Here is a 288,358-nt window from a genome sequence, read left to right on the forward strand (position 1 = left end):
AAACTAGAGTAATAGGCAACTTAATTAATTAAATCAAAGTGATTTAATTAATAAGTTAGAACAAATAATTACTCTAACACCCCCCCTTAAGTGAAGCTTGGGAGGAAGCTAACCTAGCACAGCTATGAAAGAGAATTGGGTCCCGACAACAAGGCCAGATCAGGTACCCAATCACAACAAAATCTCTATAAAGAGGAGAAATAGAGAAAACCACATGGGAAAAACCCTACTCCAAAAAGAGATAGCAAAGAATGTTCCAGAAGAAGGAACAAAGAGATCAGAAGAGAATCATTGAAGCATGAAGAACTGCAAAACTATGTCAAAATGCTGATCTGTAGAACCTCCATTGAAATAGAAGGCACAAACCATCAACCAAAGGAACCTCCATGGAAATAGAAGGCATGAACCATCAACCAAAGAAGCATAGAACAGCAATATAACCTCCCTTAAGGCAGGTGAGGTGACAGGTAGCTGAAAAGATGGGCCAAAAATCTCCTACAACACAGGAGCCAAACACATCGAGAGTGAGGTACAAACACAAATAAAGGCACGTTTCATTGACACTGCATGAGAAAAAAGAGAAAGAGGGCCTATAAGCAGCAAACAACTATCCCCCCCATGGCACTTTATAAAATAGTGCGAGTACAACGTATCACAATGATGAAAAGGATCTCGAAATACAAGAGTGGCACTTTATCTCAGTGCGTTGCATAAAAATGCTTACAATGAATATCAACAATGATTAGAAAAGACATAAGGCTGAAACAACAGAAGGTAGAGCCCAAAACGAAGCAACTGAAGCAACAAAATTGATCCCTAGACCTGAAACAAACAGGATATCCACCAGAATGCTAAAATGCAAAAGACTGAATAGGATGTGCCTGGAATAGAATCTAGAACAACAACCAGCATCACTAGAAAGAGCATAGAAAGAGCTTTCCAATGATATAAAGAAGTCCAAAATCGGAGATCGGAAGCTCAAGATACGCCTCCCAGAGTGCAAAATAGAACATCTGGCTTTGACTGCCAAAATAGGCAACCAAACTGTATCAAAAGTCCAAATAACTAGCACCATCATGACAAGCTCGGAAAGAGCTTTCCGACGATATAAGATTCATCAAAAAATACCTCCGTATGACAAAGATATGGCCAAAAAACCACAAACAGCTTTTAAAACAAAACAAATTATAGAAATGATGATTTGAAAGCCGTCAAATTTCAGCCCAAAGATGGATGACGTCAGCACCTGCGGCTGTCAGACCTGCTTCAGTACCTTGCTGATGTCACTTCTCTGTCATACTTTGCTGATGCAGCGTCCTTTTTTGGAAGATTTTGAAAATATTTTTTTAAACAAAAAACAAAAAACTTTGAAGAATTTTTGCAAAAAAAGCAAACGCTTTTTTTAATAAAAACTCATGAGCCTTTTTTTTAATAAAGCCTTTTGATTTTATGATTTATTTTTTTAATAAAAAAATAAATCTTTTCTTCAGAAAGCGTGCCCAAATCTGGTAACAAATTTTTGCATCAAATTTCAACTGTGTCCAAATTGGACAAATTTTATATGAAAACAGGGGTTTTTGGGTGCTACGAATCCAACGGTGAGGTCCATTTGGGCTCAAAATGCACCGAAAAAATGACCCCTCCAAATCCAATACAAAATAACTCTAAAAATTGAAACCCTCTAAAAAATGCAACTTCTGAAATGCTTCAACAAACCACGAACAGCAAGCGGCAAGCTTGCTCTGATACCATGTAACAATAGGTGAAAAACCAATCTCCCAAGAACACCTGCATGCATAAACCTGTCACATGGATGAAGCAAAGAACAGAGGCAAGGAAAAATCAAGGAGGCCAAAAAGCCAGATCCATCTTATGGACATGCAAAGAGCAATATCTCATATAATCCAATAAGTGAATCAATAAAATACAAAGAGGTGAATCCTTATAAAGGAATCACAAAACCCAAAAAGGGAAACTAAAGCCTAAAAAAGCTAGGGTTGCACAATATAATTAATAGAATATTAATTATATGCACCTACAAGATAGCTTAAGCAAACTAGAGTAATAGGAAACTTAATTAATTAAATCAAAGTGATTTAATTAATAAGTTAGAACAAATAATTACTCTAACACCCCCCCTTAAGCGAAGCTTGGGTGGAAGCTAACCTAGCACAGCTATGAAAGATAATTGGGTCCCGACAACAAGGCCAGATCAGGTACCCAATCACAACAAAATCTCTATAAAGAGGAGAAATAGAGAAAACCACATGGGAAAAACCCTACTCCAAAAAGAGATAGCAAAGAATGTTCCAGAAGAAGGAACAAAGAGATCAGAAGAGAATCATTGAAGCATGAAGAATCGCAAAACTCTGTCAAAATGCTGATCTGTAGAACCTCCATTGAAATAGAAGGCATGAACCATCAACCAAAGGAACCTCCATGGAAATAGAAGGCGCGAACCATCAACCAAAGAAGCATAGAACAGCAATATAACCTCCCTTAAGGCAGGTGAGGTGACAGGCAGCTGAAAAGATGGGCCAAAAATCTCCTACAACACAGGAGCCAAACACATCGAGAGTGAGGTACAAATACAAATAAAGGCACGTTTCATTGACACTGCATGAGAAAAAAGAGAAAGAGGGCCTATAAGCGGCAAACAACTATCCCCCCCATGGCACTTTATAAAATAGTGCGAGTACAACGTATCACAATGATGAAAAGGATCTCGAAATGCAAGAGTGGCACTTTATCTCAATGCGTTGCATAAAAATGCTTACAATGAATATCAACAATGATTAGAAAAGACATAAGGCTGAAACAACAGAAGGTAGAGCCCAAAACAAAGCAACTGAAGCAACAAAATCGATCCCCGGACCTGAAACAAACAGGATATCCACCAAAATGCTAAAATGAAAAAGACTGAATAGGATGTGCCTAGAATAGAATCTGGAACAACAACCAGCATCACTAGAAAGAGCATAGAAAGAGCTTTCCAACAATATAAAGAAGTCCAAAATCGGAGATCGGAAGCTCAAGATACGCCTCCTAGAGTGCAAAATAGAACATCTAGCTTTGACTACCAAAATAGGCAACCAAACTGTATCAAAAGTCCAAATAACTAGCACCATCATGACAGGCTCGGAAAGAGCTTTCCGACGATATAAGATTCATCAAAAAATACCTCCATATGACAAAGATATGGCCAAAAAACCACAAATAGCTTTTAAAACAAAACAAATTATAGAAATGATGATTTGAAAGCCGTCAAATTTCAGCCCAAAGATGGATGATGTCAGCACCTGCGGCTGTCAGACCTGCTTCAGTACCTTGCTGATGTCACTTCTCTGTCATACTTTGCTGATGCAGCGTCCTTTTTTGGAAGATTTTGAAAATATTTTTTTAAACAAAAAACAAAAAACTTTGAAGAATTTTTGCAAAAAAAGCAAACGCTTTTTTTAATAAAAACTCATGAGCCTTTTTTTTAATAAAGCCTTTTGATTTTATGATTTATTTTTTAATAAAAAAATAAATCTTTTCTTCGGAAAGCGTGCCCAAATCTGGTAACAAATTTTTGCATCAAATTTCAATTGTGTCCAAATTGGACAAATTTTATATGAAAACAGGGGTTTTTGGGTGCTACAAATCCAACGGTGAGGTCCATTTGGGCTCAAAATGCACCGAAAAAATGACCCCTCCAAATCCAATACAAAATAACTCTAAAAATTGAAACCCTCTAAAAAATGCAACTTCTGAAATGCTTCAACAAACCACGAACAGCAAGCGGCAAGCTTGCTCTGATACCATGTAACAATAGGTGAAAAACCAATCTCCCAAGAACACCTGCATGCATAAACCTGTCACATGGATGAAGCAAAGAACAGAGGCAAGGAAAAATCAAGGAGGCCAAAAAGCCAGATCCATCTTATGGACATGCAAAGAGCAATATCTCATATAATCCAATAAGTGAATCAATAAAATACAAAGAGGTGAATCCTTATAAAGGAATCACGAAACCCAAAAAGGGAAACTAAAGCCTAAAAAAGCTAGGGTTGCACAATATAATTAATAGAATATTAATTATATGCACCTACAAGATAGCTTAAGCAAACTAGAGTAATAGGCAACTTAATTAATTAAATCAAAGTGATTTAATTAATAAGTTAGAACAAATAATTACTCTAACACAAATGGTATAATAAAGAAAGATAAGGAAGGTTTGAGTAGTTTTTATTAAAAATGTAATGAAGGATTTTTTCTTAGTTATTCAACTCACAACAAATCATATACCTATTATAATAATAAATTAAAGAAAATTATTGAACATGTCAATGTAAAAAATGATGAACAATTACTCAAGGAAAATTATGATGGTTATGTTGTTAAAAAAAAAAAAAAGTGTTTGAAAGCACTTCTACTTATTCCAATGTTTCTAATGAAACTACTTCTGCAACAAATTCTAATAATAGTGTTGACATATATTTTGAAATAACTCATAAAATATCTTTTAAGAACATTAGTAAGTAGATTCCATCTCATAATGTAAATCAAATCATCCTAAATAGAAAATAACAAGTAATAAAGACAATGAAATTAAAACTAGAAAAAAGGCTATCAAGAACTACACTAAGAAGCTTATTTTCCTTTGATTTCTGAGATGGAACTTAAAACATGTAAGGAAGTTGTTAAAAGTTTAATTGGGAACAAGATACTGAGAGGGGGGGTGAATCGAGATCTCTAAAAGTTTTTACTAATAAAATAGTCAACTGTATTCACACCTAATCCATCTCGTTTCTTAGATATCACACCATATAACCATCTAATGCTGAAATGAAAGCTATTTAAGCATAAAATCCATTAAAACATAAACTCATAACACAAAGATTTTGGTAACCCATAAACACTTCAAGGTGAAGGTAAAACTATGGTGGGGATGAAACCCACAAATCCTTACGGCTACAACAACAAATTTTTCCTATTAGGGATACAATTTCATCATATCTAATGATCTACCTTGTGAGGGTTCTATTCTATTAAAATATTTTCAGACTATTAGGTCTTACCTTGATTAAAGGATTTTACACTTACCATAAAGTAAGGACTCTATTACGATATTTAAATAGGTCTATTAGAACCACTTTGTTAAGATATTTTACCTAACTCAATCTGTCAAAATTGATTCAATCCCTAATCCTTCAGTTTTCTCTTAAATCAATTTACAGATCTCCTCTCTTTAATATCTCAATCTAATCTCCTTATTTGATATGCTATGTTATGTTTAACACTAATAGGTTGCTCTATTTGATCTCCTTTTAGACCTCACCTTCCTTTTCTCTGTACTTAGCTTGTTCGCTCCTTCACACTCACTTCTACTCATCATTATGATATTAGGCTTGGAAGCCTTCTTAAATAGATGATCATAGAAAGTTCTAGATCATAATCAATGATCCAAATTTCATCCTTTTACCATTTTACCCTTTTGATTTTCTAATTGGTTAATCTACTTTTCTTGGGATTAATGTCTTTTGAAAAAATGTATAGTCTTCTCCTTAACTATCTCTAAAATCTTTAAATGTCATGTAGAAGTTGGCTAAAATTAGTTACATAAGTGTTTGTGCCATTACAAACTCATATTTCAAAACTAGTTTACTCAACACTTGAATATTCTAACACTTGATCATAACTAACATTCATGTTGTCACTCATCTTCTATATGCTCAAAAAATATTGAATCACTTGGCATTAACTAACATTCCAAATGCTCGATCTCTATTGTGTTACTCAGCATGTATGCTAACTCATCTCTACTGGGGTACTTGGCAACCTTTGACTTTCTTAGCATATGATAAAATATAAACAAGTCCTTTGTAGCTTAGCCTTCTCTAGATTGCTTAGTCACAATTATGACCATCCAATGCTGCTACTAAGTGTTAGACACTAATAGGCAACTTGTCCTTAGAGATCAACAACCTCTCCATTTGACATTAGTGGCAAAAACACTTTATCATGAATTAGCTATCATACAAAATATCAAAATGTAGTACTCCCCCTAAGTCTATAACTAGGACTTCAAAACTTTATCTCTATGATACAATGTATACATATCTATAAACTATGATGTTAACTCATCTAATAATTATGCTTCTAAATTCTATCTCCCCCTTTCTGTCATCTTCCCCTTTGTGTCTATCATGATTGGATTCTATATTGTTAGAATATTAGCCCTTTTAATTTATGTCATGAAGATATTTCCCCCTTGGTTTTTTCACTGATGGCTTGGGGTTTGTAGGGGTTAGCTTATATTTATCCAAAAAAAATTGAATACTAGCCAAAATTTCTTCAAGTCCTTTATTCCATTTGTCTCTTTTTGATTCCATGACTCGAATGTGAATCTCTAGCTAAGTAGCTAGATCAATTAGGCTCTCTGTTGTTGAAAGATTTGTATCTTTCCATGTTAAATTTTGATCCATAGATAATTCCCTCTGAATTATCTCAAAATGGGCTAGTAGCATGAATTGAATTGAAATCAATTTATTCTTTATGCCACTATCTCTAGCCATTAACTTGGCTAATCTCTATTGATCAAATGTCAACTTGTTATGGGTATGTGTAGGATCATGGTGTGCCAAAAAGTGGTAATGTGAAAAAAGTGGAGTTTGAAAATATCTAAAAGCATTTCAAAATCAACTCTGACATTTTTTACCCATCCTGATACCAAGGCTAAAAAGTTAATGCCAAACCTTTTCGAGTATATGATCTGTTATCGAGTACCTAATATCAAATTGAGTATTCGATACCATATCAAGTATCTAATATGAAATAAGATACTTGAAACTTGTGACATGAATTTTTAAAAAAATGTCAGATCAATTTTTGCATTGTGGTTTTTGTTCATTTGGTTACATTCTCCATTCTGAGTGTTGGATAAAGGTAAAAAAAATTGTGTTCTTTTATGATTTGAATGAATATTAGTGTAAATTAGTTATTTTAAATAGAATTTGTTAAAAATTAGGTACTTTTCAATAGAAATTGTCAAAATTTAAGTTTTTTTAATAGAAATTATGTTTTTCAAATTAATAGGTATGGCTGACCTAAATGATGATACTAAGCCAGGAAACAATGTTCCTTGGAACCCTCCACCAAACAATCTAGTACACCCTCAAAACCATCCATCAAATGATCCCCCGCCCCATCAAAACCCTCCTCAAATTGAAGAGTTGATATTTGAAAATCTTGTCAAACTGAGAGTTTTGCAAACCACATATAACAATATACCTGCATTAGCTCCCACATTATCCATGGTAAACACCATGATGGATAATATTCAAACATTTACCAATCAACAAAATTCTGCTCTTCACTGGCATGACCAAATGAATGCCATGTTTGATGATGGGTCAGACTATGATGATATTGTCACCCTAAATATAACTTAAGAGCATATAGCTAACCTTTTTGTGGACCCAAAAACTAGTAAAAAAGTAGAACGCACAAAGCCCAAATTATCAATTAAATGGTGCACAAATGAGGCTATGCATGCAAACTTTTGGAATCATTGGTGGATGGTTTTTGACAAACCTCCACATAGCAATTTTTAGAGGTACCATTCTATTTCATAAAATATTGTATGCCGAGTTTGTGTTGCAACTCAAGGTGAAGTACTAGAGCATGAGGCCAAACATGGGTGTAGGAGGAGGAGCTCCTCAGAGTAGACCCTTTTCCCAACAAAAGAAAGCTGACACTTTTTTCCCCCCTACTAATTCCCCCCCTCCTCCAGTGAAACATCCTAATATCATTGTAGAAGCTATCTCTCAAACTATTAGAGTCATCCATAGTTTGAGTAGCCTATTGATATCCCAATCTAGGTCAATTTTACCTCCCTATGTTGATGATGTTGGTGCAAGCTCTTCATTAGCAAGTTCATCACATGTTTATGTGCCCCATACTTGCATAACATGCAAGAATATTTGTCAAGGTCCCATAGGTCATCTTTCTAAGAGTCAATTTTTATTTGAGGAGGATACACCTAATGCATATATAGAGACTACATGCCCTAATGTGAGAGAGGAAGGGTGTGCAGAGGTATAGGATCCTACTATGTCAGTACATGTATACATTTTTTTGTTATGGTATATGTGATTTAAAGTTAATCTTTATAATAGAGTAATTTTAACCAATACTATCTTATACATGTATGTGATCTTCATTCATGTTTAGTTGATGACTAAGGAGGAGCTGTGACAAGTTGATGATGTCATGCTCTCAACCATTTCATTTCGCCTTGAGACATCTATGGTATATTATGTTCTATTATCACTATTTTTCTATTTGATATTAGAGCATATATGGTTTTTAACCTTTCTTTTCTTTTATAGGTATCACCTATTAGTGGGGGGCAAAGTATGGGGTGTGAGGCATAGCCCATTGACAAGGGAAAGGTAATTAAGTTCTTTTAAAGTGATTAAATATTGATGCATTCTCATAAAATATTTGTGGTAATGAAATTTAATTACATTCTTTATTTTACAAGGTGTGGCTATTGGTGAGGATTCCAAGAAGATTTGGCATCATAGACCCTCTGTCATTTCTATTCGTAGTGAGAGCCCCATCGTATGTATAAGTATCATTTATTTTTTATTTTCCTTACTTTCATAAATAAATTCAAAACTAATTTATGTGGTATTAACAACTAGGCTTTTGTATTTCATAGGAAACACCTAGTGCATAGGAGGCTAGACTTCATAGTTTTGTATCTTTGCTCATCCAACCATTATATCTAGAGGATGACTTGATAGAGATAAGTTGTAGTTTGAATTCTTGATTATATGTTATAAATTTAGTATGCTATGAATTATAATTTTATAGTTTAAGTTGTAGATCCATCTGACAAACATACTTAAACATATATAGGCCACAACCAACTAGGTTCCAGGCATCTCGACATATGAGAGGACTTCTGACTGGTATAGGAGGTCGACGAGAGACGTATTTATGATGAAATTTTACTACTATGAATCTTTATTAAAAAAGGATCATTATGTATTTGAGTAATTCAATGTTAGATACATAGAATCATATAAATCTAGTAGTCTAACTTTGGGTTTTCCTTTCTTTTATGTAGGAGGCACCCATTCCACCTAGTGTAGCAAAGAGGTTTCATTTTGATCATCCACTAGCATCGTTGCATAGAATATTTGTCATAGGATGCATCATTAGACATCTTGATATGGCATATGCCACATTGTATATAGAAACATTGATATTGTACACATTTTGATGGCATGATCAACAACATTTTGTATATGGATCTATGTGTTTTGATATATATTTACGTATTTTGTTTATGGATACATGAACTTTGATATATATTTGTGTAATTTTTCTATGGACACATGTATTTTGGTATATATTTTTGTCATTTTCATGCACAATGATATACATATTAATTTAGTATAATTTTGTTTAATTTATCATGGATCATGTATATTGTGAAGAAAAATTTTTAAAACTTTATTATTAAATGTTTATACAATGTTTAATGTGAAATTATATCATATATGTTTAATTTGAAATGATCTTTGCAATCCCTTAAGATGTCACTACTGTTCACCTGCTCAAAACCACTTATAGCACCTTGGAGACTCTTTGGTACGGGGTGGTCACAGATGATGAAGGCTCTCTATGGAAAAAAAAAGGGTGTCACTAGGGCTCACCAACCCATCTAGAACTAATGGAGCTAACAATTTGATGCCAAGAGTAGTGGTTTCAAAAATATGCAGTGATGCACTTATGAACTAAGGCACACTAAGAGTTTTTGCATCGAGCAAGATCAATGTGCCAAATCAAAATAGAATGTGATCTCTCAAAAATGAGATAGGTTATTGTAGCCCTCAACATGACTATCTTGTAGCATTTGATATTTCAGCAATAGCCCCTACGAGCACCGAGTTACTACCCTTAGAAGATCAACCTTGAAATGCACTTAGAGCATCTCAAAAACTCTTTGGTATGCAATAGTTGCAAATGATGGAGGCTCTCCATGGTCAAAGAAAGGGTCTAACTAGGTTTCACCCTCCCATGTAAAGCTAATGGTGCTAATGATTTGATGCTAAGATCATTAGTTTCAAAGTTATACATTGATGCAATTATGAATTGAGGCACAATGCGAGTTTTAGCATCAAGTGAGAACGGTGTGACAAACTCAAATAGAATATGATCTCTCATAAATGAGATAGGTTATTGTATCCCTCATCATTTCCATCCTATACCATTTGAAATTTTACCCATATCCCCTATGAGCTTTGAGTTATGACCCTTAGAAGATTGACCTAGAAATGTAGTTAGAGCACCTTGGAGACTGTTTGGTACAGGGTGGCCATGAATGATGGATGCTCTTCATGGTTGGAACAAGGGTATCACTAGGGTTAACCCACACATCTAAAGCTAATTTTGATGATGATTCAATGTCAAGATCAGTGGTTTCAAAGTTACACAATGATGCACCTATGAACTAAGGCACACTAGGAGTTTTGATAGCCGAATCCAAATGAAATGTGATCTCTCAAAAATGAGATAGGTTATTATATCCCTTGGTATGAACATCCTATAGAATTTAATATTTCATTTATATCCCCCATGAGCTCCAAGTTATGACCCTTAGAAGATCAACCTTAAAATGCACTTAGAGCACCTTAAAGACTCATCGATATGGGGTGGTCGTGAATGATGGAGACTCTCCATGGATAGAAAAAGGGTGTCACTATGGTTCACCCATACAATGAGAGCTAATGGCACCAATTATTTGATGCTAATATTAGTGGTTTCAAAGTTACATAGTTGTGTAACTTTGTACTTAGGCACAATACGAGTTTTGGCATCGAGCAAGATCAGTGTGCCGAATCCAAAAAGCATGTGATCTCTTGAAAATGAGATAGGTTATTGTATCCCTTGATATGACTATCCTATATAATTTTATGTTTCACTAATAGCCCCCACGATCTCTGAGTTATGACCCTCAAAAAATTGACCTCAAAACATAGTTAGAGCACCTTGGAGACTCTATGGTACAAAGTAGCCATGAATAATGGAGGTTCTCCATGGATGGAAAAATGGTGTCACTAGGGTTCACCCTCCTATCCAGAGCTAATGGCACTGATGATTTGATGCCAAGATCGCCAATTTCAGAGTTACACAATGATGCACCTATGAACTGAGGCACACTACAAGGTTTGGCAGCAAGTAAGATTAATGTGCTAAATCTAAATAGAATCTGATCTATTAGAAATAATATATTTTATTATATCCCTTGTCATTATCATCCTATAGAATTTGACATTTCAAAAATAGCCCCAATGAACTCCAAGTTATGACCCTCGAAAATATTTACATTGACAATATCTCAAGTGTTTCATCATTATTACATCAATACACAACCATCAAAATTTGTTGTGTCAAAAATCATAGTTTCAAAAATAGAATAGATATTTCTTCATTCTACTCTTTATTTAGTTTTTTTGTCTTCATGCATGGCTACTCTTCATGATGTACCTATATTCCAATTTCATAAAAATTATTAGTAAATGATCATATTAAACAAGATAATCATCGGTTTACTAAATCATTATGAACAAAAGAACATCAAAAGTAAATATACCTAGTCAAGTGTTCATGTATGGTCCTCTCTTTGTTTTAGGGTCTCCAATAGGGCTTCATGATCTACATTAGTAATAGTGAAAAGTTCTTTTATTTTTGATCTTCCTTGATTCCTCAACAACTTCATGTTTGTTTCTATAATAAGATGTGAATATATGAGAATTGTTTTCTTCTTTTGATAGTCTTCAAATGTGTGAATTCCATTCCTTCTAAGCATGTATACTCATAGCCATGTTCTAGCAACAACAACTAAACTAGTAGGATATGTGAATCCATCATCATCTATGATCATTTGAGCAAGCCTTTTTTAACCTATTACACAATATGCTAACAACTAATTTGGTTTCTCATCATTCCCCTCTGGTGCAATCAATGCAAAGACATGTCCTGGCTGAAGAAGATCTAATAGATGATTATGCTCAAGTGAACTTTCCATGTCATAATTTCTAATAGAGGGTAATATAGACAATGGATCAATAAAATGTGGAACCCATGTGTCCTCTCATTCAACTCATAGTGATCCCAATCACACTGAAAATAACTAGTACAAAAGCAACTTAGTTATCATGTCCAAATGGTCCATGTATGAGAATCAAAGCTCTAGAATGAATGCATTTTTGATGAGTCTCTAACAGTAGCACAATCTAATCTATCACCTATGGATCCTTCCTCAACCAACCAAAAGAACATGCATATTGCTGAATCAAGAGTCCCCCTTGTGATAATGTTGAACTACACTGATCAATAATGCTATGAGCATTAAGAAGTTCTACTCCTAAAATCTTCAATTTCTCCTTAACTAGAGCTCTTTTCACACATGCCCCTAGTCCATCATGTTCCCCTTTCTCATGGTCAGACTCAAAAAAATTTCAAATATGAGGCACCCACTCTCTGCGTGCATCCCACACAACCAATAAAACATGCAAGCATTCTTGAATTGACCTGTGCAATTATCTGACGAAATGATATGTCTATCTATAGAAATGTAGCAATGGCATGCTCCTATAGGAAATCAAAATAATTCTTGAAATAATGTTGCATAAACTCATGAGAGTGAAATCTATCATCACTCATGTAAAAAATGGTACTCCTTAATAATCTTCCAGTTATCTTCTATGTTGTTAAGGGAATGTCTATATGTTATGTGGAGAAAAATAGCAATCTGAATGGAGTTATACTAAGATTGTGTCTCATTTTGGAGTCGTAATGGGTAGTTCTCTGCAAAGTCAACCACTGATATAATAGTGCCAATGGGAAAAGTCTCCATACACATTACAAATTATTGATCCAACCACTTAGACCTGTGACTATGCCTTGCATACTTGTATAAAATATTTGTCTTGAAATCTAAAATAAAACTAGCAATACTAATTTCTTTTGCAACCAATTCACATCTAGAGCCCTCACCTCCACTCTTCAATGTGTATTTCACCATTTCATATTTTTTTACTATTTTCCTCCCAAGATCCTATTCGCACCTCTCTTGGAAATATTTTTCAAACTTGTATAAGCCACCACATTCTAAAAATTTTTCATTTAAACAAGCATTTGTAACAAAGAAACAACCATCAACTCTAAGACATAAAAATTGATCTAGCAAGTCTCTTGATAATTTTGGAAGCCCACTAGCACCACAATTCTCCAACATTTCTTTACTATATAAAATTAGAATGGATGGAGAATAATAGTTCATGGTGCATAGGAAACTCCAAATGATATTTGCAACATGTATTTCAAATTTTAAGTGGCACACGATAAAATGGATTAAAAGATTCAAAAGTCCTTTGTGACATATGCAATCTTTGATGACTCTCTATAATTTATTTAAACAACATAGTTTGACTTACCTCCAAATAATGTTTAGGATGTGGTGTGTGATCTCTAATGCCAATTCTCAACTTCAACATGTCTTTAGCATTGGGTGATACTCTTGAGCTAGAGTGCCAAAACTGTGTAATTTCTTACTTCGCATCATCAGATAGCTTCTTTTCAAATTGTGGAAGTCTCCCACCAAAATCTCATGTTTCATTTTGAAGAGGATCATCAATTCTCTCTCATCTACTAAGTTCTCTTCTCAAATTTGTGAGATTTAGGTTCAAGTCAATACAAGTTTGTCTCATATATCTACCCTTTCTCAAATGATGACTCACCAAAGAGGTTGCAACAACCCTTTGAGAAGCTCTCTCATCCTTCTCCCTACTCTTTTCCCCAATGTAATTAAGAGCACTAAAAAGATTCTTCACAATAATGGTATTTCTTTCCAATGTTTTATTGAAACAAATCTTCAACTTGGAAAGCATAGCTTTCATCTTTTGCATCTTTGATATGTGCATAAAAAGTTAACATTGCTCACCACTCTCTTGTTGCCAAAAAAAATCTTATATAGTCTTGAAGCCCATAAATGAATGGTTCTTTCTAATTTTTTTCCTTCCAAATTTGTAATAATTGTTTCATCAATTTCAATTATCCATTTTGGTGTTGTAGGACCTGCATGTCAATTATAATTAGGAGATATGTAACTCCTGTGCATTTTCATTTTCGACATGGCCAATCATGGCATTTACATTATGAGCTGGTAAATTTTCATTTTCCAAATTTTCAATCCTGGCATTATGATTATCAATTGGTACATTTTCATTCCCCAACTTTACATATTCATTATCTGACTCTATGATTTCACCTTTGATCAATACATCATCAACTTGATTCACATTTAACATACTTTTTCTCTTCCTTTGGTGATTTACCTTGTCCCTTCCCCTATATGTTGCAATTCCTTCATTTGATACCTTCCTTTTGCATTTAGTCTATCGACAACTATTGCTCCCCATTCAAACAACAATATCAAACACCTAATCATACATTATAGCAATTTTTTGATCATATGAGCCCCAATCAATCATTTTTCTCCAAACCCATGAAAATGGCCCCAAAAAAATGTTATTGTTAGGTCTACAGTGATAGAATATTTTGAAAAAAGTATGCCAATATTTTGGGTTCCCATTCCCATATCGAGTATCTGATCCAAACTCGGATACCCAATTTGATATTGGGTACTCGAAATGGTCACCCAAATTTTGGAGTGAAGTAAAAATTTGGCAACTATAGACAATGTGAACTAAATTGTATACTATTATTTGTTAGTATTTATTAGTATTTTATTAAATATAATATAGTAATATATATGACTATTAAATTATTATCATTAAATATAATATAGTAATATATATAATTATTATTATGATGATTATTATTATTAAATATAATTTGGTAATATATATAATTATTATTGTGATTACTATAATTATTAAATATAATGTAGTAATACAATTATTATTATGAATATTATTAATAAATATAACATATTAATATATGTGATTATTATTATATTAATATATATTTAATAGTCACATATTATGATTACTATTATATTTCATATAGTCATATATTATAATTATTATATAATATAATAATGGGTCGAAGGGATCATGGGATAACATATAACCCCTTTGATGCATTTCATCAGAACATATGTCCATAGGGGTCCTAGGACCCCTAGGGACCTATTTGGTTTCTTTGAATAGGTCAAAAGGTGTCATAGGATAACCTATGACCCCTTTCGATGCATTTGATGACAATATATGTCCCAACATATCCTAGGACCTCTAGCGACCTATTTATTTTATCGAATGGGTCAAAAGGGGTCATAAGATAACCTATGACCCCTTTCCATGCATTTCATAACAACATATGTCCCTAGGGGTCCTATGACCACTAGGGACCTATATGGTTTGTTCGAATGGGTCAAAAAGTTTCGACACATTTCATGACAACAAATGTTCCTTGGGGTCCTATGACACCTAGGGACCTATTTAGTTTGAGTGAATGGGTCGAAAGGGGTCATAGCATAACATATGACCCTTTTCAATGCATTTCATGATAACATATGTCCCTAAGGGTCCTATGACCCCTAGGGACCTATTTGGTTTGATTGAATGGGTCAAAAGGGGTCATAGGATAACCCATTTCGATTCATTTCATGATAGCATATGTCCCTAGGGGTCCTAGGACCCCTAAGGACCTATTTGGTTTGATAGAATGGGTAAAAGGGGTCATAAGATAACCTATGATCCCTTTTGACACATTTCATAGGAACATATGTCCCCAGGGGTTCTAGGACCCCTATGGACCTATTTGGTTTGATCGAATGGGTCGAAAGGGGTGAAAGGATAACTTATGACCCCTTTCGACCCATTTCATGACAACATATCTCTCTAGGGTTCCTATGACCCCTAGGGACATATTTGGTTTGTTTGAATAGGTCAAAAGGAGTCATAGGATAGCCTATGACCCCTTTCAATGCATTTCATGACAACATATATCCCTTGGGGTTCTAGGACCCCTAGGGACCTATTTGGTTTGATCGAATGGATCAAAAGGGGTCCATGGATAACCTATGACGCCCTTTCGATGCATTTCATGACAACATATGTCCCTAGTGGTCCTAGGAACCCTAGGGACCTATTTGGTTTGATTGAATGGGCTGAAAGGGGTCATAGTATAACCTATGACCCTATGACCATAGGATAACCTATGACCCCTTTAAATGCATTTCCTAGGAACACATGTCCCTAAGGCTCCTAGGACCCCTAGGGACCTATCTAGTTTGAGAAAATTAGTCAAGAGGGGTCATAAGATAACCTATTATGCTCTTTGATGTACTTCATAAGGATATATGTTGTTAGGGGTTCTAGGACCCGTCGAGACATATTTAGTTTGATCAAATGGTCGAAAGGGGTCATAGGATAACCTATGACACCTTTCAATGTATTTCATGACAACATATGTCCCTAGGGGTCTTAACCCTAGGGACATATTTTATTTGATCGAATAGGTCAAAATGTCTTTCAACATATTTCATGACAACATATGTCCCTAAGGGTCCTACGACCCCTAGGGACTTATTTCGTTTGATTGAATGGGTCAAAAGGGGTCATAGGATAACCTATGATCCCTTTTAATGCATTTTATAGGAACATATGTCCCTAGGGAGCTTAGGACCCCTAGGAACCTATTTGATTTGATCAAATGGGTCAAAATGAGTCATAGGATAGCCTATGACCCCTTTCAATGCATTTCATAGGGGTCCTAGGAACCCTAGGGACCTGTTTGGTTTGATCAAATGGGTCGAATGGGTTCATAGGATAACCTATGACCACTTTCTATGCATTTAATGACAACATATGTCCATAGGGGTCCTAGGACCCCTAGGGACCTATTTGGTTTGATTAAATAGGTTGAAAGGGGGCATAGGATAACCTATGACCCTTTTCAATGCATTTCATGACAAAATATGTTCCTAGTGGTCCTAAGACACCTAGGGACCTATTTGGTTAGATTGAATAGGTCAAAAGGGGTCATAGGATAACCTATGACCCCTTTCAACACATTTCATGATAACATACCTCCCTAGGGGTCCCAGGACCATATGGACCTATTTGATTTGATTAAATGGGACAAAAAGGGTCATAGGATAAGCTATGATCCTTTTTGACACATTTCATAGGAACATATGTCCCTAGGAGTCTTAGGACCCCTAGGAACCTATTTGATTTGATTAAATGGGTTGAAAGAGGTCACAGGATAACCTATGACCCCTTTTGATGCATTTCATAGGAACATATGTACCTAGGGCTCCTAAAAACCCTAGGGACCTATTTAGTTAGATCAAATAGGTCAAATGGATACATAGGATAACCTATGACCCCTTTTATGCATTTAATGACAACATATTTCCCTGGGGGTCCTAGGACCTATTTGGTTTGATCAAATGGGTTGAAAGGGGTCATAAGATAACCTATAACCCCTTTCAATGCATTTCATAGGAACATATGTCCCTAGGGGTCCTAGGATCACTAAGGACCTATTTGGTTTGATCCAATGGGTTGAAAGGGGTCATAAGATATCCTATGACCCCTTTTAGCATATTTCATGACAACATATGTCCCTAGGTGTCCTACAACCCCAAGGGACCTATTTGGTTTGATCGAATGGGTTGAAAGGGGCCATAAGCTAACCTATGACCCCTTTTGATGTTTGATTTGATCAAATGGGTTGAAATAGGTTATAAGATAACCTATGACCCCTTTTAATGCATTTCATAGGAATATATGTCCCTAGGGTGCCTAGGACCCCAACGGACCTATTTTGTTTGATCAAATGTGTCAAAAGGGGTCATAGGATAACCTATGACCCCTTTCAATGCTTTTCATGAAAATATATGTTCCTAAAGGTTTTAGGACCCCTAGGGACCTATTTGATTTTATCAAATGGGTCCCTTTCAACATATTTCATGACAACATATGTCCTTAGGGGTCCTAGGACACCTAGCAACCTATTTGGTTTGATTGAATTGGTCAAAAGGGATCACAGGATAACCTATGACCCCTTTTGATACATTTCAAATGAACACATCTCCCTAGGGGTCCTAAGACCCTTAAGGACCTATTTGGTTTGATCAAATGGGTTGAAAGGGCTTATAGGATAACCTAAATCCCTTTTGATGCATTTTGTAGGAACATATGTCACTAGGGGTCTTAGGACCAGTAAGGACCTATTTAGTTTAATTGAATGGGACAAAAGGGGTCATAGGAGAACATATGACCCCTTTCTATGCAATTCATGTCAACATGTATTGCTAGGGTTCCTAGAGCCACTAGCAACCTATTTGGTTTGATTAAATGGGTCAAAAAGAGTCACAAGGTAATCTATGACCCCTTTCGATGCATTTCACAACAACATATCTTCCTAATGGTCCTAGGACACCTAGACACTATTCGGTTTGATCAAACAAATCAAAAGGGGTCATAGGATAACTTATGACCCCTTTTGACACATTTCATTAGAACATATGTCCCTAGGGGTCCTAGGACCCCTATGGACCTATTTGGTTTGATCAAATGGGTTGAAAGGGATCATAATATAACCTATGATCCCTTTCAACTCATTTCATAAGAACATACATCCATAGGGGTCCTATGATCCCTAAGGACCTATTTGGTTTGACCGAATGGGTTGAATGGGTTCATAGGAAAACCTATGACTATTTTCGACACATTTCATATCAACATATGTCCTTAGGGGTCCTATTTGGTTTGATCAAATGCGTTGAAAGGGGTCATAGGATAACCTAAACCCCTTTTGATGCATTTTATAGGAAAGTATGTCCCTAGGGGTCCTAGGACCACTAGGGACTTATTTGGTTTGATCGAATGGGTCAAAAAAGGTCATGGGATAACTTATGACCCCTTTTGATGCATTTCATGGCAACATATTTGGTTTGATCAAATAGGTCAAAAGGGGACATAATATAATGTATGACCCCTTTCGACGCATTTCATGAGAATATATGTCCCTAGAGGTCCTAGAAAACCTAGGGACCTATTTGATTTTATTGAATGGGTTGAAAGGAGTGATAGGATAACTTATGACCCCTTTTGATGCATTTCATAGGAACATATGTCTCTAGGGATCTTATGACCCCTAGGGACCTATTTTGTTCAATGAAATGGGTTGAAAGGGGTCATTGGATAACCTTTTACCCCTTTTGATGCATTTCATATGAACATATGTCCCTAGGTATCTTAGGACCCCTAGGGGCCTATTTGATTTGATCAAATGGGTCAAAAGGGGTAATAAGATAACCTATGACCCCTTTTGATGCATTTCATGATAACATGTCCCTAGGGGTTCTAAAAGCCCTAGGGACCTATTTAGCTTGATCGAATGGGTTGAAAGGGGTCATAGGATAACCTATGACCCCATACAATGCATTTCATGTGAACATGTGTCCCTAGAGGTCTTAGGACCCCTAACAACTTATTTGATTTCATTGAATAAATCGAAAGGGGTCATAGGATAACCTATGATACCTTTCAAAAAATTTCATGACAACATATGTCCCTAGGGGTCCTATGACCCCTATGACCCATAAGGACCTATTTGGTTTGTTCATATGGATTCAAAGTGGTCATAGGATAACCTATGACCCCTTTCAATGCATTTCATGACAACATATGCCCCTACAAGTCCTAGGACCCCTAGGAACCTATTTGGTTTGATCAAATGGGTTAAAAGGGGTCATAGGATAACCCTTGACCCATTTTGAGGTATTTTATGACAACATATGTCCCAACGGGTCGTAGGGCCCCTAGGGACCTATTTGGTTTGATCAAATGGTTTGAAAGGGGTCATAGGATAACCTACGATCTATAAGACCTTTCAACACATTTCATATTACCATATGTCTATAGGGGTTCTAGAACCCCTAGTGATGTATTTTGTTTGATCGAATGGGTTGAAAGGGATCATAGGATAGCCTATTACCCTATTATGTGCATTTCATGACAATATATGTCCCTAAGGTTCCTAGGACCCCATAGGGACCTATTTTGTTTGAGTGAATGATTTGAAATCAGTCATAGGATGATCTATGACCCCTTTTGATGTATTTCATGACAACATATGTCCCTAGGTGTCCTTGGACCCCTAGGGACCTATTTGGTTTGATCAAATGGGTCAAAAGGGGTCATAGATAACCTATGACTTCTTTCAGTGTATTTCATAGGAACATATGTCCCTAAGGATCTTAGGACCCCAAGGGATATATTTTGTTTGATTGAGTGGGTCAAAGGGGGACATATGATAACCTATATCCTCTTTTGGTGTATTTCATAGGAACATATGTCACTAGGGGTCCTACAACCCCTAGGGACCTATTTGGTTTGATCGAATGGGTTGAAAAAGGTTGTAGGTTAACCTATAACCCCTATCAACACATTTCATAGGAATATATGTCCCTAGGGGTCTTGAGATCACTAGGGACTTATTTGGTTTGACTGAAATGGTGGAAAGGGGTCATGGCTATGACCACTTTCAATGCATTTCATGAAAACATATGCCCCTGGGGTCCTAGGACCCCTAAGGACCTATTTTGTTTGATTGAATGGGTCAAAAGGGATGAAAGGATAACCTATGACCATTTTAAACGTATTTCATGACAACATAAGTCTGTAGGGGTGCTAAGACCCATAGGGACCTATTTGGTTTGATTGAATGGATTGAAAGAGGTCATACGGTAACCTATGAACCATTTCGATGCATTTCATAGGAGCATATTGTGTGCTAAAATGTTGTCACACTTCTATGAATCATTACATGTAAGAAAACTCAATAATGAGCCCTCACAAATCGATCCATAGCTCTCTACTCATAGAGTGTAAGGGTTTGCAATGAAGGCCCTTAGTTTGACCTATTTTTGTGCCCATGCAAGTACACCATGAGATGAGAGATTCAAAGAGGAAAAGCAAGAATGCTAGTCTCCATGATCTTCAAATATGCATGAAAGTAAGATCTAATCTATGAAAGCAAAATCTAATCTATAAATGCAATATCTAAGCTAAAAGCCCATGATGGGTGCAAGAGAGAAAAAGAAAAGAAAATAGAAGTTCTCCACAAAAAGCTTTTGCATTAAAACTCCTTCAAAAATTGGTCTTCAAACCTGCAGCATAACGATAGCATAATCATGGGTGTCTAACATGAGGAGAGGGCTCTCCCTTATAAAGAAAATTATGGAGGTGAGAGGCTTCTCACAACCAATATGGGATAATAGAGCTTGATCCATGTGAGAAAAAATTCCACCAATAATAAAAGAGGAGTGGTTGAGAAGAAAGTGGTGATCCATGTGAGACAAGATTCCACCAATTAGAAAAGAGGAGTGGTTGAGGAGAAAGTGGAAAGATAAATCCCACTTAGATCACATTTTTAAGTGTAGAGAAATTAAATAAAAAGAATTTATTTTATTTCCTTCTTTCATCAAAAGAGATATTTAAGTGGGATTTTTATTTAATTAAAAGGGAGCAAGTTCTTTTTAATTAAATAGAAGATATTTAATTAAATTAAAAGAGAGGTTTTTCTCTTAATTAATTAAATGTGGATGAACTATTTAATTAAAAGAGAGGTTTTCTTTTAATTAAATGGGTATTTTATTTTATTTAATTAAAAGAGAAGATTTTCTTTCAATTAAATAAGACTTGGAATAAAATGATCAATCTTAGAAATGAAATAAATCGAATTTGATCAAGGAAATTTATTTGAATTGATTTAATAAAATATTACAAACCATTGATTCAGAAAAATTGATAAATTGATAAATTGAATAATGGGGGCCCATAGTCTAGGCGACCATTTTTGGGTGCATACATTTGCCCCTCTTTGACTAATGTGTGATCGATTCGGGAACACATGTAGTCAAAGAAAGAAATTGAAGTGTGAGGTCAATTTGGGATCAGAAAACAACCCAGATGTGTGGTCAACTCAGGAACACATCAGGACAAAGAATACAAATAAATTTTAACTTGAAAAAGTCGAGGATAAAATTGATAAAACTGAATCAAGGATTGAAATTGATAATTACTGCCCCCTCATGATTGAAATCGAAATGAGATAGAGGAGAAACAACAAATTGATAAATTTGATCAAATCGAACAAAAGATAAGGTTCTTGATGTAAGATGAAAGATATAAGAATCATAGAACCAAGGTAGATCATCAAGCATGAAATATTATGCCCCAAAGGTGATTTAGAAGAAAAGAAGTGGGGAAAAAGAAAATGGAAGATAGAAGTTTGAAAGATATGAAAAGAAATAGAAATAAGAAAAGAAAATGCTCCAAAAATCAATCAACTGTTTAAGATAGAAATTTCGATTGAGATCACGAAAGAAAATAAGGAAATGAAGATCAAAATGTGACCACAATTGATTAAATATCCACAATAAAGATGAAAGGAGAACCCTCTCAAACTCATAATGCAACCTAAAAATGCAAACTAACATGAAGTCTAATAATGCAAGCTACATGAAAATGCAAAGGTGTACTTGCAAAAGAGCAACTGTAACATAGAATTTTGTGTTCATCATTCATTAGAGAATGTAAAAGAACTTATTTTCATCATTGGGCCATTATTAACGGACATCAAAAAATCACACAATCATCACTAGTTACAAATGCAACTATGAAGATATGAATGCGATTTATATTGGATTGAAATGTGGAAAGATTCTAACATAAGAATAAAAGAGATAAAGGTCAAGATGACTTCGATGTTAGCTTACCCAATTTAATATAGAAAAACTATGCTCGCATCAAGGCATAGATGCCAAGATGACTATAAGAATGGTTGTGCAAAAACAATCAAGGATGATGTCTCAAATCTCCTAAGTGTTTCAAGGGGACAACAAAAGACACTCTAGAGTTCAAGACCACACCCACAAGCAAAAATAAATAAATAAAAACATGTCTTATGCCCCAAGTCTTCTAGCGATGCATCATGGAGAGACTTATCAGACAAAGACACTCAACAAAAATCAATAACAGTTAGTACACAAAGAAAAAAAATTAAAAAAATCATGACATAAGTCAAGCATTAAGTGTTGTGTTTAAAAATTTAAGTGTGTTAACTGATACTGAGTTCTAAGGACAAGGATCAAATGTTTGCAGGAAGGTAAGATCACATGATGATACTGGGTAAGACCAAACCAATAAGTGTTGAAAAACACTCGATGTCAATGGGTGTTGAAAAACACCATTTGCGAGGTGTCCTAAAGACTCACAAATCTAAGAAACCAAATCTAACATAGTTATGCCCCCTAGACAAATACCAATTCCAAACCAAGGTAACAAGGACAAGGCATGGTGGAGAAAGGCTGAGTGTCGAGGACATGTGCTAAGAAACAGGGGTGCAAAGGCCTCAAGTAGCGCCCGTTTCCAAGTTTTCACCACTTGTATTTTTATTTTTTATTTTTTTTTCAAGAATTTTTATAATTTTTTTATATTTTTGCTACAATGGCACCTATTTCCAGGTTTTCACCAAGGCACTTTTTCTATTTTTTTGAATTTTTGAATCTTTTTTTTTTTGTATTTTTGGAATATATAATTTTTTTTGAAGATACATCAAAGTGCCTTTTGCTAGGTTGTCACTAAGATGATCATTTTTTCAGGACATTTTTCAATTTTTAGAATTTTTTTACAATATACCATTTTTTGGATTTTTGAAATATATCAATTTTTTTGAATTTTTTTCAGGATCAACAAATATGTACAAAGATACCCCTAGACAGAATGGGCATTAAACTCTTAAGCAAGATCACATCATGTAGTCCCAATGTCTAACAAGGTGGAGGACATGATGAAGCAATAAGCTAATGGATATTATGGATAAGCAAGGAGTGTATGAAGCAAGTGAAAGTGATCTTCAAAGGTTGACTCCTCAAGAGTACCCAAGCTAGGGAAAATTTGTCATGTAAAGAACATTTGGACAAGAAATGAAAGGCCAGTATAGGATAATTCAAGAAAGCATAATGTAAAAGTGGGAAAGATGCAATCCAAAGAAGTAGACATGTCAAGAGACTTTATAGCATCATATTTTACTCTATTTTATTAGATCAAGACCAAAAGGGTAAATGGGAAAAGGGTAGAAAAAGACTAGAATGAATGGAGGAAAATAGATATGAAGGCTAAACATGAAAGGAATGAAAACAATATCATCATAAGATATCTCACAAGATAGCCAAATGTTTGTCTATAGGTCAACATTGTCAAGATCAAAGAGAGAAGATGAAATGAATGAAAGATGTAGAAGAACTATGCATGATGCCTATTTGTTAGGTTTTCATCATGGTACTTATCCAAGGCACCACAAGGGAGTGGTTTTCACCATAGGATGAATTTATTTCTCTTTACTTTTGCTACCAAGGTGCCTGATTACTAGGTTTTCACCAAGGCACATTTTCAAATTTTTCATTTTTCTTTCTTTCTTTCTTTTTTTCAATCTTTTTCAATTTTTTTTTTTGGAAGAAGTCAAGCTTTTGAGATAATGCTCTTTGAATGTTTAAGCCATGATATACAAAGGAATTCAAATGATATGCTCAAAGATGCTAATAGGGAAAGGAAGATGGGAGACAAAAATGGAGGATATGGCTTTATGCGAAGTGGGTGAGATTGAAAAATGGAAATGAAGGCAAGATCAATGTCAACACACACCTTGAAGGGTGGCGAAAGGATGGAGAAAATGTGAATGAAGGAATATGTGAAGGAATATGGTGAGTGGATAGAAAAGGTTGCAGTTTAGGCACATGGAATGGAAGAATGCTTTTGGAAGAAGATGAAGCGGAATTCTTTGGAAGCTTGAAAGTCAAATTTAATTGTTGTTCAACATTAGACTCTCTCAAGAGAGATTTTGGAATCCATATAGCCTTAGGTTTCTTTTCATTTCTTTTTGATGATTTAGAGATAATATCTTCAATGATGGATTTTGGAACCCATACTTGTCTTGTAAATTTTTTCTTAGATATCTCTTTTGACTTAATGCCCCCATGTCGATTAGAAGAGACATGGTGGTCTATCTTTTTATATGGCTTCTTGAATTGCTTCTTTTTCTTGTATTGAACATTCAAGTTACTTCCAAAAGAATTAGGACTTGTGGAAGAAGAAGGATGATATGACTGGTTTAGGTGAGTGGGTGGATGAAAAGGATTCAAGGATATGCATCTACGTTGATCTTGAGGAAAGATAGGAAAGGGAGGGACATAAGGACCCAAGATGGATGAAGAATTAGGAGAGTTGGGAGGGGAAAGTGAAGGGATATAAGGACCCAAGATGGAAGGAAAATGTGAAGGATTTAGTATTGGTGGGGGAGGTCCAAGGATGGATGCGGAAGATGCAAAAGGATAATCAATAAGTTCATTAACATCTATATGAAAATCAAGGACATTAGCATCTTTAGAGTGAGCATTAGGATTTTCAACAGGATCATAAAAATCTTGGATAGGAGCAACTTCTTTGATAGGATTACTTAAAGCTTGACAAGACTTAGGAAGAGTAGAAAGTGAAAGGGAACATGGAGTGGTAGAACATAAAGATGGAATACTTTGATCTTGACAAGGATCTTTGGATAGCATAAGTGTATAGTTTCTCTCTTGATTTTCAATAGGCTCAACAATGGAAGTAACAACACTATTTTTAATAACCTTAATGGAAGTATCATCTTTGGAAGGTGCAACTATATTAAGGTCATTTTGATTGACAATAAGCTCAGTAGTGTAAGTAGTATCTTGATCTTGCTTAGGAGAAGACTTAAGACATGGTGGAATGAATGAGGAAGGGTGTAAGGGATCAAAAGAACCATGAAATGGACCAGAGACATTGTGAAAATAATTGGATGACATGGAAGGTTCTTGATCTTGATCTTTCTTTATATTCTTTTCTTTATCATTTTTAGAGTCCTCTTGACATGAAGCCAATCCTAAGGAGAAGGAAGCATGTTGGAATTGTATGGAAGACTTTGGAGGAGATTGTGAAGGACTAGCTAAAGTAGGCATTATAGCACATGAAGGCTTAGGATCTTTAGATTTAGCATTATCAAAAGTATTTTCAGCCAAGTGAAGGTTAGCTTGAGTTTCTTTAAGAGGTAGCCCTTGAGGATAACTATAGGGAACTGCATGAAAAGCATTAGGATCTTTGTTGAATGAATGATTGGTAGAAGATTTGAGAGTCTTAGAATCTTTAGGGAATGTATGGATAGTGGAGGAAGTAGAAGATGGAAGGGGAGCATCAGAAGACAAAGGTTCAACATTAACATGATCTTGCTCAAGAGTGTAATCTTTATTTTCAGCATGAGGGTTCTTAGAAGAGGAACTCCTATCCCATTGATGTTGTATTTCAGCACAAAAAAATGCTTTCTCTTCATCAAAAAATGCAGAGGTATCATTTAGGTATTGTTCACAAAATTTATCAATGTTCTTTTCAAGATTTGATTCATGTGAATTACCATCAATATCTTTTCGTGACTCATCCCCTTTAAGCACAAGCATAGGACTAGGAGGACTTTTAGGAACTGTTGGAATGTAATAATCATCACCATCATAATCATTGTCACTAGAAGAATTATAGATAGGCATATCACAAGACTTTTCATGTTGTTCATTATCATATGTCTTAATAAGAGGAATAAGACTCTTGGTAGAAGTAGAAGAAGAATGATATCGTGAAAAAGAGGTAGGTGAAGACCTAGATGGATGATATCTAGAAGAGTCATGGTAAGATTTAGAAGATGAAGTATGTGAATGATATTTAGAAGAATTATCGTAAGACTTAGAAGATGAAGAATATGAAGGATATTTAGAAGAATCATGATAAGACTTGGAGGATGAAGAATTTGTATGATATTTAGAAGAATCATGATAAGACTTGGAAAATGGAAAATCTGTATGATATTTAGAAGAATCGTGATAAGACTTGGAAGATGAGAAATATTTGGAAGAAGGATATTGTGATTTGATCTTGCACATGATCCTACCAAAGGTGTCTGATTTATCCATTTTTTTAATCATTTTTGTTGCAAAGTTAGCATCCATGCATCTATTGGAGTGACAACACTTTTCAAATTCAAGAAGGAGGTGGATTTCATCTGAGCTCAAATGAGGATCCCTAAAAAGATATCCAAGATCCATGGTTCTAGAAGAAGAAGAATCAAGTATGGAAGAAGAGAAAGAATGAATAAAAGAAGGTAGACTATATGATAATAGGAGGAAAAGAATCAAAAAGACATGAAGAAAAGAAAGAATAGAAATGGGAGATTAGAAAGACATGAAAGATGAAGAAGAAAGAAGACCAAGAGTCATTTTGGGAAATTTGATACCATTTGAGATCATTTGAATGTTGAGCAATATGTAATAGCAATTGTAATCAACATGAAAGAAAATGTACTAGTTGATAGGATAACCCTAAGAAACATTGGTATCAAACTAGGATAGTAAAAGCACTAACTTGTCCAAAAGAGATGTGATGAGATAGAATTTTGCAATAGGCATAAACCAACACTGCCACAAAAGTGCTCAAAACTTTGGGTGAATACCCTAGCACATATGGACCAGGAGGATGATTTACCCAAATTATAAATAATTAAAATTGATCTTTGATGAAAGTGAATGGACAAGAGATTACTAAGACTCTCTAAGTGTAATATCAAAGGATCCAAGTGTATATCTTTCTCAATAAGGATGGTTTCTAACTTACCAACTCCAAACAAGGTCTCTTGTGAAATCAATGATTACTATTTCAAGAGGTCAAAGCACAATAACCCATGGTGCAAAAAGGCTTTTAACAATGAGAAAAGTAGCCTAATCCAAATAGGACCAACCTAGGGAGACTAGAAATAATGGGATAACAAAGTTATTCGATCGTAAAGTCTCAACTCAAGAACTCAGATTTTGTTCATTTTAAATATCCAACTAGATGTATCAATAGATTCTTTATCCTAAACCAAGCACGCAAGATAGAAAACAGGGATTTCAAGAAAATAGTCTTCAAACAATGAACAAGGGGCAAAGCAACCTTGCGCATGAGCAATCAAGTGACTTAGTTTATGCTAATCCCTAGGAGAGCTTATTGTGTATGTTCTCAAAGAGTTTCACAATCATTGCATACATCCCTAGAAAATAAAAGTTGGCCTCTCTAAGGTTTTTAGTAATGGTTTGACTTTGCAACTTTTATGATTCACAGGGGTGACCTCCAATCCCGGCGCACCGAGGTTTTGACACAATCTGAGAACTTAATCTTCAAGAGCTGCTAGGAAGATCTAACAACCCACAATGAACCATACCCCATGGAGATTTCTTCCACGAGGACATTTATATAGCGATTGTTGCAACCATGGCAGAAGTGGCTATTACCGCTTGAGGTTCTGTTCGTAGTTTTCCCTATATAGGGATTGTCTGCTATGGTTAACCCTCTCTAAAGGTGACCAACTCACAATAGTGGACCACAAGGGGACTTAGCTTTCAGATCCAAGGTTTTGACACCTTTTCACTTTTAGCCCAATCAAAGCAAGCAGATTAATCTGACAGGCTAACTAAGATTATCTCAAGATCTATGATATCAACCCCTAGTGATCTATCAACCTCTCTGGGGAAAGGATGCCTCAATCACCAAGTTGAAGATCCATCTATCTAAGAGATTCTCAAAGTATCCTCCCCACCTACAAGGAATCTGTCTTTGAGAGGATTTTCACTAGGAACTCACTCCCTCAAGATCCACGAATAGTATTCATGGGGCCTAATTACTATGTGTGTACAGATGTTAATTCTCCAAAAGAAAATCTATCCAAGAATAATCAAAAAGCACAAGGTGGTACACTTAACGCTTTAACTAATGCAAGGTGAGTCCAAAGATGTGGAACACTTAACCCCTCACACAAGCCCAAAACGAGTCCACAACTCAAAGATTAGTGATTTCTAGAAAGCATAAGAGGGTTTCCAAGTGGAGCACTTAACGCTTCTATCTTGTAGACCCCTCCCCTTTAATGTGGCGATGATCTTGCAACCACAAGGTGGAATGAGGGGTTGGCGGATTCAGCAAGTCCAATAACCCAATATAGCTATCTAAATCTATCACTAATAATCAAGCTTGTTAAATAAAAATCAATGGAGATTACAACCTAGTATCAATTATGCATGTGTTTGAAAAATAAAAGCATAAGCAAAACACACAAGCTAGACACATGAGAGGTTCATTTTAAGGTTCCAAATCAAAGTGTTATCAGCCAAAGAAGAATACCTGAAGTCCTCGCAACGCGCTTAGTAGATCTTACCTATTTTTAACAACTTTAGCATGTTTTTCCAATGAAATCACAATTTGCTGCTATGTTGTTCCAAAAAAAATTAGAAAACACAGAAAAACCCAAAACAGTGAGCAGTTAGCAGAAAAAACCAGAAAAACACAAAAATCCCTGCAAAAAAAAAATACGAATAACCTAGTCAACATGATTAGACCTTTTTTTTGCTATGATTTTAGACGCAAAAATAGAAATGAAAAGAAGAGACCCTTGCTAAAAACTAAAGAGCTTTCCAAAAATGTAAGAAATTCTAAAAAATCTCTTCATTTGTACCCTAGGGACCCAATTTTTCAAAATAGGCTAGATTCATCAAATCGAGTTTTTGATCCTTAATACGGCCTCAAAATTCAAAACACAAAGAAAGAACCACCCTTAGAATTCAAAAAGCTTTTTGAAAATGTAAATTTTTTCAAAAAATATGCTGATTTGTGATCAAAATAGATTTTTATGAAAAATAAAGAGAAATTCACAACTCACGCAAATCATGTCAAATTGCTTTGAAAATAAAACTAAGACATTTTGGGCACATACCCAAGCCACAAAAAAAGTTTTAGAACCAAACTCTAAGTGGTTTAAAAGATATGATTGAATCTTTAAACCAACTAGATTTTTTGCCTACAAACCAATCTATATATGGGATGGCCTTAAAACCAAAGTGAAAAATTTACAAAAGCACTTGATTAGATCCAATATGTTGCTGTAAAAAACTAGAGATGAAAAATAAAAGAAAATGGAGCTAGAAACTTGATTCAAGCCCTACGGTGGGCACCAAAAATGTGTGCTAAAATGTTGTCACACTTCTATGAATCATTACATGTAAGAAAACTCAAGAATGAGCCCTCAAAAATCAATCCATAGCTCTCTACTCATAGAGTGCAAGGGTTTGCAATGAAGGCCCTTAGTTTGACCTATTTTTGTGCCCATGCAAGTACACCATGAGATGAGAGATTCAAAGAGGAAAAGAAAGAATGCTAGTCTCCATGATCTTCAAAAATGCATGAAAATAAGATCTAATCTGTGAAAACAAAATCTAATCTATAAATGCAAGATCTAAGCTAAAAGCCTATGATGGGTGCAAGAGAGAAAAAGAAAAGAAAATAGAAGTTCTCCACAAAAAGCTTTTGCATTCAAACTCTTTCAAAAATTGGTCTTCAAACCTGCAGCATAACGATAGCATAATCATGGGTGTCTAACATGAGGAGAGGGCTCTCCCTTATAAAGAAAATTATGGAGGTGAGAGGCTTCTCACAACCAATATGGGATAATAGAGATTGATCCATGTGAGACAAAATTTCACCAATAAGAAAAGTGGAGTGGTTGAGAAGAAAGTGGTGATCCATGTGAGACAAGATTCCACCAATTAGAAAAGAGGAGTGGTTGAGGAGAAAGTGGAAAGATAAATCCCACTTAGATCACATTTTTAAGTGTAGAGAAATTAAATAAAAAGAATTTATTTTATTTCTTTCTTTCATCAAAAGAGATATTTAAGTGGGATTTTTATTTAATTAAAAGGGAGCAAGTTCTTTTTAATTAAATAGAAGATATTTAATTAAATTAAAAGAGAGGTTTTTCTCTTAATTAATTAAATGTGGATGAACTGTTTAATTAAAAGAGAGGTTTTCTTTTAATTAAATGGAGATTTTATTTTATTTAATTAAAAGAGAAGATTTTCTTTTAATTAAATAAGACTTGGAATAAAATGATCAATCTTAGAAATGAAATAAATCGAATTTGATCAAGGAAATTGATTTGAATTGATTTAATAAAATATTACAAACCATTGATTCAGAAAAATTGATAAATTGATAAATTGAATAATGGGGGCCCATAGTCTAGGCGACCATTTTTGGGTGCATACATTTGCCCCTCTTTGACTAATGTGTGATCGATTCAGGAACACATGTAGTCAAAGAAAGAAATTGAAGTGTGAGGTCAATTTGGGATCAGAAAACAACCCAGATGTGTGGTCAACTCAGGAACACATCAGGAAAAAGAATACAAATAAATTTTAACTTGAAAAAGTCGAGGATAAAATTGATAAAACTGAATCAAGGATTGAAATTGATAATTACTGCCCCCTCGTGATCGAAATCGAAATGAGATAGAGGAGAAACAACAAATTGATAAATTTGATCAAATCGAACAAAAGATAAGGTTCTTGATGTAAGATGAAAGATATAAGAATCATAGAACCAAGGTAGATCATCAAGCATGAAATATTATGCCCCAAAGGTGATTTAGAAGAAAAGAAGTGGGGAAAAAGAAAATGGAAGATAGAAGTTTGAAAGATATGAAAAGAAATAGAAATTGAATGGGTTTCATTGAATGGGTCAAAAGGGGTCATAGGATAACCTATGACCCCTTTCAATATATTTTATGACAACATATGTCCCTAGGGTTCCTAGGAACTAGAAGGACCAATTCGGTTTAATCAAATAGGTCAAAAGGCAATGCATTTCATAGAAACATAAGTCCCCAGGGGTCCTAGGACCCCTATGGACCTATTTGGTTTTATCGAATGGGTTGAAAAGGGTCATCGGATAACCTATGACCCCTTTCAATATATTTCATATGAACATATGTCCCTAGGGTCCTAGGACCCAAAGGGAGTGATTTGATTTGATTGAATTGGTTGAAAGACCCATTTCAACACATTTCATGACAACATGTGTCCCTAGGGGTTCTAGAACCCCTAATGACCTATTCTGTTTGATCAAATTGGTTGAAAGTGATCATAGGATAACCTATGACCCCTTTCGATGCATTTCCTAAGGACCTATCTAGTTTGCTCAAATGAGTCAAAAGTGGTCATAGAATAGCCCCAAACCACTTTCAATGCATTTTATAGCAACATATGTCCCTAGGGGTCCTAGGATCCATACATACTTATTTGGATTGACTAAATAGGTCGAATGAGTTCATAGGATAACCTATGACCTCTTTCAATGCATTTCATATCAGCATATGTCCATAGGGGTTCTAGGACTCCTATGGACCTATTTGATTTGGTCAAATGTGTCAAAAGGGGTCATAGGACCCCTTTCAATGTATTTCATATCAATATATGTCCATAGGGGTCCTAGGACTCCTAAGGATGCATTTTCTTTGATCGAATGGGTTGAAAGGGGTCATAGGTAGCATTTCATATCAACATATGTCCATAGGGCTACTAGGACTCCTAGGGATGTTTTTAGTTTAATTAAATGGGTCAAAAGAGGTCATAGGATAACTTATGACTCCTTTCAATGAATTTCATAGGAACATATATCCCTAGGGTTCATAGGACCCCTATGGACCTATTTGGTTTGATTGAATGAGTCAAAATGGGCCATAGGATAACCTCTAACCCCTTTCGACATATTCTATAGGAACATATGTCCCTAAGGGTCCTATGATCCCTAGGGACCTATTTTTATTTGATTGAATAGGTTGAATGGATTCATAGGATAACCTATGACCCCTTTTGGGACATTTCATATCAACATATCCCTAGGGGTCCAAGGACCTCTAAGGACCTAGTTGGTTTGATCAAATGGTTTGAAAGGGGTAATAGGATAACCTATAACCCCTTTCGATGCATTTCATATTAACATATGTATCCAAGGGTCCTACAACCCCTAGAAACTTATTTGGTTTGATCAAATGGTTCAAAAGGGGTCATGGGATAACCTATGATCCCTTTTGACTCATTTCACGACAACATATTTGGTTTGGTTGAATGGGTTGAAAGGGGGCATAGGATAACCTATGATCCTTTTAGGTGCATTAATGACAAGATATGTCCCTAGGGGTCCTAGGACCCCTAGGGACCTATTTGGTTTGATTGAGTGGGTCAAAAGGGGTCATAGGATAACCTATAACTCCTTTTGATGCATTTCATAAGAACATATGTCCCTAGTGTTTTTAGGACCCTTAAGGACCTATTTTGTTTGACTGAAAGGGTTGAAAGTGGTCATAAGATAACATACTACCCCTTTTGACACATTTCATAGGAACATATGTCCCTAGGTGTCTTATGATCCCTATGAACCTATTTGGATTGATTGAATGGGTCGAAAGGGGTAATAGGATAACCTATGACCCCTTTTGATGCATTTCATGATGACATATGTCCCTTGGGATCCTAGGACCCCTAAAGACCTATTTGGTTTGATCAAATGGGTTGACCTATGACCCCTTTTGATGCATTTCATAGGAATATATGTCCCTAGGGGTCTTAGGACCCCTAAGGACCTATTTGATTTGATCAAATGGATTGAAAGGGGTGATAGGAATGCCTATGAACTCTTTCAATGTATTTCATAGAAACTCATGTCCCTATAGGTCCTAATACCCCTAAGGACATATTTGGTTTGATCAAATGGGTTGAAAGGGATCATAGGATAACCTATGACACCATTTGATGTATTTGATGACAACATATATCTCTAGGGGTCATATGACCCCTAGGGACCTATTTGGTTTGTTCATATGTGTCAAAAGTGGTCATAGGATAACATTTGACCCCTTTTGAGACATTTCATGACAACATATGTCCAAAACTTTGTGCTCAAATTTCTTCCCAAACCATCTCATCAATTTTTCATTGGTCTCTATATCTTATGTATGAACCTTATCAACTATATACACTAGCTAATCAAAAATTTGATGTTTCTAATTAACATAGTAAATCTCAAAAGTATCAAGATAAATAGCCTTGATATTGTGTAATAACTACTTCTTCCTGTGTTCTCTTCTCATCCATTCTTGCTTTGTTTTGTGACTTAGAAAGGTTTTCAATTATTGCATATGTTCTTATGTCATAATGGTCAAGCCATACATAGTAAATGTAATTCCCTCATCTAAACTTACTATCTCATATGTTGTATCATCTTTATGTGTCATCATCTTTTATCGATGGGTTCTATCACTAAGTAGTGATACCTGCAGTTGTTTTCCCTTTGGACTTAATATGAGTGTCTTATCCTATTTATTTGATATAACATATTGTATAGGTGTAATTGATAATATATCTTTTGGTATGGTACTTAGTAGTTGTATAAGATCTTGAATATCCTCTTTTTCTTTCAGTTTCTCTTTCTCTTTTTTTGCCTTACTCTCATCTAGTTTAACATCTGTGACATGAGTGAACTATGGAAATATAGTTATTGTGTTTTCCTATTTCTTGGCACTCATATTAGAAACTACTATAACCGATGTGACTTGGAAATCATCAGCCTTTGCACTTTCAATCCTTGGATAATCCTATATTTGTAATTAAACTAGATTGGTACAAGGTAGAGAGGGATCTGAGGCATTTGGTGTAGCATTTTTCAAATCTTTCTCAATCAATACGTTCTTATTCTATGGTGATGAATTTAGAATGTCCTCAATTCTCACAATAACTTGTTGTTCACACCCTTCTACCAATTTCCTTATCTCTTCTAAAAATTTTGCAACTTCTTTTGCATCATCTTGACCATCCATCTCTTCTTCACTTCTTCCTCAATCTTCTTCACCTTCTTTGTCAGCGAATGGAATAAGAAATCCAAATGCTTCCTTGCATATAAGAATGCTCTATTTCTCAAATTCATGAGCTTTATTCTTCAAAATTCTATAAGCCCTCTCTTTAGGCATAAATTTATTTACAAAATATTTCAGGATCATAGACATATGTATCTTTCCCAAATCTGACATTTTCTAGGCTAAAGTGGTCCCCTTGATCTATTTTTCTATAGATAAAGCCCACTTCCACCTACCACCTACTTTATTGTATAAATTCCTAGGAATGCCTTTACCTAACTCTATAAGTGTAGATTTAAATTGTATTATTATATATATATCATAGAATTTTCAAGCTTCTCCTGATCACCTTTATTTAAAGAACCAAAATTAATTATCTTTAGTGCTGGTATACTTGTTAATTCTTTGATCATCTCACATACCTGGTCAACGGTCATTGGAGGTAGTTTGGGTACAATCTAAAGTTTTCTTAGATCATCAAACTCTATTTCTTCTTCATCTTTCTCATCCTAAGGTGTTATGACCAATTTTCTCCTTGGCCTCTTAGGTAAGATTTGATTTTTTTCTTTGGTCAACTTCCTCTTTGTTGAGGTATCCTTCTCCTTTACAACTAGAGATTGAGTTGTCTTTGACCTTTTGATTACTCTTCTTTTTTACTTTAGTTCTGGTGTTGTGACATCATTCTTCATGAATTTCTTTAGATCTTCTTTCACTTTTGTGTCAATAATCACTATTTTCTTCTATTTCATTGCCTTGGGCTTGACAATGGCTAGCTCTTTTCCCTTTGATGATTTAACTTTAGCTTCAACTCTAGATTCCTCATCCTCTCCTTTTCCTTTAGTGATTCATAGTTGACCTTGGCCAAGTTTTCCCTAAAGATCTTGAATCATCTTCTTTATTTTCCTACGCATCTTGGGTACTTTGGTTTCCATCAACATTTTGATCTTGGTTATGTCATAAGTATCAAATGGCTTAGCATTCATGTCAATCTCTTCAAACAATAATGTAGTCACTTCTATTGTAACTTCATCAACACTAACTTCATATTGCATCAGCCTTAACCATCCAACCATCAATAGAATTGCATGTGCATAGATAAAATATGTATCTTACATAAAATAGATATCCTCAAAATAATTATCTACAACAAACTTAGGTATCCTCATTCTATTTTTCATCTTGTTCTTGAATTCTTCAAAGTAATTATCCATTATAGCTTCAAAATTGTCTCCCAATTGATTGATCAAATCACTTATTTGCTCAATAGTTATTATGTTCTTATCCCATGAAATTTTACCTACTATTGGGAATTAATTTTTTACATAGAAAAATATACAGACAAGTAGGGAATAGAACTTACATAAAGTACTCTTCTCTTTCCTTATTTCTCCAAGATTCTTAGATAATTATTGTAGTTGCAGCATGGCAAGATCATAAATATGATTTTTCTTCACAAATTTGTATCCCAAGTCTACTTCAATACAAGGTATTTTATTTAGTCAAGTTGACTAATAGAATTTTTGTATGATCAAACATACTAAAACACAATGACTAGATTTATAATCCCATCAATTGACATCCCATGCCCATTCTATTTCATCTTCATTTTATGCTTGATAACATCCCTTGTGGCACTTCTCATTGTCTTTGGTATATCCAAAGTAGGGTAACTAGTAACTCAGTGAATGATAGCCTTAATAATATTAATTGGTCCACCCTTTAACTAAATTTTCATGTCATGTACTTGGCTCAATACAATCTCTATCCTTGACAATCTTTGAAAAGTCTAGGGCACAAGTTAACCCTTTCTTGGAAACTATCTTGTTCTCATCTCTTAACACTCCATTGTCACATAATTTCTCATATGTTGCTCAAAGTTTATAATCTCCAATTTCTACTACTTTGCACATGTAACATGATCTTACATCATGAATCATCAATAATTTGGGTGGAATTGATGATAGGATGCTAAATTCATCACCAATCAATGCAATGTTAGGATATTCCTCACAATTTGTGCATTGCTCTCCTTCAACATTTCCTTCATAGATGAAACTACAGATGATGTCATTTTTTAACTAATTTTTTGTCAAATTTGCTTCAATAACTTCAAAAACAACTTAACTTAGCACTAAAATACTTAACTTATTGTGATCTTCCAATTCACCAATGGTACATTGTCTTTCTATTTCACTTAAATTGGCTTCATCACCTCTGAATTGCTTGTGCACTAAAAAATCAGTTGGTGAAGCGAAAATGAGTACAAAAATTTGATATATACCTTCAATCTATCCATTTAGGTCTATAATAAATGTGTTTGTACTCTAGTAGGCACACAATAGATGTCTTATCCTTTAAAAATTGTGTTTGTGCCTCTTTTCATTCAAATACTTGGTTACTATGACTTTTCTTAGTCAATACCTATTTTGTTAAACCAAAACATCATCTCCATTGATGTAAGCTCTTGGTCTATATTGTAGTGCTTGATCAATACAGATTGTATTACTGATGCTTGGAACTTGATAGTGAAACATGTTCCATCATTGAATTCTTCTCTTAGATTTTTCCTAATGCATCTTGATTCATGTTGATCTGGACTTTCAATCACATATTTTGTTAGGAACTGATGTATAATATATCATTTAAGTATGCAGTCCCTTAAATACCTCTTTGCTTAGTTGGATGTGTTGTTATCACCTGATCCATTGGATTGTGTGATCTCAACTTTTCTTGATCCACTACCTCTAGCTTCTACTATCTCTTTCCATGATTTACTCATCCCAACTTTCCCTTTTCCTTTATTTCTTTCAAAATTTGGTGTTGATGCTCAGATCTTGTAGTTCTTACTAACATATCCAACCTTGAGGCAACTGAAACAAACAAGGTTTCCAGTCAACCATTTCTTATAATTTCCTCTAAATTTTCTCTTAATGAAGTTATCTAGAATGTGCCTATACTCTCCACAATAATGACAATTATACCATGTGTTGTAATCCAAATTTTAATAGTTACCTTGCTTAGGTGCATGTATTTGTCTTTCAAATGTCCAACTAGATATTTCTTTGGATCAGCATTCATGAGCTCTATGTCTATATTTCTGATAGTTGTAACAATGCCCTTCAAATTGAGGTGTAGTAGGTGGATGTGTGTAGGATCATGGTTAGCCAAAATATGGCCTTAAGTGGCAATGAAAAACTAGTAAATCACGGTTATGTTTACTCAACACATAATTTTAAAGTAGTTATGGAAATTATATCAAAAACTTGTAAGAAAAGAATTTGTAGGAAATTGAATTAGTTTCTAAACTACTAGGCCTTATCTAGAGAAAAAACTATTTGATTTGTCAAAATTTTGGATTTTAAGGTAGTACTAGAAAAAAATTAGGGCAAAAATAAAAAGTAGGTGTATGTTTGACCACGTTAATCAAAATCAAATGATAATATTTTTTTATATAATTATAGATATAAAAAGTAAATTCATACCCAAATGTGACTCATATTTTTGGGTAATTTTATTCCAAATAAATAATTAAATATGAATTTTTTACTATAACTTTTTCAAAATTAAAAAACTCCCATTTCTTACCACCTTAACCAATTGAAAACTTTACAAAATTATTATTTATTTATTTTCTATTTCTAGGCAAAGCATATAATGTGACACAACCTTTAGATTTCAAAAATGTTATATCGTTTGAAAGTTATAGCTATTTTTCAATTAGTATGTCAATCAGCAATTTACAGGCATCTTCATTAAAGATCAACTAATAAATACTTATCAAACTCATAATTTGACAGCAATTATATCGATGGAATCTTGAGACCATTATCAAAAAACCCTTTTTGTTTCATTGAATTTCAATGCAAAAAATGTTGTCAAATGGCTACTCAAAGTTTGAATGTCAGTGAAACATGACTCCAACACATTTTTTGAGCTCACCAAAGAGGTAAGGTAAATGCCAAGCCTAATTGGGTACTCAATTTGAAATTAGGTACTCAAAAATTGGTAGAAAAAAAACCAAAAATTGATTGCCCAAATTTTGGAGTGAAATCAATTCGGCAAGTGTTCAACAATATTGTATATTATTATATATTAGTATACTATTATATATTAGTATATTAGTATATATTGGTATATATTAATATATAATTATTATTATTGTTTTTATTATTATCAAATATAATATAGTAATATATTTTACTATTATTATGATTATTATATAATCTAGTATTATATTTAATATATAGTCATATATAATTATTGTTATATAATATAGTAATGTATTAATATTATTATTATTATATAGTAATGGGGTTGTAGGCTAGTGTAATTGATACAATGGGTTAAATGGGGTCATGGGATAGCCTATTATCCCATTCAACCCATAGCATCATTTACCCTATGTCCCTAGCAGTCCTAAGACCTATAGGGACACATCACGATGTAATGGTTCCATTGGGTCGATTACCCTAATGCCCCTAGGGGTCTTAGGGACCAATCTGGTTTTTTTGAATGGGTCGAAAGGGGTCATAGGATAACCTAACTCATTTTGATGCATTTCATAACAACATATGTCCCTAAGGCTCCTAGATCCCCTTAGGACCTATTTTGTTTGTTCGAATGGCTCGAAAGGAGTCATTGTATAACATATGACCCCTTTTAACACATTTCATGAGTGCATATATCCTTAGGGGTCCTAGCCCCCCAAGGGACCTATTTGGTTTGTTTGAATGGGTTGAAATGCATCATATAATAATCTATGATGCCTTTCGATGCATTTCATGAGAACATATGTCTCTAGGGCTCCTAAGACCCCTAGGGACCAATTTGGTTTGTTTGAATGGGTCAAAAGGAGTCATAAGATAACCTATGACCCCTTTAGATGCATTTTATCACAACATATGTCCCTAGGGGTCTTAGGAACCCTAGGGACCTATTTGATTTGTTTGAATGGGTTGAAAGGGGTCATAGGATAACCTATGACCCATTTCGACACATTTCATGACAACATAAATACCTAGGGGTCGTAATACACCTAGGGACCTATTTGATTTTTTTCCAAATAGGTTGAAAGTAGTTATAGCATAACCTATTACCCCTTTTGATGCATTTCATGATAACATATGTCCCCAGGGGTCCTAGGACCCCTCACAAACTATTTTGTTTGTTCAAATGGGTCGAAAGGCATCATAGGATAACCTATGACCCCTTTCAATGCATTTAATGACAACATGTGTCCCCAAGGGTCCTAGGACACCTAGGGCCCTATTTGGTTTGTCAAAAATGATCATAGGATAACCTTTGAACCCTTTCAATGCATTTCATGACAACATATGTCCCTAGGGCTTCTAGGACATCTAGGAAAATATTTGGTTTTTTCGAATGGATCAAAAGGGGTCAGAGGATAACCTATGACCCATTTCGATGCATTTCATTACAACATACATCCCTCGTAGGGACCTATTTGGTTTGTTTCAATGGGTCAAAAGGGGTGATCAAATAACATATGATTTATTTCAACATATTTCATGACAACATATGTCCTTAGGAGTCCTAGTACACTTAGGGACCTATTTGGTTTGTTTAAATGAGTCGAAAGGGGGGCCATAAGATAACCTATGACCCCTTTTAATGTATTTCATGAGAATATATGTCCCTAAGGGTCCTAGGACCCCTAGGGACCTATTTGGTTTGTTAAAATGGGTCAAAAGGGGTCATAGAATAATCTATGATCCCTTTCCATGCATTTAATGAAAACATATGTCCATAGAGGTCCTACGACACCTTGGGACCTATTTGATTTGTTCAAATGGGTCAAAAGGGGTCATAACATAACCTATGACCCCTTTCAATGAATTTCATGACAACATATGTCCCTAAAGGTCCTAGGATACCTAGCAACCTATTTGGTTTATTCAAATGGGTCAAAAGGGGTCATAGGTTATCGACACATTTCATGACAACAGATGTATCTAGGGATTCAAGGACCCCTTGAGACCTATTCCGTTTGTTTGAACTAGTCAAAAGGGGTCATAGGATAACATATGACCCCTTTTGACATATTTCATGACAACATATGTCCTTAGGGGTCCTATGACCCCTAGAGACCTATTTATTTTGTTCGACTGGGTTGAAAGGGGTCCCTTTTCCATATATTTCATGATAACATATGTGCCTAGGGGTCCTAGGGACCTATTTGGTTTGTTCAAATGGGTCAAAAGTGGCCATAGGTTAACTTGTGACCTTTTTTGATGTATTTCATGAGAAGATATGTCCCTAGGGTCCGACAACCCCTAGGGAGATATTTCATTTGTTCTAATGAGTCAAAAAAGGTTGTAGGATAACATATGACCCCCTTCAACACATTTCATAACAACATATGTCCCTAAGAGTCCTAGGACCCCTAGAGACCAATTTAGTCTATTTGAATGGGTCAAAAGGGCTCATAGGATAACTTATGGCCCCCTTCAATGTATTTCATGACAACATGTCCCTAAGGGTCCTAGGAACTCTAGGGACCTATTTGGTTTGTTTGAATGGGTAGAAAGGGGTCATAGGTATCCTATGACCCCCTTCGACATATTTCATGACAACATATGTCCCTAGGGGTTGAAGGACACGTAGGGACCTATTTGGTTTGATCAAATAGGTTGAAAGGGGTGAGAGAATAACCTATGATCCACTTCAAAGCATTTCATGACAACATAAATACCTAGGGGTCCCTATTTTATTTGTTCAAATGGGTAGAAAGGGGTCATAGGATAACCTATGACCCCTTTTGATGTATTTCATTACAAAATATGTCCCTAGGGGACTTACAACACCTAGGGACCTATTTTGTTTGTTCAAATTGGTGAATGGGGTCATAGGATAACCTATGGTACCCTTCAACATATTTCATGACATCATATGTCCCTAAGGGTCCTAGGACCCCTAGGGACCTATTTGGTTTGTTCAAATTAGTCAAAAGGGGTAATAGGATAACCTACGACCCCCTTTGATGCATTTTTTGACAACATATGTCCCTATGGGTCCTAGGATACCTAGGGACTTATTTGGTTTGTTCAAATGGGTTGAAAGTGGTCATAGGTTACAGATTTCATGAAAACATATGTCCCTAGCATTCCTATGACCCTAGGGACCTATTTGGTTTGTTCAGATGGGAAGAAAGGAGTCATAGAATAACCTATGACCCACTTTGATGCATTTCATGACAACAGATGTCCCTAGGGGTCCTAGGACCCCTAGGGACCTATTTTGTTTGTTTGAATGGGATGAAAGGGCCCATAGGATAACTTATGACCCCTTTTGATGCATGTCATGACAACATATGTCCCTAGGGGTCTTTGGACCCCTAGGGACCTATTTGGTTTGTTAAAATGGGTCAAAAGGGGTAATAGGATAATCTAAGACCCCTTTCAACATATTTTAAGACAACATTTGTCCCTAAGGGTCTTACGACTCCTAGTGACCTATTTAGTTTGTTTGAATGTGTAGAAATAGTCTATGACCCATTTTCATGCATTTCATGTTAACATAGGTCCCTAGGGGTCCTTAGACCCTTATGAACCTTTTTGGTTTGTTTCAATGGGTCAAAAGGAATTTCATGACAATATATAGCACCCGTAGGGACTTATTTGGTTTGTTCGAATGAGTCAAAAGGAGTCATTGGATAACCTATGAACCCTTTTGACACATTTCAAGACAACATATGTCCCTAGAGGCTTAGGACACCTTGAGACCTATTTGATTTATTCGAACGGGTTGAAAGTGGTCATAGGATAACCTATGACCCCTTTTGACAGATTTCATGATAACATATGTCCCTCATGATCTAAGGACCCCTCATGACCTATTTCATTAGTTTGAATGAGTCAAAAGAGGTCATAAGATAACCTATGACCACCTTCAATGCATTTCACGATAATATATGTCCTCAGGGGTCCTGCGACACCTTAAGACCCATTTGGTTTGTTCTATTGGGTCGAAAGGGGTCATAAGATAACTAATGAACCCCCTCGATACTTTTCATGACAACATGTCCCTAGTGGTCCTATGGCCCCTAGGCACCTATTTGGTTTGTTTGAATGGGTCAAAAGAGATCATAGGATAACCTATGACATCCTTATAGGCATTCATGACAACATATGTTGCAAGGGCCCCTAGGGCCCTTGGGGACCTATTTGTTTTGTTTGAATGGGTCACAATGGGTCATAGGATAACCTATGACAACTTTCAACACATTTCATATGTCCCTAAGGGTCCTATGGACATATTTGGTTTGTTTGAATGGGTTGAAAGTGGTCGTAGGATAACCTATGGCCCCTTTCAATGCATTCATGACAACATATGCCCATAGGGATCCAAAAACACCTACAGACCTATTTGGTTTGTTTGAATGGGTCAAAAGGGGTCATTGGATAACCTTTGATCCCTTTCAAACATTTCATGACAACATGTGTGCATGGGAATCTAAGAACCCTTTGGGATCTATTTTGTTTGTTTGCATGGGTTTGAAGGGGTCAGATGATAACATATTACACCTTTCGATGTATTTCACAAAAAAATATATCATTAAGGGTCCTAGGAATCCAAAGGACCTATTTTTTTTGTTCAAGTGGGTTGAAAGGGGTCATAGAATAACCTATGTCCCCTTTCAGTACATTTCATGAAAACATATTTCCCTAGAGGTCCTAGGGACATATTTGGTTTGTTTGAATATGTCAAAAGGGGTCATAGGATAACCTGTGACCCCCTTCAATGTATTACACGAAAAAATATGTTCCTAGGGGTCCTAGGACCCCTAGAGACCTATTTGGTTTGTTCAAATGGGTCAAAAAGGGTCATAGGATAACCTATGACTAGCTTCAACACATTGCATGACAACAAAAGTCTTAAGGGATCCTACGACCCCTAGGGACCAATTTGGTTTGTTTGAATGGGTAGAAAGGGTTTATACGATAATCTATGACCTCTTTCAATGTATTTCATGATAATATATGTCCCTAGGTGTCTAACGACACCTAAGGAACTATTTGGTTTGTTTGAATGGGTCGAAAGAGGTCATAGGTTAACCTATGACTCTGTTCAACATATTTTATGACAATATATGTCCCTAGGGGTGTTAGAACACCTAAGGACCTATTTGATTTATTCTATTAGGTCAAAAGGGGTCATAAGATAACTTATGAATCCCTATGATGCATTTCATGACAACGTATGTCTAGAGGGGTCCTAAGGCTCCTAGGGACCTATTTGGTTTTTTTGAATGGGTTAGAAGGGGTCATAGGATAACCTATGTCCTACTTTGACACATTTTATGACAACATATGTCCCTAATGGTCCTATGACACCTAAGGACCTATTTGGTTTGTTCAAATAGGTTGAAAAGGGTCATAGAATAACCTATGACCCATTTTGATGTATTTCATAACAACATATGTCCCTAGAGGTCCTAGGACACCTAGGGACCTATTTGATTTGTTCAAATGGGTTGAAAGGGGTCATAGGATAACCTATGACCTCATTTGAGACATTTCATGACAACATATTCCCTAGGGGTTTTAGGACACCTAGGGACCTATTTAGTTTGTTCAAATGAGTTTAAAGGGGTCATATCATAACCTATGACCGCTTTTGATGTATTTCATGACAACATATGTGCCTAGTGGTCCTAGTACCCCTAGTGACTTATTTGGTTTGTTTGAATGGGTTGAAAGGGGTCATAGGATAACCTATGACCCCCTTCAATGCATTTCATGATAACATATTCCCCTAGGGGTTGTAGGACACCTAGGGTCCTACTTGATTTGTTCTATTGGGTCAAAAGGGGTCATAAGATAACAAATGTTGTCATGAATACATTGAAAGGGATCATATCTTCTCATATGATGGCATTCAACCCATTCAAATAAATGAAATAGGTCCTAATGGGTCCTTGGATCCCTAGGGACATATGTTATCATGAAATGTGTTGAAAGGGGTTATAAGTTACCCTATGATCTCTTTCGACACATTTGAACAAACCAAATAGGTCCCTAGGTGTCTTAGGACCCCGAGGGGCATATGTTGTCATGAAATGTATTAAAGGGGATCATAGGTTATCCTATGACCCCTTTCAACCCATTCGAACAAACCAAATAGGTCACTAGGGGTACCAGGACCCCTAGGGACATATGTTGTCATGAAATACATCAAAAGGGGTCACAAGTTATTCTATAAACCCTTTCAACCCATTTGAACAAATCAAATAGGTCCCTAGGTGTCCTAAGACCCTTAAGGGAATATGTTATCATGAAATTTCTCAAATGAGCTTATAGGTTATCCTATGACCCCTTTCAACCCATTCAAACAAACCCAATAGCTCCCTAGGGGTCTTAGGACCCCTATAGATATATGTTGGCATGAAATGTGTCAAATGGGGTTATAGGTTATCCTATGAACCCTTTTCACCCATTCAAACAAACCAAATAGGTCCCTAGTGGTCCTAGGATCCCTAGGGACATATGTTGTCATGAAATGCATCGAAGGAGGCCATATGTTATCCTATGACCCCTTTTGAAGCATTTATACAAACCAAATAGGTCCCTAGGGTTCCTAGGACTCCTAGGGGACATATTTTGTCATGAAACGTGTTGAAGGGGGTTATAGGTTATCCTATGACCCCCTTCAACACATTAAAACATACCAAATAGGACTCTAGGGTTCCTAGGACCCCTAGGAACATATGTTGTCATGAAATGCGTTGAATGGGCTCACAGATTATCTTATGATCCATTTCAACACATTTCATGACCTATGACCCCTTTCGACACATTTCATTACCTATGACCCATTTCAACACATTTCATGACAACATATGTCCCTAGGGGTCCTAGGTCCCATAGGGAACTATTTGGTTTATTTGAATGGGTCATAAGGGGTCATAGGTTTCACACATTTCATGAGAATATAGGTGTTTGAGTGTGTCGAAAGGGGTCATAGGATAACCTATGACTCCTTTCCACACATTTCATGAGAACATTGCCTATATTATTTCTTTGAATAGGTCAAAAGGGTTCATAGGATAACCTATGGACCTTTTGGTGTTAGTTTTCCAAGGGTTGCTTCCACTTCTCCTCAAGAGACCTAGCTTGTATCTTCAAGGAACCTAGTCCACCTAGGTCCCTAATTGGTTTAGGTGATCAACTAATACCAATCCAAATTCTTCTCGAAGTGTTTGATCCTTTGTGCTTACCCTCAGAAGACTAACACACTAGTTTAGTAATCTTCTCCACACACACTTGAGGGATCTAAGTGCAACTTTGTCTCCAACTTCATCCTTTATTTCAGGTTCATTCATTAACATGAGATCAATCCATTTGAAAGATCTTTGGACCCCTTAATGGTTTCAAGTTTTGTCTCAAATAAGCCTAATTAGGCCTAGTTCCAGTTAACCCTTGGAATCTTGCAAAAAATCTCCAAACAACACAGTTAACAAACTCTAGATTCAAACAACCTTTTGGATTCCTAAAAAAATTTATAAGTCTTGAAACCCTAATTTTTCTGTACAAGTGATTCTTATTATGTAGGTGAAATAGGACTAAAAGGCCTATTTCCTAGTACTAGGCCACAAACTTGTTGGAAACTTACCTGAATGGATTGATAAGACCTCAATTTCTAGGATATGTAAAGATATGATTATCCCTTCCTAGAACTATACTTTTTCCATACATCCCTTATATTCCCTACACTTAACCCTTGGATTCAACACTGTCAAACCTCTAACCAGGCCTTCCTAACTCGCTTAGGGCTTGAGTTTTAAAATAGCTCCCAAAAATTTCATAACTCCTAATCCCTATACATATGTACACTGATTACTCCCCTAACCTTTCCATCTACCCTTACATTTTTCCCATTGTTAGATTCTATGGGGGAGCCATTTCTTTACATACTGGTCTCAACACAGTTTAGTTAATTGTCAAAACCAAAACTAATTTGATCTATGAGATTTCCACAATCCATGCATATGAGTTCTAGTTTCTGGATTCGATTGTGTGCAGTTTTTTTTAATCATCGACGTTTTGGATCATACTACATGATCCATCATCAGGATGCTAGAGAACATGAGAACAAAAAATGATAAGATGCAGATGTAGAAAACTCCTAAAAAAGGAACAGGAGGGGGGGGGGAGGGGGGGGGGGTGGTAGCTAGGTTGAGAGTACCAAGGGTGACAAGACTAAATAATAATAATAATAATGAAAAAGAGAAGAAAATTAATAAGGGAATAAGGAGCCAGAGAATAAACACCCGAATCTACAGAAATGTAGATGGGTAAAAGAAAAGACTAAATAATAAGTAATAAATTATATAAATATAAATATATATGTAGGTGCTAGACCCAAAAAAAAAAAAAAAAAAAAAAACCATTTAACAAAAGACAAAAGATGACTTTAATAAACGGTGAAAAATTTTAATAAAAGGGGGTAAATACAACTGGAGAAAACTAGAAAATAAATAAATAAATAAATAAATTTTTAAAAAATAAATAAAAATGTTATATATATCAATAAATGGGCGAGACCTAATAGAAAAATTGATAAAATAAAAAGGAAAAAACTCACTAGAGATAGCAATTAAAACAATAAGGAAATAAATCTGCGAGAGAAACCAAGCCAAACAAGACAATAAAGCGCCGAGAGGAAAATTTCTTCAAGCACAAGCTCAAAGAGGCCATTGAAATCAATAACCATCCTCTAACCTCAATTGAGATGAAGGTTGGAGCTTGAGCACTTCCTGGCGTCCTTTATTATCTTCCCTTCACAGCAACAATCCTGGGTCCTGACCTTCTTTCTGTCCTTTCTCCTTCTCTCGTGGTGTCTTCTTCTCCCCCCTTTCCCTTGTCTCCTTGGTTCTCCTTTCCCCTCCTTCCCCGCCCCCCAACCCCCCCCCCCCCTCTTCCTCGTACCTTGGCCCCTTCCCCCCCCCCCCAATCCTCGTCCCCTTCTTCCCCTCGTCTTCTTTCCCTGAGTTGAGGTCCTCGCTCTCTTTCCTGTGTTCTCAATCTCTTGTTTCTCCCCCTTACCTTCTGCGCCCCACCCCCCCCCCCCCCCCCCCCCCCCCCCCTTTTTTGTTTCTGTAGGTCACCTCTCGGCGCTTTATTGTCTTATTTGGCTTGGTTTCTCTCGCAGATTTATTTCCTTATTGTTTTAATTGCTATCTCTAGTGAGTTTTTCCTTTTTATTTTATCAATTTTTCTATTAGGTCTCGCCCATTTATTGATATATATAACTTTTTTTTTTTTTTTTTTTAAATTTATTTTTTATTTTTATTTTTTCTAGTTTTCTCCGATTGTATTTACCCCCCCTTTTATTAAAATTTTTCACCGTTTATTAAAGTCATCTTTTGTCTTTTGCTAAATTTTTTTTTTTTTTTTTTTGGGTCTAGCACCTACATATATATTTATATTTATATAATTTATTACTTATTATTTAGTCTTTTCTTTTACCCATCTACATCTTTGTAGATTCGGGTGTTTATTCTCAGGCTCCTTATTCCCTTATTAATTTTCTTCTCTTTTTCATTATTATTATTATTATTATTATTATTTAATCATGTCACCCTTGGTACTCTCAACCTAGCTACCCCCCCCCCCCCCCTCCTGTTCCTTTTTAGGAGTTTGCTACATCTGCATCTTATCATTTTTTGTTCTTCATGTTCTCTAGCATCCTGATGATGGATCATGTAGTATGATCCGAAACGTCGATGATTAAAAAAACTGCACACAATCGAATCCAAAAACTAGAACTCAAAAACAATTTATTTAACCCTCCAAAACTACTCTATTCAACTTTATTACTGAATGAAAAACTCTTAAAACTAAACCTATAATACTATTCAGTCACCAAGTCAAGCATTCCAATCCATCTTAATGCACTATGATCTCAAAAACTTGAGAATTTATTGTAACATAGTTCAGAATTCTATAACATACACAAATTTTAATACAATGTATCTCTCGCTATAGAAAGATTTGATTTTTGTCTAATATATGATTCCATATCCATCATTGCAGGGCCTATGATTGAGCACCATCTCCTAGACTTTAGGGAATCTAAGAATAACACTATTGCATGCAACTTTTTCACTTAATGCCAATGTTGTCATGACAACATTTTTACAACATTTGGCAACTTCTTGTTAAACCATGATCTTATTTCTTAGGACCTATATTCCCATGATATTTTGAGGAACCATATAGCTTAATGATTCTATGGCATCATAATAACAACCTTAACAAAATTTGTGTGCCTAAGACACATTAAAGGCTCCATCTCACTATTTCCTATACACAATTAAGAAATTGAAATAACAACTAACAATGGCTATTTGTGTGACCTTAGTCCTAATGACTATCTCACCTAGCCAAAATGCAAATGACCTTCTAAGGTCTAAAAGAAAACTAACCTATGCTCTTGACTTGGCTAGAGTCAAGTACAAGCCAACAATCAATCAAGAAATGGAGGTTTCCTAGGTGTGCTCTTGCACCATCCTCCCCCAAATGAAAAAATCAATCCACCTTGGATTGAGGATATTTGGATCGATACCCAACTTCTTGAACTCTAATTCCTTAATCCATACTACATCAGCTTCCATATTTCTTTGCTTCTTTATCAAGTGTTCATTGTATTCCTTTCTTCTAGTCTTCTTATAGACTCTTGTGTCCAATATGTTTTCTTGTCCTTAAGCTATAGCCGTAGGTAAATGGAGATCCTCTACATCTTTGACCACTTCATGAAGAGCCTTATCCACTTCTTGATGTGGTCCCTTGTAATGGACTAAGTCTATAATGTTGAAGATTGGTGATAGTCTACTATCTTTAGGTAGTTCAACCTTTAATGCATTGTCACAATGCTTAGCCAATATAAGATAGGGTCCTATCCTTTTCATATGCAACTTGTGAGGAACTCCCTTCTTTAGTCTTTAATTGTTAAGATCCACCATGACTAAGTCACCAATATTGAACTCAACTACCCGTCTACTTTTATCCATCTTTTCCTTATGTTTTATGGTGTTCTCTGTCAATGTTTTCCTCACTATTTCATGAACCTCTTTCATGGCATATGCAAAATCATCAACATAACCACTTTCCTTCACTCCATCTCTCAAATATCAACTCATAAACACCTCTAGGATGTAGTCCACAGACAATCTTAAATGGACTATTCCCTATAGATATATTTATGCTATCATTGTAGGAATATTTAGTTTTTCTAATCAGTTGATCTCATTTCCATCCATACTCCTTTGTCAAGCATCTTAGAAGATTTACAAGGCTCCTATTAACAACCTTAGTTTGACCATCAGTTTGGGGGTGGTAAGTTGATCCAAAGGACAAGTTGGTGCCCAATTTTTGGTAAAGAGTCTTCCAAAAATGACTCAAAAACTTAGTGTCCCTATCTAACAAAATTCCAATAGGTAACCCATGGATCCTCACAATCTCTTTGAAGAATAGGGAAGCCATGTGAGTGGCATCACTAGTGGTCTTGCATGGCATAAAGTGAGCCATTTTGCTAAACCTATCTACAACCACATACACACTATCCATGCCTCCTCTTGTCTTGGGTAACAAAACTACAAAATCCATGCTTAGACATTCTCATGGCCTAGTATGGATTGGTAGTGGTTGGTAAAGACCAGCGTTTGTAGATTGGCTTTTTGACATATGACACAACTTTACACATAGCTCCTAACATCAAGATTCATTCTAGGCCAATAGTAAAACCTTGAAACAAGATCTTGGATCTTAGTGATCCCAAAATGACCACTCAAAGCTCTATTATAATTTTCTTGTATCAAATTCTCTCTAATAAAGCCTCTAGGAACACACAACTAATTCCCTTTGAACAAAAGATCACCTTGCAAAGTATATTCAGCATACCTACTATAAAAATGATTCTTGTATTCAACACATACCTTGTATATCTCAGCAAAGTCCTCATCATCTTCATATAGATCCTTGAAATGATCTACACCCATGCTCTTCAACTAAGTTTCTTGGAGTGTGAGTGCCCTTCTAGACAATGCATCTGCCACCTAGTGGAGAACACCCTTCTTGTGCTTGATATTGAAGGTATATGCTTATGGGTATTTGACCCACTTCATGTTCTTGTGACTTAACTTTTCTTATGAATTCAAGAAACTAAGTTCTTGGTTGTTTGAATACATGATGAACTCCTTGGGAAGCAAATAATACCTCTACTTTCTTAGAGCTTGGACCAATGCATACATTTCTAGGTCATAGGATGAGTATTTCCTCTTGGCTTTATTCAACTTTTTAGAATGAAAAGCTACTAGTTTTCCCTCTTGACTTAAAGCAGCCCCAATTGCTATATTTCTAGCATCACACTCATTATTGAAAAGCGTTTCAAAGCCTGATAACACTAAAACAAGTTGAGTATCTATATTCTCCTTGAGTAACTGAAAGCTCTTGTTAGCATGATCACTCCACACAAACTTTGTTTTCATTCCTCCTTTGATAGTATCTAACATAGGAGCACAAATTGCACTAAATTGTCTTATGAATTTTCTATAGTATTGTGCAAGACCATGAAAATTTCTTACCTCTGTTGCTGACTTTGGAGTAGGCCAATTCATGATAGCTTCAACTTTTCTTATATCCATTTTTAGTTGACCATCTGCTAGAACAAACCAAAGGTAAACTAGTTTTTCTTTTATTAACTCACACTTCTCCAAGTTGATCATCAACTTCTTCTAATGTAGCTTCTTGAAAACAATGTCAAATTTTTCTAGGTGTTTATTCTTTTTCTTGCTATATATTAGTACATCATCTAGATACACTACTACAAACTTTCCTATGTAGTCCTTGAGAACTTTATTCTTGAGTCTCATGAATGTGGAGGGGGCATTAGACAATCTAAATGGAATGACAATCCATTCATGCAGCCCCTTCATTGGTATTGAAGGTTTTTTTCCACTCATCTCCTTCATGTATCCTTATTTGGTGATAACCACTCTTCAAGTCTATCTTGTTATTGTACTTGGCTTCGCTTAGATAGTCTATTAGGTTTTCAATCCTAGGAATACGAAACCTATACCTAATGGTTATCCTATTTATGGCTCTTGAATCTATAAAAAGCCTCCAAGTTCCTCCTTTCTTTGATGCAACTATAGTAGATATGACACATGAGCTAATAATCTTCCTAATTAGGCCTTGGTTTAGGAATTATTTATGTGTCTTGTTATTTCCTCATTTTGTTGAGGGGTCATCTTGTAGGTTACTTTGTTAGGTAGGGTAGCTCCTAGGATTAGGTCTATCCTATGGATTATTTACCTTTTAGGGGGGAAAGTTAATGGTTGTCCATCACTTACAATACCTTGGTAAACTTGTAGAATTCCTTGAATCCCTTTAGGTAACTCTGCCCTCTTAGTCTCCTTATGTTTATTTCCCTCCTTTGGTCTCAACACCAATGCAAAACCTACACCTTCACTCTCTTCCATTTTTTGTAGTAACTCCTCTTCACTCGCCATAAGCACATTTGGACCAGTTGTCTTTGCTTCAACATCTTCTATCCATGATTATATTTTCAAAGTCACATTTTCCTTCTTGAAGGTATAGGAGTTCTTTCCTCCATCATGGATAGCTTGGAAATAAAATTTCCTTGGTCTACCTAGGAGAAAATGACATGCATCCATAGGTAACACATTACATAAAAATTTATCCTTGTACCTTCCAATTGAGAACTCCACCCATTCTTGCTCATTTACTAACACATTTGGCCTTTGTTTATCCATGTGACCGTATAAGGATTAATGTGAGGTATCCTTGTTAGTTTTAGCTTGTTGACTACTTCCTTTGACATAATGTTGTCAGTAGACCCTAAGTCATTAGAGACTCTATACACTTTTCCCATCAATTTGCACTTTATCCTAAATGAAGATCTTCTTTGGCTTGGTTCCTCCTTTACTAGATCCTTAATCAAATTTCTCCTCATCATGAGGTTCTCCCCTTCTTTGTAATTTGGTGGTACTTCAATATGCTCATTTACTACATTGGACTCATCTTAAACTATATTTTTCCTCTTTCCACCTCCTTATGATGAACCATTTTTCTCTAGACATCTATAAACTAGGTTCCCCATTTGATTGCAATGGTAGCATTTCATATTGGCAAAGTAGTTGCCTCTTCCTCCTTGTGTGCCACTCCTTCCTCTAGAATTAGATTTTCTTCCTCTGCGACCTCTATTTGAACTTCCTTCTTGTTGTTCACTAAATTTTATCTCACCTTGACTCCTTGAATTTGAACTTTTTCCACCATGGACACCTCTTTGACCTCTATTGTCCTTGCTCTTAGCTTTACCTTTATAGGTTTCTTGCTTCCTCTTTCTTTTCTCTTCTATCTTCAAGGCCATTTGATAACATCACCTAATGGTTTTTAAATTTACTAGGCTCATCTCTTCTTGAATAGACCATTTGAATCCATTCAAGTATCTTTCCAACTTGATGTTTTCATCTTTAATTACCTTTGGCTTCAAACATAATTTTTGAAATTCCTCAGTATATGCTTGGACATCCAAATCTTTTTGTCTAGGATTTTGTCTACTTCACTTTTTTTACCATACCCTTCCATGTAACAATAGGACCTTTTCCACCCTTTTCTCTCCTAGTTTGCACAAATTTCCACCAAGTAAGAGCTGACCTCAGTCTAGACTTGAGCACCCTAAATTTTTGTGCCTCAAAGATACCATCACATTCAAATTGGTTCTCAATGTTTTCAATCTAGTCCACAACTAAATCTCAATCTATTTGTCCACTAAATAGTGGTACTCCTTCTAGAGCTTTTCCGCTCAATGTTTTTAATGCCTTTAAAAATGGCTCTTCAAGAAGAACAAGGTTAGGGGTTGGTGCTTCATCTTTCAACTCTAGTTCCTTCTCCCTTACTTATTTTTCTTCCTTTAAGTCAAGCTTCTCTTTGACCCTATCAAATTTGTCTTGGAATTCACCCAAGAGTTTCTCCATTTGAGTTATTCTTTCCCTTAGTGACTTGTTATCTTCTTCTTGTTCTTCAACCTTCTTGGCTAACTCAATGTTAGTCATCATAGTTGTGTCTTCTACTATTTTACTTGGTGTTTTATCTCCCATTGATTCAAAAAGTTGAAACATGAACCACAAGCATGATCTACATAGACTTTGACACCAATATGGTGTGAGTGTTCCAAGGGTTTCTTGCACTACTCCTCAAGAAACATAGCTTCTCTCTCCTAGGCACCTAGTCCACCTAGGTCACTGATTAGTTAGGTCATCAACTGACACCTATCCAAACTCCTCTCCAAGATTTTGATCCTTTGTGCTTACCCTCAAAAGACTAACACACTAGTTTAGTACTCTTCTCCACACACAATTAGAGGGATCTAAGTGTAACTTACTCTCTAACTTCATTCTTCATTGTAGGGTCATCCATCAACATGAGATCACTCCATTTACTTTCATTTGTGTAAATTTGGAAAGAATTTTAGACCCCTTCCTTAAAAATTTTAAGTTTTATCTCAAAGAAACCTAATTAGGCCTAGCTCCAATTAGCCCTTGGAATCCACTAATTCCTCTTTCTTACAAAAACTCTCCAAACAACCTAGTTAAAAAACTCCAAATTCGAACACTATTTTGGGTTACCTAAAATATTTTGTAGGTCTTGAAACCCTAAGTTTTCCATATAGGTGATTCCTATTATGTAGTTCAAATAAGACTAAAAGGCCTATCTCCTAGGACTAGACCACAAACTTGTTTGGAAAATTACCTAAATGGATTGATAAGACCTCAATCTCTAGGATATTTTAAGATATGATTATTCCCTTCCTAGAACTATACTTTTTTTGTGCATCCCTTTCATTCCCTACACTTAATCATTGGATTCGGCATTGTCAAACCTCTATCCGAGCCTTCCTAACTCACCTAGGGCTTGAGTTTAAAAATAGATCCCCAACTTTCATAACTGTTAATCCTATACATATGCACACTAATGATTCCCCTAACCTTTTTTTCTAGCCTTAGGTGTTTCCCATGATTAGGTTTCATGGGGGAGCCATTTCCTTACAGACTGGTTAGCATAGATCTAGTGAACACTCCAAACCAAAAACAATTTATTTAACCCTCCAAAACTACTCTATTCAAAATTCAGAAACTACCTATTTCATTTGTTTGAATGGGTCAAAAGGGGTCATAGGATAGCCTTTGACCCCTTTTGACACATTTCAATAGAAGATATGTCCCTACGGGTCTTAGGAAACCTAGGGACATATTTTGTTTGTTCAAATGTGTCTAAAGGGGCCATAGGACCCCTAGGGACCTATTTGCTTTGTTTGAATGGGTCGAAAGGGGTCACAGGATAACCTATGACTCCTTCTGAATTATTTCATGACAACATATGTGCCTAATGCTCCTAAGACACCTAGGGACCTATTTGATTTGTTTGAATGGGTCAAAAGGGGTCATAGGATAACCTATGACCCCTTTTAATGCATTTCATGACAACATATGTAGAACCCCTAGGGATTTATTTGGTTTGTTTGAATGGCTTGAAATGGGTCATCGGATAATCTACAATCCCTTTTGACATATTTCATGATAGCATATATCTCTAGGGGTCCTAGGACACCTAGGGACCTATTTGGTTTGTTCAAATGAGTCAAAAGTGGTCATAGGATAATATATGATCCCTTTCGATGCATTTCATAACAACATAAGGTCCTAGGACCCCTAGGGACCTATTTGGCTTGTTTGATTGGGTCAAAAGGGATTGTAGTATAATCTATGACCCCTTGTGATGCATTTCATGAGGACATAAGTCCCTAGGGGTCCTAGAACCCCTAGAGACCTATTTGGTTTGTTTGAATGGGTTGGAAGGGGTCATAGGATAACCTTTGACCCCTTTCAATGCACTTCATGATAGCATATGTCCCTATGGGTCCTAGGACACCTAGGGACCTATTTGGTTTGTTTGAATGTGGTCAAAAGGGGTCATAAGATAACCTATGACCCCTTTCAATGCATTTCATGACAAAATATGGTCCTAGGACCCCTAGGGACCTATTTGGTTTGTTTGATTGGGTCAAAAAGGGTTATAGGATAACCTACGACCCCTTTAGATGCACTTCATGAGAAAATATGTCCCTAGGGGTCCTAGGACACCTAGGGACTAATTTGGTTTATTCGAATGGGTCAAAAGGGTTCATAAAATAATGTATAACCCCTGTCGATTCATTTCATGACAAATATGTCCCTAGGGGTCTTAGGACAACTAGGGACCTATTTGGTTTGTTTGAATGAGTTGAAAGGGGTCATAGGATAACCTATTACCCCTTTTGACATATTTCATATAATAATCATATATATTACTATATTATATTTAATAATAATAATCTTATATATTGCTATATTATATTTGATAATAATAATAATCATATATATTACAATATTATATTTAATAATAAGAATAGTAATAATAATATATTACTATATTATATAATAATATATTACTATATTATATAATAATATATGACTATATATTTTTTATAAGCATATTAATAATAATCATATCATAATAATGATTATTAATTGTCCACACTTGCCAAATTTTGATTTCCCTCCAAAATTTGGGTGATCATTTCGGGTACCCATATGGGATTGGGTACCCAAAATACTAGCATAATTTTTCCCAAAATATTCTCTGTTACTTTAGACTAAACAATCATATTTTTTTGGGTCATTTTCATAGGTATGGAGAAAAAAGATTGTTTGGAGCCAATACGATCAAAAAAGTTTCTATAAGGTTTGATTAGGTGTCTGGTATTTTTGTCTGAATGGGGAGCAGTAGTCATCAAAAGGCTAAATGCAAAAGGAAGGTAACGAATGAAGACATTGCAACATATAGGGAAAGGGACAAGGTAAATCATCAAAGGAACAGACAAGGTATGTTAAATGTGAATCAAGTTGACGATGTATTGATTAAAGCTGAAATCATAGAGTCAAATAATGAATATGTTCAATTAGGGAATGAAAATGTACCAATTGATAATGATAATGTTGGGATTGAAAATTTGGAACTAAAAATTTGCTAGTTCATAATGTAAATATCATGATTGACCATGTCGAAAATGAAAATGCATAGAAACATTACATATCTCCTAATTATAATCAACATGGAGGTCCTAGAACACCAAAATGGATAATTGAAATTGATGAAATGATTATTACCAATTTGGAAGGAAAAAAATTTATGAAGAACAATTCAGTTATGGGCTTCAAGACTATATAAGATGTTTTTTGGCAACAAGACATTTGTGGAGCAATGTCAACTTTTTATGCACTTATTAAAGATGCAAAAGATGAGGCCTATTCTTTCCAAATTGAATATTTATGTCAATAAAAAAATGCAAAGAAATTTCATAATTTTGAAGAACATTTTTAATTCTCTCAATAGAATTGGAAAAATTAGAAGGGTGAATGATAAGAGAACTGCTTGAAGGGTTATTAAAATCTCTTTGGTAAGTCATCATTTGAGAAAGTGTGGATATATGAGACAAACTTGTATTGATTTGAATCTAAATTGTACTACTTTGAGAAGAGCACTTAGTAGATGAGAGAGAATTAACTATCCTCTTCAAAATGAAACATGGGCTTTTGGTGGGAGACTTCCACATTTTGATGATAAGCTATCTGATGATGTGAAGCAAGAAATTACATTGTTTTGGTACTCTATCTCAACAGTATCACCCAATGCTAAGGACTTTTTAAAGTTGAGAATTGGCATCAGAGATCACACACCACATCCTAAACATTATTTGGAGGTAATTCAAACTATGTTGTTCAAAGAATTTAGAGAGAGTGATGCAAGATTGCATATATCACAAAGGGATTTTGAATCCTTGAAACCATTTTATTGTGTCCCACTTAAAATTTGAAATATATATTGTTGCAAATATCATGTGGAGTTTTCTATGAACCATGAACTATTGCAATCCATCCATTCTACTTTGCATAGTAAAGAAATGTTGGAGAATTGTGGCGCCAATAGGCTTCCAAAATCATCAAGAGACTTACCAGATCAATTTTTATGTCCTAGAGTTTATGGTTGTATATTTTATAGAAATGCTTGCTTAAATGAGAAGTGTTCAAAATGTGGTGGCATATCTAAGTTTGACACATGTTTCTATGAGGGGTGTGAACAAGATCTTGGGAGGAAAATAGTAAAAAAATGGTATATGAAATGGTGAAATGTAGATGAGGGCTCTAGATGTGAATTGGTTGCAAAAGAAATTAGTGTGGCTAGTTTTATTTCAAATTTCAAGACAAATATTTTTTACAAGTATGCAAAGCATAGTCATAGGTCTTATTGCTTTTATCAACAATTTAGAATGTGTAAAGAGACTTTTCCCATTGGCACTATTATATTAGTTGTTAAATTTGTAGAGAACTACACATTGTAGCCCCAAAATGAGACACAATCTTAGTAGTAAAACTTCATTCAAATTGTTATTTTTGTCCACATAACATATAGACATGCCCTTAATAGTGGGGAAGATAATCAAAAGACTATTAGAGAGTACCATTTTTATATGAGTGATGATAGATCTCACTCTCACGAGTTTATGCAACATTGTTTCAAGAATTATTTTGATTTCTTGTAGGAGCATGAAATTGCTATGGATAGACATATCATTTGGTCAGATAACTGCACATGTCAATTCAAGAATTCTTGCATACTTTACTATTTGTGTAGAATGCATGTAGAGAGGGGGGTGCCTCATATTTGTAGTTTTTTTGAGTCCGGCCATGAGAAATGGGAGCATCATGGATCATGGGCATGTGTGAAGAGAGGTCTAGTTAAGGAGTAATTGAAGATTTTAGGAGGAAAGTGTCTTGATGCTCATAGCATTTTTGATTGGTGTAGTTTAGCATTATCATAGGGGGGACTCTTGATTCAAGAGAACATAGATTCTTTTGATTTTTTGAGGAAGGGTCCATAGGTGATAGATCATATTGTGCTACTATTAGAGAGTCATCAAAAATACATTCATTCTGGAGTTCTAATTCTAGTACATAGACCATTTGTATATGATAGCTAGCTTGATTTTTTCCTAGTTGTTTTCACTTTGAGTTGAGTGAGAGGGTGGGCACATGGGGCTCCATAATATCTTACTCCATTGTCTATCATACCCTTTATCAAAAATGATGACATGGAAAGTGTTGGTGTAAATAAGCATTTTTTATTTACACTTACTTAAGTTTACTTAGGTTAATGCATTATTTTATTTTTTTATTATTTTCTTATTTATTTAGGTGAGACACTTAGGAGTTTGTGTACTCTCATGAGTTGTCATGTTGACAACATAGAAGTATGCAGCTCTATTTTAGCACATGGTGTCTACAACACTAGCGTTTGCATCATTCACTAAGTTGTCATATAGAAAACATAGTTATTCGCACTCCTAATTCAGCACATATTGGCTACACCATTGATTTGCATGCTACAGCATTGCAGGCTTATCCTCACATTATCGCACTTACTTTCATGCTTAATGGAGGGTAACCCATATCTGGTGGACATGTGCGTAGTTGTATGACTTATAATGTTGCTAACTTCTATGCATTCTAGAAGCTCTTTAGAGGCATTTATATACAGGCACTCCTAGTGTACTCTCATATGGCATAAATGGAATATTGAATGAATATACCATCATTCTTATCACACTCTCTCTTTGGTCTATAGTTGTGCTTGTGTTTGAGTTCCTTGGTCTTGAGTAATTCTAGCCTAAGCCAAATTCTCACATGGTATCAGAGCTCTCAGGGAGATTCTCTACACATAGTTGTTCAAGACCATTGTTTCTTTAGAACCTTTGATCCAAAGTTCTGGAGAATCCACAAAAATTGGGAGCATCTAGAGCCAAAGCAGACCTCAGCACTAGGTCTAGAATGTCAATTAGGTGAAGATTGACTATAAATTTTCCTATACTGGATGAAAGTTGATCGTGAGGCAAAAAAAAATTGTAAATCAAAACCCAAAGGCCCTAATTTGTAGTTTGGGTATGGTCATTTTATTGATCTAATTATTTGTGTTTCAAATTTGAATTGATTTTATCTCTACAATTTTTTTTGAATTGAGTATTTAGAAAAAAATTTGCCCAATTGGGGTAGTAGTAGAGAAAACTTTTTTTTAGAATTGGGTTGACAGATCCCGGCTTTGCAATTTCAAAGGATTATTTATTATTAATTCATAGAGAATATTTCATATTAATTGATAGGCATATATAAATTAGGCACTACACTGCAAATTCTAGCACATTAAATTTGGCAAGCCGTACAAATTTTTTAACATCGGTGACTGAATCACATCGGCCCCTACCAAGTTCGGCGAGCTCACTTTGTTTAACTAAGTGAGGGTTGTTAGGATTAAACCACAAATAGAAATAACAATTACATGCAAATATGACCAATAACAAAAAAATAATAGATCACACAAAAAGAACACAAGGCACCAAGATTTAACGTCGTTCACCCAATCCCTAGTCTACGTCCACCAAACAGAAAGTCCAATATTTTTATGATTCAGTGATTACAACCTAATTACAATCAATAATCCCTTATAGCTCAATACCATTGTCAGAACCAATTTTGCATCACACCCTTATGAAACAATCCCTAACCCTAAGACCTTTTATACAAGTATTTTAACTACTTTAGGGTTATAATTAATAATTACATGTCGGCCCAAAATCTTGATAAAATAGGGCCCAAACCCCAAAGAATTTATGAAGTATGTATAGTACTTTCCTGATCAGTCACCATAATCTAACAATCTCCCACTTGGGGATTGATTAGGCTCCACACTAAACAACAATTTTCCACTTGGAGACTGATCTTGTAGCAATATCACTACCACATGGGGCTCCCACTAGATCAAACCACCCTAGACTCTATTGTTCTTTTATTCATATTCAGTCTAGAAGACCAACCGAAGCTGAAGAGGAGTTAAGCTTCTCCCTTGTTACTACCTTTGTAAACATATCTACTAGATTATCATTGGTATGTATCTCCTCCACCTTTAACTGTCCATCTTCCAAAACTGACAAAATGAAATGGTACCCCAACTATTTGTGTTTGGTCTTTGAATGCAGAGCTAAATTCTTTGCAAGATGAATGGAACTTTGACTATCTGTGAACAAATAATTATCCTTCTGAGGATGTCCCAATTCTTGCAAGAAGAACTGAAGCCATATCATCTCCTTGGTTGTCTCTATAGTAGCTACATACTCTGTCTCTGTAGTGGATAAAACATTAACCTTTTATAACCTAGAAACCCAACTCACAACTGCCCCACCAACAGTAAAGATGTAACCTATAGTACTCTGCCTGGTATCAATATGCCCTGCCAAATTTGAGTCAACATAGCCTTGTAAATCAGTAGTAGAGCCCCCAAAGTATAAACACTTATTGGATGTTCCTCTCAAATATCTGAGAATCCATTTGACTACAATCTAATGCTCAATTCCTAGATGACTCATATACTTGCTAACAACTCCCACTGCATGTGTAATATCTGGCCTAGTACATACCATAGCATACATCAAGCTTCCTACAGCTGAAGCATAGGGTACCTTGGACATCTTATCCTCCTCTTCTTATTTCTTGGGACACATCTCCTTAGTCAATTTCAAATGACTAGGTAAAGGTGTTCTGACAGCTTTAGCATTCTCCATAGAGAAACGTTTCAACACCTTCTCAACATAATCAGCCTGAGATAGCGTCAATGTTCTATTTTTCCTATCTCTGAAAATCTTCATACCAAGGATTTGTTTTGCTACCCCCAAATTTTTCATAGAAAATGCATGTGCTAATTGGATTTTTAGCCTGTTAATGTGATCCATGTTAGACCCAGCTACAAGCATATCATCAACATATAAACATAAAAAGAATGTAGCTATCATCATCCAAACTCTTAAAGTAGACACAATGATCTGAATGACACCTACTATAACCATGTTGATGCATAAAAATGTCAAATTTTAGATACCATTGCCGAGGTGCTTGCTTCAAGCCATATAAACTTTTCTTCAATTTGCACACTAAGTTCTCCTTACCTTTGACCATAAATCCCTATGGCTGAGCCATATATATCTCTTCATCTAAATCACCATGAAGGAAGGTTTTTTTAACATCCAACTACTCTAAATGAAAATCTTTAGTAGCCACAAGACTTAAAATAGTATGGATAGAAGTCATTTTAATAACAAGAGAAAATATCTCATCAAAATCAATTCCCTTTTTCTGTGCAAATCCTTTCATAACTAACCTAGCTTTAAATCTTTTCTTACCTCCTTCCTCTTCTTTCAACCTGTAAACCCACTTATTATGTAAAGCTCTTTTACCTACAAGAAACTTGTACAAATCCCATGTCATATTCTTCAACAAAGAGTCCATTTCATCTTTTATTGTAGACTCCCACCGAATCTTAGTATCCACCTGCACAACTTCAGCATAACTTTCAGGTTCACCAACATCAGTAAGTAAAATAGAATACAAAGAAGGAGAGAATCTTTTTGGAGGTCTAATTTGCCTTGTTAACCATATAACATTCACTAGTGTATGTAGTATTTGTTGTTGTAGTTGTTGCACATCATGAGGAATGGTTGGAACATCAGCTTTTGGAGTATCATCCAGCACTACATAATCATCTTCTTTCTTCTCATGTTGTTGCAATAGATCTTTTTACAACACTTTCTCATTGAATATGACATCCCTGCATCTTACAATTTTATGATTTTCAAAATTCCAAAGCCTATAACCAAACTCATTAATGCCATATCCAAAAAATACACTTTTTTTTCACTTAGCTTCTACCTTGGTTCTATCTTCAGAATCTATGTGAGCAAATGCTTCACAACCAAAGGTTTTGAGAAAATAATAACTCACCTTCTTACCAATCCATGCCTCCTCTAGAATACCATAGCCCAAAGGAGTAGAGGGACCTCTATTAATCAAATATACAGTAGTATTGATAGCCTTCGCCCACATGTGTAAGGACAACCCAGCATGTAACCTCATTCTCCTTGCACGTTCCATTATAGTCTTGTTCATGCATTCAGCCACTCCATTTTTTTGTGGAGTCCTTGGAATACTTTTCTATCTATGAATACCATTAGTGGAGCAATAACCTTCAAATTCATGACTGCAATACTTACCACCATTATTAGATTTGAGACATTTTTTTTTTTTACCAGTCTCGTTTTCAACCAAGCATTTTCATTTCTTAAAATTTTGAAATACATTAGATTTCTGTCCAAGGAAATAAACCCATACTTTTCTAGTTGCATCATCAATAAATGTGACATAGTAATGATAGCCACCAAGGTAAGATACCTGAGCTGGTCCGCATACATCAGTATGCACAAGCTCTAATTTCTCCCTTTTATTTTCCTTCCTAGTCTTTGCAAAACTCACTCTCTTTTGTTTTGCATATACACAAATTTCACAGAAATCCATATTAACACATTTTAGACCTAGTAAAACTTTCTTTGAATGAATTACTTTCATACCTTTCTCACTCATGTGCCCAAGTCTATTGTGCCACACCGCTATATCAAAATCTACAGCAGCTATTTGTTCTCCCTACTCAACTGCATAAATTGTTCCTGAACATTCATTTTTCTCTGAAATAATTGAAGTAGAAGGAACAATATGACCTGTACAAAGATATAAGGTGCCTAATTTCACACCATTTGCTACTACAAGGGAACCTTTTGAAACCTTCCAATTTTTATCATTCAAAGTAACTACACCACCCTCATCACCGAGTTGTCCTACTGAAATTAAATTCCTTTTTAGCCTTGGAACATGTCTTACTTCATGTAGTAGCCAATGATTCACATTCTACAACTTAATCTTAATTTTTCCCTTTCCAACAATCTGGCAGGGTTCATTATCCCCCAAATAAACAAGCCATAAATCCCCTTAGACATAATCAATGAAATAACCTCTATGAGGTGTAGCATGAAATGAAACACCAAAATCTAAAACCCATGAATCATCAACACTTTCTAAAGACAGAAGCAAAGCATCCTCTTCAGATTTTTCACTTACCACATTTGCGTCCTTGTCTCTGTCTGATTTATCTCCTTCATTTTTCTTTTGATTCTAGCAATCTTTCTTTTTATGACTTGGGTTCCCATAGTACTAGTAGTAATTTGGTCCTCTTGATTGAGACCTCCTCCCCCTTTGACTTTCCTCTTGATTTTCCATGATTTCTAGAATTACTTCCTCTCTCAGTCATTCTGCCCCTGCTTTATGCATTCAAAGCACTTCCTGATGTAGATCCGCCTAAGGTTTTTCTACAAGTTTTCTCACTCTAAAACTGATCACATCACCATATTTTAGGGTACTAGATCCAGGAACAGAATTACTCACAGCCATTACCAAGCCATTCCAGCTTTCAGGCAAAGAACACAAAATCAAGAGAGCCCTAATTTCTTCTTCAAAATTGATACCCATAGAAGATAATTGACTAGTAATAGTATTAAGCTAATTTAAATGATCTGTAACAAATTCACCTTTTCCATTTTCATATTAAATAAATGATTCATGAGAAATACCTTGTTTGAAGCAGAGGCATTTTTATACAGTGTCACTAGGGTTTTCATCAATTCTTCTACTCGTCTTTTCTTTTGTAATATTAAATGCCACTGATGGTGCCAAGCATAATTCAATGCTTCCAAGTTCCTTTTTGTCCAAAAGATCCCATTCATCATTTGATGTAGATCCCTAATTCTTGGCTTTGCCTTCCAACGGCTTCCATAAATCCTTCTGATACAGATAGTCTTCCATTTGCATCTTCCATAACTAGAAATTCTGCCCATTAAACCTATCAACTCTTAGCTTACCCTCATCTACCATTGCTCCCACTCAACTATGAGACTCCCACTCAACCATGAAACTTTCTTATAGAGGACAACTGAAAAACAACCAAGCTTTGACACCACTTGTTAGGATTAAACTACAGATAGAAATAACACTTACATGCAAATATAACCAATAACAAAAAATAATAGATCACACAGAAAAGAACACAAGGCACCAAGATTTAACATGGTTCACCCAATCCCTGGGCTATGTCCACCAAATAGCAAGTCCAATATTTTTATGATCCAGTGATTACAACTTGATTACAATCTATAATCCCTTACAGCTCAATACCACTACAAGAACCAATTTCACATCACACCCTTATGAAACAATCCCTAACCCTAAGCCCTTTTATACAAGTATTTTAACTACTTTAGGGTTATAATTAATAATTGCTTGGCCCAAAATCCATAATAAAATAGGGCCCAAAATTTATTTTTTCAGGGTGATGCCCTAAACCCCAAAGAATTTATTAAGTATGTACAGTACTTTCCTGATTAGTCACCACAATCTAACAAGGGCACTACCTTTTATAGACTCTGTCGACTACATATCCCATGCATGTGGGATTTTATTTGCTAAATCTGGTCATCATTTAATACATTCCTGATGGGTTAAACAAAACTCTAGCACTCGTAAATACACTTCTAGCTCCATGCGGAGTCCACCTGTGACATGTTGTCATCTATGCGACATTACTCCTCCCTGCCATGCATACAATCCATAGAGCTCACTGCCATGCCAGACCTATGCCATGCTATCTTGTACAGGGACCATGACAGAGCTTTCATAGACATGCAACGTCACTTCATTCTACATCCTACCACATCAGCCAGTGTGTCACCCTATACAATCAGCATACTTTTAATCGAGTCAGCGCTCGCATGCCATTACAATCAGCATACATGTAGACCAGCCATACCATCTGACTAGGTAGACATGTCTTTTTTTTGCCACTTGTTCGTATAGTCTATATGGTTAGTACTATCCATATAGTTAATGTCAGTAATGATGTCATCATAGGCCTAGGGTACACTGACATCATAATTTCATGTGCCTAAATTTGACAGCCATCTGATCGTCATTTTTGGTCAAATTTGAACTAATGCGACAGTCATATGACCATCAAATTTAACCTCATCTTTTGATGATGCAACCCTTCTCTAGAGTGACTTTGCATTTTGTAGTCTGACTTTGGGAGGCCATATCTCACTCATCCAGACTCCAAATTAGGTGCAATTTTTTAAAAATTAGGTAGAATGTTTTACAATTTTTAGTAGTGTAGCTCTTTTCTAGTTTTGGTGCATGGATTGTTCAGAAATTACAGTTTTTCTATGATTGTATGTGAATAATCCTATAGTTTTCAACTTCAAATGCTTCATATAGGCACATCTAGAGTCAAAAATAGGTTTCATTTTTTTGAAGTGCGTTATTTTTTTGTCTACTTTCTAGATCTATAGTTAGATTGTAAAGTTCCAAATTTGTAATCCATTAAGAGGTTGTAACAAGCAAAATCAAAAGTCCAAAAAGACTAAAATTTGCAAGTGGTCCATTGTAATCACACTACTGGTAAGTGCCAAAAGCATATATTTTGGGGTGTTTCTTAATTTAGTGAAAAGGGGTTGTTCTTGGTGTTGTGTTCTCCCTTTTCTACAATTTTCTTTCACTTTCTACATTATGGAAAAAAATTAGTTTCCAAAATTAACTACACATAACTATGCTACTTGGTCAATCAAAATGTGGTATCACTTAATGCACAATGGAGTTTCACAATATGTAGATGTTACTCTTCCTAAACTAGTAGGTGATAAAGTATCAGCAAGTGATATTTCAGCTTGGGTAGCAATGGAAAGGAAAGCCCTAGGTGATATATGTTTGGGGGTTGATGACAAGATGATGTATCAAATCAAGAAGTGTTCTACATCCAAAGAAGCTTGGGATACCCTCGAAAACCTTTATGGTAAAGTGTCTAAAGAGGATGTTTTCAAAATTGAAGATGAGCTTGTGTCCTTAGATCCTAAGTCATATGACTCTATATAAGATTTCATCATTAAAAGTAAATGAACTAAAGACAAATCTTACTGATTGTGGGATTTTTATCAAAGATGAAAGATTGATCTATCTCATACATAACAAGCTACCATTAGAGTATTCCACATTTGTCCTTCTTTTAACACCTCAAAGACTACCTTAGGGTCTACCTATAAGAAAGTCACTTTTGATGAATATGCTAATCTATTGGATACTAAAGAAAAAAAGTTGAAATCAATGGGGATTCTCAAATCACCTATGTCTAAAGCATTTGTGGACAACAATGAGGGTTCTCAAAATTCAGCTGGGTAGTCTTCAAATAAAGGAAAGGGTAAGAAGAAGTGCAAGAACAAATTAGAGGATGCAGAAAAGACAACACCACAATCCAATCAATAAGGCAAGTCTTCCCCAAATTCCAACAAGAAGGGGGACAAAAATAAGGAGAAGAAAAACTGTGCCTATTGCAAGAAATTGGGTCATGAAGAACATGAGTGTTATCTTAAGAAGATTGATGAATTGACCAACATCATGAAGAAACATAATGTTCGACTACCTAAAGCTTACAAGGATAAAGGGTCTTCTTTAGATTCAAAAGGCAAAGGGAAAGCACTCATGGCTAATTCAAATTCTTCAAAGGAATGGATATTTGATTCAAGTACCTCATATCACATGGGTTCTTCAAAGGAGGATTTTTCTTCAATGAAGCAATCAAACGTACCACACATATTTGTGGGAGATGATACAAAAATGGAAGTTGAAAGAAAAGGAAACATGGAAATGGAAAATGGAGAGTTTCAAGATCTTCTCTATGTTCCAAACCTAAGTTCAAATCTCCTTTCAATCTAACAAATCACTCACCTCAAAGATGGACATAGAGTTGAGTTCCTTCCAGACTTAGTATAGGTGCACAGTCTTAAAGACGACTCATTGATTGCAGTGGAGAAAGTGAATCATAACAAAAGGTTATACTCTTTCTTCTATTTTGTGCCCAAGTCTCCTTCAAAGGCCTTGTTATCTCAATCCAATTATGGTATCATTAGTTTGGTCATCTTGACTTTCGATACCTTTAGCAACTTTGCACAAACAAAATGGTCAAAGGTCTACCTCAAATCAACTTTTCCCATGGTGAATGTTCAATAGATTTAGTGGATATACATCCAAAGGGGAAGTTTTCAAGAGCACTAGGTGTTCTATAGATGGTTCACATGGTATTAGTAGGTCCTTTTGCACTTAGCCAAGGTCACTACATACTAACCTTGGTTGATGAATTTTCAAGCTACACTTGGATCTACTTTCTTCATAATAAGAATGAAGTGTTGGACAAGTTTCTAGCCTTCAAGACTCATGTAGAACAGAAATTGAGGAAATCCATCAAATTTCTAAGAATGGACAATGGAAGCATGTATGTGAACTGAAGACTAAAAGACTTTTACAGACTTGAGGGAATTGATCTTCAGAATCCACCAGCATTTAGTCCACATAAGATAGATATTACAGCATTGAGGATCTGCACTCTTAAGTCTATGGCAAGTTGCATGATACAAGCCAAGTCTCTAGATCCATCATTAGAATTCAAAGAAATTAGTAGTGCCACTCACATTCTTAATAGGTCTCCTGATCCAACCTTAGATGGAAAAACTCCTTTTGAGGCATGGTGCGGTAGAAAACCTATTGTGAGACACTTCAGAGTCTTTAGTTGTCCTGCATGGGCAAACACATCTTCCAAGGGATGTAAGGCATAGTCACCTTGACCTTGTACTTTCATTGGTTAAGAAGATGATGTGAAGGCATATAGATTATTAGATTGTGAGACACATCAGATCTTTGTGGAGAAGGATGTATACTTTGAGGAAAGTTCACCAAGTTTGTCTTCTAATCTTCTCCACACATCATATCGAGTGGAAGCTGATAGTGACACCAATGATTGTACTTCAATAGATTTAGACACATGGGGTTCTATCGACAGTTGTAGTAAGAGGTCACTCCATTATTATACTCCACATGCATACATAGCCACAGTGATAGGTCTAGCACAGTAAGGTACATTCAGTCTTTCAGGTCTAGCTTTAGTGATAGATTTGGGGGATAGTATTGATGATCTGCCTCTTGTTCTTGATGTAGCAACACCTTCTTTAGTTGTCACGAGGGCTCCATTCAACCCTATTGTTCATTCTCTACATGATCAATCATCACAGGTTGAAGTGATTTTGGATACTTATTATCAGCAGTTGCAGATGGGTTCTTCATCAATTATAGAGATAGACAGGTTCTTCAGCCAATTAAGTAGGTTTCAAAGACATCCTTTATCCATGAGATTATTTCCATGCACAATGGAAGCATCTCATTTGTACCCTTGGCTTTATTTCTTCCTAAGGGGAGGAACACCATTTTGCAGTCTTGGATCAGCTTCTTCATCAGAGCAATCACTGGCAGGCATTTTTCTTTGGGGGGCAGCCTATCCTGTCTTTCTTCCTCTTCTCATTTTTCTCTTATGTATATACTGGATGTATGACATAATTGGGGCAGGAGTCTTGATTACTCCATCCATCCATACATCGTGTGTGCTTTTCATCTCTCTTTTTGGGGGAGGGTTTTTCCCATGAGGCTTTCCCTCTTTCTCTACTTTATGAGAGATTGCATTTCATTATGTAAATGGGTACCTAACATGGCCTCGTAGCTAGGACCCATCATGCATTTCATCCTACATTTCATAAGCTTAAGAGCATTCACCTAAGTTGCACTTAAGGGGGGTGTTGGTGTAAATAAGCATTTACTATTTATACTTAAGTTTACTTAGGTTAATGCATTATTTTATTATTTATTTAGGTGAGACACTTAGGATTTTGTGTACTCTCATGAGTTTTCATGTTGAAAACATAGAAGTATGCAACTCTATTTCAACACATGGTGTCTACAACACTAGAGTTTGCATCATTCACTGAATTGTCATGTAGACAACATAGTTATTCACACTCTAAATTCAGCACATGTTGTCTACACCACTGATTTGCATGCTACACCATTTTAGGCTTATCCTCACATCATCGCACTTACTTCTATTCTTAATGGAGGATAACACATATTTGGTGGACATGTGCGTAGTTGTATGACTTATCATGTTGTTGACTTCTATGCATTCTAGAAGCTCTCCAAAGGCCTTTATATGTAGGCACTCCTAGTGTACTCTCATATGGAATATATGGCATATTGAATGAATATATCATCATTTTGATCATACTCTCTCTTTGGTCTACTATTGTGCTTGTGTTTGAGTTCCTTGGTCTTGGGTGACTTGAGCATAACCATCTATTGAATCTTCTTTAGCCAAGACATGTCTTTTCATTGGTTGCACTAGAGGGGAATGAAGAGAAATTAAATTATTGGTTAGCATGTTGTGTAAGAGGTAAAAAAAGCTTGCATAATCAATCATAGATGATGATGGATTCACATATCCTGTTGGTTTAGTTTTTGTTGTTGGAACATGCTTGCAGACATACATGCTTAGAAGGAATGGAATTCATGCATTTGAAGACTATCAAAAGTACAAACAATTCTCATATATTCACATCTTATTATAGAAACAAATGTGCAATTTTTGAGGCATCAAGGAAGACCAAAAGTAAAAGAACTTTTCACTATTACTAATGTTGATCATGAAGCCCTACTAAAGAGCCTAAAACAAAGAGAGGACCCTATAGAAACACTTGACTAGGTATATTTACTTCTAACGTTCTTTTATTCATAATGATTCAATGAACCGATGATTATTTTGTTTAATATGATTATTTACTAATATTTTTCAAGATATTGGAATGTAGGTATATCATGAAGAGTATCCATGCATGAAGATAAAAAAACTAAATAAGGAGTAGAATGAAGAAAAATATATTCCATTTTTTATATTACAAATTTTGACACTACAATATTTGGTGGTTGTGTATTGATGTAATAATGATGAAACACTTGAGATATTATAAATTTAAACTTGTTGATTTACTGTAAGAAACAAAGATATTTTTACTTAATGTAATTTATGTGGAAGGACCTAAAAAATGATGATTTTAATTAATACTTACACAAAACTTTGAAACCATTGATCTTTGAATTGAATCATTAGCTCCATTAGCTCTAGATGGTTAGGTCAACCCTAGTGACATCATTCTTTTAGTTGTGGAGAGCCTCCATCATTCCTAGCCACTCCATACCAAGGAGTCTCCAAGGTGCTCTAAGTGCATTTTGGGGTCAATCTTCCTAGGGTCATAACTTGGAGCTTGTTGGTGCTATTAGTGAAACATTAAATGCTATAGGATGCTCATGCCAAGGCCTACAATAACGTATCTCATTTTTGAGAGATCACATTCCATTTGGATTTGGCACAATGATCTTAATTGATGCCAAAACTTGCAGTGTGCCTCAATTCATAGGTATATCACTGTGTAACTTTGAAATTATTGAACTTGGCATTGAATACTCAGTGCAACTAGCTCTAAATGAGTGGGTGAACCCTAGTGAGACCCTTTTTCTGGTTGTGGATAACCTCCAACATTCATGGCCACCTCATACTGAAGAGTCTCCAAGGTGTTCTAATTGCATTTGGAAGTCAATAATCCAAGGGTCATAACTCAAAGCTTGTGGGGGCTATTGGTGAACCATTGAATTCTATAGGATGGTCATGTCAAGGCCTATAATAACCTATCTTAGTTTTGAGAGATCATTTTTTTTTTGGATTCAGCATTGTGATCTTGCTCAATGCCAAAACTTTCAGTATGCCTTAGTTCATAGGCGTGTCACTGCGTAACCCTAAAACTATTGATCTTGGCATCAAATAGTTAGTACCATTAGCTTTGGATGGGTGGGTGAACCCTAGAGATGCCCTTTTTCTAGCCACAAAGACCCTCCAGTGTTCACAGCCACCCCATACCGAAGAGTCCTCAAGGTGCACTAAGTACGTTTCAAGGTCGATCTTTCAAGGGTCATAACTTGGAGCTTGTGGGGTATATTAGCAAAATGTTGAATGCTATAAGATATTCATGCCAGGGCCTACAATAACCTATCTCATTTTTGAGATATCACATTCTTTTTGGATTTGTCATAGTGATCTCACTCGATGCTAAAACTTGCAGTGTGCCTTAGTTCATAGGTGCATCACTGCATAACTTTGAAACTAATGATATTGGAATTAAACAGTTAGTATCATTAGCTCTATATGGTTGGGTGAACTCTAATGATAAACTTTTTTTTTTAGCAAAGAGCCTCCAACATTTGCGGCCACCCTGTACCAAACAGTCTCCAAGGTGCTCTAAGTGCATTTAGAGGTCAATCTTTTGAGGATCATAACTCAAAGATTGTGTAGGCTATCGGTGAAATGTCAAATTCTACAAGATGGTCATGCTATATTCTAAAATAACCTATCTCATTTTTAAGAGATCAAATTTCATTTAGATTCAACACAATGATCTTGTTTGATGCCAAAACTTGTAGTGTACCTCAATTCATAGTAGCATTACTACATGACTTTAGAACCATTTATATTGGAATTGAATCATTAGTGTCATTAGCTCTAGATGGGTGGATGAACCCTATTAACACCCTTGTTCTAGCCATAGAGAGCCTCCATCATTGACGACCACCCCATACTGAAGAGTCTCCAAGGTGCTCTAAGTGCATTTGGAGGTCAATCTTCTAAGGATCATAAAATGGAACTCATGGGGGCTCATGGTGAAATTAAAAATGCTACATGATTTTCATGCTAAGTTCTACAATAACCTATTTCAATTCTGAGAGATCAGATTCCATTTTGATTCAACACAATGATCTCACTCGATGTCAAAACTTGTAGTGTGCCTTAATTCATAGGTGCATCACTATGTAACTTTGAAACCATTGATCTTAGAATTGAATCATTAGTGCCATTAGCTCCAAATGGGTGGGTGAACCCTAGTGACACCCTTGTTCTATCCATGAAGAATCTTTATCATTCACAGCCACCCCATTTCGAAGAGTCTCCAAGGTGCTTTAAGTGCATTTGGAAGTTGATCTTCCTAGGGTTGTAACCTGGAGCTCGTGGGGGCTATCGGTAAAATTTTAAATGATACATAATAGAAATTTTGAGGCCTACAATAACCTATCTCATTTCTAAGAGATTAGATTATATTTGGATTCAGCAAAGTGATCTCACTTGATGCTAAAACTTGGTATGTGCCTCAGTTCATAGGTGCATCACTACGTAACTTTGAAACAATTGATCTTTGCATTGAATAGTCAGTTCCATTAGCTCTAGATGGTTGGGTGAACCCTAGTGATGCCCTTGTTTTGGCCATGGAGAGCCTCCAACATTCAGGGCCACCCCATACCGAATAGTCTCTAAGGTGCTTTAAGTGTGTTTGGAGGTTGATCTTCTGAGGTTCAAAACCCAGAGCTCATGGGGGATATCAATGAAATTTAAAATGTTATAGGATGTTCATGCTAAGGCCTACAATAACCTATCTCATTTCTGAGAGATCACATTTTGTTTTAATTTGGCACAACGATCTCGCTCAATGCCAAAACTTGTAGTGTGCCTCAATTCATAGGTGCATCACTGCATAACTTTGAAACCATTGATCTTGGAATCAAATAGTTTCTCCAGATGGGTGGGTTAACTCTAGTGACACCCTTTATCTAGCCATGGAGAGCCTCCAATGTTCGCAACCATCCCATACTGAAGAGTCTCCAAGGTGCACTAAGTGTGTTTGGACATCGACCTTCCAAGGGTCATAACTTAGAGCTTGTGGCAGATATCTATCAAATGTCAAATGCTAGAGGATATTCATCCCAAGGCCTACAATAACCTATCTCATTTATGAGAGATCGCATTCCATTTGGATTCAGCATAGTGATCTCTATCAATGTCAAAACTTGTAGTACGCCTCAGTTCATTATTGCATCAATGTGTAACTTTGAAACTAATGATCTTGGAATCAAATAGTCAACACCATTACTTTTTGATGGGTGGTAAGCCCTAGTGACACTCTTTTTCTAGCCTCAAAGAGCCTTCAACATTCGTGGCCACCCCATATAGAAGAGTCTCCAAGGTGCTCTAAATGCATTTGGAGGTCAATCTTTTGAGGTTCATAACTTGAAGCTCATGGGGGTATTGGTGAAATGTGTAATACTATAGGATGATCATGCTAAGGCCTACAATAACCTATCTCATTTTTTAGTGAACATTCTATTTGGATTTGGCACAATCATCTCACTCGATGCTGAAATTTGTAGTGTGCCTCAGTTCATAAGTGCATCACTATGTAACTTTGAAACCAATGATCTTGCCACCAAATATTCAATGTCATTACCTCTGGATGGTTAGGTAAATCCTAGTGACACCCTTGTTCCAACTATGGAGAGCCTCAAACATTTGTGGCCACCTCGTACCAAAGAGTCTCCAAGGTGCTCCAAGTGCATTATGAGGTCGATCTTCTAAAGGTTGTAACTCAAAGCTTGTGCGAGCTATTATTGAAATGTTAAATGCTACAAGATAGTCAAGTCAAGGTCTAAAATAACCTATCTCATTTCTAAGAGATCACATTTCGTTTAGATTTGGCACAATGACCTTGTTCGATAACAAAACTTGTAGTGTGCCTCAATTCATAGGTACATCACTATGTAAGTTTGAAACTGTTAATCTTGGCATTGAATCATCAGTTCCATCAGCTCTCAATGGGTGTATGAACCTTAGTGACACCCTTTTTCTAGCCATAGAGAGCCTTTTTCATTCATGGCCAACCTGTACTAAAGAGTCTCCAAGGTGCTCTAAGTCTGTTTGGAGGTCAATCTTCTGAGGGTCATAATTTGAAGCTTGTGGGGGATATTGGTGAAATGTCAAATTCTATAGTACATTCATGTCAAGGCCTACAATAATCTATTTCATTTCTAAGAGATCACATTCCATTTGGATTTGGCACAACAATCTCGGTCGATGTCAAAACTTGCAGTGTGCCTTAGTTCATAGGTGCATCACTATGTAACTTTGAAACTGCTAATATTGGCATTGAATTGTGAGCGCCATTAGCTCTAGATGGGAAAGTGAAGCTAAGTGACACCCTTTTTCTGGTCACAAAGAGCCTCCATTATTCACAGCAACCCTATACTGAAGAGTCTCCAAGGTGCTCCAAGTGCGTTTGGAGATTGATCTTCCTAGGGTTGTAACTCAAAGCTTGTGGGGGCTATTAGTGAAACATTGAATGCTACAAGATAATCATGCAAAGGCCTACATTAACCTATCTCATTTTTGAGAGATCACATTCTATTTGTATTCGGCACAACAATCTCGCTCAATGCCAAAACTTCCAGTGTGCCTCAGTTCATAGGTGCATCACTGCATAACTTTGAAAGTGTTGATCTTGGAAGTGAATAGTCAGTGCCATTAGCTTAAAATGAGGGGGTGAACCTAGTGACACCCTTTTTTTGGACACAGAGAGCCTCCAATGTTCAGGGCCACCCTATACTGAAGAGTCTCCAAGGTGCTCTAAGTGCGTTTTGAGGTTGATCTTTTAAGGGTCATAACTCAAAGCTTGTGGGGGCTATCGGTGAAACATTAAATACTACAGGATGGTCATACCAAGGTCTAAAATAACCTATATCATTTTTGAGATATCACATTCTATTTGGATTTAGCACAACAATCTCGCTCGATGCCAAAACTTGCAGTGTGCCTCAGTTCATAGGTGGATCACTACGTAACTTTGAAACCACTGATCTTGGAATTGAATTGTTAGTGCCATTAGCTCCAAATGGATGGGTGAACCTTGGTGACATCCTTTTTTTGACCATGGATAGCCTCCAATGTTTTTAACTACCTCATACTGAAGGGTCTCCAAGATGCACTAAGTGCATTTGGAGGTTGACCTTCCAAGGGTCGTAACTCAACGCTTGTGGGGGCTATCAATGAACTATAAAATGCTACAGGATAGTCATGTTGAGGCCTATAATAACCTCTCTCATTTATAAGAGATCACATTCTATTTGGATTTAGCACAGCAATCTCTCTCAATGCCAAAACTTGTAGTGTGCCTTAGTTCATTGGTGCATCACTGTGTAACTTTGAAACTGATGATCTTAGCATTGAATTGCCAATTCCATTAGCTCTAAATGGGCAAGTGAGCCATAGTGACACCATTGTTCTAGCCATAGAGAGCCTCCACTGTCTGCAGCCACCCCGTACTGAAGAGTCTCCAAGGTGTTCTAAGTATGTTTGGGTGGGTGAACCATAGTGACATATTAAGAGATTGCAAAGATAATTTCAAATTAAACGTTCCATTAAAATTTTATAATAAAGTTTTTTAAAATGTTCTTCACAAATTATTGCATTTGAATCGAATATAAAAAACATGATCAAAATGAATGATATTCCATAAACATGAACAATACACATGATCCTTGATAAAATGAACAATACTATGCTAAATTAATAAGTATATAATTTTGTACATAAATGACAAAAATATACATCAAAATACATGTATCCATATATAAATTACACAAATATATATATATATATATATATATATATATATATATATATATATATATATATATATATATATCAAATTTCATGTATCCATAGAAGAATTATGCAAATATATATCAAAATACATAGATCCATATACAAAATTTGGTTGATCATGCCATCAAAATGTGTATAATATCAATGTTTGTGTATACAATGTGGCATATGCCATCTCAAAATGTCTCATGACGCATCCTATGACAACTATATTATCATATGTTACTAGTGGATGATCAAAGTGCAACCTCTTTGCTACACTACTTGGATAAGATGCCTCCTACATAAACAAAAAAGGAAAATCCAAAGTTATACTACTAAATTTATATGATTCTATGTATCCAACATTGAATTATCAAATTCATAATGATCCTTTTTTTAATAAATATTTATATTATTAAATTTTCATCATAAATACCTCTCGTGTCAACCTACTACACCGGTCAAGAGTCCTCTCATATGTCAAGATACCTGGAACCTGGTTGGTTTTGGCCTATATATGTTCAAGTATGTTTTTCAGATAGCTCTACAACTTAGACTATAACATTATAATTCATGGAATACTAAACTATAAAATATAATTAAGAATTCAAACTACAACTTACCTATATCGATTCCTCCTCTGGATATAATGGCTATGTGAGCAAAGATACAAAACTCTAACATCCAGCCTCATGTGCACTAGGTGTTTCCTCCAAGATACAAAAGCCTAGTTGGTAATATCCCAAAAAAAAATTTTGAATTTCTTTACGAAAATAAGGAAAGTAACAAATAAATGATACTTATACATAGGATGGGGCTCTCACTACAAATGGAAATGCCAAAGGATCTACGATGCCAAATCTTCCTAGACTTGTCACCAGTAGCCATGCCTTGTACAATAAAGAATGTAATTAAATTTCATTACCACAATAATTTTACAAGAATGCATCAATATTTAATCACTTTAAAAGTATCTAATTACCTTTCCCTTTTCAATGGGTTGTGTCTCACCCCCCACACTCTGCCCCCCACTGACAGGCGATACCTACAAAAGATAAGAAAGATTAGAAACCATATATGCTCCAATATCAAATAGAAAAATGATGAGAACACAACATAATGTACTATAGATGTCTCAAGGCCAAATGAAATAGCTAAGAGTGTGACATCATCAACCTGTCTTAGCTCCTCCTCAATCATCAACTAAACACGAATGAAAACCACATACATGTATAAGTTAGTATTGGTTAAAATTACTCTATTATAAAGATTAACTTTAAATCACATATGCCATAACAAAAAAATGTATACATGTACTTACACAATAGGATCTCATGGATCTACATGCCCCTCCTCTCTCACGTTAGGATGTGTATTCTTTGTATGTGTGTCTAGTTTATGCTCCTCCTTAAATACAAATTGATAATCAGAGAGATCACCTATTGGACCGAGACAAATATTCTTGAACATTATGGAAGTATGGGGTACAAAAAGATGTGATGAGCTCACTAATGATGAACTCAAGCTAGCATCATCAACATGGGGAGGTAACATTGACCTAGTCTCAAATATCAATAGGCTACTCAATCTATTGATGGCTCTAATAGTCTAAGAGATAGCCTCTACAATGATATCAAGATGTTGCACTAGAGGAGGGGGGGAGATATTAGTAGGGGGGGAAAAGTGTCAACTATATTCCTCTGGGCAAAGGGTTTATCCTAAGGAGCTCCTCATCCTACACCCATGTTGGGCCTCATGCTCCAATAGTTTGCCTTGAGGTGCAACACAAATTTGGTATACAATTTTTTAATGAAATAAAATGGAACCTCTAAATTGTTGTGTAGAGGTCTGTCAAAAACTATCCACCAATGATCCCAAAAGTTTGCATGCATAGCCTCATTTGTGCACCATTTAATTGATAATTTGGACTTTGTGTGTTCTACTGGTTTACCAATTTTTGGGACCGCAAAAAGGTTAACTATATCATCTTTAGTTGTATTTAGGGTCTCAACCTCATCATAGTCCAACTCATCATCAAACATGACATGCATTTTCTCACAATAGTGAAGAGCGAAATTTTGTTCATTGATAAGTGTTTGAATATTATCCACTATGGTGCTTAACATGGATAACATGGGAGCCAATGTAGGTATATTGTTATATGTGGTTTGCAAAACCCTCAGTTCAGCAAGATTTTCAAATATCAAATCTTCAATTCAAGGAGGGTTTTGAGGGGGTAGGGGATCATTTGGTGGATAGTTTTTAGCCATGCCTAGTAAATTGTTAAATATAATTTTTTTTTTAAAACTAAATTTCAACAATTTCTATTAAGAAAACCTAATTTTTAACAAATTATTTTTTAAATAAATCATTTATATTAAAATTCATTCAAATCATTAAAAAGTACCCAAAAAAATTACCTATATCTAATATCCATTCCCATATCCAATACCTAAAATGGAGCACCTCAAACAAACAAACCCAAAACTAAAATGCCAAAAATCGCTCTCGATTTTTTTCAATTCAATGTCACAGGTTTTGGGTATTGGATACCCGATATGATATTGGGTACCCGATAACAGATCAGATACCCAAAAAGGCTTGGCCCAAACCTTTTAGCCTTGGTATTAGGATGGGTGGAAAAAATTCAAAGCGGAATTTGAAATGCTTTTAGACATTTTCAAACTCCACTTTTTGGCACACCATGATCCTACACATACCCAGGTGCATCACTCTTTGACCTACATTCGTGTGCTTGGTTTCCTATTTTCTTGTAATTAAAATAGTTATCAATAAACTTAGGTATAGGGTTTTGCATACCATTTTTTCTTTTGAAAATGTTGGTTGTGTCCAAGTTTACCACAATGATGACAAATAGGTTTGCCTTTGGATTTTGCATTTCTTTTCTCGCCACTTTTTTATGACTCTCCTTCCTTAGTAGATGAAGAGTGCTTCATATGTCCTAGACCATAATTTGTTGGAAATATAGATGGAGTAACTAAGAGGGGGGGTGAATCAATTACCACAAAAAAATTGCATAGATCCCTTAGATGTTTGATAAAACTATTTACTCTTGTCACTAGGTAAACATACAAAAATTATTGTAACTCGGTAGATGTAGTGTATGTTATACTTTAATAGATCTTAAACATTCATAATGATTAACATGCAAGCATAAAAGAAATAACATGAACACATGAGACACTAGATTTAACGTGGAAACCCAATATGGGAAAAACCACCAAGTAACTAGCTACTGATTTTCACTCTTCTGAAGTGAGCCTTGTTAGGAGCCAACCTAGTTAAAGGTTACAAAACACACTATTAGGTTTGACCTTGTTAGAGGATTTAATCACACTATTAGGTTGGCCTTGCAAGAGGTCTTTAGAAAAATTCAATGGAATTTTCACCTTGTTAGAGGATTTCCAAGTGGCTATTAAACCAACTCTGCTAAGAGATTTTGGAATCACTGCTACAATGGTAAGAAAGTAACAATGAAATGACCTGAATGAGATACAATTGAATTTCTGATTACAGATCTCTATTCTACTTCACACTAGATCCTTCTTGATCAAATATAACTTTGCTACTCCTCAAGGATATCTGACCATCCTTCAAATTCACTTACAATTTCCTTCTCAAACAATCAATACACTTGCATACTCCCTCGTACACTTTAAAATTCTCAACTTGACCTATCATTTATACCATTCAGATTATCAAGTTGACTCATTTGCAACTTACAATCATCAATAATCATTACCTCAGTTGACTAGAATCAATACTTCAAATAATTAAACTTCATTTCTCAAATTAACAAAATCCTTCATTGGTTGACCTTGCTCAGTAAGCACTGATCTTGAAATGATTTCCTATGTTGACCAATTGTGAACCTACAAAAATCCTTTGGCAACCAAGTGAACTTGGTCAACACTAATTTTGACCAACTTTCCTTCATTAACCATGATAGCTTGGTTAACACTACTTTCTGCCACAATTTCTTTCGACACCCGAGTGAGCTCAGTAGACACTGAATTCACAAAGTAATTTCTAGGAATGCTCGGTAGACATAGAAAATTACCTTGTTGACCAACTGAGCTCGGTAAGCACTGACTACCAATTGATATGGCATTTGTGTAACATCAAAGACAACACACAATTAGACAATTGTATCCAACATAAGTATCACTAGATGACCTTGGTGATCCCATTAGTTCTTCAAAGTATCTGATAGCTTCACTTGGTTTGTTCATTCTTTCCAGTAGTTCTTTCTCAAATCTCAACTCATCCCTCAGTTGATCACACTATGATCTCAAATTTGTAATCTCCATGTCCTTAATGTTTAAGTCCTAGTTCACAAGTAACAACTAATTCATCATATCCAACTGATTGTTTGTAATCTTTTGCACATCAAATGATCTTTCTTCAAGTCTAGTAGCCATTTTTCTTTTGTCTTCTTCAGCCATGATCTTGTCTTCTTTAGCTTTTTTCTTTTGTTCAGTCACCTCACATAGTCTTATTGATTGAATTTCATGTTCTCTTTTGAGTTCTTTGACTTCTTTACCTAGAATGTTGTTCTTCTCTAATAGATCTGCTATAGTTGCATCACTGTCACCAGTATTTCCATTGTTAATCAAGTCTTCAACATCAACTTCCTTATATAGTGTGTCATTTTTTTTTGAATGGAAATATCCTTACTTTTATTTAAGGATTTCCTTAACTACTCTTTTCCTCTATCAAGTTGTTGCAATATGATCTGGATTTTAATCATCTAGTTCTCAATGATCTTTCCCAATTTGTACTCCTCCATTTTTTATATATGTACTCTCAAGTTGTTATACTTATTTCAAGATAACAAGGCCCTAATACCAATTTTTGGAAGCTTAATTGGGAAACAAGATACTGAGAGGAGGGTGAATCAGGGGCTATAAAACTTTTCACTGATAAAAAAAATTAATTGTATTCACACCTAATACATCTCATATTTAGATCTCACACCATTAATCATGTAATGCTAAAATGAAATCTATGTAAGCATAACATACATGAAAACATAAACTCATAACAAAAATATTTTGGTAACCCATAAAAACTTCAAGATGAAGGTAAAACTAGGGTGGGGATGAAACCCACAAATCTTTATTGTTGCAACAAAAATGTTCTCCTGTTAGGGCTACAATTTGATCATATCTATAATCTACCATGTGAGGGGTCTACTATGTTAGAATCTTTTAAGTCAGTTAGACCTTACCTTGATTAAAGGATTTTACACTTATAATGAAGTAAGGAATCTATTAGGAGATTTAAATAGGTCTATTAGAACCACTCTGTTAAGAGATTTTCCTTGACTCAAACTGTCAAAACTAGTTTAGTACATGATCCTTTGATTTTATTTTAAAGCTATTGATGGATCTCCTCTCTTAAATATCTTAATTTGATCTCCTTATATGATATGTTATGTTATGTTATGTTCTTCACTACTAGGTTGCTCTATCTAATCTCCTTTCAAACTTAGCCTTCATTTTCTCTATACTTAGCTTGTTCTCTCCTTCATGCTTGCTTCCAATCATTGTTATGATCTTATGGTTAGAACCCTTCTTATATAAATAATTGTAGAAAGTTCTAGATCATAATCAACGATCCAAATTTCATCATTTTGTCATTTTACCCTTCTAATTTTCTAATTGGTTAATCTTATTTTCTTGGGATTAATGCTTTCTAACAAAATGTATAATCTTCTCCTTAATTGTCTCTACAATATTTAAATGTCATGTAGAAGTCAGCTAAAATGACTTACATAAGTGTTTGTGTCATTAAAAACTCATATGTCAAAATACAAGTTTACTCAACACTTGAATTTTCTAATGCTCAATCATAACTAGCATTCATGTTGTTAGTCGACTTCTATACACTCGACAAATACTGACTCACTCAGGATTAATTGACTTTCCAAATGCTCAGTCTCTACTATGTTACTCAGCATGTATGCTGACTTGGTCTCTATTGGGGTGTTCGAAAACCTTTGACTTGCTCAGTATATGATAAAATATAAACAAGCCCTTTGTAGCTCAGCCTTCTCTACATGGCTCGGTTGTAGTGATGACCATCCAAAGTTACCTTGGAAATGTCTAAGTGTTAGACACTAATAGGCAACTTGGGCTTAGAGATCAATAGAAGCTAGTACTAATAACAATTGGATCAAAGCAATAAAATCATAATTAGCACAAATTATTTTATAAAATGAAACTTGCAATTTGGTTCCTCAACCATCAAATAAGAATGTAATTGGTGCCAAATGGGTGTTTAAAAACAAACTTAATGAACGTGGAAAATTTTCTAGAAATAAGCCTAGATTGGTACGTAAAGACTATGCACAAATTAAAGGAGTGTATTTTGGGGAGACATTTTCTCTTGTAGCTAGGTTGGAAGCTATTCAATGGTTTTTACCATTTTTTAGCATATAAAAACTTTAAAGTTTGGCAAATGGATGCAAAATAATTTTTTTGAATGGCTTTTTAGAAGAGGAAGTCTATATGGAACAACCAAAGGCTTTTTTTTTGTGCAAGGTAAGAATATGTGTGCATGCTCAAAAAGGCCTTGGATGGCCTTAAACAAGTATCTCAAGCTTGGTATTCGAAGCTTGACTAGTATCTCATACAATAGGGTTTATATAGAGGTAATGCAGGTTGTGACTTATATTTCATGTTTTTTGAAGACTAGGTCTTTGTTGTGGTTATTTAAATTGATGACATAGCCTTTTGTGAAAATGATAAAATGTGTCATAATTTTAATAATCAATTACAATAAGCTTTTGAAATGTCTATGTTAGGAGAAATTTCATATTTTCTTGGTTTTCAAGTCTCTCAATTGGATGAAGGCAGTTTTCTTTCACAAACTAAATATACTAAGAAAATATCTTAAAAGTTTCAAATGGACATGTGAAAACTTGTTAGTATTCCAATGGTTATAGGGTGTAAGTTAAGTAAATATCATGATTCTCCTTTAACAAATTACACATAGTACAAGTCTATGATTGGTAGTTTTCTTTATCTAACAGCTTCTAAACCAAAAATTATGCAAATAGTATGTACAATTGTTCGGTTTTCAACTTCTCCTAAAGTTTTCAAGGAATAATTTATTATGGGATATTGTATCCACATAATGAAAAATTTGCAGGTTGTTTGGATGGTAAGCATAGTAATAGTGGTGGAACTTTATTTTTGGGCAATAGGTTGATAGCTTGGTTAAGTAAGAAAAAAAAAGATTATGTTACTTTGTCAAAAGTGGAGGTCGTATACAATAATTGGGCTAAATTACAAACATATAAGGCTAGATTTGAAGAATAAAAAATAAGAGAATAGGAATGTCAATTGTAGACTATCTTTTAAGGATTGATGATCTTGTGAATGCAATTAAAGGTTTAGGTGAAAAAGTAAAAGAGACAACTTCTTTACAAAAGGCTTCATGTTCTTTACCTTCTTGATATATGCTAAACTCTCTACTATAAAATAAGCTAAGGATCATACCAAAATAGAAATAGATGATGTACATGGTATTCTGACACCATCTGAAATGAGAATGGAAGGTGAAACACAAACTAAAAGGTAAATTTCTATCAATGCAACTATGAAGGAAGACAAAAGTTTAGAGTCAAAAGACTTACAAGAACAGCTAGAAAACATGTTTAAAAGGTTTGGTAAAAATAAAGGCAAATTGCCTATGAAATTATTTTAATTGTGGAAAAGGTGTTGTCTTTTCTACCAAGTTTCCTAATTTTAGTAGTAGTGATGAGGAAGAGGGTTCTAAAAAGAAATCATTTTCTCACAAATCAAACAGATTTGCAAAGAAAAATAAAAGCGTGTCTTAAGAATGATATTCCTGGCAGTTGTGATTCTGATGGTTGTGAAACTTTGTTTATGCCTTTAGGTTCTTTCTCTAAAGATTCTAGAAATGGTGAATTAGGTAGAAATACAGATGATGAGATCGATCTTGAAGAAGAATTAGTGTGTGCTTCAAAAGAAATCAGTCATTTCAAGAGAATGGTATCAAGTAATGATCTTTCAAACGATAGAGAAACTGAGATTGAAATTATTATAGATCTAAAAATTTAAATTGAAGAAAACAAAATAAACTTAGATGTTAACCTTTGAACTTTCTCTTAAGAATGAAAAAAATCTCTAAGTTGGAAAGTGATATGGTTTAAGAAATGAAATCAAGAAACTAGCTTTGATGGCTAATAAGAAAGTAAAGTTACAAAGAGTTGTGAAATGTTAAAGGATATATTGGCCCAACAACATGACGGTAGTATCAAAATAGGGGTAGGGTTTGAAAAGGATGAAAGTTCAAATAATGAAATAAATAAAATGAATTCTTAAAGAAAGAGGTGATTTCCTATAATAACTCACTCATTTTATGGTTATTGTAATTTATGCAATTACTCTAGTCATAAAGTGATGAACTACAAGGATATGCCAAGATTAAGGATTAGTTAGCTTTCTAAGTCCAATTTTTTTTGGTACCTTAAGAAATTCCAATTTGGTTTTCTTTAAATGTCAAAATCTATGACACACTACAAGAAATTTCCAATTATATAATGTTGATTCAGGAAATAGGTCACTTAACAAGAAAGAGATAAATATGAAGAAAGAAAGTGTACAAGTCCTTTTTTGTTACAACATTGCATGCTACAAAAGAAAATGTGTAGATTGTTGACATTGGTTTCTCAAACCTCATGACATGTAACATAAGAAAGTTTCCTACATTCCCACATTTGAATGGAGGTCCAAAACAATTTGGAGATGAATCTTCGATACCACTTTGAGGTAAAGGTTCCTTGAGCATAAATGGTATGTTAGAAGTAAACAACATATGGTTTTTTTATGGTTTAAAGTATAATTTGTTGAGTGTTACTCAGATGTGTGATAATGGCTACTAGGTAAATGTTTCTAAAATAAGAAAAGTTGATTCTGGAAAGGTAATTGGAAAAGGTAAAATACTAAGAGAAATGTTTATGATTTAAGAGAGGTAACAGGCATAAATTATTTGTTGAGTCAAATTGATGGGATTTGGTTATGGCATAGGAGGCTAGGTTATGTTAATTTTGATAATCTTGCAAAGATTACCTCCAAAATTCAGTTAGATGCATGCCTAATATTGTGAAGCCTAAAAGCATTATGTGTAAGAAATGTTAATAGGGGAAGCAAACTAGAGTAAGTTTTACATCCAAAGAATGTTCAAGTCTACAACTTCTTGAACTAATGCATACTACTCTTTGTGGACTCACTAGAATTAAAGGTCTAAAAATTGAGAGATTTTCATGTTTTTTGTAGATGACTATTCTAAAATGACTTGGGTAACATTTCTAAAAGAAAAATTAGAAGGTTTTGAAAGATTTAAAAAATTAAGAGCTAAGGTTGAAAATAAAACTAATTATAAAATTAAGTTCCTCGAGTCTAATAGAAGTGATGAGTTTATGTCTAACAAATTTATTACTTACTATGAAGAAGGTTTAATAAGACAATACTCTACATCTAAGACACTTCAATAGAATGGGGTAGTTGAACAAAGGAACAAAATGGTAGAAGAAATGGCTAAAACCTCACTTAATAATCAAATATTTCTGACAACTTTTGGGTACAAGCTATTATGAATAGTATTTAATGCTCATTACAAGGTTCAACTCATACCTAACAATAAGAAAACTTTTTATGGTGGTTAAATGCATTAAAAAAAATGGAATAAAATGTTGTATTAAGCAAGATAGGGAAGGTCTAAGTAGTCTTGATTCAAACTGTGATTAAGGGTTGTTTCTTGGTTATTCAACTCGCAACAAAGAATATAAATGTTATAAAAATATATTAAAGAAAATTTTTTAATATGTCATTGTAAAAAGAAATGAGCAATTACACAAGGACAATTCAAATGATTATGTTGTTAATTCAAAAAATGTGTTTGAAGCTACTTCTAAATTTTCAAATGTTTCTAAAACCACTTCTACAACAAATATTTAAATGATGATGCTGAAATATATTGTGAAGATACTAGCAAAATCTCTTTTCAGAATATTGGTGAGAAGATTCCATCTAAGTTTGTATATTGAAATCATCCTGAACAACAGATAATTGTTAGCAAAGATAATTGAATTCAAACTAGGAAAAAGGTTGTCAAGAACTATAATAAAGAAGCTTATATGTCTTTAATTCCTATGATGGAACCTAAAATGTATAAGGAAGCTAGTATTGATAATAATTGGATTATTGTATTGAAAGAGGAATTAGCACAAACTGAGAATATTCAATCTTGGGAGTTGGTTCCTCATTCATTAGATCATAACGTAATTGGTTCCAAATGGATGTAAAAAAGAAAACCTAAAGAAGATGGAAAATTTATTGAAATAAGGCTAAGCTTGCGTGTAAAGGCTATGCACAAATTGAATGAGTAGATTTTGAGGAGAAATTTTCTCTTCTAGCCAGGTTGGAAGCTTTTCACATGTTTTTGGTATTTTTAGCATAAAATAACTTTAAGGTTTGGCAAAAGGATGTAAATTTGACTTTTCTAAATGGGTATTAAAAAGAGGAAATCTATATGGAAAAGCCAGAGGGTTTTGTTTGTGCAAGGAAATAATATGTGTGGAGGCTCAAAAAGGTCATGGATGGCTTTAAACAGACACCTTGGGCTTACAATTCAAGGCTTGATGAGTATCTCCTACAATAGGGTCTTCATCGAGGTAATGCAGGTAGTAACCTATATTTCAAGTCTATTAAAGATTAGGTCTTCGTTGTGGTTGTTTATACTAATGACATAGTCTTTGATGGAGATGATAAACTATGTTAGGATTTTTCTAATCATCTCCAATCAGCTTTTGAAATGTTTATGTTATGGGAGTTATCATATTTTCTTGGTTTTCAAGTCTCTCAATCAGATGAAGCATTTTTCCATCGTAAACTAAATATTCAAAAGAAATGCTTAAAAATTGTCAAATGTGAACATGCAAACCTATCAATACTCCAATGATTACAGAATGTAAGTTAATTAAACATGGTGATTCTCCTTCAATAGGTCAAACATAGTATAGGTCTATGATTCGTAGTTTTCTTTATCTAGCAGCTTCTCGATCAAACATTATGCTAGCAATGTGTATGGCTACTTGGTTGTGGCTTCTCCTAAAGTTTCTCATCTTAATGCAGTAAAATGTATTTTCAAATTCTTGTAGGGCACGGATCATTATGGGCTATGTAAACCAAGGAAATTTTTTAATTTGTTTCATATACAAATTCCAATTTTATAGGTTGTTTGGATGGAAAATGCAATACCAATGGTGAAGTTTTCTTTTTGGGTGATAGGTTAGTAACCTAGTTAAATAAGAAACAAGATACTTTGTCAACCACTAAGGTTGAACACATTGTTGCAATTGCATGTTAGATGCAAGTTTTGTGGATGAAGTAGATGCTTATGGATTTAAAGGTGATGGTTGATGGTATGGCTCCTATCTATTGTGATAATACTAGCATGATTAATATTTCCAAAAATCCTATCAACTAACACCCTGACATCCTTTGTGCATTAGTCACTGGGTCTTAGGTTCTCATAAGTTCATAAGCCCTGACTACTAGTTGTTAGGTTAGGTTCCTAGGTGGTCAGGTAATTGGTGAGTCACATCCCTAATACAAATCTCTCAGGTTACCCTTACATGTCAAGGCATTGTTTCCTCTTGGAAATATGTTTTACATAGGATTTGTTCAATTTCTAAGAAAATTAATGTTGTCGAATTAAGTACACATCCCATGAAATCAATATATCATCAAGGTGGTAAATGTTTAATATTCACCTTGGCTTCTCGCACACTCTACTCTATCTCCTCCATCTTGAGCTCGTATCTAATCCAAAATTGGTTGCTAGGGGTGAGGGATATCAAGGCTGAGCACTGTGATTTTGGGAGATTTTTTGAGGGTTTTTAGAAAGAAAGTTGGGCACCTTGAAAGAAGAATCTCTTTTAGAGTGGTGTGTTGCATGCAGGTGGTTTTCCTGTAACTATTTCTTGTCCATAATTAGTATTTGCATGCTCCATGCTATACAACCCCCAAGCACATAAAATGCAGATAGTTGATACAAGGACAATGGAAAAAATTTATCCAAAATGTATCACTCGATTTTTATGTATTTTGAGCATAGACACAATAGAAAAGCTATATATGAGCATTGGGGAGGAGTATTACAAAAACCATGTATACTGGTATAGGAACACCATATCTAAGTCTTTGCTAAAGGCTAAGAAAGGAGGTAAATCCCAATTATGGAGTAAATTAAAGAGAGTGTGTTTTAAAGACCCGATTGATAACCCACTTTACTACACTAAGTAGTTGGGAATACTAGCTTTAAAAATTTTGAATTTTGGATGTGTATATTTATCCTTGTTGTTTGTGGAAAATGAGATCACATAGATTGGGCTTATATAATGAGTTCCTACATAGATGAGAGGCTAAAGGATTTTCCTAAAATAATGGTCTTTAACCTATACTCAATACTTTCCTATGTTTTGGCTAGCCATGAAAACTCCTAGAATGGCTTGGAGGCTCTAGAATATCAATCTTACTAACCAACTATAAGAAATTTCATCATCTTACCATCATTAATGGCTACAAAATTACTCCCACATCAATGATGCAATTTTGATGAAAGTTGCTAGGGACTTAGATAGGAATCTTAGAATGTGAATCTCTCAAGAGCTAGCAAACATAATTAAAGAATTTGGAAGTTTATGTACTTAGATTAATAAATTCACATATTTGAGGATAGGAGGTTTTGGAAAAGAACCATTCAAGTTCATTTTATTTCCCTCAAGCTATTTTAGGAATTTCATTGCCAAATGTTTGTAGTGAAAGTAAAGTATCTCAATGTGGGAAAGAAAGGATGCTCTTTTGTTTTGTCTGTGTCTTTTTACACTTGTGAAACCCCAACATCTGCAAAAAGGAGTGGAAAAACCATGCAATAGTTTTCATTTACTATCTCTAGTAGAGGGTGAAATTTGATAGCAAAGAATATGCTAGAAAAAATATATATGGATCTAGGAGCTATTTACATAAGCCTAGTCTTAAAGATTTCTATGAAGGTTTCCTAGAAGATGTTGAAGTATTCAAGAGAAGTTTTATGAGACTTGCCTTTGAGCAAGTTAAATCTTTTGTAATAAATTTTTATATATCTTATCATGTACCGATGAAGGTGAAATTACTATGTAAGTGTTACTACTTTTCACAAACTTGTTGTAAGCCTAGTAGTAGATGCAAAAAGATAGTGTTCGCAAAGTAGAGTTGATGTAGAGCAACCTAATAAGAACAAAGGAAAATTAAAACTTGTATGTGAACAAAATGAGATATCCACTCCTTCGAAAGAGAAAGCAAATTTTAATGACCTAACTACTATATTGTAGAAAAACATGGAGAATAGCCTTTTTCACCCATTTTGGATATCCCATCTTCCCCTTCAAAAGAAATTCCTATCCTCACATAGTCCAGCAAAAACTAGTGAAAAATAATAATGAGAATACAAAGTCAACTATGGCTTCTCCTACATGGTCAAAGAAAGAAATGGAGAAGAAAAAGAGGAAATCCACCATTGCAACTAGAGAAGTTGACACAGTTTCCTTATCGTTTTAGAGCTCATTTAAGGCCAAATGATCCAAGAGGATGTTAAGAATCATCATTGACCTTGTGTCTGTGTGCAAGAAATAGAAGATCCCGTGAAAGAAATGTGTATGGAATAATAGAAGTTCATTTAAAAATCACTCAAATTGGCATGGGTCCATCTACTTAGAGGGTGAAGTATATCACATTGATTTCTTTCTCAATCCACTAATAGAAAGGGCTAGAAAAGATAGAAAAAGAACCATGAGATGAAAAATCAACTACAACCTCTTAAAGAATATGTGTTCATGGTCGTTAGTTTGGTCAAAGAGGAAGCTTTAAGGTCCAGCCAGTTCAATAGTGATTCAGATATTCTTAACAATGTCAAAGGAAGTATGGGGAGTTCTCAAGCTATAAGAAAATGGGTGGAGAAACTGTTCAATGCATGCCTGGATTACGCCACCAAACACTAACATCTTTTTGTTGACATCACCATCGAAAGGGAGAAACTTGTTGAGGAGCCACATAAAGTGAGGAAGGAATAGAGTAGTACCTTCATATTTTTAAGAGATTGTAGGTATGATGGCACTGAATCTCATTGTTTTAGTAGCTGAGAAAATAGCTAAGGATCTGAGAGAGCTAGACATTGTGGCATGGAAATTATCCATTTATGATTATTACATGAGCTATATCAATAAAATCCTTGAACATTACTTTAGGAATCTGGTAGACCTTTGTCATAACTTTAACAGCTTGGAAGAGGATTTGACAAATGGCTTTGATGAGAATGTCAAGGAAATTGTAAAAATCAAAAAGAAATTTGAAGAGTATTTCAAGATGAAAGAGGTAACCATCAAGATTATAATTCAGATACTATTTTAAGATGAATTAATTTGCAAATGGTCATGAAATCACTCAAAGTTGATCTCACAAATACTAACCAAGATTCAAATGAGGTTAAGAAGGATCTAACTAAGTGGAGAACCGGGTTGCAAATCATAACCGTGCCATGGAGTAGGGACAACACAACCTATGTTGCTAGATCTAAGGATTACTATAAGAAAATCAAGGAATTTGAAGCAGCAAGGGATAACAAAGAGGCCAAGGTGGCGGAGGCTAGCAGACCGGGAGATAAAGAAATAGACTATATTTTATTGAATTTTAAGTTTCGTTCTTTTATGTCAATTTCAAAGACTTGGTTTTGAAATGGTTATTAAAGAAACTACTTATTTTGTTTGAAATACTGGGACATTCCAATATTTTAGGATCTTTTGGGCTTACTTTGTTTTACACTTAAGAACATAAAACCAAACATTATTATATTGTTGATGTGCTGAAAAGTGAAAAATTTAATGGAAATGTTTTGGTGAACTTTTTTTTCATCTATGATCTTTGAATTATGATGTGTAATTGCATTCATTGTGGAACGATGACATTGTATGCTTGGCGTCAAAGTTCCTTTCATGGGTTCCTACATTACTACATTACATTTCTATTAAAGTGCAATAATATGATTTCAAGGGTGATGCTCTATACTCTATATTTTTCTTTAATTTAGTTATGTTGGATGATTTGTTACCTTATAAGCTTTCTAGTGGAAAGCCATCCTTGTGTTGCTTTCTAGTTAAAAGCAAGGAAATAATCTTTTTTATAATTATGTAAAGGTAACTGCCACATTTCAAATTAAGCAAAGAATCAATCATGGAATGACTATTTGAATATAAATTTGATCATGGTAAAATTTGTCACTTATGTGGGGATGACAATATAAAGCTGGTGACAAATCTATCAACCAACATCTAGATAGAGTAATTGTGTTAGAGAATAGGTTTTCAAGGTTTGTGGTTGAAGCAAGGGAAATTATAAGAAAGAAATGGAATGATTGCGATACAGTCATTTTCAGCAGGTTGAGGGATTATCTTTTTATGGTTGTATACAGTCTCGTTTCACTATATGAATAGAATGGGAAAATATTATCTGACATAGAAGTAGTAATCAACGATCCTAGCTCTAGAGCCTTTCTCTACAACATAAAAAAATAATCATTAATCATTAATCATGATTTTTTGGAGGTGGTTAAAGAATCCTATGCTAGCAAGCAGATGCTTCGAGCTTTGAACTCTACATTCTTGACTCTTATTCCTAAGAGAGAGGGTGCTAATCAATTGGAGTTTTTTAGACCAATTGCCTTATGTGGGATAAAGTGGCTCATTACAAGACTCCTTATCAATTGGGACCTATTGTTGGTTATAGATGGAAGCATTCCTCTGATTGGCCTCCTGGAGGTACAGACATGGATCGTCAAGAGCTTTCTCAAATTCTGGCCTCTAGAGAGTGTTCCTCTTTGCTTGGTCCAAATGTATTGGCTTGGGGCGGTACCTTGTCTGGTAAATATCATGTCTCTGCTGGGTATCAGGAGATAACTAGACAATTATTTGGGGATGCTGAGGTCCCTTGGTGGAAGCAAGTCTGGAATAAGGTTTCTTGGTCCAAGTGCAATTTTTTCATGTGGCTAGTGGCTCACAACCGTTGTCTTACCTGGGATAATCTTTGTAAATGTGGATCTCAGGGCCCCTCTTATTGTGTTTTGTGTGGTAATGGAGAGGAGTCTGTCTCCCATCTGTTCTTCCATTGCTCCTATTCTACTCAGATATGGCACCTTTGGTGGAGTGCTTGGGGTTGCTCTTGTCAGCATGCTTCCTCTTTGCCTGAGTTCTGGGCTCGCTTGGGTAGTGCTCCCTCCAAGTCTTCTTCTCTCCATGCTGCTTGGATTGCTGGCCCATCTTTCATGCTTTGGCATATCTGGTTGGAGAGGAATCGTTGCATATTCCAAGATGTTCGGCTTGGTGTTTTGCATCTTTGGTGGAAAATATCACATTCTCTCCAGGAAACTATTCTTGTGAAGTGTGAGCTTGATGGGGGTATGGATCCGGTTGATCTTGCTATCTGTAATCGCCTCAATTTTCATCTGCAGGATGGGGTTGTGGCTCATAGGTTTCCTTCTATGTGCAGGCAGCTTCACCATCAGAGGAAGGGTCGGGTTAACCGGGATGGTCACTGGACTCCTCCTCCCTGTGGAGTTCTGAAAATTAACACTGATGGTTCTTCTCGTGGGAATCCTTGTCCGGCTGGTATTGGCGGAGTGGCTCGTTGTAGTTCTGGGAATGTTAAATTTTTCTTCTCAATTCATAAGGGTGATTATACTAACAATCTCATGGAAGCTCAGGCTATTTTATATGTTGTGGAACAGTGTTGCTTGTGGGGATGGAGTAAGATTATTTGTGAGTCTGATTCCCAAGTGGTGGTGAACATGCTTTCTTCGCAAGAGCTTGAGGATGTTAGTTGGCAGCTGGCCATTATTGTTAAGCAGATTCTTTTCTTCTCTTCCTCTTTTCAGTTCATTAGGTTCAAGTATATTCCATGAGAATGGAATAGACCTACTGATTGTCTAGCCAAATGGGCTTCTAGTCATGATCCGGGTTGGACTATTAGGGATAGGGGGCAACTGTCTTTTGAGATGGTCCAAAAATTTGATGATCTTGTTGCTCAGGATCGAGCTCCTTGTTGAGCTCTCCTTGTTGTATTCCTTTCTGTCTTAATAAATTTTTACCCCTCTTTTTGCAAAAAAAAAAGATGTTGCTTTTAGATTTTAGCCCCTAGAATGTCAGATTATTACTTGCAATTTAGAATAAGACAAACTTAATAAATATTGTCAAATGACAATATACTCAAACAAGCTTGTCCAATCAACATTTGAACCAAAGAATGAGTAAGAAAGGTATGTGGCAAGCAAAAACTCGAAATCATATATGTTTATCATTACAATTCACATGGACAACCTCATTGAGGCTTCATTTCCTCAATTCTATCTATTTTATAAAATAAATTGCATTTGCTCCAAACATCAAGCTTGAAGATGAAAAAGGTAATGAATTTTACCACATCTTGAATACTTAATTATTAAAAACTTTTTTTGTGTTGCACAATTCATTTTCATTACAAATAGACCTAACTTGAAAAGAATAAAGTTATTTTGCACCACATGCATGTAATTTAAACAATAAGTGGATGTTTCACATCCCTTTATAGTAATTAAAACAACATTTTTTCAACACTACACTAAGAAGTGCAAACAATGGCAAAAAATGTAATTAGCAATTGTAGCATTCAAAATAACAAATCCCAAAAAAACTACAATAAAATTTGAGATTAACAATATAATGTATAGGATTGATTGATTGCATGACTTTACAAAAATATCAACCAAATTGGGTGCACACATTTGTTAGGGAAGCAACATGTGGGCTTTGACAATTCACAACGAGCAAGGGAATTGGGTAATTGAGCCACCTAATCCAAACTATGATCTCAAGAGTTCCTCAATTCAATTAGATCTTATGTAGATAAAATGATTGCATAAACACACTATAGGGGATGAAATTTGTGATGCAATCTTTAAAGGATTTTGAAGTAGCTAGGATAGATATATGTTGCACCACTAGGCTTCATTCATTCAAAATGGAAAAGACATCCATTATTTAATTTTCTTTGATGTTTAGCATGACAGATTCAACAAAACAATATATTCATTAATGTATAGTAATCTCTATGGTTACCTCAAAATAGCTTCATACAAGTCTCATGCTCACAAAAATTGCACCAATACCAATGTCATTTTTTGGGAGGAAACAATCTACATAAAAAAAATTTAGAAAACACTTAATAATATGCAATGGTGCCAATTAATTACCAACAAGAACTATAAAACTAGGTAGTGTGCATGTGAACATGTACACAACTATTTTGAAAATTGTGCTTGCAATGACTACACCTAGTAAGGAGACTAAATGCTAATAGATTGCAACAACTCAATCTTGTCACCAAATTACATAGTTTTGACTCAACCTCTTCACCCACTTTCTTCCACTCCATATTAACCAATTTGAACTCGTGAGAGTTGAATAAGAAATATTTAAATTTAATTTTTCTATGTTTGAGTGTCAAAGAGACTACATTAAAAAATGAAATGACAACGTAAGACTTCAACACATTATCTCCATGTGAGAAAGGGAATGCCATGAGAAGAGACTATAATTTAGGTCTATTACATGTTCAAATATTGAAGTACATTTTTTTTCCTTCACAAGAAATTTGATCACCCAAATGTTCATTTTTTACATGTGCATAACACATCTCAAGCAGTTCCCTTCTCTCATCAACTCATAAGCTTTATTTACCTCAGAGAAAGGCAACTCGTGTGTAACATATTCATCAACTTGAATTTCCTGTGATTATCATATAGACAAGTTTAGAATCAAATGAATTAACAATCTCTTTATATACACTAAATATTGAGATAATGCAATACATCTCATCAAAATAGATCATCAAATAAATAAACTTGAAATAAAATTTACTAATTAGTTTAATATATTCTATAAAGAATTGCAAGGTTGAAATCATCTATAGGAGCATAGTTCATTGAAATCAAATTTGACATTGTGAAATATTAAAAACAGAAGAAGGAACAATATGTACACCATTTTTAAATTGACTTTTTGAATCCAACCACATTATCCATATCATTCAGAAAAGGTTTTTTGTCCAAATTTGCACTTAGAGCTCCTTGTGTATATGATTATAATCAATTATTGGAAGTCGATTGGACCAACAAATGAAGAAAACAATATATAAACTTGTGGAAGCAATCATTAAAGGAATCATTTCCTAGTCTAAACCAAATACATTTCTCAAAAGTTGAAGGGCTCTCTTCTAAAATGTTAAATATTGATAATAATAATAATAATATTAAAACAATTTTGTCTTGATTCTAGTTCATCTTATTAAGATTTTAAGGGTTTTCTAAGGTTATTTATAGGAAAGGATAATGTCTTTAAACTTGTGTGTCTTAAAATGTTCAAAATAATGTCGAAAATGCCTATATTCAAGGAAGTCATGCCACATAAAACTAAGATTAATCTATCTAACCTTGGCAACACTTGTTTTTTCTCACATGCCTAAAAGCCTTGATGGTTATCTTTCACAATAGTCATTCTTATTCAAAATCTTTATCAAGTGTTATTCCTATTCCAAAATCATTTTTATTAGAAATTTTGATGGTCTTAGTGGCAAGCTTCTCAAACACCTTTATTTTTAGGTTGATGGATAACAAGACATTGTCTGCAAAGATCCATAGGAGTGCCCTTTATATAGACTCAACTAGCTAACACATTGTCTACTTTCTTGTGATGACTTTAAAGAGGAGTAAACAATTGTTTATGGTCAATCTGTAGGTGATTTTATGTCAGTATCAATATTATTAATGGTAACTTGTGGTAATTTTGTAACATTAGAAATGGAAGCGCGTGATGGCTCTGCAACTAGGGTTTGAAGTAGCTCTACAACAAGTTTGGAAGGGGATCTAGAGGAGGAATCAGATGAGGACAATGATCCAGTTGTGCATGTGCTCTCTTGCTAGTATATTGGTTTTAAAGGGGGGCTTTCATAGGTGTTATGGGAAGGGGTTGTGTCTCGGTGGCTACTAAATGTTACCCTTGTATTTGTGATGTTCCTTTGGGTATTGGAGATGTATTTTGGTGTAGAGGTGTCTTTGTTGTAGCTACAGGTCTAAACAAAGGTGTTTCGCTCCTCTACTTAGTCTCCCCTATTTCAGAGTGGCCTTCTATGATTGAAGAAGTTACTCCTATATGTGAGAAGCTCTAGGCTAAGGTGAGAATGTAGATGCTTGGTTGTCGATCTTTCTTTCCTTGTGGCTACAGAATTGTTTTGCACTGGTGTGGTGGGATGTGGCTGGTTCAACTTGGAGCCATAGATGTGTATGTTTCCTTTCTCTAGATGCCTCTTTTCTCTTGGTGGGTTCTCTTAGTTTCCCTCCTTGAGGTAAGGTGCCCCTATTGTGAGATGGGGCCTTTCAACTTATATCTGAATAGTGCTCTGCCTATTGTGACGTTGAGCATATCATGATGGGAAAGGATAGTTTGGGCTCAAGATGGAAGGCTCATTTCCATTGGTGACGGTTGTTAGGCTTTTTTGTATGGCTTTGGCCATGTAGTGCCAAGTGTCAAGGGGGGTTGGTTGCCTTTGGCTAGAGGTATGCTTGATGCCATGTGGTCTTGCTCTATTTTGTGGATTGAACCCTTGGTTGGGCATTTTTCTATTTTGTGGATTGAACTCTAGCAATTGCTCATGGTCATGATGCCCTCCGCCACTCTTGGTCATGAACCTTCAACTGCTGCTGCCCTGAGCCATGAACCTTCAACTGTTCTCCTCATCAAGCCTACTATTTTGTGTCTCGGCTATACCATGTCGTGAGTGCATCTCTTTCCTAAGCAATTGTCGTGAGTCGAGTTGTGTGTGCCAAAACCAGTGTCAGGTGTCATGGGGCCAGGTTTGTGCTCTGTTTGCAAGGCCACCACTCTCCTCGTTGTGAGCTACGATTGTCGGCCTTTTGCACATGGCTACCATAACACGCGAGTTGGGGGAGAAGGCAATGTTTGGTTGCATGTGAACCATTTGACAAAATGTTAACTGGTGAACTATGCTTCTGTGCCTCTGTCTGGCTTTTTGATAAGCCATTCTGAACATCATCCAACCAGGGTTTACTCTTGCTTTTGCTTTTGTTTCTACAAGATTTCCTACAAATTGTTTGACAAAATGTCAAGGCCTTTGTTTGGACCAATCACATTCTAGCAACTACTTGACCGCATGACAAAAGTTGAGAATAACAGTGTAGGCCTGAAAGACATTACTATTGTGGCATCCTCGCTCTCTTAAAATCTGTAATCAGTTGAAAGAGGCTCAATCTGAGAATCAAACTCTTCGTGATACCATGCAATCCCTACGCGAGATAGTTAATGATTTGAAACAACATGTAGACAACTCTCACAAGTATACAAATAGATTTGAAAGACCAATTTGACTATTGCCTCTGGTCACTGACCTCGATAAAAATCAAGATACACTCAAGCGCACAATGCAAATGATGGCTATCCATGATTTGAAGATGAAACAAGAGGAAATTGATAAAAAACAATGCTCTATAGACCAAGACAAAACAACTAAAATCATGGGCATCTATTTGCAGCAACCCCATTTCTTCCTCGCCTCCTTCTGCTACTCTCTCTGACATTGAGAAGCTAGTCCAGACTAAGATAGCAGATGAAAGGGTTAGGCGTGCCCGTGAGCTAAACTTGAGGGTTCGCGGTCTCCCTCTTCCTTGCGCCAAGCCTCTTATAGCAGGATCTCATTGGATTGTGCTTGGGTTGGACATGACAATTGTTTACCGTACGGGTAAAATAAATCAATGCATACAGACAATGGAAATACGAACAACAAACTCCTTCTATTATTCGCATATGCCAGAACATTACATTATGCTTTCTAAGATGCTCTACAATGATCCCAAACGGGGTATAAATACTTTCCACCGAACCTTCCCGAAGGAGTCTGTCGGCTATATAACAATACTAATCTACCCGTCGGCTACCAATTACACAATCTGCGACGGCATAACCCAGTCGGCTACCAAATACAAAATCTACCGACTACATCATCCCCCCAAAAAGAAAAGTTGTCTCCTGACGACTAACAAAATAGCTGAGACAAATTAACAACCAAAAGACATTAAGTGACTAATTACAACAAGATAGATCAGTCCTATCACTTTCTCATTCGTTCCATGCCTGCACCAAACTGGTCTCCAACCCATGTTACCTCTGTAGCCTTTGCTAACACAATACTGTCTCCTTAATCAAGCTGACTTTGATAGCCACCCGTGCTGCTTTCTCTATTTCCAACTCCTGGTACCCTGAGCCAAGTGTCGTTGTACTGCCTCCAACTGGATGATCAACTCCTCCTGAGCTCTCTATGCATCCACCAAGACAGCCTCACGTCCAACACCTACTCCAGGTGCCTCTAGTACACAGACACTCCATGCCTGCAGCAGCTCCAAGTCTCATCAACAGGTCACACTTCACGACTGATATCCACAACGACTGGGGGTCCAGAGGGCAACACCCCCGACAGGGTCGAGGGGCAGTGCCCTCGCGGGGTCTTGGGGCAGCGCCCCAGGTGCGCTGCCTGTCACAATATAGGGTGGGGTCGAGGGGCAGCGTCCCTCCCCGCTAAGACCAAATTAGCACTCTGAAACCCACACAAAACTGCATGGAACACACTATTTTTGTCATGTTCTTCTGATCTGATACTCTTCCTGGCAACCACTGATGCTTCCCCTTCCCTTTGACATCATTTGCTACTCATTTTGAACAATTTGAATCTGTCTTCGTTTTTTTTTTTTAAAGCTCCTTCCTTTGCTTGCCTGCTGCAATGCCTCTTTCCTATCCTGCTGAGTACCTTTCAACAATGAAACTGATATTAACTCCTTCGCGTTGAATTTGTCCTTCAGGGTGAAAGTGCTGCAACCCGTCGAAGTCACAAACACCTCCAAAACTCGTAAAAAACCATCCGCAAGAGAGAGAAAGCTAGCCGCGAGGCACATCTTCAACGTGGGAAGGTGACCAATAACCCACCAATGTCACACCATGATCCAAATTTATTCCATCGAACACACTAGATTTGAAAGATCGAAACTTCCTTCCACAAGCTTAAATCGCCACACAAATGGATGCCACGATTGAAAAAAGGCAAAAACGTGGTATTAAAACCAAAGTCTGGCCGCCAAAATAATCCATCCGCTAGGAAAAAAACCTTTGCAGGTAACCGATGAAGAAGTCCACGGAAGATATATCCTTTGCTAAGAGGGAGTGATAGGGATTTGCAGTTGCAAGAACTACCTTTTGTCTCTAAGATTGTCATTGTGCACAAGTTCTCGATTCTTTCTTAATCATATCATGAATGGTATTATTTGGCAACAATTATGCTAGTCAATTGTTTGTCTTCCATTTACTCTTCTACAATTATTATGCTCTTTCACTTCAATCTTTTGATATGGTTATTATTTTAGATTCCCATTCAATAGTAGCATTGAAAAGTTAGTTGGTTCAAGTGACTGAAGAGTCAATTTTCTCAAAAAATGGCAGTTCTCTATGTGCCATGACAATTTAGAACATGAAATTTCAATTGTTTTGTGTAACAAGTATGAGTCTCGAACAGTATTTGTTGTCCATGTTTAACATCAACTATATTGGAATTCTTGTTCTAAAACAACGATTGGTCATCCATTATGATTTACATTTGGAGATTTATGTAGGAATTCAAGGAAGAGATTGTTGTTCTGTCTATTTATTGTCAAAAGCATTTTATTTATAATTTTTAAGTGTTAGCAATCTCTATAATGATTTATGAGAAATTTGAGTAGAGACTAAAGAAGCTTCAAATAATACAAAGCATAATAGCATGCTTCATTATTATGATTTCCATTCAACACATGTTTATAGGATTCTTCAATCCTATTTTTTAGAAAACAACATTCCCAAAAATAAATTGAATTCATTTAACAACTCACACACGATATCTATTTAAATAACCTTTTGAACAAACCTTGCAACTATTAATAATATTAAGTTGTTATTAAATAAATTATAACACCAAATTATTTTATTCAACATAATATTCCCAACCTATGTGAACATTAATTCCCAACACCCCTCTAAGTGTGAACATGGGGAGATTGTACATCACAATACTTGATGACCACACACAATAGCTCACCAAACACTATAAAATAAGAGTAAGGATACACATCTACTCATGGAACTAAGGATGGGAACTAACACGTGTCTCCATGATTTTACTCATGGAACCATGAATGGGGACTGACACGTCTCTCCAAGGTTGTACATCAAATTTGGATAAGGACAAACACATCTATCCAATAAACAAGGACACACTTTTCCTCACAACAATTATGACTGGGGACAAATACTTTTGATCACTTCACCATCTTGTGAATGGGGACTAACACATTCATCCACCTACACCATAGATTGTGAATAGGGACAAACACATTCATTCACAAACAGTCAATAATTGTGATTGGAAGCATACACATCCAACCTCAATATAAAAAGAAGAGAACCAAGTTCTCATTGTTGTGTATGTAGCCACCATTATAAATCAGTGCCACTTTGATCACAAATGATATGAGATGGTTACTACTGCAACCTAGAAACCGATCTTGGCTTTAGTCTTTTTGGCACGATATGGGAATCGAACATTGGTTACTATTCCTTCCCAAAATTGTGAAATTTCCACTTGTTCCAATAAATATTGAAAATAATAGAAAATTCCACCAGAACTGATAAGCGAACCCATTGTTGGTGACTGACAAAAAGACAATGATTGTCCTCCAACCTCTGTTGCCTCCATCCTCCAATATGTTGGCTAAATAGTAGATTTGACTTTGAGGCTCAATTTCAGAATGCTCCCCATCAAACTGGATGTCGCAAGCGAGAATACATCCGATTATAATGATTATTTTTTACATTTTTTATTATTATCAATACTTTTAACATGACCATTAATAACTTGAAATACGGTTCCTATTTCAAAGAAAATAAAACCACCTGTGTTTGAATTTTTAAGACATACCTACATAAGACCAAACTTCTAACTTAAATAACTAAATCAATCTATACAATTTAGAAAACCAATACACAAATTTATGATCATTTTGATTCTTCAAGACCCAAATGCTCCACTCTTGTTGTTGCCTTGTATGTGATCATGACAGTAGCATTGGTTATGCAAGGGCTCTAGATCTCATAAATAAACTCTGATCTAACAGCCCTGTGTAGGATGTAATCGTCCCATGTACTGGGGTTGGTACTCGAGCAATTTGAGAGAAATTGGGTTGTATCACATGAAGATGGGGGTACCTCGGAAGAGATGCCAAGCATCTGAATCGGTGTCTTATTGTTTTCCTCCTCCTTGTCAAACTAGGAAAGAATATAAATAAGCAAGCACCTTCTATCTTGCCTATCTTGACCCCTAAAGACCCATGTTGGGCTTTAGTTCAATAACCATATTCAAGACTCTTGAATACAAAATACAATCAAATTCTGAAGATTATATTGAACACTTAGATTATTAGGCAATTCTCTAAAGAAAATAGATTCAATTATTCTCCATCAACAAAAGGCGTATTAAGCCCCTGATTTCACACAAAACCAGCAATCCTCATATCAAAAAATGCTATAAAAAAACCAATCCAAACAATGAGAAATCGCTGCTTCAGATCGTAAATCTCTGCTAACAACGATCGAGCTTCACTAATATCACATGTCTTCCTCTTTAATACTACAAAAATCTTCACTAAAGAAGCCCCATAACATAATCTCACTGACAATATGATAATATCTTAAAAGAATTAATGCAAAAATAAGGTTTGAAACTGCACACCACTAGGATTGGAGCCTCACAAACAATGGTTGAATGCTGAGAATGATAGGCATGGAGATAATAAGCATTTTCAACTCCTATTGATGTGCCTGAGCCGGAGGCAACTCCAACTCCTCTGGTATATCAGCTACCAATTGTGGCTTCAGACTTTATTGAAATGAGGAGCTTCAATTCACCTCAATGCCTATAATATCTCTACATCACCATATAATAGGCATAGAGTCGGTACAGCTCTGATACCATATCAAAAATTTGAGCAGAGACTAATGAAGCTTCAAATAATACAACACAGAATAACATGCTTCATTATTATGATTTTCATTCAATACATATTTATAGGATTCTTCAATCCTACTTTTTAGGAAACAACATTCTCAAACATGTTGAGTTGTTTTAACAACCTCTAATGAAATAGCCTTATAAACAAACCTTGTGACTGTTAATAATATTAAATTGTTTGTTAACAAACTAATATTATAACACTATATTGTTTTATACAACCTAATATTCCTAACCTATGTGAACACTAATTGCCCCAGGATAATTATCTGTATATTATTGTACATTATTTTTTGTTTTTGTTTGTCTTTAAGCTGATTTGAAAAACAAACAGAATGCCTTATTTAATTTTTCCCTGGATTCTATGTGTTTCTCATCCAAGCGTATAAACCACTCGATGACTATTCCCCATAATGTGGTAGGGAATGACCTCGGCCAATAATCCTTGTCCATCTGACCACTTACCAACCATTTGGTTTCACATGTCTTACAGTGTTGTACAATATCCTCGAATCCATTCCATTGAACTTAGGGAGTTCTTTCCTATTATGACTAGGACTTCTCAAGGGGAGCAAGGAGGGTTGGAGGGGACTTCCTACCTATCTAGTCACTTATAGTATACCTAGTCAGATAGTCTAGTTAAAGATCAATTATCATTTCAAGCAAGAGAGTAATGGATATGAAGCATAATTGAGAGCTACTAATCCATAAGCAAATACTAGAGTTGGTATGGAGATATAAAGAATTATAGATAAATGACATAATCAACTATTTTAAATGAACCAATGCAAAGGTATTTGAGACAACAACCAAGCTCCTATAGTAAGTTGATCATCTCATATCCTGCTTAAGTCAATAATCAACATTGTCAAGTATGGATGGTGCAAACTCAATACCAACTAATAGAGATAACAGTAAACATTTAAATTACACATCCCTGATGTTATTAAGATCATTGGCAGCATTAAGTACAAAGACTTTTCTCAGCAGTGTGAGCATCATTCCTCATCTATATCTATTCGATGATTAAAATGCACATTTAGAGAATGGACAGCATTTCTAAAGGGAGGAACAACTTAATATAGAGAAAGCAACTATGACAAACAGTGATCATGAAAAGATATGATTAATTGAGGTGTAATCTGATGCAGAGCCACACCTTGGAAAACTCAGGAGGAATCAGTCACTCAACTGAGTTGCTTCAAGGGGCATCTACAACCTTCGACCCAAAACTAAAACTTTTTAATCTTCTGCAAACTATCAACTTGTTTCCAGTGAGAAGATAAGAAAAATCCGTTCAAAACTCAGACCATCGAAAACTTGCACAAAGACAAAATGAAAAAAACATTTCATATCTCTCGAAATTCGATTCTTGCAGAGCCACACCTTGGAAAACTCAGGAGGAATTAGTCACTCAACTAAGTTGCTTCAAAGGGCATCTACAACCTTCAGGATCACACACTAAAATCAGATTCAAAACAAAACTTTTTAATCTTCTGCAAACTATCAACTTGTTTCCAGTGAGAAGATAAGAAAAACTCGTTCAAAACTTAGACTATCGAAAACTTGCACAAAGACAAAATGAAAAAAACATTCCATATCTCTCCAAATTTGACTCTTCTATCTTACATAGAAGACTGGCTCTCTTTTAAAACTGATTTTCTTTTTCCTATTAAAAGATGTGAAACGTTTTCTTCTTATTTTAGAAAAGAAGAACGTCTTCTATCCAAAAAAAGGATAAGAATCTGAAACGTTTTTTCTACCAATATTAGACAGTCATTTTCTAAGTCAGGAATATTCCAAAAACTTCCTACTACCTATTATTGGATTCTAAAAATCATTAAACACTCCACCTACAAACTAAAAAACACTATTCTAATTTAAGATCCACACACCTGCTCCTAGGTGGCTATATCTGGAGAGCTTATCGAACTGCTACTCTAGGTATGCCACCACATGTAGGACGTTATTACAAACTTCAAAAACTAAAAGCATTTAAAACATAACATTAAATTCCCTATTACATTTTCAACAATGTTGCCTTTTGTAGCGTTTCTCTTCTCTGCCATTGCAGCATACTCCCCTGTAGAATGAATCTCAAGTCCTCTTGAGATGATGTGTTGTAAAAATGAATCTCATTCTTCTTTCGAACTTTCCAATTTCTTTGAACTAGGATGAGTATATCTACAAGAAAAACAAAGATAATATCCAACTTCTCCACCTTATAGCTTTGATTCTTTAATGCTGTAAATGTCACAGAAAATTCTTCAACATGATTCACTATACATGAAATCTACATCCCTGCATAAACATTATTAGAAGAAAACATATCATCAACATTAAGATTATTTGAGTTCTCTTTTTGAATATGAGCTTCCTTATACACCATGTAATGTGCATCATATCTATCTTCATCAATAGTAACCATAAACTTATCTGCTTCTTGACTATCAACCAGTTTCACATCTTGAATCTTAAGAATCGTATTTATCTCTTCTTCCTTTATTAAACATTTATCATCATCTTGATCTTCTGTAGTAATCTCACTTTCAAATATCACTTTCTTATTACAACTTTGCTCAAGAACAATAACAGTATTGCACTCTTTCCTTTCTTCTTCAAGCTGAGTTTCCATACCACTGCCATGCCTTTTCCATTCTCCCACAATGGCTGCAAATTTTTCCCATAAATCAGATTCTTCTTTAGAACTTGCTGTTACACATTCCTTAGCTTCATCTTCATGCCATTCCTCTTGACATTTTTCTTCATTATGCATATTTAAGGCTTCATCAGTTGCCTCCAAAATCTTTTCCGTAGGAGTACCTTCCAACATTGTACTCTTCTCTATTTTCAAAGGACACATTATTGTTCCAACCATAACTTTATCACACTCAAATCCCATAGGACTTTCCTCTTTATTCTTCTCATCAACATTTACTTGCTGCACTGCTTCTTGCTGCAATTTATCTTCTTTCTGCTCTTCATGTTCTTTCCCTTCCAAAGGACAACTTACATCTATCATTGTTGAGATTTCTATACCAACTTCACATACATCTGCACTCTTTATGGTTGCCTTCTCTGTAGTTTCATTTGCCTCTACCAAAACTTCTTTCACTTCCTCTTTCACTTCATCATGCATTGGAAATGCTATCCTATCAATAAGACCTAAACTTCTTGATTCCTTCCATGTTGTATCATCCTTCAATGGAAATAAAAGCATCTTCTTCCCATTCTTGTTGACGGTATATGTGTTTTCTCTACAATCATATATGGTTGACCTGTCATATTGCCATGCTCTTCCCAAAATCAAGTGACAATCTTTTAAAGGCATAATATCACATTCAATGGTATCAAAATATGGTCCAATATTAAAAGAAACATATGACTTTTCAAACACATCAATCCACTGTTCATCTCCTAACCCATATGCCCTGTAAGGTAAATCATGAGGTACTCTTGGAAGATTCAATTTCTCAACCATTTCTACTGAGATTATATTTTCAAAGGAACCACTGTCAACTATAACTTTGCATACCTTATTCTTGCACTTGCACTTCGTTCGGAATATAGAATGTCTTTGGCTATAGCTTTGTCTTTTTACTTCTTCTTCTTCCATTATTCCTCAGCTAGGTTATTTTCTTCTTATCTAGTCTCCTGGACTTCTTCTCAGACTATTTCTCTCAATCTTTCACAATCACACAAACATATACACAACTACTTTTTCCCAAACCTTTTGCTGAGCTCTGATACCAAAAATGATGCAGAGCCACACCTTGGAAAACTCAGGAGGAATCAGTCACTCAACTAAGTTGCTTCAAGGGGCATCTACAACCTTCGACCCAAAACTAAAACTTTTTAATCTTCTGCAAACTATCAACTTGTTTCCAGTGAGAAGATAAGAAAAATCCGTTCAAAACTCAGACCATTGAAAACTTGCACAAAGAAAAAATGAAAAAAACATTCCATATCTCTCCAAATTCGACTCTTTTGTCTTACATAGCCGACTGGCTCTCTTTTAAAACTGATTTTCTTTTTCCTATTAAAGGATGTGAAACATTTTCTTCTTATTTTAGAAAAGAAGAACGTCTTCTATCCAAAAAAAGGATAAGAATCTGAAACGTTTTTTCTACCAATATTAGACAGTCGTTTTCTAAGTCAGGAATATTCCAAAAACTGCCTACTACCTATTATTGGATTCTAAAAATCATTAAACACTCCACCTACGAACTAAAAAAAACTATTCTAATTTAAGATCCACACACCTGGTCCTAGGTGGCTATATCTGGAGAGCTTATCGAACTGCTACTCTAGGTATGCCACCACATGTAGGACGTTATTACAAACTTCAAAAACTAAAAGCATTTAAAACATAACATTAAATTCCCTATTACATTTTCAACAATGTTGCCTTTTATAGCGTTCTCTTCTCTGCCACTGCAGCATAATCATGTGTGTTTGTGTCTATTTGACAAGAGATATCTCTAAGGAAATAAGATATAAGAGGGAATCTAAACACACTCAATCATCATGGAGGGAATAGAGGTTGGAAATTTATTTGGTGCTCCTTAGAAGGAAGAGATTAGAAAGGAAAATAAATCATATTCTATTGATGGCGGGCATTGTGTGACAGCATACTGATATGTGATGACTTATCTTTAAATGAGTACTGATATACAGGATATTATATCAGAATGCTATTAGAAATAAGGGTCCAATATATGGTCTAATATATATAATGTAGTATTAATATCAGTTATAATAGTGAAATTGGAAATATATATATATATATATATATATAGAGAGAGAGAGAGAGAGAGAGAGAGAGAGAGAGAGAGAGAGGACGGGGGGAGGCAGGGGTAAGCTCCTGTTGGTCAATAATGTCATTGATGGAAAAATTGAGGCAGAGGATATCAATTACAAAGTCAGTATCGTGTGTGTGTGTGTGTGTGTGTGTGTGTCTGTATTTGTTATTCTTCAGATTCAATATATATAACCACAGCATATTGAGACCTCAGCGAAAACTGTCTGACAAACATTCAACATATATAAATATGGCATATTGAGAACTCAGCAAGAGTTGTATATGATCGATACTTACAGACAATCCTATGTTCAGCAGTGACAAAGTATGGCAGTCGTGTATCTCTGTTCAGAATTGACAGAATATAAGGTGGTGTTCAAATCAAATGTAATTTTGTTCGTTGGATGATTGTATTCAAAGTTGCGTTCAAACCAAATGCCATTTTGTGTGCTGGACGTTAGTACTCAAACACAATGTTTGCTGGAAGCCATTGACTGGTCTTTATATTTATCGAATCCTTATTATTTAGTTATTGCAAGTTTTGAAAACAGTGTCTGGAGGCTGACATTCAGAGGTATTCAATGTGGATGGATTAACACGTAAGACTTCTTATGTTTTGTTTCTTATCAGGCAAGGCTGAAAGGGGTGACATTTCATCTTTGAGCTACCTGTTTGTGTGTTAGCCCGATAAAATAAAGTGCCCCCAATTATGTTTTTTCAAATTAAGAACTAATCTTCTGTGGCTGCAATAAGAGATAGTTTGTCAAGGTACATGTGGAGGAAGTTTTTCAAGAACTAGCAAACCTAATTTAAAAGTTTAAAAGGTTTGGCAAAAATAGAGGGAAATCACCTATGAAATGCTTTAATTGTGGACAAAGTGGTCATTTTTCTACTAAGTATCCTAATTCTAGCAGTAATGAGGAAGAGGATTCTGAAAAGAAATCATTTGCTCACAAATCAAAGAGGTTTGCAAAGAACAAGAAAAGTTTGTGTGCTAAGAATGATAGTACTACAATTGTGATTCTGATAGTTTTGAAACTTTGTTAATGCCTTTAGGGGTTTGCTCTACGGATTCTAGGGATGGTGAATCAGGCAGCAATACAGATGATGAGATTGATCAGAATTGGTGTGTGGTTTGGAAGAAATCAGTCGCTACAAGACAATGGTATCAGATAATGATGTTTCAAAAGATATTGAAACCCAGATTAAAATTATTACAGATCTGAAATTGAACTTACAGAAACTACTTTATATAACTGATGCATTTATTTATAATTAAGAGGAAGTTTTTTAATTAAATAATATCAGGTAAATGAATGCAATGTCCAATAGATGAGATGAAATGGTGTCAAAATTAAAACCATGTATCTCTTCATGTATAGAAAAATCAAGTATTATAAAATTATAGTAATAGTTTGAGTTTTACCTTTTTTAGGTACATATCAACTAAAATGGGCAACTCAGACCTAGGTTTCCATCCACCAAGCAATGTGCCTTTTAAAGTACGCCCACTAAGAAGAGAACCATAATGTGCTGAAAGTTCCATTTTACCACTTGGAACTCCAACTACAACAGCCAATCCCCACCCCTGCAATGAAAGAATCAAAAGCTTTTAGGAAGGGTTGTCTTTTCCTCAAATAGTAAAAATTCAACTAGCCTATATATACCAATCCTACAACTGGTAAGAATATTATCCTCGAAAAAAATGTATCCAAAAAGAACACAATGATTAATATCAATACTAAAAAAATTACATCACAGCAGGATTCTAAAGCAGTCCGTATCACGTCAACATTTCCAACACATTCAAAACAATAATCTGCTCCCCCTGCAGTTATTTCCCTTAGAACCTGCCAAAAATTCAAATACATAAGACTAGATCTGCCAAACAACCAAATTCTTTTGAGAAAATTTTCAATTTTTAAACTAATTCTAAATAATATTCTTTTGGGAACTGGAAACAAGAACATACTTCCAAAAGTTGTTATATTTACAAATGGGATAGTAAGATTCTCGATCCTGGGATTTATAGCCATTCAAGAGCCAAAGAGAAGTCATGATTCATGTATTATGCAGAAATACATAATTTGACTGTCACTTACGCAAGCATGAAGGACATATATTGCAGTAAATTTATATATGTTATACTTTTTCATGAAAATTAATAATTTAAATCACAGAAATTCCTACATATAGATATGAACCAAAGTTTAGCTTCAAGAACAGAATAGCATGAAAATTGATGATTTCAATGATAGAAAGTCCTACAAATATATGTAATGAGATTTTAGCTTTAAGAGCAGAAAAACATCCAAACTCATTGAAGCTAAATTTTTACCAAATGATTTTAAGCTAGAGCCAAGATGGTGAAATGGGAAAAAAAAATTCAAGTACCTAGTTCTTGAGTTATTAAAAAAATGTGATATGATAATAGCCAAGAGAAACCGACATTTGTTAGATCCAACCCCTCTGTCCAAAGGCATGCCTGCAAATGTGCAAAATGTCCCTTCCTGAAATCTAGCAGTCTTAAGCTTTCTTGTTCCTTCCTTACTGGAGTAAATAAAAAGAGAATCTCTGATTTGTTTGCCCCAACTTCTTGCCTGATGCTTCAAGTAAAGGTTAAGGATTCCCTTTATTACCCTAGCTTCTAGCTGCTTAGCTGCCCCAAAAACATAAGTTATGATCAGCAAACTGCTGGTAATCCATTCAAATTCTTCCCTGGATAATGCTCCTTTAATAGATCTGCCTAAAACCTCCACCATTTAATAAAGCAAAAGGGGGAACGTCGATCTCCCTGTCTGACACCTCTTGAGGATTAAAGAACAAGCTTTCGGTAGACGATGGAACTATTTAGCAATAGTATGAAGCCAAATCTCCAAAACAAAGAATCCTACGCTAAGCTAATATGGAGAATGTTTAAGGGACCACGGTTGCAATGATTAAATATTCTACAGCATAAGTATTTGAAAGATAATGCAGATTCAAGTCTCTTAACAACAATTAATCTTCCAAAAGGATCATGGATGTGGAATTTCATGTTGGAGAGTAGACCTCTCGTTCGTTATCATTTAACATGGGATACACATGATGGTAGATCTGCTTGTTGTTAGTGTAGTTTTTTATTTTTCCTATTTTGCTAGGTATTCCCTACACTTTTAATAATCTCGCTTAGGTTAATAAAGCATGTCTTATTAGGTGAATGGTTGTGAGGTGTCACCTTCCTACATGTGAGCATCCATTAACTATCTTGAGAAGATACTTTGCTATCTTTAATCTGATAGATGGTTGCTCCTCATTGGTTGGTGTTGCCACCTCCTCCCTCTTCCTAGCCTATATAAGCATGCTACCTGGCTTGTATTTGCATCTCTTGTTTTTGCATCCTCTTAATGCTATTTTGCTTCCAGCATTTGCATTACTCTCTTGGAGACTAACTCTATGACGCTATTTTGATTTTGTATCATTTGCATTCATAGTTTAGATATTTATTCTTTGCACTAGTTTTCTGGGTTATTAATCTTTTCAGATTCTAACATGGTATCAAAGTTTTTCTATGTGCAAGAGTAGATTTTAGTTTCCTTATTTGAGAGATTCGGGGGGGGCTAATAAACTTTATTGTAGTTTTTTGAAAAACGAAGTATGCTCTTCTCTTGCATCTTTGGATGATCCTAGGAATCAGAAAAGTTTTGACAAAAATGGTTTTTCTCTGGGATTTCAATCACAAATCTAACAACTAACTTGCATATTTGGAGGTTTCAATCAGTATTGCAGGTTCCAGCATGCCATTGATGGACTTAGGAAGCTGATCCAGCATTTGCATGTCATATTTTGGTTGCTGGGGTCATTTCTTGATTTTTGGAGCCGTTTTTTACTGTTAAAGGCGTTTGATTTACAGTACAGCAACATCTTCTGTACATCAGCAAGGAAAACGCTTTCTAGGTTTTGTTCGCAGCGTCGAAAAACCATCTGGGTATCTTTTAGATTTTGCATGCAATCTATATATTTTGCAAGATCTAGCGCGGAAAGCTACAGCAATACCCCTCTCCGTTGGCAATCGCAGATTTGAACGCAGTTTTCAAATGTCTCGTTCTTGCTCATACGAACTCCGATTTTGATGATTCTTGTTATGAACTTGGCTATTTTTTTGTGCTCTATCCACTAGTGGAATTGTTTTTTGATTTTCATGCATGAATTCTTCAGAAATTGCAGATACTCAGCCGTGACTGTGCACAGTTCTCGTTTTGGAAACTTCAGAGGATCATAACTTTCTCATACGACCTCGTATCGAGGCGATTCTTTTTTTGAAAGTGCATGATTTTTCGAGTAGATCGCAGTGGTGCTATTTTTTCTTTGATTATTGTGTCCAAGTTTCACTTTTAGCATATGCTCTTCATGAGGGTTTGTAATGCATTGAAATCAAGACCACTAAGTATTTCTTTCTAGTGGTAGTTGTAAACGCACTAAAATAAAATGCCAAATCATATTTATTTGGGAGGGGTTCTTTGATTGAGTAAAAAGGAGGGGACATTGTCGTGGTTGGGTTCTCTTCTTTTTAGCATTTCTTTGCATTTCTTCATCATGGATCAAACAAATATGCCCATCCTAACTCCATACAATTACTTTGAGTGGAAATCACGAATGACAATTCACTTAAACAAAGTTGGATTAAATAGGATAACTATGGGACTTGAAACTGAACCTGCTAAAGATGACGACAAGCCTAAGTGGTTTAACAAATGTGATGAGGCATATGGAACATTGTGTTTGTCTGTTTCTCCTGACTTGCTATTTCACATTGAGTCTTTGGATACACCAAATGAAGTATGGACAAAGCTAGAGACACTATTTAGCACACAAGATTCAATGAGGGGTCATATGTTGGAAAATGAATTAATTAGTTTAAGTCCAGGAAATTTCAACACAATCCAAGATTTCTTCACCAAATTAAAATCACTAAGGCTGCAATTAAAATAATGTGGAATTGAAAAGAAAGATGAACAACTGATTCTTAGTATTCTCTCTAAGCTAAGTTCAGAATATTCTGTGTTTGTCTCTACCTTCTATGCTACTAAGGGTGCACTTGGTACTCAATTCACCATGCCATCTTTAGATGATTTTGCTATCAATCTCACTCGAGAACAGGACAAGCTAATCCAGATGGGCACTCTTACGTCCTCTAAGTCGCATGCCTTGGCTGCCAACCAAGGCACAAAAGAACAACAAGGACAAAGTAGTAACAACAATAGTAAGGACAAGAAACAAAAGAATAGCGAGGAGAAGAAGGATCAGATACTGGTTTCTTCAAAAGCAACTATTGATACACCATCTTCCAAGGGCGATAAGCCTAAGAAAGAAAAGGTCAAATGTGCCTATTGTAAAAGAACTAGTCATGATGAACATAAATGTTTGCAGAAACAACTTGATCACTTGACATACATTCTTGAGAAGAATAATATCAGTATTCCTGAGTCTATCAAACAAAGTTCTAATGAAAGGTCTAACAAGGAAAAAGAAAACAGCAAGGGGAAAGGAAAGGACAAGGCCCTTTTTGCAGTTGCTTCCTCACCATCCACTTGGGTTCTTGATTCAAGTGCTTCACACCACATGGCTTCATCTAAGGAAGAACTGGCATCCTTGGAGCCGTGTACTATGCCTTCTATTTTGATGGGTGATAACACTCTTGTTGAGGTGTGTGGGAGAGGGTCTGTTGATGTGGGGGTTGGCACATTCCATGATTTTCCTTGTATACCCTCATTGTCAACTAATCTCCTATCGGTATACCAGATCACTCACACAAGTTTGAGCAAGCGGGTTGAGTTCACTCCTAGTTCAATGAAGATATGTGAGTTGCACAATGATTCTACAATTGCAGTTGGGAGAGCAGATCATCAGTCACGACTCTATATGTTTTCTCACTTTGTTCTTGATCCTCCTTTGACTGTTTTGCTCACTCACTTTAATGATGTGAGTAGATTATGGCATGAGCGGGTTGGCCATCTTAACTTCCACTACTTGCATCAGCTTAACCAGCAAAGCATGGTCACAGGGTTGCCTTCTAGCTTGACATTGGAGTCACTTGGAATACATGATAGATCTTCTGATGGGTCAGATTCACTTGAGCAGTCTTCTACCTCCACTTTTGATGCAGAGAGTGATTCAGAGGACTCACCTCCTTCCTCTCCTAGTCATCATTCACAAGTTGATGATTCTCCTCTAGATTCTCCATCTTTTGGTCCACTTTGAGCTAGACAGACCTTGCAGTTTGCAGGTGATTGGGTTGGGGATCCATCAGACACCAAGCAGACTCGTTCACAATTCTAGGATGCTCTACATATCTTCATTGCTACTGCCTCAAATCCACAGTCCTTTCATGAGGCTTCTGGTATTTCTAAGTGGGATACAGCTATGCAAGAAGAGTATAGTTCCTTGAGGAGGAACCAGACTTGGGATCTTGTCCCTTTTTCTAAGGGAAGAAAAATTGTTCGATGTAAGTGTATCTATCGGACAAAATTTGCAAGCTTTGTTGGGGGTATGGAATGCTTCATCTTTTGGGGAGGCCACTTCCTCTCACTTGGAGTCCTAATTTTCTTTGGGGAGTCTCTTTTCTCTCTTTTGGGGGAATTTTATGTACATGGGTATCTCATCAGGCTTGACTTGTCAGGACCCATTTCTACATCCACCTAAGCTTCGCTTATGGGGGGGGTGTTAGTGTAGTTTTTTATTTTTCCTATTTTGCTAGGTATTTCCTACACTTTTAATAATTTCGCTTAAGTTAATAAAGCATGTCTTATTAGGTGAATGGTTGTGAGGTGTCACCTTCCTACATGTGAGCATCCATTAGCTATCTTGGAAAGATAATTTGCTATCTTTAGTCTGATAAATGGTTGCTCCTCATTGGTTGGTGTTGCCACCTCCTCCCTCTTCCTAGCCTATATAAGCATTCTACCTAGCTTGTATTTGCATCTCTTGTTTTTGCATTCTCTTAATGCTATTTTGCTTCCAGCATTTGCATTACTCTCTTGGAGACTAACTCTATGATGTTATTTTGATTTTGTATCATTTGCATTCATAGTTTAGATATTTATTCTTTGCACTAGTTTTCTGAGTTATTAATCTTTTCATATTCTAACACTTGTTTTTGGGATGATTACTGGTGTGGTCACTTGAGCATTGGCAGTTTGATGGGGATGTACTAAGGCTTTGCTGTCTCAAAGATAGAGGGTTAAGGTAGGAATTATATGCAAGTGAGCATGGAGGGTTGTGTTTTGCACTGGGATGGAAGCAGCATAAGATGCTCCCTTGATCTGATATTTTTTGTACCTTTTAACTCACTGAAATTTAATCAAACAGTGTTCTTGCAAGCTGTTTACTGAGTTTCTGATTTGTTCCCGATTGCATTACTTAGAAATTTTCAGATTTCATTCAATATAGAAAACAATACGTAATAAATAATTGCAATAGAAGACTAAATGCTGAAAATACATAAGTTCATTCAAACTTCATAGACATTGTTCAAGCATTACAAATCAGATTCAACAGCATTGCAGACCCAGAAACTGTCTTCAAAACTTAGTTATGACTTCCTAAGTCTTTCAACAGCCCTAATGACGCCCAAAAGAAACTAATATCTCGACATTAGCTTGCAGATTTAAAACTCCAGGCAGTATGACTAACAGGCGTCAGCAGTAGAAGTCCTCCAAGTTACAGCTTCAGGCCCTATATACCCTCAAACGCCAAGTCCAGGAATCCCACACCAAGCATAAATGTAAATGCAGCAATAAGAAGAAGCACTGCCTAGGCCAGAAGTACATGGTCAGTATAACTATAAATATGCAGCTACAGCAATATGAATGTGGTACAGCCAGGCATTAGTACACAGACAGAGATATCTTCAAGACCTTCAATGCACAGATCTGAAGAACTTCAACTCCATAACTGAAAAACATATCAAGGGTGTATTGTTTGTTACCTGGAAATAGTAACCAATGACTTTGCAAACTGTGTCACTTAGTGACCCTCCTGGCTGTGTCTTTCAACAATGAGGAGAATGGGATTCATGAGGGATTTTGTACTCACAAACCCTATAACTCTCCAACATTTCATAGGCTTTTCATTTTATCCAGTACGCATGAAAGTGAACTCTTTGAAGCCTTTTATAACTCTCTGATAGAGCTCAACCACTCATCTTACCAATGTGGGATAAAGAAACATAACTCCCTATTTACATTTTATGTATCAAATGTGTTATTTAATAAGGGGGCCTTTATTACAGAAATATTTCCCGCTTAACTATTGTCCCACGTTAACTAGGTTAAATATGTATTTTAATTTTATTTATGCATAAATAAATCATACCAATGATATGAAATGTCCTACCAATATTAACCATTAACCATGAACATGACTGTCATTGATGATCTTAGCCCTACCCAGAAAACTTAATGTAATATAAATAGTAAGTGTGTCATACTATATCCAGACACATCAGATTAAAGAGTAACAAAAAGTGCCTAGGCCCAATGGCCTCAAAGTCTCTTAAATTTCCTAATTAGCCTAAGAGACCATGGAGAAATAGTCTAATGACAAACTCATACAATATATGCTAGAAAGGGGATATTACAGTCTGCTAGAAAGGGGATATTACAGTCTGCCCTCCCCAATATTGCTTGTCCTTGAGAAATTTCAACTCTGAATGCTACAAGATCTATTCACTCTGCCATGTAGCATCTTTCACTCTTAGGATCCTCTATTGGACTAGGAACTCCTTGATGCTTCTCTTTCGAAGTGGCCTTTCCCTGGTATCTATGATAGTAACTCTGTTGATAGCATCACATTGTGATGCTAAGTCTTCTTGAGCCTGGGAATATGAAATACATTATGGAAATTACTATTGGTTGGTAACTCTAGCTAATAGGCTGCCTCCCAATGCATCGTGAAACTTTGAATGGAACATAAAATGTGGATTGAGTTTCTTAGCACCAGTTTTCTTTAGTGAAGATTGTCTATGAGGTTGGAGTCTCAGATAAACCAGATCTCCCACCTCAAAGTTTTGCTCAACCTTATGTTGATGAACGTACAACTTCTATTGGTATTGCATATGCTAGATATTCTCCTTCAACACCTTCAGGTTGATGCAAGAGCATCTCGGGTTTGGAGCAATCTAGCGTCAACCAAAAATATTATGTTTCCAATTCATGCCACTTTGCTAGTTTGTACAATCTGGGAGATCAATCCTTCAATTCTTCATATTATGGAGTTACCTTTTGCAATAATCGAAGTATATTCGAGACCTATTTTGGATTATGTTCCTAGGTTCGCAACTTATTTGGATCTATGTTGCTTGAGTTATGAATTGTTCTCTCTCGGGTAGCATGCTCTTATCTATTTTTGGTCTTAGTGGTGGAATTTGGATTTGTGATGGAGATCTACAGGTTGTGATCTTCAGTGACGCGTTTAACTAGGCTATTGGATCATGTGAGGACCTAAAACAGAAATCACGACCTCTAAAACGGTTTATGCCACGAGTTCCTTATGATTTAGGATTAGACCTATTTGTTGTATTACGTTTCCTGTTATTGGGGGATGTTACTGTTGATGCGAGTTAGTATCACTTACATAACATATTAGGATTTGAATATTCGATATGGGATATCAAACATGCAACTCCTCTCTTGAAAAGTTAATGCTCATGAGACATGAGTATAACTCCAATGTTCCTTACACCATTGGATACTCGCTCAATTTTATCGATGTGATTCGCTGGTAATCACGTAGGCGGTCTTACGCTATTTATTCAAGGATGACTTGGACTTTGGTGGAATGAAGGTGATGGTGATTCGGTTTGTGAAATGTACGAAGGCAGATAATGTTGATGGTGGTGATAAGGTAGGATGGGTCTGTCAGTGATGATGTTGATGGGAAAGCGATGGTCATGGAAGTTGAATGGATGTGTTTCGATATTTGACTAACTTTCCTAACTTCCTTCTCTACTCACTAGCTTCGACTATCCAGCTACTCACTATTCTACTCCTACTCCTATGAATGGAAGGTTAGCAAATGGACGGGAATCGAACCTAATGAGAGCTGATCAGTGGCCTCACTTCCACAGGTGCAATGATTTGAAGGAATAATAAACTAGTTTACCACACAAAGCTTCCCAACTAGCAGCTAGGATGCTAGTGGCCTAGTATTGACCCCTATCAAACATTTAACAATGCTACCATACAACTATCCACCTACTTTACTTTCACTCAAACAACTTAAACAACTTGAAATGAAATTTACTTCAACAACTTGAAAGAAATCTAACTATGTGGAAGTAGAAAACATGTAATAACACCCAATGTTCTTAATCAAAATGCAAATCGCAACAATGAAGAAGAGAGCAGTTTTGGTATTATCTTCGCAACAATTTCTCCAACACTTTACAAATGAGAGCAAATGGCCTTTTATAAGGGCCAAAAATACAACGGACGGTGGAGATCAAAACAAGATCAACGATCCAGATTGGATCCTCAAAACCCTAATTAGGGTTGCTACCCCATCGGCCAATGAGAAGTTGCCACCTCATCAATGGACCGATGAAAAAAGTGCAAAAAGTGGCAACCAATGAGAAGGCACCAAAATGGTGGCCAATCAGAAATAGACACTTGTCCTATTCTAGAAGAAAGAGAAATTTTCCACTTGGGCTTACATCAGATGATCTTCTAATATAACTCTTCCCTTTTCTTTCATTTTCTTAGCTAAGGCAATGAACTTAGCTAGCCTTTCGTTAACTTCTTCCATAGGAGGACAAGGTGTGTGCTTCGCCCTGAGTTCTGCTGACTTCGCCATGCTGCTCGCTGCTTGTAGTATCCTTTCGTGATCCTTCTCATATTCCTTCGCAAATCCAATAAAAGCATTGAGAGAGGAAAGGGTGCCCAAATGCTTTTTCTTGATAGCAACTTTTCCTAACTCATGCAACTTCGATCCAAAATCTATCTCGTTTACATCCTCTTTGCCAAGGGGGATTGTCCTTCCTTTAGTCTGTCCTTCATCCATATCATGTCCACTGTACCGATATTGGTGTCGGTTATTCTCTTCATTTTCGAGAAGAAGGGCGTTTTGGGCATCATATCCTCTTTGTCTTTCTTAGTGTTTGCCCGCTTGGGATTCTTACTCGCACTAAGATCCGCCATGCTCGTCGCCCTATTATAGGATGGTAGATTGGTGGACCAAAAGGTAAGAAAAACCAAGAGGAGCAATCCTTAGACTAGAACGAAAGAAGGATGTTAGCTTAAGGACCCCTTGCAACTCTAGATGATGAAAATTCACCTTAACCAATAATCTTACAGCGACTTTTCGGAACCTAGGACAAAACCTCAAGAACTCCAAATCCCTTTGCAAATTAGAAATTTAAACCTCTAAAACTATCCAACACTTGCCCAACAAAGAAAAATCAAACCTTCATATGCATCCCTTCTCCCAACAAAATTGCCAAATCTGATATAAAAAATGCAGTCCTAAATAGGGAAAAAAATCAGACCTTCACCATGAATTGTCCATGTCACAAAATCAGATCTGCCTCAAGAAAATGCCAAGAGTGGAAAGTTCTGCCCTTGTCTTAATTCGCCCAAGCATGGAAGTCCTCAATTCGCCCAAAAATGTCACCTAAGGCACAAATCGCAGCCCACAAAAGGAGAACAAATCACTAAACTCTACAAAAATCTGCCCTCAAAGGAAATCGCCAGGCCTGAAAATGGCCAAATGCAAGCAAAATCGCCCAACAAATGCAAGAAAACTGCCTTCCACAAAATCACCAAGCATGGAAAAATCTGCTCCTTAAGGAAATTCGCTCAACAAAGGAGAGGAAGAAATGAATTGTGAAAAAGAAATGGGCGAGAGGTCTCCTTTATACCCAATTTCTATTCCCTCTAAGCTGGCCGACTTGGTTCTGGAGGAGACAAAAAAACAAAAATTAAATCAAGTCATGGCCCATAATTAAATACCTAGCTCAAAATTTAATTTTGCCAAAAGGAAAATTGCACTTTTAAATTGCCATTTAGCTCCAAATTGCAAAAAGAAATTAAATAATGCCTTGAGGGTGTTAAATATTTCCATTTAATGAGGGTTTAGTAATTAATATGTCATTAAATTTGGATTTTGGCTAACCAAAAGCCATTTTTTCAATATTAAATTACCAATTTCGTTAAAGGCAAAAAGTTTTCAAGGCAATTTTAATCTATTAAAACCAATTTTTTGCAATTTCTCTCTAAATCGATTTTGCTATGCCAATAAAAATAAAATAAAATTGCATCTAGAACCAAAAATCGATTTTTTGCAATTTAGCTCCATTTCAACAAAATTAAAATTTTCACCAAAGAAAAATTTGAGATTTTCCAAAACTTAAGTCTAGCAAAAAAATTTCTTTTGAAAGATTTTTTAAATTTACGCATTTATATCCAAATTTTCAAAAGAAAACATCTAAGTACAAATTTACAATTTTATCCTGCCAAATATTGCTCTTCAAAATTTTGTTCGGCCTAAGGATGAAATTGGTTGCTCTGGAAAATCAAGTTGAAACCGGGTGAAAATAAGCTAAGCCTCCCCACATTTGTCCTAAAGGTGCCAAGGCGTGAAATTTTCAAAACTCAAAAATTTTAGACAATCCAAAAATTTGCCGAGGCGATTAAGAAAAGGGGGGTCCCCAAAGAATTTGGAGCGATGATGTGAAAAACTCACAACATCTAGCATCAACAGTTACCAATCTTAAGGTTGATCTGTATGTTGTGATGCCTATACATGTGATGTAATGGATCTCTTGAGTGGGAGTAATCTTGTGGTAGAAGTTATAGTAGGAAGATTGAATTCAATATCAACATCCAAAGTTTCTCGAGCAATTAGACTTATTGGCCTGACGTGTAGTTAGGCATGTGTATTACCAACTAAATATGATTCAATTTCCTATTTGTTGTTTTGTTGTGTTCACTTTTTATGCACACTTGGACGGATCTCATTGAGGTCCCTCCATCTAAGGATAAGGTTTGTGTTCTTGTGGAATTGAGTTGCTAAACCAGAAGTGGAGAAGCCATAGTTGATTTGTTGTGGGGTGGAAAAATTGAGATCTGACCTACAATTGCAGAGGGTAGCAAAATGGTTCATGGAAGGAGAGATGTAGATCCTGCAGTTATGAATATGTTGAGACAAATTACTGCTAGACTTGAAGCAGTAGAAATTGCCCAAAGAAGAGGAAGACCTTTAAAGATGTGAGTGATGAAAAGACTAAGGAAGCAGTTGCAGGGGATGTTGAACCTGTACTTGAGCAAGGGGATGAAAGATTCCTAAGAGCCCGAATTAGAGATAATGCAAGATCACATTTCAATTTTCCTAAATATGATGGTAAGCTAGATTCAGATGAATTGCTTGATTAATTACTAAGACGGAAAAGTATTTTGACTATAAAGGTACAAATGCAAATAAGGTGGTGAAAATTGCTAGCACTAAGTTGAGGACATGCATTACTATGGTGGGAATATTTGCAAATAGATAGACAAAAGCGAGGAACGGAAAAAATCAAGTCATGGGACAAGATGGTGAATAAGTTGAAGAGTAAATTCTTGCCTGGTGATTATCAAGTTAGTTTGTTGACGAAGATGCAGTTTGTTGACAAAGATGCAGAATTTAAAGAAAAAAGAATTTACTATAAAGGAGTATACCAAAAAAATTTATAGGTTGGATATCCAATCTACACATATGGAAGATTTCATTGAGAGAATTGCAAGATACCTAAATGGTTTAAGGACATCTATACATTATGAGATTAGTTTGGTTAAGATGGAAAATATTGAAGAAGCTGCCAATTTGCCATAAAGGTTGAGGAGACATTGAACAAGAGAAAAGAACATAGACAAAGTGGAAGAGGTGGCAGATTTCAAAGAGGCAGGACATTTACCAAAGGAGCAAGATCTTGTTCAGATCTGAGCAAAGGAAAATCAGAATGGAAAGATGAAAGTTCATACTGAGGAAGACGAGGTTACCCTACAAATAATAAGTATAGATAAGATAAAGAGAAATTTATCAATGGCCAATAAGTGACCACAGAACGGATCAAAGGAACTGAGGGAACCACAAGAAAGAAATCCAATAGCAAGAGCACCAAAGGGTGACTAGAAACAACAAGAAAAGAGAAAAGGAAAGAACTAAGAAGAGAAGATAGGAGTTTTCTTAAGGGAACATGTTTCAAATATGGAGAAAAAGGTCATAGAGCATGAGTGCACATGAGGAAATTCAAGCAAGAAGACAATAATAGTAGCAGGAATGTATTCCACTCTTGGACAGACTAATCAAGGACCTTGCTGTGACATATTAACATTCCTTTATGATGAAAACATTCTAAAAATAAATTCACCCATCAAAGTTGGAGGAAGAAGGACCAGGTAGGTAAGAGGTATAGGATTGATCTCCAAGACAAGAGGGATATGTTTCCCTCTTGGGTTTAGACTAGCCAAGCTATGGAACCTCGCTACAATGTCATAACATTCCAGTATAGTATAGCACCTAGGCATGATGACAAAAGGAAACCACCCATTTAAGTCACTTTGGGGAAAGCTATTGGGCTAAGGGTTGAGGCTCTTGTAATATCCCTTGCCCAAACTAACTGATTTTAGCTCAAGGAATATTGTCAAACACTTGTGTGCTACCTTTCAATGCTAAGAAATTTAAAATGTTCGCAAATGATATTAAAATGCCTCTTACAATGCACTAATATACAAATGCAGTTCTTTTGGTATTTTCAATGCATATACATGGAAACTAGGTATGGAATGCATACCTACAGCCAACTGACATTTTGACAAACAATTGACATACAACTATTATGCTGATCATATATGCTATTAAATGGGCATTTTGTCAAACAAATGGTATGCAACATGTATTTGCTTTATTGAATTTATTCTCATGTACAATGTTTCTATAAATTTGCCAAGACAAATGGGCTTACAATAAATGACTAAAGTAATGCCAAAATCTGATTCTGAATTATCATAGCAAAATCATATGCCTAAATATTACAATGTTAACTACTAATAGTTGCAAGAGGAACCTGATAATAGTGATGCCCAAGAATAGAGATGAATCAAGCATAAGTACTATAGCGCGGCATCATTCTTACGTATTGTAGCAGCCAACAAAAATGTATTCTCCAATTTAAGCACAAATGGAACTCCTGAATTGAAGCTCTCCTGAATACCAAATTGAGTGGATATTTCACCACCTCAAATGGTTGCAACACTGAAGAGTTGACGTTCTCCAAAGGCTAACTAAAATTAGAAAAGTTAGTGTCTTCTCCCAAGCTCCTATCAAATGCAGTTCACAATAATCAAATGATTTAACAATGAAGCTCTCACCTCTATTTATTCTTTTCCTTCACCCTTCTAAAAAGAAATAAAATATTATTTAATTGCATTCTCTAGAAGCTTCCCACTTTCCAATACAATAATTAATTGTATTTCTAGAAAATGTACTCTCTAGAAGCTTCTCCTTTGCAATACAATAATTAATTGTGCTTCTAGAAAATTAAAATAATTAAATATAAAGTCACATTTTAATTTTAATTTTTTTAATGACTTTACAAGAAATTAATTTAATCAATTTCTCCTTATTTCTTCACTTAGCCTTCGGAGAATGTAAAGGTTAAGAACTCCACTGAGATGCTAAAAAGATGGGGACATTACAGTCCGCTCTCCTTGAAATTGCTTGTCCTCAAGCAACTTCAAGTCCAGATGCTGCAAAATCTCCTCATTCTCCCATGTCGCATCCTCTACTGGCAGGTCTTTCCATTTCACCAAATACTCCCTTATAGTATGCTGCCTCAAGTTCATTTCCCTGAAATCAATGATAGCCTCTAGCACCAATACCAATTTTCCCTCATCATCCAAGGGTGGAAGCACTGTAGAAGGAACAATATGATGTCCTAGCGCCTTCTTGAGGCGTGACACATGAAAAACGTTGTGCACCTTGCTCTCTACCGACAAATCTAACTCATAAGCCACCTCTCCCACTTTCCTAATAATCCTGAATGGACCATAATATCGTGGCTTAAGTTTCTCAGCACCACTCTTCTTGAGAGTGGATTGATGGTAAGGCTACAACATAAGATACACCATATCTCCAACCTCAAAAGTTCGCTCAGTCCTCTTCTGGTCTGCATACTGCTTCTACTGATTATGTACCTTGGTTATATTATCCTTGAGAGTCTTAACAATGTCTTGACTCTCCTGTAACAAATCACGTGCATTGGGCACTCTACTGTCACTTAAAAAAAAATTCATAAAATTGGGTGCCTCATACCCATATAGGGCCGTAAAGGGTGACATCTGAATAGACATGTGATAAGTGGTATTGTAGCAATACTCATAGAGATAAATCCACTTTACCCATGCCTTTTGTTGCCCTGCTATATAATTTCTAAGATATCCCTCCACCCATTTATTCACTATCTCTATCTGACCATCTGTCTAAGGGTGGTAGCTAGTACTCGGAGTGAGCTTTGTCACACATACCCTGAATAGCTCCTGCCAAAAGTGACTCATAAACCTGTTGTCTCTGTCACTCACAATGCTCCGAGGTAAGCCATGTAATCTGAATATCTTCTTGAAGAACAACTCTACCACCTATGTAGCAACGTATGTAGCGGTGATCAGAAAGAAGTGTGCAAACCTTATAAGGCAATCCACAACCACATATATGCAATCCCTGCCTTGGGCTTTAGGCAGTCCTGTGATGAAGTCCATAGATAAACACTCCCACTTCCTATCAGGAATCGGAAGTGGCTGAAGTAAACCGGCTGGATAGAAGTGTTTCTGCTTATTCTACTGGTAGGTGGGACACTCCCTAACATACTGAAGTACCTATACTTTGAGCCTTTTCCATGTGAAGCACTCTTTAATCTACCATTACACTTTGTAGAAACCAAGATGTCCTACGATAGGTGAATCATGAAAAGATTTTTGAACCATCCTCCTCACTATTGAGCCTAGAACCAAAAATATTCACCTTTTGTAAATGATGAGCTCATTCACAAGGGTGTATCTGCTGTCCTCAATAGTTCCATTTATGAATCTGGTTGTCCACGTATACTTTGCATACTCTACAAGGATCAAGAGTCTCCAATCCTTTGATATATTTGTCAATAAGCTCAAATGGGGCCTACGTGATAAAGCATCAGCAATTACATTCTATGTCCCCTTAAAATATGTAATATCAAAGTCATAGAACTATAACTTGCTCACCCATTCTTCTGCCTATCATTGAGATCTCGCTGCCCCAAAAAGTGTTTTACACTATTATGATCGGTTTTGATACAAAATTTGCTACCTACCAAATATTGCGTGAATTTAGCCAAAGCATGCATAATGGCTAACATCTCCTTATCATATATGCTGAAGCTCCGCTCTGGCCCTCTTAATTTCTTGCTCTCATAAGCAATAGGGTGCTTCTCCTACATAAGCACCGCTCCAATGCCCTCTCTAGAAGCATCACAGTGTAGCTCAAAAGGTTTGTTGAAATCTAGTAACGCTAACACTAGACAGGAAGTCATTAACTCCTTAAATTTCTCAAAACACTCTTGTACCTTAGGAGTCCACAAGAAAGCTCCCTTTCTCATCAAATCTGTCAAGGGTGTTGCATGCCTGGAATATCCATCCACAAACCTCCTGTAGAAACAACATAATCCCAAAAAGCACCTCAATTGTGTGAGGTTCACTGGTGAAGGCCACTCGACAATGGCACAAATCTTTTCAGGATCAATGTGTATGCCTTCTGCACTGATGATGTGAGCCCAAATACAACAACTCTGTCATATCCAAATCACATTTCAACTCCTTTGCATACAAGGACCCTGCCCAATATATCCAACACCGTGTCAGGGTGAACCAAGTGCTCCTCCCAAGATTTATTGTACACCAAGATATCATCGAAGAAGACAAAATTTTCTCAACTGAGGATGGAAAACCCTATTCATTGTTGCCTAAAAAGTAGCAGATGCGTTAGTTAACCCAAATGTCATAACTACAAACTCAAAATGGCCACAATGACATCTAAAGGTTGTCTTCTCGATGTCCTACTCTCTAATTCTGATCTAGTGATAACCTGATCTCAAATCTAGTTTTGAAAAGAAGCAAGCTCCATGAAGCTCATCTATCAACTTATCGATCCTGGGAATGGGGTACTTATTTTTAATTGTCTTCCTATCGAACACCCTGTAATCAATGCACATCCTCAATGTCCCATCCTTCTTCACCAACACCACCGAAGAAGCGAAAGGAGACTTACTTGGTCTAATGTGGCCCATAGCAAGTAACTCCTTTATGGTTTTTTTAATTTCATCCTTCAACCTCTTCAGATACCTGTAAGGTGTAATCATGATGGGCTTAGCCCCCTCCTCTAACTCAATGATGTGCTCAATACCCTTGTCTGGTGGTCTACCTAGTGGAATGTCACTAAACACCTTAGAGTGTTAAACTCTAAGCTTCTAAATATCAGAAGGATATTTAGTCTTCTACTATCCCTCTTGTGATGGCATTAACATGCACTCTGCTGCCCACTCTGCCTGACCATGTCGAATCAATCTAGCCATCCTCCAAAAAGAGACCATTCTAAAATCACTATCCCTGATTGCCTTAAGAATTTGTGTCTTCCCATTCACTTTAAACCTCATCTCCATCTCTTGAGATTAAGAGTGAATCCACCAATACCATGTAACCAACTCATCCCAAGGACTATATCTGTATGTCCCATAGGCACCCTTAAAGGCATAATTATTAACTTCCAATGGGAGTCCAATGATCTTACGATCATAATTGAGGACATAGCCATCAGCTACCCTCACTCTAATTCCCCCAAACTCCTCTGTTTGTATGCCACGCTTCTCCACCAACCTAGCATCAATGAAATTATGAGTGGCACCAGTATCAACCAAAGTTATAACTCGCTACATAGCAAGTACTCCTCTCATTCGAAATGATCCTTCCTACTTAATACTAGTGAGACGAGCTTCCCTAAGTTGACCATCTCGTTCCCCATCCTTGGACTCCATTTTAGACAAGTTTTCAGCCTTGTCTTACTTTTTTCCACCATCAATTTCCTCTATATCAGACTGCTGCTCTGAATTATCTGATTCTAATTCCTCATAGTATGCCCACATAACTCTGGTAGCTTTTCCCTTTGGTCTACGAGGAAGGTCATGGTTTGCATCATAGGATCCCTTACAATAGAAACATATTTTTTTCTTCCTCAAATCATTTAATGCTTCCCTGTCAAAAAGTGCTGAAGTTTTATCTTTAGAATCATTTTTAAAATCAGTCCCCTCTGGTTTTGTATTAAATAGTTTGTTATCCTTACTAGAAGATGCTCCTTTGGACTGAAATTTGTTTGTTGGGACTGCATGTTCCATACTTCTTGCCTTTTTCATAGCTTCCTATAAAGAAATGGGATCAAATGCCTTTATCTAACCTCTTAGTGGTTCGGATAGGCCCTCGATGAAAAGAACTATCAATCTACGCTCTGAAATGTTTGGCACCATGACTACCAACCGCTAGAATCCACCAATGAAATACTCCAAGTTGCCTGTTTGTTTCAGCTGTGCTAATTCCCAGAAGTAAACCTCTGAATCTTTCTTGTCAAATCTTTCAACCAACCTATCCACGAAGTCCTAGTACTCTGTTACCTGATTATGCTGAAGTGTTACCATACCATGATACCACCAATCATGTGCTACTCCCTCCAAATGCAAAGTGGCATAATTGATAGCTTCAATCTCTGTCATTGGCCTCAGTGCCAAGAATGTGTCAAGCTTATGAATCCAAGCTTGAGCTGTCATCTTACCACTCCCATCAAATGTAGGCATAATAAGCTTACCTATAGCCCTCTTCAGCTCACTATTTTGACCCCTAGACCTCCTATCTTGTTTGAGTGACCTGTAATGTTCTCTCCTCTGATTTACAAAGCGTTCAAAGGTCATCCTCTCCCGAACATGCTGTGCCAATAATTCCCATTCATCATTTGCAGCTATAAGGATATCTACAAATGTCTCATCCTCAACTTCCTCTATTGGTTCCTTTACTAGTTCCTCTCTAACAAAAGTAGGACGTGTGGGCCTGTCTGCTGTTCTGGAAAGAGTTCTATGAGTTCTAGGTGATCCCACTACACTCTTGTTATCCCCTTGTTTCAAATTTTGTCTGTATTATGGGCTCATGCACTCAACCATGGTGGTGAGTGCCTGCAAAGCCTGAGCCATTCGCTCTTGTCCTATAACCATTGCTCTGAAAAATTCCCGTGTTTCCCGATCCTCATTCGTATTGTCTCTTGGTGGGCTACGCTCTTGCCTATCACCCATTGTGTCTGGCTGCCTGATAAAATCCTGTTCCCTATCAAACAAAGCTTGCCTGATAGTGAAAAATCTGTAAGAGCCAACCCCAGGTGGCTTGCAATTGCTAAATCCTCAGGATGGCAGATTTGGCTCTGATACCAATGTAATATCCCTTGCCCAAATTGATTGATTTCAGCTCAAGGAATATTGTCAAACACTTGTATGCTACCTTTCAATGCTAAGAAATTTAAAATGTTCGCAAATGATATTACAATGCCTCTTACAATGAACTTAAATGCAAGTGCAGTTCTTTTAGTATTTTCAATGCATATACATGGAATCTATATATGGAATGCATACCTACAGCCAACTGACATTTTGACAAACAAATGACATACAACTATTATGCTGATCATATATGCTATTAGATGGACATTTCATTAAATACATGGTATGCAACATGCATCTCCTTTATTGAATTCATTCTCATGTACAATGTTGCTATGAGTTGCCAAGACAAATGGGCTTACAATAATGACTACAATAATACCAAAATCTGATTCTGGATTATTACAGCAAAATCATATGCCTAAAAATTACAATGTTAACTACTAATAGTTGCAAGAGGAACCTGACAATAGTGATGCCCAAGAATGGAGATGAATCAAGCATAAGTACTGTAGCGCGGCATCATTCTTGCGTATTGCAGCAGCCAATAAAAATGTATTCTCCAATTTAAGCACAAATAGAACTCTTGAATTGAAGCTCTCCTGAATAACAAATTTAGTGGATATTTCGCCACCTCAAATGGTTTTAACAAATGGTTTTAACACTGAAGAGTTGACGTTCTCCAATGGCTAACTGAAATTAGAAACCTTAGTTTCTTCTCCCAAATTCTTATCAAATGCAATTCACAATAATCAGATGATTTAACAATGAAGCTCTCACCTCTATTTATTTTTTTCCTTCACCCTTCCAAAAGAAAATAAAATATTATTTAATTGCATTCTCTAGAAGCTTCCCACTTTCCAATACAATAATTAATTGTATTTCTAGAAAATGCACTCTCGAGAAGTTTCTCCCTTGCAATACAACAATTAATTGTGCTTCTAGAAAATTAAATAATTAAATATAAAGTCACCTTTTAATTTAATTTTTTTTAATGACTTTATAAGGAATTAGTTTAATCAATTTCTCCTTATTTCTTCACTTAGCCTTCGGAGAATGTAAAGGCTAAGAACTCCACTACAACGCTAAAAAGATGGGGACATTACAGCTCTACCCAAGGGCTTAGCGAGGTCTCGTTAGCCAACCTTAGATGACCTAGCCTATACATAAATATTGTTGATATAGCACCTAGGCATGATGACCTAGCCTATATATAAATTTTGTTCTTATGGGCTATAGCACCTAGAATGGTGACCTGGCCTATACATAAATATTGTTCAAATGAGGTATAACACCTAGGCATGATGGCCTAACCTATACATTAACATTGTTCTAATGAGGTATAGCACCTAGGCATGATGACCTAGCCTATACATAAATATTGTTCTTATAAAGTGTTGCACCTAGGCATAATGAGGGAAGGTGAGCACCCATTGAAGTCACTTTGGGGGAAGCTTTGGATAAGGGGCCAAAATTCTACCCAGGGGCTTAGTGAGATCACCTTGGCCAACCTTAGATGACCTAGCCTATACATTCATATTGGTCTTATAAGAAATAAACGTAAATATTATAATACATAATGGAAAATAGTTATTCCAAACTTTGATTTTCATAACTATTTATATTCAAATTCTTTAAGAATGATAGTAATATGTATACACACATTTTGGAATTATATAGATATGCTAACTTGTGTTCCCTTTGTGTAGGAAGAATATGATGATGAATTAAACTTTCCCAGCCTCAACTTATTTGATTACAAGGTTTGATCAATAAAATAATGTTTGCATTATGCGTATACACTGTGTATGCTTCCACATTCATGTGTATACATTGTGCACACCTCATGTATTCATCCATTAATATGTATACTCTATGTATATTCCATGTCTTCATGCATTCAAATATATGGTTCTGCTATGTTTTATATTATTATACATTCACGTGTATTCTGTATCTCCAAGTGATTGTCCATGTGTAGGTAGAGAATGAACCCAAGCTATGAACCTATCATGATCACACAATAGAAGCCTCGCACATCAATTGCTTGAGGACAAGCAATTTTGGGAAGGGCAGACTATCATGACTGCTTCCCTAGAGAAGACCTAGTAATAAACAAAGATTATAATAGTAAAATAATAATAATAATACTATATTAATAATATTGTTATAAATAAACTAAGCAACCTACAAATATTACATAAAAATAAATAATAATAACATTCCAATGAATAAACCAAACCTCACATATTTGAAATATAATATAGTTTATTATCAAATCAATTATATTATTAAAATAAATAATACATATATTTGATAAATAACAATAATATAAATACATAACATCCCTAGCTATTTTTCTATTAATACTTAATTAATGGCTCTGCAGGAACACTTGCGACAGGGGCTAGGGCTTTTTCTTCCTGAGCAAACCATCTAAATCCTTCCCATCTAGACCAGCACAACCAAGTTTGCCTTTGTTGGGAGGGAATTTGAAGGATAACAGGTCCATTTTTTTGGAATGACTACAATGGCAGAAGGTTTCTTTCAAAATGGAGATTTCCTCCATTTCACAGCCATTAGCAGGAAATGTGAGACCTCTCCTCGTATGTACTTATTCAATATGAATTTCTCTATTAAATCCATTATAGGAGATTTGAATGGATATGAAATCACGTTTTATGGTTTAGATGTCCTAATGGAAATTGAGATTAGTTGATACATTCATGTTTGTTACTCTGTGATTCGAGACTTATTACATTGATTCAACTATTTAAACATTGATTTGTACTAACGATGATATGAGGTGTTTCACCTTAGGATGATGATGTTGATTTGGTACCTTGATGATTAGATTATATGCATTCAAATAGTTCAGTATGCCCTATTGATGATGTTTATGATGTTTTAGGTATACATATGCATTACGATGATTATTTCAGTATTTTAATTCGAACTAATGAATTTGTTATGATGATTCAAATATGATTTTGTGATGATTAAACATGTGCGTAGAAATGAGAAAGGTTATTTAAATAAAAAATTTAATATTTTGATCAATGTGATTATGCAAATTTGGTTTAAATATATGAATGTGATGTTATCAAACTATTGATATTCGAAATGAGTGTGCAAGATAATTAACCATGGAATTTATCGAAGAATCATTAATTGACCCTATGTGAAAACTGTAAGACTAAGGTTGAATCCAATAAAGTGATTTGAACCTCGTTGTCCAGTGTTTTATTTGTATCATAATCTTAATATGTGTGTATAATTTTGTATTTTGTAAGGTGTTGAATGTTATGTAACAATGAATCTTATGGTGTCACTTGACACTCATAATATGCATATGTGTATCAGCATGTTAATTAGGATTGGCAGTATAACCCATTACCTGAAGATTTATTAAGTTAGTAATCTATGTTAATTACCCTAATTAAGGTTTAGTGGAAAGGTTACATTCTTAGAGTTTTTAAAAGATCAAATATTTTAAGTCAATTATATAGGTCCTAAAATGATCCTAGAGGCCAAATTTAATGTAATCCAAGTGCCCAAGTGGTATGTGTATGGGTTGGGAACCTTTTCCACCCTTCTAGAACTTCCTAGCAATATTTATGACCCCTAAAATATCTCATTTTCCCTTTAGTGCGAAAATTGACCATCTTCATGAGGTTTGTCAAGTTTACACTTCTCCTAAAAGGTAGTCTTGATGGTAGGAACAAGTGGGAAGACCATAGAAGGCTTAAGTCAAGTCTAGAGTTATTGTCATTTTGGGTGAGTGAGTTTAGAAGCCAATTTAGTGGTCATTTTGAGAGTTGAAGGTTGTTCACCCATTCTCTACATTTAGAGAAAGTCAAACTTGGAATTGAAGAAGAAGAAGGATTTAGCTCATCTCAAAACTCCATTGCCATAACCTTTGTGAGGGTAGGATTCTTCATGGCCATGTTCTTCATGCATTGTTCATTGCTTGCTTATATAAATCTCTTGCATGTGTGTATTTCGTGTTTGTGTTGGAACATGTGAGGGATGGGTATTTGTGGATTTTCTATTTGCTTTCCTTTCATGTTTTCCTTTTGGTTTTGTTCAGAAAATTGTTAAAGGTGTATCGGCATTACTCACCCTTGGATAGGGAAAAAGTGGCCATGTACGGGATAAGGGTTTTAGTCGGGCTCCAGGTCAATGCAAAGTCTTTCCTCATGTTGAGGAGAGGGAGAAAGTAAGGTGTTATGGGCCCTTACTTGTCAATACAAATTGATTTTTTTTTTGGGGAGAAAAAGGGAGAGAAAGAATGGAAGTTCATTGTGATTTATTAGCCTTGGAAGAGGCATATGATTTGTGTTCGTGATTGACATCTCCTACCTGGAAAAATCCACCTTCTCCCTACTCAAGTTCATTTTGAAACCAGTTGTGCAAACCTTGGATGGGAGCTATTTGTTGAGTGTGTCCTTGTGATTGTCTAAATGTCACCCAGTCGATTACTGGTTCTCCTAAGCTCAACGTGTGGCCTCACATCGAGGCCTTGGTTGGGAGGTGAGCTCTCCATGGTTGTCTTTTTGTATTTGCAAATTGCTTGGATAGTACCTTGATATGGAGCACAACCGGATTTAGAATTGTCATGGTGTTCTTGAGTTCATTGTCATGGAGACTTCTCCTTGTGGTGATTCCATTGAATCTTGTTAAATGCCATAAAAAGAAAGTTGGATGTCTATTGGATCTATTGGATTTCAATCTTCCTAATGCAGTTGTTATTGTAATAAGGGGAAATATGATCCTGATCTATAAAACTTGATAGTAAAAATTGAGAACATGTTAAACGGAATTCATTGTAAATCCCTTGTAATTGATTGGTATAGGATGAATGCAGAAATGTAGTTGTTTCACAATTCACTTCTTGTACCTTTGAAAATTCAATTCTAAATGCAAAGTGCTCAATTTTATTATAGGTATTGATGTTATATGAAGCTATTTATATTTAATTATGGCTATGTTCTATAGGAAATTGGATTCAAATTTGATGTTCAATTAGTAGGGTTACCTTGGTTGTATTTAAAATTGCCACCTTGAAATAATTGGATTATCAAAATTTGGTTAAACAAAAAAACAGAATATAAGCTAACACACTATTAACATACTCTAAACACATGAATAAGGTCCCTAATAACACTTAGCTATATTGAAACTTTACCACAAAATCCCCTTGAAAAGTTCTCGCAAAAAAATAAAAGTTTCAAAAAAATATATAATTACCCAAAATGAGCATCTACAAGATATTGGTTAATACATGGGAGCTTTTTACATTCAAAAAGGTAACAAGGAATATTCCCTAGATACCTTCACCTTGATTTCAAATTAACTTTTTCAATAAGGTAATATACAAATAATTCAAAATTAGGGGACATCTTTAAGTAAATATAAAATACCCATCATCACTTTTGCAAGTGGAGGGATAAGACTTTTTTAAAAAATCATATGTATAGTTGAAAACATTTAAGAAGAATGGGATGGGACATCCATGGTCCCCACCCCCACTCACATTTCCCTTCCTCCCCAAATTGGGACGCAGGTCTGCAAGTAGGCAAGTAATAAGTCAAACAAAATTTAAGTGCAAAGTATATACTATTTCAACATACCTTTATTGCCCCTCCTTTCTTGTAAATATCCCATTGTGATGAGAGAGCTCATAAAGAGGTGTACAAATGTGATGACATAACCTGTCTTCTCCTTGCCATGCATACCCACCCCACATCATCTCCTCTTGCTGTTTTGGATGTATTGATAGGATGGCAGTTTGAATTAAATGCAAAGCCAATACAATGGTATTAACTTTTCCCCACCACCTTCACTCTTTCCCAAACACCAAGGTTTCCTCCTCCTTTCCCCATGCGTTGATTTTCCTTCTGACCTCTGCCATGCGTATCATTCCACATCCCATTTGCTGTCTTCAACAGTGGGCGGATCTTTCATGAGGAATGCAGCATTTAATATCTTACTTTGTTGGTGATTGGGGAAGAGATGTCCACCTCATCCATCATGATCCCCTATGCACCCAACGTACCCCAAGGATGGGCTTGCAGCTTGGGAAGTGTCATAGCCACTTGGGTGATGTGCAATAGCGTGGGGAAGTGTGTGTAAGGGTTTGGGACCACTTGTCAAAGTGGTGTGGGTTTGGATAGTTAGAGATAAGAAAGTAGGGTTTAGGAATAGAGGTATGTTTAGTTATGATTAATTTTGTTTAGTTTCTTTTCTATTTTATTTAAGTTTAGTTAAAAATAGAGTATGTTGGTTGAACACGCAGGTGATTATAAAAATTTTATAAGTATGTTTTAGAAGATTGTGTTTAGTTGAGTAAAAAGGGAGCTATAGACTTAATTTAGTGTGTGTTTGTTTCTTATTATAATTTTAAAAGATGGTAATTCTTGGATTAAAAAAAAAAAGTGTTTTGTGAGTCATATTTTTATTAAATTAGTAGATGATAATACTACAAAATGAACTTGTATGTTAAAAATTATAATTTGATATTTAAATAAGGTTTCCATCAAGGGTCATTGGCAATAGTGTCTTTAGATTAGTGTTAAAATGGGATAGTAATAAAGAATGTCAACGAGATTGTGGATTTAAGTTGTATAATGTTGAATTATTAATCAATGACTTGAGATTTCAATATTTCTAGATAGGATATTTATCAAAAAATAATAATTAATTATTCAAGGCTTGATCTAGTAACTTTATCCTTAAGGGTGTAAATATTCAAAAGTCTTAGAGGACAAAAGTTGACAGGATAACTTGTTAAGACGTTTGGGGTATGTTTGAAGATGAGTGTATGTCGTGACTAGTTTAATGATAATGTTTTTAATTAGTTCTAATTAGGTTATGATAATATCCGGAATTATGTATTAGTATGTTATGATAGAGTAACCTTTAAATGCAGAATTAGGTTGATAACCTGATAGAGGTTAGGAATATGATCTAAGGATGAAACGAAGGTTGTGGATAACTTAATAATCAATATTTAATGATTTCAATTAGTATAATGGTTCATTTTAATAATGGGAGTTAAGTATTAAGGTAATTGATGAACTTATCGAAGATCCAAAACCGGTTCACCTAGGAGATTGAACCGGCACATCAAATGAATATGAAATAACTTGATAACCTTATAGAACTTATGAAAGTTTATGAACTTAATAATGTGCCTTACGGAATGGTCAAAGTAAGGTTGACTTAGTCAACAATTTGGGTTTGAACCCGAATGCACCCTGTAAGGGTGAAATTTTGAGATGTCAGAACATGAATTACTTGGACTTAACCTAACTCAAACCTAAACAAATTCAACTAAAGAAATAATGAAATCTAAATACCCTCGAACATTATGTCATATTTTGACTATGGTTTAATCAACCAATTTATTTAACCTGACCTAGGTGTTCCTATAGTACTGGAACCTAGGGTTTTGAACCCATGCAGTAGGATGGTATACCGACCTTGCATTCTTATATGATATAATCTGGAACTCAACTTTGTACCTAGACCCTCTAACTCGAAACTACTGTACCATGTTATCACCCTTCTACTAAGTATTCCATGATGATATGCATTTTATGTCAATATGTGTGTGTCAACATAGTTGTCATTAGCCTTTTAGTATGTGTTAAACATGGTGTTATTTAACTTTTCTTTTTTTTCTAATTGTTGAGTTTTTGCCCCAATTTTTGGGCATGATAGAAAACAAGCCGACTTTGGTTTTTGGGTGCTCTTGGAATAGGACAATCCTATCCCAATGGTGTCCCCTTCCATTATAGCACAACATGGATCATAGATTATTGTTTTGGATGCAATCACTCAGCTTTTGGTGAGGCTCAACCCACAAAAAATGGAGACAAATAGGCTAGCAAAGTGGGGTCACAGTTCTATTCACATCTTGTCCCATTATAGCTAGGTTTGGTAAGAAGTCGGGTCCACCAAAGGTAAAGCCCTTACCTATTTCTACCAAAGAGCTTTCACTGATTCTGGATGAGCTTGCAAACACAAAATTAACTCACAATCTTTCATCTTTTTCAAAGATGGGATTAAGTGAGCGATTCAGAGGACTTTGGCCAAGTTTGCAGCAATTGCGAACCTGGATAGCTAACAACTAGGAGCCCATTCTCTCTGGTCGGGTTCTGATATACCCTACAGCTAAGGGTTTCTTCACTATAGTTTTTAAAAAGATTCAAGATAGGAGCAATATTCTATGTGATTGGGTTTGGTATTGGGAAGAGAAGTTTGCGTTGAAGTTGAAACCTTGGGATACAGATTTCAACCCAATTGCTTGAGTGTTTGACAAAATTTCAATCTGGGTAAGGATCCCTAACCTTCCCCTTCATTTATGGTTTAATACTTCTCTTGAGGCATTAGGGACTTGCTGGGAAATTTTTTGAAGGTAAATGAGGATTCCTCCAATCTATATCACTCTACTGTTGCACGTCTTAGTGGAAATGGAAACTGTTGAAGAGCTTCTTGTTAATATCAAGATTGATACCTCTAAATGATTGGAAGGTATATTATTTAGATGCAGAATCTATTTTCAAACTGGTCATATGACTGTGAAATGTGACAAAGTGAGGCCACTGAAGGATGTTTCGTGATGGAAAGATGTGACTCTGCAACATGATACAGTAAAGAAGAAAGGGAGAAATAAAAGAGCTTCTCCCGAATTGTTATGGGGGAGACAATACAAAATGATACACGGTCCACTTAGCAAGGGGTGCTTCCAAGAAAACCTAGCTCTGTGTTGATGGCAATGGGAAGGGAACTACAACATAATACCAGTGTGGGTACTCTTGTGGGCGGAGAGAAATGTAAGTTGTTGGGTTCCCAAGTGCATGACATAAATAGAGCTAAGAAAGGACTTGCCCAACAAGAAGTATCAGAGGTAGAGGATCAAGAGTGGTTCAGTGAGAATAGCTTTATTGGTTGGGAGACTAAAGCTGCTCGAGTAGAAGATGGATGACAGATTGTGAAAAGGAAAAAGGAGAGGTCAAAGGAACCATCCTTTGATATGACCCTTCATTCACATACCTAGGCTAGAGGCAAAACGTAGGACCTTTGGTTGCTCTCTTACTTTGATTGTTTTTTTAATGATCTATTTATGGATCTTTATCTGTCATAGATGAATGCATATGGATTATAGATGATATTAGGTTGTAGCCTTTTTTGAGTTGTGTCTGCTAAGAAATGTGGCACCTTTTGTAAAACATTTATTGATATTAATAAAAAGTCAATATTATTGTTCAAAAAAAAACTATAATATAAATATATTTTATATATTAACATCATTATAAATACAAATATTACATTATTACATATAAGATGTATTGTATATATATAATGAGAGCATAAATGTTAAACATGTTATAATAATAGAGCATATTTATAAGAAATATAAATACCCTATATTTACCTAAGTATAGTTATTGCAAAGTAAGAATATATATAATAACATAACAGCAAAGAATTCATAGTTGTGCCTATTGGAGGAATATTTAATAGCCTTCACCATAGACTAAAAAGGAAGGGGAGATTTTATATCACAATCAGCAAGCAAATGGAATCAGTGAGGAAGGAGAATTGGAAAGTGTCACCAAAGTATATATCCATATAGCATGATAAATATAGGCTTTTAGGGCTCCCCATTCACTTCTTCTATTGGTTTTCCATCTTTGCAATGTCCAAACCACAATATTGGTAATTACAATTAATTTTATATTATAGAAATATTGCATTTCTAAGTGCAGTTCATTATTCTAATTGGGGATTTGAGGGAAAAGTATGTAAGGTCCCAACTGGGGACATTATAGAACCAGCACCAGATGCACCTCAAAAAAATTTGTGACAGCGCTAGAAATGAAAATGAGATCAGAAAGAGGGTGTGTTCCAAGTTGTCATTCAGTATGGTCAAAGCATGCAAGATCCTACAAGTGCCTAATCAAATGGAAGTGGATATCAATATGATCCAAAAGTGATACAACCCAAAAAAGGAAAGGCCCATCCATCGATACGATTGGTTATAGTAGGATATATCAGATATTAATTCATTATCTGCATTGGTTCTAGAATTCACAAAAAATGGTGGGTTGATCGATAGATCAACGCGATAGATTAACACGCTAAAGGTTCTGAAGGATAGCTTTGACATATAAATTAAAGGGTCATCATCTATTGAGGGATGAGAGATCAAGGCGGCCTCCAAGAGAAAGAATTGAAGGAGGAACCTCGCTAGGAAGTGTCGAGCGAAGAAAAGTAAGGGTGTTGCTCAAGAAGTGTGAGCAATAAGTAGGCCTAACCTTCATATTGAAGAACTCGGCACAATAGGAAAACGTCAGGGACTTCTTTATCTTCACCCTTTTGGACTTCACATTTACAAGAGATAGGTCTTGTCAACGGGGAAATAGAAACAAGCAAAAATAAGGGATAGAACAAGATCACATGACCAGGCTAGTGCAAGACAATCTATCAAGAAACTACCCAAGAAAGAAGCAGAGAGAAATATGTTGCCACTAAGGAAAGTCTCGGTGCTATCTTAGAACGAGAAATAATGAAAATAGAGGTTCCTACGGTAGAAGCAAAAATTCCTACTATAGAGATGAACATTCCTATTACAAAGGTGGTGACCCACAAGATGATAGTAGAAAGTCTTATAGCCGAGGAAGAGATTGATATGAGAGCAATTGTCATCCTGGAATGATCGAGATGTTACCATTCTATAGTGGTTAAGGAAAAGGTTGCTGAGAAGTCAGCAGAAAGAGGTTGACCCAGAATTCAAGTTGCATGAAAAACTGAACTAAGTCAACAGACCAATGGAGAAAGGGAAGACCAAGAAGTTTACAAAGGGCATCAAAGGAAAGCCCACATCTAGAACTCTATATTTTGCAATGTCTACAATTGATAAGACAAAGGATCAGATTAGTATTGATGAGTACAATATGACAAAGTTTGATCTAGACCATGCCTCTTGAGAAGAAGTTATTAAAGAGATCAAGGATTCTACATAGGCAATCAAAGATAATATGAGAAAACTAGAAGTGAAATATCAAAAAATGGAAGGCAAGAACAAGGCCTTGTAAGAATATCTAAATAGTCTATCTCATCCGATGAGAAAAGGTCAAGCTTGTGTTCCTTATATGGCTTTTTCGGCTAAGCCAGTGGAGGATATCGAAAGAATCAGACAGATTTCTCATAATGCAGAAGCTTTGGTAGAGGGAATCCAAAATGAGGCATACAGATTTGGTGATGATCTAGTGCAAATTCATGAAAGGCCATTGGTTGTCCTTTCTAGGATACATTGCATGGATGAGTCGTGGGAAGATGAACATACCTATTGAGATGAAGTGATCTCACACTTGCAGAATCTAACTGAGACTCCCAAACAAATGTTGGGTGACGATGGACTGGTGAGAAAGAAGCATATGACTTTGCCTAGTGGTATAGCATACTAATCATGGAAAAGGAGATATTTTAGTGTTTCAGCAAGGAATCTACTCGATTGAAAAAGGTAGTTGAGAATATTCAACAAGGGATCTCCAACATAGTTGCATCACTAGTATCAATGAGGTTGGATGAGAATGAAATAATGGCAAACAACCTAAAAAGTACGCTATAAAAGTTTGTTCAGTTGAGCTACTTCACAAAGGATGACTTTGACATCTTCTCCATTTTCTCAAATGTTATTCACACAACCCAAGACATTCTGCTAGACTAGGAAATTAGTTTGAACAAGTTTGAGCCAAAGATGATGCCCATGAATTCAAATAGGAATCAATCTCAAGTATCAATGTGGACGAGTTGGAGATCGTATTGAGCAAATTCCATGCATTCAAATGACAAGGTCAAACATAGGCTATTCTGGGCATAGGTGTATTTATTGCATAGTGGGTATTTATTACCTCACTAAAGAAGTGACTCTCTCCTTATTGGTCCATGTGAACCCCTTATTACTTGCCCTGGCCTTAATAAGGACTAAGGTGGCAAAATCTAGGCCATTAATTTCATTTTGATCTAAGCCACTCAACGTAATCAAGAAACTATATAAAGGCCTCATTTCTCATTTGTAAAGGACGAAATCTTGAGATTGTTGCTATAAGCTACTAAGTCGATAAAGTTATCATTGAAGTTTGGTGATCACTTGATCTGTCTTAGTGCTTGCTTGTTCTCTTATTCCCTCATTTAGATTAGACCGGTTAAAGTATTTTCATTTCAATGAAGAGAACAGTGATGTTTTGATGAATTTCATAGTTCATAAGTTTGTTTGTTTATTGATTGCAAATGATTATGTAGAGTTAGCTTTAACCTCACTTTTATGGATAGTTAACTCCTATCATTCAATGTGCATTATTCATTTTGATAGTGTTCATTGTGGTATGAAAATCATTTGCATAACCCAGTGAAGATTGTACCAGTTCTTGTATGGTTCTAGTTTATCTTGGTGAAGCAAAGTTTGGTTATTTTGGATTTGTCCATAAAAGCACTATTTACTGTCGTCATTAACCCTAGGATTAGAATAGAATTCCTAAACTCTTTCCCCTTTACTCCCCACATATTTGTGAAAATCCAAAACTAGTACTATATTTCTATAGCTCCCACATCCAATTTCATGTGAAATCATAGTAATACGAGGACGCATCCCCCCCCTTTTTGCACCATGCACTAGGGGCACGAACGCACTAGGGACTTGAGGACTCCATTTCCCCATCCCCAGTAGCGCTAATGGATTCCACCACCTCCGCCAAGGATGGGGGACATCTCAGTGTTAACTATTTGTCGATTTGACTATTTATGTTCAATGTTTGATGTTCCCCTTCAATGAAATGTTTAAGTATTTACTCTTTTACATCTTTATATCTTATATTGCAATACATCTTTTCATAACTAGCATTTTACATACCATATGTATAGTATATACAACCCCCCCGATCCCCTGTCATCGTCCGCCCGCCATTCCCATGCTGTCCCCAAATTAAGGCACCTCTATCCCCCCGTCTTGGAAACTTGTCCCCCCGTTCCGTTGTTGGTGTAGGGCAGCTCCCTAATTTTTGGTTTTTGGAGTTGTTAGGGGTTAATTAGGGGGGTGTGTGTGTGTGTGTGATAACTAAGTTCCAAGAGTCCTTGGAGTGCAACTAGTCCAAATGTAAGAGCCAAACTGCTCACTAGGTCCTAGGTTGCTCAAAAGTTGCTCAATGAGCAAAAAGTTGCTTAATAGGTCAAATTTGATTAGGGATGGGCAACTAAGGTGTTTGATTGCCTAAATAGGTCCTAGGTATTTTATCTAAGGTCCTAGAATGGTCCTAGGTGGACCCATGTGGCCAAAAGATGTAAAGAGCAAAAATTGCTCAAAAGTTGCAAAGTTGCTCAAAATGTTCCAAGATCTTAGAATGGTCCTAGGTGGACCCATGTGGCCAAAAGATGTAAAGAGAAAAAATTGCTCAAAAAGTTGCTTGAGCAACTTTTGCAATTTTCGCAAAAAGTTGCAATTAGTGGTTTGGGAAGTTGTAACTACCCATGCTCGGGTATATGGGCATGGGGGATCATATTTGGAAGGGTTCGAAGGTTTACCATCAGATTTTGCACGTGTGGACCTGTTGTATGGACAGTTTACTGAGTTTTTCATTGTTTAATGCTATAGTATGGCTGTGTACGGATTAGCACAAGAGATTAAGCGTATGATTTTTATAGAATAGGTTTCCTTTGTTCTTTTGCATATTCAAACTTGGGTTGACGTTATCAGGTTTGCAAGTTGCAACATTTTCTTGCTGACTGGTCTGAGAACTTCCTTCACAGGGTTGTTTCTACAAACATGGACCTAACCTAATCATCCACGGTAGAAAATGGTTGAAACCTTGTGGGATGATAGGTTAGACATTGTACATAGAGTTTTTTCTTTGTTTTGCATTTTTGTGTTTGGTTACCTTGCCATGGAATGATGCCCTAGGCTGACTGCTGGGAGTAAGTGAGCCAGGACGGTTTAGAAAAGTTGTTGCAAAGCACGCCCATGACAAGTTGGGTCAAACCAATCAAGTGTCCAGAAGCCCTAGGATGTTACCTTGAATGTGCAAGTGGAATGGAAGATTGATTTGAGGTTTGAAGAGTTCTAGGAGTTTTTCAATGCTGACTGGACTGGAGGCCTAAAACATAAGCTAGAAACAAGGGCTTAAGGGTGAATAGGGTTATGGGTGTTTTGAAGCTCTAAAAATTTGGAATCTTGGAGTGCTAGGAGGTAGCTTTCAGATTCCTAAGGTTGTTCATGGGGTTGTTTGGAAGAATTTGAAGTAAGGGTGTAAAACAGGGTTTCTAGACCTAGAAGCTAATAGGCCTAATTAGCCCTATATGAAGAAATTGAGTTTTCTTTGGTTGTTGTTGTGACCAGAAGTATTGAATGAAGTCAGGAAGGTTATGGAGGGTATCTACAACATCAGTAGACTCCAAGGAAGTGGAAGAACAAGATCCTAAGCGAGGGTTAGGGTTCTAAGGGAAAGAAGGACTAGTAGGACTAGTGCCTTAGAAGGGGGATTGATTAAGTCTACACCAAACCAACTACACCTAGGAGGCAAGTTGGGGGAAGAGTCTTGGAGGCTGGGGGAAGAGTCTTGGAGGCTTGGATTGGTGGAAAGGACAAGAAACAAGAAACATTGGATGTTTCAAGATTAGAACCTTAATTAAGAGTGGTTATTGGATAGAATCCTAGGCCCTCTGCATCACCTATCCCCCTGTCCACCAGGGCGGTGTAACTATGTGCGAAATCAACTTGAGAAATGCAAACGTAAGGCCCGCCACGATAAACAGAAAAAGACATTTACCATTGAGCTTATCCACGGTCACAAACTGACACAAAAGGAACCTTGCACTCCATTGTATGATCTTTCACAATCTTAGCATACATACGGTTTTGATCAAAAGATTATAAGACTTTGTGATATTTTGTTCTAGTGTTGGTGGATCATAAAATGCACATCAACCATACCCAAACAACATCATGAACAAAGACATCTTGACAATCATGTGGTAGGTGCTATTGTTACACTACTCACCCAAATGCAGCCATTTGATCCAATCTTTTTTTATACTGACACATAATTCTGCACACAACCCTCAACCCACTTGCTTACTGTCTCTACTTGGCCATTAGTTTGCGACTGACAGCTATTGCTAGGAGTGAGCTCAATACAACTCAACCTAATGAGTTCCTGTTAAAATAATCTAAGGAACTTACTATCCATGTCACTCACAATGTAATAACACCCCAAAGAAAGTAATATCAAAAATCTAGATTGTATATTCAATATACCAAGTGGTACAACCTGTGTCACAAGGTTCGCCGAATTTTCGGCTTGAAATTCGAAATTTGGCAAACCCTAAAAAAGAATTTTAAAAATCAAAAAATTCGCCTCAAGTTCGTACGGCTATTATTTTGTTGTCGTTTTGCATAAATATTATTTTATTCTGGGCTGTTTTAGGGTTTTCGACTTTAAAAAATTATAAAAAAAGGCTTTCCGTCATTGCAAATTATTGGGTTTGGTGTTCACTGTCTGAGGCTTCTAAGGCTATCATTTGAGCGCTGAAGCTGAAATGCCCGCTGGTCATCTATTGTAGAGGCTGAAACGCCTGTTTGTAACTGCTGCTGGGGCTGGAAAATCTGTCTGCAGGCTGGACGCTCGAGTGCAGGCTAGACGCTAGAGTGACTGGTTCAACCTCACGTGAACGGCAGAGCTCACCCGAATGGCAGAGGGAGGAGGGAGGCTCACGTGGACGGCAAAGGTCTCAGGTAGGCACTGAAAATCATTCACCATTGTTCATTCCTTCCTGCGTCTACATTTGTTTTGTAAAGTTTTATAAATGTTATAACATTATAATGTTTTAAAATTATGTTTTAAAATTTTTGTTTATTATTATTATTGTTATTAACTTATTGTTATAACTTTTAAAATTTGTTTATTTTAAAAAGTTTTTAAAATATTATAATACATAAAGAGTTATAAGCTATAAATATTAAGATTTTTAAAAAATAGAATATTTTAATAAAAAAATATTAGGTTATTTTAATATAAAATATTAAGATTTTAATCATCAAATAATATTAGATTTGTATTTTAATATAAATATAACAATATTTATCATAAAACAATAATAAACAATAGAATTTTATATATATTAAATTATTATATAAATTTTTAAATTAAAATATTATATTAATATTCGTAAGCTTTTAATATTTCCTTTGCGTAATTATTTAACTTTGTATGTATTATTTATTTAAAGTGCAAAATAGTTTGACTTAATATCATTATTTGTTATTAATAATAAATATTATTAATTTATTTATACTGTACTTTTTATTTATTATTTATTATTTGTATATAAAATAAAAAGCTAATGTATATTAAAACATTAAAAAAGTATTATGTATTTACTTTATATTTTAAAACAAATAGATTTTACTTAGTTTTTAAGTTTAATATTTTTTAATTTTAGAATATTTTAATTTTTTTATAAGAGTTTAAAAGGGTTATTTTAGTATCTAGTTAATTAAAATAAAGTTTAGTATTTATTCATGTTTCATTACAGAGTTTGAAATAATTATTTCTTATATTTCCTTTTCACGTTTTCAAGAAAATATTGATTGTTTTTTAATATTAATTTTCTTTTGCATCATGCAGGCTGTAATTGAATGGCTCCGAAAAAATCAAAGTCTGAAGTATGGAAATATGTGACAAAAGATGGTGCTAAACTCTATTGTACTAATTGTACGAAAGATTTTACAGGAAGTCTAACAAGGGCAGGAGACCACTTACTTGGTATCAGTGGGGGTACAGGAGGAGGTGTTAGAGCATGTCCAAAAGTGACTGATGCAATGGTAGCTGATATAGAGAGAGAACTAACCCTTTTGAGTGAAGCTGACCGAAAAAAGATACAGAAAAAACAAAGAATTCAAGATGATGTGTCTAGGTTCACATCTGTGTCGTCCTCTAGTTTTCTCAAGTCTACATCCATAGGTTCAATGAAACAGAGTGGAACATTAAATAGCTTTTGGAAACCAATAGAGAGACAAGAGGTTGATGATGCATGGGCTCCATCTTCAGAAGCTTTGAGAACAACTCTTTTAGAGAGGTCCAAAGGCAGAGTGACAAGAAAGTTAGATGTGATCAAAGCCTCTTGGAAGGCAACAGGTTGTACTGTATTGAGTGATGGGTGGTCAGATATATGTCAGAGGCCTTTGATTAATGTTTTGTTGGCTTCTCCTGAAGGAGTTGTGTTCTTGAATGTGATTGACACGAGCGATCAAAAGAAAACTTCAGCATATATTTTCTAGATATTAGAAGAAGCTATTATTGAAGTGGGGGTAGAAAATGTGGTTCAGGTGGTTACTGATAGTGCAGCGAATTGTGTGGGAGCTGAGAAGCTGATTGTAGAGAAGTACTCATAGATTTATTGGAGCCCATGTGCAGCCCATTGTTTGGATTTGTTGCTTCGTGACTTGGCCAAGTTCCCATGGATACATGAAGCAATTTATAGAGGGAGATCAGTTGCAAATTTCATTAGAAACCATCGTCTCACCTTGAGTCTTTACAGGAAACATGCATCGAGAGAGTTGTTGAGGCCTTGTGACACAAGGTTTGCTTCATTCTATATCACATTGAGGAGAGTAATTGAAGAAAAGGCAGCTTTGAGATTTGTGATTTGTTCTAATGAGTGGGAAGGTTCAGCACTTTCTAAAAGTGCTAAGGGGAAGAACATAGAGCAAATCATTTTAAACAGCAATTTTTGGGAAAGTGGATCAAAGGTTTTGAACATATGTGGTCCAATTGTTGAGGTTCTTCGTATGGTGGATGGTGACGCTCCTTGCCTTGGCATGCTTTATGAAAGTATGGACCGTTGTAAAGAATCCATTCAGAGAGCATTGAAGAATGTGGAAGCAGACTACATGGAGATATGGGAGGCAGTTGATTTCAGGTGGAAAATGATGCACACACCTCTACATGCAGCAGCTTGCTATTTGGAGCCCAAGTTATTTCGTATTGATAGACAAAGTGACAGTGAAATTATGGTAGGGCTTTATGATGCCATTAGCAAGTATGAGCCGGATCAAAACACTGCAGCTTTGATCAGGGACCAATGTTGGAGATACAAGAATGCAGAAGGGATGTTTGGAATGCAAGCAGCACAATATGACATGGCACGAGCTGACGTAACTGGGTCTAGATGGTGGATGAGCTATGGGGCACAAACTCTTGAACTACAGCGCTTTGCTATTAGAGTATTGAGTCAGGGAGCAAGTTCATCAGCATGTGAGAGGAATTGGAGTTGTTTTGACCACATTCATTCTAAAAAGAGGAACAAGCTGCTGTCCGGAAAGTTGGGAGATCTTGTCTATGTTCGTAGCAATTTGAAATTGCTCATGAACCAATCAGCAAAGGACTCCACATCTTCCTCACAAAAAGGAATTTTAGAAGACATGGCAACTAGACCTCTAGAGGAACCAGACTTCTTGGATGATGAGCTAAGTAGTAACACTGATGATGATTCTAGAGTAGATCAGCCAAGTGCTCTCGATAACCTGGAGCTTTTTTGAAGTTTAATAGTATTGACTTTTGACTATAATATTTTGACAAGAACTATCTTCGTACTTTTGCTAATTTTGAGCTATTTGAAGTTCTAAACTTTGAAGTTTGAAGTATAAAACGCTGATCTATCTTTTGGATAGTAAAAGAACTTTGTAATCATGATTTCACATGTTTCTTATGGGTTATATCTTATAAATGTGATATCTTTTGTTGTAATGATTTCAAATCTATTTTGTAATCTCAAACTATTATGATTATATATTGGATATATTGTTAGACATGAAGAGATGTTTTCTATTGTAGTTATGAATTGAAAAGTTCCTTGCATTAAACTCAAACATATAATAATAATGATAAATAACATATTTTTTGGACAATTACATGAGGCGAATTTAATGTCAAATTTTTTTTCAAGTTTTTTGACTTGTCGAACTTCATCCGAACTTCATCCTTGTCGAACTCGAACTCGAACTCGAACCTTGTGACTTAGGGTACAACTAATTGGTATCAGCAATAGAAGTCATTCAAGTTAAAACTATAGACCCTATATACCCTCAAACACCAAGCCCAGCAGTCCCATGCTAAGCATATATGTAAATGCAGCAATAAGAAACATGGCCAAGGATGAAACTGTTTGACTAGTACAACTATGCTGCTACAGCAATGTGACTGCGGTACAGCCAGGCATTAGTATACAGCGTAGGTATCTTCTCAACTCCCAAGAGCACCAATGCATAGATCGGATAAAGGAGTCGAATTCTATCTTTGATAAATAAATCAAAGTTGTATTCAATGCACATTTGGTAGCTGCACCAAGCAGCCTACTATGTTGAATTACTAAGGTAAAAGTCTGGTCCAATATGAAAATAATCTTGTGTATGATGCCAAAGCAAGTCTATTTTGGTCGATTAGCATTTGTTTCAACAATTAGTGTAGGCTTTTGTGGGTCAAAAGGCGTAATGTTGAAAAAGTTGCAGACATCTTTACTAGAGCCTTTTCACAAGAAAAGTTCATTGAATTCAGAGATATTCTATGTTTGAGAGAAGTTATCAGAAGGGGGAGTGTCAGAGTCAAAACACCTTTATTTGTTAGTGTCCACAATTCAACACTAGGGAGAAATGTTTGTGCTTAGATATTGTGATCACCACCACTAATGGCCAACATTTTCCATCAAGGGACCCTGTTATTATAATTATCATTTGATATTTTCCAATAATTCAGCATTTTTATCCAATTATAATGTACCTAATTTGTGATGAGAACACTCTCTCTACATATGGTATGCCTCCATCTGTGTTATCAGGTTTTATTCTTGGGCTTAGTTGAATATCTGGATACCTAGCTCCAGAACTTCTGACTTTATTATTTGTTCTTATTGTTGCGTGGAGCAATTTCCATTGATCAAAAATCAAAAAGCCATTTTTTTCTGAAATATATGAGTGTTGAGCGAATGCACTCCAAATTCACATCTTATCTTAGAAGGTTACCTGTTGAATTGGTTGCTTGTAGTCATTAGGATTAATAAATTCAGTAATGCCAAATGCCTTTCCTGCACAAATGAAATAATGCCGAGTGCAGACTCAGAATCTATATCTTTCCTGAATTTCAAACTAACAATCATATTGAAATAAGACAGAAAACAAGAACATTAGAATAATGTATGACAGAAGACCTTACCCCTTCCATACTTCTCAGGGTTTATATCAACACCAATTATTCGAGATGCCCCTCTTAATTTTGCACCTTGAGCCACCTGTTTGTTCAAACAAGAATACAGCATTCAAGTATTTAATGGCCAAAACGGGAATGTACTAAAATAGCCTTACAATTTTAGAATGTTTTTATTTGGATTCAAATAAATTTCACAGCCTTTGTATCTGGGTTCTCCGTAGTTTGCACTTACAGATAAGCCTACAGTTCCAAGGCCAAAAATTACAATAGTTGATCCTGCCTCAATATTAGCTACTTTCCAGGCTGCTCCAAATCCTATAGAAAACATGAACTCACTTATAAAATATGATGATATGCAGTGCAAAGATTCAGAAAAGGATGTTTACAATTTTCAGAGCCATGATTACATTTTAAAGCCATAGACAATGAACTATTCAATTTCCAAGTCAGTTTTTTTAATTTCTTTTGACAAGCCCCATCCAAGTATTGCCTTCTTAGTTCTTATTTTTGTCTCAATTACACTTCTTTAAACATTTTTTATCTAATACAGCAATACGTTTCCCAAAAGACATTTTATAGTTTTCTGCAAGCAAATCATTTCAAAATAAATTAATCTTCAGTGTCTTACTGTGAATGATAGTAAAATTGGGAGCAAATGCCAAAATTAGAAAATAAAAATCACAACTAAGCCTAAGTGATTAAAAATTCTTAGACCCTCATAGTATAAAACAAAGAAATGAGTAGGCTTTCCGACGATCTATATGTGATATGCTAGATCATATCCAAGGTTGCAACCTGAGCTTCCCTGAGCAGAGTTAAAAGACAAAAAATTTAAATGCACATTAGAAAGATACTAGAAAAACAAGAAAATAAGAGTACAAGACACTATAGATTGACAAAAGTCATTGTCATAGTTGAACAATAAAATTCATTTAGTAGTGATACAAATTTCTGCATGCAATCGAATCCAATGAAAGGTAAATATTTCTGCCATAACATAAACTGATAAAGTTAATAATTTATTATATACCTACTTTCATAAAGGGCCACATAAGTTGTTAAAATATGGAATACTTATTTCAATGACAAGATTTTACTGGCCCAGAGCTTATGATATCATAAGTATTAATCACAATCTAGTAAAAATTATAGTGCAATATCTTTAAAAGAATACCAGACTATCTCAAGGAGAGAATTTAATCTGTTTGTTTGAGGACTGTATCTAAGCAGCCATCCTGTTTACAACATGCTTTGCACTTGCATTGATAAGATTCCATATTCAGAGTTCCATCATCCTTAATTCCAGATACATATTTTTGTCAACTTATTACTAAAGGATTCATCAGTTCGTACCTGTTGCAACACCACAGCCAAGCACACATATTTTTCCCAAGGGAACATCTAAGCTCAGTTTAACAATGCACCCAGAGTGCACAACGGTGTACTCGCTAAAGCTCGAAACTGCACAAAAGTGATAAATAGGCTTGCCATTTATAGAAAACCGGGTTTTCTGATCACTGTGCATGACACCTTTTCTTTCCATTCTTAAAGTTTCACACATGTTGCTTTTATCAGATTTACAATGAGTACACTCCTTGCATTCCCCAGTAAAAACGGTAAGCACATGATCACCCTCATGTAGATCAATTACATCTTCTCCAACACTTTCAACGATCCTGCATTCCAATTCATGGTTAGAACTTAAAAACAGATATATTGGATATTCGAATTACTAAACAGTGTCAATAAGAAGAAAACAAGCCCATGATCAAAAAGAATATATGAGTAGGGTCCGATTAGCTAACCCTGTTGCCTCATGGCCAAAGATGCGTGGGAAGATTGGAATGTGCCCCTAAAAAAAATAAGGAAAATTAGCCCTCAGAACAGCATGCAGGGAGAGTATCAGAAATATAAAACACCTTTCCTGCTTGGACCTTCATGAATATAGTTAATACTATGAACAATGTCATTTGACAACTGACTTTAGCAATAAGTCCAATGGATTATAATGCCAAGTTTATACTCAGACTCAGACAATTAATTATACAGCATGGCACATCAAAATAGAAAAGTGTGCTCATACACCAACCCATAGACTTCAAGGTACATATCTTCTGGCCAAATTTATCATTCATATTGACCTTTGTATTTTCATGAGATAATTCAAATATTTACTGGAGAATGCGGAGGAGTTGAGTTCAGGTCAGATGATATACAAAATCAAAGATCATGGGGATTAGAAGTCCAGTATTGCAATTATAATTTGTTTTCCATGTTCGAAGAAATCCTTCTATTGATAAATGTAGTTTTCAGATAGTCTTTATTTCTGCACTCATCGTGTGACTAGCATCTATACACTGACATTGACTTAAGAGCATACTAAATATTTCTTCTATGATTCTTGATTGTTTGACTCATGCTTAAATATACAGAATTATAAAAATTAGAACCTTTCTGCTCGAAAACCAGAACAGATAAAATGGAAAACAAATACATGATGTTGTCCTACATTTTGTCACCACAAAATGTTGGTAACAGCATGAAACTTTTTCAAGCTACTTTTGCATTTCTCTAAGCTTGAATTTGATATTTAATTGTCTAAAGTTGATCGATTGATCCATTTCAATTCAAATATCAAATTGTTTTATTGAAGGCCTTCGTCAAGTCTTTTTCATTATGCTTTCTATCGAGCCTTTGCTTGATTTTTGAAGCCTTTATCGTTCATTCTTTGCTTTTGAGTTTGTGTTTCCTTGTTTTTAGTCCTTTTGTTTTGCTCATGTCATGTCTTTTGTTTTTCCTTTCAATTCGGTCTAACTTAAAAGTCAATCAGAGTTGTCAATCAAGAGTTATGGCCGTTTTAGTGCCTCAAAAGTGGACATTTTAGGTGCAATATCATGAATTAAAAATATGATGTTATATTTTCAAATTGACATTCACTTTTTGGAAAATATAACTTATATTCACTTTTTGTTATATTTTTAAGTTACTTTAATTCTAAATTTATAACTTAAAATGACTATAGTGCACTTTATGTTATAATTTTAAGTTGAGTTACTTTTTAATTTTTCACTTAAAGTAACTATATAACTATATAGTTTCAATTTAATTTTTGGTTCTAAAAATCATATGTTTATTTAAATGTTACTTTAAAATGATGTTTACATATTATATTTCATAATATGATAAATAAATATTGTTTATGACCCATTTTGTAACATTTTTATAATTTTAAGTGAAATAAATGACTTATAGTCTTCATAAGTGGACATTTTATATACAATAGCATGTAAAATCCATCAAAAGTGGACATTTTACATATCACTACATATAAAGTTTACTTTGGTGGACCTTTTTGATGTCATTACATTAAAAGTTCATCGTAAGTGGACCTTTTTGATGCTATGACATGAAAAGTGAAATTTTTGTCTAAAAATCTAAAAGGTGAGTTACATTTTAAACTATGCATCCTCCTCCAAAAGGTCTGATTTTACCTATAAGCATGTTTTAAAATATGTAATGGCACCCAAAAAGTGCATTTTTGAAGGGATGCATATTTTGAAATGTGTATGTGACCCAAAAAGGTCCGATTTTGGAGGAAAACATGTTTTTAAAATATACATTGAGCTTCGAAAGGTCCGTTTTTGAAGAAAACATGCTTTTGCTCTCCAAAAACCCGATTTTGGTCATAACTTGAGATTTTCTCAATGGATTTGCATGGGATTTGTTCCATTGGAGACGTTTTGGATGGCAATGATTTCTCTTGCTTCTAAAATGGATTCATTTACCTCAAAAACATTTTTGAAAGCTTCATAATGGATCACGTTTTTGAAGAAATTTGCAAAAAAAATCATTTTAATGTATTTTTTCCTCCTAACTAAATCGATTTGGCATATTTTGAGGATTACATTGCATTGTAGTTCACGTTTTGGTGTTTAATGATCAAAACATTTTGATCTTGCAACATAAAAAACGTTTTCGCTAAAAACGTCTTGCAAGCATGAACATTCAAAAACATTGGAATATGGAGCATGAATAGGGCACATTTTGGCCTCTCTTAACAACTTCTTCTTATTTGCTGCCCTCTCCCATTTGAATTGGTTGAGTTGGAAAAAGTCTAAGTCAAATATTGGAGCATTTTTTCCCTTCATTTTTTGCACATGTAAGTAGACTCTTTCTTTCTTGCTTTAAATTCATGCTTATCTTACTGATTTTATGTAATATCCTGCTCCGGATATTTTTCTAAAATCTGTGATATAACTTACAATTTTAGATCCAAACAATAAACCAGCATTTTATACAAATTGCAAAACTTTAACTGATTTATAACCAGCAGATATACATACAAGAAAACCCAGAAAATATGTTTATTTCCTCTAATATTCAAAAGTACACATTTAAACCAGCAATTAACACAAATAGTCGCCAAATAACGTTATTGTATTATACATCAGCAATACAATAACATGCAACAATTCATAATATCCAATCTTACAAACAGAAATAACAGTCAAATTGGCAATATAGATTAAACCTGTAGGAAGGCTAGGTTTTCGTCAAACCTCCAAAGTTTCTTCAAGGGTTTGTGTCCTAGAAGAAATAACCAGCAACTGTTTCCAACTCCCAGATTAATGTTTGAGACTGCCCACCGTTTTTTTCCTTGATGCGTGACCTACTAGAATGCTGACTGTAGTGTTGAAGTGGGAATTTCGTCAAACAATTCTGAAGCGTCCCAATAATGATTTGATAATACAGGAAACAACTTCACAGAACCTAATATCATTATGCATTAATTAAGATTTTCTTCCAACACAAACATACAATCAGATTCCTTTCCATCAGCAGATTGTGCAGACTTAAAACGATAATGTAGTGTACTCTACTGGAGTGCAACAATATTACCATGTAACCGAAACTTCTTCAAACATAATACAGCATCAACTATTTTACTGATTTGTAATTTACTACCAAGGTAAAGTTTACTGAAACACTAAGACTAAATCTTCCACAGCTCGGTGCTAGAGTGTAAAATCTCAGAGTTCCTTATTACTGGCTTACAACCGGTTCAAGAAATTAATGACCCCTTAACTATATTCATGAGGAGATGGTACAGTTCAAAATGATCTTCCAATAAGCAAATAACAGAGAGAATACAATGGATATACACTAACCTGTCACCAAGAGCGTTTGTTTCCTAACATCTTTAGAAACCCGACTGTATAATAACTGGCGGCTAGCAGTATATCAAACTTCACGTGTTCAAAGACGAACAAAATGGGTTAATATGGGGTGATCCTCAGTCAATCTTCTTCTACTGTACGTTTTATACAAGCATAACCTGCATATCCTCTTGTACCATAAACAGTATTTGCTCAATCCCGTGCAGGGATAATGCCGTTGAAAACCTCTGACCCGTGGAGAGTATCACCCGAGTTGCAACATCTGAAGCTTTCACGAGTAGTGCCAAGCTCACCCGCAAATACACATCCCAGTGGTTTTGTCGTGACCTTGCTGTAGATTCTGTGGCCACTTACTGTAATAATCTCAGCCCACATTTGAATGGAAATCCTGTGAGTCAAGAGCGTTTAACCTATTTAGACACCATCATTTCCTTGCACCTGACCACGGAAGTCACTAACTGTTGCCAGCTGACAACTGGAGTCTAAATCCCGTCGTGACTTTATCTCAGCCCGTGTACCTAGCATGGCCCTTTCCTCTCGTCAAAACACAACTCCTTGCTGTGTGGACGTGAAATCCCGACTACCTCAGCCTGTCACGGTTCACCACACTCTCCCTGTCAAACACTGTTAATGTCCACTGAGCCAAGACTAGGAAGGGTTTGCGTTTTGCTCACAACTCACAGTCAAAACAACACCTATGATGAATGTTCTTTTACGCTGACAACCTCCTTCTATGCGGGATACCTACTACCTGTGTCGGCTTGCAATGTAGATGCCGCTCACAAACTTCTGGATGCACCTACAGCTTCCACAGTCAAAAATATGACTTCCAACTGGCTCTCAACTTGAGTGTAGTCCTGGTTTTCCAAAATCACCAAAGTGAGCATGTCAATATGTATTATAAACAGCAACCCCAAATCCGAGATTCAAAACACTAAAACCAGAACCCACCCTCTCATGTGATGCATAAACACTGGAAATAAATCTTACCACGTTGAACAAATGATATATTAGCTATTCCTTGAGCCATTTTCACAACCCGATAGAAGATACCAGCTATTAATATTTGCTATCTAGACACCTACGATTTAATCAATAGTATTCAACAATATCTCTTGCACAAACCAAACTACACTTACCTCACTTACTTCATTTTAAAAAAAACCGTGTCTTAATGACTTGCCAACTTTTCTATTCTGAACTGATTTTTAATTTCCATCTCCTAATGGACATCTGAAGTTTCATTTTGTTGAACTATGTCTTTCCTATTAATATTTGCTTTCGACCTTTCAAATATGATCCTTTTGTTTAAGAATAACCTTGACTATCACCTAGATTCTCTTCACCATGAACAGAATTACACTGAATCTCTTGTTGCAATTGTATAGAGCTGAGTTACTGTGATTCGGAAACCCAATGTTTGTACTTGAAAAATCTAAGAAATAATTTGTAAAAACAACAATAATCTACTCTTAGATACTATTTCACAGGCTAGCAGGAAAACTAGCTCTGATACCACTGTAATATCCCGTTCCGGATTTTTTTCTAAAACCTGTGATATAACTTACAATTTTAGATCCGAACGGTAAACCAGCATTTGATACAAATTTTAGAACTTTAACTGATTTATAACTAGCAGATATACATACGAGAAAACCTAGAAAATCTGTTTATTTCCTCCAATGTTCAAAAGTACACATTTAAACCAGCAATTAACACAAGTAGTTGCCAAATAACATTACTGCATTATGCATCAGCAATACAATAACATGCAACAATTCAGAATATCCAATCTTACAAACAGAAATAATAGTCAGATTGACAATATAGATTAAACCTGTAGGAAGACTAGGTTTTTGTCCAACCTCCAAAGTTTCTTCAAGGGTTTACGTCCTAAAAGAAATAACCAGCAACTGTTTCCAGCTCCTAGTTTAATATTTATCTTCAATATTATAATCTTCATATCCTCTAAAGTGGAGCTTGTTGTACCTTTATTACTTTTCCCAATGAGATGCATGCTCATTCAAGCAATGTGGGATAAAACAACTTTTTTGTCCTTTAGTCACTTAAGTGAACATAGTACCTTTTTAAATAAAGTGACAATTTAAATGAACTTTAATAGTCACTTAATCAGTAAACCATATAGTCATCAGGCATTAAAATAATTGACCAAATGAACTCTAATGAGCATGTGCAATAGCTCATTGGAAAGCTCTTGGCAAGACGCTTCCAACCCAGCACTGAGGTATTGAAAATACTGAGCTTTGATTACTTACTAAAAATAGTAAGCATCTGGACACCCTGCCAAAATGGCTCTAATGGGTCTGGAACTGAAAATGTCTAGGGCAAATCTTGAACTGAACCCTGTACAAAACCTTTTCACCCCCGAAACCTAGGCGAAGTGAGCTGGCCACACAGAATTATAATGTCCCAGAAAAAGGGGACATTACATTTTATGCATGAAATTACTTGATGGTTGCCATTTGTGAAAATCTTTGCCATGGAAAGTGCATTTTTCCTTTAAATATGAAGTTTTTACTCATTTTCATGTTTTTGGTTCTTTCCCAAGTCTCAATTTCAAATTTGAGTTTTGAAGTGCATTGCATCTTGGCATATTTGAGTTATTTTCCGAAGGTACACTGCTTCTTTTGTGTTTTGTGTTTTGTGCTTGTTTCCCGATTTTTCTCCACTTGGAGAAATTACAAGTTCTTTCCCAAAAACTTGTTTTTGCTTCATTACATGCGAAAGCATCGTCATATTCCACTTTCCATTTTTCCATGTCACAACACGTCATCTCTCACTCAACGAAATGCAATTACATGTTTTTCATCCCATTCGCCATCCACATATGCATGTAATCCCACTTTTCACTTCCATTTTCACCCATCTTACTTTTTCGCTTCCATTCGCACGACATGATTAAACGAAATGTCTTACGTGTAATTGCATCCAAAAGGTCTGATTTTGATTAAAAGTCACATTTTGAAAAGTCAAAAAGATGTCATTTTGACCTCCCGTGTATTTTGACTTCTCCTTTTCACCTAAGGTGACTACAAAATTCATTATCTTACTTCCATTTTCCATTTCCATCCCTTCATATGCATTTGCGCTTTCGTGAGCAAATACATGTTTCCGCATCTTTCCATGCTTTCCATCTTGACCTTCATTCACACATACAGGTGAAGTGTATTCTTCACCCGCATCCGCATATCATTTCACCCTCCACCTCCCGCTACAAGTTGCATTTACATTTACTCATTTTTCATGCAATAATGCCTTGAAAACGCTAAGTCACTTTTGAAATCAGCAATTTTCATTTGCACAAATTACCATGCATTTCACTTTCACGCATTCTCATTCCATTCCATTTTCTCACTTTCATTATGCTTTTCATTCCATTGCATATGCTTATGCTTTCTCTTTGAAGTCACTTTGTCGGATTTGTGAAGTCTCCAATCCATTTTTGAATCTTCACTGCTGATCCGGAATTCACTTGTATGGAGATTCTTTCTGATGATGTATTTTTGTTTTGGGATTTTGTTGCAGCGCAAACACAAGACATGTCTTCGCCATCGAAATCCAAAGGTAAAATGAAATATCAATATGATAAAGAATTGGCTCATGTAGCTCCTTCAATCATATCTATTTTGGATAACATGTTGGACACAAAGATTGGTCATGTGGACGTGGCTAATTTTCTACAAAGAGTTGAAGCTCCGGCTAGTAATAAAATGAAGCGCATTAGGAGAAGCAACATTCACTTGGTATCTACGTTTCCTTTGGCATCTACAGAACCTGACTTCATTTATGGATGTGCACGGTGGTTTACTCCTAAGACGAAAACTATCAAAGATGCTAACAGCAAGGTTACCATTAGCCTAGATCCTGAGATTATAGAACAAATCTTCAAGGTTCCACATAAATCAGAATGTGCTGATTTGACTAAAGGATCATCATTGGCCAGTTGGAATGAGCAAAAGGGTAACTATCAGAAGTATGTCAACCTTTACTGGTTAGACAATAAAAGAAGCAATTTCTCCAAATGGCCAAAAACTGTTCATCGGGCAAATTTCAAACAAGAGTATAAGGATCTCATCATCCTTCTCAATCGGATTTGTGGCCTTAAAGATTCTACTGATTTTGAGCCATGGATGTATAAGTTCATGTTTCAAATTATGGAGGATAAAGAATACATCTTTTGGTGAGAACTCATCAGTATTGCGCTTTGCCAACAAATATGCAATGTGGGAAAATCAGTACCCTTCTACATGAATTTTTATCTGCTTTACATTGCTACTGCCATGGGATCTTTCTCTAGTCTTTCTACTAAAGGAGATCATCTTCAAGTTCCTATTTGGGATTACTATGACCAAATCACTTTGGCAAATAGTAAATTCCATTATAAAAGAGTCAAAGATGCCTTCTTTGGACATTTCTGGTGCTTGTTTGATAAGAAGTTGTCTATCAAAAGAGTATTTGATGTAGCATGGGAGAAAGTGAACTAATACGGCTGTGTTTTTCTTTAGTTTCCCACTTTCACATACTTGAGAGTTGGATATTTCAAAGGTGAGCCGTATACCTTACCTATTTTTCTTCAATTTCCCACTTTCACATACTTGAGAGTTGAATATTTCAAAGGTGAGCCGTATACCTTACCTAGGTATGCTATACATCAAATCATCCTGATGGAACTAGCTAGATAGCTCATGGACGTGGAGTGTGATCAGCATACTTTGCATAGGCCAAGTTTTGGCATTACCTCAGTGAAGCCTTTGGCTATTGGTAATTATTCAATCATTTTTGTGCCTAAAGCAAAGAATATGGAAGCAGAGTTACAGTTGATTGCCTTGAAGAAGTTCAAGACCAAATTTGATTTTGACTACTGAGAGATGAATTCTCAGATGAAAAGAGCTTACACTCATGTTCATAACATTGAAGACATCTGGATAGATATGAGGACAGAACTTGACATAATGAAGACGGATTATTGTAGATTAACCTTGCAACAGATAATTGATCTTAACATGTTGAAAATACCTTCAACTTTCCAAGTTGAAGATGATGGTGACATTCTTGATCCAGAGTTTCATCAAGTTGGCTTTGATAAGAAATGTCCTTTTCCTATCCAATGGCAACAAAAAGAAGGTACATCTATCATGAACAGATTTCAATCCATCTTAGTAAACACCAACAAATGGTTGAAAAGTAAAGGCCTTAAAAGAGTAAATCCTAAGATGGGCTTGGATTGTCGAAGTTTTGGTCCTCCTGGCAGGAAATCACAACTGGAGATTACAGGGAAAGATGGTGCCTCATCTTTTGATGCCAAGGGTTCCCTCAAATTCAAATTGAAGGGCAGAAAAGGAATAAAATTATCTCAAGTTCCTGAGCCAATTCAAGAATCAATAGCAAAATTAAAAGAAGAATTGGAAACAAAATCTGATAAAGGAGATTCAGATGAAGAGGAAATCATGATCATATCTCCTCCAAAGCCTGCACAAGCCTGTACATCTTCTATACATGAAGAACCATTTTTGCATGAGGTTGATGATGTGGATTCATTTTCCATTGTTTTAACTCCTTCCATTCCAGTCTCGGAGGTTAATATCATAGTTCTTCCTATTTCTTCTGCTGCTCCTCGCGTCCCTGCACATGAACAATATGATCACTTAACAGATGTGTTTAAAGATTTTCCTCCCCTTGCCAATGGTCAAGTTTCCCAACTTGATACATCTTTGACAGGATTTGAACTTTTCATAATGGAGTATTCTCAACATGTTCCTATGCCTTCAATGGTACAGACTAAATCTTGCTCAGTCACTATGGATATACAATCTGGATCAATGCTAATGGTCCCCATTGTGCCTACTTTTGCAAATGAAAATTTTACCCTGCCTGCATGGTTGAGTAAAATAACAACAAAGAGAAGGAAAGTAGTTGTTCCTCCTGACAATCTTCCTGTTAAGAAGGCTAAATCCAAATCTTTGAAAGATAAGATTGTTTCCGGAATTTTGGTTGATTATGATAGAACCATATTTGTTGAGATTGTTGAGCCCTTGGTAGATAAACTTGTTGAAAAACTTACTCGTTCTGACTACAAGTTTACTAATGTTGAAGTTGGAAAGCAATCATGTTTGGATTGTTTGCAAGATGCACAAGATGCACTGGCTAATGTATCAAAAAACAATCGTGAGCTTTGGGAAAAGAACCGGTTGAAACAGGAGATCTCTCATTTGAATGAGGTTATCCAGAAACAATCTTCTCAGAGTGTTGTTATGTCTCAAACATCTAAAGAGAGAAGATTGATTGAAGTTTTTAAGTCTTGGATACAGGAAATCATTTGTGAAGGAATTCGAGCCATCATAGAGACATTTGCAGTTCTTAGGCGTGTTAAAGAGATGAATGAAATGGAGCAAAACTTAATTTCTTCTTTGACTCAAGAAGTAGATAACTTGAAGGAAATCCTTCCTCATTGGGATAAAATGGAGAAATTCGATTTGAATGCCTTAGTTTCATGTGACATTCTTCCATCATGTGAAATGTTCTTTAGATTTCAAGGGCTCATTAGTTACAAGGAGGAGACATTAAGGAAGCTGATCAAAAAGTTGCAGGTGGCTTTTGGAGATTGTCAAGCAGTTGAAACAAGTGTTACTTGTGATTTGGAACAGATGGGATGTAATGTTACTGATGAATCTGGTAATCTTATTGCAGCAAAGATAATAAATTCAGATTATACCAACAAGATCAACGCTGATGTAGATTCTTAAGATTTTGGTTCACATACTATAAATAGATTTGTTTTGTATAAATCCTTGACAAAACATTTGTTAGATACTACGGCAACAAGTTCCAAAGTTGTGCATTTTCAGCTAGCCTTTGAGTTGGTGAAAGTTTATCGGTATCATTGTTTCCAGCTCTTGATAGAAGTGTAGTTAGAGATTCACCCTGCCCATTACTCGCTCCACAAGTAAGTGGATTCTTTTTTGAAAGTTAAGAAGAAAGAATATTGCTAACACCCTTTTAACAAAATCTCTCGACTTCTTGCTTACCTTGAGTTGATCCAAGGAATGGTGAGAAGGAGGAACCTTCCCTTTAAGGTAGGAGAAACTCTGTCTCACATATTGTGGCTGGTCATCCTATTTTGCGACAGGATTTTTACCCAAAACTATCGGTTGCAAAATATCCACCCAACAACAAGAACAAAAAAATCCTGAGTTGAAATCTAAGAATCTTTAAGTGTTTTTTATTTTCTCAATTGATAATGAAGCATGAAACTTCTATAAAACAGCTAAAATCCTAGAATTCAAAGAGAACTATATTGTACATCAAAAAGCATTTCCAAACAGCATGCAAAATCTTACAAATATTCTTGAGCTCAAGACCAATCTAAAAGCAGTATACATGTTGCAGTTGGCCATATATAGTCCTACAGAGTCCTGCTTAATATTTTTCACATCAAGAAAACAACGCCTTTCACTTGAGCCTCAAAGGCCAAAGTGTAACTGACCTAAAATTTCCTTTGGATCTCTAACTTCAACTAATTGTAATTGGCATATTCTTTCTGATAATTCACATTTAGTGAGCATCAATGCTAAACTAATGTTGCATAACTTATTTTCAAAATGCAAAACACCTTGGTGTAATGAGCCATGTTGGCTCACTCTCAATCTATGCGAAAGAATTTTATTTTTGAAAGTTTCAATTCGATTTTAATGCATGGAAATTTAAAATAATTACAATGCTCACACCCTTATTATTTTCTATATGAAGTTGCAGAAATTTACAATGCCAAACTTATGTTGCATAATTTATTTTCAAAATGCAAGCACCTGATTTATGACACCAATTAACTCTGCTCCTTCCCAGCCATTTATGATAGACCAGCAGATGTGACACTGCCCAGCACAATGGAATTCTAACCACCTAAAGAATAACGTTGATCCAAAGATAATTAAAGCTGTCTGATAGGAATCACAGCCCTCCCCAATTCACAGGCCGATATTCTTAAAGGACCCAATCTGCATTATTAAACTCCAATGCTGCCTCAGTTAATTGCAGTGATTTTGCTTCAAACCCCAACGTCCAATCACAAATAATTTCCAGAATTCCTCCTTAATCAATAACTTTAAATTCCAGCAGCTAATTTGAGCAAAATTCATTGACATAATGAAACCAATTCAAAGTGCAAAATTTGAAAAGATTTTACAATTCTTTCGGCATCAAATTTCTCAAAACCCTCGAGGCCAACTTCACAAAATGCCAGTGTAACCCTAGTACTAGGGTACATCAGGATAGGAGGACGTTGGGATGAGTTCCCAAGACAAGGAAAAATGGGCCTCATTTTCGAGACAGCGGGGGGATGGCAGGGGGACAGCAGCAAGTGGTGGATGGGGCAGGGAGGGTGGTTGTATAGCATACATATAGAACTTGAAACGCTAGTTATGAAATGATGTTTTAGTAGAACATACCAAATTAAAGTACTCAAACATAGAAAAACTGTAACATGAACTAGAACCATTGAAAATTCAACATAGTAACATATTACACACCCAATAGTAACATTCAAAAATCAAAATTCAAATGGAAATTCAAGTACTCATCCTAGTAGTGGCATGGTTGTGGAATGGCGGAGGTGGAGGTACTTGGGTACTCAAGTACCTAGTGCAAGGACGTCTCGAGGATGGGTACTTCAAGGTTTGGGAGGGGGGTGCAAATCCCCGTGTTACACTGCAAAATGCAAACAAAAGATATCCAAAAATTATTTCATTTGCAACAAGTCATTGCTTTTATAATAATAAAACAAATCTTCCTTATCACTCCAGCAATTAGCTTCATGAAGACTCTTTTCATGTAAATGCCCATTACTTGCCACATATTTGAATAATATAATTTATTAACTTCCTTTGTCTTCAAAAAACGATATTTTCATCAATATCATGATATTATGACACACAGAGTCATTGTTTCCTATGCCCAAAGTTTTAAACTTTATAACCTAGTTCTAACAAACATTGACCAATATTTAATACGTGCAAATATAGCAACCTCAGCTAATATTTAAATAATAATCATAACTAACCCATCTTGTGAAAATGACTGAAGAAGCATCAGAATCAAACCCTGATAGCATATGAGTGATCTTGATCAAGAAAGCTGATGAATGAACCTGACAGGATGACTTACTAAAAATAGACGCTCCCTCCAAGATTCTCGGAATCCAAACCAAAAGCCAAAAAAAAAAATTAAGAGCATCATTCAACTCCTCTAACTCATCTGAGCTATTGGAACCATCCAATGACTTACTAAAATAGTAAGTCCCATCAAATGGAGCCATAACCCTCAACAGGGTCCTCTAATCACCAATATTAGCCTACAAGGATCTATTAATAGGCTAAATCCATCCACTACCATGGTCATGCTAAAAAAGGAACATTACAATCCTCCCTCCCCAAGACTACTTGTCCTTAAGCAATCAAAGGAATCAATGAAACGCAATAATCCACCTGGATCCCAACGATAAATATGTATAATGTCTCTAGCGTCGCTTGCAAACTCTTGTGAAGGTAACGCTCCACAAAACTATCTTGAACATAATGTCACCATACCAACAATGGTGACTCAACCAATCTGTAGTATCAATCCTATCTCCACCTGGATCCTATTGATGTGAGTTTTTTCAAACTTCAACATGCAGAATCAAATACTTAAAGTTTCAGGTGAAACTCCAAAAATCCAGTCCTCTCTTGATATAAAGTCACTTCAAATGCTAATCCTATAAAGTAAGATCACAAGGTGACTTCAAGGTTCTTTTAGCATGGATACTTGCTTGGTGGAGATGATGTGATTTACTAGATCATCAAGCGAACTTACACTAGTTCACTCAAGATTTATCAACTTGACTCTAATGATTAGGCTTCACAATGTGTAATGAAAATGTGGTTTCTTCGTTTTTTACGCTGGCCTTCTTAACTTGCTTACTCCTAAGTTCCTAACTAGTACCTCTATTCCTAGGATCGAATGCAAGGAATTGTGGATGAATTGGACTCTACTAGATGGAGCTTAATCAGCGACTCAACTCACCTAGTGCAAACTTCTAAGGTATACTTGAACTGTTTTCATATTGGCATCCCCTCTTCAATCCATTCAAACTAATGCAAATCCAAGACTCAATACCAATTGAAGTTAAGTACCAATATTCATTGGTTAACCACATAAGGCACTCTTACAGTCCATAAGAAGCTAGTGGCCTGGATTCATTTGAGTCATGCAAGTAAACATCCACAACTACCTTCATTCTCTTAAACTAAATTACTTGAAGCAAATTCTACTCTACTTTGTCTTAACAATTTAGAATGGAAAAACAGCCTTGAAATGAAAATCTACTCTAAGGATGAAGATAGCCATGCAATAACACCAACTTGATCACAACTATCACCATGCAAAACACAACAATGACAAGTACAGCAATTTTGGCATTATTTTTGCAATAATTCTCCAACATCTCTTTACAAATAAGGGGAGCACTCCTTATATAGGGAGCTCAAATACAACCGATGGCCAAGATTGATTTGCAGTTAAGGGCCTAGATTAAGCCACGTAAGCCCTAATTAGTGTTTAATAACCTCCTACTACAAGCATTAAATGTTCACCCAATTACAATTAAGCACCATCATGTGGGCCAATGAAAAAGTAACATTGTCTCCTTGGACCAATGAAAAAATTCAAATCTGTAACAACTTGATTAGGATGAACGACACATGGACTAATGAGAAGAGAGTTCATTGTAGACAATGCCACCTCATCACCTTGGCAAATGAGTTCCCTATCCACATCCTCCTTCACATTCAATGAGCCTAGACACCATCTCAGCAAATCGTCTCAATATGACACTTGGCATGTTTTCGTTGATTGAGGATAGGCCCGCCACTTCAGCTAACTTATCCTTTTGAACATGATAAATACCCTTGCTTGCTAAGGACAGATCGTTTGTTACTCCTCTATTTGTGATGGTAATCCTCTCAATCACTTCATTTTCTTGAAATTTCTTCGTTTCGTTTGCCTTGGAGCCTCTTCTTGTCCTAGTCTCTTAAGTTCTTCCAAGGAATCAATTTTAGTCCAGCATTCCTTCAATACAAAATCTGTGTTGGTGTAGATGGCAGGTTCATGGACCACCACTGTCCTTATTTTATAAATTGCCCTTGGAAGTTTTGATCTCCTCTTTCATGTCTCGATCACCTTGGAGTTCTTATCCATCTTTGATTACAAACCGAATCTCATCCTTGGTTTGCTTCTCGAACTCATCATGGGAACATCATCTTTGTATTTGGTTCATCAAAGTCCTAGCCACCTCTCATCTCAACTTAAAGTTGTATCTTTTGAATGCCCTCAGCTCCTACTACACTTAGCCCTACAACAAAAGATATAACCATTAGTGCGTTCCACTCTCTAGTAAATCTAATATCAAAATCAGAGGTTAGTACAAGTCAAATCATTGGAAATCACAATCTCTATTATTCATATTAGACTTGAAAAATGAACTACTTGAGACTTATTGCATCCCATAAAGAATGATAAAATTAATCATAAGAAGCAGAATCACCCTTTTCTCTTAATATTTGAAACCTCTAACATGATTGGAATTGTCTGATATCAGCCTATAGGCTTGAACTGAATTGCCACTATGTGAAATTATAATAGTTTTTGGAACTGTAGCTAAACCAAGTTCACTGTTTGATGTCTCTCAGAAATCAAAATCAAAGTCCTGGAGCCTTAAACTGGAGTCATCTCGATGAAAATTTCCTACAATTGACTGTTGAGAGACTGAAATAAGTTGGTATGTTGCATCCAACACATAGTTTGCAGCCCATTCTCTTGATAAAAGTCACTGCCTCCTGGAGACGAATTTTGCTGCCAACATTGCTACTGCTCGAATTTCAGTAGGGGCTAAAATTGTAGTGACCCTGCTCAAATCTGACCTCAAAATGCTGATTTAAGGCTCAAAGAATTTCATCAAACACTTTGCATACAACGGTCATTTAACTAATATAACATTTCAGTTTGCTTTAATGCATCTTTCCTTCACTTAACATCAATAAGAATGCTTGCAAGAAGACTCTAAATTGACTAAACAATGTTCTAAAATGAATGTGCAACTGACTTTGACAATATTGAATGCATATATGAGTTCTAATCATGATAAATGATCACCTGCAGCCAATTGGTAATTTTAACAAACAGTTGGTATGCAACCTATATGCTGATAAGAACATCTACAGCCACTGACATTATGTCAAATAGTTGGTATGCATACAATTGCAACATGAATTTGAGAAACTAATTATCACTCCTTGATTGCCAATGTTTATTCAATACAAAGCTGATTACAAATTGGCCAAGACTCTTGGCATCATACTTATGCAACTTAACAATTCCTAAGTACAAATTACAGCCTCTTACACATGTTCATATATGCATAATAAAAGACAACATTAAGAACCTGGTTGAGTCACCTTGTTTGGGAGATGAAGTAGCCAGCATATATCAATAAATGAACACCTTGTATGTGATGAATAATGACCCAAAGCTGAGCCACCCCTGCTGTAACTTTAAGACCTTCAAAATAAATATATCACAGCTGTAACACTCAATTACTATCATCAATCTTCATTGCCAAACTTCAAGAAGGGATTCGCCCAAATACCCATGTGCCAAAGATGTGTGAATGAATTTCTATGAATTTATTTGTGCTCTCATGCCCAAATCGCCCTTGTATTGCAGACCTCAGAAAATTAATTATTGATCAGCTTCTAAAGATCTCATGAAGCTCCTACAATAGTCTCCAGCTCTTTGGAATTCTAGCACTCTAACTCAAGATCATAATTGATGAATATTGTAGCTTCAATAAACAAAATCGTGGCTTTATGCAGACTTAAAGATAACTGAAACAAATATATCAGAAATCTGGAAAGGGAGAATGTTGCAAATCAAATCTTAATATGGCCAAAAGATGAAGACTTTGATCACCAAAATATCTCCACCAATTCATCAAATTGAGTCATACAAAAACTTGGCCAATGGCCACAAAATTTTTACAATGAAGCTCAAATAAAAAGTCTGAAGTAACTTTCTCCCACCTGCAATAATTCAAGTGATATTTCACACCCTCAAAATTGCTCACCAATTGAGAGTTTTCATTCTCAATGGCCAAAGACAACTGTAGAAACCCTAGGCTCCACAACCATCAAACATCAACATCAACAACAACAAATCTGTTTGCTGATAATGAAGCCCAAGATGCCTATTTATTCTTTTTTCTCCACTTTCCCTAGAAACTTGTAGAACATTATTTTATTTTATTTATTAAGTGACTTTATAAAATATTTTATAATTCAAGTCACTTTATTAAATTAATTAAATATAAAGTTACCTTTTAATATTTATTTATTTGATAACTTTATAAATAATTAACTTAATACCACTTATTTATTTAATTAAAATAATTAATTAGTCATCCTCATAAAATATTCATTATTTTGGACAACTTAATTAATTAAATTAATTAAATCAAATTACCTCCAAAACAAGGACATTACAATCTGCCCCTCCTGAAATTGCTTGTCCCCAAGCAATCTCAGCAACAAGTACCATTCTCCTCCACCTGAATCCCAAATGAAGACCTGTGTAATGTCCCAATCATCACCAAACAACTCTTGTAACACAAGCACAACCTATTGAATCAACTCAACCCCAAAACTGCGATGATAAATCTGATGCGCCCATACTGTTGGAAAGCCACCTCCCATTGCTTCCCATTGTGCCACTCTGATACCTCCCATCTCCAAAATGTAGCAAGTCCCCAAGTCCTGAATCAAATGGTAATCATCATGAGAGAACAAAGTAGAAAACCTGCCAAACTTGGAATCACCATCTGAGATCGGAAGTAAGTCACCAACCGACAAGTAGATAGCTGCCCTATCATATGAAATAGGTAACCAGTCCAAAGATGAGTTGGAGATGTCTTCATTACCCTCCAAGGACAACTCTTGGGTGGCTGGCCCACTAAGAGTGTAATCACTAATATCAACATCCTCCTCAAAAGAATGATCAACCTCATCACAAAATGCATCCTTCCCTTGAGCAAAGAGTCTTCTAATCTTGTCTACTCCTTTTTGTTTTGCCAAGTTGGAGAGATTGACTTTTTCTTTCATATCTTGGCAGCCACTAACCTAGCCTCCTTGGCCTTCCTCATCCACTCATCATTCATCATTTTGGACCTTCTAATCTCTTCAATGCCAAAGTACACAAAATCAGTCCTCCTGATATCTTCATGTCCTCCAATGGGTGTAGTGCTGCCATCAAGAAATGATATCATATCTTTGGCTTGTTCATGATCACAAGCTTCCTTTTCATGACAATGATAACGCACTAGGTTGCTGTCCTCAAACCAATCTGTTATGACATCATGCCATTGTAGAGTGTCTTCTTCATTATGTGAAGAAAAAACACTAGTGGCTGCTCCACTAAGTAGAGGATCAAACTCCACATCCTCCTTAACATCTTGTGTCTCCAATAGACTTCCATATGAATGAACATTCATTGAACTACTATCATGAGAGGAAGAAGCAATGCTAAACTCGCCTATTGAAGCATCACGAAAAACAATTGATTTGTCTTCAAACACCATTTGTTCTTCTTCAACCTTGCAATCCTTGTGAAGTTTCTTGTGCCCAACATCTTCCTCCAAGTTGGTCTGATTTTTGTCCTCCCTAGATTCGGCTATATGCTGGTCACCAACTGCTACAAACTCCTTATAGAGGTTCTAGATACCTCACTTGTAGAGACCTCTTGTTTGTAACAACTGGATTTTGCAGGTCTAAATTAACATCTAACATAAGCATAGAACACAGTTATAACCTCGATTTCATAAGAAGACAGTTACATCATTCATATTCATGTGAAGAAGATTACCGTTAAAGTTAGTTAAAAAAAATCTTAACTAAATACTTGAAATACCTTTTAATGAAATTACTTCAGAAATTGAAATCACATACCTTGGAAAACTAAGACTGAAAATCATCTAAGTATGATAGTTGATCGTTAAATTAACATCTAACATAAGCATAGAATACAGTTATAACTTCGATTTCATAAGAAGACAGTTACATCATTCATGTTCATGCATACAAATGTTCATGTTTTATCCTCAGCGGTAAATGACATATTCCATCTCAAATCTAAAGTACGTGTACAAGTATTATTCTTAGCTCAAACAAATACGCAATCTCAAAATAAACTAATGCGCTGCTTCCTTGAATGAGATGCATTTCATTCGGTTGCCCAAAAACAGTCATTCCTTACTGCCCGAAAGTCTGATTGCAGCTTTAGTGTTTGGAATGAATTCTGCCAACCGACTCTGAGATCTGCTTAATCGATGAGCATAGTATGTTATCAGCTGACTCTACAAATATAGGGACATCTAACAAAGGAGTTTGATTGCCAAAAGAAATGAAAGCTGAAGGAGAAAGGATGGAATAATCATCCCCCCGGCTCCTCTCACGGCTTCCTTTAAAAGAAGAGCAAACATGACTCCTAGGCTCCCACCGGTTACAAGAAGATTAATTGCCCATTCAAAAGCATCACAATTATAAAAATATATGAAAAAGAAACAAGGAGGAAAAAGAATAAAGAACCCGACTCTATGGCTTCTATCCATTACAAGAAACTATATGAATTCCAATTCATAAATTTGATATAAAGCAAGAACATAAAGTTAAAAAGATTATAATGGATCCTATTCTCCAATTACTTAATCAATTAAAAACAAGGCATAAAAGAATGGAAAGAGGGTTGAAAGATTATAACTCAAAATAATAATTCAAATGTTGTTAAAATTCGAACATTATAATCCCAATCATTATTATAGTTTTGAATATTATTATAATCGTTTATTTAAATTATTAAATTATAATGTTATTAAATCATTTTTATGTTTAAATGCATGAATATAAATTATTATCAAAATAATAATGATGAAAGATAAATTACAATCCTTTCAGGGATGTTTTATATTTTAACTTAATTTAATTTTTATTTTATTTTTAATTAATTATTTAAATAACTCATGCAGTTCCACAAATGTGTCCTATTTTCAAATTGCTAGGTCCTCTACCTGTCTGCCCAATGATGGTGATGCCCTGCCTAATTCTTTTCTAACAATGTTTTCACCCCCTTCGACATGCATCCAGCAAGGAATTTCTACGTAATTAAATTATAAATTATATAATCGTAACAGTTAACCTTTCATCTTAATTCCATGAATTTGTGATTAACGATCAACTATCATGTCATCTTCACTTGAAATCATAACGACCAACTAACCTACCATTTCGCTAGATTATATTAAATTAAACTGTCAACTGACTTCATGCGAACCTCAACGGCTATATTTCAAGCTAGGTCAAAAATTGGGATGTAACATACCATTCCCCTTGAGGTTCATCATCCTCGATGAACTAAAAATTGCAACGAACAATATAAAGAAGTATTTTAAAATTGAATGTAACGTACCATTCCCCTTGTGATTCATCGTCCTCGATGACCTTTGCAATTTGGACACTAAAAGAATATTCCACATACAAGATATATATATGACATTGTGATATCATTTCTTTTCTCAATTGGGTCAGAATGAAAATCATAATCGAAACTCAAGATCCATTTTTACTTTCAAGTTTCCAAAACATACTTGCATGGTAATATAAAATTAAACACGTACTCACCTGAGTTCACTTTACCGTAGCAATGGTCATCTCAGCATCGGTTGAGTTGATTTTGTTTCATATTCCTGTCATACTTATGTAGACACTCACCATATCATTAGTTTGATTCCATATTGATATCTTTATTTATAGGGTTCAATGACTGAAAGTAAGATAAGTATGCAAAATTGAAATTCTTCAACTAGCAAATTCTAGATCATAATTTAAATTATTCATACATACCATATGGCATATGGCCCTCATAAATGGATAGATCTTCCTTGAAAACTTACAGATTACCTGTAATAGGTTAGTGAATCCATGTTTTTCCATTGCAACCTTGACCTTCAAGCCCAATATTTCAATAGAATAATCATTTCATGATAGGATATCTCCAAAACAATATACAACAACTCAATATAAAGTCAACATTGCATGTGTATTATACATGTATAACAATGTGTCAAAGGGTAAAAACATGATATACTATGCAAGATCATCATAAATCTAATCAAGATCATAGACATTTGAAACAATTCATAAGATTCTCATTATTCATTTGTAAATACTTGGAAATTCATCTTTCCCATTTCTGTGATTCAGGCTTCCATGCCCATTTCATCAAAAGTTTACATCTGTAAACAAGCATTGATAGTTCCAACTCCTTACTGGAGCACATAATGATCTTGTCATTCAATCAACATCAGGAGAGATCATGGTTCACAATTTTGTTTTCATTTAGTTCAAGTTCAGTTTGGTAACATTAATTTGGGTCGACAAACCCGCTCATGATGGATTTAAATATCATTTTATCAAGATTGTGCAAGTCTAGGCATCGGGACCCTTTTTTATCTTCTCATTCGCAACAAAGAATGGCCCTCCCACCAGGGATAATACATATTTAACATTTTGGTCCTGCCACTAAGTAATCAAGTGGGTTGAAGTCCCAACAGTTATTCGACAAAATAACTGAAGCATCAGAACAATCAACAAGATCAATTTTTCTGGCAAATCTACCTAATTCCACCCTAGCCAAGGATTTCAAAATTTGGGTCATCAAACCTGATCTCCACCACTCAGCTTGCCAATCCTTTTTATCTTTTTTAATTGTTTATACATTTGTTCACTTTATATCATTTCAACATTTAAAAAAAAATCAGTGCTGGACCCAAGGTTTCAGTGTTGAACCCAACGCTCTGATACCATATGTAACAACTGGATTTTTCGAGTCTAAATTAACATCTAACATAAGCATAGAATACAGTTATAACTTCGATTTCATAAGAAGACAGTTACATCATTCATGTTCATGTGAAGAAGATTACCGTTAAAGTCAGTTAAACAAAATTTCTTAACTAAATACTTGAAATACCTTTTAATGAAATTACTTCAGAAATTGAAATCACATACCTTGGAAAACTGAGACTGAAAATCATCTAAGTATGCTTCTACAACCACTCGGGATTAGTCTACAAATACACTATAACAATTTCTCAAATCGACTGCTATCTCAAAAATCATTTGATGATTACAACTATAATTTAAATTAGGGCATCACATATCATCTTACCAATTAGGGCATCAATTACCATCGGTTTATTTAGAGCTTTTGATACCGCTTTACCACTTAGGGCTTCCGCGACCACGAAATTCAATTAGGGCATCCGCAATGACGAATTCTATCTAGGGTTTCCACGATGATGGATTCAATTTAGGGCTTCCGCGACCACGGATTCAACTAGGACTTTTGATACCACGGATTCGGTTAGGGCTTCCAATACCACTGTATCAATTAAGGTTCCAGCTATCACACAATCAATTAGGGCTTCGGATTTCTTTTCCTTCGATTGCTTATCTGTGATAGTTTCTCCAGATTAGATAAATACTTATATTCAATATTCATTTATATGAAAGTAAAATGATGATAACAATGAAATACTTAAATTAAATCTTACCTTCTCATAAACAAAAATGATAATACCTGTTTCTGATAAACAATTGAATGCATGGCTTATCTCTCTCTGACACATATCCGACATCTTGAGAGAGGTGAAACAATGTCAGGGGCTTTACCACCCAACCTTGGACCACAGTATATCCCCACACGATCTCTAATGAGAAAGGCCCTCCCTACCCGGAATTGACAGGGAACATCATTCCATCCACTGGGCATCATGATATATATAACACACCATATGACTTGGCAGCAGGAGACCACCATAATAGAAATGTGCATGAGCTTATATATATATTAGTTTGTTTATGCATGAAAGTATAGGTTACTAATTTCATTCTTGTTTTTCTTTTTCATAGGTTCATCTACAACTCCTCACCATAATCAAACCATCACACCGGTAATACTTTGGTGCCAGAACATTTAGCCTTTACTAATATGACATGTACCTTATTTGCCCTAATCTGGCTTTTAGCCTGGCAATTTTCATTGATACTCTGGTCCATTGACTTATCTCATTGTTAATTCAAATTTGAATATTAAATTTTCCTATGAAGGAAAAGCCATCCAAGTACGATTTACTGCCTTATAGCATCTTCTGTTATAATTATAAATTGATTCAGACTCAAATCATTATGGCAGTCGATTTGATCTTTCATGATTAGAATTGTTCTATGACAGACGGCTTCTACTTTTTATTTACAAATCAAATGAAACAAGAATTCACAGACATATTGTTTCTATGGAATCGACAAAAGGATTATGTTAGACTTTTCACAAGATGGACAGCATGCTTTTTACATTAATCTCAATTTCAGTTATCTAAATTTATAACACGATGTAAGAGATTGTACTTGAAAAGATAACTTTCTTTGAAAGAAATTTAGAGAAATTTCATAATCAGATATAAGAAGACGTCAGATTTAAGTATAAATCATTGTAGTGTTTTTAAATAAGGCAGACCTTCATAGAACATGACAATTTTTAAAAGGATAAATAACAGGATTCGAGCCTTACCATAGTCATATACCATAGGGAAAAGAACAATAATCCTTGCAATGAAAAACGGTGGTCTTACATGCAATCGAGTTTTACTTCCACATACTAATATTACATGAAATTATGTATGATCTGTCGGCACAAGATTTAAACTCTGCAAGAAAATGAAAAACTTATTCGATATGCAATGTCTCAAGAAAAACCACAAACTATATAGCAATGTTATATCATCGACAACTTAAGGAATAAACTCTATGATCAAACTTAACAGTAAAAGGAGTATGAAAGAGGGTTCACGGGTTTTGTGCCACGTATACTACTGTAGAACTTCTTCAGCAATTAGCAACACAAATAAAGTAGCAAAGACATAACTGATTATTCAAATCCAATGATTATGCACCATTTAATCATAGGCAACCTAAATTAATAAGCAGGACTAACCTCTTAACAGACATGTTCAAGCAAATAATATACGAAATATAAGACATGTTCATGCATACAAATGTTCATGTTTTATCCTCAGTGGTAAATAACATATTCCATCTCAAATCTAAAGTACGTGTACAAGTATTATTCTTAGCTCAAACAAATACACAATCTCAAAATAAACTAATGCGCTACTTCCCTAAATGAGATGCATTTAATTTGGTTGCCCAAAAACAGTCATTCCTTACTGCCCGAAAGTCTGATTGCAGCTTTAGCGTTTGGAATGAATTCTGCCAACCAGCTCTGAGATCTGCTTAATCGATGAGCATAGTATGTTATCAGCTGACTCTACAAATATAGGGACATCTAACAAAGGAGTTCGATTGCCAAAAGAAATGAAAGCTGAAGGAGAAAGGATGGAATAATCATCCCCCTGGCTCCTCTCATGGCTTCCTTATAAGAAGAGCAAACATGACTCTTAGGCTCCCACCGGTTACAAGAAGATTAATTGCCCATTCAAAAGCATCACAATTATAAAAATATATGAAAAAGAAACAAGGAGGAAAAAGAATAAAGAACCCGACTCTATGGCTTCTATCCGTTACAAGAAACTATACGAATTCCAATTCATAAATTTGATGTAAAGCAAGAACATAAAGTTAAAAAGATTATAATGGATTCTATTCTCCAATTACTTAATCGATTAAAAACAAGGAAGGCATAAAAGAATGGAAAGAGGGTTGAAAGATTATAACTCAAAATAATAATTCAAATGTTGTTAAAATTCGAACATTATCATCCCAATCATTATTATAGTTTTGAATATTATTATAATCGTTTATTTAAATTATTAAATTATAATGTTATTAAATCATTTTTATGTTTAAATGCATGAATATAAACTATTATCAAAATAATAATGATAAAAGATAAATTACAATCCTTTCAAGGATGTTTTATATTTTAACTTTATTTTATTTTATTTTATTTTTAAATTAATTATTTAAATAACTCATGTAGTTCCACAGATATGTCCTATTTTCAAATCGCTAGGTCCTCTACCTGTCTGCCCAATGATGGTGATGCCCTGCCTAATTCTTTTCTGACAATGTTTTCACCCTCTTCGACATGCATCCTGCAAGGAATTTCTACGTAATTAAATTATAAATTATATAATCATAAATAATCATAACAGTTAACCTTTCATCTTAATTCCATGAATTCGTGATTAACGATCAACTATCATGTCATCTTCAGTTGAAATCATAACGACTAACTAACCTACCATTTTGCCAAATTATATCAAATTAAACTATCAATTGACTTCATGTGAACCTCAACGGCTATATTTCAAGCTAGGTCAAAAATTGGGATGTAACATTGTTCCTCTTTCTCTTTGTTCTGTGATGTAGTCCTCTTAAACATGGAAACCATCAATTCATTCATCATTTTCTAACTTTCATCCAACTTTTTCAAATTTTGTTTAAGCTTCTTCATATCCTTGTTCCACTGCTTTTGGGTACTTGAAGCAAACATGATTAACTAACTGATTCAATGTCCAATCTACCGAACAGGATGGCAGCTCAATAGCTTTGATACCACTGCAGTGACCTTGCTCAAATCTGACCACAAAATGCTGATTGAAGGCTCAAGGAATTTCATCAAACACTTTGCATCCAAGGGTCATATAACTAATATAACATTTCAGTTTGCTTTAATGCCTCTTTCCTTCACTTAACATCAATAAGAATGCTTGCAAGAAGACTCTAAATTGACTAAACAATGTTCTAACATGAATGTGCAACTGACTTTGACAATATTGAATGCATATATGAGTTCTAATCATGAAAAATGATTACCTACAGCCAACTAGTAATTTTAACAAATAGTTGGTATGCAACCTATATGCTGATAAGAACATCTACAGCCACTGACATTATGTCAAACAGTTGGCATGCATACAATTGCAACATGAATTTGAGAAACTAATTATCACTCCTTGATTGCCAATGTTTATTCAATACAAAGCTGATTACAAATTGGCCAAAACTCTTGGCATCATACTTATGCAACTTAACAATTCCTGAGTACAAATTGCAGCCTCTTACACATGTTCATATATGCATAAAATAAAATACAAGAAAACATTAAGAACCTGGTTGAGTCGCCTTGTTTGGGAGACAAAGTAGCCAGCCCATATCAATAAATGAACACCTTGTATGTGATGAATAATGACCCAAAGCTGAGCCGCCCCTGCTGTAACTTTCAGACCTTCAAAATAAATATATCACAACTGCAACCTTCAATTACTATCATCAATCTTCATTGCCAAGCTTCAAGAAGGGATTCGCCCAAATACACATGTGCCAAAGATGTGTAAATGAATTTCTATGAATTTATTTGTGCTCTCATGCCCAAATCGCCCCTGTATTGCAAACCTCAGAAAATTAATTATTGATCAGCTTCTAAAGATCTCATGAAGCTCCAACGATAGTCTCCAGCTCTTTGGAATTCTAGCGCTCTAACTCAAGATCATAATCGATGAATATCGTAGCTTCAATAAACAAAATCGTGGCTTTAGGCAGACTTAAAGATAACTGAAACAAATATATCAGAAATCTGGAAAGGAAGAATGCTGCAAATCAAATCCTAATATGGCCAAAAGATGAAGACTTTGATCACCAAAATATCTCCAACAATTCATCAAATCGAGTCATACAAAAACTTGGCCAATGGCCACAAAGTTTTTACAATGAAGTTCAAATAGAAAGTCTGAAGTAACTTTCTCCCACCTGCAATAATTCAAGTGATATTTCACACCCTCAAAATTGCTCACCAATTGAGAGTTTTTGTTCTCAATGGCCAAAGACAACTGCAGAAACCCCTAGGCTCCACAACCATCAAACATCAACATCAACAACAACAAATCTGCCTGCTGAGAATGAAGCCCAGGATGCCTATTTATTCTTTTTTCTCCACTTTCTCCAAAAACTTCTAGAACATTATTTTATTCTATTTATTAAGTGACTTTATAAAATATTTTATAATTCAAGTCACTTTATTAAATTAATTAAATATAAAGTTACCTTTTAATATTTATTTATTTGATAACTTTATAAATAATTATCTTAATACCACTTATTTATTTAATTAAAATAATTAATTAGTCGTCCTCATAAAATATTCATTATTTTGGACAACTTAATTAATTAAATTAATTAAATCAAATTACTTCCAAAACGGGGACATTACAAAAATCACTGCAGCTGAGGCTAAATTTGCTGCTATGTTTAGGATCCTTATTCACTGCCTTTCATGGGCAAAGTTATTGCTATTTAGTGCACAATTCACTGTTATAGAGCAGAATTCGCTGCTATTTAGGGCACAATTTGCTGCTATAGAGTAAAAGGTGATTTCAGTTTGATTTGGAGTTGAAATGACTGACTTTTCTTTCCCTTTATAAGCACCAATAATGATCTAAAAGGAGGCCAACCTGGGATAATTCGGATCCCCTCATTAAATGATGCACTTTAATTAATTAAAATCACTTGCATCTGAATTTAATGCTCAATTTAAGGCAGAATTGAATCCATGTACTATATATTTAGTGTCTACTCCGGTCAGTTGAAGCCTGTTCTAACAAGCTCAAGGCCACACGCTGCATTAAAGGACTTATTTCTTAGGATTTTGAGTCAGACCTAAGCCTAATTTGCCTTAGTTTTAACCAGTATTACATCTACCAGGCCCAATTCATTTTTCGCACCCAGCTTTAGGACCTAGCTGGACCTACATGCTTGGATATTGGCAAAAAGGGAACCCCAAACCCAGATTTTACATTTCAGTGCTTGACACCATCTTATAGGGATAGACCCATTCAAATTTAGGTCTGATTCAAGCAATTAGTATCAGATCTATGTAGGAATTGTGGTGCAGGCGCACTTAGGAACACCAAGCAAACCATTTGGAACAACAAGCAAACCATGAAGAATATGAAGGAATGCAAGATACTTAATGACTATCAAAGGTCTAAGGAGGTCAAAGTGATCCTAAATAATGAAAATCATATTAATTATGACGTATTGGCTCCTATAATGGTTTCATACCATGAAATAACATTTAAATGAAGTATATCCTTGAAAGGATTAAATGAATATAATTTGGACCATTAGTGTCCCAATGTGTCAAGGAGTTAGGACGTTAGTAGGGCTTTGTATAAGCTTAAATAAGTCTCCTAAGTGTTGGAAACACCTTAGTGAGAAAATTTAATAAGTTTTAGTGCATTTTCATAGTTTAAAAGTTCAAATGTTCAAGGCATAACGACTAGTAGTCATTTAGGTGGGCAATGGAGTTTTGGTAGTTTAAACACTTAACTACTCCCTCAAACTGATTGGAAGAGGTTGAGGAAGTTAATATTGATTATTTTCTGTATTTGAAACTCCATTGTATGGAAGAAAACCTGGAGTGTACAGACAGCCCAAAGAGTTGATGAAATACATGTTTTGGATCAACGTTTTCATTGTTTTTAAGCATTGATGTTCTTTGTTTTGGTTTGAAATCCATCATAGAATAGATTTGGAAGTTTCAGTAGGTTACTGGAGGACATTGTTACATGTTTTAGAGGGTTTGAGAGTCATTTTCCATGACTGTACTTTCATGATGAGCAAATTAGTTTTAATTTCTGAGTTTTCCTTTCATTGTTTTGAAGCTTTCTTGGTAACTAATAGCCATCCCATGGACTCAAAGGCCTAGAATCCATGCAATGATGATTATCAACCTTGTATCATATGAAACTAACTTGGTACTTACAGCAAATTGATTGAGAGTGTGATCACAAGGATATAGCAGGGTGTTTTCTGATTGAAAATGATGGCACAAGTGTAGCAGCAGGAGTTTGGGCTGAATAGCATGATCGTTTTATGAGTGGAATAGTTTTATATGGTGGATTTAATGGTGAATCAATCACCAATTGATCTTGGAAAGGTTTGGGAGAGTGAGATTGGAGAAACCCTCAAGACAAGGGTTTCAAGCAACTAAATTGGGACTTTTTGTGTTCTACGTGTTTTGAGTCTAATTCATTTTAGATTTAGACGTTTTGGAACATTTCTTGATATTGTCCAAGAGTTCAGACCTTGGGGATGTGTCTAAATGGTAGTTGCTTTGTAAAATCACCAACTTTTTAGTGTATTTGCAGGGGTACAGGCTGAATTCTCTTATTTCGTCCAAAAGACCAATACCTGAGCTTAAGGTATGTTATAGAATGGCCAAGAAGGTATCTTAATATGGTTTTTTTTTTCCATGTGTTTTGGGAAAGTTTTGTATTTGAAGACAAAAAGGGCTAATTGCTTATTTCTAAGCCTCATTAGGCCAGTTTGGAGTCTTTTTGCCTTTGTGAGTGGGAGATAGGTCAAGAAACCTTGAAATTACCTTAATCTATCTTTATATGCCTCAAATGCCTTAAATCCATCATTGGTTTGTGTTTAGAGTCACCTTGGTTGGGTTGAGTCTCTTAAAGCCATTGAAGCACTTTAGGGGAGTAAGTGGATTTGTAAGCAAATTTGTGTAACTCATCTTATGTAAAAGGTCCATCACCCTTTCCTCTGCATCAAATTGCAAAGTTCAAGCTTACATACTGCAAAATAGAACCATTCCCCTTTTAGGAATTTACATATAAATAGCCAAATGAGCCACATGCTGCATTATTTAAGTCCTCAAGTTTGAGAGCGCAGCCCTTTAATCCCGGATAGAGGGCCCCGAACTAATGGATTTCAGCCCAGCTCTACTTATTAAGGTCTGATATTTGGTCTCAACACAAATCACCATGTATAAAGTTAGACTTGAGAGCTAACACAGCCATTTACTCATATAGGACAGATTTCAAGACTTCATAATTTCCTTTTAAAAATGCCAAGCTTATTTTGCCAAAAATTGGGTTGCAAATCCTAGACCTTGAGATGAGACAAAGTTGTCTCGGCCAAGCTGAGACAACTTTTACTTGGGTAGAGAAACATGTCTCGGACTAGCTGAGACAATTTTTTACTTGTGTAGCAAAACACGTCGTGGCCAAGCTGAGACAACTTTTGATTGAGGAGCGAAACACATCCTAGCCAAGCTAAGACAGCTTTTACTTGGGTAGCGAAACACATCCTGGCCAAGCTGAGACAACTCTCACTTGGGTAACAAAAAACATCCTGGCCAAGCTGAGACAACTTTTACTTTGGTTACAAAACACGTCCCAGCCAAGCTAAGACAAATTTTACTTGGGAAGCAAAACATGTCCCGACCAAGCTGAAACAACTTTTACTCGGTTAGCAAAACACGTCTCGGCTCAAGATGATTTTCTATACTTGGTTGAATTCAGCTCTTCTTTAGCATGTTAGAATTAATGAAACAGAAATAACAATTACATGCAAATATATGCAATATCATAAAATAATAAATCACACAGGAGAGAACATGAGACACAAAGATTTATCATGGTTTACCCAATCCCTAGGCTATGTCCATCAAACAGCTAGTCCAATATTCTAATTATCAAGTGACTACAACATGGTTACAATCCACAATCCCTTAAAGCTCACTACTACCGCAAGAAGCTACAAACTCATCATACATTATGAAATCCCTAAACTTAAGTATTTTATACAAGCTTTTTGATACTTACAAAATTAATAAGTCGTCCAATAGAAAAATAGCAGTCGACATCATTTACAATAATAAAGTCAGTTGAGGACCCTACAAGGGCACTGCCCCCAAACCCTTGTGGACAAATCTATGGGTAAACCACACTGAATGGCGTAGGGAAAAATCAACCTCCAAGTCTAATTAGGCTCCACATAACAACATAGCATCGCATCACTCCCAATTTCGTTCCATCTCGCAGGTTTAGCCAAATCCCTATTTCAACCCAGACAAAAACTCATTCTTTTCAAACTTAAACCCAATGCCAAAACTTTATAACCCCAATACTACCACAGCAGCCCGAAAAAGAAAACCAAAGAAGGGGGGGCCATTCGCAATGGAGCTATGGTGTGAAAAATTCACAACATCTAGCAACTCCACTGAAGAAATGTTCCTAAACATTTAAGGAACGCAACCTCTCAAGATTCAAAACCTTGGTTAATCTCATTTTCACCTTCTCAACGACTAGGAAAAGTACTCATAATGGGAGGACCAATGAATTAAGCGAAAGGGAGATCCAAGTCCTCTGTTACTCACATGTGTGCAAATTATTAATTCTCCGCTTGACAAGAACCTAGAAGGCCTCTCAAATCCATTGAGTTAGTTATTTCAATGTCCTTAGTCTAATAGCATCATGGATAGAGCCTTGTTGCTAGTTAGGCATCCATAGCCCTAATAAGGTTATCGTTGTGGTCAACCACAAACATTGCTCTACCTCTCGTAATTGTTTCTATAGCACTGGTAGAGATATTCGCACGCCCAAAGACAAGCAGCTTCATCTTTTTCATATTTTGCATTTTCATTTTATTTTCTCTTTTTCTTTTCTTTTGAGCCTTTGTTTGGCTTATGAGCAATGAAGCTCATAGAGGGTTTGGAAAACCGCAATGATGTTGAAGCAGGTGTATGGTTTTTTACTAATCCCAATTTCACCTCAAGAATTCCCGGAGTTCTCAAAGCAATTAAGTGTGAATAAAATGTTGTAACCAAAAGGCTAGGAAACCTTACAACTAATGAATCCAACCCAAATCTAACACAAATCCTCCTTGAAGAGTTGGCTATTAGGGAAACTTCCAACTCAAGAAACCCGGTAAGACGTACTCAAGAAATGAACAAGACAAACTCTCAGCTTGAGATACTTGGAAGTGTGAAAATTACATAGATCTCCTCAGTCACAAATAAGATTCGCCCTTCTACCCACAACCCTAGAAACACACAAGACCGACCTAGCAACAAAACCTATAGCCAAACCTAAACCAATACCCCATAACCACAAAAACGGGGGATGAAGGGATCCCAAATGAAACAAAAAGCCCAACATAACAAAAGAACATCAACCACAACCACGCCTACCCAAACCTACAACTCAAAAGAAAACTAACTAAGACAAGACAATTGAACCAAATGGTCAAACATAGACAAAACCTACTCTAACTATGTAAAGGAGGACTCCCAAGAGAAGTCCTAGGTTCGGAAGTGATGCATTAGGAATTGCCCATTGATAGGCAATGGGACATCCTCTCCAGTTAATATTTTTAGCTTAGAAGCATTTTCCCCCAAGAATTTCCAAAATTTGATACAGCCCTTTCCATAGTTAGTCAAACTTGTCATGGTCTCCATGTTTCTTATGTGCTTTATCCCAGTAAAGAACTAGGTCTGAGATCCTAAAAGCTTTGATTCTAGCAGGCCTATCAAACCACCTCTTTACTACCCCTTGGTGTTTTGCAAATTTGTCCAATGTTACATCCCTCTCCTCATCTAGGTGCATCATTTGTGATGACCTTGTCTCGACTCTATCCTCTTTATCATAGTTTTCTTGCAGAAGTTGTTGGGTGGAAATCCTTGTTAGAAATGTTTAGAATAACTGAGGGAGGGGTGAATCAGTTACTCAAGGTCCATAAGTACCATTTGAACAATTAAACATTTAAGCATTCACTATTCTTCTTATCTTGTTGTTGCTCAATCTCTACTATACTGATAAACAAATTACTGTCCTAAACATAACATACTTGTTGAATATAAATTTCATCAAATGTAAAACATCATAAAACATTCATCACAAGATTGACACTAGGATTTTACGTGGAAACCCAATTTGGGAAAAACTACCAGCAACATGTCACCACTTTTTTCACTCTTGCAAAGTGACCTCTATTAGGAGCCAACCCTGTTAAAAGTTACAATACACTTGTTACATGTGACCTGGTTAGAGGATTTTATCACCCTATTAGGAGTGGCCTTGTCAGAGGACTTTGATCATTCCATTTAAAATGTCACCTTGCTAAAGGATTTACATAGACTATTAAGTCCTTCAAATGACTATTAGGTCAACCCCTATTAAAAGGATTTCAATACAAATAGTTTACAATTATTAGAAAGAAAATAGTAGGGTTTGATCTATATGATTACAACTCACTTTTGCAAGTTCAAATCACTATTCAATTTATGTGTTGATTCACTGATAAGTCCCCATTGTCACCTTTGTTCTTGATTTGCTTGGCAATCCTTCAAGCAATCAATCTTCTCCTTTCAACAAACTTAAACCTTGTGCTCAGATTTACTTATCAACTTCAGCAACATCTACGTAAGAAATTCCTTTCTCTTGCTTTACTCTCACTCTTCATTCACACTCTTTCCTTCAACTCTGTGCCTCCTTAAATAGGTAATTCTTGCTTTGTCGTTTTCCACGATCACTGTAGATCTTAGAGTTTACGATCTGGTTCAACATGATTCATTGTATCTGTCCACTTTCTTGATCATCCTCTAGAAACTTCTTTGGAATCTGTCTATTAGGTCTTTACCTAATCCTCACCTTGAATTTAATGATCCAACTCATCAATCTTATCTTCAACACAGTTTACATATCCCAAGAAATCAACTAAGTCGGCTAGAAATCACGATTCTTTCATATACATTCAAAATACTGTCACTCGGCAATCACTAAGTTCTGACACTCGATCATCATTTAATCACTCAGTTGTTGTAGAAATTTTGGCTCAGCATCAACTAACTTGCTTGGTAGATAGTGATGCTTGATCAACACTAGATTTGCTCAGCTTGCACTAGAACTCAGTTGACACTAGCATCACTCAACATTTCTTAACCTTTTACTCTTTTGCTTGGTTAAACTTTACATCTATGATGTAAACAATCACTTTGTCTTATCAAAGTTTAACTAATCAAATGTCCATTGTATCTTCCTTTTCATAACTGAACCTGTCCTCTTAGGTGCTATCATTATGACCAATCTTTCAAATCTTCTTCATCAATCAAATAGATATGACATTTAGATCAAATAGCAACATGTCTCATCAGTAGATTTGACATCAATGACAAAACAACAATTGTTCCAATTGTAAGTTTCTGACAATCCGTAGTTGAATTGGGAAGATAGGGTTTTGTCCATATACTAGACGGTAAGTGGAAGTCCCTAGGGAGCTCTTTGTTCTTGTTCTATTTGCCGATATGGCAAATTTTAGTTTAGTGTGCCAATCTCATGGGCTCTTATCTAGAAGCTTATTTAGGGCAGTCAAAAGGTTCTTATTAGTTGATTCTACTAGGTTGTTCCCTAGAAGGTTGTAATTAGATGAAGATTTCAAAATAATCCCATGATCAAAAGCCCACTTATGATATTTCAATGAGGCAAAAGAAGAACCATTATCACAAACCAAAGCATATGGAAATCTAAACCTTGTCATGATCTTTTCTTCTAAAAGTTTGATAACAATTTCAGTAATAGAGTTTTTTAAAGCTTGGGCCTCTGCACACCAAGTACAGTAATCGGTAGCAATCGAAATATACCTATGTTGTGTCGAGGAAGGTGAATTGATAGTACCAATGAAGTTGAGTCCCCACTTTGCGAACAACCTCACCTCGATCACTAGTTGTAGCGGCATTTCTCTAGAAGCAGCAGTTTGACAATTGTGGCAAGCTTTCACATGCTCGTGTTTGTCCTTGAACAAAGTTGGCCAGTAATATCCAACTCTCAAAATCTTGGGCGATGTGGCCAAACTCGCTCCATGTCCTATTCCAAACTTATCATGAAAATGTTCCAAAATCCTTCTCGTATCTACCTTGCCAGCACATCTAAAGCATATGCCCTCATGATTTTGCTTGTACAATGATGGAGTTTTGATTTTTAGAATAGCTATTGGTGAAATAGATGCTCATGATGAGCAGTTGGGGTGCACTATAACCCTCTTCCAAAAGGAGAAGATTCTCCTAAGTTTTTTACGGAAAGGAGTAAAGCATCTTTGCCTAGAACTGTTGGACCATAAGAAAACATTTCATCTTCACTGCTAGCATTATATCAATATGTTTTTTCTAAATGGAGGGGCAGGCTTGCAAAATTCGTTGTTCAAATTGTTAAGCAACCTAGGATTCATAGTACTGAACTACACAAGTGGCTACTAAACATTCGGTGAAGCATCTGCATACGCATCAAAGCTTGTTTTGTGGGCACACAAGGAAACAGATAATTTTGTCCAGTGAATTATGAAGCATATATTATTCTTCAGTGAGCAAGTAGGTGAGCTTCAATCTTCTATTGCATAGGTGCAAGTGGCAGTAGGACATTGTAGTTTGCTGAAAGGTCAGGGAACAGCACTGTGTCCTTATCTTACAAAGCCCAAGAAACCATTCATGGAAGAAGTTTTAGTTGGATGCGTAAAACGGATTGAGATAAATGTTAGCATTGCTGCTAATGACAATTGGTCAGTTATTACTTCACAGTTCCTAAATCATCTTGTGGAAAAACATTCTATCTTGTCAAATGTGGTTGGTAGCTTGGCAACCTGCTGTGCGTTGACCAGCAGTGCACACAAATTCATTTTTATGGTTCAGGACATTTTGGAAGACTTGGTTCCATTAATGAATTTGCAGATTGGACAAAGCTTTGTAGATAACATTTCTATTCTTTTGGATAAGTACATTGGCATTCTTGCTAGAGCTACACCATGTCTGTCAGGGGATAAATTAAAACAAAGTTCAGTTGAGACTCTAATTTGAACCCAGATAAAACAGAGTTTCAGCAACTTGCTCTCTTGGCCAATGCCACAGCACTTGTTAATATTCTGTCACATTCTGTCTCATATTCTTTAGTTTTAAGAGATGGAATCATAGATTGTCCAAGCAAGAGAAATTATTAGCCTTGGGTTTCTTTATGTCCGCTCAGGAACTAACCAAGTTATTCTAAACAAGGGGAATAGATAAAGCAATGCGATGGCTTCTTGAAGACCTAAAGAGGAAGTCACAACCTGTAATATCTTCTGGAAATGATGAATGGGTTGGAACAATGATTGCTGATGCAACCGACAAAACTGGGACTGACGGAGTACTGTATATGGAATCTTCATCGTCTTTTGAAAACGCTGCTAATGTGACAAAGGGTTTTTGATTACAGGCCCAGGAAATGCAAAGCCTGAAATAGCATTTAAGCACACACAGCAGTAATAAAGGAACCGAGTATCAGGTTGTAACATTAAGTGTCCCATTTCTGAAAACATTGTAGTCAACCATCATAGCATCTGTATGGAGAATGCGCAGTGCCAATGGCAATCCGATGTTGATGATGTTAGTGTGCTGCAACAGTGGTAATATTTTGAGAAGCCTTCATTAGTAAAGACGGTATGGAGGTCATGGTATATGCAAATCCCTTGATTGAATCTCTTCCTTAGCGTCAGCAGCAACCACGGCATCTTCGGGTAAGTATTTCCCGTGAAATGTTTGCCTGTACAATTTACTTACAAATGTTTTGTATATGTTTGTGACAGGTGTGCGATGAAGGATATGGTCCATACGAATGAAGACTTGCGAGTATTCTCAGATTTGAAGATCGCGATTGGAACTAATTGCCGGCAGCTTCAGTTTAATCGAAATCGTTTGAAACGGGATGAGGGCCTCCTTGCGTATGAGAAATGACAAAGTTCTAGTCGCACGAGAGGGGTTTCAAGTTATGAGCAGAATGTATATGTCGTCCGTGCCGATAATGGTGAAAATGCCCATATAATGACAAGCGATTCAGAACGTGATGTGGATATCAACGGTTGAGGCGAGCATTGGAGTTTTTCTGCATGGATGGAAATGTCCATATTCGAATTTCAATGATTTAATTAGCAGGCAATTGTGAAATGTTAGTGTTTTATTAAAAATTTATAACAGTGGGCAGTTAGTCATTAGTTTTGAATCGTTGTGTTATTAAAACATGGCTTTTCAAAAAGTCATAACCTTTCACAATATGACTCTTCATAGTCTATATATATGTGAGATGTAAATCAAGTAAGGGGTCAAAAAAAGAAATATATATATATATAAAGAAACTCGTCACTATTCAGTGGAAGCATTACTGAAGTTCTTATCTTTGTAAGGAGAAGTTGGATCTGTGAACCAAGCAAAGAGATTGTAATCTTTTGAGTACTGATTCAAGCATTGTGTGGATCTTATTGTGCTGAATAGAGCCCCAGGAAGCTGAGTGTCTTCAGTATAATTTATCCAGCAAATAAAAACAGTAAGGATTTCAATTGTTTTAGAGTTGGAATATATGTAGTTCGTCCTTTATGGTGTTAATCATTTATTTGTTTATAATTTTCTAATTTGATGAGCACACTAAGTTGTTTATTGTTCTTCAGATTTGACAAATACAAATAGCATAGGATATAAGTCTTTCTTATTATTTGTATCTATTGTGTCCATTAATGGTTAAAGTATAATATACAGGTCTAAGATATGTAAAAATATAACAACTTGTGGCATCATAATTAGTAAATTTTTAAGCAAAGTTTACATTATCAATATCATTAAGTTGTACGTATATATATATATATATATTTGATTCTATTACCCAATTGGAATTTGACACTGGTCATGAATTTTTTCAAAGTTACATAAATCAAGTGCTAGCAATTTTTCATCTTCTTTCTTTAAAGACCTTTTATTAAACAATCGTTTTAACATTTTTTCTTTCAGCAAAATACAATTCTAATAAACAATCCAAATTTAAAGTTATATATCACAAATCTAGAAGTTTTCCTTAACGCTTGTCAGTTGAAGGAATTTGTTTTGCAATCTGCTATAATCATTTTGCATCCGAGTTTTGGGATTTGGGTAAACAGGCCTTGGTCCAGCGGAACCTAAAGCGCAGAGGATTTAATCCTGTCACGTTGGCCAAAATCAGTTAGATACCCAGCATCGAGCAGGCAAGGCTCGTAGGTTTCTAACCATCGATTTTGATAACCAACATACAACACTGAGCCTTGTACCATGTATCTTTTGTTCTTCAATTTTAACACCTTCTGCACCAAATTCAAATGTGAAGGGCATTTATTGCTCAACAAGTAGAAAATGATATCTATGTATCATTGATTTGGGCACACGTCTTCCAACTCATGAACCTGCTACATCGAGCCTGAACTCTCATATGCAATCGTTTGTGCTAACTTTTGTCCACTGACTAGCTTTATTGGTTGTATATCTATGTCGCATTCTTGGATGGTGGCGAACCATTTTCTTTTTTTTCAAGCTCGTTTTGCTTTAACATCTTTACTACAATATTGGGCATGATTACGTATACCTTGCTCCTCGAAATATAATGCCTGAATTTCTTCACGACCTTAACCAAAGCATAGGCTTGTTTCTCCACATTAGGGTAATTACACTCTGCAATCTTGAAAGGTGTACTCATGAAGGCTATAGGGTGCTCGTCACTTTCCTAGGTTTACTAAGTAAGGATAGTTGCACGGGCATGTTCCGAAGCGAATGAGTATAAGTAGAAGGGCTTCTCATAATCTAGACTTGCAAGAACTGGTGTCGTGGCAATCCCTTACTTGATTTCTTTGAAGGATCTCTTAGCTTCTGGGGTCCAATTCATCTTTGCATCCTTCTTGAGCATGTCATTCACTAGTGTCACTATCTCTGCTAATCTTGAAATGAACTTCCTTACAAAGTTGATCTTTTCAAAGAAAGATTTCAATTCTTTCTTACTAGCTAGGAGCCTTAGTTTCAAGATGGCCTCCACACTTTCAGGATCTATCATAATCCCCTTTTCTAAAAGGACATGTCCAAGTAGTTTCCCTTCTGTCATGCCAAACCTTCTACATCTTATGAAGACATTCCTCAAATCCCCAACATGATCTTCTCTCTTCTTTGAAAATATTGTAATATCATCCATGTAAATAATGATGCACTTATCCTTTAGATCTTTAAAGGCATAATCCATTGCCCACTAAAATGTTGCCCCCACATTAATCAAGCCAAATGACATCGTCCTGTATGCAAATGTTCCCCATTTGTTGATGAAAGTTATCTTCACTTTATCCTCCTCTTGAACTAGGACCTGATTGTATCCTAAATGCCCATCCATGAAAGTCATCATCTGAGATCTATTCACAATTTGCAATAGCTCATCTAGTGACGGTAATCAATAGTTGTCCTTTTCCGATGCTCTATTCAAATTTCGAAAACCCACACATAGTCTTATCTCTCCATTCCTCTTTTTCATTGGGACTAGACTGGCAACCCACGTCAAGTGGCACACAAGAAATATGATCTTCGTTGTCAATAACTCCTTCACCTCTCGGTAGACCAATGGTTCCAACACAGGGTTGACAGGGTGTTGGCATCGTCAAAATGGCTTGCATCCTTCCTTGAATGGTATAGTATGCGTGATAATAGAAGGATCATAAGTTTTCAAATCATCATAACCCCAAGCTATCACATTTGGAAATTCATTCATCAACTTGACAATACCCTCTTTCTCCTCAAGGGTTTAGACCTTCCTAATGTACACTATCTTAGGACCCTCTTCTAATCCCCAAGTTAACTTTCTCACATTCACCCCCTCCATTGAGCTGGTATTTGACTTTGCTAAATTGATCCATATCAAACAATCTCTCCAACTGGATCATCCCTCTTGCTATAGTATTCGTCTTCAAGTTCATGATCCCATCTGGATTAATCACAATCTCCTCAACTGCATTTTCATCAATTATCTAAGAGGTGACTACATTCAAGTTGGTTAGGAAGTCTAATATGTGTTTGTTGTCTTCAAACACCTGAAAGTTCGTCACATTATCTAGTAGTGATAGAACAGATGCGAACTCCACTTTGAATTTCTTTAAACGTTGTAACGTAAGTGATGCCAAAGAGTTAGCTACTCCTATAGTATGTGTGATAATAGAAGGATCATAAGTTTTCAAATCATGGTAACCCCAAGCTATCACAACTGGAAATTCATTCATCAACTTGACAGTACCCTCTTTCTCTTTAAGGGTGTAGACCTTCCCAATGTATCCTATCTTAGAACCCTCTTTTGATCCCCAAGTGAACTTTCTCAGATTCACCCCCTCCATTGGGCTGGTATTTGACTTTGCTAAACTGGTCCATATTGAACAATCTCTCCAGCTAGATTTGGTATAGTATTCGTCTTCAAGTTCATGATCCCATCTGGATTAATCTTAGTCTCCTCAACTTCATCTTCATCAATTATCTAAGCGGTGAATCCATTCGAGTTGGTTAGGAAGTATAATATGTGTTTGTTGTCTTCAAACACCTGAAAGTTTGTCACATTATCTGGTAGTGATGGAACTAATGCAAACTCCACTTTAAATTTCTATAAACCCTATAACAAAAGTGATGCCAATGAGCTAGCTACTTGTGCCAAAGCATTGGCCACCTCATTACCAACTCTGTACCCAAATCTGGCTCACAAAAGCATCAAAACTTTCTATTAAGTCCCATATACTCTGTTCCAGTATCTTTTCAATCTCTCATCATGATATTCATAATTCTATCGAATTTGGGAAACCACCAAGTGTGAATCCCCTAATATATGTATCACTTTTGCTCCATTCTTGGTGGCACACAATAAACCTAAGGTCAAAGCATATTCAACCATATTGTTCGTACAAGGGAACTATAGCCTATGTGCTGCCATAAATTTCACTCCAACTAGATTAGTCAAAACATACCCGGCACTTGTTCCCACTTTAGTTTTGGATCCATCAAATGTCAAAGCCCACACTCGATTATCGTCTTGAGCGCCATTTTGAGCAAATTTCAATGGGTTGGACATTGCCCTTACCTTTTCTCCATTGTCTTCTGATACAACTCGATTTCGGATTATTTCTTTACATATCCTATTACTTTCAGCATCCTCTATTTGCGGAGGTATATCCGTTTGCCTAGAATCATTGATTAGGACATCCTGTCCCCTTGTCTTTCTCCAATGCTCTTGGGATCCTTTTCCACTTGCTCCAATTCAAAATTGCACATGGAACGCAATAGTTCTGAATGGAATATTTATGAATCCTACATAGGTTGGGTATCACTAACAACAAATCTCTTACTGATGTTTGACTTCCTAGTTCAAGTCCTTGTCTTACTGTTCTCAACACAAAGTTCTTGAAATTTTCAAACATCCCTTCACCTTCATCAAAAGAGGAGTCATGCTAACTTTCAATGAATACTTTGGTAGAATTTTGATCTTCTGATAACTCTTTCCCCCTTTCACCACTTGAAATATGAAACATTAGAACTTCCACATTCTTTGGTTTATAGAGGCCCAAGTCCATCTCAAAAAACAAAATCTCATTTTCTTCTCCATATTTAATTATGGTCATCTTCAGTCTTAAGAGTAATCTCAATTCGAATTCGATTTGACAACCCCCTCTAAGGCAACCACATACGTGAGAAATCAGTAGCCACATAACCATTTAGCTTTCCAGTCCAATCTCTACCCAACAAGAGTCCAGAACTATTTGGGATATCCATGACCAAAATGTCAATATGCTTCTCTATTTGAGGATCAAATGCCAATTGCATATGTATATTGTTCAACTGGCCTCTGATTGACAATGTAGTTCGGTCCAACTGCATGACTTTCTTGTTTGTGTTCGTTGGGTGGATCCCTAATCTTCTATAGAGAGCTAAAGGCATGACATTACTTAATGCTCCTGAATCAATTAAACACATGTGCAACAGTTTCCCAAATATCCTTACTAATAGTAAAAATGGAGGTGGTTCATCTTTTCCTTGATAGAACACAACTGGAGTGTTGAACCCCTGCTTAGCATTGTCTCAATCTTTGTTGTTTTATCATCTTACTTCACATTGCTATGGGTTTGTCCTTGAGAGTCACATTCTTCCTTGGTCGCTTCATGATTTTTACCTATAGTGCTCTGAACCCCATAAACTAGGTGTGATAGCTCTTAACAGAGGACTTCATGTTGATCATTACGTGAGATGCTTTGTGCCAAGTTCATATTCTACGTGAGATAGGGGGCAGTATGGGCATTCCTCCCGACACCTTGAGATGTGCTCATTATTTTCTAGTTAGAAGACTCCCGATCCCTTTTGTCCTTCAAAATGTCGAGGAATGTCTCTTATTTCTATTAATTTCATCAATTCAAATAATGGAGGATTTATCTTTACTTTCCTCAACTTTTTTGTCATGCTCTATCCTAACTTCTTCAAATTATCACCACTTGGAGGATTGCTAATTGCCTATTTCTTGTTGGTGCTTTGAGTGCAATTGCCGCCTTGTACATTGCTAGTAAAATGATTGCTATTTTGATCATTATTGCTACCTTGTCCATACTCAAGAGAATCCCTCTGGTAGCCAAGTATGTTGCTAACATGTGGATGCACGGGTGTATTGAAGTTATTTGGGGGAATGGAGGAAATCGAGGGCTCATTGTCCCTATAATTCTTTTGATAAACTCTTGGCCCATTCCCTTGTGATTGTTGAAATGCTTATACTTCATGCGTGCCTTGGACAATGACAATATTGTTTTATGGTGGAAAAGCGTAGTCCACTTGCATTGTGGGTTCTCCCGATCCTGGTAAGAACTCCACAAGTGGCATCTCCACTAGACCATTGGCTGATGTAGAGGTGGAAACCTCCCTACATGCTCCTCGTAAAACTCTGGGGCAAAAGAACACTCCTCGAAACTCAAACATCGATCATATCTCACTATGGAGACAATCTTGAGTCCTATCACTAGAGGATTTTCTTGATTCACAAACTCGCTTACCAACTTTTCGAACACATTTGTGGCTTTCTTGAATTCGGGACATTGTAGATCAAAGTGTTGATTTGTCTCATGTATTCTACACCAAGTTGATAAGGCTGCTTCAACTAACAATATCCTATCCATAGGCCTATTCTCTGTAGCTGGTAGATTGTCGAGAGGGATACTACATTACCATTGTTTGGATTAGTATTCCAAGTTCTCTATTGGTTGTTGTTACATCCCAAATGTTTGCTTAATTTTAAATGATCCCCTAGCTATTGAGAATTCATGTGATGTGAGTTGGCCGATAAAGTTGTTGAGATATTTGATCATGTGAAATGGAATCAATGGTTGTTTGTTGTTATTTCACATGACATGTTAGTTAATTGTTATACTTGAATTTCATATGATATGTTAGTTAATCATTATACATGAAATTAAAAATGATTATGTGCTATATTGAAATTTAATTGATATTTTGAAAATTGTGGAAATGTGTTACTATTCAGGGTTCTTTCTTTGGCAGGAGCATGATGAAGGGAGGGAGTTTTGTAAAAATGGGAGTTAGGAATGGGACTCCAAACCCACCGTTAGATCATCAGGTTTGAAATCTAACCACCTTGATCAAAGGATAAAACAGCTAGACAAGCAAGAATGTACAATTGAATTATAACATTAAAATTTATATAAAGCAAAGATTGCTTTCATATGTGGATGATCTTTGTATATCTTGCAATTTCTATCATGTTGTATAATAATACCATATCTATACCCATATTTGTGTGGGTATGAAATATTTACATATATATATAAATGCGTAGTCTCTAATCAAGCATATGCATATATATGTACATATAAAGGTTATTCATACAAGCATGAATTTAAAAGGTGATATCATATACTAAGGTATGATTATGAAAACAGTATTGTTTTTATCGTTATTATTTTGGACCTTGGTGATAGCTTATTCATTTTGCCTTGGATGGTCACCTTCCTATTTTTATTTTTAAGTCATCGGACCTTATTACTTAGAGGAACACCTTGCCAACTCAAAATTTTCTTGTGTAACTGAGCATGTATACGGTAACTTTTTTGCATATCTTCACTCACCCTCAGTGTGATAGACTTTTAATATTGCTTCTTACCTCTTCGTTCTGCAACACTCAAGTTTCACTTTTACTTCTTGAAGAGAATCATTCATGTTTGTTCAGTTCTATCTAAAGCTACTGAGTGATCATCATCAGTGTTTCTTTAAGAAAGTTATGTATGGGACTAGATATCCAACGTCATTATACAAGACAACATAAGTTTGAATTGCACGGGAGAGCCAGCATACTCAGCTCCATTTGGTTACTTTTGCAAGTCAAGTTATACCATTCACTAGGCCATGCATTATAATTTGATTCTCTTTGCATCTTTCTGCAAATATGCATTTGAATTAACCAATTGCCTATCAAGGAAGGCTTCATTATTCTTTCTTAGTCCAGGATTTGAAATGCTTATCAGCTTGCGTAATTCTTTTGTTGTTTCCTCTAAAACTGATACAATAAGGAATCATCATGTTAGTAGAAAGATATGTTAATCGAGAATGATTTTGCAATCTTAATAAATCTTTGTCAAAAGTGCTAGCTCGTACACGGGTATTTTCAATATACCCTTTGAGATGACTGCAACACTTGTATAATAATGGATTAATCTGAAGGCAGTTATGATTCTCATATATGGTGACATAGGCCAATTTGGGCATGATAAGATGGGAATGTTAATATCCCAAAAACCAGATATCACTTAAGGAATCGCCCAAAAATTCATCTATGAGAACCAGAATGTTCGAGATGAAGGGTGTGAATGGGAATATCTCTGCAAGATAAAGTAAACATAAATCAATTAAATTATTCAAATCTAACTAAGTCCGCTCTCATGGTAATCTTTTGTGTATATTCTTTTCCCAAGTCAAGTGGTGGGTGATCGAGTTTATATGATGCCCATCTGAAATCCTTGGCCAAGGTACGTTAGTGGCATGAATGTTGTTGTGATCATTAGAGGTCAGAGTGCTAGCAGTTAGAAGAGAAGTTGATAGAAGGTGTCTACAGCCTCGGCAACTAACTAGCCAACACTCTTAACACCAGGATGCTTAGTGGCAAGACAATGGTGGCCCAAGCCTAATCCTAGGGTGGGGAGATTCTTTCTCGATAGAGATTGTGTGGGGATACTTATGGATTCATGGTTGGGAGGTTAAGCCCATGGCAAATCTTCTCCTCTCTTCCAGATGCCAAGGCTTGCACAACACAGGGACATTATCTTCTTTTTTCTCAAGCATCTATTTCATGTTTCTGCATTTCATTTGATGTGTATATAGATAAGATAGACATGTATTTAAATTTTGTTATTTCTGTATACTAGTTGCCATGATTTAGTTACATGGAAATGCAAAGGATATGGTAGTTTTTACTGAATTTCATGTGAACCTAAAAGTTTAAATGTTAGATTATCTTTCAATTATATGAATTGTAAGTTATAGTTAACTTCTATTTTCCCTTTCATGTGGATGAGTAGAATGATTAATATAACTGGCACTCCTTTCATTCAATTAAGATTGTAATGGTAATTCGTCTAATTAATGGTTAAATAGATTACGGAAAATTAGCAAGTTACATATGGTAGTAGAGCACTAGGTTCAACTTTGAACCTTGGGCTTATCACATTTTTAACCAAACTAGGAAACTGAAAAATGTAGATTTAAATGGTGAGTAGGATGTATACCTGAATGACTCCTCGCAAGAAACCCCGGCCCCATATTCTTCTACCTAATTTAGAAAAATGATGAAACATGACTACTCCTACTGCTCCAAACCCAAGGATAATGAAACCTTAGCGCAAGAATTGTTGTGAATCAAGAAAGAAAGGGTCAGGTGGACTCCAGCCAGGAAAGCAATAATGAGAAACAAACTTATTGAGCCATGGAATGTCAGGCAAACCAATCATAAACCACGTTAACTGAAATGGAACAATATTTCAAAATTAGGAGCTTTTCTGAAACATCCAAAGCACTATGGGGAATATATCATCTCTCCAAAGAAGCAGTCACTTGGTGGGGAAACACCAAAATAGAGCTCAACATTAAGACAACTGAAATTACATGGGACGTGTTCGTCTCTATTTTCAAAAAGTGATGGCTGCCCCATACCTTTTACAACCAGAAACTGTTAGACTAATCTCAACCAAGGGGACCTAATTGTGCACAAGCACTAGAAGAAGATCACTTGTTTACTAAAGTACGTCCCCCCTTACCAACGACACAAAAAACCTAAAAGTTAGGGAGTTCATCATAGCCTTAAACAATACGATCGAGGGAGCTGTAGATGTCCTCACTCCACGATCCATGGAGGAAGCTTTTGAGAGAGCCATCTGACAAAAGCACAAAATCAAAACGGATGATTCTATCCAAGATAATAAGAGGAAGATTAGTTGGAACATCAATAGTTCAGATTCAAGGTCACATAAAAGGAGTTTTAAGTACTTTTAGTCTAGCAAACTAGAATTCAAGGGAAACAGTGGTAAGGAGTTTAAGGGTAACTCTAGTATTAATGGAGGCAACAAAGAGAATGAAACGAAAGGACCACCTAAAGGTTGTTTTACATATGGTGGGGGTCATTATGCCAATCAATGCCCCAACAAGTTTATTACCAACCAACAACCACAACTCCCACTACCCACTTAGTAGGTTGTTTATCAACAAAGGATTCATGCAGCGCTGGACAACCATTACGTCGAACATCAATTGGGCCCTTAGAAACTTTGGGTAAGATTTATGGAAACCCCGTCTCTATATTAATTGATATAGGAGCAACAAAATATTTTATCTTCCCAGATTTATTAAGTAGATTTCCTAATAGAACTAGATTTATAACAAAACTTTGGACAACCGAGTATGCAAATCAAACAAGGGCTAGGTTAGATCAATGTATGTTTTAGGCTTGGGTAGACTTTTTGAACTTCTCTACTAAGTTAAATCTATACGTAGCACCTCTAGGGTCTTATGGCATCATCATGGGGATAACTTGGCTCAGTGAACACAAAGAAAAAGTTGATTGTCTTGCCAAGACAATGAAATGTCTAGATGACAGGGGAAACCCTCTAAACATTCAAGGAATAATGCATGAGATAAAACCTTGTCAAATCTCAGCCATGCAGCTTAAAAGATGTAGAAGAAAGGGGTGTAAAATCTTCGTCATAAAGATAGAAGACTTAAGGGAACCCCTAGGACCAGATGATTACATCTTTGAAGATGTAGAAATTAGAGAAAAATTGAATGAATCCTTCAAAGAAAAGTATCCATATCTTAAGAATTTTTAGAATGTATTTCCAAAAGAACTTCCCAGCCTAGAGTATTTGATTTTACTATAGATTTGGGGTAGAACCCATATCAAGAGCGCCCTATCGAATGACTACTACTGAATTAATGAAATACCAAGTGCACTTACAAGACCTACTGGACAAGAAACTCATTCGACCAAGTGTCTCACCTTGGGGACCTCTAGTGTTATTCGTCAAGAAGGATGGAACTATGAAGTTGTTCATAGACTACAGGATGCTTAACAAGGTCACATTCAAGAATAGATACCCACTTCCTAGAATTGAAGATCTATTCGATCAAATGAGGGGAGCAACGGTATTTTCCAAGACTGACTTAAGATCAGGTTATCACTAACTTCGGATCAAGGAAGAGGACATTCACAAAACTGTCTTCAAAACCTACTATGGCCACTACAAATTCAAAGTATTCCCCTTGGTGCTAACCACCGCCCCTATAGCCTTCATGAATCTCATGAATAGCATTTTCCAAGATTGTTTGGACAAATTTGCATTAGTTTTTATTGATGATATCCTCATCTACTCTCGGAATAAGGAAGAACACTAGAGGCATCTAGAGATAGTCTTGCAGAGGCTACGGGAATATTAGACAAATTGATAGCATGCAAGTAGAAATGAAGAATAGACCATAAATACCTAATAGCATGCAAAACTAGCAAGTGTTCGAAGACAATAAGGATCTTATCAAGTTTTTGACTTGCAAAGAAGATTATGAAAACCAAAACATTGACTAGAACGGATGCATAGAGGAACAGGATGGTAAGGAAATTTTATTTGGTAAGGGAGTACTTCAATTGCAAACAAATAAAATACCTAAGGAAGAATATTTGATGAGAGAGAAAATTTAAAACCTAGCAAGTCAACTAAAATTCAGAATGACATTAAGGAGATTTACCCTAGGAAATGAACACTCTCCTAAGAATGTTTTTATAGGAAAAAATTGTCTTCAAAAATTAGGTCTAATTTGATTTCCCTTTTAAGGAAATATAGGCATGTATTCGCTTGGAGTTATGATGAGTTGAAGGCTTACAGGGAAGATTTATTCCAACACAAAATACCCTTGAAGCCCAACGCTTAACCTGTTAGGCAAAGACAGAGACATATTAACCCAACTCTAGCTCCTAAAATGAAGGAGGACTTGATTAAGTTATCTTGGCATCATTAAACCCATTAGACATTCTACCTAGGTTTCTAACCTAGTTCTAATCAGAAAGAAGAATGGTGATATTAGATTATGCATGGGTTTCTAACTTGTTGATTGTTTTAATTCATCGTAGGTTCCAAGCCTGTCAAATTCTTCATCCTTATTAGATTTAAGGATTATCTCTGCATATCCCTCAATTTCTTCTTATGTAACCTCATAGCCAAGTGGCTCAACATATAGCATTCTAGGCTCAACTGCCTCCATATATGTGAAATCAGTATCAATCATGAAACAAATATCACTTTTGAACTGCTCTACAATAGGGAGCGGTACTCTGTATCTTTCCTTCATTTCATTCTGAAAGGTCTTCACAATAAGTTTTGCACTGTCGTTGATCTTATCAATAGGATGCTTATTACACATCTCTGATTTCTTCTCCATGGTACACTCATCACTGCTAAGTAATTCAGCTACTGACATAAAAGGAAATCTTTTGTATAGAGCAGAGTTTGTATAGGTATCCATGTATAGGAAATCTTTATGAATGAGTGCTTGTTTTGACATAGTGCAGATTTTGTATAGGTATCCATGTCTAACACCTATTGTTTTAGCCTTCTTAAAGGTAGCATTCTTTGGCAATGCCAAGACTTTTCCATTCATGAAAGTGACTCTATATCCATTATCTTCTAGGGCAGATACCAGGTTTCTTTTAATTCATAGTACAAATAATACATGTTGTAGTTGAATAGTGATGCCCAAATCTAATTTGATGTTACAGGTCTCCACTACTTTTACAAGATGTGCAGAGTCATCTCCGATGGTTACCTCTTCCTCAATTTCTTCAACCATTGTATCTAGATTTTCTCGGAATCTGGTGATATGTCTAGAAGACCCACTATCAATCACCCAAGTATCGATTTTATTTGATACATGATTTGATAGTGATAAATAGAATAAAAACATCTTAGGATCTTTTGTATTTATTTTTCTAACTTTAGAATAGGATGTTTGCTTCTTAAGTTTCTCAGGGCATTTGGCATCATAATGTCCATATTCATCACATCTAAAACAATAAACTTGTGAAGCATTTTTCCTTTCCTTGCCCTTTCCATGAGAATTTCTTTTCCTTTTGAAGTTCTTCTTTCCTTTCTTATGATGTTTGGTATTCAAAACATCAAGGTCTTCATTTATGGATTTTTGCTTTATTCCTTTTGGTAACTACCTCACTTCTTCTTGTAGACAGTCGGACCTTAGGCGGCCTAACTTTGGGAGTTTTGACCTTGCACTTATGCCTTGTTTGAATGATTCCCATGAATTGGGTGGTCCACTTACAGCTGTAAGGGATAGTTATTTGATTTCTATCTCATACCTAATGTTTGATAATTGTTCCTCAATTCTATAATTTTCATGAAGTGGGCATTCATTGATTCTCCTTTATTCATACTTATGTGATTCAGTTGTGTTGCGAGTGCAAGGGTTTTGCCTGTATTATTTATCTCAAAGGTGCTCTCTAAAGATTTTAATATGAGGTATGCAATTGTGTGCTTTTCTGGTATTGGTACTATGTGATCTCTCACAGAATCCACTATTGGTTTCATAGCTCTCTTGTTATTTTCAATCCATTGGAATTTTTCTAGCTCATCCTTCGGGTCTATCCTTTTATCTTTTATATATGAATCTACTTTGTGCTCATCTAATATCATCATAATTCTTATTCTTCACGCTGTGAAGTTGTTGGCTCCTTCAACGCGATCCTCAAATTTGATTGGATTTGTTAGAGTAAAGCGTTGATTTAATTTCATTTATTAAATTCGCTTTATTCCCTTCTTAAGATTTCCCTTTATGCATCCTTTTTGCATCTCTATTTAATAATTAATTAGTAATTATTAAATAGCTTTTCCTTTTAGGTTACCCTTTTTTGGGTTTTGATCTCCTAAAATAAGGATTGATCTCTTTTGTATTTGGTTATCTTTTTCATTTCTGAAAATACATTAGCACATTTTTCAGAGCAAAACCCTTTGCCTCTTCTTCTTTTTTCTTTTGTGATAGGTTTTTGCATGTAGGTATTCGAAGGCTTTGTGGATTTGTGTTGATCAAACTCTTCATGATATCAAAGCCAGATCTGCTGCAGCTTGTTCATTATTTGGAGAAAAAAGAGAACAACGGTTTGACAGAACAGATCTGGAATTTTTTAGGTATTTTTTGAGAAAACAGGGGGGTCACTGATTTTCGGAGTAGGTTGAGGCCAAACAGACATCACGGATGGATCCAAAAGGTGTCAAAACCCTTGTTTCCATATAAAGTTTGTCCGATTTGGACAACGTTGATCCAGGAGGAAAAATTATTTTGCCTAGCAGGGCCGTACGGCCTCCTGCATGCAGTTCGAGGTGATTTTTCAAAAAAATAAAAATAAAAATAAATAAAACGGCCGTAGGCTGTTTTTCAACCTGCGGACCCGTTATGTGGACAAATTGTGCGATTTTTTTACACCTCCGTCTTTGTTTTCAAACGCCAGCGTTTTTCCCACCCGTGGCTAGTGTTGTTTAAAATTCGCGACGACGATTTTTATTTTTGCCAGTGCCAAAACCCGTCTCCGCCCGAGCGACACTGACGCGCCACCTCGCCAAGCTCCGCTGCGCAGAGCCACCCAAGCCCTGCTCCGCCACCACTTTGGTGGTTTTTTTTTTAAATTATTTTTTTAATTAAAAAATAATAGTTTTTCATTGCTTTTGGGGGGCCCTGTCATTTTTTTGCGATAACTCTCGCATATGAGGGTCTTTTTCAGTTCCGAAAAAAGCGTCGAAAAGCTAATTCCGAGACGGAGATAATGGAGAAGGAATTTTTGGATTTTTTTCAGATTGATACCTGTTTTGGCATTTGAAGTCTGTTGATGACTTCTATCTTCTAGGGGGCATAACTTCTTTGTTATAGCTCCGTTTTTTTATCCGAAAAAAGCGTTGGAAAGCTCTTTTCGAGCACTTTCCAGATTCCCAGTCTTTTCACCAGTATTTGGTACAAGGTATTTTTGATTCGTATTTGAAGCTTTTTTGCTCTTATCTTATTTATGCAATCTATTTGTAAGTTGGGGTTCAGTTTATTGCATTGTCGGGGGTGTTTTTATAGTATTTTTTGTTATTATATCAGTATATCATAAAACAAAACAAAAAAAACCTTTCTAAAACAATGGCCGAGACCACTTCTTCTCTAGAACTTCTGACCCCTCATAATTATCACACCTGGAAGACCTCAATGACTCGGCTTCTCCGGTCAAAAGGGTTGTGGTCATGTTTAGATGCAGTTCAGCCTATTTTTCAGAGGCTTTTTGAGATTATGCAGCATCGAAACAAAATGGATGAGGCAATCGAATTGATTGCATTACAAGTATCAGATAGTTTACAGTTTCATCTGGACGAGTGTAATACTCCTCTAGCTATGTGGACCAAGCTTCAAGGCTCGTTTGGTACTGTAAATGAGTTCAAGGCACTTCAAATAGAGATAGAGCTTACATCACTTGCACCGGATTCCTTTCCGACTATTGATGACTTCTTGATGAAGTTTACTCAACAGAGATCCTTGTTGCAAAGTTGTGGAAAGACGAAGACTGATACTGAGTGCATCTATTTGATTCTCTCAAAGCTTCGAGGGAATTTTCAGATATTTGCTGCCACATTCTATTTCACCAAAGATGCTTTAGGGAATCGATTTGTTATGCCTTCTTTTGAGGTCTTTTGTGATTGCTTGACTGGAGAGCAGTCAAAACTCACACAGTTGGATACTATGACTGGTTCTAAGACAAAGGCATTAGTAGCTCAGACATCTACAAGAAAATCGAAGCCAAAACCGAAGCATAAGACAGATTCAGCAGGCAGTGAGAGTTCGTCCAAGCCTCCTCCCAAATCAGATGCTCGGAAACATCTTGAGGCATTAGAGGAGGCTATGCAGCAGTCTAGTATTGCTTCTTCGAAGCCTCCACCTCCACCTACAGGGAAAGGACATGCTCTTTCTACACGCGCATTGTCTTCTCCAGCTCCTTGGATTCTTGATTTTGGAGCTTCCCATCACATGACACACTCACCTGATTTGATTACCTCACTTGCTCAAAGTGTTACTACACAAATTGCAATCGGTGATTCTTCTCAACTTTCAGTCATAGGTTCAAGAACTATCTCTTTAGAGGGTGGTTCACTACAAGATGTTCTCTTGGTTCCAGCCATTTCTACGAACCTCCTATCTGTCTTTCAAATTTGTCATTCAAGCTCTAGAAAGACAATTGAGTTCTCACCACATGATGTGGTTATTCAAGACCTCCATGATCCTGATTTGGTTATTGCTATAGGGAGTGTTGATCTTCAGTCTCACTTATATCAGTTTGATGGTTTTGAGAGCTCCGATTCTACAGGTGTTTCTCTCATTGCTCATGCAGACACGGTGAGCAAACTTTGGCATGAGCGTATTGGCCATGTCAACTACAGATATTTACAACAGATGAGTACATAGGAGCTAGTGATTGGATTGCCTCAGATCTCTTGTATTGACGGTGTGTGTCAAGGTTGTGCACTTGGCAAACATCATAGAGATCCTTTTCCAATAGATCGATCCACACGTGCTAAGGCACCATTGGAGTTGATACACAGTGATCTTATGTCATTTCCCACTCCATCTTTTTCAGGTGCCCAATATGTGCTTACCTTCATTGATGACTTCTCCAGACGCACATGGGTGTACTTTTTGAAGTACAAGTCTGATGTCTTTGATTCATTTCAAATCTTTAAGACTTTTGTAGAGAAGCAGTCTGGTCTTTCAGTCAAGCGTATCCGCACTGACAATGGGGGGGAAGATGTGAATTGGTCTTTCAGAGATTTTTACACTGAGCATGGCTTACAGCATCAGTTCTTTGTTCCCTATACACCTCAACAGAATGGGGTTGCTGAGAGAAAGAATAGGACATTACGGGAGATGGCCAATTGTATGATACAGTCTCGTGCTATGAGTTCTTCATTTTGGGCTGAGGCTATCAATTGTGCCAACTATATTTAGAATCGAATGCCTCATAAGGCATTGCGACACATGAATCCTGAGGAGGCTTGGACTCATGTCAAGCCTGATGTTTCTACTTTTTGCATTTTTGTTAGTGAGGCTTGGGCATTTATTCCAGATGCTCAACGGAAAGCCATGGAGAAGAAGAGCCGACCACTCATTTTTGTTGGCTACTATGAGGATGTGAAGGCATACAGGTTGTTTGATCCTGATTCCAGAGATGTCTTGTTTCGGCGGGATGTTCAGTTTGATGAGCGTTATCCTTCTATGGATCCTCCATCTTCAGCTTCTTCACTACCCAGTTCTTCATCTCCTCCTCTACAGGATTATGCCTCATCTGAGGAAGATATTGAGATTGATCCCCCTTTGCCTCCTCCACCAGATGTTTCGCGAGTGCCCAAGTGGGCTTATAATACTGTTGATGCAGCTGGATCTCTGGCAGGTGATCCTACAGATGTTCATCGTACTCGTTCTCAAACTACAGGAAGTGACCTTTTAAGTCATGCTATTTCTGATGATCCTCAAAAAATTTCACAGGGGACAAGACACTCAGAGTGGGATAGGGCTATGGATGAGGAGTATTCTTCTTTGATGAAGAATCACACATGGGATTTATGTCCTCTTCCGAAAGGAAGAAAGTTGGTTCGGTGCCATTGGGTGTACCATACCAAGTATGCTGCAGATGGTTCTATTGCTAGGTACAAGGCACGTCTTGTTGCAAAGGGTTTCACACAGGTTGAGGGTATTGATTACTCTGAGACCTTTGCCCCTGTTGCCAAGATGAACTCTATTCGCCTTGTACTCTCTCTAGTAGCTTCACAGAGATGGACAGCTTTTCAAATGGATGTGAAGAGTGCCTTTTTGCATGGAGACCTTCATGAGGAGATCTATATGGAGCAGCCTCATAGTTTTGTGCAAAACTCTTCATTGGTATGCCGGCTTCAGAGGTCTTTATATGGTCTCAAACAGGCCCCTAGGGCTTGGTATGAGAAGATGGATTCCTTCTTGCTTGATTCCCACTTCACACGATGTCATTCCAATCCTACAGTTTACATTCAGCGTCATGGGGCTGAGTTAGTGATACTTGTGCTTTATGTTGATGACCTCATCATCATAGGAAGCTCAGTCTCCATGATACAGGGTGTTCAACAAGCATTGAGAGAGCACTTTGAGATGACAAATCTTGGACTTCTGCACTATTTTTTGGGTCTACAGGTTGTTCAGTCTTCAGATGGGATAGCCATATCCAGCAGAAGTATGCTCATGATATGCTTTAGAAATTCAGCATGCTTGATTGCAAGTCTGCCCCCACACTTTTTTAGTCAGGTGTTGTTTTATCTACCACTTGCTCTACTCCTACAGTGGATTCCACTCTATACAGACAGCTTGTGGGTAGTTTGTTGTACTTGACACATACACGTCCTGATATTTCCTTTGCGGTTGGACTTGTCTCTCGATTCTCCCATGATCCTCATGAGAGTCATTGGCAAGCATCTAAGCGTATCTTGAGGTATATTAGAGGTACAACATGTTATGGCATTCACTACACATCAGAAGATCCTCACATTGTTGGTTTCACAGATTCAAATTGGGCTGGTGATATTGATGAATGCAAGTCTACTTCTGGTTTTGTATTTTGTCTTGGTTCTGGTCCTATCACATGGTCTTGCAGAAAGCAACATGCTCATGCATTATCATCTACTGAGGTAGAATACAGGGCAGCTGTATTGGCTAGTCAGGAAGTTTTGTGGCTTCGACAGTTGATGACAGAGTTTGGATTTCCTCCTGATAGTCTCACCTTTTTGTGGTGTGATAATCAGAGTGCTATACACATTTCACGCAACCCAGTTGAGCATCAGTGGACCAAGCACATTGAGCTTCACATGCACTTCATTCGGCATCTCATTCAGGATGGTGCCTTGAGCTTGGAGTACATTCCTACTGTTGAGCAGGTTGCAGACATCTTCACTAAACCTTTTGCATCCCCGCGGTATCTTCAGCTGCATTCTATGCTTGGGGTGAAGGAAGTTGTCCTTGGGGGGTCTCAGTGATGAGTCCTTCCTTCTTTCTTTTATAGCTATCTCTTTTTGGAGTAGAGTTTTTCCCACTAAGTTTTCTCTATTTCTCCGTTTTACAGAGATTTTGTTGTGATTGGGTAGCTCATCAGGCCTTGTTGCCGGGACCCAAGTTTCCTTTCAGCATTGCATTGTTTGTAGCTGCATTGTTGCTCATCTTAAGGGGGGGTGTTAGAGTAAAGCATTGATTTAATTTCATTTATTAAATTTGCTTTATTCCCTTCTTAAGATTTCCCTTCATGCATCCTTTTTGCATCTCTATTTAATAATTAATTAGTAATTATTAAATAGCTTTTCCTTTTAGGTTACCCTTTTTTGGGTTTTGATCTCCTTTTATAAGGATTGATCTCTTTTGTATTTGGTTATCTTTTCCATTTTTGAAAATACATTAGCACATTTTTCAAAGCAAAACCCTTTACCTCCTCTTGTCTTTTTCTTCTGTGACAGGTTTTTGCATGCAGGTATTCGAAGGCTTTGTGGATTTGTGTTGATCAAATCCTTCAGGATTTGTCATTTTGAATGATGGAAGTGTGAAAGAACTTTATCAATGTTGGTAGTCCGGTTTCTAAAGTTTTACCTTTGATCTTTCTAACTTGGCTCTGATACCATGTAAATGCACTGGTAAACTTAGTAGCAGACTATAATTTATTCACTTTCGGAATACTTATCTGATTGCAACGTCTTGTAGGTATAAGCAATCACAATGCCATAGTTAATCCAGACTTAAGAAGTAATTTTGTAGTTTAATGCTTTCATTGCTTCTGATATCCGAAAGCAGATATAGAACTATTTATCGTTTCCGATAGTTCTATCTCTTGCAAGTATATCCAAATATATAGCCCTTTGAAAGGGCGGTCATGTCTATTCTGTATGAGGAGGCATGATGTTTCAATCAGGATTAGTTATCAACCAGTCCCAATCCTAATCAGGTGTTTAGCAAATAAACTAATTTAGAAGCGATCACATTTGGTGTTAGTTTGAATAACTAATGGAGATCGATTTATATATAAAGCAATGTGAACAATGCTTGATCAATTCAAGAGATAATCAAGGGTTTCATCCTTGGCAAAATGTGCACAGTCAGATCACTGATGGAACGGAATAGATGTTTAGTTTATATATATGATTTTGTATGTATGCATATATACCAGTTCACAAAACATGTATGCATATATACCAGTTCACAAAACATGTATGCATACCCAATCATCAGTTTTATATCCTTCCATACTGACCTATGCTACCATATTTAAGTGTGTAATAAAGTTGCATATACGAATCATTCCCATTGATTATTGTATCTGCAAGATAGTTAAAAAGTCTTGATTCTGTATCAGCGTCAATCAGTGATATATGCTGTGTTAGAAAAGTCATTTGTATCGTATTCATCCTCAGTGTATGAGCAGAATTATATATGTATTGTGATTTGGAGATCACATAGCAGTGAGATGACATTCATTTTGTGGTTCTGTATATACAGCGATGAGATCTGTAGAATATATTATTGCAGAAACTTCTGTATGTGCTCAAGCCTTATTGTTCACAATCCATAAATGATCATGTAGTTCCCATGTGAGGAGATGCTGATTATTTATAATCTGTTATTTTACCAGTCATTCTGAGACTTTCTAATTGAGGGCTTATTGATTGACTATGTAAAGACATCAATCATAAGCATAAATCATGTAATTGATTTGAGATCAGAATAAAGGACCTATCTTTTGGTGTGGCTGGGTTTTTCCCTCAAGTAGGAGAGGGTTTTCCCAAGATAAGTTTGTGTGTTCTTTTGTTATTGAGTTTCACTATTTTGTAAAATGCTTTTCCAATTCCTAAAATTTCATAGATTAGTATACCTTGAACGGTTTCTGTTGTAAATTGATGTATTTCCTCCTACAACTTTCATTGGTTTTTTTTAGTAATGATGGTGTTATGATATTGCTATCAGGATTTAATGATGGTGTGTTTTCCATAAATTAATTCTAAATCCTTTTCCTATATCGACTTTCCTTAAGGATCCGTTTGGTTCATAGAAGATGACAGGAATTGGCTTTGTCAAAACCCAGATTTGAAAATTTTTGCATTTGTTTCAAAATTGGCAAAATGGAATTAGAACACCGGACTTCTAATTTTGTCTCAAAACCAGGTTTTCCGACTTCCTACTAGCAAGTAGGAATTGAAAATCAAAATCTCATTATGTTTTTTGAGGAGTGTAAAAATAATAGATTGGACTACTTTTTTGGAGTCTTCCTACAATTCCAAGCTTACGTATAAAATGTGTCTTCACACTCATCTTCTGAGTGAAACAAATGGTTCAAGTAAAATCCCAAAAATAGGAATGAAACTAAGATTTGTAGAAATCTCGATTTCTACGATTCCACAAACCAAACGGACCCTAATCGGTGTTCTATGCTTATATCGATTTCCCTCAACTATGGTATACATGATCTTTGCCTATCCTTGTGTTGTTGGAATGTGGTTTTATAAACTTTTTTATAATGATCTTATGTAAATGGAAAGAAGATGTCCGATATTTGTAGGCTCTCCATTGACTAGTCTCAACACATGTGATGTTGACTTGCGGAACCAAGCAATTGATGATGTCGTCTACTCACGATTAATGTCTCAACAAATATATTTTTGCTAATAAAAACGATTTGCAAGCAGAGCTTTGTTTATCACCACGGATGCTAAGAAATGGTTCAATTAAGGTTTGACCCACCAATCAAGTCGAGAGACATGAACGACTCACCAAGCTATGATGGAATTATCATGATTCCTTTCATCAATAATGTTCATAAGGTAATCAATCAATATGACAACTTATTATTATTTCTTAATTATAATTGTTATCTATTTGTTGCTTCTCGTAGTTTATCATTATATACATTGTTACACCGGCATAGGGGTGCGGGGGTGCGGGGCGATGTTAGAATGAATTTCGGGTGCGGGGCGACGTCAAAACGAATTTTGAGTGTGGGAAAAAAGGGGGCCTCAATTTGGAGACGACAAGGGTACAGAGGGGGGGAGGAGGTAGGGAGAGGTTGCATAGTAAATATATATGACTGAAAATACTAATTATGAAATGACACTTTAATAAAACATACCAAATATAGTTGAATATAGATAATTGAAATGCGATTCACAAACCATAAGTTCAAACTTGAAACTTGAAACGTCATAACCATTACCAACGACTATTGAACTTAGTAAAATACCAAAACTTTCAACGTAATAATGATAATGATAAATAAAAAATATAAACCATACATAGTACCATGTAAGTCAACCATTGACTATCAATTTATCAAATGACAAAGATGAAATATTCAAAATTTATTGTTCATACGTTAATTTTTTGAATTTTCTAACTAGTCATTGGCCGCACCCCGGCACCCGAGATGCACCCATGTCCTTGCATCCCGCCTAGGTGTGTCGATTGGTGCAGCCGCATTATGGTCGTGGTTGCAATACTCGGGTGTGCAACGTCCCCGCACCCGGGACATACGCGCACCCGGTGCGGATGCACCCGAGTTACACTGATTCTATATTTATTTATTTATTATTAAAATCCAGTTTCGAAAAGGGGATCATTACATAAATTTATTTAATGATTGGTGCCAGTTGACTTTAAAAGTGCATTATATGATTATAATATCGAAGGGGGGCAATTATTTAATATTTTCCTAAGTCAATGTGAGTACAAGAAAAGAAAATCATTTTATGATTTAAAACCAAAGTCAAGAAGTACTCACACGAGAGCCATTTAATGAATTAATTATTGATGATGAAAAAGTCAACCTTCATCAAAAGCACATGTATTAAAGTTATGTGAAAAGTGAATGTGAAGCTACTTGGTGAGCTTGTATGAGGCGAAATATATAAAGCCAAAGCTGAAAATTGATGATGGACTTATGCATTTGTTAATTGCCTTTGAATTGAAAAATCTCTGAAATTTGTCAAGGGTCTCAGCTACAGCTTGGAGAATTGTAAGTTCTTGTCCTGAGCACTCTAAATTGGTGAATGATCCAATGAGATTGTGTATTTTGGAGATGACTTCATCCAGGAATCATTAATGAGCTTAAATTCATAGATTTTGGTAGACATTGGAACCAGATTGAAGGATAATTGCATATTACAACAGCTGCAAGGCTAAGAGTGAAAGATTGCAGCCTCTAGAACTTACCTTGGGCTACCCAAAGACTTCTCTACAGGAATATCAAGGCATGTGGGGGTTTGACAGCATAGGCGTGAGTTTTCTTGGTTGAAACATCAAGCAATATCACCACCATTTCATGCTTGATTGGATGTTTGGCTGGAAATGATATTTGCAATCAAGAGATTGAAGAAAAATCGGCAATTACATGCCTGCATCTTATCACACAGTTTTCTTCAAATTCTGCAATCATAATTTACAATACCAGTATCTGCATTTGTATGCATTGTAAATGTCTACATTAAAATAGAGCTCCAGCATTTAATGCTTCGGAATACTAGTCACAAGGAGTTTGAATGTTATGAATCATCTCTCTCATATTTAGTTTGCATGCCAACTATTTGAATTAATGTGAAGCTGCTGTAGGTGCATATTTACATTGTGTGGGTTATCTATATGCATTCAAAGGACCAAAAGAATTGCATTTGCATTATGGTTATTTGCCTGGACATCTTAGTAACCATTTGAAACATTTAAGTCATATTTAACATCATTTCAAGCAATCATTATTGGACTGAAACACTTAAACAGAAAATAAAAAGGTTGTATGCAAAGTGTTTGATAATAGTCCTTGAGCCTCCAATGAGCATTTTGAGATCAGATTTGGCGAGGGATACCACAATATATAATAGCAAGCTTCAAAAGCCGCCCACACAAAACTGGTTTCCTAAATTAATGACTTTCAACTAATTCATTGCTCAAGGATAGAGATTTGGATGTAACTGATCAAGTGTTTAGGAAACAATTCCTAGACATCGGGTTCTGCTTTAGGCAAACTTAAAATATTGACAGATAAATAAAAACGAGGTGGAATACATTGAAACAAAATTAAATTCTTTTTATTACATTGTTATTTTTTCTTTCTGCAAATATTCATAGCTTCACATCAGTATAAATAGGTAGCTGGAGCCTGGAAGAGCTTAAAAGAAAAATGAGAGGAAAGTCTATGTGAAGTTTGTATAAATCTTTAAACTTAAATATTTATAAAATTTATAATCAAACGATTTATAAGTTTAAAAAAATCAACAATTCAAAAGTTGAAATTAGCAAAATCTACTGTCACATAAGCTGTCATTGACCTGATAAGGCTTTAAGACATTCTATTTTACTATGTTGTATCCATAAATAGGTCAAGGAATACAGAAAGCAGAAGAGTTGAAAGCGAATCCAAGACCTGTGCATCGAAGAAGGTGATATCGCTTCTGCAAAGTGATGTGGATACGACTTTGATGCGAACCTCGAGAGGTTCTGGAGGTGCTACTTGGACTTCTTCCATCTTCAAAGCCTCCCCAGGCCCCCATGCTACTGCAGCTGCAGTCGTCACGAATGAATCCAAAGTAAATGCTACAAAACAGGAACGATCCAGGTTCATGTATCACATTAATAAGAGGAATGTACGTACCTTTGCAAGTGATAGATTGAGGAAGCTTTTTGGAGGCCATGTTACTCTGCGCTATGCTCTTCTGCCAGGATGCATCCGTTTGTTGCAGATTTTAAAACCAGTGGAGGGGGCTTTGTCTTGAGTTGGTGAACTTGGTAGGTGGGTATGGGTTGGGTGGCTTTTCATGTTTGTAGGAGTGTCGATAGTTATTTCTACGGGAAAAACAGTCGATGATTTGGTAAGTAAAGAACATATATTACCCTGGGCCTCATGCCCTTTCCTCGAGTCAACTTCATCTTTCGGTCTATTTAGTCTTCCTTCCTCACTCCCGGCCTGTTCTTCTCTTCGCATCCGAAGACTCGCGAGTCGACTCGCAAGTCTTCACACTGGTCCCTTGGAGTAACGTTCTTAGAGACGCACTTCGAGTGAAGAACGGGAGTTTGCTTTGATGAAGAAAATTTCTCCGTCTTATAGATTATTTAAGGGAATTGTTGTTTTTTAAAGACAAAAAATGCTAGGTTGATTCTGTTATAGGTTATTTAATGTTTGGCCTTTAGGTTATTTAATGTTTGGCCTTTGTTGTTTTTTTTTTAATTATTTGATTACTTAAAAATTTAAGTTTTTGCTATGAGAGAATTATGTTAAGGCTTAAGCATTAACATGTGATTAATTGGATAGCTTAAACATCATAAACTAAGGCTTAATTCTTAAGCTAAAAGTGCTAAATAGTCAAAGTTGATTTATTTTTTCAAGCTTAATTTCTTCCTTAGTGTGTGATGTTTTAAGGGTGGTCGTGATTAATCTCTTAGAATCCAACCAATCAAATTGAATAATTTTTCTTCATAAATTCCATTTTCCTTATGAACACCTTAGAAGTTGCATTTTTTTAATTATATTTCAAAAATAAATAATTTTATCTACATCTGATTAGCACTATAGAGCCCCATTACCAATACAGGAGAACGCACAACTTGATGCAAGACCATCCTAGGTCTCCTTGCTATCCTACTCATATGTGCATTATGTCAGTCATTGACAAGTTGTAGTGATGACTGAGCTCCCTATGTTGGTTGAGCTCTTGTTTTGACTGAGTCATGTGCTTGTCGAGTTCCTTCAAGTGTTGAGTGAGCTCGTTAGTTTGTTGATGCTTGGTTCCTTCTTTGACGGAGTTTGTTTATGATTGGTTCCTACTGTGAGTTGACTTGTTCATGTAATATAAGTCATGCATTTATTGTAAAGATCGTGCATTAGGATGTGTGCAAACCATTGTAGAGTTGGTCTTCTCTATGTGAAGATGTAGACTCTTCTATAAGTCATTTTAGAAAGTATAAGTAGAGGTGTCTAGACTTAAGTTAGGTAAGTGTTAAGGAAGTTCACTGAGGAGTTATTAGGAAACCAGAAGGAAGAATTAAGGATCTAAGGATCGAGTTTTGAGTCTATAATTTGTAAACTTTTTCACCGCAACTCAGAATGCCTCATAATTGAGCATGTTTGCAGATAATTTGATGAATCAATAAAGGCATTTGTTGTTTCTCTCTCTCCCTGGAGTTGTTGTTTTGTTTTACTTCCATTGTGTTTACTCGACAAGGCACTTAAACATTTAGGTGTGTCTCTGGCCCTACTTCTCCAACCTCCCTTGCGTCAAGGGGTATTAGAGTCAAGTTTTTCCTTGAGGAGATTTGATCATGTAGAACCCTAAGTGGTTTTTGGTTATAGGGTGGCAGATTTGCAGATTTAACTAATAACTTGTAAAGGGTTATGATCTTGAAGAAACTTATTCGGAAAAATGGTTCAAGGTAGAGGAAATGTTGATAATGTCATAATGGACATGTTGAGACAAATTGTAGTCAGATTAGATGATGTAAAGATAATCAAGAGAAGAGGAGTACATCTTAATGATGTGAGTGATGATGAAGTAATGACACCAAACCCTAATCTAAAGCCTGAAGAAGATCAAGATGAGGAAAGATTGTTGAGAGTGTTGTCTAAGGCACATTCAAAGCCTATGGTAGAAGTTGCTCCTTATGATGGAAATTTGGACACCAATGTTGTGTTGGATTGGATCTATGATATGGAGAAGTTCTTTGATTTTGAAAGCACTCTTGATAATAAGAAGGTGAAGATTGTAGTCGCTAGGTTGAAAGGTCATGCCTCACTATGGTGGGAGCTTTTGCAAACTAATAGACATGGAAGAGGAGAAGAAAAGATCAAAACTTGGTTGAAATGGTGAACAAGGTAAAGAAGAAGTTCCTTCATGTTGATTATCAAGTTAGTTTGTTGAGGAAGATGCAAAATTTGAGACAAAAAGACATGATTATGAAGGAGTACACTAAGGAATTCTATAGATTGGACATTAGATCTAGACATGTGGACGATGAGGTTGAGAAAGTTGCAATGTACCTGAATGGTTTGCAATCTATAATTTAGGATGAGATAACTTTGTAAAATTGTATAGTGTGGAGGAGGCATACTAGTATTTCATAAAGGTCAAGGAGATCTTGACAAAGAAGCATGAGCAAAGATAGAGAGGTAGAGGTGGTCGATTCCAGATAAGTAGAGGTAGATCTTATGGAGAAAGTAGCAAATTTTGACAATTATGTGCAAGATAAGGATAAATCTGAATGGAAGAGTGAAGATAAAGACAAGACCAAGTAGAAAGGTGGTAATTATTACCAAGGAAGTACTAGTTCTTACAAAAGAAGAGGTAATTCTTACCCTAGAGGTCATTTTCATGGTAATTATTTTAGATGTGGTGAAGAAGGGCATCTAGATCCTTTGAGTGTAAATACTCTAGAAAAAGTAAAAGTGGTAATTGAAATGTTGTGGTTCAAGGTGAATCTGTAAATCCTCTAAGCAATCCTAAGGATGGAGAAAAAATTGATGATGTGAAGAACTCTATGTAGTTAGAAAGTTGATGAAGAACCTATCCTAAGGAGAAGTCTTTTCAAGGTCGGATGTAGGATAACAAGGAAGTGATGTAAAGTAATCATTGACAATGGAAGTTCAACAAATTTTCCATCAGAGGAGTTGGTTACAAAGTTGTAGTTGCAAAGGTTGAGACACCAAAAACCTTACCATGTTTAATGGATCAAGGATGAGCATAAGTTATTGGTTAGTGAGCAATATGTTGCAACATTCAAAATTGGGCACTACTTTGATGAAGTTATGTGTGATATTATGCCTATGGACTATTGTCACATTCTGTCAGGTAGACCTTGGCAGTATGATAGACATGTTGTGCATGATGGTAGAGTGAATCAATATACTATTTGGATAAATGGAGTCAAGAACACATTGTTGCCTTTGATTGAAGTTCCAAATGAGATAAGTTATACTACTATTAGAATCTATATGGTTAATGGGAAACAATTTGAGAAGGAGATGAAGAAGAACCAAGTTTTCTTTGTTGTGATCCTTAGAGGACCGAGTTGTGCTAGTAACAGTCGAGTGACAGAAAATAGTAATGGTTGAGAAACAAAAGACAATAGAGGCCTAGTAATAGCAGAAGTTGACAATGTTAGTCAAGTACCAGTAGAAATTGGAAAATTGTTGAAATGAGTACAAGGAGATTGTTGCAAAAGACATCCTTGATAGTTTACCACCTGTAAGGAGTATTAGTCATTGTATGGATCTGATTCTTGGAGCCATTTTTTCAAATGAAACACCATATAGATTGACATTTACTGAGAATGAAGATCTTAACGGAAAAGTGCAGGAGTTTTTGTAGAAAGGTTTGATCAGAGAAAGCTTGAGTCCAATGTCTTGTACTTGTTATATTGGCACCTAAGAAGAATGAAGAATGAGGAATGTGTACTAATTCCAAAGTTATTAACAAGATAAAAATAAGCATAGGTTTCGTATGCCGAGGATGGATGACATATTGGATTGTTTGAGTGGAGTAAAATATTTTACAAAGATTGATTTGAAGAGTGGTTATCATCAAAGAAGGTGGTGAGTGGAAGACTACTTTCAAGACAAATGATGGTTTGTATGAGTGGTTGGTTATGCCTTTTGGTTTGACTAATGCATTGAATACTTTCATGAGGTTGATGAACAAGGTTATAAAAAGAGTCTTAGGTAAGTTTTTAATTGTTTATTTGGATGATATTTTGATATTCAGCAAGATTGAAGGACATCTTGAACACATTAGACAAGTATTGAAGAGATTGAAGGAGGAGAAATAATTGATTTATTTGAAGAAGTGTTCATTCATGCAAGAGGGGATTGTGTATTTGGGACTTGTGATTTCAAATGATGGTTTGAAGATGGATCCTAAGAAGGTTGAAGCAATCCTTGAATGGCCTACATCTAAGAATGTGGGGAGGTAAGATCATTTCATGGTTTAGCTAGTTTCTACAAAAAAATCATAAGGAATTTCAATTCTATTTGTAATGCTATGAATGAGACTATGAGAGGAGATAAAAAAGAATTTCAAGTGGACATGTGGAGTTGATAAGAGTTGTGAAGCTTTAAAACAAAAGGTTGTTGAGTTACTTGTCTTGGCTTTACCTGATTTCAATAAGGTATTTCAAGTTGAGTGTGATGCAAATGGTAGTGCAATAAGAGCTATATTGAGCCAAGAAGGTAAACCTATTACTTTCTTTAGTGAGAAGTTGAATGGTGTTAAAAGGAAGTATTATATGTATGATCAAGAGTTATATGCTATTGTTCAAGCCTTAAAGAAGTGGAGACCTTATTTGTTGTCAAAGGATTTTTTGTTGTATATTGATCATAAGGCTTTGCAATATTTGGAAAGTCAACATAAGTTGATTCATAGACATATGAAGTGGGTTGAGTACTTGCAGAGTTTCACATTTGTGATGAAGCATAAGAGTGGAGTTACTTACTGTGTTGCAGATGCATCAAGAAGAAGACATTCTTTGTTGACTAAGATGAAGCTTAAAGTTCTTGGTTTTGATGAGATGAAGGAGTTGTATGATAGAGACCCTGATTTTTCTAAGGTGTGGATAGAGTGCAAAACATCAAATCTATTAGATCAACCAAGTAAGTATGAAGATTATTTTATTCAAGAAGGTATGTTGTTCAAATGAATGCAATTGTGTATACCAATAAGTTCTATGAGACTTAATCTAATTAAGGAAAATCATTGTGGTGGAATGGCTAGACATTTTGGAATTCATAAGACATTGAGTTTTCTTAAAGACAAGTATTATTATCCACATATGTATAACGATGTTTACAAGTTTGTAAGGAGTTGTGGAGTTTGTCAAGTTGCAAAAGGTGTAAGTCTAAATACTGGATTATATACACCTATTTATGTTCCCGAGAAACCTTGGAGTGACATCAGTATGGATTTTGTTCTTGGATTACCTAGGACACCAAGAGGGTATGACTCCATATTTGTTGTTGTGGATAGATTTTCTAAGATGACATATTTTATACCTTGTAAGAAGACATCAGATGTAGTGTATATTGCTAATATTTTCTTCAAAGAGATTGTTAGATTGCATGGACTCCCAAGAAGTATTGAGATGGCAAGTTTGTTGGTTTTTTTTGGAGGACTTTGTGGAAGAAAATGAGTATTGAGATGAAGTTTAGCTCTACATTCTATCCACAGACACATGGATAGACAAAGGTAGTGAATAGAAGCTTTTGTAATTTATTGAGATATTTATTTGGAGATAGGCAAAGTAATTGGGATATGGTATTGGTACAAACTAAGTTTGCATATAATAATTTTGTAAATAGGAGTACTAGGGAAACATCTTTTTAGATTGTTACTGGAATACAGCTTGGAGGAGTATCTGATTTAAGGGATATGTTGGTGAAGAGAAGTGAAGTGTTGAAGGAGACGTGTTTGCTGATTTTATGAAGTCTTTGCATGAGGAAGTGAAGTTGAAGCTAGAGCAAAGTAATCAAAGGTATAAGGAGAATGTGTGTACTCAAAAAAGTGCACTACTCTAAGTCATTATATCCAAGGTTGTCTCATGAATTGAGAGCATCGAATGTTGACCTAGAGCTCCCTATCCATGGAGTGCAAGGAGCCATATTATAACATGAAATGGGCTCTCAGTTGAGCCTTAGAAATGCATTCCCAGCTAGTAAACTGTGCAACAAGAGGTTCTTAAGACAAGGTGCAAGATTGCAAAATGTAGAATAAACTAGCATGAATATGCAAGATGCAGCTAGATTAGACAATATGAGAATGTTACAATCCAAACTAATTAAACTATGTGAGCTAGCTTAGTGCAAAATGCAATCTAAACTATATGAATCTAAACTCTCAAGAAATCAAATGATTGACATGCAACATAACAATACTAAGAGTGAATTGTGTTTGATAGACGTGCAACATAGCAGTACTAAGAGTGAATTGTGTGTTTTTGAGAGGGGAAGAGCTCTTTCATTTAAAGTGATACAGATGGTGGAGATCAAAAGATAAGAAATGCATCATCAAGGGTGGAGAATGGACCTTGCCTAATTTCTAGTATTAAAATGTGCTTAGTCAAAATAAGAGGCTCCACTCATAGAAAAGAATGCATTTTTCATGTGTAGACAAAAGATTTTGTTAAAATAGGAGGCTCTACACATGGAAAATTACACCTTTCATGTGTAGACAAAAGATTTTGTCAAAATAGGAGGCTCTACACATGGAAAATTACACCTTTCATGTGTAGACAAAAGATATAGTCAAAATAGAAGGCTATACATGGAAAATGCTTTTTTTTATTAGAAATGGGTGCATGGATTTTTGAGAATTTTATTTGAATTATAATGGAGAAAATTCTTTTAATCAAATATGTGTGTTCAGAATATGGTGGTCAAACCTTAGGTTAAAATCAAATAAATTGATTTTTCATTATTTTTGAGAATTTGTGATCAAACACTTGATAACATTAGCAAGAAATGCTAGAAGGGAGTTTATGGTCAAGGTGACCATTTTTAGGTGATTATAGAATGTAGATAAGTGTCAAAGACATCATGTTTTTGAAGGTGGAGATGAGGTGATGGTTCATTTAAAGAATGGTAGATTTCTTGTTGGTGCATATAGTAAGTTGAAGATGAAGAAGTTTAGACCTTGTGAGATCTTGAGGAAGTTTGACAGTGTTAATTCATGCAAAGTTGAGTTTCCTGATGACATAGATACATATCCTAAATTCAATGTTGTTGATTTGTACCAGTATCATGAGTCAGATGATGAAGTTGTTATATCAAATGATTATCCTAAGAAGTAGATTGAAGAGGTTGAACAGATAATGGATTAGAGAGTTATCAAGAGAACAAGAGGAAAGAGTTACTTTGAGTATTTAGTGAAGTGAAAGAGAAGACTAGTGGAAGATGCTATATGGATTTTATAATTTGAGTTGGATTTAGCTCAGGTTGTCACACTTTCATGATTCAAGAGAATCATTTCTTTCAACCTTGGTTGTCTGATACAGGAGCATATTGAGTTGACTTGCTATCCTGCTCATTTTTGTACATTATGTCAATCATTGTCGAGTTGTAGTTGTTGTCAAGTTCTTGTATTGGTTGAGTGCAATTATTATTGAATTGTAGTGATTACAAAGTTCCCTATGTTGGTTGAGTTCTTGTTTTGGTCAAGTTACGCAATTTCCAAGTTTTTTCAAGTGTCGAGTGAGCTTGTTGGTTTGTTGATGCTTGATTCCTTCTTTGATCAAGTTTGTCTGTGATTGGTTCCTAGTGTAAGCTAACTTGTTCATTTAATCTTAGTCATGCATTTAATGTAAAGATTGTGCATTGGGATGTGTGTGGGCCATTGTAGGGTTTCCCTTCTCTAATGTGAAGATCTAGAATTTTGTATAAGCTATTTTGGCAAGTATAAGTAGAGATCTCTAGGCTTAGGTTAAGTAAGTGTTGAGGGAGTTCAATGAGGCATTATTAAGAAGTCAAAAGGAAGAATCAAGGATATAACGATCAAGTTTCAAGTCTGTAATTTTTAAAATGTTGGCCGCAACTTAGAAGGCCTCACAGTTGGGCATGTTTTTGGATAATTTGATGAATCAATAAAGGCATTTGTTATTTCTCTCTCCCTAGTGTTGTTCTCTATGTTTTTCTTCTATTGTGTTTACTCAACAAGGCATTTGGATATTTAGGTGCTCCTTTGGTTCTAATTCTCCAACCTCCCTTGTGTCACAACTTCATAAGAAAGATGAGAATAACAAAGTCTTTGTCACTCTAATTATGACAATGAGTTAGTTTTTTATTTCCAAATTTATGTATTGCAATCATGGCAACAAACTACATAAAAATGATGTAAAAAACTGCCATTTAAGATTTTTGTTTCAACCTGTAGATGATACGTTGTAACAATGTTTTTCAATAGTGCATAGATTTTTTTAGTAGGAGTCTATGCTAAGATGACCTTATGGGTTATTAAGCCTATAAAAATTTATACCAAAAATACATTTACAACTTGTCAAAGGTGTCACTATATGGGCACGTGGCCATAAAAAAATCATTTTGTTTACATGCTGATAAAAGGTAGCTGATGCTTCTAGCACTTGTAGAAAAAACATATCCTTTTAACATAGCCTATTTCTTCATCGGTCTCAAGAGAAACATCTTTCATTGGAATAGGGCATTCAATGCTGATTTTTAGTCTTGGTTAGGAATGCTTTATGGTGAAAATCTATGTATACAAGTCTTTTCCTATAAGGACTTGGAGAAGGATCCAACCAAACATAATTGAGTGTGGTACAAGAGGACATGCCTACACTAATGGCTTCTAGATCACTCCAGGTCTTATTTTCTATTTCAAAATCTATAGAAACAAGTTGCTTATAAGTTTTGTGTTCAATATCTAAATCTAAAATCCAAGATGAAGAAATGACAAGGTAAGCATAAAAGAGTTTCACCTTTCCATCAATCTCCTAAAAAGGTTTTCCTGGTGTTGTGGTCTTGCTTTTATTTAAATGGGTATACAAGTTTTTAGATCAAGTCTAAAAAGGAAATTTTTTTAAAAAAGTGTTTTCTTGCTCACTCCTTGCTTGGGTTTGCAGATTTTTAATGTTCTACATAAATTTGTTGTTTTTAATGTTCCCACTCGAGCTTTTGAAGGTCTAACTAATCTGCACCATTGACTCCACTTGAATTGATGCCTTGGATTTCACCTTAAACAATAAAACTTGAATCTAGAGGGCATCATGTAGAGAAGTTGCATGGAGCTTCAACATGTAGACACTACAATGCATAAAGTTATCTTGGTGTGGTGGAAATTGCAAGTAAAGTCTGAGAAAGAAAGAAAGAAAATGCCTATAAACCTAAAATATATGGTCTTGCCCAAATTTTTGTTGGAAACTACAATTGAGAGAATTGTTATGTTGTCATTACTATCAAACCTTGTGGTAAGACAATTCTATCTAATTAGAGTGTCATATCTAGATGATTGATGAAGAGGATTTGAGAAGGACATAACAAAAGCACCTAGAAGAAAGGTTGAGTTATGATGAACTATAATGTGCACTTGATTAGTTAGACTTTGACAAAATAAAGTGATTGTTCAATCATGCTACAAGTGAAGAAGATAGTTGTACTGAAGCCTAGAAGAAGTGATCAAAGAATGACTGAATGCATAGGCTTGACCAAGCAAAAGAGCAAAAGATTAAGGAACTTGAAGTTTATGCCGAGTGATGCTAGAGTCGACTAAGTGATAGTATAATATGAGAAAATATAGTGTTGACCGAGCATAAATATTGACCAAGCATTAGTGTATGTGTCAATCAAGAAAAGTTAGTAGTGACCAAGTAATCTAGTGATGATGAAGTGTCAAAATACAGTGTTGGTTGAGGGACAACATTTGACAGATTATGAGGAAATCATGCTTTCTGGCCAACATAGTTGATTTCATGGAATATGTAAAGCATGTTGAAGATAAAGATGGATGAGTTGAAACATTTAATTTGAGGGAAATTGTGTTTGAGTTTTTCTATGCAAGAATTCAAGGCAAAGTTTGGAGAAGTTTTTAGAAGAGAAAAGAGGAGACAAAATGAAGGAAGGATTCAATGAATCTGACCTAAACCTAAGATATACAGTGATGTTTAAGAGGCAAAACATTATTATTTCCTATTTAAGGAGGTACAAGGGCTAAGCTTATGTGTGTGAGAAAAGGTTAGCAGAGCTAGTGAAGACCTGATAAGGTTGGATTGGTTGTTGATGTTGTTGATTGGCCAACTTAAGCAAGAGGGGAGAAGAGTTGTGAAGAAGTGAAGAAATATTCTTGAAGGGTTACCAAGAAGATTAGAGACATAGATGAAAATGAAGTCTAGTCAGTGGATCAACATGTGAACCGAATTTGTGTTTTGTATTTGCAAAGTGAGTCATACTTATAAGATCAAACCTATTGTTACTTTCTAACCATTGTATCAGTTTGAAATCCTATAATCAAGGTTGACATAATAGTCATATGTAAATCCTTTAGTCAAGGTGGCATTCAAATAGAATGTTATTAAGTCCTTTAACAAGGCCACTCTTAACAGTGTGATTAGATCCTTTAACAATGTCACATTTAACAGTGTGTTTTGTAACCTTTAATAGGGTTGGCTCCTAATAGAGCTCACTTCAAAAGAGTGAAAAATTGGTGACATATTAGTGACATTCTTTCCCAAATTAGGTTTCTGCATTAAATTTTAATTCAATGCTTGTATGTATGTCATTTGAGATGTTTTGCTGTTAATTTTTTACATCCTACAAGTTGATAACTATTAGGATAGTGAAATGCAATTTTCTATTATAGAGACTGAGCTATTGAATGTTTAGATCTAACATATTTGAAGTGTTTGAAAGTTCAATTGGCACATCTAGACCTTGGATATTTTATTCACTCTCCCCCACCCCCACTCTTAGTTATTCTAAATATTCTAACAATTTCAATTAAAGGGCTACAATCACCAAGTTACTTACTCAAATTTTAATAAAAAATACCCACAAAAGAAGTATGCAATTCATTATATTATTCTCTAGGATATTATTTCAAAATGACCTCACAACACTCTTTTTCGGTATAAGATGGTCATTCAGAATAGTCTATGCAATATTTTTTTTCCTAAATCAATAAGTCAACTCCAGTTGCTGCAATATTTGAGAGTAGTGATATGAAACATAGTCATCCACCAAAAGAAGTCTATGATCTTAAATGCTTGGAAAAAATAGTTTTTTCAAAACAAATGCGATTGAGAAGCCTTTCTTGAATTTTTTGGAAATCTCATCAAGCAAAAGAGGCTTGATGTTAGCATCAATTTCTTATTAAATTATATCCTCCTCAAATATAATTCTCTTCTTTAATAATTTTAGGTTGCTCACAATTGCAAATGTTATCCTTCATTGTTCAAGAAGTTAGTAAAATTGATGTGTATTTCAGTGTTGTACAAACTTGATCATGGGATCGACTTTCATGTCAAACTATGCTCCCTATGTGTATGAATTTTAATATTTCTTTAACAAATTTGTGTTTGATAATGTTTGAAAACTTTGCCAAATTATATGGGTTTTTCATTATATTCTTGATTTTTAGTATCACAATGTGGAACCATTGACAAATAATAACTTGTAGGTAGGGAGTGAACTTCCATTCTAATCTAAATTTGATCTTTGATAGTAGGAGCTTTCTCGGTCATGCATATGGTGTGTTAATCAATGAATAAATTCTCTCTTGTGTGTGTATTCAAATGACAACTAATTTAAAATAAAGAAAAAGGTGAAAGACAACTAACTTTAATCAATGTACATAGAATGAAATTATTTCTCCATAGTTCAGAAAAAAATAGTAATAAGAATAGATATATACAATATTAACTAATAATATATACCTCATGTCATATGAAATTAAACCATACAAAATATCAATAAATTAAATATTTATGAAAAACTATTTTTTTAAATGAAAAAAAAAACTTCAAACTAAGACATCATATAAATTAAAATTCCACTTGAAAACAAATTGATTTGCACTGTATTTATTTTCCTCTTTAATGTAGAAATTTAACACAACTGTTCTCTAAAGTCCAAAAGTAGATAAAGTCATAGATAAAACAAAAGAAATGAGACAATTAAGTCATAGATAAAACCAAAAAAATGAGACAATTATAGCTATGATCCTGGGAATTGTAAGAGAATATTGAAACTACTATAAAATTTGATTTAGCAGGACATGATATGTAGTCATTCACAAAAGGAAAACTTCATGGACAATTGTAGATGAGTGAAGGAGCACATCACGATTAATATTCCAAGATATATATAACTATAACTTTGTCTATTATGAATTCAAATAACTTTTAAACCAGCCAAAGTTCAGTGGTGCTACAATAAAGATTCTTTTTAGAATGAAAAATTTGGCCATTTAATCACTTTTTGGTGTTCAAACACCAAATATAATGCTAATTAGTCTTCTTTTCTATGATCAATCAAATGGCTTGTATAATTTATATCGACTTTATTTCTAATATTTGTAAAGTATTTTTGCTTTTTTAAACTATTATTTTAGAATAGAGTGACTTTGCTACATGTTTAGTGGCATCTCAAAATTTGTAGAGCTCTCCATAGTTACCTATGCTAGAGAAAAAAATGAAAAACAAAACATTGATCCAAGTTCTACAAAATTGTACTAGTTTTAATGGTAAAAATATTTTCTAGTTTGGCCTATGCACTTTTGTAGCAAGGCCATATAGAGAAATTTTATAACAATAGAGAAGAATGCATGACAACTAGCACTAAAAATAGGAAGTTGAAGACAAATGGAAATGATAACTAATATGTATTGCATGTTTTTATTTTGTGAATTCCTTTGAAGTGTTTGTATCTATCTTCTCATTCAACTATGTATAATGACACATAGCCTGCACATTTTTTGGTGGTAGAAACATGCTTGTCTAAATAGTGTAAAATTTTTGTGTATCTTTTTATCATTTTTGTCTAGATAGTGTAAATTTGTGTTGCACCTCTTTCTTGCCAATATCTTTTAGTTTTTTCTTTTGTGCTTGGACCTCTACAAGTGAGTTTGGGTGATAAAGAAATAGAATTTTATTATATGTGTCTGAAATTAGGTGTGACTTTACTTCAAATCCATTTCAAATCCATCTCATAACATAACATAACATAGAAGCCACTAATTTTGACACATTTTTGAGATAGAAATACTTTAAACCTCTTTACTCATCCTTCAGATTATGCCTACATGTCTAAAAGTTTCCCTTCTTTCTTAGTTAACCACCAAATTTTTTTTTTGCCAAAACCATTATATTAAAATTAATGACCAAAAAATTATCATTTCATTCATGGGAATTTTCATTCATGTAGAACTCATGAAAACTACTTGATTTCTTTAGTTGTCTACTATGGTTGAATTTTAAAGGCCTATCCATTTACCTACCAAGAGCTTAATTGTCCTAAAATGAAGTGTTGCCAAGAAACCTCTTTCAACTATGTAGACATAATCTATAATAAGCGAAGGGTTTTGACATTTGTGTTTATATTGGTGTGTATACATTGTGTGTTTATTTTAGTTGCATAATGTAATTATATTGGAAATCGCTTAATGGCCAGTTTTGGAGCAATAGACCATCGACAAAATATTCATGGTTTTGAGGCATGTGCTCTAGATTGAATAAAGTTTTTGCTAAATTTTTTTTGTTGTGGGAAAAAATCTTTATGTTGAAACAATCAAGTATTTTCTATTTGTTCATTAAAAAATAGTCTTTTCAATTGAGTATTATCAATCTTCCAACTTATCAATAAATTTTGATGACTTGGCTGGGCTTGTATTGAAATAAAATGATGGACCTTTCTAATTCAATTGTTCTTTATGCTAGATTGATTTTTATTTTTTTTCTCTCTCTCTAAAAATAAATACAACCTAAATAGTTCTTCAAATCAAACAAAATCAATATCAAAAGAAAAACAATTCTTCCAATCTTTGGCAGAAACTTGGTTGCCCTACAACTCTTGTTTTTTATGTGCAACTCACGATGGTTTCTTTATGGATTAAATTGGCAAGTACTAAAATTGTTGATATTTTTAATGGACTAGCGAATTATTGTTCTATTAGCTTTGTAATTGTTACAAATTTAGAAATAGACATTCACAATCTTATTAAAAGCAAAGGAGATCAACATATTTCATTTTCATTACTAGAAAATTCAATTTGTTGCATTGAATAATATTACCTTTAAAAGAGCTTATTGCAATTCATCATTTCTTAAAATTTAAAAAGCAATGTGGTTGTTTTTGTGAAGTTTAACAAATGCTTAGCAACTTAGTCTTACTGCTACTTGTTGGCATAACTAATGCAAATATCTTTAAGCAAATATTTGATGGTGATTGAGTTAGTTATTGTGTTGTTGTTGATGTTAATTTGATACTCAATGGTGAACTATTTACTAGAAAGTTGGGTCACTTACTATACAAGTGAAAAATTAAGTATACAGTCAATTTGTGTGATGAATCAGAGTGTGCGATGGATATGGGAGAATCAAAGATCTTTTTAGCTTATGTATATGCAATCTCATGTACTGCACATCAATATTGAGTGAGTTATGACTTCTTGAAGTGAGACAATTTAACCAGATTGGCTAGTTTATGAAAAATAGTGAATGATTTGATTAGTTTATCAAATTTGTGTTATTTTAGAGGATAAAATTCATAGTTTATGATGTTCAGTAAATGGTTCTATTCTGGTTAGAGTTATTTTTTTTTTATACAAGAAAACATGTTTTGGATTGATTGGAGAAAGTTCGAGAAGGAAAATAAAGAACAAATTGAATATATTTGTAATGCCCCGCCAAGGGATCCAAAGAATTAACCTAAAATTTCACTAAGTTTGGTAACATTTTTTTTTAAACATGAAAGATAAACTATTATCAACACTTGCGGAAGCAATAGAAACAATTCGAATAAAAGTACACATAACATAACATAACATAACATATTAGATTCTTTAAAGATCCCTTAACGTTGAATTACATACATGAATCCATCTAGTACAACATCCACATGAAATAATAATGATAAGTCCAATGTTCATTCATCCTCTGTACATGTCACAGGGTATGACAAGCTCAAAGAATATACATATGTAGAATAAGGTACATCATCCTCTTCTAATCCATGATACATCAAAGTAAAGATAATCACATGATACATCATCATAGAAGACATATACATCCATCATAAAGATCAAACAAAATAAATTAAGTGCACGGTTCCTCCCAACTGTTAATAGCATCATTAGACCATTGTGGATCCTAGCCATCCCTCCGTGCGTAACATTCCAAAGCATCGAAGAGATCATCGACTATTAACATAGTAGGAATGTCACTCCTAAAAACATCCTACTAATATGCAAAGTAAAGCATAAGGTAACATCATCTAACATATGCAAATCATCAATATAAGAAACATACCAATAAATACATCTATCATAAGGTATATCATCAATCATAATGATCCAAGAACAGAATGAAGATAAATACCAACCAAGAATACTCCAGCCATGGTGTCTCGGACGGATCTCAAATGATAAGAGTAAAAAATACACTACCACCCGACCGTGTGGAACCTAAGTGGTCCACTCCCATCGTGCTGAAGAGATAATCTCAAGTCCCAAGCAGGCTATCAAAATCACATAGCATAAATCCCTAAAAATCCAGGAATCCTAAAAGTATACTAACTCAAAAGTTCCAATCACACACAAAATTTGACATCTAATTCCCAGAGGCACATAAAGACATGTAGGAACCTACTATGCAAGCGAGAAAGTGTCATCACATTTATCTCGTACAAGTTACCCTGGCAGTTAGCTAAACTCCACGGGTCCATACAGATCTCATGCGGCCACTAGTATCCTCTCATATTGACAAGACATACTATGGAATGCAAGGTCACAACCATTCATTCTCACTACTCCCATCCTAGCCTATGCAAGCACTCAAGGCATGGGCGAGAACCAAAACTCTTATCTTTTTAGGTTCATTTAGTTAGTATTAGGTGTGAATGTTATCACTTATTAATCCAACTTACAATGAGTTACCCTGGCAGCCTCTTAGGGCCCCGACACCCATTGCAAGCCACTTCCCGACACTACAAGTAGATTACCTACCCTAGGCTCATGGAATCATAAATCACCACAGTCCTGTACAAGCGACTGTAAAAAAAATCTAAAAGATAATCCATAAAAAGAATCATCAAATAAGCATCAAATATCCATAATAAGAATCATCAAATCTCCAAGATAAGAATCACCAAATCTTCATGAGCATCCGAAAAATATTCATAGAAAATCATGACCACAACAGTTCTCTATTGGCAACTGAAGGCATCACTGATAATCATAAGTATCCATTGGTTCTCAATAACCAAAATATATCTCAAAATAAATCACCATAATCATTGGTTCTCAACAAGCAACCAAAATATCTCAAAATCATACTGATCGAAGACTCCAAAATGGTTGAGTCAAACATGTCACAACATGACATCATCAAGAATAAATCCACATTTTAGTCCCATCATGGTGACTAGAAAGTAATCCAAGGATAACTAATCGATGACTCAAAAATGATTAGCTCAAGTGTCTCATACGCATACATCTCAACTTCACACATGAAGACTGATGAACAATAACAATCAGTAAATACAAACATTTCATAGAGCATATGATCACAATACCATGGTTGGGCTTATAAAAATTGAGACTAAATAAGATCAACATGCCAACACATCTCATAACACCCGAGCCTCTGGTAACAACCTAAGACTGGTCAACACTAGTCAACCCAAAATCCAAAACAAGAAGCATAAAGAATACACGATGCAAACACATGTTTTAGTTTTGCTATCTTACATAGTTGATTCAAGTGTAGAGGTTTTCGGTTTTCTGTTTGCAAGTATATTTTTAAGTGTCTCAAGTTTCATCATTTGACCTACAAGTCAACCCATTTGTTCTCCGATAGCATAATCCTTCCATTAATAAGAATTATATTCTAAAAATAGCTTAAGGGTAAATATTTACTTATTAAATCATTTGCTTTATTTGCTAAGATCCATAGTACTAATTGGATAACTCTTCCTTAATGTTACTTCTACATTTCATAATCAAAGGACCATTATTCATTTATAAAAGAACCAATTATCAATCTTCGAATAAGAAGAAGATAACTTTATTTATCTCAATCCATTAACATAGGTACACCATCTATGAGCTCTTAACATCTTATTAGTTTTCAATTAGAAACTTAATTAAGTATTACTAAAGTTTGATTCTTTTAATTTAATCGTTATCATCATTGACAACCATATAATATTTAAATTCATAATTCAAGTCATAAGACTTATCAACTTCGATATAGATAATTTACAATCTCGTTAAAAGAATTATATCAAATAAATCTCTATTACATAACTTGATTATTAATTAAATCTAATTAACTCTTATTAATTAATTTAATTAATAATTGCATAACCACAGAAACGTTCTAATTAACATCAGTTGACTAATAACTAACTAAAATTCTGTAAGTTAAAAGTCAACTATAATTCAATACTCAAATGATCATATTAATAATTCAATAATAATAATCTTGTTAATAATTAATAACAAGCTATATTGAAAATCTTATTAATAATTCTATACTAACCAAATTCATCACTCTTCAACAAAGTTCTCATTTATATTTTAATAACAACAAGTTATAATAAATCCTCAATACCAGGTATTATTATCTCAAATAAGTTTTCCCTATGTACATTGATTCAGTTAACTGATAATCCTCCAAATTATTAACCAATTTAATTTGATTAATATCTTTTACAATACTTCGGTCATTAACTAATCTCCTCTAGATTAACTCTGATCGTATTAATTGATAACTATTTAAACTATTTATATTATTCTTTATTAATAGTTTGTTAAACCTAACAAACATTAATAAATAATAAACTTATCACAACTATAAATAATCAATTTAGAGAACTTTTACATAGAACTTCATTAGCTAACTTTTAATACCATTAAGGTATTCAAACGTATTAACCAATAACATAATAATTCAATCTTAATCCAATATCATTTAGAATTTCTAAATTTAAATCAACATAATATAACTTATCATCTTACAATTATTTAATCAATATTAAAATCAACCATTAGACTCCATTTTCTAATTGTTCTAATAATATTTTGTCTATACAAAAGTTGTTTGAAAAAGATCCCTATCACAAACCAATAAGACTCATTGTAGATTTTAATATGAATAATTTTTAAATTCTTAACATTATCATTTTCATTAAATAACTCTAAAATTGTTTAATAGTATTCAATATACATTATAAAAAGTCCACTATATAAACTATATTAAAATCTCTTTTCTTTTAATCCATCTACTTAGATTGACTAATAATTAACTATACTTCTTCTACTATTAACTAATCTTAATTAAATTTGATTTAATTAGATTAAATAATAGACCATATAAAACTAATGCATATTAATAAGATTCTAATAAGGGAAGATTGCAATAATATCTTTAATTCATTAAATAATTTTCAATAGATTATCTCTAATCAAATTTGTTGTTAACTATTTAAACCATTATTTATTAATAGTTTATTAGACCTAACAAATATTAATAAATAATAAACTCATCAAACTATATTTCCATAAGCCCCATTAGTTATTATTTAACTAACCTTTAAGGCATATCAATAATTCAAATCGTAGCTATGTTATAACAATGTTATAATGTAACTATGACTCCTTGTCAATATAATAATTCTTATTTAAATCTAAATCTAATATCATTAAAATTTGAGTCTCTTAATAGTTATCATTAAACACTTTTACCACCCCTTAACTATATATTAAATAGTATTTAATATACATTAAATAATTAATATTAAAAGTCATCCATTCTCTATTGAATTCAATATCTCTATCCATCAGCTCCATCCATAAAATTTCCATTAAAAATCTCTATTAATTAATTTAGAACATTCTTATTAGTCTTTGGACTAATTAAAAAATTATTAAATTCTAATTATATTACTTTGATATATTACTTTTGTGAAGTTTAAGCATAAAGAATTCTTGGTTATGGGAAATGAAGAGACATCCGTTCTTGAATAAAATAGTCCCAGTACGACGGCCATATCTCCCTAATGAACCGTTGGATCGGGCTGAAATTTAAATATGTTGGAGAGGGCCAAGTTGCACCGATTCTGACCAGAGCGATCAAATAAATTCGATCCCGATAAAAAGTTATGAATGACTGAATTCGGGTCTATCCAAGAGGCAGCGACAGAACAATTTTTTATGAATTAAGAATTTTCTCTTAAAAGAATTGTTCTCTAAATTTAACTATAAAAGGGTTTGTTCATATGCATCTAAAAATATAATTGATAGAAAGATTACATCTAATCATTCAAATTTTTAACTTAGAATTTTTATTTTTATTTCAAATCTTATCTATCTAATTTCACAATATAAATTCGAACTCAAACTCGATTAAGATCTAATTATTTCTCCTTAATTGGATCTAAGATTTTTCTATTGTTTTCTTCTCAACCAAATAAAATATTTTGATTCCAATTTCAAATAGTAGATTCAATCATAGAGAGTATTCAAACACATAAAACAGATATGATGAAGACAGGAAGAGAACGAGTGCAAAAAAAAAAATGAGAATATCACGAGTGCACCTAGACACTGATGCTAATTTGTCATGCCTCAGAAGTCCATAGAAAATCCCTTTCTTCTCCATCATTCGCAATTCTTCCAAGAATCCAAGCCGATCGAATCCTCCAAGTGATTAGAAGTGCTAGAGGGAGCATAGAAGCAAGTAGAAAATATATGAGCATATGAATCTCCTCCCATGCATGTAAGCTTTGAAGCTTCTATTTTTGCTTGTAACTCGTGGCTTCCATTAAGCTTGTAGCTTCCATTAAACTTGTAGCTTCGCTTAAGCTTTTCTTTTAAGCTTCTATAAATGCGTGAATATCAAAAGCTCTCAAGAAACTTTTGGAATGCTTCTTGAAACCGCTGAAAGGTGTCACCAACTAAGCATGGGTCTTTTTCAATTTTTTTTTGACGAGTCATAGAATTGTAGACACCTTGTGCTTAATTGATGCACTAACCCCCGTATTGTTGACACATGTTAATTCCCATGCAAGCTTATAATTCCAATTTACTATACTTTTTCCAATTTTATTTATTAAGTCTCATGCACTAACTTTAATATCTCCACTTTTCAATCTTAATATATTTATATTTTAATCATATGAGATTTAGAATTTTTTAATAATTTAAAATATATTTTTCACTTTTAAATTTCATTTTCCAAAACTTTATTGCTAAAATATTTATTAGCTTTAATAATAATATTATTTAGTCATCTATTTAAAAATGAGCTCCAAATATATTATTATTAAAATAAATATTCTCACATTCTAAATTTAATATTATAACTTTTATCTTCCAATTTAATTATTTTATTTAATTAATTAATTAAATAAAATAAATATCAAAATACCATATTAATTTTTTATTAAATTAAACCATTGAATAAATCTTTTAATTAGGCTTAATTAATAGAAAATACTCCAAAGACTCACAAAGGTAAAAATATGAAAAATCCATCATAGCCAATATACATACAAATCAAACCAAGGGGTTTTTATCACGAATTACATCATCTAACGCATTCAGAGGGTACTCAACTCAGATACTTGTCCTAATTTTCCAATTAGAACAAATGGCTTAAAGGGTTGGGATTTGGACTTGAAAATTTATATCCCCTCTCTTATCATTGAGATAATGTGATAGGGTACGCTCATCCTGGCAATTTAGGGAAGTCGATACCTGATACTTGTAACCTGCATAAAAATCATGCATGTACAAGCACAATATATACTAAACTAAACAGGCAATGGCAGGAAATGGTGCATCGTGTAGATTTTGACTCTTCCTTAACCACATCAGACACACCATACAAAAGAAAACACACAAAGCAAATACGCACACCATACACATGCAAGTATGGGGTAAGTATCCATAAGAAAACACATATGATAATAAATCATCTTACTAATTATCATTAATAACTACAAATACTGAAAATAATAATCATACATACATGAAATGTAGAGTCTAAGTAATCTCATCACATATCAACTGAATCCATAGCACAATATTTGATAATCTCATAATAATGTTACTGATCATCAACATGAAACTAGCTCTAAAAGAGTTCAGCAATGATAACAAAATGCAAACCAGGGGCAGGCACTACAATATTTGTGTTTGATCTTGAATCGATAACATGTAGGCCATTTCTAATAGATCTTTCATAATGGTGAGTTGGTTGATGATGTGGAAATGACATGGAATTAATAAGTTTTGATAGATAAATTATGCATATGTAATTGTGATGGAATTTCTTGGAAGTGTCTATATTCATTGGAAAAGTGAAAAGGTTAGATGTTCTATGTTAGATCAATGTGTGATTCAAGTGGTCGATTGTGTAGTACCAACGAATGATGAATCAGGGTTTGGTAAGACCTTTTGTTTAAGTTGTGGTCAATTTTAATTATAACAAATTTAGGTCAAATATACCCTAAAATAAATGGTTGAGAAGTATATTTATATGGAAGAATGTTATTTTGCAAGAAAGTTAGTGAGCATGTTTGTAATCAACAAGGATTGTACAATAAAACTAGTAGTTAAATGTCTACTAGGAGCTACATATGGTAAATTGAAAAGGATTTATCAAGTAATATTGTAGTGCTACTTCTTCACTTATTCTGCTTGGTTAATCTTAATAGGTTTATGAGTTAAAAGCCTCCAACAAGGTCACTTTTAATGATGTGAGCATGATCTTTAGTAGGATACAAAGTTAATTCCTTTAACTAGGTGGCTCATTAATTTGAGTTAGAAATCCTTTAATAAGGTTATTCTTAACAGAGTAAAGATCTTAACAAGTATGAGAAAAATCAGTCAAGTAAGTGACTCCTAATAGGGTTTTATTATAACTGGTCATTATTATAAGCTCGTAGTAGGGAAAAACCTTTAACAAGGTGCATTTTAGAAGATTGCAAAATACTTGTGGGTGTCAATTCTCATGGTAATTTTTTCCTTTAACCAAGGGTTTTCACAATAATAGTAATGGTATAATTTTGTTACTTGTGTAGATACTTTTATGAGTTATTTTATGGCTAGTTTCAAAAGTTAAAATTGAATGGATGAATGATTAGATGTTAGATCAGTTATTGATTAATCGTTTTTATAAAGTGGTGATTAAAGATTAAAGTTAGTGGATTACTAATTTATGCCAAAAATGTGACGCACTTCTCTAAGACATTATATCCAGGGGATCCAATGAATTAGGAACCTTTACAATCTCATATTGGTTTTGACTAGTGAGTGTCTATACATTTAAGTCATTTACTTAGTTCATGCTGAATAGGTAACATATGTTAAGCACACCATATAAGTTAGAGCATGCCGAGTAAACAATGAGTGCCTAGTTACTCATGTGCTGAGTCACACAAGTACCGAGTAGACAATATATGCTAAGTGGTTCAAGAACTGAGCAAGCAGTGCATGCCAAGTCATTCAAATGTTGAGTGATAGTATTGAAGTTAGTATGTGCCGAACACCAGGGATATCAGTTATCGAGTAAATTTTTTTTGTCGTAGTTGTTTATATTGGCACCAACTACTATGTAAACCATTTTTGAGCCAACTTAAAGATTGAATTACAATGTTTTGGTGATAAGGATGAATCTTAAGTTGGAATCTCTATGCATTTACATGCACCCAATCAGGTAAAGGGAAGGTTTAAGTGACAATATGGGTGAATCACAATCGTTGATTCATACCTAACCCTAAGTCACCTAGGTCTTCTTAAGGAGGACAAACCCTAAACTTTCTATGAGCATGAAAGGGAATGAATGAATGATCAAGGAGAGTTTTGCATGCACATTACAGAATCAGTTAAAGGAGAACATAGGCAGGAAATAATGAACAAAAAAGAGACATTTGATCAAGAAGGATCAAGTATACATTAATTTAGAGGTGATCTATCATCAAGCAACAATGTGCTAACTGTAGGATCATTGCTGAGATATTCTAACAAGTGAATTAGTTAAATCTCTTAACAGAGTAGTCCTAACAGGCTATATTGAAATCCTCTAACAAGGTGCTTACTTAACTGTGAGTTGAAGTTCTTTAGCAAGGCACACTTCTAACAGGGTGTTGAAATCCTTTAACTGGGTAAGACCTAACAATCTTTGTAAGCCTTTAATAGGGCAAGCTTTTACCAGGGTAGATCATGGTTCATGATCAAACATTGTAACCTTTATTGGATACACTTTATTACCACAATAGTGAAGATTTGTGGGTGTCATCCCCACCCCAATTTTACCTCATCATTGGACGGTTTCTGGGTAATCATATCTAGTGTCATATATGTGTGAATGCTTACTTGTTTACATGCTTTAGATGTATATGTTTTATATGGTATTTCAGTTTATTTGTTGAATGTATGAGATGGATGTGTGGTGAATGTTCTATGGGTCAAAGTTTAAAGCATTGATTTACCCCCCTAGAAGTTTCCCTTTCCTATTGTAATTCCAACAATTGGTATTAGAGCCTTGTTCTCTAAAAGAGAAGCTTTACATCTTTGAGGAAAGATCTTGGAAATGGAAGTCTACAAGATGGGAAAGATTATTGAGAACTAGGAGATTGAAATACATCTTATTCTACATTAGTTGAATGAAGCAAGAGAAGATCTAAAGAAATCTTTAAAGAGAAGGAAGGAAATTGCTATTGTTCAAAGAGAATGACACACAATACAAAGAGATAGACACTACTAAGGTATTTGCAAATGGAAACTCTAGTGAATTTGATGCAACAGTTATAGATTTAATGGAAAAGAACAAAATCCAAGCTGAAGAAATCAAAAACCTTAAGTTAGAGAAAGCTATGGAAGACACAGTCATGATTGAAGATGACAAAAGAGTTTTGACCAGTAGAGGTAATTAGGATTGCTAACATGCAATTGGAAACTTTGGGTCAAATTATGAATGCCAACCATGAATTGAATGTCAACGACATTGAGATAACAACACTAAAGTTGTAGAATGAACAATTGAGCAATGACCTAAAAAGGGAAAAGGAATTTGCTGAAAGTTTCAATAAACCAAATGAAGCTATCAAGTACTTTGAACAATTGATGAGATCCACCAGATCTAACAATGACACATTTGGACTGGGATACACAAGTACTAAAGAAGGAGAATCATCCAAAAGTGCTAAAGAAAGGAGTAACAAAGGTAAGAATTCCAAACCTACTTGTCATAATTGTGGTAAGAAAGGACATACTACTAATGTGTGTAGGAGCAAGACTATAATCAAAATGTTAAGAAGAAGAGCATGGATCACTATCATAAATGTAACAAACAAGGTCATTAGGCACATGAATGCATAGCTAAGACCATGCGCACTCAAAGATTTGAAGGATATTGTTATAATTTTCATAAGTATGGACATAGAGATTTTGAGTGCAGATCCAAACCAATGTGGTCATAAAACAAACAAATAAAGGTAAAGAAGAACAATGACAACTTTTATAATTGGGATTATAATACAAGTATAGTTGTCACTACTATCAAGAATATGGACATGTTCCTGAGAACTATATTAGAACACACTTCAAAGTGACTACAAAAGGTGGTTGAGTCAAACCACATGTTTTAGCTATTTGAATACTGGTCACATTAGTAGATACTGTCCAACAAGGTCAAAAGCACCAAGTTGGGAGTTCAACAAAGGCAAAGGCAAGACAGATATTGAAAATTTTAGAGATGAGATGAACAAGACATGGAAGAGAAAGGAGGATAGTAGCACATCAAGTGGAGAAGGGATCACTTCACCCAATGGGTTAGGTGATCACACCTCATCAAACTAAGCAATCAAGAGGAATGTAGGACTGATATTTAAAAAGGAATGCATCATACATCAGTTCCAAGGATTCAGTTCCAAAAAGATTACATAAGCATGAATAAAGATGCAAAGTGTTATTAGGAATCAAAGAAAAATCTTTAAGATTTTCATGTTACTATCAAGCATGAAAAGTTTCCTATGGTTGCCAAGTGAAATGCTAGTGGATGTTGAGCTAATAGATTGGCTAGTTGATGCTGAGCTTGTAATGGTTACCAAGAAAATGAGAAGACAAGTGGATGTCGAGTGAGCCAGAAATCAATTGATGTCAAGATTACAACTGTGTAAGTACTTAGCATTAATTACAGTGTTTTAAAGGGCTATTTGATCAATTTCTACTCATTTAACATCATTCAAATTGAAGAGAGAGAGCAAGAAGAGCTAAAGGCGATCTGGAAATTTCATCTAAAGTGTTTGCAGGAGATTTGAGCAGTTATTTGACATCATTTCATTAGGATTTACAAGGTATTTATTTTGTGTTGAGCTACACTGTTTTGAATTTTGTAAACCATAGATTTATATAATGGCTTGTTCTTCAAAAGAAAAAGGAGTAGAGGGAAAAGAGGTTTCAAATGTTTAGCTATTTAAAAATGAGATAAAACCACTTATTTTCAAGGCCATTCTAGACATAACATACAAACAAGATCCCTCTAGTGCATTATCTATGATACCACCACAAGTTTTAATGATTCAAAATGTTAGAAAGTGTTATAATTGTAAGATTGGGAGAATTGGTGACATGGAAATTAGAGAGGAGTATGGAAGATTATGTGAAAATGGTGGGTTGAGGGAAGAATTCAAGATAGCTCAGTATGGTTAGATAATGGGCCAATCAAAATCACAAAGAGAATAATTCATAGGGTAATAGAGTGTGCAACCCTAGATGGCCAAAGACTATGAGAAGTGAGTCCAAAGAAGTTATTGAAAAGAACATAGGGGTTGTGTGGAACAAGAGGGGAATGACCATAGGCATAATCATAGAACCTCTAGTAGCTTTTGCAGTAAGGGTAATTGCACACAAGTTTTATAAATCAAGTAGATTGAATAGTGTACCTTGCATTACAATGGATATGAGCTACAAGATTGTGAAGAAGGATCATACATATGATCTTGCCAAGCTACAACTACAACAATTGATTGAAAATCAGGAGCAATAAGGAAATCAAAGATTGCTCAGTGTAAATTTGGATCTATTTTGTTACGTATCTTATTTTATGTACAAAACACATTTTCCACATTTGGTAATGTTGCATGGAAGACAAATAGGTCTATTGCAATTCAAATAGGAAAGTTCATTGAATAGTTAGGTGATAACTTTGAGTCAGTTATGACTAGTTATTTTGAGGATTTCAAACAATACATGAAGAAGAGATTAAGGATTCCAGTGTCACTAGTGGAAAAATATTTTGATGATGTTTGTTTCCTAGTTGATGTTGATCACACATTTGTTCAAGCAAAAATTCCTAGAGTGAGATGGCTAAGGCCATTAGGTTATGAGATTAATGTTGATGAGGCCTCTACAATAATCACAACATTACTTGTAGAAGAAGTGGACAAAGATGCCAAAGATTTTGGTAACTATGAGTTGGCCAAATCAAAGATTACTATGGAGTTGAAGACTTCTTCTGTGACTAAGAAGAAGGAAAAATTCATGAAGAAATTAAAAGAGAAATTTGGTGAAGGTGCCAAGGAGGAAGAAGAAGAGGAAGAGGATGAAGAGGAGGAAGACACTCAAATTCAAGCACCTCTAGCATTGACACAAGGTCAGGGTGAGGATCAACAAGAGGAAGAAACAAAGAACATAGAAGGTGCCTAGGAAGAAGAAGCCAAGGAAGCACCTATTCCTACTGATCAGAAGAAGAGAAAGGCCAAGGCACAAGCAGTGACAAGACCTAAAAAGGTTGCTAAACCAAGCCATCCCAAACCAACAACACCTATCACAAGGGCTTGAACACAAGTCATTGCACAAAAGGCTAAATAGGTAGCCAAGTCTATAAAGCAGGAAGGAAGAGCACAAAAAAGACCAAGAAGAAAATATGTTGTTCAGGTTGAATCTAATGAGGAAAAGACTAAATCTGATGAAAAAAGCCAATTCCAAGTGGTGAGTCATAATCCATCTTCAAATCTGGATAACTTATGTGAGAATGTTAGAAACAATGTTGATTTATTAGATTTCTCTCACATTAACTTTGAAAATCTTGGAAAAGTTGAGTAGAATCAAGTGGAGGAGGCAATATAAGCCATGATGGCTACTTTCAAGAAGGCTCCTTTAGAGATTGCCAACTCCATACCTAAAAGTTTATATGAAAGAGTTGATAAAAAATGGCATTAGTTTTTGAACTTACAAAGGAAAATTAAGGAGACATCCCTCAACCAAGTTATGCCAGAACTTAGCGAGGCACAAATATCCAAAGCCATAAAGAAATATAATGTTAGATTTGTTCCTAAATATAGGGCATTTAGCATACTATAGAACAACATAGAGGATACTGTAATAAAGTCCAAACAAATATGGAAGATTACATATGGACTAGCCATAGTCAAAGAAGGTGAATAAGAACCTATTGAGGTCAAAGATGATGAAGATGATGACAATGAAGAAGACACAACAGAGGGAGGCACTAATATGAATATATATGATCAGGTAACAACTAAGGTAGAGCAACAATAAGAACAAAGTGTACAAGATACACAAATGCCAAGTGCCAACCCTCTGTAGATGATAAGTGTAAATACTGAAACTATTATAGTATAGGATGTTTCTGATCCTATTGATCAGAACATCAATCCCCTAATAGAGGAAGACTTGAAAAGGATACTTGATCAATCTACACTACAAGCCAAATTATGTGATAACCCTGTATTGGTAAGTATAGATGAAATTCAAAAATTAGTGACTATATCTACAAGGGAGGAGGTGACACTAGTAGAATTTGGGAAAATAAATGACCACGTGACTAAAAAATTTAGTCACGTGACTAAACATTTTAATCATGTGACTAAAAGTGATCAAATTCTACTAATCTTTTGCAATTCAAAAGTATAAATGATTAAATGAATGACTAATTTGGTCATCAGGTATAACCATAAGGTCAAATGAATTAAAATGACTAAATAAATGAGCAAATAAATGACTTTAAATAATTAGTCATTGAGACAAAGATGTCTAAATGAATGATTTTTTTTTTTTACACTAACATTAGATAATTTTAGGATAATGATGTATATGTTACAACACAATCATATCAATTTCCTCAACTTCTCCTACCCTCTTTCAATGTTATGTTTAGGATAGTGAAGTAACTAAAGGAACTTATAAAATGATCATTGATTGCTACTTTTAGGCAAACATTATGATGTTGATCATCGACTAAATTATGATTTGTTTAATTATTGATTAGATTGTCACATACTATTCTTCATTAAATGATTTGATATTGAAAGTTTATTAAGCAGGGTTACAAATATATTAAAATATATATTTTATATTGGGATTCTAAAATAGGGTATGAGACATTTGTATAAGGGAGTTTGTAACCTCTAAGATCAGATAGTAACCTATTATTAGTATATCTTTGATAATTTTATGACATCATACACATGGGTTATTATTGATTAATTTTTAGTTAAGAATTTTGTGATGGTCATGGAAGGTGAGCATCATTGGAGGGAAGTTATTAAGATATTATTTTAAATTTTTTATTTAGGAGCATGGTATTGAAATTAGGGTGCCCAACATAGCCTTCACAAACCTTATATTAAGTTATGCTAAAATATTTGTACTATCATCACTTGACTATTGAATGAAATAATAATAAAATTTAATAAAGTATTTATTTAATTTAATTTAATTTAATAAATAAAATTATTATTTTAATTAAAAATTATCATAAATAATATTTAGATTATTTTATAGAGCCTTATTCTCCCAATTAAAAATAAAAAAATAAAATACATTTATTTACTTATCAAACATCTTAGCCTAATAAAAACCCTAAAATTGAAACATCATTCACATTTCTTGCATTTGGTTTTTACAAGGTTTTGTTGCTAGGGGAGTGCCATGGAGACTTAGGGCTTTGGATTTCTCAAAGAAATGAGATATTTTCTTAATGTTCTCCATGAATTTGGTTACAAATCTATTACATACACATAAGCTCATCTCTATACAAGTATGCTTAATATATTATTACAATATCATTCAAAACTATTAAATAATTTAAACATATTTACAACTATTCATAATTTTTATTTTTTATGTTTCAATTACTAATTATTTTGTAGTTTAATTTAATTTCCAATTAAATTTATATATAATCATTAGATTAAATTTAAGAATTTACTTTAAGTTATTGGATTGGTAAACGACTGAAGCCTAGATCAATTATTGTTATTTGTTGTAATTACATTCATAGGACATTGAATGAAATGAGAAAAAGAAATTCAGTGTCATGAAATGTGATGATTAATTCTTATACAAGTTATGGGTTTAATTATTTTGTGAAATGATTCAAAACATATCAAATTACCTTCACTAGCACTCTCCCAGCCTGTGCGAATTTGGGAGATCTTAAAGTAGGAAGGAACTCCACCAAGAAAATATTAGTAGGGGATTTCAATTTGATGTATTTGTAAGGAATTCCCTTATTGATATGTATGCAAAATGTGAGAGTTTAGAGGATGCACGAGATGCATTTGACAAAATGCTTAACCAAGATTTGGTTTCATAGAATGCCATGGTTTCATAGATTTGGTAATGCACAGAATGATCTTATAGATGATCCATTGAAACACTTTGAGTAAAAGCATCAATGAAATGTGAAATTTGGGATGCCAATGATATTTGGGGTTTTTAATCATGGTTGCAGCGAATAGGTTCTAAAGATCTTTTACTTGATGAATCAAATAGGTATGAAAATTAGTGTCATTTTCCTGTGTATCGACTTGTCTACTCTGAAAAAAGGTGAGAATATTCACAAAGATGTTATTATATAGGGATCTGGAGTCAATGATTTTGTGGGAAACATTCTTTTAGACATGTATGAAAAATGTGGATGCATAAAGATTGCAAACAATGTGTTTGACAGAATGCTTAAATGAGATCTTGTGTCATGGAATACAATAATTGTTGGATATTCCATGCATGGAAATGGTAAGGTGTCTCTACGAATCTTTGAAGAAATTCATCATTCTAGGCATAATGTGAATTGTGTCACCTTCATCAACACTCTAGCTGCATGCTGCCATGTGGACCTAGTTGATAAGCGGTTGTAGTATTTTCATCACATGAGTAAGGATTATCACATCAAACCTAGAATTGTGCACTATGGATCCATGAGAAACTTCCTTGGTCATGCAACACACAAATTTATCAACAAAATTCCAATAGAACTTGGTGTTGCTCTATGGGGAGCTTTTCTTTGACCCTACAAAATTCGTAGAAATTTGGAAATGGCACAACATGCAACACATCAAAGTTTTAAGCTAAACCTAATATAGTTACTCCTTATATAATGTTGTTAATAATTTACATGAAAACTGGTAGGTGGAATTTTTTTGAAGAGGTATAGGAAATGGTCAAACATGGGAATGCAAAAAAGAAACTTGGGTGTAGTTGGATTGTGGCTAACAATTAGGTAAATGCCTTCATTCTAGGAAATATATCTTATGTAAAAAATGAGATAATTCATGACTAAATAACTATAGGCACGAGAACTATTTAAAAATTTGAAAAAATGTCTCTTTGAGATGTAGTCTAATGGAATTCTATGATTGCAAAATATGTACACAATAGGGTTCTTCAAAAGGCTTTGGAGGCTTTCAAGCAAGTGCAATTGGTAGGTGTAAATCCAATTTCCATTAACTTTTGCTAGCATCCTTCTAATCTACTCCAAAATGGGATCTTTGGAACAAGGAACATACATCCATCAAAGCATACTCAAAATATCACTTTTGTCTGATATCCTAGTTGTAAATGCCCTGAAAGACATGTATTCAAAATGGTGGAGCATAAACAAGGCATCTCATCTATTTAAAAAAAAATTCAACGAAATGTGGTCATATAGAATGTGATGATTGTAGGATATTCAAAAAATGCACTTGTTGAAAAAGCCTTTTAGCATTCTAAGAAGCTACAGTTCTAGATCTCTCAACTTTTGCTAGCATTCTACCAGCTTGTGCCAAAATGAGAAATTTATAATAGGGTATGTACATTCGTCAAATGATTTGAAAGTGGGTTGTTGTTGGATGTTGTAGTTATGAGTTCCTAGGTCACTCATGGATTTTTCCACTCTGCTAGATTTTCTAATCTAATCTAGATTTAGATTTGTTTTATCCTTTTTCTATATGAGTATCTCATGTGATTGTATGGAGCAATTTTGTGCATCTATTGGGGCCACTATTGTGGGTTCATTTGAAAATAATTCTATATGCAATAGGTAGAATGACTAAAAATGGAAAAAATTCTAAATAAACTCTTTAGTTGTGGAGTAGTGTATGTTTTGAGGAAAGAAGTTATTATACAATAGTTTGAGTGAAGGGAGAATGCAGGAAATAAAAATTCACTTGAAGGTTTTATTTTACTAGTTATCTAATGATTTATTTGAGTGAAGGAATTTAGATCAATTTGAAACAAACAAGAATCTATTTGTTGTGGAAAGAACATTTGATGAGGAGATGTACACTATTAAAAGGAAACCACATATGTAAAATTTGAAAAGTAGAGCTTAATTAGTTGTATGAGAAATTGAGGATCAAGCTACTCAAGATTTCCATGTAGCAAAAGTAAGATTCTATGACATGTTCTTAGATTATCTTTCAATTTTCACCTATTTTCTATATTGCAATATATATGTTGATATTTTTTATTTGTAGTATTGACATAATTTCTTGCATCTATAATTGGGTTCATGATTTAATTACTAATTTTTCTCTCTATGTAAAATGAAAGAGGTCTTCACTTTGCAAATGAACCAAAGAAAAATGAGGAAATCAAGTTTTCATCTATACTGCAGTTAGAGAATTTTGGGGAAGATAATGAAGATAGTCACATTGACAGTCATAATGAAGAAACATTTGGGAGTGCTTCTTCTGGCCATGAGGATTTTTCATCTCTTAAAAGTGATAGCAATGGAAGCCCTTCCATAGAGGGTGAACTTGAGAAGAAACTGGGCACTTCTTTTGAACCTTCCTCAACTGATTCTTTAGGGGTATTTTTATGCCTAGATTTCTTGGTGCTCCATCTAAATGTTTATGAATTACAATGAACTTCCTATTCAATTGTTAATAAATTATATTTTCTTAAATTTTTATCTTTATTTTTTCGTAGTGTGGAAAAAGATGGAAGAGAAAATGTTGACCTCTTCAAAGGAGAAAATCATGAAGTTTAATGAGGTCGTACAACAATAGGTTGAACTTATGCAAAAGATGCAGGCAACAAATGCACATCCTATTTCAAATGTATTACACTCATCACCAAGTATGTTACTTTACTACCTTAAGTTTGGCTTGAATCTTTCATGCTTTCTTATATTTGATAGAGAATGATAATGATTAAGACTTCATGTGGTGTGCATAAGTGAACTATAGTGTCCTTGCTTGAACATTAATGCAATCTTTCTTCACCTAAGATGGGTAATGATATTCTTTCTCACAATAAAACCACACATTTTCTCTTTAGAGATCTCAATTTAAGGCCATTGTTTTCTTTAAAAAATAATAATTTTATGGCCTAGATAGGCTTTCTCCTAGCTTTGGGTTCAAACCAGAGAAAATGTTATTCATCATGCATAATGAATTCACAATCATGACCAATCCTATTGTAACAACAATACATGATGAATATAGCCATGAACAAACTCAATACCAAAACATTTTTAACAAGTTCAATCATAAAAACAAACTTGTCTCATATATTACAAAAACATGCTAGACCCTTTGATCAAGTTTTCTTCAATCTACATATTTTGTCCATTGAGTTAGTTCTACATGAACTTTACAACAAAATTTGTTAAAAGTCTTTGGGGTGAGTTGAGTAGTCCATAGTTTGTAGACTTAGACTTAGTGAGTGCTCAACCAGCCAAAAACAATTGAATGCATCAAGTTCGTAATCTGCTAAGCTCTTTGAGTGCATAATAAACTCTACTATGAATAGTCAAAATCTATTAGCCCATGACATTTCCTCCCGAAGTCTCTTGTTTGTAAAATCTGAAACAATGTTAAATTTGATAGTCTTCAGCCCTGCACTCAACTACTCTTGTTTCTTCTGGAAGTTATTGACCTTGTCTCTCTCCAAAAAGGCATTTTTAGTTGTTATTTCATGCAATCTCTTATCATGATCCAATACTTATTGGGTATGAACATATGGGATATTATAATCTATCCTTTAATTTACCTCTTTATTATTCTCCAACTAATCATTCTCAGCAATAAATTGGCTATTTTCCTTAACCAATTTTCCAACATGTGTAATTGATATAGTAATCAACAACCTCTAGAGGTTTAAAGTCCTCTAGAGTTTAACTAGTAACTATCCATACATCTTTCTAGGGTCCTCATTTTTCAGTTGTCTCATACTAGAAATAAAACCTATGCATGCAGTTTCACCCTGCTATACATTCCAACACATTTAGACGTGTGACAATAGATTCAGGCCCTATAATAGTTCTACTAACTAGAACAAATTTTAAGAGATGATAACATACATGCTGGAGATGAGGTATCAAATTCTCCCCAGGCCAAAATATCAATTTCTCTTCATGAATGAAATTAGAGGTTGGTACATATGTAATTTCCCTTATTAGAAAAGATCCAAGTCAACAGGTTGGAAAGAATGTATCTGGTATGAACAAATAAACATAGTAGCCACAATAAGAAGACATCTAATGCTAGTGATCTGTCAAAGATAGATGGAAATTATAAAATCTTAAGGTGTAGTTATGAATGTAGAGATAGGTTGCCTCTTCCCACCACTCTCCTTGTGCGAAATATTGAGCATAAAACTAGACCATAAGATCTTTTAATTCCACTTGAACAATTTGGGATTACAAAAGATGTTTATCTGCCAAGAAATTATTTTGCACGAGAGCCATGAGGGTTTGAATTTTTCCAATAGTCAAATCTTGATGATGCCATGAGAGTGGTAAATGAAATACTTATATTCATTTGAATTACTAGTGTTAATGATCTATATTTTATATTTACAATCATTTTTTATAGTGTTTTTTCGTGTTTTGAGTGTTGTGTATTATATAATTTAGGTCCTTGTTGTTTCAAAGCTTCTTCTTATAAATTAACCGTGGCAAAAAATTCATTCTTGTATTATGCTAGTATTAATGATCTCTATTTTATTTTACATGCTTTTTTGATGTATTGTTTAATCAATTCTTATGTTTTGAGTCATCTCACTCTACTTTTGCTCAATAATTAGTGTAACTATTTTCTCCTTCTACCAAACAAAATGTGTTCAAGTTTTTCTTAATTCTTTATTTAACTCTAAGAAATTTTCCAATCGTCAGAGCAAAACAAAGGAGAAAACTATTGTTTTATGCATCAAAATTCTTTATCTTATAAGTGGAATAGACCAAGCAGTTTGAAACACCATAAACCTTATCCTTGTACTGAATTTTAAGATTGTAGTCACCAGGAGACTCGAGTATACTTGCATCTATAGTTCTATAGATTTATACCATGTTACTAGGTCCAGCATTGGGAGTATGGATGCAGGTCTAGGTTTGTTCCTGGTTCATCTTTGGGTTTGTAGTGGGAGAAATCATTGACTAGAAAAGCTTTACAATTCAACTAGAATTTGGTAAATCTAGTATGACTTGCACTAGAACTTTCCTCAGAGTTAGCCATGGTAGTATTATGAGAATGGTGATGGCTAAAGTGAACCATAAATCCTACTTATTTGTAAGAACTAAACTGCACAGTTGTAGGATTTGTGAGCAGGAGTATATGCTGCAGATAACATGATAGAAACCCAAAGCAAAGTGAGATCAATCCAGTCAAAAAAAGAATGGAATCCTTTAAAGACATGATCAAGTGCTTGACTAGAGGGAATGCCTTAACTTATCCCTAGAAATGTTGGTATGGATAAAAGCATTTGAGGTAGGAATGAACGGAGAATGGATAGAAAGGGTTTGATATATATACTATATATGTTCTGGTAAGTGCTGCCAGAGGAAGCAACATGTAATGTCCCTTCCCTAATTAGTCTCATATTTTCCTGGAAATCATAGTACACAAGGCTATAAACTAAGTTTTTTAGTAACTATGAAATATTATCTTAGTTAGATATCCTAAAATTAGAAATATTATATATGAGGGATATAAATCAATTCAATTGATTGTTGGATTTAACTTGAGGGTGACCCAATGGTATAAGTGATAAGGTAGGGTGACTTGATGAGGTGCCCCAAAAACCTCCTATCCTATGCCCAAGATTGGATTTATAACCCCCCTTGGTCTCATATGGTCCATGCCATACATATGAGGTGGCTTACCTAGTGTGGGGTCATATTGTAGTTCTTTTTCATCTCGCTACTTCTAATGGTCTAATGATTGAATACCTAATTAACCATGGTAAGGATTGCAAGGAGCTCTCACAGTAGGGTGCCTTGAAAGCCTATACTTCCTAAGCCCAAAGATGGTCCTCTTTATCCCCCTTTTGGTCCGATGGGGGTTCCCTAGTCACAGCCATGAGGTGGTGTACTAAGAAGGTAGCCTCATCACCATTCTTCCAACTATGATTACTTCACGTGTTGTTGATTACAACAACAATAAAACTAAAATATACATTACATCTTATACACACTTTTTATACTAAGTCGTTATACAAATATGCCTATTATTGTTAAGCTAGATAATTATAAAATGCATGTTAGATCATTGATATATAGATGCATATAGGTCTGTTGGAATGTCTACATACAAACAATATCTGATTGAAATATATTTCTCTGAAATATACTATCCAAACAAGAATATTCCTAAAAATAGTTGTTATTAAATATATTTATTAGGTGATATTGTTTCCAAGAAATTGATTGCTTGGATTATTCTCTCTCTCTTTTATTATATATTTCTCCCTACCCATGATTGAATGAATGAATGTGAGTTTGATAGGGCGACACTTAAATAATTGATGTTTAAACTAGTATAGATATCTTAAATAAATCTATCTAAAGAAATGTTGATAGATATCCACTACAAAATAATGGTGGGAGAGAGAATTGTTAATGTTTAACTTTTAATTTTTTAAATAGGCATAAATCTTGCATAATTTGAATTGTAACTATTTTGATTGATTTCTCCACTAGTTTTTAGGTAGAATTATGATATTTTAATTTGTTGTTTTATAGGCATTTTTTTACTAATTGAATTGTTGCTCTTGTTTATATGAATTTTTTTCTTTTATATTTTAAAGGGTACTAGCTCAATGGTAGAGCACCTACTTTACAAGTAGGAGGATGGTGGTTCAATTCCATCGTGCCCTAATATGATTAAATTAATGATTAAATAAACTACCAAATAAACTACAATATAAACTATCAAATCAACTATAAAATCAACTACCAAATCAATTACCAAATATACTACCAAATCAATTACCAAATATACTACCAAATCAACACCAAATCAACTACCACATATACCACCAAATCAAATACCAAATATACTACCAAATGAACTACTATTTAATAACAATCATCTGTCAAATAAACTACCAAATAAATTACTAAATAAATCACCAAATAAATTACCAAATAAACTATTATTTAATAGCAATCAACAACCAAATCAATGATCAAATCAAAGACCAAATTAATGATTAAAATAGTTTAGTCATAAATTTGGTTGTTATATTAATGACCAAAAATAAACTACTAATGGTCACGTGATCAAAATTGGTCATATATCTACAATTTTTAGTAGTTTATTTAATCATATATTGTTGGTTTTGTACTACTGTGAAAACACAAGAACTACCTACAATCACTCCTAAAGTCACTAGTGTACAACCTTCACAACCCTTGGTTGTATATTAGAGGAAGGAGAGAGTAGAATGCACTATTAGTACACACAGAGGTGACACTCCAGTCTCATAAAATGTACTAGAAGTTGCCACAAATATGGTTGAGACAATTGGAGAGGATAAGGTGGAAACACAAGTCACTAATGAGACATAGAGTTAAATAGGTAGATAGATTCATTTGCACCTACAACACAAGATCAAGGTGCAATTCAAACCAATGAGGTAGAAAATGACAAGCCTAAAGAGACTAATTTGACACCCAAGATGAAGGTGCTAGCAACAATTTAAGCACTAGTAACTTTACCAAAATCTGGCACTCCTTCCAGTCAAACTCTTTAGAGGCTGAGCACAGATCTAACACCTTTGCAATTCTCAGTGTTGAGTCCTAGCTCATCAAAGGCTGAAGAGGTAATAACCTATGGAGATGTTACTGTAGATGAAGAAACTATTTTTCCTAAGTATGATTATGCATCAATAACAATTGAGTAGATGGGTATACCTCAAGAAGCTCTAGCAAGAAAGAAACATCAAGAACTACTCAGAAGGGAGCATAGGAAGAAGCAAGTTTTTCTTGATATCAAAGACATATTCTTAGATGCATTTAGTCTACCTACTCTAGATGAAACAAAGCTAATTATTGAACCATTGAACAACATGGTGGAAAGAGTAAGTGATACAGACCTGGATACTAATGCCAAATTATTAGAATAGTCTAAGAAGAAATTTCAAAGTAAAGTAAATGAGAAGATATCTAGTGAAATAACACTTACACAAGTTGCATTGGCAAATAAGATAGACAATGTGAGGAAGATATTAGAGAATATTTTCTCTATATACCAAACTATGTAATCCTACACTCTTCACAAAAGAGATAAGGAATCATATCTTGAGCTTTGAAAGTCAAATGAACTCATCAGGTCCAAAATTTCCCATGACTCTAGTTCAAAGTGAGAAACATTTTAGGATCTTATTGCAAACCCAAAGTTAGTTAGCAACACTATTTGCATAAGAAGCCAACATAAGGGCTAAACTAATAAGCATCTAGACTACATTGACTCCTCATATGGAGATTCTGCACAAGGAGTTAGGCTATGCATAAAATCTTATGAAGAAAGATCTCAATCTTTCTACATTAGATGGCTTAGTACACCTTGCTACTGAGCTAGCCATCCAAATTAAGTCTTTTGAGGTAGCTTGTGATAATTGGGATGTCACTCTTAAGATTATTCTTGAGGTCCATAAATCCTTTTTGGACAAATACACTATTAGTGTATGACCCATTGACATCAGTGTCAAAAATGGGGAGTAAGAGCATGGAGGAGCAAGCATGGGAGAGCAAGAGTAAAGGGAGAGTAAGAGCAAGCAAGTAAAGAGTATCAATTGAGGCAAAACTGCCCAGCAAGAGTAAGATTTTGAGTATAGAACAGATCAAACAACTCAGGGGGAGTTATAAGATTTTGAGGTATAAGTTGTTGCAAAATTTTGATATTTTGAAAATTTGTATAGAAATCAAATAGCCAGTTACATTATGCTCATAAGAATAAGAGTATTAATGTATGGTCAAGTGTTTTTAACACTCATGTCAAAGGGGGAGATTGTTATAGTCTCAAATTGGTTTTGACTAGTGAGTGTCTATATACTTAAGTCATTTACTTAGTTCATGCCAAATAGGTAACATATGTCGAGCACATCATATAAGTTAGAGCATGTTGAGTAAACAATGAGTGCCAAGTTACTCATGTGCCAAGTCACACAAGCACTAAGAAGATAGTATATGCTGAGTGATAGTATTGAAGTCAATATGTGCTAGGCACTAGGGACTTCAATTGTCGAGTAAAACAATTTTGTCATAGTTGTATGTATTGGCACAAACTACTATGTAAACCATTTTTTAGCCAACTTAAAGATTGAATTATGATGTTTTGGTGATAAGGATGAATCTTAAGTTGGAATCCATATGCATTTACATGCACCTAATCAAGTAAAGGGAAGGTTTAAGTGGTAATATGGGTGAATCACAACCGTTGATTCACACCTAACCCTAAGTCACCTAGGTCTTCTTAAGGAGGAAAAATGCTAAACTTTCTATGAGCATGAAAGGGAATGAATTAATGATCAAGGAGAGATTTGCATGCACAAATGAGGACATTCATGGTGAACAAGGTATTATGATCTAAATGGTATTGCAAAATAAGTTAAAGGAGAATAGAGGAAAGAAATAGTGAACAATAGAGAGACATCTGATCAAGAAGGATCAAGTATACATCAGTTTAGAGGTGATTTGTTATCAAGCAATAAAGTGCTAACCATATGATCATTACCGAGACATTCTAATAGGTGAATCAATTAAATCTCTTAATAGAGTAGTCCTAATAGGCTGTATTGAAATCCTCTAACAAGGTGCTTACTTAATTGTGACTTGAAGTCCTTTAACAAGGCACACTTCTAACAAGGTAAGACCTAACAGTCTTTGTAAGCCTTTAATAAGATAGACCTTTCACAAGGTAGATCATGGTTCATAATAAAAATTTTTAACCTTCATTGGATACACTTTATTACTATAGTAGTGAAGATTTGTGAGTGTCATCCCCACCCTAGTTTTACCTTCTCATTGGAGGGTTTTTAGGTAATCATTTATGGTGTCATATATGTGTGAATGCTTACTTGTTTACATGATTTAGATGTATATGATTTATATGGTATTTCAATTTATTTGTTGAATGTATGAGATGGATGTGTGGTGAATGTTCTATGGGTCAAAGTTTAAAGCACTAATTCACCCCCAACCGCCCCCCACCCCCCCTGCCCCCTCCCAAAAGTTTCTTTTTCCTATTGTAATTCCAACATAATGATGACTTAAAGCTTTCTATCTCTGACATGCAAGGGAAAACTAAGAAAATATTAATAATGAGTATGGCTCTCAAATGAACCTCAATAGGAGACCCTTGCAAGGTGTACCATAGAATGGAAGATTCAAAGAGAAGAGCAACAATGCTAGTATCCAAGAATCAAAAGAGTATATCAATGCAAAAGAAACTAGATGAGTATGCAAGCTAGTCTAATATGTGAATGCAAGAACAAGGAAAGTAAATCTAATATAATAAAAGCAAGATTAAAATACCTGCTAATTAATCTATGTGATCTAAGATAATTGCAACAAATAAAACTAAACTAGTATGCAAGTGCTAAAGTGCTCCAATAGCTCTAGAATGAAACATGCTACATAAAAATAGGATGGAATCCAAATCTATGAGAGAGTGAGGAGAGAGTCTCCTTTTTAAAAGATGAATCTTGTTCTCAACTGAATTCTTGTGGATGATAGTATATATTCCCATATATTTCTTGTGTGTATCATGAATTGACAAAGGAAGATAAGGGCCTTTCATTCTGTTATATTGATTTCAAATCAAAGAATAAGAAGGGCTAACTAAACAAAGTGGGAAACAAAAAAAACACCCAAAATGGACCTATTGTCTAAGACAAAATGCCTTGGGTATCATCCCTTTCCAAGAGGTTAGGGATGACCTCAACCCCTACCTAAATGATTATAGATATTGAGATGCACACTAGGATCTTGGGGATACATCTTTCCATCATCTTCAATTAGGTCTTGCCAACCATTGCCAATAATTTATACTCATTTGTAGGTTTTGATTTATATAGGCAACATTTTCTCTAGGACTCATCATCTAACCATTCAGAGAATATCTCAGATAATTCTCATTGCTCAAATGATACTTAATTTCTAAAAGATAATGGTCTTGATTTATATTAAGTTCTTTAGATTCTTGGTCATGTATGGAAGCTAATAATTGTAACTCTCTACTTTTAATTATTTTTTCATTATCTAAACAATAATCAAATAGTTACATTACCTGAAGGCACTACGATTTGTTGGATGGACTAAAACAATCTCGTTCATGTTTAAAACTTCTATCAAATCCTTCAAAACAACTAGGATGTATCTATTCCAATCTTTGACATGGGTGATGTAATATTCCTGCATGCCTATTCATCTTTGCCATTTTGTTAAATCTATAAGTAAGCAAAAAGTTTCCACATTATGATCTACTTGATAATGGAGATCTAGGCGATGATGAATCCTCTCTAATAGACCAATCATCTACATCTTGGTGAATGTCTAATGTTTCAGTGGAAATTATGTGCATCTCCTTCACTACAAAGATGACTACAACTAAATCACTTACCTGATAAGCACCCATTTACAACATCTACCACTTTGGTGGAAGGCATATGTCCTAAGTGCATTCCTACTAGATTGTGAGATTCAAGATAGTTATATAGATAAGTTTCATAAGAGGTACTTGAAAAATTGAAACAATTTCCCCTTGGTTTCGAGTCAAAATGATCACCACAAGAACCCTCATCTCCATCATTAGTGTCTTCTATTTCTTCTCGTCCCTTCTAATCAATAATGAAAGCTAAAATTTCTTCATTAATTGCATACATAATTTCCAACACATCTTGGTTAGTGATATCAAGCTCTTCTATTCTTTCACTAGCAATGCCCATAGCTATATCACATTCAACATCAAAAAGAAAATAGATGTTGAAAACACACACTGGAAATAAATTAGTTAGGTTTTAAACCAACTCATTAATATATATCTTTACATTTCCTAAAAACCATGCTTTTAATAGAATGACTAGCTATGAAATATGTATGGAACCTTTTTTTTCTTGTCAGTAGATATAGTTTTGTGTCTAATGATTCACACATGCTATGATGTTGAGCCCAAGTTTAAGCTCTTTGTCTCTCTGATCAATGATCTAATTTATATATTTTATAATGGCACATTTCCCATATGAATATTTAAATTTGTGCATATTTTTAGAAATTTTGACTTAGCACTATATCAAAGAAATTTTTTTCTTTATTAATTCTTTTGGTAAGATACACATTTATCTTTTGTATAGACCATGTCATGGAAGCCAAAACCCTTTTATAAATGATAGGTTGTGTGTGAATAGGCACAAGAGAGGATTCAATAGAATTTATTTTCTTCCATAATTTTACGCAAACATTCTACTACTTCTTTTTCCTAGGAATTTGATAATTATATATGTAGTAAGAAGACTTAGGAGGTTGTAGATCTTTAAAGCTAGATTTAAACTATTGTAGATTAAGAAATCTTGTGGTTTGACAAATAAAACTATATCATGACAAATTATGAGTATTGAGTGGTATGTTTGTGTAATATCAATAGTTAAACTTGTTTCTAACTGATTTTATTTTGTATTGGTCCAACATCTTTGATTTTCATTTATTTTTCAATACATTATATCTCCAATGACTTGGAACTTGATTATGTAAGAAATCTTTCCTTGTTGTGTTCATCTTTGTTTGAGTTTAACTACACTCAGGCCTTAGGAAGATCACTAATAATTTCTTGTTCCTAAACCTTGTGTGATTCTGAAGTCAATTAGTTATGTGGAATAATGGTAACCAATACTTAAATCATGTTGTACACTTTGCCCCGTGATTTTTTTGGATATATGTTTCAACCATTTGAATGGAGACTTAGTATTAGTAACGATATTGAACTATGATAGAATAGTTCATTATGGGCCTATACATAAGTGAGATATTAATCACTTAATCCAACGAGTTTGAGCTTGTTAAGGCTTGGTTGTGCGAGGACCTCATGTGAGCTATATGTGGGACTTATTATGGGGATTATTTCACTCTGTGTTAATTTACTTTTTTACTCCACCTATGCAGAGGCCTTTATTTCAGGTGATTTGTGTTATTTGACTCAAATTTTATTTATGTAAAAAGAGTACCTTATGGGTGTTCTAAGAGCTCCACAAATAAAATCATAAGGCTCACTTTTGATAAGTTTCTCGATCAACTTTATAACACCTGAAATCTCCTTTTGAGTGCTTAAAAACTAGATTGAATCCAGAGTGATACACAAGGCATCATTCAACGTCTAGGTGTCTAGCGAAGGAATTATTTTTTTTGCAAGATCCCAATCATGCCGACTTATGACACTCTAGAAATATTGGCATAATTTGGTCTTATCCTACGTACCAAGTTTTGAATCCTCTTCAACATTATTATTTCTACCCAACTCTGAATTCTTCTCTAATTTAAATCCTTATCCATTAGGAAAACTACTCTAGATAACTATCAAGGCAAATAGGCCACAATAATGATAAATAAGGCATTTAAAAATTCTCAATACTTTGATAATTGACCTAAGAAATCCTTTCTAAAGCTTCAAATCCTAACTAGTATTAACAAAATAAATTTAAAAGAGAAGACACCATGAGGATAGATTTTTCAATGACACCTTATCTATTCAAATGAAGAATTGTTTCAAAATTAGTTGATCTATAGTGATAGTGTAAAATTATTGATTTCAGTTGCATAGTGTTCCTAGTTATAATTAAAGGTTCTTGATGGGAATACATATGTCAAATCAAAGAATTAAAACCCACACATAAGATGTCAGTATATAATGAACAAATTTTAAAGCTCCAAATAACCCTAAATATTCTCTTCTTGATCTTTCACATCTTATCAAAAATATCTCTTCTCTTGACAATACCTACTACCCTCTACTAAAAGAGTGAATATTTTAGTGATAAAATTAGCTAATTCATAACAATGAACTCTTTGAAGGAACTCCAATGAGACATATGGAGACTTTCATGAAAATGGTATATACTTAGAGTAAATGAGTGAAATTTTCTTTTAGTAGCAGTAATAAATTTAGCTATTCACATATCTAATCTTTGCTTCTCATAGCTTTGGCTTACCATGGATTCCTTTGGCTTTTGCCTAAAGTATGACATAATTCCAGCTAGAATATGGGAGGAACTAGCACTGACATCACATAGAATTGACATTTAGGCCTATATGTAGGGATTTGGTATCTTAGTTATCCATCGATCTAGTTTATTTTTCACATTTCCTATTTCTTTGGTATAAGTTATATGTATTGTTAATTGTAAAATTATTTTGGTGAGTATACAAAAGAAAATACTTCTTCATTGTACTTGTATTTTAGGCACAACTAAAGTCAATTTATTTTTCCTATTGCTATGTTTTGGATGCAATTTGAGCATTTCTAAATTAGTAGAGATTATTGTCAATTTTATGCTATCCATGCTTTTCCTAAAATTTAAATTCCAATGTTTCCACAACTTTATATTATTTAAAAATGAATGGAAAATTCACCTTCATCTGTGACGTTTTGACCCTTTTTGTTTCATTAGGTTGTTTGAAGATGGTGGTGCCATTTTCAAGGAAATTGTGATTCAAGATTAGAAGTTTTGAAAAAGAATTATGCTACAATTACAAACTTACAATGTTGATAAAAACTATTCAATTGTATATTAACATAGATGTTACACAAATGTTATACTCTAACTGAGCACATCTAGTTAGTTGAAAGAGCTCAGAAGAATCTTGTATCAACTGAGTAGAAGACATAGTTTAGTGATCTAGTTGAAGCTGAGCTAGGTTAGTTACCAAAGGAGTTCAATTGTAATTGAGTTAGAAGTTTAGTGTAAACTAAGTTAGGTTGGTTACAAAAGAAGTTCAGTGGTAACTGAGTGACTCAGTTTCAGTTCAAGCCAACTTGCATTAGAATAACTTTATTTTGTCATTTGGTTTATGCAAGTTGACTTAATGGATGTTAATTGTTTATTTGTAAGGATATTCAAACTGACTTGACATAGTACTTCATATAGATGATAGGTCAAGTTGTGGGTTAAAAGATGAGAAGTTTAAGAAAGAAGACAAGATGTGAATTAAGAAGGATATATGATTAAGGGTAGAATATCCAAGGAGCTACAAAGAATATTTTGATTAGGGAGGATCTAGAGGATAAACCAGAATAGTGATATGAATCTACAATATAGTTGCTTTGTCAAACATGTCAATCATTGTTACTTTCTAACAATTGTAGCAGTGAAGAAATGTCTTAACAAAGTTGACTTAATAATCATTTTGTAAATCCTCTAGCAAGGTGGAATTTCTAGATTGAAGTGTCTTAAGACTTCTAACAAGGCCACTCCTAACAAGGTGATTTAAATCCGTTAATAGGGTCACACCTAACAGTGTGTTTTGTAACCTTTAACAAGGTTGGCTCCTAATAGGGCTCACTTTAGAAGAGTGAAAAGTTGTAAGTAGTTGCATTGGTGATTTTCCCAAATTAGGTTTCCATACTAAATCTTGGTGTCTTATGTGTTCATGTTATTTTCTTATTGCTTTATCTTTCTACAACTAAGTTACTAAAGGTTAATGTACATTAATATTTCAAGATTGCTTTGTTAACTGAGATATAATGAATTTCTAGTTCAATCGAGTTGTGAGAGTTTTGTATTGACATCTAAGGGATTTGGAATTGTTTTAGTGGTAACTAATTCACCACTCCCCTCTCAATTACTCCTCTTATATTTCCAAAAATTGGTATCAAAGTGATTGGTGTTTGTAGAAAAGGTTTCAAGGACCTAAGCTAAAGATCAAAGATGTCTTTCAGAAGAGAGATTCCTAAGCTAAATAGAGATAACTTCAAAGCATGAAAAGAACTCATGAAGTTGCACTTGACAACTATTAGAGGCACAAGCCCAAAGTTTCTAGAAAAAAAGTATGTGTTAGCTCCCAATCCTTTAACTATGGATCAAATGGTAGAAAATAAGAATCACAATACAATGATGATTGACATTGCTTCTACTCTCAATTATGCTAAATTTGATGAAGTCAAAGATTGTCCTACAACTCATGAAATCTAGAACAAGCTGAAAAAGATATATGGAGGAGATGGCAATGTGAGAATAGCTAAAGTAGAGAGTCTAAGAGGCTTATTTGATTAGATGAAGATGAGAGAAGATGAAAATATTCTAAATTACAGTGAAATAATCAAAGAAAGTGTGAGTGCAATCAGAGCCTCAAGAGGAACAATAGATGATGTGATAGTAGTCAACAAGGTATTAATAACTCTTCTTCCTATTTATACAATTAGAGTTTTAGCTATTCAAGAGATGAGATGTGATCCCAAAAATGATATAACTTTGGATGCACTAAGGTAAAGGCTAACAACTTTTGAGTTGGATAACTTTGATAACTATCATCTTGGACCTTAGAACATGGAATCAAATTTCAAAACCTAACTAACTCTTGGTAGAAAGGGAGAAAACTCAAAAGGAAATAGTCTGACAATGGAGAAGAAGAAGAAGAAGAATTTGATGATGACCTTGAAGCTATTAAAGCCCTACTTGCAAGAAGGTTTTCAAAAAGCAAAGGTAAATATAAAGGAAAAATTCCATTGATTTGTTCTCTTGTGAAGAAGTTGGTCACATTGTTGCGAGGTGTCCAAACAAGGAAAGAAAAGATGATAAGTTCAAAGGCAAGAAAGATTTCAAAGGCTACAAAGACTACAAAGACAAAGGTAAGAAATCTTGTCATATTGCTAAAGATTCTGACAGTGATGATGAAGATGAAATGGTGTATATTGCTATTAAGGATGAATTAGATGATCAGGATAATGAAAAGATGGCACTCATTTCTCATGTTAGCAAGAATGATACATGGATAATAGAAAGTGGTTGTTCTCACTAGATGACTAGTGATAAAATTAAGTTTGAACATGATGCAAGAGCATCTTAGGATTGCTTGCAATCTTGTATGTTTGGAGGGATTTTGGCTTAAAGTTGTGGAGCTTGGTAGATACTAGTGCTCAACATAATTTGGGAACTTGACATGGTCTGGAAAATTGACATGGACTGGGAACTTGACATGGTCTGCGAACTTATCATGGTCTATGGAACTTGGAATGGTTTGGGAACTTGACATGGTCTGTGGAACTCAACATGGTCAGTGGAACTCGACATGGTCTACAAAACTTGGCATGTTTTGGGAACTTAACATGGTCTATGGAACTCAACATGGTCTCTAGAGCTCAACTATACTTGGGAATTTACTGGTGCTCAACTTGGTCTTGGTTCTGTTGGTGCTGAGTTGTCAATGAGTCAACTTTTTGCATTTAATTTGTGTATGGGTATTTAATTTAGTGTTGTAGCCAACTTGTGGCTCAACCTATATTTAATGTAAGGGATTTAATTTAGTTTGTAATGATCTGGGCTAACTTGTGGCTTAGTTGGGTACAAGAAGGGGTCTTGTAGAGTCTTTTTGGAAGAGGGACAATGATTCATTCCATCCTAGAGAAGGAGATGAAGTGTAGATGCAAATTTTGAAGAGCTAGGGTTGTGGCTTAAGAACCAAAGGATTGCTTGGTGGACCTAAGGGTACAAGTGTGAGTTCTTCTTAGTGTTATTATCCAATTATGGACCTGGACTAGCTAGAATTGGCATGTGGTAACTAAATTTTGTGAGATCTTGCAAAACTGGTATTGTAATTGTTGTTTGTATTTGGCCCTAACTTGGAAGGCCTTACAACTAGACATATTAAATGTGATCAGTTATTATATGAATAAAGAGTTGTGATTTGGTATTAAATGTTGCATTGTTGTTGCTTGTTGTTGTGTCTATTGTGTGGTTATTTGCTATGGGTTTGGACATCTCCTTTAGGGATTCTCCTAACTTGCACTACGTCAGAACACTTAGAGCACTATGATGGTGGAAGTGTTAAATTTGGAAATAATGAACCATGTTATATGAAGGGAAAAGGTTATATTGCATTAACTGATGAGCTCAAATGTGACAATGCTTACTAGGTTGAAGGATTGAGACACAATCTTTTGAGTGTGACACAACTAAGTAACATTGGGTTCAAGGTCAAATTCATGAATGGGAAGGTAAGGCTTCTAGATGGTAAAGGAGACCTATTTGCAAATTGCAATTAGACAAAAGGTAATTTATTCTATCTTGATCTCACTCAAAGTTCATTCTTTTTAGCACAAGTAGAGGAAAGTTGGCTATGAAATAAAAGAATATTTCAAGTAAACTTTGATAATTTGGTTGCTATAAGTAAGAATAAAAGAGTAAGAGGTATTCCAAATACGAAGAAACCTAAAATGGCCATATGCAAACAATGCCAAATTGGAAAGATGGATAAAACTAGCTTCAAAAGTAAAAAATTCAATACTGAACAAGTCTTGGAACTAGTTCATATAGATCTTTGTGGACCAATAGGTACAAAGAGCTACACTAGAGACAAATTTTTCATTTTTTTTATTGATGATTGTTCTAGGAAAATGAAAGTAATGTACTTAAAAAAAGTTCAAGTGGTATCTAGCTAGAGTTGAGAAAGAAATAGGAAGTTAAAATATCTAAGATTAGATATAGGAGGAGAATTTATCTCTAATGAATTCAATGAATTTTTCAATGAAAAAGGAATCAAAAGATAAGTATCTATGCCTGGTATACCTCACTAGAATGGCATAGCAAAAAGAAGGAATAGATCCATCATGGATTGTGCAAGGACACTGATGATAGAGAAAAATGTTGCAACCAAACAAAACTGCTACAAGATTTACAGCCCAAAAGAAAAGTTAAGATTTTCATCTAGCAATATAGAGGACTTATAATGCTTAAGGAAAATGTTATCTAAAGCTGGTTAGTTATAAAATAGGTGAGCTTTAATAACTTTGTGGATCCATTAGAACAAGTTTTGTTTCTTCCTTGGGAAGGTGTTCACTTTGTTAAATTAATTTAATTATACAACTTAGAAAAGATGAGTTAAAGTGAGAAAAAAAATAGAATCTTGAGTTGGTATAGGTGTGTATTTCAAAGAGAATCATTTAGAAAAAATAGTTTAAGTGAGAAGTTGGCTCCAAATAGAGACATTTGAAGTTTTATCATTAGTAGCAGTAGCAACAAGAATTTAAATCTATCTTATTAGGAAACAATGCAAGGGTTTCATTTACAGTTCCTAATAATTTTGCATGGCTCATATTTGTTTCCATCTTGTCACAATCTCTTTGCTTCTTACCACTCTTAGGCAAGTCCCATTAATTCATTATCTTTAGTAATTGATCATTATTGATTTCAATAACTTACATATATTATCCTTATTGCATTGGGGGAGTTTAAATGGCATGTAATTGTTAATTATAGGTTGTTCCAACCCTAAGGTCAGGAGTTCCAATTGTAAGGCATGGAATTGTTAATTAATAATATTATTAATTTATTTAACATTTTATGAGTGTCCTTAATTTTTTACAAGAATATTTTACCTTTAGCAGTGAAAAATGAATAGTTATCACAAGTGCTACATTAATATTTCATTTCATATTTTTTGCCTTGCATTACCTATGTTATCTAATATGTTATTTTATTTTATTTTTTAAGAAATGTTTTGATAAACTCAAAGAAGGGGATAAAGTTAAATTTTTGGATCCATATGATGGTCATGTTTCTGGTATTGGGATTATCCACTCATTGTCTATTTTATATGGAGCAAACTTGAATGGAACTAGAGATGCCAATATAAACATTATAAAGGTCACAAGTAATGTACCACTTGTTTATGAATATAAAAAATTGGAGTTTTTCATCTCAAACAAAAAGAGGGAATCTTCACATAGTGGTCACTAAAGTATTTGGAGAAAATGACATCTAGTTGTTCAATGTGTTATTTGTTATAAAATTAGGCTCATTGGTTTATATTGTAGTATTTTGAAAGTGTTTAAATATTTTAATTATTGAGGTGTATTTGAAAGAGTTGGAAACTCTTAGACAATTTTGCCACTTTTTGTCATATTTATGTGTACACTCTTTAGACAATTTTGATATATTATTACTTATATATATTTTCATTAACTTTTTTAATCCAACTTACCATTTTGAAATCATGATATTGAATCAATCTTTTAATTAACATATTCATTTATCATGATGTTGAATCAATCTTTTAATTATAGTGTTGTTCATGTTTAAGGTTTTCATTAGCTTTAATATTTTAGTTCAACTCTAATATCCTATTTTCTGTATTTTAAAATTTATGGTATTGAAAAAGTTATTCATTTCATAACCCATTAATGGAAATGAACAAACAAACGACCAATCAACTATCAAATAAATGACTAGTCAACTACCAAACCAACTACCAAATTAATTACTAAATATACTACTAAATATGCTACCAAATCAACTACTAATTTGACTACCAAATATACTAGCACATCAACTATCAAATATGCTACCAAATCAACTACCAAATCGACTATCAAATATACTACCATATAAACTACTATTTAATAACAACTATCTACCAAATAAAGTACCAAATAAATTACAACCACCAAATAAACTACTATTTAATAACAATCAACAACCAAATCAATGACCAAATTAATGATTAAAATAGCTTATTTATAAATTTAGTTGTGATATTAATGATTGACAATAAACTACCAATGGTCATGTGATCAAAATTAGTCATATATTTACCAATTTTAGTAGTTTATTTAGTTATATATATTTATATTTATTTTATTTTTGTACTAGTGATCTCAGAAACCTTCTTTGCCTTCGCACCAAAGCTAGATGCCATTTTTCTTGGTGGATGAAGAATCCTTAACAATAGATAGCCTTTCTTGCAACTTTACTTCTAACAATATTTCACTCTTGATCGCTTAGGAGCTTGAAATCACTCTACACAATCTAAATTTTGAATGTAATGTGAAAGAATAAACCCTCAATTTCACCTTTTATGATAAATTTCAAGTTTTAGGGCATCATAAATGCATCGTACAATGGTAGGTGAGATGACTTGGCTAGATCCTTGAACTTGAAAAGAAATTTCTATCATGAAGCTCGGTTAGAATTGGTTTCCAACCTGACTTCACTCAAAGATGATTACCAACTTAATTACAACTAAGTTTTAGCTTGGTTAAAACATAGTTCCCTTTCTTGACCTTATGCATATGAATATGTTAGTTTGGACTATTCATTCTTGCATACCTAGAACTAATGTAGAATCTTCCTTGAATTCTTAGTTCCAGCTATCTCTTTGACTACTTAGTTGGATGTGGATGCCTCACCCAATTCATTATTTTGGATGATAATAGCATCATTTATTTTCCATTCACTACTTTTTTATTTTTTCCATGACTTCACATAGCCTGACTTAGTGACTTTCTTGTTCTCTTTTAAATTTTCTTACTTCTTGTAGATTAGCATTCCTTACCAGTAGATCTTCTATGGCTGTATCAACTTCTCCTGAAATTATTTCTCTATAGAGTTCTTTTATTATTTATTCCTTGTATATATTGTCATTCATCTATATAGCCAATTCTTTTCTTCTCTTCAGAGAGTGAGTGAGTTGCTCCTTAAGTTTCTTGACTTGTTCCATAGCCATATGTAAATCAAGTTTGTCATTCTCAATAGCTTTCTCTAACTCATACACTTCCATTTCCTTAGATTTTCTCTCTCAAGTTGTTAATCCTATGATAGGAGAACCAAGCCCTAATACCAATTGTTGAAAATATAATGAAAAACAAGTGACTAGGGGGGTGAATCAACAACCACTTAAATTTATTCTACTTAAAACCCTTTTGCTTTACTTCATTAGATTATCTAATCTCCTGTCATGCGTGAACCATAAAGAAATAAAGAAATAAACATCATAACACTTTCACACAATATTTGGTAATCCAAAAACCCTCCAAGGAGAAGGTAAAACTAGGGGATGGCAATCACAATGCTTCACTATTGCGGTAATAAAGTTGGTCTGTTAGGGCTTACAATTGATCACTTATCATGATCTACTCTATTAGGAGTATGAAGGATTATTAGGTCCACCCCATGAAAGGATTTTATAATACAATGAAGTATGAACTCTGTTAAGAGTTTTACAAAGGACTGTTATGTCCACCTTGTTAGAGGATTTACCTGATACAACTATTAGGACACAATAAATAGGATGATCCTTGTATGTAACTGATTTGCTAATATAGATCCTTTGAATATTTCAATCACCTGACTATGATAAATATGTCTCTTCTTTTCACTTTATACTACTTTGTATCCTTCTTACTCAATTTTCTTGCTTCACTTGCTTATACATTTTCAATCATCACACCTTAGACAAACTAATTTTCCTTCCTTATATATCCATAAAACAATATCTCCATTCCAAGTTGGCTCAAAAGAGAGATATCTTTATGATAACCAAATTATACTTTTAGTTAGATCAAATCCTAATGCTTGGGCCACACCATGCATTTTGGTGTTCTATTGATTGTTGGGCAATACATTGAATTTGGATGATACTCTGGCACTCGGGTAACACTAGATGCTTAGGTAACACTTGGCACTTGGGTGACACTAAAGCATGTTGACTTGAATTGGATGCTCATTTGATACTAAAAACTTGACAAATACTATGAACTCAATTTACATTGTGAACTTGTTTCATGTGGTAGAGCTCAGTTAACATAGGATATGATCAATTTTCTTGGGCTACACTAAAACATGTTATCTTATGGAAAACTCAATTACAATATTAACCAATATTCATGGATGACTTAAGTGTAATGTGACTAACTAATAACATGTCTTTCCATAGGGTCAACATGGTCTACATCCTTTGATACTATTCTAGATAATGAAAGAATTATTGAAATTATTTATGGAGAGACAAATGAGTCAACTTTTCATGAGGTTATTAACATAATATATAAAGTTGAAATTTACATGAACAATCTTGTTACTGATGTGAGAACCCTAACAAATTCCATATGGGGAAAAGGCTTGAATGGGTTAAATATAGTTAGAGATGCTATGTGGCCTACTATGGATATAAATATTGCTATTTGGAAAGCCATAGTAGAGATTGAAGCCTTTCCCACTGTAGACAGTTAGATAATAGATTTGGAACACAACATTAAGAGCCAAGAGAAGGAGGAAAGCCATCAAATATGATATATTATTTTTTTAGTTCATCCGCTATGGATATACTTACATTGCAAATAGAGAACTGATCTTGAACATCTATGCTATCATCTATTCAATTTTGGAACTATCTCTAATATTTTCTTTCTATTATTTTGTTTTTTATGTAACAAGGTCTTATATCCAATAATGTGATGAAACATTTCTTTCCATTTCAATTCTAAAGATTTTTTCAACTCATATCTATAAATGAGTTCCCAAGACTTGAAAAAGGGTCCAAATTTTTAGAAAATACATATTTATTTTACATGTTAAGTCAATTCAAAACTATGTAGTGTTGTATCTTGATTGTGCTCATGAATATAAGGAAATAGAGTTTAAGTATTTTGAGTCTATCTTGAGTCATTTCATTTTATAATATATGATACTCCAAATGTATTATTTCAAGTAAACTAATAAAAATAAGAAAGGCATTTTAAATTGCTCAATTTGAATCTTGTCTCTTTTCATGCTATTTTTTATTTTTTTTGTGATTCAATGACAAGTATGTTAAATTCAAGTTATAATTAATTTTTAATTATATCCCATTTCATATTTTGTTTTTAATCGAATTGATTAAGTAAATTCTTAATATGATATAAGATAATTGAGGGGTTTCATGTAGAGACTGTGTTCAGTATGAGATATGTATTGTGTATTGAATCTTATTCACAGGCCAAAGGAGTAGATCTAAAGTTGTAGTGTTAATTTTTCATGAGATATAACCTAATGGATAAAGAATTGGTCATGTTATAGTTCTAAGCAAGTTGATAGGCCTACACAATATTAAAATCTTTGATCAAAATATTTTACATTTCATGTTATATTTTAGATTTAAAATAGTTGGCCTATGTAGATGATGTGTAAAGGTTCTCATGATATGCATGTTATTATAGTGTCTTCTCATCATGTAACAAAGTTACTTCCTCTATAGTACAATTTTATTTTATTAGCTGAGTCTATTGTCATATGTGGCTGTGAGTATTGAATATTTTATGTTAAAGGTAGGTTAGTCATGAAGACAATAATATTTTCATAGGTAAAGGGATTGCTTCTGTGGAGTCATATCTCTTATACATTCTCAAGGCTTGTCATTAGAAAAGTCATATTATTCTTAGTATGTGGAAAATTAGTCAAGGTTTCCTAACCAATTTTTAGTTTATTTTAAAAAAATGGGTGGCAAGAGGAAAAAACATGAGAGCTTATAAAAGAGCACATCTAGAGGTCTCACTACAACCAAACTTACCACAAGGTGAAAGAATAAACTGGCACAAGAAAAAAAGTGAGTCTAGTCATAATTGAAAACTTAGGGATAACATTGAAAGTAACCTAGAGTATCAAACTATAGAGGAAAGAGAATCCTCATCCTTAAGCTCTACATCAAAGAACACTAGGCTTCTTGGTGAACTTTTCACCACCACTTTCCAAGAGGAAAGGGGATAGAAAGGTAAGACAGTCTCATCTACAAGATATGCCATCTTTAGGAAAAAATTGTACAAAGAAATGGATTAGCATAGAAGACCAATAAGTACTCAACCTAGAGGATCTCATCCAGAGCTAATTACTTTCATTGAGAGAAATCTCATAGAATTGGATGATACCATGGAATCAAAGGCTACCACCATCAATCCCGATAATCATTTCACTAGGTTAGATGCTTTAAGAAAGAAATATGGAGAAGAAGATGCCAAACACTTATTCTTGGAGAAAGATAAATAAAAGGATAACCATGAATTATCTCATGGGGAGAGAAAACTTATTGAGAAGAATGACCTTGTTGAAAGAACAAAAAAAATTGGAAGAAAGATTCACATCTCTTTATATAGATTTATTTGGTGATGCTGAAATTTTGAAATATAATATTTGAGATGAGGAAAATGCTTTACAATAGAAAGGACCTGTCATAACACAAATCCATCCATATAAACTAGTACAAGAAATGGTCAAGATTGTAGATAAAGGTAACCATAAATTCATGGTTATTCAAATAAATGAACCTATCATAACTACAAAGAATAATCTCACCATGTCCAAGATTGATATGGAATTAGAGAAGGCTAGATGGTGTTGGGACTCAAAATTGCATTCCTAATTTTGAGTACCATTCTAAGCTTTTGAACCTTAAAGCACATTTTAATGCATGTGTACCTGACTATCACTTTGAGACCATAAAAGGTGTTTAATGTTTATAACACCTTGAATTAAACATATTCATGCATCTTGTGAAGATAAATTGTCATTTTGAGTCATTCTATGAAGTTTCATTTTGAGCAATGTTCAAATTTGTATTTTTGCCTAAGTGTCAAACAACAACAGGTAGCCTAGTTTGCATTTAAATATCTCACACCTAGTAATGTTTCATGACTCACTACTTTGGAAGTGTTTAGTATGCATATCAAAGAACCTATGTTTCAGATTTCAAGTTGTTTTGACATGTTTTGACTAGGTTTTGAATCCCTCAAAGTTGGTTGTTTATTGTTGTCATGTTGATGTAAATTGTTCAAAATTCTGGGAGGTCCTATTCGACTTGTTATAAATTTGACCTAATTCACTGAAATGTGAAAATTCCCTTTGCATTGCATTCTAGAGGTTAGAGACTTGTTATGTTTTAGATTTGAGCTTATGAAGAATCTGTTTGACTAGTTTTAAAATGCGATTCCAAATGCAATTTCTAAAGTTTTACTAGTGTTGTAAAGTGTAGATTGATTGGTACCCTTATTCAGGATGTCATAATTATGAATCTATGATTGTCTAAACCAAATGGATTGTATCATTGTGTTCTACTCTAAAAATTTTTAAGTGTGCAAATTTCCAAGCCTTGATGAATCTATCTGCATACTTTCCTATGTCCATTCAGTTTGTGAAAATCATTATTCTGCCATTGTTTCTAGTTCTACAAATCCAAGTAGCCCACTTTAACTACTCACCAAATGCGCCCAGTTATTCTTCATGAGCCCAAATCATAGAATTATACTATCCTTGTGACAATAAGCTAATGCCCTAGCTTTTGTGCTCCCAAGTATCCATTTGACCTATTTTTGAAGGTAAAACCAAATGCATTTTATGGTTTTCTAACATGTTTTCTTGCAGGCAGTTTTGAGAAGACAACTTTGACTATCAATATCTTTTGACCCTAAAGCCGTCATGAGACAAGATCTAATAGGGTATAAGAATGAAGAATAAAGAATCAACATGTCAGCTGTTAGGGCCTAGTTATCTGATTCAATCAATTTTTAAGGCTAGTAAGAGGATCCCTTGGCAGTTGGCAAGAAAGGATGAAATGCATTTTAAAATGTGCAATCAATGATTAGTTTTGTTTTCAACCACTACAATGAGTTCAATAGCCCAGTTTGAGAAGTCAGGTATTTCAGTTTGATTTTTTTTTCTAGCCAGACCCACTTTGGGGTCCAATTGGTTCTACCAAACTCACAGAACATCATAGGTGCTAGTCATGCTTAAAGAAGATATGCTTTTGATTTTTGAAATGATACTCATTATATTTATTACCATGCTTGATCAAATGGTGTATCAAGTTATACATAGTGAGCATGTAAGGAATGAATGGGTATTTTAAAAAGCTTTAGTAAAAGGGGGTATGCATCATGAAGCATTGTGAAACATATATGATCAAGTTAATTATCTGAGGTTTCACCTCTTTCTATTAACTATGCCTACTATCTAGAAATAGAGATAATTGTATAATAAAACACTAAAAGGAAGTGAATTTCCCTTTTAACTAGTGAAATTGAAGTAAGTTCTACAAGGGAATTTATCATCTTAAAGTGACAATGCCTTCTCTTCAGATTATTTATCGATCAAGTACGAGATAGTTGCAACAAAGAATGTACAGTGCCACCATCATTTTTTCCACAATACGTTGGTAAGTGAAATAGTGAGATAGCAACCAAGAAGGAGTCAATTTTTTTTTTTTTTAAAGTGTACTAGTCTTGCCCCTTTCTTCCTGGTCATTTTTTTCCACCATCTCTTACTGTTCCAACCCTTCTATTGACTCATCTACAGATTGTGTGATCTGAGGGTCATCATCAAGTGCTTTTGACACACCCTTCTATATGCATGAGTAGTGATTGAAGAATACGTCTCTAAAGTCATTTTCATTTTCAAAAGTTTTTTTAGTTATTGGAAGCTTATGTGGGACTTTGAGTGGCACACAACTACCAATTGTGCAGAATTAGAAAAACATACAGTTATGTAGAGTTCAAGGAGAATCCCATGATAGTAAAGACCAAGAATAATTTCCCTTGCAAATATTGACCTATGGATTATGAAAGAGATAGGGTACGAACACCTTAATCTAAAAGCATGGAGAGCCATCGATTCACCAAGCAACAACTCCAACCTCCATAAGAGATGCACAAGTTGTGGAAGCCAATTGAAATGTAGATCTGTTAGCACAAATACTGCTTCTCCTATGTGCTCCAACTTTCTCATGAAATTTTCTTCTTTGACTATGGGTTGCACATAAAACCATTGCAATGATTAGGGGTCACTGGTTACTATAAAGTAGCAAAGAAAAGATCCTCAAAAAAATAGGGGAGCAACTATTACAATTGTAGGTTTTCTTTTTCCCTAGATTCATTATGTTATACTAATGAAAATGTGTGGTTTGACTTGGATGTTTTTGCGTGGATCAAATGGTTTGGGGAGGATTTCTTTGGAAATCTATTTTCCCCATACCTCTCCTGGCTTGAGATGTCTCTGTCAAAGATGAAGGATTGTTGATGGAAGCTATGAGAGGAGGCTTGCATATTTTAAAGGTGAAAATAGTAGAACCATTAATCCCACATCGATTGGGAATTGGAAACATTATGTGTTTATGATCATGGACACACCAAGTTAAGTTGTCTTAAAGACATGACACTTTTGGAAGGTGAAGCTCAAGTGTGGGGCCCATGGACTCTGCATAGCTAGAAATGGTGCAAACCAATAAATTTTGAAGGAAACCACATATTTGAAAAAAAGGAACGATGATGTCAAAAATGGATAGGTGGTGGCCATACGTGACTTTACAAAAAAAATTGCATGGTTGGAGCATAATCGTGGGAGGGCGTGAAACTATCAAGATATACATCAAGCATGGTTTTGCAACAAAAAGTGTTAAGGTTGAGGAAAGGGCTTTGACATTTAGAAAGGCCCAATTTTTTAGTTTCACATGACTTAATTGTGGTTAAGGCATGAAGGTTCTGATGGTGCGCAAATGCATGTTTTTCTTGGTCACTAGAGTTAAGGCAGAGCCTAGGGTTAAGCTTGTAATGAAGTGAGGATGGGACATGTGGTGAGGTGTATAGGGAAACAATGATGGTGTAGTATGAGGTGTTAGGAGCCAAAAAATTAGAGGCTGACATGTGGCGGTCAACAGAGGGTTGACCCAGATGGAAAAGAGGGCTAAAATATGAAATTGATATTAATTTTTAATTAAGTTTTCCTTCAATTTCTCATGTGCAATCTAGTTTTAAAAAATTTAAATGATTTGAAATTTTTTATAGTTTAGACTATATTGAGATTTAAATTTTTCAATTTAATGCTCTGTTATGAATTGGGACTTGAAACTTCAAATGCATGCCATAGGGGTAATTTTTATCCAGAATATGCAATGCAATATACCGTTGGAACTAAAAAAAGATGAACATTCCAAATCTATAGTTAGAATTTACAAAAGTATTCAATGGTATAGGATATAGACAAATTTGTAAAAAAAGGGGGCATTCTCAGTAGAATGAGCAAAATTCATGATTAAGTTGCAAACTTAGTTGGAAAGCAGATATGAAAGTTTGTTGAATCTTGAATTTGGGGAAAATGATTTTGAAAGTTTCTTTGTGCCTCTAGAGGTCATTTAACAAGTGTTTTTCCCCTTGCTTTGATATTAAATTTGACATCAAAATCAGTTACACTTTTCATCATTCTGAAGATATTTTCAAGCATTCTTCAAGCAATAAAGAAAGGATCTAATTTTCAGTTACAGAGAGAGGGTAGAGAGATGTTCTTCAGTAATAGATGGAGGTTTTCCAAGTGGACAAATGACAGCATCTAATCTAATCCGGGATTGCTTCCTCTCTTTTTAGTCTCTTCTTTTCTCTTTCTTTAGGGTTGGTTCCAATTTTGGAGAATTTTCTCTTTGCTATGATACCACAAGGTTGGCTCCAGTTTGTCTATGATACCACAAGGTTAGATCTAGAGTTGTGATTCCACCATTTTTCATCTTTATCTCTTGTATGAACAATAGTAATGAAGCTAATATAGATAGTTCTAATATATTCAATAGTTTTATGGGTTATTTACATGCATCTTGAATGTATAGTTTCAAAGAAATGAATACAATGAGCAAGAAACTTCTTAGTTTTGTTTTGATTCTCATCTCCCATCTCTATAATTTGAAATGTTCTATAGTTTAGGGACAAAGAACTTAAACCCTTTTGCATATCCTTAAGGTTGTATGTCTTGTATGTTTTTTGTTGTTGGAATAAAGAGCCAAGTAAATACTTGATATGTTTGACAAGGTTGATGGTTATTTGAGAGGAATATTGCATGAGTATGAGGTCTTTATGAACATTGATGTCTGATTCACAAAAGTGATAGGATAGATTTGATATCTTGATGTATGGAATATGTCACTAGTATCATAGATGTATGTGTGTGATTTATGGAATTGACCAATAGATAAGGCACTAATCAACTACATGATCAACTTGTTCTTACTATTGCATATTTGGAGATTTGTTGAAATCAAATTTTTAATCATCCATTTCCCTTTCTATTTAAGAGCTAAAAGGATGCCGTCACTCAACTTGTGGATTTCATAGAATTGCAATTTTCTACTGCACATCTCTATTATTGCATAAGTATAGGAGAAATAGGGTTTTATTTGCTTTGTTTAGATTTAGTTGTTTGCTTTTGACAGTGCTACCATATGAAGAATCTATAGGTCCACCTTGAAGTAGTAGAAGATTTTAGCCTTATAGTTGGCCCTAGTGTCTGAAAGAGTATGTTGTATATGGGAAGTAGCTGCCCCTAGATGTATATTATTCTCACTAGGATATTTTAAAACAATGAAATTTTGAAACTCCAACAAAATGGTGACTCTACAGGGGAGAGACACAAGGAAAGTGATACAATAGTGAGAAATTACAGTGTTCTTTTTATATCCTTGCTGAATTTTGTGTTTCCTAGTGATTCTTTATTCATTTGCAGTAGTAGCTTTAAAGGTTGGATGGAAATTATATTTTTACTACTGATATTATCTTCAACTAGTTCAACTGGGTATTGTTTTCAAAGTGCTATTGTAAGATTAAAGTCAAAATTGATCAAATTTTTCTCTCTTTTCTAAGTGTTTGATGATTTGCAAGTTCCATAAGTTGAAAGTTTAGTTCATATTTGTCAAGTGATAAATCATGTTTAAATCTTTCCCACAATTGTGAGTGGTGAATATCTAAAAGATCTCTATAATATAATTTTTTTTCAAGGGTTTTTAGCTTAGTTTGTAGATCTGAAAGTTTTGTAAGAAGGTCTAGGGAAGAAAAGAGAAGATACAAGTTCTTGACTGATAAGTTTTGAAGTGTTGCTTGCAATCTATTGTTATAAGAAATTGGAATGTCAAAAAGTGAATCACATCAGTGATCTCATTTATTCTCTTCAAGGAGGTGGTGGCTCTACATGTTTTCATCAATGGTGTAAAGGAATTCATGTTTGCACCCATGCTAGATCAATAGTTCAAAGTTTAGCATCAACACTTAAGGTATTTTAATTTTCATGTGTTCTCTTTTCATGGAAGTCAAGAGTTAGAAATTAGTGCCTCTATTAAGTGATATCAACACTAAAGAAAGAGGTAGTTATAAGTTTTTGGTTTAAAATGGAGTCAAATGTCAGATCTGACGTTAGTTTGTTAAGTTTCGAAAGCTATGAAGCTGTGGTTAATAATATTGCTATGTTAAACAAGAAAATCCACAACAAGATTATCAATTTCATAAGAAATATGGTAGGAAGTATTCAAGGTCTAGGAGATGATCAAATTTATATATAGTTCAAATCAACACTCATGGAGTTGCATGTGTCTTTAAGACCTAAGGAATCTTTGTGGCCTATGGTTTTCCTAGATGTCTTTATGCTTGATTTAGTCAATTGGCCAACACATTTAAGAGTACAAAAGATTTTTGATGTTGAGAATCTTTTCATAAAATTTGAGAGTGATTTAAGTAGCAATGAATGTATTGAATCCTCTAATAGAAAAAATGAGTGTGCTGAAAGTCAGAGAGAATGTAATGAATTTGTAGATAAAGATAATTTGTCTTCTGAATGTGAAGAGTGGGATTCAAGTGTTACTGCATCAGATGATTGCAACCAGCATGAGGAAGATGGATATGTAAATGAAAATGATTCTTGTGACAGTATGTATGAAGTTAAATAAATGTATAACAATAGTAGAGGTAATTCTTACTATGATGAAAATGAGTGTTGTGATGATTTTGATTTTTTAGATTGTTCTACTAATGGTTCTATTATTGTAAGTTCTTAATGTCACCTAGATAATAATCACAACCAGGAGAAGATTTGTGAGGTAATCTTCTTAAGCCTTGATGGGATTTCAGCTTTGTTGGCTTGTGATTTTGAAAAATATGTAAATGTTTCTAAGGATGCTCATATTTTCCCTCATGACATTTTTGCATTTAGTCAAGTCACTTCCCCAAAATTTGATGTGGAAAGAGATACAAAGTCAGAACAATCTTTGTCAAATTTTGGAGATGTATGTGACAACACCTCAAATGTCTTTGTACATAATGACTTATTAGATGTGGGGGATGTTAGTGAAGGGAATTTTGATGTTGTTTCAAATTTTTCTCATGTTGATAGTGTACACTCGAAAGTGTCCCACTCTAAACCCTTCTATCCAAATGATTTCGTGAGTTTGGAATGTCTAGATGCCGGCTTAGAGCTCCCTATCCATGGAGTGCAAGAGAGTGTATTTCAAGTTCAAGGGCTCTTATTTGAGCCTTCAAAATACTCTTCTTGCTAGTAAACCATGCAATGGGAGGTTCCAAAGACAAGATGCAAGAATGCAAATGTCTCAAGGAGTTCCTCAAGAATGCAATGCAAGTATGGAAACTAAGCTAAGATGAGAATGCAAAATGCAGCTATGCTAAAACATGTATGAGAGTGTTACAATCCAAATATTAAGCTATGTGAGATAGATTATTGCAAAATAGCAGCTAAACTAACATGCAACATGAATCTAAGCTAAAATGCTATGGTATGAGAGAATGTAGACAAGAAGTAGAAGTTCTCCACAAAGCTCCAAAGAAACCTGTTAGAAAACCTGCAACATAACAATACTCAAAAGATGGATGATTTGAGGGGGAAAGATCTCTCCCTTTTAAAGTTGTATGGATGGTAGAGATCAAGATGAAGATGGTGGATGATCAACAGTGGAATTTGAAAAGAGGAGTGATTCATGTGCACACACAAATTAACCAATAGAATATAAGTTGACTTGTCATATAAGACAAAAGTCACAAAGCCTTTTCTTTTAATTGCAAAATAGAGAAAGGACTTTATGTGTGCACTTTAAGTGGGTTAGAAGAATGGGGTCTTTTATTTAATTAAAAGGGGACATGTTCTTTTAATCAAATAATGAACTTAGGATAGCATAGTCAAACTATAGGTTATAATCAAATAAATTGATTATTAGCAATTTGGTCTAGGTAAATGATTTAATTAATTTTGCCAAAATGCTGAGAAGGGAGCTAATAGTCTAGATGACCATTTTTAGGTGATTAAATTTGCCCCTCTTTGAATAATGTGTGATTGATCTGGGAACACATTATGTCAAAGAAAACAGAAGCCAAGTAGGAAAAAATAGATATAGATATCTGATTCCAAAGAACGAAATGCAGAAAGTGATAGTGAGTCCTGAATGTCAAGCCTAATAGTGGTAGCATTGAAGACTAGGAAAAGATGATGTTAGAATTCAAGAAGAATGCTAACACTTAGAAAAGTGAATAGAGTCAGAGCAAGTGAGAAGATCAAACAAATGCTCCTAAGTAGTGATAGAGTATTTCTGTCCCCTCGAAATCAAAATCGAAATGAGGTAAGGGGACGTAGAAACAAGCTAGATATGAGAAAATCAGAATATAGCAATGTCCAAGATGACAGATAGATGATTAGAACCGAAGAATGACTATAAGAAACTGATAAAATGCCCTAGTTTGACTAGAGTTGACCTTGAAGGATATAGCATAAAAATTAGGTCAAAATGAGTAGAAAGGTGATTTTAGACATGAAACAGTGAATTGAAGTAGATATGAAGTATGAAAATGATGAAGACATGAAGAAATGAAGATGCCCCAGTGATGATTCAAAGATTAGACCTCAAAAGGTCAACTAACTACTCAGAAGAAAGTAGAATTTTTAAAAGACAATTTTGACCATCAAGATGAACTCAGATTTGGATTTTGATCCTAAAAATGAATCTAGGACATCGAAATTATTTAAGAGGTCAAAAATTTATATAATGTGATGATAAGATATAAGAGAGGAAGCGAAAGATTAAGAAGGTGAAAAGACATGAACAAGAAGAAAGTAAAGAAATATATGAAAGAAGTTAGCCGATATGTCTGTGAAAAGATGAAGAGAGAGCTCTCCCCATATGCAAGAATGCAAGACTAAGCTAGAAAATGAACCTAAAATGCAAGCTAATATGCAAAGTGGTTTACCAACAAGAAGTGTATAACTTTTAGACTCTTAATTTCATCATTGAGCATTTATTAGGGACATCATGAGATCATACAACCATCACTAGTATAACTATGAGGATATGAATATGATCGATATTAGATAGGTATGTGGAAATCCAATCTAAGCATCAGAGACATGCAAGTCAAGATAACTACGTGATTATATTCTCTAAGTTTAATTTAGCAAGATTACACCTGTATCAAGGCATAAGTGCTAGGATAATCCCCAAGTGTGGTGTTGCAAAAATAGTCAAGGATGATACATTTATAAGTTAAAGTGCCAAATAGGACAAGCATGAATTCTTAAAACACTATAGACAAATAAAATATACCCACAAGCAGAAATCAAGAAAACATGCCCCATGCCCCCAGTCTTCTAGTTAATGACATCCTTGAAAGATTATTAGGGATGGAACATATAGTAAAGAAATCATCATAGAAAAAACACAAAGTAGATAAAGATCAGCATATCTCAATCATTTAAGTGTTTAAGTGCGTGTGTGTAAGTCACTTGGCCATTTCATCAAGACTTGATTCTGATAGTGAGAAATATTGCGACATCAAAGACCATAGGTGAACTATCTAAAAATTGTTGAAAAACACTTGATGTCAAGGTGGGGGAAGTGTTGAGAAACATTATTTTGTGAGCTGTCAAAGAAACCATAATGCACAAGAATACCTCAATAGGCTAAGTAGCTATGCCCCCAAGATGAGGACAAGAAACAATTCCAAGCTAGGAAATGTGTAGTGAAGTAGGTGATTGAGATTGATAGACATAGGTGCAAGGGTTTCAAGTAGTGCCTGTTTCCAAGTTTTCACCACTTGACAAATTTTTTCAGGATTTTTTTTCAATTTTTTTTGGTAATACATCAAAGTGCCTATTACTAGGTTTTCACTAAGATGATCATTTTTTTCAGGACATTTTCTGATTTTTAGGATTTTTTTTAGCATCATATATGATTTTTTTTGGATTTTTTAGAAGGTTTTAGAGATCACTAGTTCTCAAGAAAGATCACATCATTTTCTCCCAGACACACCAAGAAGATTCAATTGCCTCTTACTTTTAAAACCAAATGGTAAGTCAAGATTTCTGATTCACCACAAGGGTGAAGAGCATACTCTCCTATCACCAAAAGATCTCAATCATAAGTTTCAATGTGCCTAAAAAAAACAACTAGTATATGCCACACATGTAAAAGTAAAGAACAAGAAAAATTGGGTTTTTATGCGTTGGCCAGCCCTGCAAACAATCGTTAGTAGCCCTTGTGCATTTGAAGCTTTGACATGTGTTCTTTTTATGCAGTGTTTCAATTTTTTTCACAAGGATGGCAACCTGCAATCACAACTTGTTAGCACCACAAGTTAGTGTGAAATAACATAAAAAAAACTGCAATAAAAAGTGGTTAGTTGCCTCAATATCCAAGTTATCTTCCAATCAAGTGTATGCAAATAAAGTGCAAGTTAATCACAAATACTCTCATTTTTACTCTTTGATTTTGACCTAGTCAACAAGATTGGACTTGTTTGCTATGATTTCAGATTCAAAAAGAGAAATTCAAAGAATAGACCCCTACTAAAAACTAGAGAGCTTTCCAAAAATGCAAGAAATTCAAAAAAATCTCCTCATTTGTGCCCTAGGAACCCATTTTGTCAAAACTAGCCGGATTTATTAAATCGGGTTTTTGATCTCTAATATGACCTCAAATGTCAAAACACAAAGAAAGTACCCCCCTTAGAATTCAAAAACCTTTATAAAAAAGATGCTAATTTGTGACTAGAAATGAATTTTTATGAAAAATAAAGAAAATATCATAACTCATGAAAATCAAGTCAAATGCTCTGAAAATTAGACTAAGACATGTTGGACACATACCCAACCTACAAAAATATTTTCAGAACCAAACTCCAAGTGGTTTAAAAGATATGATCAAATCTTTAAACCAACTACATTTTTGGCCTTCAAACCAATCTACTTATGGGTTGGCCTTAAAACCCAAGTGATAATTCTACAAAAGCACTTTATTAGATCTAATATGCTGCTGTAAAAAATTAGAGATAAAAAATGAAAGCAAATAGAGTTAGAAACTTGATTCAAGCCCCACGGTGGGCGCCAAAAATGTACACTCGAAAGTGTCCCACTCTAAACCCTTCTATCCAAACGATTCCATGAGTTTGGAATGTTTGGATGCCAGCTTAGAGCTCCCTATCCATGGAGTGCAAGAGAGTGTATTTCAAGTTAAAGGGCTCTTAGTTGAGCCTTCAAAATACTCTTGTTGCTAGTAAACCATGCAATGGGAGGTTCCAAAGACAAGATGCAAGAATGCAAATGTCTCAAGGAGTTCCTCAAGAATGCAATGCAAGTATGGAAACTAAGCTAAGATGAGAATGCAAAATGCAGCTATGTTAAAACATGTATGAGAGTGTTACAATCCAAATATTAAGCTATGTGAGATAGATTATTGCAAAATAGAAGCTGAACTAACATGCAACATGAATCTAAGCTAAAATGCTATGGTATGAGAGAATGTAGACAAGAAGTAGAAGTTCTCCACAAAGCTCCAAAGAAACCTGTTAGAAAACATGCAACATAACAATACTCAAAAGATGGATGATTTGAGGGGGAAAGCTCTCTCCATTATAAAGTTGTATGGATGGTAGAGATCAAGATGAAGATGGTGGATGATCAACAGTGGAATTTGAAAAGAGGAGTGATCCATGTGCACACACAAATTAACCAATAGAATATAAATTGACTTGTTATATAAGAAAAAAGTCACAAAGCCTTTTCTTTTTATTGCAAAATAGAAAAAGTACTTTACGTGTGCACTTTAAGTGGGTTAGAAGAATGAGGTCTTTTATTTAATTAAAAGGGGGCATGTTATTTTAATAAAATAATGAACTTAGGATAGCATAGTCAAACTATAGGTTATAATCAAATAAATTGATTATTAGCAATTTGGTCTAGGTAAATGATTTAATTAATTTAGCCAGAATGTTGAGAAGGGAGCTAATAGTCTAGATGACCATTTGAAAATAGTGAAGGCTATATTGCTGATTCTGAGATTTTCTTTTATGTTGTTAAGTTTTGTATTGATAAGTTTGAGGTTCCCTCTAACCATTTGTTAGATGAAGATAATGATTAATCAACATATTTTAGATCAACACTTTTAGGATAAGTTTTCATACTTGGTGACTAATCAATTGTTTGAGTGTGAAGGAGCTTCAGTGAATGGTAAATATGATTGGATGAATATTAGGACTACAAGTGAGGTAAAGAAATTAGATTTCATGTACTCCTAACATCTAGTTACACAAGGTGAGTTGCAATCTCTTGACATATGTAACTTTGTGAATGAAGTGGAATATGAAGCCTTTGTGTTTTTGGTTGATAGCATGCATCAATCATTTATAGATGATAGTTTTTAGATTGTTTCTAGTTTATATGAGCATGTTGATTCTTTTTATCATAGTGAGCATGATGTAGAAGTAAATGCTGATTGGTATATGTACTATGATGGTGAAGGCAATTATTTCATTTTTCCAAATGAGTTGTTTCAAAATGTTGATTATGTTGGTGAAACTGATGAAAGTGATGTTTTCAGCTTACCTTCAGAAAGTGGAGATGAAAGTCATATATATGATAGAGGTAAGAAGTTTTGATAAGTTTTGGTGGCTTAAGGCCATCGTTTATACAGTTTAGGAGTAGTCATTTTTGCTTTTAATAAGTTGTTCGAGAGAAGTTTTTTCTATCAGGTGTGTGGTCTACTTCTTCCAGTGATTTTGAATCCTTGCCATGCCCACAAGGGACATGCATCCCCAGATAGAGCCACTTTTGGGATTCAAAATTGTGTTCCTAATTTTTAGTACCATTCTAAGCTTTTGAGCCTTAAAGTGCATTTTAATGCATGTGTACCTGACTATCATTTTGAGGCAATAAAAGTTGTTTAATGTTTCTAACACCTTACATTTAGCATATTCATGTGTTTGGTGAAGATACATTGCCATTTTGAGTCATTTTATGAAGTGTCATTTTGAGCAATGTTCAAATTTGAATTTTTACCTAAGTGTCAAATAATGACATGTAGCCTAGTTTACATTTGAATGTCTCACACCCAATAATGTTTCATGACTCACCAATTTGGGAGTCTTTGGTATGCATATTAGAGAACCTATGATTCAGATTTCAAGTCATTTCAACATGTTTTGACTATGTTTTGAATCCCTCAAAGTCAGTTGTTTATTGTTGTCATGTTGATGTAAATTGTTCAAAAATCTGGGAGGCCCTGTTTGAGCTGTTATAACTTTGACCCAGTTAATTGAAATGAGAAAATTCCATTTGTATTGCATTTTAGAGGTTAGAGACTTGTTATGTTTCAGATTTGAGCTTATGAAAAATCCATTTGACTAGTTTTCAAACACGATTCTAAATGCAATTTGTAAAGTTTTATTGGTGTCATAAAATGCAGATTGATTGATACCCCTATTTGGGATGTCATAATTCTGAATCTGTGATTTCTTGAACCAAATGAATTGTACTGATGTGTTCTACTCTAAAAATTCTTTAAGTGTGCCACTTTGTAAGTCTTGACGAATCTATCTACACACATTTCCAGGTCCATTCCATTTGTGAAAATTGTTATTATGCCATTGTTTCCAGTTTTTCAAATCCAAGTAGCCCACTTTGACTACTCGCCAAATGCACCAAATTATTCATCATGAGCAAAAATCACAGACTTATAATCTCCTAATGACAGTAAGCTAATGGCCCAATTTTCATGCTCCCAAGTATCCATTTGACTTGTTTTTGAAGCCAAAACTAGATGCATTTTTATGTTTTTCTTACATGTTTGCTTGTAGGTAGTTTTGAGAAGACAACTTTGATGGTCGATATCTTTTGACCCCAAAGTCGTCATGAGACGAGATCTGATAGGGTACAAGAATGTAGAACAAATAACTAGTATGTCAACTCCAAGGGCCTAGTTATCTTATTCAATCAATTTTTAAGGCCAATCAGAGGACCCCTTGGCACGAAATTGGTAGTTGGCAGGAAAAGGTGAAATGAGTTTTAAAATGTGCAATCAATGATCAATTTTTTTTTCAATCACTGCAATGAATTCAGTAGGCTAGTTTGAGGAGTTAGGTGTTTCAGTTTGATTTTTTTTTAGCTAGACCCACTTTGGGGTCCAATTGGTTCTACAAGACTCACAAAACAACACAGGTGTCAGTCATGCTTAAAGAAGATATGCTTTTGATTTTTGAAATGACACTCATTATATGTATTATCATGCTTGATCAAATGGTGTATCAATTTATACATAGTGAGCATGTAAGGAATGAATGAGTATTTTAAAAAGCTTTTGTAAAAGGGGTATGCATCATGAAGGGTTGCGAAACATATCCAACCAAGCTAATTATCTGAGGTGTCACCTCTTGCTATTACCTATTATTGGCCAAAAAATGCCCTTCCATCAAAAAATTGAATTTAAATGCTTGAATCCACCCAATGGTCACGTCTCATCTTTAATATTAAATAATGCCAAAGGAAATATGAAATAATAAAATAAAACCTTGTTGGATTCCCTTATTTCCTAAAGTTATTTCCCTTGCCCCAAAATTTGCCCCACCATCAGATCTTAGGTAATCTATGACTCTCACTTTCCTGCATTTTGAAGATGCAAGTCTTTTATGCAATGCAGGGAAGTGACAATGTAACATGCGTCCAAGCTAGGGCCTTGTTTCTTGTTTGCGGGTTGTCCTATTTCTAGCTGAGGTGGCAGATGGGCATTGGAATATGGATGAATTTTTATTGGCCATCACTTTCCCACATTCTATTTCTTGTCAAAACATTGTATAATGCGGGAAAAAAACTTTCTGCCATGTGGATTTGTGGGCCAAGTTTTATTATGTGGGCTGTAATGTGACAAGGTGACGAGTCAAACTAAGTTAGTGTATAGTGGGCATTTCATTGGCCAAGTCTCTGATATGGTCTATTTGGTGGGCCCCCATTTATTCAGATCATGATAGTTGAAAGGTTAGGTCTATGATAATACAACTATATTCCATGTTACAATCTTATGATCTAGTTTAAGATCATGAAGTTAATTAACAAATTCGCCAATGTTATGATATTCACCTATCGTAACATCGTAAAGGTGTATGCTCATAAAGGATTGTAAAAAGGTTTACGATCTTACGATATGTGGTTCTAACAAGATCATAAGTGCAACTGCAAAGGTCTTTCAAAGGCATGAAGATAAAGGGATTATCATAGCATCGTGGCAATGATAAAGATACTTCAAAGGAGACCTGATGTTACAATAAGCTGATGATCATAAGATTGTAGAGATTGTTGAGGATGCCTTTGACCATAAGATAGGTTGATGATCGTATGATTGTAGAACCTCAAGTTGACCATGATAAAGGTGTTCACTTATGCAAGCTAGAAAAGAAAAGGGTCTTCAACCAATAAAATTATAGGAAAGGTATAGGATGAACATTGAATATTATTGACCTACTAATACATCTGACTTGGTGTGTACTGATAAAAAAAAAGGAAAATGACTCTTTAATGGTGGATCATATTTTTTATCATCTACAGATTGCTTTTAGCATCCCCATGCCTAGTAAATGAAAAAGGAACATGCACTCATCATCATGTTATCCATCTACCCAACTATGCATTGATTGATGTCATTTCCATCACTTCAGGGTTTACTCTAGTCAAGGTTTTCATATTTTCATGCCTCTACAAGTGTACCAAATCAAATCTATTGTTTGGATCATCTTGATTGTTCATTGAGCACTTAATAGCAGTAGTTGTGAAGTAACTTTAGTGAGAAATATCTCAGTTATGCTTGCACTATAATATAAAAGTTGTAATTCTTTCTTAAGGTTGACCCTTCTCTATTTCTCAATTATTTCTCTGCAAGTTCATTGTAAATTCCCTTTGCCTCTGGACCTAATGACATCCTACATTATCTCCTTCAATCATTGATGACTGTGCAAGATCTATTTTCCTTTCTTCAATGTTTTGTGGTTATCTACAATTTGTATGATTGTATATCTTTTCACCTATGAATAATATATAAGTGAATTCTCTCCTTCCTTGTATTATCCATTTTGTTTCTCTAATTTGCATGTGATCGTTGGATCTAAAAAAGTCTTAATCTATATGTCTTTGATGTCATAATAGTTCAAATGTGCATGTATGGGCAGAGCTTGGTTTGAACATTCTGTTTTGGTGCATCACCCCCTTAAAATAGATTAGATAGTTTGATTCTATGCATTCCTTGTCTCTTTTCCTCTCCAAGAGTAGTTAGGTGCATCTTGATAGAAAAGGAATCTAGCCTTCTCTAGAGACTCAACCTCATAGTTCAAGTCCCATAGCTTGGAGGTTGTTTCTATGTTTCACAAGGTTGTCCTTAGGTAAAAACTTTGGACAAGGGTGCAAGCTTTTATGACAACAACTATGCCTATCATTTAGAAATAGAGATAAGTGTATAATAAAACACTAAAAGGAAGTGAATTTCCCTTTTACCTACTGAAATTGAAGTAAGTTCTACAAGGGAATTCATCACCTTAAAGTGACAATGCCTTCTCTTTAGATTGTTTAAAGGTCAAGTATGAGATAGCTGCAACAAAAAATGTATAGGTGCCACCATCATTTTTTCCACAATAGGTTGGTAAGTGAAACAATGAGTTACCAACCAAGGAGTCTTTTTTATTTTTTAAAAAAAAGTGCTAGTCTTGCCCCTTTCTTCTTGGTCTTTTTTTCCCCATTGTCTCTTGTTGTTCCAGCCCTGCTTTTGACTCATCTACGGATTGTATGATTTGAGGGTCATCATCAAGTGCTTCTAACACACCACTAGTAAATTTGGACTCAATTTTTGACAAATTTTGGTCAAAATTTTGACGAACCTGTAGGTTGGTCAAAATTTCAACCAATACATTCGTCAAATTTTTTTAATTTTTGCTAACTCTGATTTTTCATTGTTGGTCAAAATTTCCCCCAATGTTTGGTCGAATTTTTTTATAATTGGTGGAAATTTTGGCCAATTCTTGGTAGAAAACTATCAAGAATTGGTCAAAATTTTCACCAATGTTTGGTCAAATTTTTTTATAATTAGTGGAAATTTTGACCAATTCTTGGTAGAAAACTACCAAGAATTGGTCAAAATTTCCACCAATGTTTGGTCAATTTTTTTTAATGCTGTATCAAGCAATTGTTTCTTATCCAAGCCATTTAATTTGCAACCTTTTAAATCTCTACAAAGATAAAGTTGGAGTAGGAAAAAAATTCTTCTCAAATGTGTCCTCTGATTGTAAAACATCCATTCCATTATCTGTTGAACAAACAAGACATATCTAGTTCAACAGATAATGGAATAGACACTTTACAATCAGAGAACACCTTTGAGAAGAAAAATTCTCCTGCTCCAACTTTATCTTTGTAGAGATTTAAAATGTTGCAAATTAAATAGCTTGGATAAGAAACAATTGCTTGATACAACATGGAACAAATGGATATTTATGGATAGGACACTATCAATTATTTCTAGGCCTTGGTATTTTTTGGCTTTGCCAAGTTTTTTTAACTATCTTTGATAGCTATATTACCAAATTCTTACCAAGAAACTCCAAAGTCTTGTCTGGTTTTTGCAAAAGTTTGGTCCTTGTCACATTCTTCCAAAAGTCTACCACGGACCTTCAAAGTCTGCCCAAATTCTGTTAGATAACCTGACACTTTTGCTGTTTTTATTTGAAATTTGCAAATTTGTAGTAGGACCTAGGCCGAATTTGACCAAAAAATGGAATTTATTTATCATCTTTAAAGTTCTTGTATAGCCTAATCCTCTTAACCCTAAAATAGACCACCAAAAGGGCCAAAAGGTAAAACATATGTCATTTAGAATGTTTCTTTACTATTAGTATAGTGGTTTATGAACTTATTTTCTACTGCATATATTAACATATATTTCATATACATACACATATTTTAAAGGAAAAAAACATGTTTTTGTATGGATGAACCCAAAACAAATTCAAACCTACCCCCAAAAAATGAATGAATTCCAAACCCAAATCTCAAACTTGCATCCAAACCCGAATCTGAGCCGACAACTTAGTCTGAGAGAATATAAAAAGTGAACTTTACATAGTATTCATGATCAAGCTCTGGAATGAATCAAATGATTATTATGTTGCTAACCAAACAGTCCTGGTTCAAATTTCTTGCTTTATTTAATTTTCTAGAGTTTGAAGACTTTGGTTGGAAATTGAACCTACCATATTGTTTATCAAAGAGAAATGTTATGGTCATATATGAAACTTCCCATGCAAATGTTTTCTACTAGTCCATGGAATATGAGTACAAATCAAATAAAGATCTAACAAAAAATGGAAATGGCTACATAGGTTACTACCTTAAAGCTGGCATTGTCATCTCCTGGTCGAGAACCATCTTCAGAATTTGATAATTTTAAGCCTTTAAAAAATCAGGCATTTGCAACACCAGAGAAACTAGCAGAGTTAGTGGAAAAGGTCTATATTTATTCTTTCTTTTAATTTAAGTTCTTATCAAATATTTAGACATTCAACATTTATATTTTAGTAGAGTTTGAACTAGAATTAATGGTCCTCCTGAAAGTTAGATGAATCTAACCCTTCACTATGATTATTTATACTTACTCTATATTTTGTAAACTGGCAATTGGCATAGTAGGTTGACAGAGCAATTGCAAAGGATTTTCCAGGGGCAATTTTAGAAATGAAACTTTACTTGCAAAATTCTTCTACTCGCTCTATTTTGTTCAAGCCAATCAAGTAAGTATCATTCAAATTTAAGTTTTAACAATTCTCTTTAGTATCTTGGCTAAAAATCCTCCTGTGTTGAAGTGCTCCAAAAGAAAGACTCTTTAACTAATGATTTTTCTTGAACACATAAGTTAGCCACATTTTTACAATAACTCCATATTTCTACTATCAATATAATAATTATGTTATATGAGGAAATAAGTCTGTGTTGCTCTTGGTTGCTTGAAATTGAGTGGATGGGACATAATTGTTTGTTTTATAAGCATGCATTAAACATTTGATACAGACTGCCTGTAATAGAGAAACTGATTAGCATCTTACTATGATAGTAAGTTAGGTTTTTACTTATCTCTAAAAAGTCTGTACTTCAACTAGCAAGACAAATATTGTTGAGGCACATTTACAGGTCTTGTCACTTATAAAATCTAAATATTCTACAGAAGATATTGTTAAGACTGGCATGCGATCAATATCAGATCTGTAGGCTTATCTTGATATGCTTGCTTAGCACAGATTTGAAGAATGCCCTTGAATTCAAGTGAGCTCAAGCTTTAAAGGAACTGATACATAACTTAGTCAAGAAAGAAGTATCTTAGGATTGACTATTTAAGAGGGCTCTGAATTCATAAATTGAAAGATGTTTTCTATGTTGTGCAACTCAGCTAGATACATAGTTGTTTAATCAAAAAATCTATCATTGCTTCAGTTAAAATGTTTTCTACAAGGAGATCAACCAATGAATGTAATACGATGGAGCAGTGTTTTTGATGTGATTGATTCTTTAACTTGAATTTTTGATTTTTGATTTATTTTTGTTGAGGTGAAATGAAAAGAAGCATATTTTAAATTTTGTAAACTTTGTATTGAAGCTGTGTAATTAAGAGAACCCTTGATTAAATGCTAGAAGATATAATCAACTGGGGCATGGTGGCATAATCAACTAATTTTCCCTGGCTTAAATTGGAGAGAATATTGGATGGGGTTGTGTCCCCATTTTTATCTTGGAAACATACTGCCAGAAGTGGAGATCATGGAGGATGACTGAATATGTTTGGTTGTTCCTGAGCACTCTCTATGAACAAACAACAAAAAAAAAATGTAAAGGAGTGGTAGGCCCATTAGGTTGCACATCCCTCCTTTTTAAAACCCTATACCTAAAGAAATCATTTGTAGCTAACACAAGACATTAATTTTTCCATTTTGTGAGAAGAAGAGAGGAGAGAAAAGAAAAGAACAACAGTGACAAGAAGAGGAGGAGGAAGAGGGAATATAACAATAACTAGAACAGATAAGAAAGGAGTGGGAAAAAGAAAAATACCCAAAAAAGAGGAGCATCTTTTCTAGCATAACCTATAACAGAGAAATAGATCTAATTAGGAGCTTACTATGATAGTAAGTTGGGTTTTTAGTATTTACTTATTTCTAACAAGTCTGTACTTCAACTTGCAAGACAAATATAGTTGAGGCAAATTTACAGGTCTTGTCACTTATAAATTTGAATATTGTGTACAAGATATTGTTAAGACTGACATGTGATCAATATCAGATCTGTAGGGTTACCTCAATATGCTTGATTAGCACAAATTTCAACAATGCACTTGAAGATTTTAAATTGAAGTGAGCTCAAGCTTTGAAGGAACTGATACAGAACATAGTCAAGTAAGAAGTATCTTGGTATTGACTATTTAAGAGGGCTCCTAAGTCATGAATTGAAAGATGTTGTCCATGTTGTGGAGCTCAGCTAGAAACATAGCTGTTTAATCAAATAATCTACCATTGCTTCAATTAAAATGTTCCCTTCGAGTAGATCAACCAATGAATGGAATCTGATTGAATAATATTTTTGATGTTGTAATTGATTCTTTAACTTGAAGTTTGGTTTTGTACTTATTTTTGTTGAGGTAAAATAAGTGTTTTTAATTTTTTTTACAAACTCTATATTGAAGCTATGCAATTAAGAGCATCCTTGATTAAATGCTAGATGATTTAATCAACTATGGCATGGTGGTATAATGAATTAATTTTCCTTGGCATTAATTGTAGAGAATATTGCATGGGGATGTGTCCCCATGTTTTATCTTCAAAATATACTTCCAGAGGTGGAGATCGTGGGGGATGATTGAATATATTTAGTTGTTCCTGAATGCTCCTTATGAATAGAAAACAAAACAAGAAAGTAAAGGAGTGGCATGCCCATTAAGGCCGCATGTCCTTCCTTTTCAAAATCCTATAGAAACCATTTACAGCTGACACAAGACATTAATTTTTCCATTTTGTGAGAAGAAGAGAACAGAGGAGATAAGAGAAGAAGAGATGAGATGGAGAGGGAAGATAACAATAGCAAGAAGAGATAAGGAGGGAGAGAGAAACATAACAAAACCAAGAAAGCATCAATAGCTTGATAGATGAGGTAAATATGGCATCCAAAGTCTTTCTTCAATTTCTTTATAAATTTATTATTTTTGACAAACTTCCTTTCCTTTTCTTTGCCATTTCCCCCACAAAAAGAAGATGAACCATAGAGTGGGTTTTAGTCCAGAGCTTGATATTGAACGAATAGACCAAAAGCATCAAGGGTTCTTAAGGGTGTGGGTGTCTTATAGGTGAGATGGGAACCCTTCTATTTTTCTAAAAGCTTATTCAAATGGCCCATTTAGTGCCATCAAAACCTTTTTGCAATACATGACAACTTCAAACACAAGGAACCAAATTGTTGGGGAGTTGACATAGGTTGTGCACAAAAAGGATTTCAAAGTGACCTAAGCAGGTTATGATTTCTAAAAATTATCTATCGAAGTTGCCGAGACAAGAGCTAAGGAACTATTGTTAGAATCTATACAATCTCTAATACTAGTGGATGTTGATGCTCAATGGGGAAATGATTCTACCAAAGGAAATAAAGTCTACTAATAATAAGCCAACCACAATTATAAGGATGGTGAACTCACAAACATAAGAAGAGAAAGATGATGCCGTGATTTTTTTCACATGGTTCATATCTGGTGGTCAAGGGTTTATTTCAAATATTTTGAGTACTTATTTCCTTCTTTTTTCTACATAGCAGTGTCACCTGGTTGGCATGGCTCTTATGTTGATCTAAGTGCATGAAATAAGACTTGTTTTAGAGGGTTGAAGTCACCACTAGTCTGAGTGTTGGTTTACAAAGCTGCTTTTTATCTATTAATCCACCAGGTTATAGTTGTATTTAAAGGGTTTTAGTTAGAATCAATGTACCAACATGCATCAAAGTGTTAGGATAAAACCATAGACAGAAATAAAAAGTACATGCAAATATAACCAATAATAGAAAATAATAGATCACATAGAAATGAACACAAAGCACCAAGATTTACACAGTTCACCCATTCCCTAGGCTACATCCACCAAACTGCAAGTCCAATATTATTACAATCCAGTGATTACAACCTGATTACAATCTGTAATCCCTTACAACTCAATACTGCCGCAAGAAGAAATTTTGCATCACAACATATTGAAAATACCTAACCCTAAACCCTTTTATACAAGTATTTTATGCTGTTTTAGGGTTACAACATGTTGGCCATATGTCGGCTACAATGTTAGCCACAGCCCCAAAGAATTTATGAAGTATGTACAGTACTTTCCTAATCAGTCACCACAATCTAACAATCTCCCAATTGGGTACTAATCAACCCCCACACTAAACAACAATCTCCCACTTAGAGACTGATCCTGTAGCAATACCACTACCACATGGGGCTCCCACTGGATCAAACCACCCTAGACTCTGCTATTCTTTTTTTCATGTTTAGTCTAGAAGACCAACCAAAGCTAAAGAGGAGTTCAACTTCTCCCTTGTTACAACCTTTGTCAACATATCTGCTGGATTTTCATTTGTATGTATCTTCTCCAGCTTTAACTGTCCATCCTCCAAAACTGACCAAATGAAATGGTACTGTAACTGTATGTGTTTGGTCTTAGAATGCAGAGCTGAATTCTTTGCAAGATTAATGACACTCTAACTATCTGTGAACAAATAATTATCCTTCTGAGGATGTCCCAATTCTTCTAAGAAGAACTGAAGCCATATCATCTCCTTGGTTGCCTCTATAATAGCAACATACTCTGCCTCTATAGTGGATAGAGCATTAATCTTCTATAACCTAGAAACCTAGCTCATGACTGCCCCACCAACAATAAAGACATAACCTATAGTACTCCGCTTGGTATCCATCTCCCCTACCAAATCCGAGTCAACATAGCCTTGTAAATTAGTAGTAGAGCCCCCAAAGTGTAAACACTTATTGGATGTGCCTCTCAAATACCTAAGAATCCATTTGACTAAATTCCAATTCTTAATTCTTGGATGACTCATATACCTATTAACAACTCCCACTGCATGTACAATATTTGGCCTAGTGCATACCATAGCATACATCAAGCTTCCTACAGCTGAAGCATAGGGTACCTTGGACATCTTATCCTCCTCTTCTTGTGTCTTG

The 288,358-nt window shown here is 34.9% G+C and overlaps 1 protein-coding gene, 1 long non-coding RNA gene and 1 other non-coding gene across 4 annotated transcripts; 1 reads left to right on the top strand and 2 right to left on the bottom strand.

The window, feature by feature from the left end:
- Positions 1-94,839: 94,839 nt before the first annotated feature.
- LOC149547534 (alcohol dehydrogenase-like 6) lies at positions 94,840-210,894 on the bottom strand. 2 transcript variants are annotated; one of them, XM_089791690.1, is made up of 10 exons: positions 210,474-210,894; positions 210,246-210,382; positions 150,044-150,090; positions 149,592-149,914; positions 148,471-148,553; positions 148,245-148,320; positions 148,055-148,116; positions 109,217-109,312; positions 108,889-109,050; positions 94,840-95,289 (listed from the first exon to the last, which is right to left on the bottom strand). In XM_089791690.1, the coding sequence occupies exons 1-10, from the start codon at positions 210,511-210,513 to the stop codon at positions 95,179-95,181; spliced, it is 1,137 nt and encodes a 378-aa protein (XP_089647816.1). In that variant the 5' UTR covers positions 210,514-210,894; the 3' UTR covers positions 94,840-95,178. The 2 variants fall into 2 exon arrangements, with proteins under 2 accessions (XP_089647816.1, XP_089647817.1); XM_089791691.1 differs by having other exon boundaries at positions 210,246-210,376; positions 210,474-210,677.
- LOC149547535 (uncharacterized) lies at positions 119,040-119,394 on the bottom strand. Its single transcript, XR_016353878.1, has 2 exons — positions 119,356-119,394; positions 119,040-119,108 (listed from the first exon to the last, which is right to left on the bottom strand). It is a non-coding gene; the product is annotated as an uncharacterized LOC149547535 (long non-coding RNA).
- Positions 210,895-246,841: 35,947 nt separating the features above from the next.
- On the top strand, positions 246,842-246,913 carry TRNAV-UAC (transfer RNA valine (anticodon UAC)). Its single transcript has one exon. It is a non-coding gene; the product is annotated as a tRNA-Val (tRNA).
- The last annotated feature ends 41,445 nt before the right edge of the window (positions 246,914-288,358 follow it).

The sequence above is a fragment of the Cupressus sempervirens genome, chromosome 7 (assembly GCF_028749045.1).
Source record: "Cupressus sempervirens isolate cs-2001-9-10 chromosome 7, ASM2874904v1, whole genome shotgun sequence".
Taxonomy (NCBI): domain Eukaryota; kingdom Viridiplantae; phylum Streptophyta; class Pinopsida; order Cupressales; family Cupressaceae; genus Cupressus; species Cupressus sempervirens.

Excerpts from the sequence above, each read along its gene's own strand:
- LOC149547534 (XM_089791690.1), bottom strand. The coding sequence starts at position 210,513 with ATGGCCTCCAAAAAGCTTCCTCAATCTATCACTTGCAAAG. Across the intron at positions 150,091-210,245 it reads TCACCTTCTTCGATGCACAG|GGGCACATTCCAATCTTCCC; the intron begins GTCTTGGATTCG and ends TATTTTTTTTAG. Across the intron at positions 149,915-150,043 it reads TTTGGCCATGAGGCAACAGG|GATCGTTGAAAGTGTTGGAG; the intron begins GTTAGCTAATCG and ends ATTGGAATGCAG.